Below are 288,358 nucleotides of genomic sequence, written 5' to 3' on the forward strand. Positions count from 1 at the left end.
GTTCTGCTTTATCGGTAAGCTCCCTTTCTTTCGGAGTTACCGGGTCTAGCAGTGTGGTGTATATCTTGTGTATATATGTAGATAGGCTATGGGTAGGTCGGGGCCTTGTTCCGATAACAGTACATCTATCAGTAGAGGCTTGTAGACATATCCTATCGGTTAGTACAGTATGTTGGGCTTGTAGGCTCGGTATGTATATTTTGTTGGCCTGTTAGTTGTAATTATGATGGCCTTGCCGGCCTAGCTTTATGTTGACATTAGTCAGTGTCAGTATCCATTTAGTTTTATATTTTGCATCACACATTATCTTGTAATGTGGCCCATAGCCAAAGTATGACATTACATGTTCAGAGTCTCTTAGTCGCAAGTGGTATGCAAGGATAGATGAGGCACTAGGTATCGGTTTCGCCCCTCGGCTCGGGGAGTGACATTGATTCTAGTCCAATTTCTATGCGTGACTACCCGTCCCTTACCTATGGCCCTGGAGGTATTAGGACCTCTATTTGGGATAGTTCTAGACTAAGCCTAGGTTTCTCAAAAAATGTAAAAAGGACTAGGCGATAAACATAACATGTTAGGACTTGCAAGTATAAAGCAAATATGGGCTCATGTTAACCTCCGCACATAAACAACAAATGCACGTAATTAATTAGCAGGTTTTGTTAATCTGCAAAATCCTATAGACATGATATCTATATCAGAAAATAGGCGAGTAGTGTTATGTAGAAGCAACTTTATTAAGGCGAGTATTAGGACCTATTATTTGCCTACTGATTTTAATGAATTTCATCTGGGCACTTCAAACCATAATGAATCATAGTTATAGCTCCAAAATTGTTATTAAGTCCTATAGGCATATTGTCTAAGTGATAAAAGTGGCGACTATGTTCAGAACCAATTGATAGAACCCTATTGGCATGATTTCTTATATCAAACTGATTTAAATCCTATAGGCATGATATTTATTACTGAATTGATTTAAATCCTATAGGCATGATATCTATTACTGAATTGATTTAAATCCTATAGGCATGATATCTATTGATTTAAATCATATAGGCATGATTTCTAGATTTGAAACCGATTTTAGTCCTATAGACATGGTATCTATTGAATAATAATACGGGCAGAAATGGTGCACATTGCTAGAAAGGAAAAATAGTTAGATCAACATTAAGGTCCTATAGGCATGATTACTAACATATGCTTGTTGGACAAATTAATACAACCTATAGGCAGAGTTTCTAATGCAATTAATTTTCTACAGGTAGGATCTCTAATGCAATTTAATTTCTTATAGGTAGTATTTCTAATATGCAAGCATAGTACATCACTCACACGATTTCAACAAAGATGAGGTAAAACAGGATTAACAAAGCAATTGAAACCCTATTGACAGGATTTCTACCCGGATTGCCTAAAGAGAATAAAGACCCTTCCCAATTTTACTATATACCCCAAAATCTATTTGTTACAAACTTATTACAGGCCAGAGTAAATGAATAAATTATATAATAGTAGTAAGATAAACTATAGGGAGCCTTCATTAAGCCCAACTGCACCTGGGAATCAGACCTTAACACCAATCAACTTTGAGGCTCATTTCATAGGCACAACATAGCAAAAATATGAGTGATTCACTCAAAGCACATATAGAACCAGGTTTTCAGTGTGTCAAAGTTCCCAAGGGCCTCAGGGACCTAGGGCAATGCTCATACCAGAACCATGTATTCAGTAGATGATTCACAAGAAATAGGTAACCAGTCCCAGTGTGTCAGAGTTCACAGGAGTCTCATGTGGACCCTGAGCAGTGGTCACACTGGGGTGGTTGAGAACCTAAGGCACTAGGAGTGAAGTTTTAAAAATCAGCATATAAAAGGGAGTAGGGGCAGATTTCAATAGAATTTGATTTCAGAAGAAACAAGGTTTAGAACACAGGATTTGCATTCAGAAAACAACAAAGTTTGCAGAGTACATAGTTTCAAACAGGCTAATTCAGAAGAGAGACTTAATATCACTAGGGGAGCATGCTGAAATTTAAGACAACCATTGTTTAATCACAGAAATAACTCAGGTAAAGCAATCCGATCATCACATGACATATTAATAGACATGGCACATGAGTTAAGCAACAAATTAACTTATTGCATGCTTGTAGTATCCTAAGAATGCAAGGTTCAAAATAGGTGCATGATTAACAAACAGCATGCCCGGACATATTTGGACATTAAACTAACTCATAAGAGGATTCATATTATTCAAACAAGCTAATCTTAGACTGTCAGTATTAATCGTAAGATTAGAAGAGGGTAATAAGAGCATAAGAAGTAGAATCATGCTAAACGTAACGTTCAATGATTATGAAAAACATAGAGAATGAAATGACAAGGGATTAGGCTTACTAGTTAAGCAAGAAAGCAAGTAGATATGCTATAGCAGTTAAGTTCCAGAATTACCTGGCCTTGGCTTTCAGCCGCCAAGACCAAAAACAATGAGCATAGAATCAGAGTGAAAAAACCAAGTTTTAGTGAGAGTATGAGAGTTCGAGTCTGTCCTAAAGAGAAGAGAGGAAAAGGGTTTAAATAGTGTTCAAATAGGCAGACAAATAAGGGAATAAATCAAACATACACAAGTAAGGAAAGAAAATAAATCAGGATTCAATTGAAGCTAGAGTTCACTCAATTAACGAGTAATCAGGCAAGTACTACTTAGAGTAAGGAAAATATCAATTAACGGTCAGTCTCATGGAAAATAAAGCAAGTAATAATAGAAGCATGGTGGATTGATTGGAAATAAGGAAAGTATCAGTACCATACGAGAAAGGAAAGAGTAAAAGTCTTAAACCCTAGTTTTAGGTAAAATATACAAAATCAGTAGTAATAACAAGCAACGTGATGCATATAGGCATATAGACAGAGATTTTAACACAATAACTAAAGAGTCAAACAGATTTGGTTTGATTTTGCAGAATCAGAAATCCCTAATTTAGGGTAAGTAAAATAGTCAGAAATAACCAAAGGAATAACATAGATGCACATAGATAAATGAGAACATTGAAGAGAAAATAATCTGAATTAAGGAATCATAATAGATTAGAAAAAATCCGAGCCCTAATTCTGGGCGAGTAGAATCACAATAGAATTCACATAGACATTAGAGAAGATATTCAACCAAAAATAGAACCAGAACAGATTTTAAAAGATCTGAGCCCTAATTTTAGGGCAAATGAGATTAGTCAGAAAGACTTAACTAAAATCACTTAAGAAATGCACATAGACGGATATCAAATAAGTTACTTAAAAAAACATAACCATAATAGATCTTTGAAAAGATTTGGGCCCTAATTTTAGGGTGAGTAAATTCGACAGAAAACTTTTGACGAAAAATCACAAAACATTCATAAATAGACATGCAGAAACATAAATAAGATCTTTAACAAAAATATGAACAAAATCTCAATAGATCTTAGAAGATCTAAACCCTAGCTTTAGGGTAAATAAAAAATAAAGAAAATCTCAGAGATTCGTACCATAAAGAGATGGAGAATGAACATAGATGGAAAGAAGCAAAGATCTGAACCAGATTTTGTTCACAGTAGGAGAGATTTGCTTGCCATGTTAGGCAAGCAATTATGTAACACCATAAATGAGTAGCTAGTAGCGAGAAAGGCTCAATAAGGTAAGAGAATCATTGATTGATTCCATCTTGGGCTGGAAAAGGAGGGGGTAACAGGTGACAACGCTAGGGTTTTAAGAAGAAGAAGATGAAGGAGACGGAGTGTGTGGAGACGGCGGGTTGGGGTAAAGTGATTTAGGGTTTGGGCGGATGTGTCTAATTAAAGGGATTAGGGTGTTGTGAGTCGTTGATCTTCAGAGATCAAGGACTGTGATTTTAAAAAGGAATTGGGTCGGATTTTTAAATGGGCATGGGTCTGGGTTAATGGGTTGATGTATTGGGCTGGGGTAATGGGTAGTGTATAGGTCCGAAATTAATTAAGAAAAAGGGCTAGAATTTAAATATCCAATTAAATCAGTAAATAATTTATAAAAAAATGATTAATAAATAATAAAAATATTATTTGTACATGAAAATAATTTAAAATAATTACCTAATATTATAATAATATAAAAAGTTATTTTTATATAAATAATATAATTATGCATATGTAAAGGCTATTATTACAAACTATGCAATTTTAGCCTAAGGATGCAAAAAAATCAATATATATAAAAATATTTAAAGCTTAATATAGATATAAATGATGAAAAATTAGGTAATAAATTATTATAAAATTATTTGTGATGCAATTAATAATTATTTATATAAAAAATTCAGGAATAAATTGATTAGAAGCCTTTAAAAAATTATAGAAAATTATGAAAAAATACTTGGTGATGATCATGCACTATTTTAAAGGTATATATGCATATTTGAAATATGTGAGGGAAAAATTGGGTATCAACAGCTGCCTCTCTTTACCCGAAAATGATGAAAGAGTTGTCATGTAAAGAAATGACGGCCGCTTTTGACCGAATAGGGTGTTTTGAAAAATATAGGCCGCACCCTGGCCTCTGAGCTGCCTACATATCCACGGCTTTATAGGAATTGGGCCGCGTTTAGTTATAGACCTAAAGGTGAATGAAACCAATGGAATTTTTATTGGAATACTTGTTTGTTTTGGAAAGAGTTCTCTTGGGAAGGATAGTATCAGATGGGTTTATGCGGAGTTATGAATGTGAATCTGAAGCGTACCAGATGTATCACAGGGCAGATATCTGAATGATCATAGAGCAAAGTCGAGTAATTGATGGGGAGTCTGTTACGTCGAAAAATAATGATCGGGTATGAATGGTGTGAGCACATGATTTTTGCCTTACATGAATTACTCCCATAAATTCAAACAAAATAATTTCTTTTCATTATTTGGAATTTTTGAGGATTTTGTGGCATTTTTTGACAATTGTTTGCATTTGTCTATGCATATTTATTTTATTTAATTAACGAAAAATACAAAAATATGTCGCATTTGCATTTAGGATTTAACTTTGTATTTTTGAATTAAGTAGTAAATTAATTATTTTAAAGAATTGAAAAAATCACAAAAATAGTTTAATTTGCACTCTTTAATTTGAAATTTGATTTCGAGTAATTTTCTTTTAATTCACTTTTAATTAATTGTGATAATCTTTAATTAGTTTTAAGTAGTGTTTTTTCAGGATTAATTAGGTCGTAGGATTTAATTTATTTTTGAAAAAAAAGAAGAAAAAGAATTAATTGAAAAAAGGGAATTGAAGAAGTTGTTTGGGCTACATTGTCCTAATTTACCGATGGCCCAATATTTCTTCCCCAAAAAACAGGCCAAACCTGGCCCAGAAATCCCCATACCTGTCCAATACCCGACCAACCCGCCTGCCAACCCGACCCGTTCCTCAAATAAATCGATGAAACCTACAGGAGATGAGCGGATGAGGCCTAAGCCTAAACCAACGCGTACTGTTCGTCTTCTCCAAAATCACTCGAACCAAGCCCCAAAATTAGTCCAAATTCGGGAGAGTGAATCCCAAATCTCACCTCACGCATTCCCCCTCTCTCCCCATCACCATTTCTAACGGTTTTCTAACACCAAAGATTCCCCTCTCCTCTCACTCGCTCGAATTTGAGCTATATCTCATGATTGGAAGGTTCTCAGAACGAGGAGCTGGATGAGTGTGAGGCGTTGGATCGATTTCACTTAATCCAAGCCCCACATTCATCAAGGGATTCATTTTTAAATAGGGCTAGTTCCGATTTTGAGAGACAGAGAAAATTTTCAGAGTTTGGATATTTGGAGAGAAAAGATTGAAAAAAAAATCATTTTAGTTTTCCTTGCTGGCTTTTGCGTTTTCAGGTGCGATTCTGGGGAGGACGGTGAAAATTTTAGTCTCTTTTGCTCTGTTCTTAGTTTTGTTTCAAAGTCCGGAAAAATCGAAGAATAGTTTTTTCATTATCCTTCTTCGATTCCCTTCAAAAATGGAGACGAACTGAGTTGAGATCGAGTTGACCGTTCGTGTTTGAGTTCGTAGTTTTTGCATCCTAACGCATTTGTAGTCGCTTCTCTTCGAGTTTTATTGTCAAATTCACTTGTATCGGGTTCAAGGCAGAGTTAATATAAGTTTTGCAACTCAGGTTCATCCCTTATCCTCTTCTTTATCGCTCGTGATTCCATGTTTGTCTGTGTTCGAATTCCACCATAGTTTAGTTTGAATTTGGAAACCCAATGTCTGTTTTGTTCTTAGTCGAGTTCTAAACTCGTTTGGCCTTGGTTCAGGTTCGTTTTATGTTACTTTTATTTGAATTGAAAATACTCCCAAGCCATAATAGAGTATGCTGGAATTTCTGAGTTTGCATCTCGTTGTTGCTGTCATTTAGGCTTCTGTTTGTTGAATCTGCTAGTAAGTAGGTTTAAGTTAGTGTGGTTCTATTCTCTGTTGTTCGAATCCTAGCCATGAACTTATGGAATGATCGTCGGCTATCTTCTCGTGTAAAAGGATTGGGAATGAATATGAATATTAGCAATTTGGAGGATTACTTCACGAATTTTCTGCTAAAACCTTATTCGTGTGTGTTTGCAAGTTCAAGCTAGGACTGTTCTCAGTTGTGTGTGTTCGTGTGTGTGTTTAAATTGGTGTTGAAACTCAGTTGTGTCGCTGCTTGTATATGTGTAGATTTGCTTTATTTTCTTTTCCCTTGCTCGAAAGTTATCTGCATTGCTACAACTATAAGAACTTTGTTCTGTCATGCTACTAAAAACAACTGATTCAAGCAATGAATTATGTTGAAATATGCAGCATTTTGGGAAAATTTGTTTGGACTGTTAGCCTGCTGAAAAGCTGCCTTGTTTTGCACTGTCTAGGTAGCTCTGTTTCCTGCTCTTGTTCGAAATTTTATGCCTTGTTTCTGCTACAAGACTTCTGCTCTTTCGAGCTGTTGAAAAAGTCATTTGAGCAATTGTTGGCTTGCCCTGTTTCGCACTGTCTAGGCAGCTCTGTTTCCTGCTCTTGTTTGAAAATTTTGCGTTGTTATCGATGGTGTTCTGTTTGAGGATTCAGCAGTGTTAAAGTTTCTGTGACCAGTTTTTTTGCTGATTTCACAATATTCTGTGGTGTTCTGCCGGTTTTATTATATTGAAATGAAGGCTTGCTAGTGTAAATTGAAGTGTTTTGAGCCGGGATCAGGTTCCTTACAAACTGATTGGTCTTTGTTCATCTGATGTTCTTTTAAACTGTTTCATAGCTATTGTTGTTTAATGGCAGGCCCCTCCTTAGTATGTGATTAGATTTATCTTCAGCAGCCAGTTTGGTTGAGTCTCTAAGTTGATTCATAGGAACTTTCTTGTCTCCACGGCGTAGTTTTGGGACATCTTTCCCTTTGTTAAAACTTCAAATTGGGTGAGAATTTTGATAGCCAGTCAGAGCTGTAGCGACAAAGTTTGAGTATGGCAATGTTTTAGTTTATGCTTTATTATGAATTCAGTGGTCATGAAGTTGTTGGTTCTTGTTTACTATGAAGTTTCATGAGTTGCATGATTGAAGTGAAATCTAGTTGATGTATGCTACCAACATTTTGATGCAAAGAAATTGCTTAGTTGTGAAGACGATCGTTCTCAATGTTTAACCTTTTCTTGATTCGAGTTACACTTCTGTTTTGATTCGGTTATCCTGTTGAACTCTCCAGCTGAGATCTAGTATACTATGAGATTTAAATGCTATTGTTTCCTTCAAATCTTTCTTATTAAGATGGTGATTAGTTAGTGAGCTTTGAATTCATGGCATATGTTTTTTTTCCCGTCATTGTGCCAACGCAAGACACCAGGAAAGCAAGAAGTTTCCTAGGAGCAAATTCAGGGATTGGGCTTTATATTGGCTATGGGTTTAATTTTAAAAGGGAAGAAATCTTGGAGCCTATGCACTGAAATTGCACCTGGCCCGTTTTTACAATCATATACTGTTAATATATATGTAGAACAAATCCGACATCTTGGGCCCTCTTAATTAAGTATGACTCTTCTAATTATATCGAGGCGTGCCATTTAGTTTCCATGGCCCTCGCAAAGTTGCAAATTCGTAATTGTTTTAGTCGCGTCAGTTTAATAATATTACCTTCTTAAACTCGGGTGTGCATTTATGTGACCCAAATCCAAATCTCAACGATGTTAAAATATGTCAAAAGCCACGGGTGCATTTATGTGATGTGGTTCGAGATGTGTTTTAATAGCGTTGTAATTTTCTCTGAAAAAATGAATAAAAGTGGTTAAAAATTCAAAATTTGCATATAGGTTTAAAACTTGTATTAAAATCAGATAATTAAGCCGAATATAACAGTTGAGCGACCGTGCTAGAACCACGGAACTCGGGAATGCCTAACACCTTCCCCCGGGTTAACAGAATTCCTTACTCGGATTTCTGATTCGCTGACTGTTAAACAGAGTCAAACTTTTCCTCGATTCGGGATTAAACCGTTGACTTGGGACACTATAAATCTCCCAAGTGGCGACTCTGAATCTTTAAATAAATAAATCCCGTTTCGATTGTCCTTTAATTGGAAAAACTCCTTTATTCCCTTCCCGGGGGTGTAGTGTAAAAAAGGGAGGTGTTACAGCTCTGGCGACTCTACTGGGGATCGAACCCAGAATCTCTGGTTTAGGGTTCAAGAATTCGAGCATAGAATAATTGTTATGTTTGACTTTATTTATTATCTAATTTTATTACATGATTGGGTCTAATGTGCTAAATGTTGGTTTTTACCGCTTTGATATTATCTGAACTGTATATATATATAAACTGCTACGGAACCCCTCTCTTCTCTCTACTGAGGAGTGCATGCTGGTCGTGACTTCTTTCTGTTAGTGTCAAATCCTAAATAGAACGAGGCTCGGACAAGTTGCAAAGCCGGATGATCCTTTGGTTACCGGTACACAGCCCCCTGCTCAGCTCGAGTTGTCCGCTCGGGTAAGCCAGGTCTAGAACAAATAAACCCAGAGTTTTAGACCTAGTATAACAATACCTCATGTTGGATCCCTAGTAGGAGCGTTTTGCTTGCATCATGTGCATATCTGACTTTGGAGACTCAACACAAGGGTTGGGTCTGTCTATGACAGGTGCACCCGAAATAAAAGACCATCCTGATGCATCTTACTTGCTACTTGTGCATTTATTTGCTTCGATTTGCATGCTGACCGGATTTTGAATAAAAGGAGAGAATTTGGAAAAGAAATAGCAGTATGAGGGTTAAAGAGAGTTAATCGCCTATTTTGAAAAAAAACCAATGTCTAAATAGTGTCGAAACTCTACCGAATTTTTGAGAAATTGAATAATCTTTGTCTTCAAAAATAGTTTGTTTTATTTGCCAATGGAATGAAAAAAAAGAGTTTTGCCAATGGAGTGAAAAAAAAAGAAGAGAAAAAAAAAGAGAAGTTTTTTTTATTTGCCGAAACTACACCAGTTTGATTCTCACAGGGTGTGAGATACGTAGGCAACCCCCATCGGGTCCAACTTCCTTTTTTGCGAAAGTGGCCAAAAGAACAAAAATTTTATTTTTTGAAGATAATTAGGGTGATGCCATTCTTGTCAGAAAAAGCCGAATGTCCCTAAAAGGGTGCCGGAAGGCTGTTTTTGCAAGAACAGCCACATGTGGTCATTTTTCAAGGTTTTCACCGGTTAGCCAACACAGCCTTAAAATCTTCATCTTCGAGGTGCTGAAAGGCCGTATTTTCAAAACCGGATTTCATTTTTGAAAAAAAGAGAAAAAAAAGTGTCGATTTTGTCTTTGAGTCAAATGAGTCTTGATTTTGCTTAATCACCCTAATAAATGTGCAGAATAAGCACGAGTCCAAGTTTGCCGATAGCAGCCATGAACAAGATCTTTGGAGTTGCATATGTGGTGGGAAGATCTGGGAAAATCGGAGCAAGAAAAGGTCAATATACTTTTTGGGAGGTCTCACCGGGTTGTTAAAATCGGGCCTAGAGGAGATGTCGTAAAGACTTTGGTTACGTTTTGGGATCTGGCCCATAATGTATTTCACTTTTCGGATTTTGAACTCACCCCAACCTTGGAAGAGATAGGAGGTTATATAGGAAGTACTGATGGGCTAAGGCATAAGTATCTGATCACTCCAAGAGCTGTTAACTCTCATAAGTTCATGGATTTGCTAAAGATAAGCAAGGGAGTCTCGTATTCCGAGTTGGATGATGGTTTTGGTACTCTACGTTTTATATACCAGAGGTACGGACATGTGGGGGGATTCAACGATCCGGCAAGCAAAGTTTGTAGCAAAGGAAACCGAACAAAATGGGATGAGCATAGGCATTTCGCCTTCATGGTATCTTTTTTAGGCCTTGTGGTATTTCCCCAAAAAGATGGGAATATCGATTTGCGGGTGGCCGAAGTCGTCATGGTCCTGATTACCAATGCCAAGAGCATTCTCGCCCCTATGATAGTGTCTGAGATATACCGAGCTCTCACAACCTGTAAAGTTGGGGCAGATTTCTTCGAGGGGTGCAATTTGCTATTACAGATGTGGATGATCGAGTACCTGTGCCATCGCCCTCAGTATATAAGTTATAGATCCACAAAGAAAAGTTGTATTGAAGAGTTTGACACAAGAATTGCAGGGTTTAAGCTGCCAGAGGGGTTTGAAGAGTGGGTATCCTGCCTTCGCTCCATTACTGCAGGGCAAATAGAGTGGGCATTGGGCTGGCTTCCTGTTGAAGAAATTGTGTATATGACTGCCACTGGTCCTTAATTCCTCCTGATGGGTCTACGAGGTATCCAGCCTTACGCTCCTTACCGGGAAATGAGATAGTTGGGAAGGTGTTAGGTGATACACCCAGATGAAGATCTTAGTGTGCATGTGGTCGAGGTTAGTTCTGACGGTCAATTTCATGAAGAGACAGTTCGTTCTATTTGGAATGAATGCCCGGTACTTGACAGTAAACACTCGAGTGCGTGATTTATCTCGAGGCGAAGTCTCACCCACCTATCTTGCTTGGTATGGAAAGAAGAACACTGCAAGGGCTGAACCAGAAAGACCAGCCAAAAAGCCTCACGTTCATAAATTCATTGAAGCGTCACAAGAACAGTGGGCTTGGGTAGCTAAGGAGAATGAGTACAGGGCCACAATAGGAAAATTGGAAAAGCAAGTTAGGGAGCTTCAATTCGAGAGTAGCTTGCAGGTTGCGGCAAATGAAGGGGAAAAGAAAAGGCTAGCCAAAGAAAATGAAGCCCTTCAAGCTCAAATTCAGAAAATGAAAGTAGCGGCAGAAAATCCATCCCGAAGCGACAGGGATGAAAAACTCATAGCTAACCTAAGGTAGAAAGTGAGTGACTATAGTTTCGATTTAAACAAAGCAGAAAGTGAACTAGCCAAGGCTAAAAAACAATTGGCTAAAAATGCAGATGAACGGGTACACCTGGTTAAGCAGTTGAGAGAAAGGTATGACGATGAGGTCGCAGGGTTAAAGAAAAGGGCCATCACCACGGAAAACAAAATGATCAAGCAGGCAAAAGACTTCAAAGTTGAAAGGGAACATTGTTATATGGCATTGGCGCAATTAGAAATTGATTTACAACAACTTCAAGAGCAATATCATGCGGCTGAGCAAATTTTGGAGGCCAGCCCAGCAGATTGGGCGTTTGTTACAAGAAAAGGGCATCATAATGGAGATAATTAGAAACATCACCGACTATATCGTTATGAAGTGCCACATCTGTGAGGATATGACTCGCACTATATTCTTTGCAGCAGTGATGACCTTTGTTAAACAAATAATGAACGACTTGGACCGACTTCAAAGGGATCTTGCACATAGGCCCGTGGTGAGACCGAATGACGTCCCGCGGGCACCAGGAGCATTGATGTACTCGTGATTTTTTGTTTGAGTCTGTATTTCCTTTTCTGTCAGAGTTTGTAAGTCATGTTGGGTTAGTATTTTCTTTCTATTTTTGAGTCTGTATTTCTTTGGAGTATGATAGCTTATTTTCGGAGTCTGTATTTTGTCTTTGCATCAGAGTCTGTTAGTCTTTTGGAATTTATTAGTATTGAGTCTTTGTAATCGAAGCGTCTATTTTTATACAAACTGAAAAATCCCAAAAAATGTTTTATTTACTTTCACACTTATTTCCTAGAACTACGCTCGGTCTGATTCATGTGGGGTCATGATACGTAGGCAATCTCCATAGGATTCGACTGTAACCAAATAATAAAAAAGAAGAGAGAAAGAAAGAGCGGAAAAACAAAAGAGAGAGAAAATAAGAAATCAAGAGAGAGTAAAAATGAAGAGAGAATAGAGGCAAGAGTGAAAGGAAGGAAATGAAAAAGAAAAGAAAAGAAGGAAGTTTGCAATCGGAAGAAAGAAAAGGTCGGGATGACGCATGCAACCGATCAAATACATAATAGAGTCGGTTAACTATTTAGGTGCATTCATGCCCAATGTGCGGTTACCAATTTGTTAAAGCCAAATAGCTAACAAGGTTGTTGTTTGGTGTATTAAGTCCAGGCAGGTGGTTAGTTGGTTGGCATTCTGGCAACTCACTCATACAACACCCGATCGAAAACTGGTTGAATATGGCCAATCAGGAACCAGAAACAAGTATTGTCAACCCATCGAAAGAAGTGGAAGAAATGGACGTTAATGCAATAAGGGAGGAAATGTATAAGCTAAAGCAACAGATGGCTGAAATGTACCAAGCTTGGGCGAAGGGGCATCCACCGCCAGTCTATCTTGCTAACCCCGCTTATATCCCACCATTGGCTCAACCTCAGGAACCTCCCAGTGTGAACTCATCTCCAGCCTTTCCCCTCTACCAACAATGCCAAGGCACCACTTCCCATACATCACAAGCTCCTCCATCCAAACAAGTCCCATACTCTCCTCCACCAGTCACTCCTGTTTTTGTGGCACCTCCACCTGCTACATTACACCAATCCTCTAGTGAACCTTTGTTCCAAACTCACGACAACCAGTATTATCCCTTTGAACTTAACTTCAAAGTTCCAAAACCCTATTCTTACACCCCTCATCTTGATCTCACGGCAAAAACCGAGAAGCCGCCCAAAAACCCTGAGCAGAAGGAGATAATCAAAAAGGTCAAAAGCTTAGAACAATCATTCTGAGACATGATGGAGCTAGGGGGCCAAGTAAGTGTGGCCTATAAAGATTTATGTCTGTTCCCAGATGTTCAGTTACCAGCCGGGTTCAAGATGCCCAAGTTTGATCTGTACGACGGGCATGGCGACCCAGTAGCACATTTAAGGGGATTTTGTAGCAAGATGAGAGGAGCAGGAAGAAGAGATGAATTGCTGATGGTGTATTTCAGCTAAAGTTTGAGTGGATCGGTGCTAGAGTGGTACACCAGACAAGATCATAGCAGGTGGTACACAAAGGACGATTTGGCCCAAGCTTTTGCCTATCATTTTCAGTATAATCTCAAAATCATCCCAGACCGTCTGTCATTGACGAAGATCGAGAATAAGCCCGGTGAGAGTTTCCGAGAATATGGGTTCCGTTAGAGAGAGCAAGTAGCGAGGATTGACCCTCCGATGAAAGAGAGTGAGATGATTGATTATTTCTTGCAGGCTTTGGAGCCCACTTATTTTGGTCATTTGGTATCAGCAGTGGGCAAGTCCTTTAATGATGTTGTGGAAATGGGAGGCATGGTTGAGGAGGGACTCAAGTACAACAAGATCATGAGTTATTCAGCAATCAAAGCGACCACCCAGGCCATTCAAAGCGGTACTGGGGGTGTACTCGGAAAGAAGAAGAAAGAGGATGTTGCGACGATCGAGTCAGCAACTTGGGGTGGATCCAGGAACCTTCCCCGTTACTACAACCAGCCGCGACCCTATCCCCAAACTTACCGCCACACTCTATAAAGCCCACCACAACACTACTACCCACCTCTAGATCCCTATTTTTCTGTCCATCACACACAAACCTATACCCAACCTCCCGCTCATGCACAATGGCGTGCGCCAACTCCACAAAACCCATACCAAGCTCCACAAAATAACTATCCACCCCTAAAAACCTACAGAAATCCTCCTAGAATAGGTTTTCGACCCAATCAAGCCTTTAAGAATGAGAGGTTGCAGAAGCAGAGCACTTTTACTCCATTGGGGGAATCCTATACTAGTCTATTCCACAGGCTGAGACAGTTGGGTATGTTGAATCCGATCGAGGCCAAAATGCTGAATCCCCTTCCCAGAAATCTTGACCGCTCGGTGAGTTATGAGTATTGTTCAGGGGCCCTGGGACATGACACAGAGAAGTGTTGGAAATTGAAAATAGCTATGCAAGAGCTTATTGATACTCATCGAATCGAGGTTCAGGCCCTAGAAACACCAAATATCAACCAGAATCCACTGCCAGCTCACCATGAAACCCATATGATTGAGTTGATACACAAGGGAGGGGAGCCTAAGAAACCCTCGCAGACGGTGATCATGATCCGTTCCAGAGAAACTAGTCCCAAGGAAAAGGTAACCAGCGGGAAATTAGTGGTTCAGTTGAAGGAGGTAGACAACAAGCCAGCTGTGGTAGCCGAGAAAGGGTCGTCAAGTACTGTTGTAGTGAAACCTGAGAAAGCTAAAGTGGTGGTACCAGGGGTTGCAAGTAAACATGTTGTGGTCGTGAAGGGTGCTCGTGCAGAGCTTATTATTATAAAACCTGTAACTCAGCTTCCAGTGATCAACAACAAGGCGGTCCCATGGAAATATGAACGAGTGTTACAAGGGGGAAGAGGTCAGAGAAGAAGTGTGTGAGACCCATGGCTTGACTCTATCGGGGAGATGCTTTGCCACCGAAGAGTTGAGAAAAGCAAAGACCTCAAAAGATAACCCAGTGTTGGTAAAGAAAGCTGTGACCGAGGAAGAAGTGGAGGAGTTCTTGAGAAAGATGAAAGTGCAGGACTATTCCATTGTGGAGCAGTTGTGGAAAACACCGGCTCAGATTTCATTATTGTCATTATTGATCCATTTCGATGAGCACCATCGGGCTTTGATGAAGATCTTGAATGAGGCCCACGTTCCTGAAAAAATCTCAGTAAACCACTTGGAAAAGATAGGTAACAAGATATTTGAGGTAAACATAGTCACTTTTTTCTGATGATGAATTGCCTGTGGAGGGTACTGAGCACAATAGAGCCCTCTATCTGACGGTGAAATGCGAAGATTCCATGGTTACTCGGGTACTGGTTGATAATGGGTCCAGTGCGAACATTTGTCCTCTCTCCACATTGAACAAGCTGATAGTGGAAGATGAAAGAATTCACAAGAATAGTATTTGCGTTCGGGGATTCGACGGTGGAGGGAAAGATTCAGTCGGGGACATAGTGCTTGAGCTCACCATAGGGCCAGTTGATTTTACTATGGAATTCCAGGTACTCGATGTGGCTGTTTCTTATAACCTGCTATTGGGACGACCTTGGCTTCATGCTGCCAAGGCAGTCCCGTCTACTTTGCATCAAGTTGTCAAGTTTGAATGGGATCGACAGGAAATTGTTGTACACGGTGAAGATAATTTGTGTGTGCCCAATGATGCCATTGTTCCGATCATAGAGGTTGAAGATGACAAGGGGCCGTGGGTTTATTAGGTTTTCGACACAGTATCGGTAGAGAAAATTCCGAAAGGAAAGTGTGTTCCAGCTCCAAAGATGGTTGCGACATCAGTCATGGTAGCCGTTGATATGTTGAAAAATGGTTTCGTACCGGGCAAGGGTTTGGGTGCATCTTTGCAAGGTATTGTGCAGCCAGTTTCTCTTCCAAAAAATCTGGATACTTTTGGTCTGGGGTTCAAGCCTACAGTTGCAGATGTGAGACGAGCCCGCAAAATGAAACAGAAAGCATGGGCACTGCCAAAGCCAATCCCGCATCTGTCCAGATCATTCGTCAGGCCGGGTACCAACAAGCAAATGTTGTCAAAGGTTCCTGGATCATTGATTGGTGTTGATGGAGACTTGGAGAAGGGACTCAAAAGGTTGTTCGTCGAGGTTAACATGGTTGAGGCTGGGGAAGGGTCGAGCAAGGCAGATGTGCAATTCGTGGGACCACGTGCAAAAGTCAACAATTGGGAAGCCATTCCTCTTCTTATCCGGAGGGAGTCTTAGTAGTGGGTTTTGATTTTCTTTTAGTTGTCTGGATTATTCCAGGGTCTGTAATTCAGATATTATGTTCCGTCTAGTTGGATGTGTTGAAACCCTGTTATCTTTAAATTCAATAAAATGCAATTGTTCCTTTTCCTTCATTTCTCCTAATTTTATTTTTGTTTCTTCTTCTTTTGTACAATTCTTTGTATGCCGATATCAATGACATGACATGCATGAGGAATCTTCGGCCCAGTTTTAAAAGCCAATCTAACTCTGAAATAATAATACAAGAAATTGAGTGTGATGACGAGTTGGAATTTGATGTTGATGAGGCCTATGAAGAAATTAGTAAAGAATTAAGTCATTTTGAGGAAAAGCCCAAACCTAATTTGAACGATACAGAAGAAGTTAATCTAGGGGACTAAGATAATGTCCGTGAAACTAAATTAAGCGTCCATCTGGAACCACAACTTAGGGAGGAGATAATCAAAGCATTGTTCGAATTCAAAGATATTTTTGCATGGTCCTATGGTGACATGCCAGGTCTAAGAACTGATTTAGTGGTTCACAAGTTGCCCACTGACCCGGCATTCCCTCCTGTCAAACAAAAGCTGAGAAAATTCAAAACGGATATGAGTATAAAGATCAAAGAAGAGGTCACCAAGCAGTTTGATGCCAAAGCCATTCGGGTCACGCGGTATCCCACCTGGTTAGCCAACGTCGTGCCGGTGCCAAAGAAGGATGGTAAGACCAGGGTGTGTGTTCATTATCGGGATCTCAACAAGGCAAGTCCGAAGGACAACTTACCCGTACCAAGCATCCATGTATTGATTGATAATTGTGCCAAGCATGAGATCGGTTCTTTTGTGGATTATTACGGGGTTATCATCAGATCTTAATGGACGAGGAGGATGTAGAAAAGACGACATTCATCATGCCGTGGGGAACGTACTGCTATCGGGTCATGCCATTTGGCTTGTAAAATGCTGGCGCAACCTATATGAGGGCAATGAAAACAATATTCCATGATATGATACACTAGGAAATCGAGGTGTACGTGGATGATGTGATCGTGAAGTCTAGAAAGCAGTCTGACCATGTCAGGGATCTGAGGAAGTTCTTCCAGAGGCTTCGCAGGTGCAATCTCAAGCTTAATCCTGCAAAGTGCGCTTTTAGAGTGCCGTCTAGAAAGTTGTTGGGGTTAGTAGTTAGCCGCCGGGGTATTGAATTGGATCCATCGAAAATCAAGGCCATCCAGGAATTGTCACCTCCGAAGAATTAGATCTAGGTGATGAGTTTGTTGGGAAAATTGAATTATATCAGCAGGTTCATCGCTCAGCTCACGACAACTTGCGAGCCAATATCAAACTGTTAAAAAAGGATGCTGCAGTCAAGTGGACAGATGAATGTCAGGAAGCGTTCGATAAGATAAAGGAGTATTTATCAAATCCACCCGTGCTGGTCCCGCCAGAACCAAGGCGACCTTTGATTCTATATTTGACGGTTTTGGACAATTCATTCGGTTGTGTATTGGGTCAACATGATATCACTGGTAGGAAGGATCAGGCCATCTATTACCTCAGCAAGAAGTTCACATCCTACGAGGTTAAGTACACTCATCTTGAGAGGACATGTTGCGCCCTAACTTGGGTGGCACAGAAGTTGAAACATTATTTGTCATTCTACATACCTCATATCTGGCTTGGATCCATTGAAGTATATGTTTTAGAAGCCTATACCCACAGGGAGGCTTGCAAAGTGGTAGATCCTACTCACAGAGTTTGACATTGTCTACGTGACTCGAACTGCAATGAAAGCACAGGCCTTGGCCGACCATTTGGCCGAGAATCCGGTTGATGAAGATTATGAACCTTTGAAAACTTATTTCCCCGATGAAGAGGTGATGCACATTGATGAGTTGGAGCAATTTGAGAAGCCGGGATGGAAAATTTTCTTTGATGGGGCTGCAAGCATGAAGGGCGTGGGGATAAGGGAAGTACTTATTTCTGAAACAGGGCAGCACTACCCTGTTACGGCTCAACTTCGTTTTTACTGCACCAACAACATGACGGAATACGAGGCCTGCATTCTGGGTTTGAGATTAACTGTGGATATGGGTGTCCAAGAAGTCTTGGTCTTGGGTGACTCGGACCTCTTGGTGCACCAGATTCAGGGAGAATGGGAAACACGGGATTTGAAACTCATACTATACAAACAATGTTTGCATGATCTTTGTCAACGGTTTCAGTCGATAGAATTCAAGCATATCTTAAGGATCCATAATGAAGTCGCTGATGCTTTGGCTACTCTGGCGTCAATGTTACATCATCCAGATAAGGCTTATGTGGACCCTTTGCAGATTCAGGTCCGTGATCAGCATGTTTACTGTAATATGGTGGAAGAAGAACTTGATGGGGAGCCATGGTTCCATGATATCAAAGAATACATCAGGATGGGGGCATACCCGGTACAGGCCACAAGTGATCAGAAAAGAACAATTCAACGATTGGCAAGTGGATTTTTCTTCAGTGGAGGGGTATTGTACAAAAGAACTCCAGATCTGGGATTGCTAAGATGCATAGATGCTAGACAGGCCACAGCTATCATGACTGAGGTACACTCCGGAGTTTGTGGACCGCATATGAGTGGGTACATTCTGGCAAAGAAGATTCTCCGAGCAGGTTATTACTGGATCACTATGGAACGAGATTGCATCAATTTTGTGCGTAAATGTCATCAGTGCCAAGTGCATGGAGATTTGATTCATTCTCTACCATCTGAATTACATACAATGTCTGCACCATGGCCTTTTGTTGCTTGGGGCATGGATGTCATTGGGCCAATCGAGCCAGCAGCATCAAACGGACACAGATTTATTCTGGTAGCCATCGATTATTTCACCAAGTGGGTTGAAGCAAAAACTTTCAAATATGTGACCAAGAAAGCAGTGGTCGATTTTGTGCATTCAAATATCATCTGTCGGTTTGGGATTCCGAAGGTAATCATCATGGACAATGGTGCTAATATCAACAGTCATCTGATGACGGAGACATGTCAGCAGTTTAAGATTATACATCACAATTCCACCCAATATCGCCCTAAGGCGAATGGAGCAGTCGAGGCAGCCAACAAGAATATAAAGAAGATACTTCGAAAAATGGTGGAAGGTTCTAGGCAGTGGCACGAGAATATGCCGTTTGCATTGCTGGGCTATCGCACTACTATCCGTACTTCAGTAAGAGCCACCCCTTATTTGTTGGTGTATGGCACGGAGGCAGTAATACCTCCAGAAATGGAAATCCCATCCCTTCAGATTGTCGCTGAGGCAGAAATTAATAACGTTGAATGGGTCAAAACTCGCTTGGAGCAATTAAGTCTGATTGATGAAAAAAGATTGGCAGCAGTGTGTCACGGCCAATTGTACCAACAGAGAATGGCGAGAGCATATAACAAGAAGGTACGTCCACGGAAGTTCGAAGTGGGTCAATTAGTGTTGAGACGTATCTTGCCTCATCAGGCTGAAGCAAAAGGAAAGTTCGCCCCAAACTGGCAGGGGCCATTTGTTGTAACTAGAGTGGTGTCCAATGGCGCATTATATTTGACAGATATAGAGGGCAAATGTGTAGAAATGGCTATCAATTCTGATGCAGTCAAAAGATACTATGTATGATTTCTTTCTTTGATTGTACTTGTTTGTATTGGCATATTTTGAAGATTGAAATGACGAAGGCGTTTTGTTCAGCTATCTAAACACTTTATCCCTTGTCATCGTTTTTGAGACTTATTTATTTTCTTTCATACCCCTCTTTCGGGATCAACGACACAATTCAGAAACGCAAGTGCGGAGGATAAGTAAGTGAAAAGAAAAAGAAAGAATCAACAAGAAAGGAAAAGGAGAAGAAAAATGAAAAGAGAGAAGAAAGAGAACGAAAAGAAAAGAAAAGAGAAAAGAAAAAAAAAAGAAGAACAACAGAAGAAAAAAGAGAGAAAGAAAAGAAAGAGAGAAAATAAAAATCACAACAAAGTAATTTCTATGACATGAACTACATTCGACCTGATTCCTTTTAAGGATACGTAGGCAGCCTCATGGTTCGGTCCCATCAAAATAAAAATCCAAAAGTCCCCATGCAAGAAACTGGGGCAGAAGTTGCGGTTGTTGTAAGAAACTTGATTCCAAAAGTTGTAATTCTATCCCGTTTGAATCGTTTTGAGCCTTTCATACCCTTTCTTTCTAACCCTGTCCAAAAGCCCACATTACGATCCAAAGAAAGACCTTCTGATCAATCTTTGAGAAATGCCAAGTCGAGCAGGTCAAGGTAATTCATGTCAGGAGCAACACTTTGGTTTAAGCAGGAAAAATAAAAATGAGAGAGTCTTATTGGTGAAAACCTTCGGACTCTCCTGGAAAATGGGACATAGTTTAAAGTTCAGAAATAGCATAATCTAGCATAAATTTATCCCAAAAGAATATAAGTTAGCTTAGAAGTTTTCATGTTAGAGATAGGATTCAACTAGGAGTTTTCAGGACCCTTCTGAATAATGGGACTTAGCTTTAAGATTTCGATTAGATAACAACATTTAGCGTAAACTCTGTTGTAGGGTAGTATAATTCAGACATAAAAGTTGTCACCCTTAAGATAAAATTTGACCTTTGATTTTCAAGACCCCCCTAGATAATGGGGAGTAGTTTAAAGATTCTCTTAGATAGCAAGATTTAGTAGAAGTCACACATGTAGAAGATATAACTTAGATTTAAAATTGTCGTTTAGTTAAGATTTGTCAGGACCCCCCTCTGAATAATGGGACCTAGATTTCAAATTCTTAGTGATACTTGGTAATATGATTTAGTTTTACACTCACATTTGTGCCCAGCCACCAAACCGGGGCAGAAAAATTTCTTTGTTTTGTCTATTTTGTTGAAGTCAGGAGCCCGCCTAGAGAGCAGGGAATATATTTCAAGTTGAAGTCAGGAGCCCGCCTGGAGAGCAGGGAATACATTCAAGCGCAGCAGTCAGGAGCCCGCCTGGAGAGTAGGGAATAAATTTCAAGTCAGCAGTCAGGAGCCCACCTGGATAGCAAGGAATACATTTCAAGTTGAAGTCAGGAGCCCGCCTGGAGAACATGGAATGCATTTCAAGTCAGCAGTCAGGAGCCCGCATGGATAGCATGGGAATACATTCACGTTTTGAAGTCAGGAGCCCGCCTGGATAGCATGAGAATACATATCAAGTTCAGCAGTCAGGCCCTACCTGAAGAAGGGGAAAACATCTCAGTTTACAATTCAAGGTGGCAACAAATGGATGTCTCCGGGAGAATGGAGGAAAACAAGGCAACAAGAAACACAAGAACAAGTTTGAAGATATAGAATGGACTTTTGTAATCCATAGACCATAGTCTAGTCTATCTTCTTGTTTTATTTTGATATGGTGTAATAAGGGGGTTCAGTAAGCAGTAGCAACAACAACAGCAACAGCGAAATCACAGCTTCCTGGTAGTACCAGCTACCAAACATTCCCGAACTACACTGACCTGATTCCTTTTTAGTCAAGGATATGTACGCAACCTTGGAAGCAGGGTGCGGTCAAATCTTTCAAAAATGCCTCCCACGGAGTATTCAGACGGGCAAAAATCGCTCGTATCCGCTCACTTTATCTTTGCACGAAAACTCTTCGTGTTTCCGGGCAAAGAGGGGCAGCTGTGAGCACGTGATTTTTGCCCTACATGAATTACTCCCATAAATTCAAACAAAATAATTTCTTTTCATTATTTGGAATTTTTGAGAATTTTGTGGCATTTTCTGATAATTGTTTAAATTTGTCTATGCATATTTATTTTATTTAATTAACGAAAAATAAAAAAATATGTCGCATTTGCATTTAGGATTTAACTTTGCATTTTTGAATTAAGTAGTAAATTAGTTATTTTATAAGAATTGAAAAAATCACAAAAATAGTTTAATTTGCACTCTTTAATTTGAACTTTGATTTCGAGTAATTTTCTTTTAATTCATTTTTAATTAATTGTGATAATCTTTAATTAGTTTTAAGTAGTGGTTTTTTCAGGATTAATTAGGTCCTAGGATTTAATTTATTTTTGGAAAAAAAGAGAAGAAAAAGAAGTAATTGAAAAAAGGGAATTGAAGAAGTTGTTTGGGCTACATTGTCCTAATTTACCCATGGCCCAATATTTCTTCCCCAAAAACTAGGCCAAACCCGGCCCAGAAATCCCCATACCCATCCAATACCCGGCCAACCCGCCTGCCAACCTGACCCGTTCCCCAGTTAAATCGATGAAACCTACAGGAGATGAGCGGATGAGCCCTATGCCTAAACCAACGTGTACTGTTCGTCTTCTCCAAAATCACTCGAACCAAGCCTCAAATTCAGTCCAAATTCGGGCAAGTGAATCCCAAATGTCACCTCACGCGTTCCCCCTCTCTCCCCATCACCATTTCTAACGGTTTCTAACACAAAAGATTCCCCTCTCCTCTCACTCGCTCGAATTTGAGATATATCGCATGATTGGAAGGTTCTGAGAACGAGGAGCTGGATGAGTGTGAGGCATTGGATCGATTTCACTTAATCCAAGCCCCACATTCATCAAGGGATTTGTTTTCAAATAGGGCCAGTTCCGATTTTGAGAGACAGAGAAAATTTTTGAAGTTTGGATATTTGGAGAGAAAAGATTGGAAAAAAATCATTTTAGTTTTCCTTGCTGGCTTTTGTGATTCTAGGGAGGAAGGTGAAAATTTCAGTCTCTTTTGCTCTGTTCTTAGTTCTGTTTCAAAGTCCGAAAAAATCGAAGAAGAGTTTTTCCATTATCCTTCTTTGATTCCCTTCAAAAATGGAGACGAACTGAGTTGAGATCGAGTTGACCGTTCATGTTTGAGTTTGTAGTTTTTGCATCCTAACGCATTTGTAGTCGCTGTTGTTCGAGTTTTATTATCAAATTCACTTGTATCGTGTTCAAGGCAGAGTTAATCTACGTTTTGCAACTCATATTCATCCCTTATCCTCTTCTTTATCGCTCGTGATTCCATGTTTGTCTGTGTTCGAATTCCACCATAGTTTAGTTTGAATTTGGAAACCCAATGTTTGTTTTGTTCTTAGTCGAGTTCTAAGTCCACCTTGGTTCAAGTCCATTTTATGTTACTTTTTTTTGAATTTACAATAATCCCAAGTCATAATAGAATATGCTAGAATTTCTGAGTTTGTATCTTGTTGTTGCTGTCATTTAGGCTTCTGTTAGTTGAATTTGCCAGTAAGCAGGTTTAAGTTAGTGTGGTTCTATTCTCTGTTCTTCTAATACCAGTCGTGAACTTATGGGATGATCATCGACTATCTTCTCGTGTAAAAGTATTGGGAATGAATATGAATATTAGCAATTTGGAGGATTATTTCACGAATTTTCTGCTGAAACCTTATTCGTGTGTGTTTGCAAGTTCAAGCTAGGACTGTTCTCAACTGTGTGTGTTTGTGTGTCTGTTTAAATTGGTGTTGAAACTCAGTTGTGTCGCTGCTTGTATATGTGTAGATTTGCTTTATTTTTATTCCCCTTGCTCGAAAGTTATCTGCATTGTTACAACTATAAGAACTCTATTCTGTCGTGCTACTAAAAACAACTAATTCAAGCAATGAATTGTGTTGAAATATGCAGCATTTTGGAACATTTGTTTGGACTGTTAGCTTGCTGAAAAGCTGCCTTGTTTTGCACTGTCTAGGCAGCTCTGTTTCCTGCTCTTGTTCGAAATTTTATATGCCTTGTTTCTGCTACAAGACTTCTGCTCTTTCGAGCTGTTGAAGAAGTCAATTTGAGCAGTTGTTGGCCTGCCCTGTTTCGCACTGTCTAGGAAGCTCTGTTTCCTGCTCTTGTTTGAAAATTCTGCGCTGTTAGCCATTGTGTTCTGTTTGAGGATTCAGCAGTGTTAAAGTTTCTGTGACCAGTTTTTTGCTGATTTCACAATATTCTGTGGTGTTCTTCTGGTTTCGTTGTATTGAAATGGAGGCTTGCTAGTGTAAATTGAAGTGTTATGAGATGGGATCAGGTTCCCTACAAACTGATTGGTCTTTGTTCATCTGATGTTCTTTTAAACTGTTTCATAGCTACTGTTGTTTAATGGCAGGCCCCTCCTTAGTATGTGATTAGATCTATCTTCAATAGCCAGTTTGGTTGAGTCTCTAAGTTGATTCATAGGAACTTTCTTGTCTCCACGGTGTAGTTTTGGGACATCTTTCCCTTTGTTAAAGCTTAAAATGGGGTGAGAATTTTGATAGCCAGTCAGAGCTGTAGCGACGAAGTTTGAGTATGGCAATGTTTTAGTTTATGCTTTATTATGAATTCAGTGGTCATGAAGTTATTGGTTCTTTTTTACTATGAAGTTTCATGAGTTGCATGATTTAAGTGAAATCTAGTTGATGTCTGCTGCCAACATTTTGATGCAAAGAAATTGCTTAGTTGTGAAGACGATCGTTCTCAATGTTTAACCTTTTCTTGATTCGAGTTACACTTCTGTGTTTGATTTGGTTATCCTGTTAAACTCTCCAGCTGAGATCTAGCATACTATGAGATTTAAATGCTATTGTTTCCTCCAAATCTTCCTTATTAAAATGGTGATTAGTTAGTGAGCTTTGAATTCATGGCATAAGCAGTTTGTTTTTTTTCTGTCATTGTGCCAACGCAAGACACCAGGAAAGCAAGAAGTTTCCTGGGAGCAAATTCAGGGATTGGGCTTTATATTGGCTATGGGTTTAATTTAAAAAGGGAAGAAAACTTGGATCCTTTGCACTAAAATTGCACCTGCCCGTTTTCACAATCATATACTGTTAATATATATGTAGAACAGATCCGACATCTTGGGCCCTCTTAATTAAGTATGACCCTTCTAATTATATCGAGGCGTGCCATTTAGTTTCCATGGCCCTCGCAAAGTTGCAAATTCGTAATTGTTTTAGGCGCGTCAGTTTAATAATATTACCTTCTTAAACTCGGGTGCGCATTTATGTGACCCAAATCCAAATCTCAACGATGTTAAAATATGTCAAAAGCCTCGGGTGCATTTATGTGTCGTGGTTCGAGATGTGTTTTAATAGCGTTGTAATTTTCTCTGAAAAAAATGAATAATAGTGGTTAAAAAGTCAGAATTTGCATATAGGATAAAAACTTGTATTAAAATCAGATAATTAAGAAGAATATAACAGTTGAGCGACCGTGCTAGAACCACGGAACTTGGGAATGCCTAACACCTTCTCCCTGGTTAATAGAATTCCTTACTCGGATTTCTGGTTCGCGGACTGTTAAACAGAGTCAAACTTTTCCTCGATTCGGGATTAAACCGGTGACTTGGGACACCATAAATCTCCCAAGTGGCGACTCTGAATCTTTAAATAAATAAATCCCGTTTTGATTGTCCTTTAATTGGAAAAACTCCTTTATACCCTTCCCCGAGTGTGTAGTTTAAAAAAAGGAGGTTTGACAAATGGTATGAGCGGAAATCGGAGCGAAGGTTGCTCCTGTTTGAAGAATGGTTAACTTTTGAATTACCTGCAAAACTTAAAACACAATACATGCAAATATATATGGATTACCGCGAGAATTTAAACATGATGTGAATTCCCTTTGGACCATAAAGGATGTCTTTGGATAGTGGGGATGACATCCTTAGTCCATGACGTCCTGGGCCATGCATCATGAGATAAAGGATTTGCATGCCATGAGATGATGTTCTCGAGCCATGAGAATGGTGCCTCCGAACCATAATGCCTTTGAATAATGATGTGCAATATTGAGAGATCCTCAGGCCATGACATGGTGTCTTCAGGCTATGAGGATGATGCCTTCGGACTATGATGCCTTCAGACAGAGACATGGCTATGCATATGAGCAAAACAAGATAGAGCTTAGTCTTGTATATGATCGGGACAGAGCTTAGCCCCAAAAAGTCAAGATGATAGTAAGTTTCAAATAGGGTAACGTCCGGTCATTAGACAAAGAAGGGCAGAGATTAGCCTTATGCAATTAGGAGGCAAGGCTTAGCTGGATACAAATAGAGAAGACAATGTTTAGTCTCATGCAAATAAAGAGGCAGGGCTTAGTCTCATGCAATATTTGAGACAAGGCTTAGTCACATGCAAATAGAAGGCAATGCTTAGCTTTATGCAAATAGGGAGGCATGGCTTAGCCTCATGCAAGATTTGAGACAGGGCTTAGTCTCATGCAAAGAGAAGGCAATGCTTAGCCTTATGCAAATAGGGAGGCAGGGCTTAGTCTCATGCAAGATTTGAGACAGGGCTTAGTCTCATGCAAAGAGAAGGCAATGCTTAGCCTTATGCAAATAGGGAGGCATGGCTTAGCCTCATGCAAGATTTTAGACAGGGCTTAGTCTCATGCAATGGAAGGCAATGCTTAGCCTTATGCCAATAGGGAGGCAGAGTTTAGCCTTATGCAAAAAGAGGAGACATGACTTAGTCTCATGCAAAGAAAAGGCAATGCTTAGCCTTATGCAAATAGAGAGGCAGGGCTTAGCCTCATGCAAGATTTGAGACAGGTCTTACTCTCATACAAAGAGAAAGCAATGCTTAGCCTTATGAAAATAGGGAGGCAAGACATAGCCTCATGCAAAAGGAGGAGACAATGCTTAGTCTCATGCAATGGGAAAATAGCAAATAGGAGCAAAATATTTCTTAGTTGGAGATATATTTGTGCTTGGCGGTCCGATTGTTATGAATGTAATAATTTTAAAGTGCACGTACTTGTGGTTATTCCTCGTTCTTGCATCTAAAGAAAAATCGTGAGTTTTGCAGGGGAGGTTGGTTCGTGCCTCTGTCTGCTTGTTTTGCTTTGCTTTGCTCTGGAAATCTTATTTGAGGTACCCTGGGTAACACCTGGCTGCCATAGAAATAGAGTTTTTGAGAAATATGCACTTATTTGATGAAATCGAGTTATTTTAGAAAACATAGTGGTATCAAGTAAATTAGATAAACTAATGACTGTGACACTTTAGAGACATTGCGGCTTTCTTTGGGCTAGAATTTTGAGGGCCCTTCTCAAAATTTTGCCCCAGTTCAGTAAATGATCCTTCGACCATTCTACATGTAACAAAGTTTGTTGGACCTGCTCCAGAATTTCGAGAATCCTTCTAAATATTATGCCCAAGTTACTTTACCGATTTTCTGATTATCTTACACATGATGACGTCAGCTGGACTTGCTCTGGAATTTTGAGGAGGACCCTCAAAATTCTGCCCCAATTTTTGGTTCTGGGAAAATGAAGATTTTTTTAAGATATGACCGAACCTACAGGGCTGCCTACGTATCCCCTCTTAAACGAGAATATGGTCAAGCGTAGTTCAGTTACATCAGATGAAGAAATGTAAATAATCTAAAATAATATCTCTTGACTGCGTCTGAATTGATAGGCTTTGGCCAAACTTCTCCGTCCATTTCCGCAAGTATGAGTGCTTCCCTTGTTAGTACCCTATGAACCATGTAGGGCCCTTGCCAATTAGGTGAAAATTTTCCTTTGGCTTCATTTTAATGCAGGAAGATTCGCTTCAGCACCAGCTGCCCCCAGTGTGAATTGTTTTGGTTTGACCCTTTTGTTGAAAGATCTGGACATTCTGTTCTAATAAAGTTGAACATGACACACTGCATTCATCCTTTTTCCATCTATGATGGCTAATTTCTCATAGTGGCTCCTTATCCATTATGCATCACTAAGTTCGACTTCTTGTATGATCCTTAAAGAAGGAATTTCTACCTCGGCGGGAATGACAGCTTCGGTACCGTAAACCAACAAATAGGGAGTTGCCCCAGTTGATGCGCGGACTGTGGTACGGTATCCAATAAGGAGATTGGTAACTTCTTGTGCCATTACTTGTGATTTTCTACCATTTTCCTTAGTATCTTCTTAATGTTCTTGTTGGCAGCTTCCACAACTCCGTTCATTTGAGGCCTATATGGTGTGGAGTTTTTGTGCTTGATTTTGAAAGTTTCACACATGGCTTTCATCAGATCACTATTGATATTGTCGGCATTGTTAGTGTTGATGGACTCGGGAACCCCGAATCGACAAACAATATGATCCCTAACAAAATTTGCGACAACTTTCTTAGTTATAGCTTTGTAAGATGCAGCCTCTACCCATTTTGTGAAGTAATTGATGGCTGCTAAAAGGAACTTGTGCCCGTTTGATGCAGTGGGTTCGATCGAATCAATGCCATCCATTCCCTAGGCAGCAAAAGGCCAAGGTGCACTTGTTGAATTGAGTTCGTTTGACGGCACTCATATTGTATATGTATGTATCTGGCATTGGTGGCATTTTTGGACGTACCAGATGCAATTTGTTTTCACAGTCATCCAAAAGTATCCGGCCCTAGGTATCTTCTTTGCTAGAACAAAACCATTCATATGTGGACCGCAGGTCCCGACATGTATTTCCTCGAGCAATTTGGAAACTTCTTTGGCATCAACACACCTTAATAGTCCTAGATCAGGTGTTCTCCTATACAGAATTCCTCCGCTTTGGAAGAAATGATTAGACAACCTACGCAGTGTGCATTTCTGAGTATGATTCGCTTGCTCTAGGTAGTCTCCTTTCACCAAGTATTCCTTGATGTCGTGGAACCATGGATTTCCGTCTGTTTCTTCTTCAACATAAGCACGATAAGCTGGCTAACTCTGGATCCTAACTTGGATGGGATCGATGAAATTCTTGTTCGGATGCTGTATCATGGAAGATAGAGTAGCCAGTGCATCTATGAACTCGTTCTGGATTCTCCGAACATGTTTGAATTCTATTTTTGTGAACCTCTTTATCAGTTTTTGCACACGGTACATGTATGGTAGTATCTTAGTGTTTTTCCTAGCCCATTCTCCTTGAACTTGATGTACCAGAAGATCCAAATCACCAATTACTAGCAACTCTTGTATATTCATGTCGATGGCCAAATTGAGTCCCATGATGCAAGCCTCATATTCTTCCATATTTTTGGTGCATGGAAACCTAAGTTTTGCAGATACTGGATAATGTTGACCTGTCTCTGACACCAAGACTGCTCTAATAACCACTCCTTTGAAGTTTGCAGCTCCGTCGAAAAACATTCTCCAACCGTTGTAGGCTTCAACAATGGCCTCTCCCACGAATGACACTTCTTCATTAAGAAAATACATTTTTATTGGTTTGTACTCTCCTCCTATAGGATTTTCAGCAAGATGGTCTGCTAACGCTTGTCCTTTGATGGCCTTTTGAGTTACATAGATGACATCGAACTCGCTCAGCAATATTTGCTACTTGGCTAACTTTCCGGTGTTGATACCCAATTTTTCTCTATATTTTTTCAATATGCAAAATAACTTCAAAATAGCATATAAATGCATACATAAGCATGTCCAAATATTTTATTATTTTTCCATAATTGTTAATGGTTTTTAAATCGATTTATTTCCCTTTTTCATCCATAAAATCCCAATAATTATGTCCAAAATTATTATTTTTTTGATTATTCATTTATTGGATCTTTATATTTATGTCAAAGTATGTCTAAGGTAATTTTTTCATATTTTTATAATTTTATTTAATATTTTTTAAAGCTAATTGCATATAATTGCAATATTAGCCTTTTTAGGATTTAATTTATATTCATAAAATTAAGCCCTATATTTTTAAATTATTATTTACAGGTTGTGAATCATTTTAGTGCTTTCAATTTATTCTCAGAAATTTATTTACTATTTTTAATAATTTAAAAAGGGAAAAATTGGCTATTTAAATAACATCCCATTTGTATTTAATTTTTAGCCTAAAATTAACCCCAAATCAAACCCAATTTCCCCGGCCCAGTTTCGATTAAACCCGACCCCAACCCAAACCCAGATTCCCTACCTATCCTTTTAATCTAGGCCATTGATCATTCAGATCAACGGCCATCATTCATCCTTCCATAATTAAACCTAGACGACCCCTTTACCCTAATTCATTTCTCATCACCTGCCGCCATTGAATTCCTCTCCTCTCAATTCTCTCTGCAACCTCACATAAACCTTAGCCACCTGCACCTCAATCCCTACCTAATCCATGGCCTTCCATGGCCGTTTGAGATGTATACCGGCCTCCTACATCTTCTGGTCTAGTCCTTGCTCACCCTCTGTCTCTGGACTTTTTCCGACCATCCATAGCCCTTCAAGTCAGATCCTTGATCTTTCCGGCTAGATCGGTAACTTTTCAAAGTCTTTCTCACCTTTCTGGGTTCTCTGAAACCCTAACCTTTAAGATCTTTCAATTTTCTTCAGATTTATCCTAGATCTGTGCATATTATGAACTTCTTAAGTGTTTTCTCGAAGGTTCTTTGATTTTTTTTTCAAAAATGACTTCATTTTTCAACGATTAGGGTTTTCTCTTAACCTCTTTTAAAAGATCTCTTCTCTAATTTTAATGTTGTTCATGATTTTACTATGTTCAAACGACTTGTTTATGCTTTCCTTCTACTTGATTCAGCATGTGGAAAACCCTAGATCTTTTTGGTCTTATCCGAGTTCTGAAACTATCCTTGTTTGTTTGAATGTATACTTGTCCGATTAAGTTCTTTGTTTTTGTCTCTCTTCTACTTGTTCGACTTATCTGATTCTGAGCTCTTATCGTCTCTTAAACTTGACTACTATTGAAGCCCTAATTTCTTAAAGGATTTTCCTCGCTTATTACTATGAGTTTGAAAGTCTTTACTTGTTTTCTGACTTTCTTATCTATTAGTTTGTTTCTCTACACTCTGATTCTATGTGACTACTTGACCTTGTCAACTACTGTGCTTCGAATGGGTTTCTTTTACTACTGAATCCTAGCTTACCCCTGCTGATACTGTATGTTTGCGTTGTTTCTTTTTGTCAACATGTTTGACCCTGCATGCCTGTTCATTCCTTGCTATTTATATGTTGAGGTGCAGAGTCATGACTCTTTCTTGAATGATCCTGATTCCCTCAATATTACAACTGATTGCAAAGGTTTTCTTATGAGCCCTAACTTTACTCGTTTGTTTAAATTAATTGATTCCCCTCCTTTGATTACTGTGATGTTTTACCTTGCTGAATCCTTTCCCAAAATTAAGCATATTTTGTACTTAAACTCAATTATTTACTTCATACATTTACTCCCCCTTATATGGAAATAATCATTCTGTCTCAAACTGATTTCTTTCCTTAATTAACCCTGTTAGTATCCGGTAAGTAGTGATTCCTTAATTAAGGGAAATCACCTATGTTAATTGATTTTGATTGTGATTATTTCCATGTTTGAGTTGGAACTTTACTGGTTACCTTATTCTTCACTTGTTTTCAAAACTATAAATACCCTACCCTCCCTTCTTTCAAAGACATGAACAATTTGAATTCAGAACACACACTTACACTCAAAATTTTGTCTCTTTACTACTACTTGTGCTATTGCTTTGTCTAGCTAGCCGAAAGCCAAGGCTAGACTGTGGAATCTTGCTTGCTTTACCTTTCTGCACTTTCCTTCTCGACTAGTATGTCCTAGGTAATTTTTCAAGCCTTAACAACAACATGTTTCTTTAAGTTGTTTCAGTTTCCCTCATTCTTTTCTACTTCTGTTTGTGATTCTACAATCAAGTCACATTACTAGCATGTTGTAATATGTTCCCTTTCCCCTTAGATTAATACTTCCCCTATGTGTGTTTTGAAGCATACTCTGTCAGTCACTTGCTGCATATATGCTGTCTTATGAAGCTCAAACCCCCATATCCCCTCTATGTGTTTGTGTTCCTATGGCTGGTTTGTGGCTATACAAGCATCAGCTATTGCTGGGCATGACCAAACCAGACCCCTACTAGGGTCATGTGCTTACAGACAATTTATCCCCAAAATCCCTTGACCCCTTTTGTATGACTAATGATTCTGTATAGTTTTGAGTTTTACTACTACAAATTGATTTCAATCACCTCTGTCACTAATTGCTTTCAAAATGGACTATCAGTCCAGTTTTTTTACACAAACATCTTTCAACATGTATTCTGCACTTCCACTATATTCTTAGAATCTAGGTTCTGCCCCTTTTGTGTGAGCCTTGCCTTGGGATCCTTGAGCTCCCTCTGACCTTAGACACATAAGGGATGGCCCTTCCACGCTGCACTCATTATGTCTGGTTATGCAAATCTGGGTGTCAACACTGCCGGGATCCCATGAGGTCCTTAGGGAACTCTAATACACCCAAATATGAGAAAGGCTCTGAAACAACATTGGCATTTGAGGTGGTTTATTTCATAACTTAGAGAGGAAGTCAGAATCAGGCTTCCTATGGTTGTAACTTCTTATTTTGCACTTTTTCTGATGTAATCCAATCATTTGGTCTGTAATAATTTATAACAAATATTGGGGTTGGCTAGTGAAAGGGGATGAGGTGATTATGCATGCTTTAGTTATTAGAAAGGTAGATACCATGTCTATAGGGTGTATTTCGATATGATCTGTTAGAGAACATGCCTATAGGATCTGCTTTGGTTTAATGAGACCGCGTCACGGCTATTCCATTCCTTCTATTCTGCATGCTTTACTTTCACACAAATAGAAACCATGTCTATAGTATCTAAATGGCTTTTAATAGAAATCATGCATATAGGAATTCCGCTTTGATCAAATAAATTCTACCTGCTTCACTTCATGTTCAATTAGATAACATGCCTATAGGACTAAAATTAGTCTTTAATACTAGATACCATGCCTATAGGAATTAAAATCAGTTATAATAGAGATCATACTTATAGGATCTAAAACCAGTTTAGTTAAAAAATAAGTTTAACTCGTGCCTGTCTGAATCTAATTAAATAACCTAGTCTTTTAATTAATACGATTTAGAAAGCATGTCTATAGGATCCAAATCGCTCGTTTAAAAAATTGTTTACTGTTTTACTGCACTCCTAATCAGTAATAGATATCATGCTCATATGACCTCACTATTACGCCTAGACAAGCCTTAATTAATAATAATGATAAAACTAAATCTGCATTTGTTTAATTAGCAACTACTACAACTAGCAGGCAGGCTCGATTCAGACTTCTTATCTGAGTTATGTAATAAATTTGGTTCTGCTTCAACAATTCAAACACCCTGCTTTAGTACTTCAAATTCTGACCCTAATTGTGTATTATTCATGCTGCCTATGTGCACTGTTTGCGTAGGTACACATGAGCCTTTTAATTGCTCGTATGTTTCCCTTTTAAATGCAGTCCTACGTGTTTTTTGTATGTCGCCTTAGCTTTTACCTTTTAACCTAAGAGTCAGCCTAAAACCTCCCTCTTATAGGAATAGTAGTCTTAAATTCCTTCGGGACTAATAGGAATGGGACGGGTAATAGCACACAATAGAGGTCGGGACCAATCCGCGCTTTAGTACCTTAACGGGGTGGGAAGGGTAGATATGGATATGATGACCAGTGCACTAAAACCACGTGTATCCCCTCTTCTGAGGAGTGTCATAACGGGTATTGCATTGATGTGATCCATATTACAAACAAACCTAGGACACCCCCCCCCCTTTTATTTTTAGCATATAACTCTTTCGAACCTTGCCTTTCAATAATTGTTTTCAAACACTTGAGTGTTTTACTTAAATCCCCTCTTACTTAAGCCTTATTTGATTGCTTGCTAATTGCATAAATTCACAAAACTATCTGGACGGGAACCACACTAGTGGATCCTGAAGGGTGCCTAACAACTTCCCCTTGGGATAATTTCAAGCCCATACCCAATCTGTAATTATCAAACACAGTTGTTAATGAACTCTATAGGTGTCCTAATGTGCCTTAAACCATTAGGTGGCGACTTTTCAAATACCCAATTCCCAAAAGGAAATGAGCCATTACACCCCATGAATGTCAAAACCCGGAAAATTCCTCTCCATTGGAAAGGGAAAAGGGGGGGGGGCACACCCGGTGGACATAGGCTTCTGAAAGATGTATTTAAGAGGATCCATCCTTGATATGAGGTATGTGTTATAACACAGAAGTAATGCCATAATTTCTGAGTTGTCTATGTCAAAGCACAACAAGTGCGTTCTAGTAGAGAGTACCGTGCTTCATAAGGTGTGAACTTCTTACTCAAGTAATATATGGCTTTCTCCTTTCTTACTGTCTCATCATGTTGTCCCAAAACACAGTCGAAAGCCCCATCTAGTACATACAAATAGGGTAGAAAAAGTCTCCCAGGTTACGGCGGGACTAGGACTGGTGGTGTGGACAGGTATTCCTTAATTTTGTCAAAAGCTTTTTGACAATTTTCAGTCCAACTGGTTTCAACATCTTTCTTCAACATTTTGAATATGGGTTCACATATTATTGTGGACTGTGCTATGAAGCGGCTGATGTAATTGAGGCATCCCAGGAAGCTCATCATGTCCTTCTTACTCTTTGGTGGTAGTAACTCTTGGATAGCTTTAACTTTTGACGGGTTCAACTCGATTCCTCGATAGCTAACGATGAATCCCAACAATTTTCTCGCAGGAACCTCGAATGCACATTTTGCGGGGTTTAGTTTTAAATTGTACTTTTGTAGCCTATCAAAGAACTTCCTCAAGTCTGCTATGTGATCTGTGGCCCTCTTGGATTTGATGATGACGTCGTCTACAAATACCTCTATTTCATTATGTATCATATCATGGGAGATAGTCGTCATGGCCCTCATATAGGTGGCCCCAGCATTCTTCAGACCAAATGACATCATTTTATAGCAGTACGTGATGACGTCCAAATCCACTACTAAAAAGTAAATGGACACGGTCGCATGCAATATAATATACCCAAGTATGAGTCGGGGTCGAATCCCACAAAAAACAATATGTAGGCTATTATGAATGCAAGAGAATTATCACTTGTTATGCAATGCCAAACAGTAAGAATTGGTTTGAGAAAAGATTTATACCTAAATGCGGAAATGTAAACTAACCTAGAAAGCAAGTAAAATGATCAATGGCTACAAGGATGAATGCATCAGGAATTACACTCAAGTAACGATCAAATGTATTTCACGATTTTACAATTATGAGTGAGTTTATGTAAATTAGCCACGGGTAATAATTTTATATTAGCTTCTTCCAAAGACTAACAAGACTTCCTAATTGAATTATCTCTAAAACAATTAAGAGATTAAGCACACCCGAAATGGCTACCAGTAGTTCAATCCTATCCCTAGGTAGAATCTGTAAAGTGAGGGTTAAAACCTCAAGTTCTTGTTAATTAATCTTTTCCAACCCCAAATAATCTTTCCCAAAATTAATTCAGAGTTAATGGGCGAGTCCTAGGGTTAGCTAATCCCTTTGGAAACATTAAAGAACAAGAATAATTAAAGTAACAATAACTTACTTCATAAAAAGATAAAAATCATTCAATACATAAGCACAACAATGTATTTAATCCACACTTTAAATATGAATATTTTCATAAACAAGATTCAAGTGTTTGATACTGTCACGACCCCGGTTCGCCCTCTGTGAACCATCGTGACGATACCTAGTCCTCTAAAACTAGGTAAGCCTAAATTTCGGAATATAACCAAAATGCGGAATATAAACAAATTAAAACAGAATGAAGAGTGATAAAAATAGTAATCAAAGTGTCGATCGAAATTCACAACACAACATTTCTCGGAACCAAGTACACTATCCCAAAACCCGGAAACTCACGGAAACACAAGCCTTTGGAATATCGAACAGTCTAACTATAGAATATCTAACAAGAAAGAAAATACAGAAGGGAAGTTTAATAGCTAGAATAGAAAGGGACTTCTCGGTCTGCGGAGGCAGCAGATGTACCTCGAAGTCTCTAGAGAAGTCACCTCCCTCAAGGATGGTAGGCCTAACTAGCAGTACCTGAATCTGCACATGAAAAACATGCGCAGAAGGAGCATGAGTACACCACATCCGTACTTAGCAAGTGCCAAGCCTAACCTCGGTCGGGTAGTGACGAGGAAGGTCAGGGCCCTACTGAGGTTAAACAAAATAATAAGGTCAACAGTATAGAATAGAACAATATAAATAAGTACAACAGAGAAATAACACAGGATGTACAGGATAACAACAACCATACAGAAACAAGGTAAACACGGAAAGGAAGTATAGCTCAGCACCGATAATAATAATCAGGGATCTCCCGGGATACTATCCTATAGTCCCATATGTACATATCCAATGGATCTCCAGGGATACTGTCCTGTAGTCCAACTCATAGTGCACGGGGATCTATCAGAATCTCATTCCATAGTCCCAAATATAAATACCTAGTACTGAGGGAATCTACCGGGTGCAATCTCGTTGTTCCATACAACAGTGTAGGGGGATCTACTGAAATCCCACATCCGTAGTCCCAAAATAAATAGGCAAGGGGGAGCTACTGGAATCTCACATACATAGTTCCAAAATAAACAGAAAAGGGGGATCTACCGAAATCCCACATCCGTAGTCCCAAAATAAATACACAGCAGCAACAGGAAAATATACAGAAATGGCAACATTTCATATTAAGGCAACAAGTGATTATAGCCTAGCATGTTGCACAGAATTCAAGTAAGGCAGGTTGAACAAATAAAGCAATTAATTCATTCAGACATGCTTTCCTAAGTTAACAACAGGCTTAATAGTGCAAGTAATAGAAACAAGAAAGGAAACATGCTAGTAATTACTTAAAGAAAACCGGATTTCCAACAATTAGCACAAGTACGCACTCGTCACCTCATGTCCAAGGCATTTCAATTACCAAATATACCAATCCTAAGGGGAAGGTCCCCCACACAAGGTTAGACAAAGCAACTTACCTCGAACCGGCTCAAAATCAACCTGAAACCACGCTTTTGCCACGAGTACTTGACTCCAAATGGCCCAAATCTGTTCAATTCAATTTCATAATATAAATAACACTTCAAGTAACTGATTCTATAATTAAATTCTAAGCTAATACGCAAAATTATATAAAATGACCAAAATGCCCCTCGAGCCCACGTCTCAGAATCGAGTAAAATATATAGTTTCAGAATTCTCAAACTCTTATGAGTCTAACCATATCAAAATTATCCAAATACGATGTCAAATCCCCAATAAAACTCAATTTCTTGGTCTCCCCAATTTTCATACAAATTTCGAAATTAAAGGATGAATTCATATTTAGATTAATGGGTTACAAGCAAAAAGGAGTCTAGAATCATTACCCAATCGATATCTCTGAAAATCTCGCTCAAATCCGAGCTCCCAAGCTTATGTTTAGATAAAAATGGCTAAACCCTCGATTTTGAAATCTTATATCTGCCCAGGTAATTCCTCCTTCGCGAGCTCGATGCACAAAAGTCTTGCTGGCTAAATTCATTTTTCGCGAACGCTTAGCTTACACGGGCAGACCCCACGCGAACACGAGGACCATGTTGCGAACGCGATGACCAACTGATCCTTACCTTCACGAACGCGGGACATCATTGATAACGCGAAGCACATTTCAGTTGCTTCACCCAGATGCTCTATGCAAACATGAGACCCCCTCGCGAACGCGATGAAGGTTTTCTCTGCAACACAGCAGCAGAAAATCTGCAATCTTTCCAAGTCCAAAAATGGTCCATTGAGCATCCGAAACACACCCGAGGCCCCCAGGACGTCAACCAAACCTGCCAACCAATCCTAAAACGTCATTCAAACTTGTCCCAACCTTCGGAACACTCAAAACAACATCAAAACACCTATTTTTCATCGGATTCAAGCCTAAGAATTCCAAAACTCTAAAAACACACTTTCGATCAGAAAGTCTATCAAACCTTGTCCAAATGACCTAAAATTTTGCACACACGTCACATTCAACACTATGGAGCTACTCCAACTTCCGGAACTCCATTCCGACCCTCAGATCAAAATCTCACTATCAGACCGGAAACTTCAAAAATTCAACTTACGGAATTTCAAGCTTAATTAGTTACGGACCTCCATAACACAATCCGAACACGCCCCTAAGCTAGAAATCATCCAACGGAGCTAACCGAACCATCGGATTTTCATTCCGAGGCCATCTTCACACTACTCTGTCTATAGTCAACTCTCCAACACTTAAGCTCTTATTTAGGGACTAAGTGTCCCAAAACTCTTTGAAACTCAAAACCGAACATCCCGAAAAATTAAATAGCAGAAATAAACCGGGGAAAATAGTTAATGGGGGATCGGGGCTTTCATTCTTTAGACGACCGGCTGGGTCATCAGATCCTCCTACACTTAAACATTCGTTCGTCCTCGAACGAGCATAAAGACATACTTGAAGTAGTGAAACGATGAGGGTAAGGCTGTGCATATCCTGCTTGGTCTCCCAAGTTGCCTCCTCGATCGGCTGGCCCCGCCACTGAACTTTTAACAAAGCAATGTTCTTTGACCTCAGCTTTCTAACCTGCCTGCCCAATATTGCTACTGGCACCTCAATATAGGATAGATCCTTGTCCAACTGGACTGAACTGAAATCCAACACGTGCGATGGATCACCGTGATACTTCCGGAGCATCGAAACATGGAATACCGGATGAACTCCGGCCAAGCTGGGAGGTAAGGCAAGCTCATAAGCAACCTCCCCAACACACCTCAATATCTCAAAAGGGACAATAAACCTTGGAATCAACTTCCCTTTCTTCCTAAATCTCATAACGCCTTTCATAGGCGAAACTCGAAGCAGAACCCGCTCTCCAACCATATAGGAAACATCACGAACCTTCCGGTTCGCGTAACTCTTTTGTTTGGACTGGGCTGTACAGAGTCTATCCTGAATCACCTTAACCTTCTCCAAAGCATCCTAAACTAAGTCTGTGCCCAATAATATAGCCTCACACGGCTCAAACCAACCCACCGGGTATCTACACCGTCTCCCATATAAAGCCTCATACGGTGCCATCTGAATGCTGGACTGATAGCTGTTGTTATAAGCAAACTCCGCCAATGGCAAGAACTGATCCCAAGACCCTCCAAACTCAGTAACACACACACGGAGCATATCCTCAAGAATCTGAATTGTGCGCTCGGATTGTCCATCTGTCTAAGGGCGTGAAATGTTGTACTCAACTCCACCCGAGTACCCAACTCCTACTGAATGGATCTCCAAAATCGTGATGTAAACTGAGTACCTCTATCTGAAATGATAGACCCTGGAATACCATGCATACAGACAATCTCCCGGATATAAATCTCCGCCAACCGCTCCGAGGAATAAGAAGTACACACAAGAATGAAATAAGCGGACTTGATTAACCGATCCACAATCACCCAAATAGCATCGAACTTTCTCAAAGTCTGTGGGAGCCCAACTACAAAGTCCATGGTGATCCGCTCCCACTTCCACTCCGGAATCTCTATCTACTGAAGCAACCCACCCGGTCTCTAGTGCTCATACTTCACCTGCTGATAGTTGAGACACCGAGGTATGAATCCAACTATATCTTTCTTCATCCGCCTCTACCAATTGTGCTGTCTCAAATCCTGATACATCTTCGCTGCACCCGGATGAATGGAATACCGCGAGCTATGGGCCTCCTCTAGAATCAACTCTCGCATCCCATCAACATTGGGTACACAAATCCGACCCTGCATCCTCAATACCCCATCATCATCAATAGTCACATCTCTGGCATCACCGTGCTGAACCTTGTCCTTGAGGACAAGCAAATGGGGGTCATCATACTGGCGCTCCCTAATACGATCAAATAAGGAAGACCGAGAAACCACGCAAGCTAGAACTCGGCTAGGCTCTGAAAGATCCAATCTCACAAACTGGCTGGCTAAGGCCTGAATATCTATTGCTATAGGCCTCTTCTATGTTTGTAAATAAGCCAAACTGTAGATAAGCCAAACTCCGCCCGACGACTCAAAGCATCGACCACCACATTGGCCTTGCCTGGGTGATACAGAATAGTGATATCATAGTCCTTCAGCAACTCTAACCACCTCTTCTGGTGAAAATGTAGATCCTTTTGCTTGAACAAGTGTTGCAAGATCCGATGGTCAGTATAAATCTTACAAGGCACACCGTATAAGTAATGGCGCCAAATCTTTAGGGCGTGAATGATGGAAGCTAACTCAAGGTCATGAACAAGGTAGTTTTTCTCATGTATCTTCAATTGTCTGGACGCGTAAGCAATCACCATACCATCCTGCATCAACACCGCTCTGAGGCCAACCCTCAAGGCATCACAATAAACCGTATAAGACCCCAAACCTATTGGCAATATCAAAATTGGGGTTGTGGTCAAAGCTGTCTTAAGCTTCTGAAAGCTTGCCTCACACTCCTCTGTCCACTGGAATGGAGCACCTTTCTGGGTCAACCTGGTCATAGGGACTGCAGTCGATGAAAACCCCTCCACAAAACGACTGTAGTAGCCCGCCAAACTAAGGAAACTGCCGATCTCGATAGCTGAGGACGTTCTATGCCAATTCTAGACGACCTCTATCTTCTTCAGATCCACCTGAATACCCTCACTCGATACCATGTGGCCTAAGAATGCCACTGAATCCAACCAAAACTCACATTTCGAGAACTTAGCATATAACTTCTTCTCTCTTAGAATCTGAAGCACAGTCCTCAAGTACTGCTCATGATCTTCCCAACTCCAGGAATACACCAGAATATCATCAATAAAGACAATGACAAACGAGTCAAGATACGACCGGAACATACTGTGCATCAAATGCATAAAGGCTACTGGGGCGTTGGTCAGCCCAAATGACATAACAAGGAACTCGTAATGACCATACCGAGTCCTGAAAGTAGTCTTCGGCATATCTGGCTCCCAAATCTTCAACTGATGGTAACCTGAGCACAAATCAATCTTAGAAAACACTTATGCGCCTTGAAGCTCGTCAAATAGATCATCAATACGAGGCAAAGGATAACGGTTCTTAACTTTCACTTTGTTCAACTGGCGATAATCAATACACATACGCATAAAACCATTCTTTTTCTTTACAAACATGACATAAGCACCCCAAGGTGATACACTGGGCCAAATAAAACCCTTATCAAGCAATTCCTATAACTAATCCTTCAACTCCTTCAACTGAGGAGGAGCCATACGATATGGGGGAATAGAAATGGTCTGAGTGCTCGGCAATAGATCAATGCCAAAATCAATATCCCTATCAGGCGGCATGCCTGGAAGATCAGCTGGAAACATATCGGGAAAATCCCGTACTACTAGGACTGAATCAACTGAAGGGGTATCAATACTGACATCTTTCACATGAGCTAAATACGCGTCACACCCCTTTTCAACCATACACTAAGCTTTAAGAAAAGAAATAACTCTACTGGGAGTGTGATCTAAAGCACCCCTCCACTTAACATGCGATACACCTAGCATAGCCAGCGTCACAGTTTTGACGTGACAATCCAGAATAGCATAATGGGGTGACAACCAATCCATGCCCAAGATAATGTCAAAATCTACCATGCTGAGCAACAATAAATTGGCTCTAGTCTCAAAACCACTAAGAGCAACCAAACCGGACAAACAAACGCGGTCCACAACAAGAGAATCTCCCACAGGAGTAGAAACATAAATAGGGGAACTCAAAGAATCCTGAGATACACCTAAATGCAGAGAAAAATAAGAAGACACATAAGAATAAGTGGAGCCTGGATCAAATAGAATCGATACATCTCTGTGACGAACCAATATAATACCTGTGATGACAAAATCAAAGGCAATAACCTCGGTACAGGAAGGAAGGGCATAGTAACTGGCCTGGACTTCCCCTTTAGGGCCACTTCTACCTCCCCGACCTCTACCTCTAGCTGGCTGAGCAGGTGGGGTAGCAACTAGAGCTGTAACCATAGCCTGAGAACTTTGGGGGGCACGCTATGCCTGAGAAGTTTGTGGAGGTGCACCCCTCCCATGTCTGGGGCAATCCCTTACCATATGACATGTGTTACCACACTTAAAACAAGCTCTGGGAGGGCGTGGTGGCTATGACTAGCTCGGGCTAGGCCTGCTGGACTGACTCTGAAAGTACCCCGCGTAGGAGGCGTGCTAGAAATCGGAGGTGCATAATAAGGCTTCTAAGGCATAGGAGGAGCTGGAGCACTACTGGCTGCTGGAAGAGCTAAATGAATAGGGCGACTCATATAAACCCTACCATGATGACCTACAGCTAGGGCATGGGCACCAGAGAAGTGGCCCGACTCTCGAGACCTCTTGGCCTCCCTCTCCTCTCTCTCCCTAGCATGCATACCCTCAATCCTCCTAGCAATGCTCACCACCTGCCAATAAGAAATATCCATCTCCAACTCACGAGCCATGCTAGATCTGATGCTGGGAATAAGGTCCTCAATAAACTGGCGAACCCTCTCGCGGACAGTAGAAACTAAAGCTGGTGCATGTCTAGCCAAGCTGGTGTAATGGACTGCATACTCTGAGACAGTCATAGCACCCTGGCACACATGCTCAAACTCTACGCGCCACACGTCCCTAAGGCTCTAAGGAACATACTCCCTCAGGAACATATCTGAAAACTGAGTCCAAGTCAGTGAAGCAGCCTCATCTGGACTGTCTAACTCATAGGTGCGCCACCACTCATAGGTGGCCCCTCAAAGCTGGAAAGTGGTGAAGGAAACCCCACTCGATCCTAATATACCCATGGCACGAAGAATGTGGTAACACTCATCTAGAAATCCTAGAGCATTGTCTGATGCTAGACCATTGAATATAGGGGGCTTGTTCTTCTTGAACCTCTCAAGCCTCAACTGCTCATCCTCGTAAGTTGCTGCCCTGTCCTCGGGCTGAACTGACACTGCATGTGGTACATGAATAATCTCAGGGACCTGCTCAACATGCACTTGCTGCTCAAGAGTGCGGGCGGCGGGAGTCTGTTCTCCTCCTCCGGCCTAAGATGTAGCTGCAGCAAGGGAAAACAACACTGCCTGAGCCAAGGTGGTGTACATGCTCACGAACTACGCTAAAGTCTCCTGAAGGGTTGGAGTAGTAGTCGCAGTAGGCATGTCAGGTGCTTGGACTCCCGACTGGAAATGCTAGTGGTACCTCGGTGGCATCTCGCGTAGGTGCTCTGGCTGCACCATGTGCGCGTCTTCGGCCTCTACCCCAGCCTCGACTTCTGGCGACTCTCGTATGGGCGCTGGTGCCTGATCATCTCTGGTAGCACGTGTCCTCACCATCAGTGAGAGAATAGAAGATAGAAGTTTAGAATTGTGAAATCAAAAATCTCGCACGACAAGGAATTCAAATGAAGTAGAAATTTTCCTAACGGTTACATAGCCTCTCGTAGATAAATATAGACATCTCCGTACCGATCAGCGAGACTCTAATAAACCAGCTTGTGATCCATGACTCCTATGAACCTAAAGCTCTGTTACCAACTTGTCATGACCTTGGTTCGCCCTCCGTGAACCATCATGACGATACCTAGTCCTCTACAACTTGGTAAGCCTAAATTTTGGAAGATAACCAAAATGCGGAATATAAACAAATTAAAACAGAATGAAGAGTGATAAAAATAGTGTTAAAAGTGCCGCTCGACATTCACAACACAACATTTCTCAGAACCAAGTACAATATCTCAAAACCCAGAAACTCACGGAAACACAAGCCTTTGGAATATCTAACAGTCTAACTCCAGAATATATAACAAGAAAGAAAATATTGAAGGGAAATTTTTAACAGCTAGAATCGAAAGGGACTTCTCAGTTTACATACGCGGCAGATGTACCTCGAAGTCTCTAGAGCAGTCGCCTCCCTCAAGTATGGTAGGCCTGAGATGCGGTACCTAGATCTGCACATGAAAAACATGCGCAGAAGGGGCATGAGTACACCATAACAGTACTCAGTAAGTGCTAAGCCTAACCTCGGTTGGGTAGTGACGAGGAAGGTCAGGGCCCTACTGAGGTTAAATAAAATAATAAGGTCAACAGTATAAAATAGAATAGTATAAATAAGTACAACAGTGAAATAACACAGGATGTACAGGACAACAACAACCATACAGAAACAAGGTAAACACGTAAAGAAAGTATAGCTCAACACCGATAATAACAATCGGAGATCTCCCATATGTGCATATCCAATGGATCTCCCGGGATCTCGTCATGTAGTCCAACTCATAGTGCGCGGGGATCTACTAGAATCTCGTTCTGTAGTCCCAAATATAAATACCCAGTACTGGGGGAATCTACCGGGTGCGTTCCCATATTTCCATATAACAGTGCAGGGGGATCCACCGGAATCCCACATCCGTATTCCCAAAATAAATAGGCAAGGGAGAGATACCGAAATCCCATATCTGTAGTCCCAAAATAAATAGATAGGGGGGAGCTACCAGAATCCCACATCCGTAGCCCCAAAATAAATACACGACACCAGCAGGAAAATATAGAAAAATGGCAATATTTCATATTAAGGCAACAAGTGATTATAGCCTAGCATGCTGCACAGAATTCAAGTAAGGCAGGTTGAACAAATAAAGCAATTAAGTCACTCAGACATGCTTTCCTAAGCTAACAACAGGCTTAATAGTGCAAGTAATAGAAACAGGAAAGGAAACATGCTAGTAATTACTTAAAGAAAACCGGATTTCCAACAATTAGCACAAGTACGCACTCGTCACCTCACGTCCAAGGCATTTCAATTACCAAATATACCAATCCTAAGAGGAAGGTCCCCCACAAAAGGTTAGACAAGCCACTTACCTCGAACCGGCTCAAAATCAACCTGAAACCACACTCTTGCCACGAGTACTCGACTCCAAATGGCCCAAATCTGTTCAATTCAATTTCATAATGTAAATAACACTTCAAGTAACTGATTCTATAAGTAAATTCTAAGTTAATACACGAAATTATGTAAAATGACCAAAACGCTACTCAGGCCCACATGTCGGAATCAGGTAAAATTTATAGTTTCAGAATCCTCAAACTCTCACCAGTCTAACCATACCAAAATTATCCAAATCCGATGTCAAATCTCCAATCAAAACTCAATTTCTTGGTCTAAGAACTTTTCCCCAATTTTCATACAAATTTCAAAATTAAAGGATGAATTCATGTTTAGATTAATGGGTTACAAGCAAAAAGGAGTCTAGAATCGTTATCCAATCGATATCTCTGAAAATCCCTCAAAATCTCGCTCAAATCCGAGCTCCCAAGCTTAAGTTTTGATAAAAATGGCTAAACCCTCGATTTTTAAATCTTATATCTGCCTAGGTAATTCCTTCTTCGCGAATGCGAGGCTACTATCACGAACACGATGCACAAAAGTCTTGCTGGCCAAATTCCTCTTTCGCAGCTGCTTCACCAAGATGCTTTACACGAACGCAAGACCCCCTCACGAACGCGATGAAGGTTTTCTCTGCCACACAACAGCAGAAAATTTGCAATCATTCCAAGTCCAAAAATGGTCCGTTGAGAATCCGAAACACACCCGGGGCACCCGGGACCTCAACCAAACCTGCCAACCAATCCTAAAACATCATTCAAACTTGTTCCAACCTTCAGAACACTCAAAACAACATCAAAACACCTATTTTTCATCAGATTCAAGCCTAAGAATTCCAAAACTCTAAAAACACGCTTTCGATCAGAAAGTCTATCAAACCTCGTCCAAATGACCTGAAATTTTTCACACATGTCACATTCAACACTACAGAGCTACTCCAACATCTTGAATTCCATTCCGACTCTCGGATCAAAATCTCACTATCGAACCGGAAACTTCAAAAATTCAACTTTCGGCATTTCAAGCCTAAATTAGCTACGGACCTCCAAAACACAATCCGAACATACCCCTAAGCCAGAAATCACTCGACGGAGTTAACGGAACCATCAGATTTCCATTTTGAGGCCATATTCACACTGCTCAAGTTACGATCAACTGTCCAATACTTAAGCTCTCATCTAGGGACTAAGTGTCCCAAAACTCTCCGAAACTCAAAATCGAACATCCCGGCAAATCAAAATAGTAGAAATAAACTCGGGAAAAGTAGTTAATAGGGGATCAGAGTGTTAATTCTTAAGACGACCGGCCGGGTCGTCACAGATACAATACTACACACTTAGATAATCAATACAAAGCAAGAAAATGAAGAAGTGAATACAAATGCGTAAGAAATTCTTAACCATAATCTTCAAATCTTCAAAATTCAAGTGTAAGTGCATAAACCCTAGCTTCCAACTTTGTTCTTTCTAGTCTTTGGAACTGAAAATAAGCCAAAAGATACTTAAAATATCTGCTAGGTCGTGTATAAAAATGGTTTGGGGATAAAAATGTAAAATGTCAAAACTGCCCAGCACCTGACCAGAAAGTACACTGTGCGTTCGCCATTGAAGATATGCAATCACAGAGAATGAATTCCCTAAGGTATGTGATCACATAAGCTGCCCTGCGTTCGCACAAGTTTGTTGACCAGCTGCTGACTAGACTTTGCCTTTTGCGTTCGCATGTGTTCATACGCGTTCACACTGTTTCATAGGCTTAAGCTTACGTAATTGCATTAAGAATTACGTGATCGCACAGTGTAAAAACTGGCAGACTTTATTTTTCCATTTTAGCTCCTTTTTGACTTCTTTTCATGCGGTTTCTTCACAATGATCCCTAAATCACTTGACACCTGAAATATACCAATAAACATCACAAAATGCCTTAGTTTCTCAATAAAATTATACAAAGGATTAAGTATTAAGAGGAGATAAGTTGGTAAACTACCAACTTATCAAACCCCCAAACTTAAACTATTGCGTGTCCTCAAGCAATTCAAAAACTAAGAACATCCAACAAGAATATGATCACTTAAGCTCAATGGCATACCAAATATCATTTCAAGTCAAAAAGGGCCAATTTAAGCACAATCTAGTGACTTCGGTTGGTACCAACAATTAATCCAAGGAATATGGATCACCAAATTTTTGCACATTTTATTTCAATTCAATTTCTCAAACACCGCACTAACCAAAGTAGTAACCAAGTCATGACACTAAAGATTCAAAATTTGCCTCTCTATCACATTTGTTTTCCCTCGCTCATTCCTCCCAAATGAAAATGGGATTAAATTCACAACTCGAGTTTCATGTGCCCTCACACTTTAAAAGAGAATCCCAAACTCATAAGTTGCAATTCAAAACATAATTGGGATGTCAAATGGAAATACTCAACTTTCTCTCTCACAAAGATATTCAAATGCACGCAAGTAGTACCATAGGCTTGCCCTTCATGTATTTCTCCACTAATATAGACATACTTGGTTCAAAATCAATTAGGACTTAAAGGGTTGTAGTTTAGGATTTTGGTCAAGGTATGACAAAATTTGGTAAGAGTGACTCAAAACCTCCTTAATGTCACGACCGGGATTTCTCGCCCTCGGGAGTCGTGATGGCGCCTACTAATGTGAGCTAGCCAAGCCGACTTTATGAACAAATTACCTTTTTACCCATTTTATATTCTTTAACAATTATAAAGCAATAACGTGTAGACATCAAAATTTATAATAAGCGGAAGAAAAGCAATAAACTATCTGAATATGTATCCAATACAACTGTTTGATCATCGACTACCCAGAACTGGTGTCATAGTTTCACAAACGGTCTAGGAATACTACATACAAAGTCTGAAAGATAAAAGATACACTGTTTCTGGAAAAAGTAAATGAAACAGGAATAAGGCATAGAGGGAGATGCCAGGGCTTACGGATGCCTGCAGAATTACCTTGGATCTCTGTATGGACTGAAGGCAGCCACCCAAGCTACGGTCCAAAAGCAGTTGCTCCGAGATCTGCACACAGTGCAGAGTGTAGTATCAGCACAACTAACCCCATGTGATGGTAAGTGCCTAGCCTAACCTCGACGAAGTAGTGACGAGGCTAGGACCAGACTACCAAATAAACCTGTGCAATTTAACCATATACAGCGGAAAATAAGAATAGTAATATACAGTCAAGTATGGGAGGGGTATCATGCTGCGGGGATCTATCAATTTAGAATAGAAAGACAATGGGTAATTAAAAGAAACAACATATCTCAAATATCAACAAAGAATCAGGAATCAATAAGTGCACGGCATCACCCTTCGTGCTTTTACTCTCGTCCTCACCAAAGCAATCAAGTAATGAAAATGTGCACGGTATCACCCTTCGTGCTTTTGATCTCGTCCTCACAATATAATCTATATTATCGGCACAGAATTGTACATCGTGCAGTACGACATCACCTTTCGTGCTTTATACTATTCCTCACAAATCATACACGGCATCACCCTTCGTGCTTTAACAGTCTCTCACCAAAATAATACACGGCATCACCCTTCGTTCTTTAACACTCTTCTTAACCAAAACAACAATCACAAACAATAGGACAAGGGAATAAATGAAATTACAATAAGAATCCCGGCAAGGGAATAATAGTTTAACAATCAAGTCCCGGCAAGGGATCAACATAAAAAAAACTCAACATCCCGGCAAGGGAGATAACATTAAAATCAACAATATTCTGGCAAGGGAGGCCACATAATAATTCTTTTCTCTTTCTAACTTTTACTTCACAACACACTTTACAACTTGAGCCAATGCTCTAAAAGGTTCAATTACCACTTATACTTTCACATTTCATTATACAACTGGAGCCAACGCTCCTCAATGTTCAAATGTCACAATTACTTTCACAAACATTGCCCAACAATAGAAATCATCACCAAGGCATGAATAATACAACGAAGTCATAATAATCACAATATAAGACTCACGGGCATGCTTGACACCAACATATAGATACTTGTCACCATGCCTATACATCGTGCACAACAAATACCACATAGCAAATAAGACTCGACTCCTAATCCCTCAAGCTAAAGTTAGACCAAACACTTATCTCGATGCCACGAACACAATTCAAGTCTCTACTATCGCTTTACCTCTTGATTCCACCACCAATTCGCTCGTATCTAGCCGAAAATTACTTAATTACATTAATAAATGCTAAATGAATCAATTCTAATGCATAAAGTTAAGTCTTCTAAAGTTTTACCCAAAAAGTCAAAAATCGCCCCCGGGCCCACATGGTCAAAACCCGAGGTTCGAACCAAATCCGATTACCCATTATCCCACGAACTCAAATATATAATTTATTTTGAAATCGAACCCCAAATCGAGGACCAAATCCCCAATTTTTGAAAAACCTAGGCTCTACCCAAAACACCCAATTTTTCCCGTGAAAATCATTGATTTTGAGTTGAAATCATGTGAAAAGATGTTAAAGATTGAAGAAAACTAGTTAGAAACGACTTACAATCGATTTGGAAGAGAAGTTGTCTTTGAAAAACCGCCCAAGAGTGTTTTAGTTTTGAAAGAGTGAAAAATAAAAGATTTTCGGCTAAGTTATAAAATTGTAGGTCGTAGATGTCGCAATTGCGGCCAGGGTTCGCAATTGTGAACCCAGACTTCTGCTAAGCTCACATTTGTGAAGCGACCTTCGTATTTGTGAAGTCGCATTTCCAAACAATATGTCGCATTTGCGATGACTAGCCAAAAGGGGAAACATCGCATTTGCGATAAATTCCTCGCATTTGCGAGGTAGGCTGGCCTGGGCTATTTTTACATTTACGAGCCAGCAATAGAGCAGCTGGAACCTGCTATTTCCCAAGTCCAAAATCCACCTCGTGGCCTATCCAAAAATCACCCGGGCCCTCGGGGCTCCAAACCAAACATGCCCACCAACCTAAAAGCATCATACAGACTAGCCGTGCATTCAAATCATTAAAATAACATCAGCAATTATGAATTTAGCATCAAAATCATGAAATTTCTTAAGAACTTCACATTTTCCAATTTTTTCAAGTACGGTCCTATTCACGTCATTTCAAATCCGTTGCTTACCAAATTTCACAAACTCATCTTAAATCACATATAAGACCTGTACCGGGCGCCGAAACCAAAATACGGGCCCGATGCCATCAAGTTTTAAACACATTTCATTTCCAAAAACTCATAAATGTTCAAGAAAATAATTTTCTTTAAAAATTCATTTCTCGGGATTGGGACCTCGGAATTCGATTCCGTCCATACACCCAAGTTCCATATTTTACACGAACCCTCTAGGATCATCAGATCACGAGTCCGGATCCGTTTACCCAAAATATTGACCGAAGTCAACTTAAATTCATTTTAAGGTCAAAATTCATTATTTTTCATAGATTTTCACATATTGTCTTTCCGGCTACGTGCCCGGACTGAGCAGAAAAATCGAGGTGAGACAGAAAGAGGTTTTTAAGGCCTCGGAATGCAGAATTTATTTTTAATACAAGTGATTACCCTTTTGGGTCATCACATTCTCCACCTCTAAAACAACCAGTCATCCTCGAACGGACAGAAGAAGGAAGTACCCGAGTCGGGGAAAAGATGGGGATAACGGCTTCACATATTGGACTCGTACTCCCAGGTCGATGCCTCAGTAGGATGACCTCTCCACTGAACACGAACAGAAGAAAAGCTCTTCGATCTCAACTGACAAACCTGCCGGTCTAGAATAGCTATCGGCTCCTCCTCATAGGACAAGTCCTTGTCCAACTGGACAGTGCCGAAATCTAACACGTGGGATGGATCGCCGTGATACTTCTGAAGCATGGACACATGAAACACTAGATGCATGGCTGATAAGCTCGGCGGCAATGCAAGTCTGTACACTGCCTCTCCCACTCGATCAAGAATCTTAAACGGGCCAATGAACCAGGGCTAAGCTTCCCTTTCTTCCCAAATCTCATCCCGCCCTTCATAAGCGACACTCGAAGCAATACCCGCTCACCGACCATGAATGCCAAATCACGAACCTTACAGTCAACATAACTCTTTTACCTGGACTAAGCTGTACGAAGTCTATCTTGAATGATCCTGACCTTGTCCAAGGCATCCTCTACTAGATTCGTACCCAACAACCGAGCCTCTCCTAGCTCAAACCATCCAACCGGCAACCGACACCGCCTACCATACAAAGCCTCACAAGGAGCCATCTGAATACTCGAATAGTAGCTGTCGTTGTATGCAAACTCTGCTAAAGGCAGAAACTGATCCCACATTAGGCATACAAAGCCTCACAAGGAGCCACCGGGAACTATGGGCCTCCTCTAAAATTAACTCTCCAAGCCCATCTACATTAGGCATACAAACTCGACCCCGCAGTCTCAAAACTCCATCATCTCGTAAGGTGACCTACTTGGCACCTCCGTGCTGCACCGTGTCTCTGAGGACACACAAATGAGGATCATCATACTACCGATCTTAGATACACTCCAATCAAGAAGAATGAGCGACTGTGCAAGCTAACACACGGCTGGGCTCAGAAACATCCAACCTCAGGAACTGATTGGCCAAAGCCTGAACATCCAAAGCAAGTGGTCTCTCACCGACCGGAATATAAGCAAGACTGCCCATACTGGATGATTTCCTACTCAAAGCATCGGCCACCACATTGGCCTTTCCCGGATGATATAAGATGGTGAACAAATACTGCAGACTCTTGTGATACGTGAACACCTCATATGCCACACCATACAGATAATGCCGCCAAATTCAAAGTGTGAACAATGACTGCCAACTCCAAATCATGAACCGAATAGTTCTTCTCATGAATCTTCAATTGTCGCGAAGCATAGGCAATGTCCTTGACATCCTACATCAACACTGCACCAAGTCCAATACGACATGCATCATAATAAACTGTATAAGGCCCTGAACCTGTGGGCAAAACCAACATCGGTGTCGTAGTCAGAGCTGTCTTGAGCTTCTGAAAGCTCAGCTCACACTCATCTGACCATCTGAACTGGGCACCGTTCCGGGTCAACCAGGTCATCTGGGCTGCAATAGACGATAACCCCTCCACAAACCGACGATAGTAGCCTACCAATCCCAAGAAACTCCAGATCTCTGTATCTGATGCTGGTCTAGGCCATTTCTTGACCGCCTCAATCTTCTTCGGATCAACCTGAATACCTTCTGCAGATACAACATGACCTAGGAATGCAATTGTACTCAACCAAAATTCACACTTCGAAAACTTGGCGTACAACTAACTATCCCTAAAAGTTTGAAGAACCACTCTAAGATGCTGCTCGTGCTCCTCCTGCCTGTGGGAATAGATCAAAATATCATCAATGAAGACTATCACGAACGAATCCAAGTAAGGCCTGAACACTCGGTTCATCAAACCTAAGCACTACACTTTTTCAACAATCAAAATCCACTTTCTTCAAGAATTTTTCCATATTTCATTTCATTTTTTTATATAACACTTTTCACTTTTTGAGAAGCCTCCATATCACAACTTTTCCAACCACCACCACCAAACTTAGGCTTTTAGCCTATATTCATACTTTAAATTACGTAGGGAGGTATGGTTCCACAAGAAAATCAATAAGAAGCTTGTAACGTGGTTTTCAAAGAAAAAGTTAAAAGGCTCAAAAGGGTTGACTAGAAAAAATATTCACGGTAGGAAATTTAGGCATAATAATGGTTCAAGGAAGGCCTAATATCATTTTTCAAACCAAAATAATCTAGGATTCGTCTTGAAGCACATTCCGGGCAAGTTCTAGACTACAAATGGTGCAAAAGAACTTTCATAATTAAAGCTCACCACACATGGTACATGAAAACTCAAATGGAATACAAATCCAAAATCCAATTGAAACCAATGAATCTCAAGGAAGTCGCATGTAGCCTAAGAAGCTATTTAGTGAATCAATGAGCCAAAATTAGAATCTAAAAGTCACAACAAGGAATCTTACCTTAATCATACATATACATATACATATATATATATATATATATATATATATATATATATATATATATATATATATATATATATATATATATATATATATTATATATATATATATATATATATATATATATATATATATATACATATACATATACATATACATATATATATATATATATATACATATACATATACATATACATATATATATATATACATGTATATATGTATATTATATGTATATGTATATGTATATGTATATGTAGATCAAAAACATCATATGCCAAGTTTTAAATCATATTGGTACCACAAGTCACCCATTGGCTTATGGGCACAAGATTACACCCCAAAAACCCATTTATTCACAACTAGCTACTAAAATAACAAAAAAAAAAAAGAAATATTTACTTTCTAACAAAAAAAATTAAACAAGACTAATCCCTTAAGAAAGTTGTCACGCCATCCATCATAGGGAAAAGTCACCCGGTTCAACACAAATAAATTCCTTGAAAAAGTACCGTGGTAGAAAGAAAACCAAGGAGTTTCATTAATACTACTATAATGAAACCTACACAAAAACAAAATAAACACAAATAATAACAACAGAAATAAAAGTCAACAAGGAAAATGCTAAATACTACTATGAAAAATAAAAACCAACATAAAAACAACTAAGAACAAAATACAAGACAACAAGAAAATGCCTAAAAAATATTATTAATAAATTAAAAATGTCAATTAATCCACATAAGTCACAAAAAATATATCATGTTCCACGAGATGCTCTACAACATATATCAAATATGAGCCACCCCCAACCCAGAGTGTTGTATTGTCTCCAATACAACTAATCAAAACACACCAAAATGAAAGAGGTGCTCCCTGAATGGTATCACTTGTCATTGGAGGTACTGGGAAATCTGACCTCCAAATCCTCATCATCATCATGCTCAGAATCCTTTGAACCACATAATGAACTCATCTTGTGCATCATCCTCGACAGAAACTTGCTTTTCTTCTTTTCATGCTCCTTGAATTTCATCTGTCGCCTTTCAAGTTTTCCTTGTCTCCAGCTCATGTTCTCTAATCTACTTTTGATTGCCTTTTGCTCCAGCACTACATCATCAAAGGTCGATGGCTTCTTACCAGACCCAATCGAAGTGCCCTCACCAGATGGACCAGAGGGAAGACCCGCGACAAGCTATCGAATATGAGCATCTACACCATAGATTTGATGGGAAATATGGCGCATAGTGGGGGGTCCATAAGGAAGTGGAACCATGGGGTCATGTGGTCCCACTGCAGATGTGGAGGAACCACCGGATCCCTGGACAGTCTCAGCAAACTGCCCAAATGAAGGAGATAACACCTCAATTCTTCTCTTCTTCTTGCCAACTGGCCCCTTTCTGAGCAATGGATAGATAGCTGTGCCTGGATCCTTCTCAGAATCATGCAGGTCCTTTAGCACTCCAGCATCATAGCACAACCGAGTGATCAATGAGGGAAAAAATAGATTTTAGACCTCCCGTTGCATGCTTCCTCAATTTTACTCACTATGTGCTGGCCCATGTTCACTAGCAAGTCATGCATAATAGCAGCAATCATTATTGCTTTCTCAACCGTCACCTCAGTCTTATGTTTAGCCGGCACGATTCTGGCACAAATAATGGAAAGCCAAGTCTTGGCTTCACATGTGAAATCATAAGAATCAACCCCTTTGTGCAATCGTTCCTAATTCGGTGTTACCCTGTCATGAAGCTTCTCCACCAATCCTCTCTCTCTTGCTCTGGCTCTGTATACCTCATTGTCAACATTAGGAAGCATGTAATGTGCATTTATTACCTCGAGACCAAAGTTGACCCGCTTTCCCATAACAAAGGTGAATATTTCCCCTTGGAAATCTGTTTTCAAGGTGTTGGCATAAAATTCATGAACTACTATGTTGTTTGCTTTAATTGGTTCAGGAGCAAAGCACATCCATCCACTGTCAGTCAATCTTCAGAATCTGGCATCTTAGCCTCAACATTGTCCTAATAGATACCTCTTTCTTTGATAATTCTCTTTGACATGAACTTGTCATAATTCCTTTCACACTCAGCTGCCGTGAATCTCGTCGCATCAAAATACTCTTCTTCCATAGCTGGGGGAACATATTCTTGTACATTTTGAACATTTTTCGAAGCCATTTTATACACAAAGTACCTACAAATGAAGACCAAATGTTAACGCATGAACGAGTACTTTATACACTGTATTATGATTTATCTAGGCCAAAGAAAAGAGCCGTGAAGCAACAACACAAAGACTTGCAGAGCTACTATTTTGCTGCCAGTTTTGTAAGGCAGTGCGTTCACGCTCATACCACTGTGATCGCATAGGGCATTTTTTCTTGTTCACAGTGCTGACAATGTGCGATCACGTAGTGTGTGATGCGATCGCATAAGGAAATTTTTCACCTTGCAATTTTTAAAATAGTGGGATCGCGCTAAGGGAATTGCGATCACATGGATTCCTTTTTCGCCCAGTTATTTCTTTCTCTTGGGCATTTCCCCAAACACATTAGCGGCAACAATTTTGCACACACGTTTTTACGGAATTTAAGCACAGATTTAGCCCCCAAATTTGTTCAAGAAGTACAAAAAATTCACTCAACCAACCTCACCCAGCAAGAATGCACACAATCAAACACAAGATTCAAAATAAAAACTCTAAATTAAAAATCATAAATAGTGGAGGTGAAGAAGAAAGAAAAATGGGTGTTGATTGACACTAGTATCACATAAAATTGAATTTTTGAGGGAGGATTAGAGTGATGAAATACATACCTTTGATATTGAACTTGATTGGTTGTGTAAAATTGAAGAGAGAACACCTTTTTATGATTTTTGAGGGCCAAGGGGTGAGAATTTTCGTTTTTTGGCAAAAGATTGAGTGAAAGGTTCGTTTCCAGTGTTTAATTATTTTTCACCTACCTAGAGGAATGCGATCGCACAGTGCAAAAAGTCCTGAAAATTTGCGATGGCTTTGGCAGTTATGCGATCGCATAGTGTAACTACTACCTACTGATGTTGATACCCAATTTTTTTCTATATTTTTTATATACATAAATACCTTTAAAATATCATATATATACATATATGAGCATGCATAAGGTTTTTTAAATTTTCGTATACTTTTAAAGATTTTTAATTGATTTATTTCTTCCCCTTTTACTCATAAAATCCCCAATAATTATCTCTCAAATTATTAATTGGGTGATTTAGTCAATCAAATTCTATATTTATCCCAAAGTATTGTTAAAATATTTTTAGTGCATTTTTATAATTGCATTTTGTATTTTAAAAACTAAATTTCATATAATTACAATATTAGCCTTATTAATGTATAATTACCTTTATATGCATAAAATTGATCTTCTATATTTTTAAAAAAATGTTAAATATATATTTTAAATCATTTTAGTATACAAAATTATTTTCCAGAAATTATCTTTTATTTATTATAAATTATATAGGGGAAAATTGGTTATTTAAAATATAGCCTGATTTGCATTTCAATTTTAGCCCAATTTAAACCCATCCCCAACCCAATTTTGTACTAAACTACCCATCCCAAACCCTAAACCCTCCTACCTGACCCAGAATAAATTGAATCATGGCTGTTGATCTGAGAGATCAATAACCCGTATTAACCCATTCCTTTTTTATCCCAAACGACCCCATAACCCTAAGTCATTTTCTAAATCCGTCACCTCTGAATTCTCTCATCTCCTCTCCTCTCTCAGCAACCCAACCAAATCCTAGCCCCTTTAGCCGCCGAACTCCCTTCTCCGATCTTCTCCGACGATCTCCCATCAACTCCTAAGCCTCCAATGGCTCCTCTAATGCTATGCTTGCCTTCTCTAAGGTCTTCAAGGGCTCAGGGCCACGCTGACTTGCATCTAGGGTTCTTCATTGGTTTGTTCTTGGCTACTCCAGTGTGATTTCGAGCAAAATCACGCTATATTTGTCACGATCCTTGGGATTCTAGATAGATTCTTTCATCTCTATTTGGGTTTCTTCTGAAACCCTAATTTCTGCCTATATCTCTTAGATCTGTATAGATCTAGGGCGATTTAAGTTTTTCTTTCTAATGTTTTACACTATCCTTTTGGAGCTCTTTTACAAGAATTGTTGATTTCAAGTGTTTTTGTCTTCTTCTAAAATTAGGGTTTTCAAAACTTCTCCTAAAACTTTATTGAAATTGATTTTTATGTTTATACTTATATTTCTCACATGCTTCGAATGATTCTATGAGTTTACTACCTCTTCAACTTGCCTATGTTGAAAGTCCTAATTTTTCTAGGTTTTTTCGTTTTATTTTGTGACTAGCCTGTTCTTGTTTGAATTTCTATGACTATCTCGCTTCGAATGTGTTTCTACTGAGTTTCTTATGGCGAACTTATATCACCGCTATATGTTTGTGTTCATCTTGACTAATCAATACTCGCTTCTTTGTTTGATGTGTTTGGTTACTTCTATTTCACTCCTTTTATATGCTAAACTCTCTCTTTGATTAACTCTGAACTCCTTGTTTCTTGGCTTGATTTGAAAACTTCCCTGTAAACTCTCGATTCTCCTATTTTAACTTGTTTACTTTTTACTCTCCTTAAATCAATGATTTCAATCCCTGATTACCCGACTTACTATGTGCTGATTTTCGGTTATTTCCATATTCTGCAACTTTATTTTGTTTTATTACCTTATTTTGTTAACCGTGTACTTTACTGATCCTTCATTATTTGTTACCTTAATTGAACCCCTATGTACTTACCCCTAATTGTCTATTCTGTACCTGATGCTCTACTTGATTTCTTTCCTCAAATATTTTCTGCCTATTACCGTTGGTTGATTATCTCTTAATTAAAGAAGTACTTGCATTCATTTGATTCAGATTAGTATTTGGTTCCGTAATTACTATGCTACATTATTCTTGCCTTATTTCACATAATTTCGAACTACTATATATACATACTCTCTCATTAACACAAACACACGAACACTTTGGTTCAAAAGCCCTCTCTCTCTCACACTTAAACTTTTTGCTCTCTCTTTTGTGCTACTTGCTATTATTCTGAGTTAGCCAGCTGCAAGCGAAGGATAACTATTATGCTCTCCTAGTCCTTAAATTTTTCCTTCTTTACTGGTATGTTATAATTTTAATTCAAGTTCCAAAGACAATATGGTTCTTTTATTGCTTCAGTTCATCCTGTTTCTAGTTTGCTTTTACTTAAGGTTTTGCTGTGAAACTTGTAGTTAATATGATTACATGATTAGCATGTTATTCACTCCCCTTCCTTAGGATCAGTATGAACATGTTACCCCCCTCTTTGTAGTCTGTCTCCATGCGATTTTGCTCAACCTGGTTTCTAGTATTAGTCTCCTTGTGAAGTAGTCTGCACTTTTCAACTTGTTTGGTTCTGGGATTGATCTTAAATAATGTGGATCTTATACTGAACCCCCTTGAGCATTGCTGGTTCTGTAACTATATCTGATTAGTTGTGTCTGAGCATGTCTGTACCAATTCTTAAGACCTTTGCCTGTTATGTGTTTACAATCATGTGTTCTACGTATCCCCAATCCCCATCACTCCTATGTGTAGGTTTATTCCTTCTGTTTTGGTCCTGTAAGTATTGTTAATGTGGTTTTCGACTCTATGTTTGATTCACTGTTGTCTAATCATGTAACTCTCTCTTTTCAAAGTTGTTTTACTGCATGACTCCCTCTTTTACTCCAGAAACTATTTCAAACCAACCTCCTTTTAATATTGTTTTTCTATTGAAACCTTTCAAACTGTATCAAGCACTCTCACTCTAATCCTAAGTCAATAGGTTTTGCCCCCTCCAGTATGTGTACTGCCTTGGGATCCTCTTGAGAACCCTCTAAACTCTAGCATAGTGAGGCTGGCCCTTCCACACAACACTTACTCAATTTGGTTACCAAGTCTAGGTGCAAGCACTACCTGGGATCCTTGAGATACTTAGGAAACTTTGATGCACCTAGACAATGATACTGTCTATGGAATTTGGGCATTTGAGGCTATTAGAGGCTGTGGAAATCTGGGCCTATATGTAGGCTCCCTATAGAATAACTTCTTATTTCCTTATCTATTTATGTAATTTATTCATATGGTCTGTAATAACTTGTAAACAAATATTGGGGTAATTAGTGAAAAGGGTGGGTAGCTACATGTTTGTGGGGTAATGCGGGTAGAAGCCATGCCTATAGGACTTTTGTATCTAGTTATGTTTCTCTTACCATGTTAGAAATCTTGCCTATAGGTCTCAAGTGATTCCATAATAGAAATTATCTTATAGGTCTTAAAATCAACTTCACAAGTAGATGCCATGCCTATAAGATATAATTCAATCCAACTTCTGTTATAACAAGTGTTTACATATGTTTTTTTATTTGTCATCATGCATGCAAGTTTCTAAAATCAGTATTAAACAACTAGATATCATGACTATAAGGAACAACACCATAAATTCTACCTGTCGATCTAAACTAGTTCAGTTTAAATAAATCAACGATTAATTCACTTCTAAATCGACTTAATTAGTGGTTTATAATTCCTTGAAATAAATTCTTTCAAAAACTACCTTAATTTATCATTATCCAGCATGCCTATAGGGATTCAAGTGTATGTTTTAAAATCTGCCCTGTTTTACTATAACACGTAGTTATCAGTATTCCGCGTAGGCAAGCCTATAGGGCGCTTTAAAAATCTTGCAATTCTGAAACTATTTTTGTTACTTAATGTCATTCTTATCTTCTTAACAGGCTTAATAAATCAGTAGGCAAACTGATAGGGCCATTACTTCTGAGTTTTTGAAATAAACTACTTGTTTTCTGTGTCTTGATATTCATTTAGACATCATGCCTTAGATACTCTTTAAAAAGACCCTTATTTGTGCTTGAGTCACGCTGCTTATGTGTATTGTTTGAGGAGGTAAACCTGAGCCTCTAATTGCTCCCTTTTATTTTATGTGCTATAGTTCTAATTGTTCTTGCCTGTCGCCTTAGTGTTTTCACCTTTAAACCTTAGCAGTCTGTCTAGAACTACCTATAGGTAGAGGTCTTAAGATTCCTCCAGGACCATTAAGAAGGGACGGGTAACAGCACACAATAGAGATCACTGACCACACTCGCTTTAAATGACCACTAAGGGGATGGGAAGGGTATATATGGGATATGATGACTACGCGCTAATGTCAAGTGTAGCCCCTCATTGAGGAGTGTTTACCGGACATTGTGTGGGGTGATCCTATAGGCTAACCAACCTAGGACCCCAAAATTCGTTTCTGTTTAAAACTTTATTTTATACAACTTGTTCAAAATCTTTGTCTTATTATTTGAGTTATCCAACGTGCTTTACTTGCAACCTATTTGATTAGACTATTTATTCGCAATGGACTAATTCGTGAATATAAGTTTGACCGGGACCCATAGTTGTGGACCAAGAGGGGTGCCTAACACCTTCCCCTCGAGGTCATTTCGAACCCTTACCCTAATCTATGGTAATGCGAACTAATCTAAGAGTTAATCACTCTAGGTTCCCTAACACACCATAACCCGTTAGGTGGCGACTCATCAAATACCCAATTCCCAAAAGGAAAGGAGTTATTACCCCCATAAATGTCGAAACCCGGATCTCTCTCCGCGGAGGGAAAAAAGGGGGCGCGACAGCATGGTGACTCTGCTGGGGATACCTTTAGGCTCTTACCATAACAAACTTATCTTTTGTGAATTTGTCCAAATCATGCTCCATCCCGTATCCTTTCCCCTTATTTGAATTTAACTGCCTATTTTAAGCATTTATGATTCTTTTATTCCTGAAACTGACTTGCCTCTTTGTTTTCTTTTTCCTGTAACTGTCTTTCAATAATTTAAATGTTGTATTTATTTTGTCTATGTGAAAATACTTGACTACATGGTATTAATTTCTGCATAAATCATGCTCCGCATCATATTCCACTTGTGCATATCGAACCCTATAGCAACGCTTTAATGAGTGGTTGCGCTCTTCCATTTACTACCCTTAAATTCGGAAAGGCTTATTTGTGGTAAAACCAATCGATAACCAGTGCATGCATCATGGTCAAACCTAGTGGGATTAGTTATGTTGTCCCCATAATGATCCTTTTAGATAAGCCTTATTCAAAGTCCATCGGGTTTTCCATAATCCCAACGGACACAACCACGTTCTGTGCATTAATTTGGAGAACTAAATGCCGATATGTTGATCATAAACGTATAAATAGTTGAGTCCGGTGGGGGTAAGGTATAACCCTTTTGTTTTGCAGAAAATGAGGCACGAGGTCCCCGGATTCGTATGGTTAGAAATATCCCACCATTGCTACTAGATTGGTGGGAGGACCTTTCCTCAAGCTACAAGAAACATGTGAGAAAGTACCTGGGGTAACCTGCCTTCCTTGCTAGATATTGAGCCAAACAACAAACTGATCGAGGCTGCCACTTTATTCTGGGATATTGAAAGAGCTATGTTTTGTTTCGGTGACATAGAAATGACACCGCTTCTAGAGGAAATTGGAAGGCTTGCGGGATTGACATGGGACTGTCCCGGGCTATTAGTACTAGAAAACCGTACGGGCAGGGGATTTTTGAAGATGATGGGGCTGAAGAAGAATGTCGACCTAGTGTGATTAAAAGAATCTTACATACCTTTCGAATACCTGTACGAGAGGTATGGCCATAGAAAGTCTTTCCGCACTTACCATGATGAGATCTTTCTCACTTCTCTAGGTCACATCCATCACAGAGTATTTGTATTCATTATGTGCTTTCTTGGCCTGATAGTGTTCCTAATGAAAAAGGGAAGAATCCACACTAGGTTGGCCATGGTCGCCAAGACTTTGATAGAAGGGATTAAAGGAAAGACATATACCATAGTCCCCATGATCATAACCTACATCTATAGGGCTTTAGAGCACTGTCAAAGAGGGGTCAAGCATTTTGAGGGTTGTAATTTGTTGCTGCAGTTATGGTTGCTGGAACATTTCCAAAAGGGTCACTATCGTCAAGAATTTCCGCGAAGGGCTTGGAACGACCATATTTCCTTCCATCACCCTAAGCAACTGACTTACATTCTAGACAGGTTTGCTCAACCGGAAAGTGCCAAAGAATGGGTAGAGTTATTCGACAATCTGACCGAGGAACAGGTGTAGTGGATGTTTGAATGGTTCCCAATAGACGAGTTTATTATCAGGTCCAGGGATGCTCCGCACTTGGTGTTGATCGGGTTGAGAGGGATATACCTATATGTCCCTATGTGAGTTGTGAGGCAAGCAGGAAGAAAATAGGTTGTACCAAGGGTTGCCAAGATGAGTCATTTTAGGGCAGATTTCCAAGACGATGATGTCCTTTACAAGTGCCAAGCTCAGTGTGGCACTGCAAAATCATTGTGGAGAAAAGCAACGTTGAGCCAGACAGGTATCATGTAGGGTGCGAGCCTCTCTACTCGGCATGGTTGGAGGACAATCTGAAAGGAATGGTGACACCAGGGACCGGTCGAGGTAGTAGAACCATAGATCAGGAAGCTGAAGCTCAAGTCAAATATAACATGCTGCGTAAGACGGTCCACGACTCTGAGAATGAGCACCGGTAAATACATGAGAGGAATATGAGGTGGATCAAGGAGTGGAAAGAGATGGTAATCACTTCCAACAGGAAGCTAGAATATCTGGAGCAAGGAATAGTGGAGCTGGAAGGCAAAGTCATAAAGAGGATTGAAAATTGCCGGACCGCTGAAGGAGTGAAGGAGGACATCTGGCTAGAGCCTACTTGTTGTTGGGACTGCGCGAGCTGGGGATCTATATGATGGAGTCTAGAATATCGAATTTGGGGAAGGTCCTTCTGGGACCAAATAGGCTAGATTTACTTGCTTTTTCCTAAAATGTAATAAGGCCAAGTGCCAATAGTGACTTAGTTTATTATTATCTTAGTGTCGTTTTAGGATTCATCTATTTTTATATTATGAAATGAAACATTTATTGGCATTAAAAGTTCTCCAAGTTTATTTGTCGCTAGGCCTACCTCGGGCACAACGAGGTTCCCAAAATAGGATACAAATTTATATTTCTACAATATATGTTTAAATACTACAAATGTTTCAGAGTCCTCACTGACTTGTTACCTTTTTGTTTTCTTTATTTTTGATTATTCTCATCCCTTAGGTTGGTTCACTCATACCGTCCTCGTCAGCATATCATACCAGATCTAGAGGCCCTCCACCACCTCCTCCTCCAAGCAAAACAAAAGGCAGAGGAAAATCAAAGATGGACGACTTAAGCGGAATCCGAAAGGAAAATGTTGAGAATGCAGAGACTTCAGATGGCCGTAGTACTCCAGCCCCAAAAGATCTGGTCTTGAGACTGGAACAAAAGATACTGGAATTGCAAGGAGAACTTGAGCAGGTTTGCAATTTGGCAAACTTGTCACTCACCCTCAATGTCCTCGATATCCACCAACAAAATACAAAGAACCCAACACCTCCTCAGAACACACAAAACCAACAGCCACAAAATCCCAACGCACCAAATCAATACGCAACTCCACCCCAAAATATCAATCCACTGCCAATGCTAACTCTACCACAACATCATCATCAACTAATTCAATACCACCAACCACCTCTTCCCACATTCCCCAAAACACACCGCCACTCATTCTCGATCCCAAAACTCCACCATTGACCATAATTATACCCAAGTTCCTGGCACCCATTAAAGCAAACCCATATATGTGGAAACTATACCTCATTCTACCCAACCAATCTCATATGCACCGGAATCCTCCGAGAAGGACCTTTTCATTAAAAACATGGCTGAAGAACTCAAGAAGTTGACAAGCCGAGTTCATGGTGTTGAAGGCGACAGAGGAATAGAAGGTTTGAACTATGAAGATCTGTGCATACAGCCGGATGTCGAAATGACAAAAGGGTACAAACCTCCCAAGTTCGAAATGTTCGATGGTACAGGTGATCCCAGGGTTCATCTAAGGACATATTGTGACAAGCTTATCGGGGTCGAGAAAGATGAAAAGATCTAGATGAAGGTCTTTATGAGGAGCCTCAATAGGGATGGTTTGTCTTGGTATATCAGCTAAAATCCCAAGAAATGGTCCAATTGGGTAAGCATGCCGTCAGATTTCATGGACCGGTTCAGGTTCAACACAGAGAATGCACCAAATGTTTTCTACATTCAGAATCTTAAGAAGGAACCTATTGATACTTTCTCCGAATACGCTACTCGTTGGAGGTCGGAAGCGGCCAAGGTCAGGCCCTCTTTGGACGAAGAATAGATTAATAAATTATTCGTCAAGGCATAGGATCCATAATATTATGAAAGGTTGATGGTTATCGAAAATCATAAGTTCTCTGACATCATCAAACTCGGAGAAAGAATTTAAGAAGGAATCAAAAGCGGGATGGTAACAAACTTTGAGGCCTTGCAAGCCACAAATAAGGCACTACAATTAGGTGGCATATCGAAGAAGAGAGATGTTAGGGCAGTAATGGTGGCTCAGGGTCCAAAATCTCCACTTGTATATCAAACCCCTCCATCCACATATCAAACACCTCCTCTCACATACCAAAAACACCTCCACCCACATACCAAGCATCACCGCCTACATATCAACCTTCATCTCCCAGATATTCCTAACCAGCCACTGTCCATCACACCTATAACTCCCAATCATCCCACTTCCAATCACCACCAGCTCGCCAAAACTATCCAAGACCAGGACCCAACTTTGACCACAAGCCACCCAGACAATACACCGCCATTGCTGAGCCCATCGACCAACAGTATGAAAGGTTAAAAGCTGCAGGTTACATCACTTCTATTCCCGCCGTGGCATTAGAAAATCCATCCCAATAGGTCAATCCAAACAAAACTTGTGCATACCATTCCGGTATGAAATGGCATACCACTGCTAAGGGCCAAACATTAAAGGATAAGATCCAGACGCTAATTGACAACAAGGTTATACAAGCAAAGGAAGCCGCACCTAATATCCATAATAATCCCCTCCCTGATCACAGAGGTGATGGTGTACATGTGATAGAGACAAATGAAGAATGGGACCCCGAGGGGTCGATCGAGCTTATTCAAAAGGCGATGACTTTAAGGTTGCAGTCACACTTACTGCTATTGTGATTCAAACTTAGGCACCAATTGGTGTTGAGGTAATTGCATCAGTTCCATTCGAGGTGGAAGTGGCTCCGCCCGCAGACACCTCCGCTCCATTTGAAGTAGAAGTGGTCACACCTTTTACTATGACAGTATCAACCACACCCCTATTCAACTCAACAACAATACTCTGGGATTATGTTGCGGAGGCTTGGCGGAAAGGGAAAGCCAAGGTAGAGGAATCTGACGCTGTACAAGGAATGACTAGAACTAGAATAGTCTATACACCTGAACACCTGGGAGGTTCAAGTAAGGAGGCCACTACTAGGCAGCCTATCAATGAGACCAGGCTGGATCCTTTGTGGAGGAAAGTAAAATAAAAGGAGTACTCTATTGTTGACCATCTAAACAAAGTCCCTGCGCTGATATCTATCCTGTCACTATTATAGAATTCAGAGGCACACAAGAATGCTTTGATGAGAGTACTAAGCGAGGTCTATGTACCCAATAACATCACTGGTGGAGAAATGGCTAACATGGTTGGGCAAGTGCTGGAGAGCCATAAGATTATCTTCCACGAAGATAAGCTACCACCCGAGGGTTTGAATCACAATCGGGTATTGCATATCACAGTGCAATGTGAAGACAAGTTTATTGCCAAGGTCTTGGTTGATGGAGGTTCGAGCCTAAATATTTGTCCATTAGACACTTTGAAGAGGTTGGACAAAGGTTTCCACGAGATATGGGTAGGAAGCATGAATGTGAAGGCTTTCGATGGGTCCTAGAGGGCCATGATTGGGGAAATCAACCTTTGCTTGCAGATGGGGCCAACTTGGTTCGACGTTGAATTTCAAGTACTTGACATACCAGCCTCATATAATCTTTTGTTGGTTCGACCATGGATCTATGCTGCTGGAGCCATGCCTTCCACACTACATCAAGCCGTGAAATTTGAATGGAACCGTCACGAGGTGATAATCCACGGAGATGAGAGTAACCCCATCTACTCTAGTCAAACCATCCCGATCATTGGACGTAGAAGAAGGATATGAGGGGAAACCTATCATCACATCAAACGAGTCAATGCCGTTGAGGAGGATAAGTGGTGGAGTAACAAAATAGAAAGCATACTAGCATGGTCTAGATATGAACCCGACAAAGGGTTGGGAAAGAACCTCCAAGGTATCACCAAACCAATACAGCATGAAAAATCATGGTACCACTTTTATGCTCAGATACCAATATATATGGCAAGAGTACAATGACTGGTCGCCTCCATAGCGTGGACCATATTACCCTCTTGAGCAACCGGTGCCACATTTGGAACAGGATTTTCATAAGGCTAACACAATATGAGGAACTACATATGAAGAAGCACTAGCTGGGTTGAAGAATTTGTTCTTGGAGTATGAGGACATGGACTGTAGTGCCATAATTGGGGAGGAGGAGGAAGAAGGCCTCACTATTCAGACTGTGGTGAAGGGAGCCATTCTCAGAAACTGGACTGCCACACCATCCCGAGCTCGCCGAGTCCCTGGGTAGCTTGGCATAATTTATTTTTATAGCCGTTTTAGGGATTTAAGATTTCTTGTAGTTTTGTTTTAAGCTTTACTTGTTTCAAAAGAAATGCTCTATTCATCGAGTTGTGCTTTGTCTGAACAATTTTTTCAAAGTTTTAATCAAGTGCGTTTGCTCTTTATTATTCACTACTATCTTTACACTTTTTCTTTTCACAACGTTATTATTACTTTTCCTAATGAACCAGTGACTGTGACATGTAATGAGTCAACACAACATGAGAATAGTGATTCAGAGGAAGAAGATGAGATACCCGAGGAAATTGAAAATTTTGAGAATAAGCTTAAGTCCAATCTGGACGAGACTGAAGCAATAAATTTGGGAGACGCAGAGACCATCAGGGAGACCCGCATCAGCATTCACTCGTCACCAACAGAGAAGGAAGAGTACATTCATTTTCTAAAAGAATATGAGGACATTTTAGCATGGTCATATGATGACATGACCGGTTTGAGCACTTCCATAGTGGCTCACAAGTTGCCTACTAATCCCATGTGTCCGCCAGTAAAACAGAAACTCAGAAAGTTCAAACCAGACATGAGCCTGAAAATCAAGGAGGAAGTTACCAAGAAGATCAAAGCCAAAGTTCTCAAGGTGGTCGAATATATTACCCTTTGCTCTATTGGGGTACTGCACCATGGTTCGCACATCAATCGAGGCAACTCCCTATATGTTGGTTTATGGTACTGAGGCTATCATCCCAACCGAGGTGGAGATACATTCTTTAAAAATCATACAGGAAGCTGAACTCAGCGATGCAAAGTGGATAATGAGTCTCTATGAACAATTGTCCCTTATCGATGGAAAGAGGATGAACGCAGTGTGTCACGACCAACTTTATTAGAATAGAATGTCCAGAGCTTTCAACAAAACAGTCAAACCAGGATAGTTCGCACCAGGGCAACTGGTATTGAAGAAAATCTTGCCGCATCAAGATGAAGCCAAAGGGAAATTCTTTCCCAATTGGCAAGGTCCATACATGGTTCTCAAAGTACTAAAAGGAGGAGAACTCATAATTGCAGAAACGGAGAAGTCTAGCCAAAACCGATCAATTCAGATGTAGTCAAGAGATACTATGATTAGATACTTTACATTTCCTTATTTGATATAATTGAACTATGCTTGACCTGATTCCCGTTTAAGAGGGGATACGTAGGCAGCCTTATTGGTTCAGTCATATCATAATAAAACTTTCATTTCCCCCTAAGATCAGAAACTGGGGCAGAATTTTGAGGAAGGTACTCAAAATTTCAGAGCAAGTCCAGCCAACGCCGTCATATGCCAGAAAGTTAGTAATCATTTAAGAAATTGGGGTAGAATCTTGAGAAGGATTCTCAAAATTCCGAAAAGATTCAGCAAGTCTTATTATCCGCAAACGGTCACAAGATCATCTACCAAACTGGGGTAGAATTTTAAGGAGGACCCTTAAAATTACAATATGAGAGAGTTGCAATGCTGTTGAGATGCGTTACAGTCATTAGTTCATCAAAATTACTTGATATATCAATAAGTTTCTAAAACAACTCTATTTTTATCAATAATTGCATATTTTTGAAAACTCTTCTTCCATAATAGTCAGGTGTCGCCCAGGGAAACTCGAAAGGCTTTTAGAACGAAGTAAAGCAAGGCTGGCAGACGAAGGCACGAACCAACCTTTCCCCCACAAAACTTACAATTTTTCTTTTAACGTAGGCACATCTGACGTAACGATAACATTCGCAAAACATGTATACACAAAGATAATTCACTATCAATCAGGCCATCAGACATCGAATACATCTCTAGCTAAGACATACACTACTCTTATTTGCTTCTCAAGTTTTGCATGGGACTAATCCCTGTCCTCCATATTTGCATGAGGCTAATCTTTGCCTCCCAACTTATATGAGGCTAATCCCTGCATCTCTATTTGCATGAGGCTAATCCTTGCCTCCCCATTTTGCATGAGGCTAATCCCTGCCTCCCTATTTGCATGAGTCTAATCCTTGACTCCATCTTGCATGAGGCTAATCCTTGCCCTCCCCCCATTTTGCATGAGTTTAATCCTTGACTCCATACTTGAATGAAGCTAATCCTTTCCTTCCTATTTGAGTGAGTCTAATCCTTGACTCAATACTTGCATGAGGATAATCCTTGATTCCTTATTTGCATGAGTCTAATCCCTGACTCCCTATTTGCATGAGGCTAATCTTTGCCTGCCCATTTGCATTAGTCTAATCCTTGACTCCTTGAGGATAATCCTTGCCTCTCCTCCCTATTCGCATGAGGCTAATCCTTGCCTCCATACTTGTATGAGGCTAATCCCTACCTCCCTATTTGCATGAGGCTAATCCCTGCCTCCCTACTTACATGAGGCTAATCCTTGCCTCCATATCTGCATGAGTCTAATCCTTGGCTCTCTATTTGTATGAGGCTAATCCTTGCCTCCATACTCGCATGAGGCTAATCACTGCCTCCCCCGCTAATCCTTGCCTCCCTATCTGCATGAGTCTAATCCTTGACTCCCTATTTGCATGAGTCTAATCCTTGACTCCATGAGGCTAATCCTTGCCTCCCCATTTGCATGAGGCTAATCCTTGCCTCCCTATTTGCATGAAGCTAATCTTTGCCTCCCCATTTGCATGAGGCTAATCCTTGCCTCCATACATGCATGAGGCTAATCCTTGCCCCCCCACTTGCATAGGACTAAGAACTATCCCTCTTTTCACAAATATTGCTCTATTTCTAATACTATCTATTTGCTCCTCTTTCAGGCTAAGCTCTGCCCTCAACCTCACAAGACTAAGCCTTGGCTTGTTAGTTTTAGCATCATATTATTACATCTCATGGCCTGAAATTTGCCAACTTGTCCAAAGGCGTCATTGTCTAAAGGCATCATACTCATAGCCTGGAGACACAATGCCATGGCCTGAGGATCTATCGAATTTGCATATCATTACTCAAAGGCGTCATGGTTCGGAGGCACCATTTTCATGGCCCTTGAACATCATTTCATGGCCTGCGAATCTCTTATCTCACAATTCATGGCCCAGGACATCATGGTCTAAAGACGTCATCCGCACCATCCAAAGACAACCTTCATGGTCCAAAGGGAATTTGCATCATGTTTAATTCTTCGTAAATACATGTTTGTAGCATCATTCATCTGCAGGTAACCAGTAAGCAACTGCTATCCTAGCAGGAACAATCTCGCTCCAGTGCTTTCAAACTCTCCAGAGCTTTAACCGCTCCCCATAACCGCTTTGCATCTCGTGTCCGTTTTGGCAATGACTTCATCGGTATATTCCACCAATGAATCCAGAAATACATATGGCCTGATTCCTGTAAGACCAAGGATATGTAGGCAACTCAAAGACCAAATTCCGACCTTTGTCTTTCAAAACATCCCATCCGGTCAAAATTGGCCATCATTTCTTTACCCGAAAACTCTTTCATCCTTCCTGGGGAAAGAGGGGCAGCTATTGATACCCAATTTTTTCGTATATTTTTTATATGCATAAATACCTTCAAAATAGAATATATATGTATATATGAGCATGCATAAGGTTTTTATCATTTTTCTATAATTTTAAAGATTTGTAATTGATTTATTTCTTCTCTTTTTGCTCATAAAATACCCAATAATTATCCCTCAAATTATTGTTGGGGTGATTTAGTCATTTAAATTCTATATTTATGCCAAAATATTTTTAGTACATTTTTATAATTGCATTTTGTATTTTAAAAACTAAATTTCATATAATTGCAATATTAGCCTTATTAATGTATAATTACCTTTATATGAATAAAATTGATCTTCTATATTTTTAAAAAATGTTAATATATATTTTAAATCATTTTAGTATAAAACATTATTTTCCAAAAATTGTCTATTATTTATTATAGATTATGTTTACCGTGAAAACGGTAACAACAATTAAATTTGTAAATGGGATTCTAAAAATACATGATCTCTTCCCGAGCTAGTTTCTAGAGCAGTTGGTGCTAATAATATAGAGTTTAAAGATTAAATACAAGCTAAAACGAGATAATAACCGAACCGAAGGGCCTGCTGCCCATATACAGATCTGGTCGACAAGGGACCTCGGGGTCGACGTTAGGGTCGAGCTCGAGCTATCGGGGACAGTCGGGGATGTGATAACCATTGAAGATATAATTAAACAAGGCTCTTCATGGCCACTAATAAGGTATATGATGAAGAACACGTAAGAAAGCGATGGATATCGAGGCGATCTCGGGCTAGTGAGAACGAACAAGTTTGAAAGAAAAGAGAAGGAGAGGGAGGAGAGAGAGAGAGAGATATTATTGCACTTGTGGAGAAATGGATCAAAGTCAGTCGAGTCTACAATGTAATGGGGATCCCCTTTATATAGTAGGGGAATCCGTTATGGTACAGTCGTGTTAAACGTAAAGGTATGGAGATAGGATGGCTTGACATGACATCTTGAAAATAGGCCCCGGATAGACCAACCATGTCAGGTTAAGCCGCGTGCCTCAGGAACTCGCCTCTCGCCTGTCTTATCTTACTGTACTTGTCAGAATACGATATCCTTCGGACCGATATATACATCGATCCTGGAGGATGTGTCTCGACCTTGGCTTCGAGCTTCGAGGGGCACGACTGCGAGACAATTCTATGATGGGGGGAATCAGGCCACCGGATTCGCCATATACAGATAGTCTCCATATTTCATAGAGTTAAGGTGACAAGAAACGATAAGAAATGGTTCTGACCACTACTTCCTCTAATGCCCCTGCGAATAGATACAAGGTATTAAGGCGCATTACATGCATCGTTCCTGCAGATTTCGGCATTGACTACAGCGGTTGGCTTCCTTCAGTATGCCTAGGATGCTTTTATGAATACTTGTTTCTTCCTTTTTAGATTCCATCTTGTGCTAAAAAAACCCTTAGTGAGGTCTGTTTCCCCTCGTTCTCGTTCTTTCTTAGGGACGTAATCCTCTTTTTCTTCTTTCCTTAGATTTCTCCAAGGATGACAATATTACCACTTTTTCTTCCTAGGAGGATGCAGGCTCATCCTCTTTTCTTTTCTCTCAAGGTGAAGTGGCCACTCCCCCCTGCGTTGAGGAGTGTGTTCCGAGACCCTTTGTGATGACCTCCGATTTTAGGGTTCAGAGACCCTTCTCGAAGTCGGGGCACCATGAGCCTATAACTCGGTTTATTAGTTCTATAATAGACATCAAAAGAGTGAAGGCAGACTGCTGCTAGGGAGATACCGTGCTCGTGGAGATCCCCGCTCGGGATGAAGATATTACGACTCATAAAGCTGGCTTTTTGAGTGTGTATACCTACCCATTCTCTTTGGGGCTGGTGGGGCCGTCCTCGCCCCTGATTGACCCTGTGATTCTCGACTTCTGTTGGAGTTATCAGGTGACTATAGGTCTAGTCCACCCTTCGTTCTGGCGCGTGGTTTATATGATCAGTCATTATTCGAGCATGATAGAGGGAATGCCCTTCACCTTGAACCACTTGATCCGGATGTATATCCCTCGTCTGTTTCGCGGAGGCTTAGTCAAGCATCGCTGTCGAGCTTTGAGGTCCCTTTTTGCCCCCACCGAGGAATTCGGGGATGACGCGTGGTTAAGCCGATTTGTCCGAGTAAGGACGTCTGATCTGATTCTAGTGGAAAAGATGTCTTTCCATGAGAAATGGAATGTTGGGCGTAAGTAGATGTGGTGCCCTTGCCCTTTCTTGGTAAATTTTCCTTATACATGTGACTCTGCCTTTCTTGTCTTTTTAGCCACAATGATCTACCACGGCGCGGTGTCAAACCTTCAGGGTTGGGTCGGTCGTTTGCACTCAATATGCCCGTATACCGACCAAGCGTGGCAGGATTTATCCTGAGCTCGATGGGAGGTTGGGGGCCCTGGAAAGCCTCGAGTCCTAATGCATCCGTGCATTTTGATGTAGCTTGACGTTAGAAGCTTTCTCCATATCGTGCATTTTAACATCTGCATCTATGCAGGTCTGGGAGCAACCCTACTAGTAAGGGAGGTGATGTCCATTGGAGGGGACATTCAGATATATGACGAGGCGAGGAAGAGGCAGGAGAGCCTATCGGTTGAGCCATCGGAGCCCAAGAGGACCAGAGTGGAGGATTCCAAGGTGGACCCATTGGCCCCAGTATTCGGGGCGACGGGAAATCCTCGTGCTGAAGGTAAGGGAGAAAGCTGCTTCTCAACACCCTTTGAAGAGCGTTTGGGGTCGATTGATCCTCGGGCCATGGGAATAGATGCTTTCGCACAGGAGTCTGATGCTGGCACAACTCAGATTCGTGGCGGCGAGGTAATGGATGGGGTATCGAGTACTGACCTTGAATTGATAGGTGGCTGGAGTTCTCCCTGAATTGGGATGCCCTTGACAGGCAGTTTGGAGGTACCTCGATCTAGGTCTCGGGATGAATAGAGGATGGAGATTCAGATTAACCCTGTTAGCCCGTTGGATATTGTTGATTCTCCAAAGGGGGATATCCTTCCATATTCTGGAATGCAAGAGGAGTCTCGTGAGGAGCCTTTCGTGGCGGGAGTACTCGTCAAAGGCGGAGACACACTCGGGAGGCCGGCGATCATCTTTGAAGGTAGTTTCATGTCAATGCCTCATCTATTTTTGGAGAGATTGGCATGCTTTGTGAGCGGGTAACTTTGTCTAGCCTTGTTTGCTGCTTCGGGTTGCTCCACCCTTTATCTTTTTAGCTTTTTATGCGGTTTCAGGCCGAGGCACTTTATAACCTGGACCTCGCCCAGTGTCAGGATGAGGTAAGTTGTCGTGAGTGCGAGAAAGCTTTTTTCACCAAACAGGTTATCTATCCCTTGCTTTTGCTATCATTTGAACCCTTGTAAAATTTCGTCGCTTTTAACTCTTCGTGCCTCAATCTATGCAGTTTGAGAAGGAAAACACCCTGCTGAGAGGGGAGCTTCGGGCCAAGGATGCTGAAATCTTTGAGTTTAGCCGTTGTGTGAGTGAGGTGTTTTCCGAAAGCGACAACCTCTTGGAGAGAGTTACATTGATATAGAACCAGCTTCAGGGTGCGAGGAAGGATAACGGCAAGTATAATAGCCTTCATTCCGAGTTGGTGGCTGCATTGCCCCGGATCAAAGTTGATGCCAAGGCGCATGTATCTTCGCATGTGGGAGGAGCAGTTGTCGCAGATTCCTACGTTGAGAGGGCGTTCGAGGGGGCTGTCCTAAATTTGCCTCGTACCGTGAGTCATGCTTGGCCGTTTCTATTGAGAGCGCGTTCGAGGGGGCTGTCCCTACCGTCGAGGGCGTATTGGAAGGAATCTTGAGCAGGGTTAAAAATGGGTGTGGATCCCTGGAGAGGGGAGATGCTGTCGAGAAAAGGCCATCGGGGGATCTGTAATTGCCTGGATGCAACCTTTGAGGCCGTTGGTTTGGCAATAGATTAGGATTTGCTATTTTTTCCTATCGATTTCCCTATTTGTTGTACAGTACTTTTTAGTTTGGCTTTTGTATATGGAGAATTCTGCGACTCTGTTTCCCTTTCTGTTTTGAATTCACCAATTATTGGCGAAAAACCTTAGATCTGCAATATATCCCTATAACCCTTTTAGGCTGGCTCTGGAGTTTGTCGCGTGGCCAAATGATGCGGCCTCCGACGTGAACCGCCGTGAGGGATCTCACGCTTTTGCCCCGTCGTCTTGCGTTGGATTTCTCGGCCGGGTTTCTCCCAAGCCCTGTTAATTTCTTTTTTCTCGTGCCCGCCCGATGGGGTGATGATGGTTCTTATCTTTTTCCCTTGGACATTTTGCCGTTTCAACTATTTTGGGTCTAGTCTCCGAGTTGTATTGCGATTCGAGCTTAAATTGACCCTCAAGTTCTTTCCTGCCTACATGGGCGGACGACGATGGCCTTTTGTGCTTCGGGTCGAAGTGACTTTATAAGTGGGTGACCCTGAGGCTCACTAATAGTTGCATTTATACCGTGCTCTTAGGCATATTATAGTTTAGCCATTTTGGGTCCAGTCTCCAAGTTATGTTGCGATTCGAACTTCAATTGACCCTCAAGTTCTTTCCTGCCTGCATGGGCGGATGGAGATAACCTTCTGTGCTTTGGGTCGAAGTGACCTTATAGGTGGGTGGCCCGGAGGCTCACTCGGTTGGCGATAGTGGCATTTATGTTGTGCCCTTAGGCATGTTGCAGTTGAACTATTTTGGGTCCAGTCTCTGAGTCGCATTGCGATTCGAGCTTTAATTGACCCATAAGTATTTTCAGACCGGCGATAGTACCTCTCACACTGTTTTGATCATTGACACCTTTCAATATGTGGCCCGAAGGCTTGCATAATTAACTATTTTGGATCTGGTCTCCGAATCGGGTTACGATTCGAGCTCATTTTAATCCTCAAGTTGTCAATTGTTTAGCTGGCGACGATGGCTCTTACGCTGTTTGGTCGTAGAGACCTTTTAATATGTTGCCCGAAGGCTTTCTTAGCTGGCGACAATGGCTCTTATGCTATTTTTGTATGTGGGATTTTTTTGTAGGCTTTGTTTTTCGCTCCTTATGGTTTTTTTAAAGATTTTTGCCTGACCCGTCGTCGGTTCTGGAAGAATCTCGATTTCAAGTCGTTATCAGCGATGTTTCGAGCACCTCGGAAGGTTCATAGCTCATAGGCTGAGTAGGTCGAAGCCTTGTGATTTGGAGCTAACACGGTCGAGGAGTCCCTGAGTCGCGTTTGCTTGGCTGTATCAGCCATTTTGACCGTAGTCATATGCGTTTGGACATAGCCATTTTTCGATCCCGAGTGAGAGTGTAGGCATCTACACCGGGGGTATGCCCTTTCGGGATTCTTACAAATGCGGCGTATAGCCTAAACTTCAGGGTTTTCATGCCTGTTAAGATCTTACAATTTGTTATATCTGTTGAGGTCTTACAGTTTTGGTAATGTAGAATAAATTGGTAATGTCGAGTCTACCCGCTAGGGGTCTTACAGTTTCGGGTTTTCCAGCGCATGGCGATTAGTGATGAATGATGGTCTCCAAGTCATTGAATTTGTTTAATCGTGAAGACTGCTTTTTGTGAGCTCGAAGTTGCCTTGTAGGGCATTATGAGCCCGGAATTCCGACCCTGGGGTCGTGTAGGTGCTGAATTGCTGACGCTAAGTCTCCAAGTATCTTAGGATGCGTTTGGTAACATGTTTGGTAGAGAGGCCCATGTCGAGGGAATACTTGTGATTTCCTTGTTTGGAGAATAAGATATTAAAAAGATATCCTCTTATTTCTTGGTGTAGATACACACTGTTTTGTTTTTCTGAGCTCGGCCCGATACGTTGTTCCCTATAAGAGCCTTGTTCGTCTTTTTCTTGGGGCGGGACTGACTGCGAAATAAATCATGTAGGTTCCTCTAATCCTTCTGGGGAAATGTATGGACGCCATCTCGTTAAAAGCCTTGCTGGCAAAAACCCGTTTCGGGGTAAAAAAACTTGGTCGAAGGAAAAGAGTGCGACGTTTGCTCGAGGACATTTGTGGGGTTCCACATCCGTCCGCCCTAGCAGTAATATCGCTTAAGCATCGATACATTCCAGTTACTCGAAAGTTGCTCGCCCTCCATGGTACCAAGATTATATGATCCTTTGCCAACTATCCCAAGGACATGGTACGGTCCTTCCCAATTTTGGCCCAGCTTCCATTCATTAGGGTTTCTGGTGTTGAGGGTAACCTTCCTTAGGACCAAGTCTCTAATTCCGAAGTATCGAAGATTCGTTCTTCTATTGTAGTATCTTTTGATTTTCTGTTTTTGGGTAGCCATCAGAACTAGTGAGGCTTCCCATCTTTTGTCGAGCAGCTCGAGGGCCGTTGCCATGGCTTCCTTGTTTGACCCCTCGTTAGTGTGTCAAAATCTGGCGCTTGATTCTCCATCCTCCACCAATATCAATGCCTCGGCACCATACACTAGAGAGAAGGGTGTCTCCCCGTTGCTCGATTTTAGAGTCGTGTGATATGCTCACAGCACCTCGGGCAGCGTTTCTTTCCATTTTCCCTTGGTGATTTCCAACTTCTTTTTTAAGTTTTGAATGATGGTTTTATTTGTAGATTTGGCTTGGCCGTTTGCACATGGGTGGTATGGTGTCTACAGGATTCTCTCGATTTTGTTGTCTTCAAGAAACTGTGTTACCTTGCTCCTGATGAATTGCCTCCCGTTGTCGCATGTTATTTCGGACGAGATTCAGAACCGGCATACGATGTGTTCCCATATAAAATTGATGACTTCCTTCTCTATTATTTTCTCAAATGTCTGCGCTTCCACCCACTTTGAGAAATAGTCAGCCAAAAATAAAATGAATCTGGCCTTACCTGGCGCCGTTGGCAAAGGGCCGACAATGTACATTCCCCATTTCATAAATGGCCATGGCGATAAAATGGAATGCAGTTGTTCCCCGGGCTGGTGGATCATAGGAGCGAACCTTTGACACTTGTCGTATTTTTGGATGAATTCCTTGGCGTCATTTTTGCATGCTGTCCCAATGGTATCCCGCTCTGATCACTTTCCAGACCAAGGAATCGGCCCCGGAGTGATCTTCGCAGGTTCCCTCATGGATTTACCGGATCACGTAATCCATGTCACCCGTCCCCAAACATATCGCCAGGGGACCATCAAAAGTTCTCCTATAAAGAGCCCCATTTTCGTCGAGTGAGAACCAGGCTGCTTTGGTCCTCAGGGCGCTTGATTCTTTTGGATTCGTGGGTAGCTTTCCGTCCTTTAGATAATTGATGTATTTGTTTCTCCAGTCCCATGTCAGGCTGGTGGAGTTAATTTCCGCATGACCTTCCTCGATCACAGACTTGAATAGTTGAACGACGGTTCCGGAGAGCAGGTCTTCCTCTTCCTGCGGAAGATCCTAGGTTCGCGAGGGCATCGGCCTCGCAATTTTGTTCTCGAGGTACATGGACTAAGGTCCATTCTTTGAAGTGACGCAATGGACCATAACCTGTTAGGTGAAGACTCTTCAAATACCCAATTCCCAAAAGGAAAGGAGTTATTACCCCCCATGAATATCGAAACCCGGACCTCTCTCCATGAAGAAAAAAAAGGGGGCATAACAATTGAAATGCGATCGCATTGTTTGTGCGGCGATCGCATAGTTCAACAATGCGCTACACTGCAATTTTGGACCAGCTATTGTCTTTTGGCTTCCTGGTCACCCTGACCTGCTCAAATCAACTCCAAAATTTTTCAAACTTGAAAGATTGGTTAGAAACAATATATTAAGCTATTCTAAAAAAGAAAATTTCAAAAACAACCAAAAATTTTGGAAACGGTGGATTGCCTCCCACCAAGCGCCGCATTTAACGTCGTGGCACGACGCAAGTCAACTTTAGCACTTTTCTATCCATTTGGATGATATGAATTGGGGGGGAGGGAGGTAAGTAGATGATCAAGCCAATCCTTAAATTCTTCATTTTTGGTTTTCTTGTCTTTCATGTGAGGAATGTCATTTTGCCTTGTTGTTCCCTCAAATTGTAAAATGTATGGTATGTGTTTTTCCTCCTCTCAATCCTCCATTGATTTGTGTAGTTCAACTTCCATATCACCACACAATTCCAATGTTGAAAAATGCTTGGAATGTGACTTCAAACCTCCAACTTGCAATTTTCTCGGATTTTGACATCCTTTGTTTTCTCCCGGACTAGAGTCAATTTCAACAATATTTTCAATCACCCCGGTTGAATCTAATTCCATATTTTTCTTGGCATCACAAACACTCGTGGAGTCGGTTGGCGGATGTTCAAGTCTTGATTCCTCAAAGTAAAGCTCACTTTCTTCCTCGGAATTGGACTCTTCTTGGCTTCCTTCCACATATTCAAATTGAGAGGCATCATGAGCCTCCATCAATGCTTTCATTTGGTTTTCCAAAGTTCGGATATGCTCATCATTTTGAGTCACATCATGTTTCAATTCCTCGAGTGCAAAGTTATGCCTTTCCTCATTTTCAAGAATGGCCTCCAACATCAGCATCATCCTCTCATTTTGAGCATTTAAGAGTTCTTCTTGGTTTTAATCAAGTGCCACAGAAGGATTTTCAACTTCAACCTCCAAGGAAGGTTCTTGGCTATCACTCACTTCCGAGGCTTTTTGAACCCTTAAGGCTTCAATCATTTCATCTATTTGTGAGTGCAACCTTTCAAGATCCAATTTATTTTGGAGGCTATTCTCCAAAAGCTCCTCCAAGGCATTTTGCTCCTTGTTTCCTTCTTCAAGTAAACACTCCAACATGAGCTTGAACTCTCCACTTTGGCCATGCTTAATTTCTTCCACATCCTTACCCCTAAAATTTTCATCATAAAAAGTAGAATCATCATAGAGAGGGCTTGGGGAAGGGACGGACAAATAAACAAAATCATACCAATGACCATTTTGGCAACCACACTTATCACAAATACTCCACTCATGGGTTTGAGATTGAGCGCATAATCCACCCCCGGGAGAATTTAAACAATTTTGTCACGAGTGTGGTCCTCCACAATAAGGACACGGGTCATCAAAGCATGAACAACTACCATCCGACCAATCTTCATTATATGATGCGATTTTTCTAATCAAAAATTAAGAAAATAAAAAAGAAACAAACAAGAAAAATAGACCAAGGTAAGAAAAATAATTACACAAATATTCACAAGTTTGGACCGAAGCACTTATGCTTATTTCTCAAACAACCTAAATTACGCCAATTGTTCCCCGACAATGGCACTAATTTTGATGATGTCCAAATTCACTACTAAAATGCAAATCGACATGGTCGTATGCAATATAATATATACCCAACTATGAGTCGGGGTCGAATCCCACAGAGAACAATATGTAGGTGATTAGGAATGTAAGAGAATTATCACTTGTTATGCAATACCAAATACTAAGAATTGGTTTGAGAAAAAAATTATACCTAAATGCGGAAATGTAAACTAACCTAGAAAGCAAGTAAAATGACCAATGGCTACAAGGATGAATGTATTGGGAATTACACTCAAGTAACGTTCCAATGTATTTCACGATTTTACAATTATAAGCGAGTTTATGTTAATTAACCAAGGGTAATAATTCTATATTAGCTTCTTCCAAAGACTAACAAGACTTCCTAATTGAATTATGCCTAAAACACTTAAGAGATTAAGCACACCCGGAATGTCTACAAGTAGTTCAATCCTATCCCTGGGTAGAATCTATAAAATGAGGGTTAAAACCTCAAGTTCTTGTTAGTTAATCTTTCCCAACCCCAAATAATCTTTTCCAAAATTAATTCGGATTTAATGGGCGAGTCCTAGGGTTAGCTAATCCCTTTGGAAACATTAAAGAACAAGAATAATTAAAGTAGCAATAACTCACTTCATAAAAGGATAAAAATCATTCAATACATAAGCACAACAAGGTATTTAATCCACACTTTAAATATGAATATTTCCATAAACAAGATTCAAGTGTTGGATACAATACTACACACTTACATAATCAATAAAAAGCAAGAAAATGAAGAAATGAATACAAATGAGTAAGAAATTCTTATCCACAATCTTAAAATCTTCAAAACCCAAGTGTAGGTGCATAAACCCTAGCATCCAACCCTGTTCTCTCTAGTCTTTGGAACTGAAAATAAGCTAAAAGATACTGAAAATATCTGCTAGGTCATGTATAAAAATGGTTTAGGGATAAAAACGTGAAATGTCAAAACTGCCCAGCACCTGACCAGAAAGTACACTGTGCGTTCGCCATTGAAGATATGTGATCGCATAGAATGATTTCCCTGAGGTATGCGATCACATAAGCTACCCTGCGTTCGCAGAGGTATGTAGACCAGCTGCTGACTGAACTTTGGCTTATGGGTTCGCATGTGTTCATATGCGTTAGCACTGTTTCATAGGCTTAAGCTTATGCGATCGCACGGTGTAAAAACTGGGCAGACTTTATTTTTCCATTTTAGCTCCTTTTTGACTTGTTTTCACGTGGTTTCGTCACAATCATCCCTAAATCACTTTACACCTGAAATATACCAATAAACATCAACAAAATGCCTTAGTTTCTCAATAAAATTATACAAAGGATTAAGTATTAAGAGGAGATAAGTTGGTAAAATAGCAACTTATCAGTACGATCTCCATGGTGTAATGAAAGTTGTTTTCTCTGCGTCTTCTTCGTCTATCCAAAACTGATGATAACCTGTGAAGCAATCTACAACGGATTGGAGTCCATGCTTGGCACAATTGTAGATTAGAATGTGGATATTTGGCAGTGGGAAATCGTCCTTGGGACTTGCTCTGCTTAAATCCCGATAGTCAACACACACCCTGACTTTCCCATCTTTCTACGGAACCGGTACGATGTTGGCTAAGGAGGTTGGGTACTCAACTACCCTGATGACTTTGGCTTTGATTTTCTTAGTGACTTCTTCCTTGATTTTTAGGCTCATGTCTGGTTTGGACTTTCTGAGTTTCTGCTTTACTGGCGGACACAATGGGTTGGTAGGCAACTTATGAGCCACTATGGATGTGCTCAGGCCGGTCATGTCATCATATGACCATGAAAAAATATCCTCATATTCTTTCAGGAAACGAGTGTATTCTTTCTTTTCTGACGGTGACAGGTGATTACTTATACGAGTCTCTTTGATGGTTTCAGAATCTCCCAAATTAGTTGCCTCGGTTTCGTCCAGGTTGGACTTAGGTTTGTTCTCAAAATTCTCAACTTCTCTGATAACTTCCTCAGGTATCTCATCCTCTTCTTCCGAGTCACTATCCTTATGTTGCGTTGTCTCATTACTTGTCACATTCGTTGGTTCATCAAGGTACGAAATAGTAATGTTGTAGAAGAAAGATATGAAAGATAATAATAATAAAACATCAAATTATTTGATAAATGATGAAATATTAAACAAAATATCGTCTGAATGACTTCAAAACAATGTTTTTCAAATCAAAATACTGAAAGGAAGATAATTTAAAAACTAAATGCTCAAAAAGACTTTTTTTCAAATAGCATTAGTAGCCATGCTACCCCGAGACTCGTTTGGCCCTTGATGGTGTGACGGTCCGGTTCTTGAGAAATGCTCCAATCTCCATCGTCTAAATCATAAGGCCTTATTCCTCCTCCTCCTCAACTATCACATTGCAATCCATATATTCGTCTTCTAGAAACAGGTTCCTTAGCCCAGCCAAAGCTTCCTCCTCTTCAGATCCCCATATTGTGTTGCCCTAGTGAAAGGTCTGACTTAGATGTGGCACTGGCTTCTCGAGAGGGTAATAAGGACCATACCATGGGGCAACCAATCATCATATTCTTTCCATGTATAATGATATCCGATCCCAAAAGTTATAACATGACGTTTCAACTGTATCAGTTTGGTAATTCCCTAGATTTGCTTCCCAAGCCCTTTGCCGGGTTCATACCCTGACCATGCCAGTATGCTTTCTATTTTGCTGCACCACCATTTATCTTTCTCAATTTCATTGACACGCTCGATGTGGTGATAAGTTTCTCCACCCAACTTTCTTCTATTCTTGACAACCAGGATAGTTTGATTGGTGTAAATGGGACTACTTCCGTCTCGGTGAATGATTACCTCCTGATGGTTCCATTCGAACTTCACGGCCTGGTGTAGTATATAAGCCACAGCTCCATTAGCATGTATCCAAGGTCATCCCAGGAAAAGATAGTACGTAGCAGATATGTCTTATACTTGAAACTCAACATCAACTAAGTCGGACCCATTTGTAAAAAAAGGTTGATTTCCCCAATCTTGGCCCTTTGAGACCCATCCAATGCTTTCACATTCATACTCCCTGCTCGTATCTCATGAAAATCTTTACCCAACCTTTTCAGAGTAGTCAATGGACAAATGTTGAGGCTTGAACCCCCATTTATTAAAACTCTGGCGATGAATTTGTCCTCAAACTGTACTATGATATGCAGTGCCCTGTTGTGACTTAATCCTTTAGGTGGTAGTTCATCTTCGTGAAAGGTGATCTTGTGGATTTCCAGTACTTGCCCTACCATATTGGACATCTCTCCATTGGTGATATTGTTAGGCACATAAGCTTCATTCAACACCTTTATTAGAGCATTCTTATGCGCCTCAGAATTTTGCAACAACGACAAGATGGATATGTGGGCGGGAGTCTTAATTAGATGATCAACGATAGAGTATTATCTTGCATGTACTTTCCTCCAAAGATCATCTGGACAAGTTCAATGATGGGTTGTTTGATAGCAGCTTTCTTGCTTGTTCCTCCCAAATTTTCAGATGTATAGATCCTTCCAGTTCTGATCATCCCCCGTGCAACACCAGACTCATCCATTTTTGCTCTTCCTTTTCTCCTAGATTCAGAAACATAATCCTAGGGTATGGCATTAGAATTGAAAGGTGGTGTGGATGCTACCGTCACAGTAAAGGGTTTGTCTACCTCTACTTCAAATGGAGTAGGTGTAGTCGCAGGTATTGTTACTTCAATTTCTAACAGGAGCTGATGCGGCTACTTCAACTTCGACCGGTGGCTGTATCTATACTACAATAGGAGTGAGTGTGATTGTAGGTTTAGGGTCGTCACCTTCCCGAATAAGCCCAATCGACCCTTCAGGATCCCATTCTTCATTAGTTTCTATCACATTTACTCCTTTACTCATATGATCTAGGAGGGATTGTTGCAGATATTTGGTGTGGCTTACTTTGCTTGTAAAACCTTATATATATGTAGTTATGCTCATCCAAAGTGTGTCTTGTGCTTACCCATTTGGTATTTTAGTCTTTCATGTAGTTTTCAAACTTGGCTTAGACTTAGGTCTCTCCTTGGACCCCAAATCACTTATGATATACCTCGTACACTTATTATCATATACAATTTATAACCATCATATAAATAGTCCTCGTCCGTACACAGCTGATTCATATTTACAAAGTGTTACATTACCCATACTCATCCTGATAGGGCTTCACATGTATAAAAGATCACCTTAATACTCATCTAACACATCCATAACTAATCTGGATATACGGGGTGTTACATTAACATGAGCCCCCTTTTTAGCTCCTTACATGATAGTCCTATCTGAATTTTGTTTTTCGCTTAGTTTTCTCATTTTTAAGCAATCTAGGTGAGTCTAGATCCATCCTAAATAGAAGCCCTAAACACTTCCAGGACTATAGGCAAGGGACGGGTAGTGCACGCATAAGGTACACATTAGAAGCTACTAGAACGCTTAGGTAACAACTAAAAGATAGTAATGGGATAGTAAAGGAGATGATGACCTGTGCGCTAATGCTATGTGTAACACCCCAATTTGGGGAAAGTTACCAAGTATTGCATGGAAATGATCCCATAGGCTAAAAAAAACGTAGGACCCCTTTAATTCTTGTTATAAAGTAATTATCTTTTTGTTTTAAATTGTTTTAACTTTCCTTTAAGACTAATTGCTTAAATGAGTTTGGTCGGGACACACCATTGTGGACCTCGAGGGGTGCCTAACACCTTCCCCTTAAGGTAATTTCGAGCCCTTGCCCGATCTCTGGTGATGTAAACTGGTTCAGGAGTTAATTGTCCTAGGTACCCTATCGCACCTTAATTCGCTAGGTGGCGACTCTTCAATCTCTCACCCAATTCCAAAAGGAAAAGATTTGTCCCAAAATGTCGAAACCTGGACTTTGCGAGGAAAAGGGGGCACGACAGTTGTCGCAAATCCTGATACATCTTGGAGGCACTCAGATGAATAGAATGTCGGGAACTGTGGGCCTCCTCAAGGATCAACTCACAATGTCCATCCACATTGGGCACACAAATACAACCCTGCATCCTCAAAACCCCATCATCTCTAACAGTAACTTGCTTGGAACCACTGTGCTGCACCGTGTCCTTAAGGACAAACAAATATGGATAATCATACTGACACTCTCTGATGTGCTCATACAAGCAAGACTGAGCGACTGTGCAAGCTAGAACACGACTGGGCTTTGAAACATGAAACCTCACGAACTGATTGACCAAAGCCAAAACATTTGCAGCAAGCAGCCTCTCACCAACTAGAATATATGTAAGACTACCCATGCTCACAAACTTTATACTAAAGGCATCGACCACCACGTTGGCCTTCCCGAGGAGATACACAACGGTGACATCATAGTCTTTCAACAGCTCCAACCACCTTCTCTACCTCAAATTGAGATCCTTTTGTTTGAACAAATACTGCAGATTTCGATGATTTATAAATACCTCACACGACACGCCATAAAGATTGTGCCTCCAAATCTCCAGCGCGTAAATAATGGATGCCAACTCTAAATCATGAACAGGGTAATTCTTCTCATGAACATTCAACTGCCACGATGTAAGATCCTGAACCTGTGGGCAATGCCAACACTGGCCCGGTAGTCAAACTCACACTCATTCCACCATCTGAATAGGGCACCCTTCTGGGTCAATCTGGTCAATCGGGCTGCTATGGATGAAAACCCCTCCATGAATAGGTGATAATAACCCGCCAAACCCAGGAAGATCTCTGTAGTTGAAGTAGGTCTAGGCCAGTTCTAAACTGCCTCAATCTTTTTAGAATCCACCTATATGCCCTCTGAAGATACGACATGCCACAAAAAGGCGACTAAGCCTAGCCAAAACTCACACTTTGAAAACTTGGCATATAACTGGTTATCTCTCAAGGTCTAAAGTACAATATGAAGATGCTACTCATGCTCATCTCGGCTGAGGGAGTAGATCAAGATATCATAAATTAATACAATCACAAAAGAATCCAAATAGGTCTTGAACACCCGGTTCATCAAATCCATAAATGTTGTTGGGGTGTTTGTTAGCCTAAATGACATCACTAGGAACTTATAATGCCCATACCGAGTCCGAAAAGCTGTCTTAGGGACACCAGATGCCATAATCTTCAATTGATGTTAGCCAAACCTCAAATCAATCTTTGAAAGTACCCTGAAGCTAATCAAATAAGTCATTAATCCTCGACAACGGATACTCGTTCTGGATAGCGACCTTATTCAACTGTCGATAATCTATACACATCATTATTGAACCATCGTTCTTCTTCACAAACAACAACGGTGCACCCTAGGGCGAGACTCAAGGTCTGATGAATCCCTGATCAAATAAATCTTGCAACTGCTTTTTCAATTCCTTCAACTCCGGCGGGGCCATACAGTATAGTGGAATTAATACAGAAGTTAATATCTTTGTCAGGTGGAATTCCACACAGATTTGCAGGGAATACCTCTGGAAACTCACGAACAACTAGTACTGAATCCATTGAAGGAGCCTCCGCACTAGAATTGCGAATATAAACTAAATAAGCTAGACAACCCTTCTCGACCATACGCCAAGCCTTCATTTAAGAGATAACCTTGCTGGTAAAATGGCCAAGAGTCCCCCTCGACGCTAATCGAGGAAACTTCGACATAGCTAAGGTAACCTTCTTGGCATGATAATCCAATATAACATGATGAGGTGACATCCAATCCATGCTAAGATGATATCAAAATCTACCACATCAAGAAGTAGGAGATCGACACTGGTCATAAGACTCCCAATAGTAACCACACACGAGCGATAGACACGGTCTACAATAACAGAATCTCCCACAGTCGGGGACACAAGTACAAGAGAAATCAATGAATCACGAGGCATAACCATATATGATGCAAAATAGGATGACACATAGGAATAAGTAGATCCCAAATCAAATACAAATGAAGCATCTCTATGGAAAACTAGAATAATACCCATGATAACAACGTCAGATGACTCGGCCTCAGGCCTGGCTGGGGCCTACCACTCTGAACTACATCTCTAGGACGACCTCTAGCTGGCTGGCCTCCACCTATAACAATCTGACCTGCACCTCTGACTGCTTGACACTTGCTTCTAGCTGGCTAGGCGGGCGGGCGGTGGGGAAACCGGTGCTAGTATGATTGCACGAGAACTCTGGTGAGATCTACTACTTAACAACCTAGGGAAATATCTCCTAATATGACCAATGTCCCCACACTCAAAGCACCCTCTCAATTGCTGAAGTTGCTGAAATGAGGATTGGCCATAACAGTTCGAATAACTGCTGTGGTAATTCCGGAGTGGTGGTGCACTAATAGGAGCTTAATATTCGCTGAATTCTAGCTACTTAGAATGAGGCCTGTAAGAACCACGACAAGACGAAGCATTATGGGCTACTAGAAGAGCTGACTGAAATGGCCTAGGAGGATGGCCTCTACCAAAAGAACCTCTGCCTCCAGATGAGGCACCACTGAACCCACTGAAATGACGAGGCCTCTTATCTGACACTGGGCCCCTCTCCTAAACACGAACCAACTTGATCTGTCTAGCAATATCTATGACCATCTAGATGGAAATATCACTCGCTATCTCCTTGGCCATTTGAAGCCTGATAGTGTGAGTGAGTCTATCAATAAATCTCCCCACTCTCCCCTTCTATGTAGGAAGCAAGATGGTGGCGTGGAGAGCTAGGTCCACAAATCGAGTCCCATACTAGGAGTCATACTACCCTACTGAAGATGCTTGAACACCCTGCATTACTCCTCTCTCAGAGTGACCAGGATAAACTTCTCTAGAAATAGGTGTGAGAACAGATTCCAAGTAAGTGCAAGCGAACCAACTAGTCTAGTCAACATATTATCTCTCCACCATCTCCGGGCGGATCCAGTCATCTAAAATGCTACAAAATCTACCCCATTTGTCTAACTATACACATGTTGCACAAATCCTCATGGCAATGGTCCAGAAAATCCTGTGAGTCTTCAGAAGATGCGCCAGTGAAATGAATAGGAAAGAGCTTAGTGAACTTATCCAACCTTAACAAAGCCTCAGAAGACAAAGAGGGCCTATTACCGGCCTGTGCCGCAACAACCGACTAGACTATTCCAACCGGTGGGGCTCCTAGAGTTTGATACTGGGGAGCCACCTGCTCTGGGGAAGGAGTAGTGGGAGTTTGTGCTCCTCCCCCAGCCTGAGAGACGGTTGGTGCTACCGGGAATGTGCCGGTCTGGGCCACACTCTCCATAAGGCCCATAAAATGGACTACAGTGTCCTGAAGAACTAGAGTGGCTATGAACCCCTCTGAGACCTGAGCTAGTCCAACGAGTACAATCTGAACTGGAACCTCCTCCTTATGATCCACTTGGGGCTCCACTACGGGTGCTGCTACTCGAGCTCTAGGTTGAGCTCTGCCTCTCCCTTAGCCTATGGCTCGGCCTCGGCCTCTACCTCTTTCTCTGGTAGTGGCAGCAACCTGGGGCTCTGGGTCCTGACCCACCGTGGTTGTTGTGTGTATCCTCACCATCTGCGAGAGAAAAAGAATGGAATGATTCAAATTTCAGTGATAGAATAAAATCGCATGATAGAGAAATAAATAAGTGAAATTTTCCTAAACCCCTATAGCCTCTAGAAGATAAGTACAGACGTCTCCGTACCAATCCTCCAGACTCTACTAAGTTTGCTCATGAATCGTGAGACCTAACCAACCTAGTACTCTCATACCAACTTGTCACGATCTAGAATTCCCACCCTCGGGATCGTGATGGTGCCTAACATTTCACTTGCTAGGCAAGCTAGCGTCAGAATAGTTGTAAGCCATTTTTAAATAAATCATATTAAACTGATGTCAATTACTGAAATAACTGTGATAAAATTGGAATAAAGTGCGGAAAGCCATAACAACTAAAATATCTAAATACATCCCCAAATCTAGTGTCACAAGTGCACAAGCTACTAGAAGAATACAGATAAAGGTCTGAATGAAAGTAAAGCTATCTGAAGGAAAATACAGAGCGAAGATAAAGTAGAAGGGGACTTCAGAGCTACGGACGCAGCGCAACTATACCTCAAGCCTCCACTGGGTAGCTAAATTTAAGCAAGTCTACGGTGCGCCACTGGGACAAACACCAGTATCTGCACAAGAAGTGCAGAGTGTAGTACGAGTACAACCTACCCCATATATTTTGTAAGTGCCGAGCCTAACCTCAATGAAGTAGTGATGAGGCTAACGTAGGCTACTTACATAAACCTGTATGCAGTAATAATAATAATAACAAAAATATAGGAATAGAGGTAAAGCAGGTAACTCATATCAATGAAATTCAAATTAACCAGCAGAGAATCCCGAATAACCAGTCATATAACTCATGTCAACAAATGAGGTTAATTCAGCAGCCATAATCAATTATTACTTTTATTAGTATATTGCGACATTGTTTACCGTGAAGATGGTAACAACAATTGAATTTGTAAATGGAAACCTAAAAATACGTGATCTATTTTTATGCTAGTTGTTAGAGTAGTTGATGCTAGGAGTATGAAGTTTAATGACAAAGTATAAGCTAAAATGATGCAGTAACTAAACCGAGGGGATTGCTACCCGAGCTTCGAACTAATCGATGAAAGGTCTCGAGGTCGATACGCTGCTCGAGCTCAAGCTATGAGGGTAGCCAGTAATGGAATAACAGCTAGGATGTAATTAAAGAAGGCTCTTAATGGCCAATATCAGGCAATAAAAGAAGAACAAGTATGAAAGCAATAAATGGAAAGAGTAGCCTCGAGCGAGTAAGTTAGAGAGAAAAGAGAGAGAGATAGTTATTATTGATCTCATGTAGAATGGTTGGAGCAAAAACCCTTTACAAAGTGGTGAGGATCCCCTTTATATAGGAGGGGAAGTACAACATAGTACAGAATACATTAATTGTAAAGACACGGAAATGGGATAGCTGGACATGATATCAGACTCTACTAATGCCATTTGCTCACCTCGGGGATTCCCCACCCTCGGTATCATTGTTGGGTCAAATGTTAATGAACTTCGAGGGGTAGAACTTGGCCACAATCCCGCAGACTCGAGATATCGATATGTCTCCCAAAACACACTTTAATGGCAAGAAATCAGACCATCCGATTTCACCGTATACAGATAGTCTCCGCGTTTCCTAGAATGAAGTAATAGGAAATGATTTTCAACCGTCGTCTCGAGGTCATGATTGTCGTGACGTCAACCGATAAGAGCATTAAATGCCATGTTCCAGAAAATCGTGCAAAGGTCGCTATCAAATACGATAATCAAGGAAATCATAAACTACCATTTGCTCGTCCTTTCCGCTGCCCAAGCGGTTCCTATAAATGCATCGATTGTTTGATACTTCTTACTTTCACCCCATCTCTAAATTTGCGAGTCAAAACCCTTTGACTTTTATACTATTTCATCTCTTTCTAGAAATTTTTTACCATTGATATGGGTAGGACTTCTAGGACGGTTCCTCGGCGGAACGAAGTTGCATCGCCCTCTCGACCGTCTAAACAGAAAACCGGAGCAATTCTTTCCTTGAAATAATGCACCCCGCTTGATCTCGATATGTCTACGGATTTTAACATCAATGCTACTTCATCCACACTGGGCCAGTGTGAGCATGTTTCCCATTATATTAGCGGCGTGACAAACACAAAAACAGTGAGGAAAGACTGCCGGTGGAATGAGGCAGTGGAAGTGGATATTCCTGGTCCTGGTTAGAATATAACGAACCACAAGGCCGGTTTTCTTTACGTGTATACCTACTCATTCACCTTGAGTCCTGATGAATCTTCTGAGTCTTCTCCCCCAGAGATAGTCCCAGTCATCATTTACTTTTATGACAAGTACCAAGTGACGCTTGGTCAGATCTATCCTTCTTTCTGGAAGATAGTATTGATGCTCCGCTATTTCACCGAAGGTGTTGGGGTGAGGCTTTCACCCTCAACCATTTGATCAGGATGTATAGTTCTTGATTTTATCGAGGTTTGATCAGTCTCCATCATCGATCCAAAAAATCATTCTTCTCGAGCATCGACAAGGGGAAGGACCGAAGGTGGATGATAACATTTGTTCGGGTGAAAACCTCAGATATTATCCCGGCCCGGAGGATGCCTTTTCCGGAGAGATGGAAAATGCAACGTAAGCGACTTTCCCTTACCCCTTTTATACTACTTTTCTTTGAAGTAACAACCTCTCTACACTGTTTGCAGCCGCTGCTTGGTATCCTGAGGTGGTTCCGGATTTGTCGGGATGGATCGAGCGGTTGGACAAGGCGTTCCCATATCTTGTTTGGTCTTAGACCGACATGGACAAGAAGCGATGGGTGGCTAAGAACCATGGTAAAGTTTCTTTATCGCCTACGCCTTATCCTTGTGTTTGTTCCTAAGCCCTTAGTGAATGCATCTTTTAATTATTGTGATGGTGCAGGTCTTGGAGAGAATATGCAGATGAGGTCTCCCCCTGGCGGTGAAGTGGAGGCTTTGGAGCCCAGCAAGGGTAAAAAGAGAAAAGGTGAGGCCACTATCGCCTTTCCTACGACAAAGAAAACCAGGTCACCCGAGCATCAAGCTGCTGCTGGGACTTCTGCTTCAACTTCAGAGGCGAATCCTGACACCGAGGAAGAGGATGACGATGAATGTCAGCTAGATCGGAGGACAAGGTCGAATGTGAGAGCCTCGCAGGTGCCTTGGTCGGAGACTGCTGAGTCTGGAACGACTGACTCAGGTCGGTCTCGTGAACCAGAGACCCTCGAAGAGGGTGTTAATGTGGCTTCAAATCTTGCAACTAGATTTGATACAGTTTTCGCCGGGGGGACCACTACCATGGATCCTGAAGGGTCGGGGCACAGAGCCTTTCAGGAGCATGGGTTTCCTTGTAGAGAAGTTGATGACTTGAACGACATCTTCTCGTGCTTCCAAGTCTCGTCTGGAGAACTGCGGGACGCTCAAGAAGTGGTCAGCGTCAAAGTAGGGATTCTATTCAAGGTGGAGGATCTATTGCCAACATCTTTGATGGTGTTAGTGATAGTGCCGATCTTGAAATTGCCGATCTTGATGTCATTATAACGTCATCCCTCAGCCCGGAGATTTTCTTATTTAGCCATTTCTCGTGCATTTCTTTTATCATCGGATGACATCCCTTGTCTTTATAACTTATCCTCTACGCCGCAGTGCAAGGGGATGTACGATCATGCCATCATTTGACTCCATGAGGAGCTTTCTTATCATGAAAAGGAGTGTAAGAAAGCTACCTCGATGCTACGGGATTCGGATGCTCTCTCTGCCCAGGGAGGGAAAGAACTAGGAGAGCTCCGAGCTACTTTGAAATGGTGCTTCGGGAAAAGTCCAACCTTACCGCGCATGTATTTTGCCTTGCTTGTACCCGACTTCTGTTCCCGTGTTCCAACAAAAATTGGTTCACCTTTCTTTTGTAGGTCGAGCAGAATGGTTCACAGATTAACCAACTAAATACGAAAATCTCCGGGCTGAGGGAGCGAAATGAAGTAGCGGCCGGGGAGTTGGCGACATCTCGGGATCTTCTCAAGGATGCTCACAAGGAAGTTGTTTTTTTGGCCGTGGCTAAGTCCGAAGTTGAACAAAATGCTGCCAATTATCTGGAGGATACAACCACGACACATAAAATACCTCCGGACATATCAATAGTAGTTGAGCAGAAGTTAACTCGAGCTATTATGCATGCGAAGACGGAGGCGAGGAGAGAGACCTTGGAGGAAATCAAAGCCAAAGGTATCGACCTATCAGCTGATCTTAAGGAAGCCCACGAATTGGAGGAAGAATTAGCACTTTTAATTGTCCCCGATGAGGGCGAAGATAATAGCGATGAGGAGTAGTTTCCAAGTCATTTTGTATCCCTTCCTTTTCCCTTTGTATGCGGCCCCCGAGGGATGGGTTGTGTATAGATATTTTTTGTGAATATGTTTTTTGGCAATGTAAAAAAAGGGGGGTTTTCCTCCTATCAGCTTTTTTCAGTCTCTTCTTTCTTTGCCCCTTTTCTTTCCCGATTTAGCTTTTGACTCTCAACGTTAGCCTTTCGGAACCTTTTCTCGGAGCAACCGGGCTCCTGAAACTGGCCATGCCCCGGGGTTTAATCGACAGCTTCTCTCGAACCGATGCTCGTGATGTGGGGGAGCTCCCCAAGGCCTCGCCGTGTTTTGAGTTACCCGAGGTAACAATATTTGTATGATCTGATAAAAAGGGGGCTTGGGGTGATTTTTCCAGTACGTTTCCCTATGAGAAGGTGACGTTAACGCAGTTAGAATTAATTGGCCCTCTTAGGTAGGCAGGCAGTTGTTTCTTTGCCCCTATATATTAATTCATCCGTCTCTCCAATAGTGAATTTGCTTATTTGAAAGGATATCTCTTCCACAAAGCTTGGCTCTTTGTGCTAGTTCTTCCCTCACCTTTCCCCTCCTATTTTACCGTAGCCATAACTACTATGTCAATGTCCGATTGTCGGGTGGAGGGGAGTTCCTCCTGTGTTTCGCATTCGGTTGGTGCCAGTGGCTCGCCTCCGATGTCAGGTGAGCGAGGCTCGGGATGTCCTATCTCGAGGAGAGCTGTCACGCCAGGGAAACCTACCAATGTTCCGAGCCACCAGAAGCATATGTCGAGGATAATTTCATCAGTAAGAGAGTAAAACCTCGAGATGATCAGAAAAGATTGCAGACGAGGAGAAGGTATGATATTACAAGTACCTTCCCCCGAGGAGAGAGTTATGACATATGTTGAGGGATTTTTGAGCATATACACATGTTTTCGTGCTCGATTCCCCGACCGGGTTGTGCTCGATTTTTGTCGGAGATATTAGGTTACACTGGCGCATGCTCATCCCTCCCTTTGGAATATAGTGCAGGCGATGAGATATTTTGCCGATAAAGCCGGGATAGAGGTTACCCCAGCCATCTCGTGAGGTTATATCGGCCACTGCATTATCGGGGCCTGATTTCTCTTCAGCTTTGATCCACCCGAGCTCCTATAGTCGGCAGCAATGAGGACGAGGACTGGGAATAGATGAATTAGTTCGTTCGGATTCGAACGACTGATGTCATTCCTAGAGAATTTTTGCCATTTCTTGAGAAATGGAACTTCACACGTAAGTCTCTCATCTGAACTACCATTGTTTTGATCGGAGGCAGGCTCCATAACGATATCTTTATGTTCCATATTTGTAGCAACTCATTGGTCACCGAGCGAGGTCCTTGATTTAGCCGAGTGGTCTCGTAAGCTAGCAGCTTGCTTGATTTATGATAGGCACCGGTGGCGAGATCTGTCCTAATGGAGATGGGAGGAGAAACATCGTGGTCGGTGCCCAGCATTTTTGCTTTCTAGAAAATGGCACTTTTCTTGCCGGCTTATTTAATTCAACTGTCGGAGGTGCCAGGGGTTCTTTCAAAATGAGGCTATGTCCTCCGGGGGAGGAGGAGAGATTGCTTGCCTCGGGATCAAGGAGTGTTGACAAAAGAAAAGATGCTCTGAGGTGCGAAAAGGCTTACAGTGAGGCAACTCCCTCTCAACGGTTAAGGAGAAGCGATTCAGTCGATCGGCCATCTTCTGGAGGTGGTACGCCATCGGACATTGCTTCGGCCTTCGGCGAGGGCTAGCGATTTGGCCTCATGGTGAGTTTTGACTACTCTAAGATTATTCTGTCCCCGCGCTTTTCTTTTTCCCCTTTTCTTTTTCTTTATTTAGCTTTCTTTCATAGGCCTTTGACAGGCTTAAATCCGAGCTGATTCGTAGCGAGGCCCCATTGCGGGAGGCTTTGGATAGGGAGAAATCCCTCAATCTTCTTTGGGTAGCAAAGGAAAGTGAGCTGGTTTCCTTACGGCGCAATGTGGACCGGAGTCGGATCCGTGAGTTTCGCTTGGAGAAACAGGTACCCTGTATTTCATGCTGGATTGTACTCCCTTTCTACCGTGGCATCCTGATGTTTTGATATTTCAATTGGAGGACAAGGCGGATGAGCTGGGACAGCTCTGGGGCGAGGTTGGCCGAGCAAAACGCAAATTCAACGAGCTGCAAGTGCATGTAAGTGCCCATTTTGTGGCCAAATAGAGGGCTCAAGCCATGGTTTCTGCTCTTGAGGCACAAATCCAGACCGTTCGGGCGAACGATTCTGCTCGAGAAAGCATGATCGCAAGGCTTTCGTCCAAGCTTTTGAAGGTGAAGACCGAGGTGGTGAATGTCCAGGCCAAGGTTGTGATGAGCAATACCAGGGTGGGATAGAAAGTGGTGGCCTATTCGAAGAGTGTTGCCACTACTAAAACTGAGCTGAAGAGAGCCATTGATCGTGAAAGCAATAGCTAGGAGTATGCGAGGTGTAGATCCTGGAGGGAAGTCCTCGAAGAGATTAATGCCAGGGGCTTTGATCTCTCGGGGGAGATCAAGCAAGCCAAAGGGGACGAGTATGATGCCAAGTTCCTTTTGTCTGATGCTGAAGATGGTGAGGAGGGAATCGCTGGGCCATAGTTGCTGAAGGGGGGAACGTTTATTCTCTACCTCCTTCTTGTGTACATATCTTTCATAATATGTTTTAGACTGAGCTTTCGTATCACCGCCTATATGGAAAAATAAGAGGGGGAACCTCGCAATTTGTATCTTCTGTATTTCTATTTGTCAAGATCTCAACCGGGTTGATTCGACCTTTGGATTGGTAAAAACCTCCAAACTAGCAATATGGCCCTGATGTTCATTAGGCCAGCGACAACGAATTTTATTTTTTGCCCTTGGGCATACGCATTTTAGCCATTTTGGATTTAGTCTCCGACTCAGGCTCCAACTCTAGCTCAATCGACCCTCAAATTTTACTTCTACATAGGCTAGCGACAATGGCTCTTACGCCTTGGGTCGAAGCAAACTTTTATGTATGTGGCCCTGAGGCTTGTGGAGCTGGCGACGATGGCTCTTACGCTTTGCCCTTAGGCATGTGTAGTTAACTATTTTGGATTCGGTTTCTAAATTTGACTCGAGCTTATTTTAATCCTCAAGTTTTCAAATTTTAAGCTAGCGACGACGGCTCTTATGCTTTTGGTCGTCACGACCTTTTAGTGTTTGGCCCTAAAGCTCATTTGGCTGGCGACTATGGCTCTTACGCTTTTGCCTTTATGTATATGTAGGCTTTGTTTTTCCCTCGTTAAGGACATTTTTGAAATAATTTTGCCTGACCCATCGTCAGTTCCGGAAGAACCTCGATTTCAAGTCGTTAGCTGCGATGTTCGGGCACCTCGGAAGGTTTAGCTTGTAGGCTGAGTAGCTCGAAACATGGTGATTTGGAGCTAACATGGTCGAAGCTCGTTTGCCTATTGAGGGTAGCCTATTTTAACCGGTTCTTTTCGAAGTAGATTCGAAGTAATGGCCTATGATTTTGTTAGCGATGGTCGGGCGTCCCCGAGTCGCGTTAATTTGGCTGGTGCAGCCATTTTGACCATAGTAATATGTGTTTGGCCGAAGCTATTTTTGATCCCAAGTGTGATAGTTTAGGCGTCTATAACGATGGTATGCCCTTTCGGGAGTCTTACAAATGGGACACATAGCCTAAACTTTGGGATTGAGTTTTATGCTTGTAGTAAGGTCTTACAATTTTTTCATGCCTGTTGAAGTCTTATAGTTTTTTCATGCCTGTTGAGGTCTTACAGTTTTCTCATGCCTATTGAGGTCTTACCATTTTTTCATGCCTGTTGAGGTCTTAATGTTTTTTGTTGTTATGTAAAATAGATCTGGCTAGACCAAGTTTGCCCGCTTGGGGTTTTACAGCCTCGGGTCTTTCAGTGAATGGCGATTGACGACAGTCTCCGAGACATCGAGTTTGCTTAGGCTCGAAGGCTGTTACTAGTGAGCTCAGAATTGCCTCGTTGGCGCCTTATGAGCACAGAGTTCCAACCCTGAGGTCATGTTGCTGCCAAATTGTTAGTGCTAAGTCTTCGAGTATTTCGGGATGTAATTGATGGAGGGATCCTTGCCGTGAGCATGCCGAATTTTCTTTGGAGTACGAGATGCTTTTGGCAAAAGATATCTTGGATTTCTTGGCTTAAATACATGTCATTGTGTTGCCATAAGTCTGGCTTATGCGGACACGGTTCGTTCGACCATTTGTCCTGGTACATCATTTCCTACTAGAACCTCATTTGTCGTTTCCCGGTATAGGGTTGATCGCGAAGAAAATCCGGTAGGCTTGTTGAGTCCTTCTAAGGTAGCGAGTGTACATTACCTTGTTAAAAACCTTGCCGGCAAAAACCCATTTCAGGATAAAAACCCAGTCAAAGGAAAAGAGTGAAAGGGACACTTCGAAACCTTAAGGCCTTCAAGCCGGAGCGGCGTCCCGAATGCCTTGGTTACTGGCATGCGCATAAGTTAACGTGAAGTAAAAGACTGAAAAAAGGGAGAGGTGATTATACGTTAGTGGCGATGGCGCTTTCGGGTTTCGGCGATCATTTAAAAAATGCTGTGTGGTCGTTTATGTGCATACGGTCGGGGGAGAGCATCAAAAAATCATGCGGATGACATGTTGGGGCTTGTCCGCTTTGTTCTTTTTGGTTGTTTCTCTTTCTCGGGACTGATTTTTAGCTCGGTTGCTGAGAAATTCTTGAAGGTGCCCGTTATTGAGTAGTCGGGTCACTTTCTCTCAACGTTGCCTGCAATCCTCGGTTCTATGCCCGTGCGAGTTGTGAAACTCGCAAATCTAGTTGTAGTTCCTTTGGGAAGGATCCGAGAGTGTAGGTTTGGGCCATCTGGTATCCCTGATTTTGCTGATGGCGAACACGATGTCTTATACATCGATGTTGAAGTTGTATTCTGATAGAGATGCCCTCGTTGGCCCCATGTTCCCGTTAAAGCCACGTCTGTTGAGGGGTCCCCGAGGGTTCTTTCCTCTGTTCACTAATCGATCATTACGGGGCGGATTGTGCCTCGGAGCATTCCTCCTATAGTTGGGGTACGGTTGGTACCTCTCTTTATTTGATTTTGGCTCCTTCACTAGGAGTCTGCTCAGATATACTGAGCCTGAAGGGGCTCCCAACTGGTCATCCTTGACCATGATCTTTGACTGGTATCGATTGTGGATGTCCGACCAGGTTACGGCGGGATACTCGATCGGATTCTTTGTTAGTTGCCTTGAGGCCACCGAGCTTTGTGCATTCAGGCCTTGAGTAAAGGCCTGCACTGCCTAATCGTCGGAGACCGTAGGTAGTTCCATTCGTTCTGCCTGGAAACGAGACACGAATTCTCACAACATTTCCTTTTCCCTCTACTTAATCTTTAATACGTCAGACTTCCTTATCACTACCTTGATGGCACCGGCATGCGCCCTTATGAAGGAATCTGCTAGCATGGAAAATGAATCTATGGAGTTGGGAGCTAGGTTGTGGTACCATATCATGGCCCCTTTCGAGAGCGTTTCTCCGAACTTCTTCAGTAAGACGTACTCGATCTCATCATCTTTTATGTCGTTGCCTTTCACCGCGCACGTATAGGCTGTGACATGTTCGTTGGTATCTGAGGTCCCATTGTATTTTGGGAGTTCTAGCATTCTGAACTACTTTGGAATGGGTTTTGGATCCGCTTCCTCTGGGAATAGCCGTTGTATGAACTTCATCGAATCTACACCTTTCAGGACCGGGGCGCGTCCGGGATTTGGTCGACTCTGAAGTTATAAGTTTCGACCTTCTTATCATTGGCTGCTATCATTCTCTAGCCTGACTCGATCCTTTTGGTGAGGTCCTCCAGCATTTTCACGATGGTAGGATCGGCTATTGATCTGTTGTTGCTTGACCTCTGCGATACCTATTCGGCCACGGAAGTAGTTTCTAGCACTACTGTGCTGGAAGTCTTTGGGTGGCTTTGCGGTCAAGTGATAGCCAACTGTTGTGCCTACAACATTTCAAAAATAACATGAAGATTGACTTCCTGTTCTTCCCGGGCTGGGATTTTTAGGCTTCCTGTTGGTCGTCATGTCGTATGCTCCTGTCGGTGTGTGAGGTTTCGTCGACCTGACGTGCATCCTACAAATCTGTGTCCACTGAATCAGTCCGGGCGCATTATCGGGATTCTGCGGTGGTGTGCCGACGACTGGAATAGCCACACCATTTTCCCTGTGGTACTCGAGGTTGCCGTTCTCGACTCTATTTACCGAGCAAGACATTTTGTCCTGAAATCAAAAGATCTTGGACAAGAAAAGGTGTGAAAGATAACTTGCGTTTGCATAATGAAACCAGCAAGAAAATAATAACTATTATTTTTAGCCCCACGGTGGGCGCCAAACTGTTTACCATGAAGATAGTAACAACAATTAAATTTATAAATGGGACTCTAAAAATATGTGATCAATTTTTATGCTATTTGTTAGAGCAGTCGATGCTAGGCATATGATGTTTAATGATGAAGTATAAGCTAAAACAGGGCAGTAACCAAATCGAGGGGCTTGCTACCCGAGCTTCGGACTAATCGATGAAAGGCCTCGAGTCCAATACCCGGCTCGAGCTCAAGCTATCGGGGTAGCTGGTAAGGGAATAACAGCTAGGATGTAATTAAAGAATGCTCTTTATGGCCAATATCAAGCAATAAAAGAAGAACAAGTATAAAAGAAATTAATGGAAAGAGTAGCCTCGAGCGAGTAAGTTAGAGAGAAAAGAGAGAGAGAGAGAGTTATTATTGATCTTCTATAGAATAGTTGGAGAAACAACCCTTTAGAAAGTGGTGAGGATCCCCTTTATATATGAGGGGAAATACAACATAGTACAGAATGCATTAATTGTAAAGATATGGAGATGGGACGGCTGGATATGATATCAGACTCTACTGATGCCATTTGTTCGCCTCGGGGATTCCCCACCATCGCGATCATTGTTAGCTCAAACGTGAATGAACTTCGAGGGGGAGAACTTGGCCGCAATCCCACAGCCTCGAGACGATATGACTTCCCAAACACACCTTAATGGCGAGAAATCGGACCTTCCGATTTCACCATATACAGGCGTGCCACCAGATCCCACAATATAATCTTTAAATAAATCAGTTGCAGTGCGCAACCCGACCCCTCCGTATAATCATCTATCAATATCATAATCCATCCTTATTCTCCCTTTTCAATTTATTTTCTTTCAATTTCTGTTGCGGCGTGCAACCAACTCTCCAAATAACGTAAATTAACAATAGTAACTCAATAACTAAGATTTACAAGAAATCATGAATCAAGAGAACAAATGAATGAGCAATGGAGTTTTAAAACACTAATCTGGGTTTGTTTACATAAAATGTTGACCGAAGTCAACTCAAATGAGTGTTAAAGTGCGATTTCACATTTTGATCAATTTTTACATAAAAACTTCCAAAAAAAGACACGGTCTATGCACGCAAATCGAGGAAGGTTAAATGAAGCTAATCGAGATTTCATAATACAGAAATGAAGTTTTAAAAAAATGACCTATCGAGTCATCACAACTCAACTCCATTGGACTCGACTAGTCTCAAGTTGCACAAAATCTCATGACAACGATCTAAGAATCCCTGGACATCCTTTTAAAATGTAGCACTGAAGTGAGAGGATTAAACTTCATGAACTTATCCAAACTCTTCAACTCATTGGCTAATATCGCGGGTCTTTCCTTAGGCTGCGCGCCAATAGTAGGCTGAACTCCCCCAACTAGTAACACTTTTGGGATTTGATAACTATAGGCCACCTGCTCTGGGGTACGAGTAGTTGGAGTTTGCACTTCGCCCTCATTTTGGGAAGTAGCTAGTACAGTAGGAAATGCCCCGGCCTTAGTTAAACTCTCGAACTTCCCAACCATTCGAACCGAATCATCTTGATTAACTGGTGAAACAATTAAACCATGGGGAACATGAGCTGGCACCTTTGGTTGGTCATAGTCATGAACTTGCTCCTCAATGACAACTTTTGGTGGCTTATCGAGCAGGGGCCCTAGCTGCAGAGCGTTCTTATCACGTCCACATCACACCTTAGTAGAGATATGAAGTGGTCGTATGCGATAATAAATACCCAACTAGGAGTCGGGGTCGAATCCACTGGGAGTTATGATAGGAGTTAGAGGTATATATTTGAAATGAGCAATTGAATTATCTAGATTGCACTTCCACAACAAGGTTTTATTTTGTATTTCTAATGTTACTCAATTGAATGTAAGCTAAAGAAAATAGATTAGAGATAGATGTTTTTGAGGGTTTTCCAATTGGATTAAAGGCCTAGGGCTGTTACGATTACCTAGGTGTTTGCCTAATGAGATAAAGACGGAAAAGTTTTTTTTGTTGATTGGGGTGTATTATAGCTCACAACTCTACATTACCCACTCAATACATCTCGGTCAGAGAGTGGTTTTGCCCAATTTAGCTTTCTCAAGACCAAATGGTATCAACCAAAATAGTTGATAAGAGCTCAAGTCGGATTATTACTATCTCTAGTTGAACCCTTTAATTGGGTTAATAAATCTCTCAATTGACCCTATTCTTTGTTAGCTAAGTTATCCTCGACTAGGTCCCTGTTTCTCAAGCAGAGACTAAGTCAAATAGGCATGAATCAATATTTGCAACCATTAATTCTACAATTGAAGCATGAACTAAGACATATAATCAACACCCAATCATGAATAAACACTAAATAAATCAACCATAAGGTTTACACACTAAGGTTGTGTCACAATCCTAGTAGAAGTCTGGCTACTCATAATAAAAATTAAAGAAATTAGAGAAGAAAACCTAATTAAACTCATAATGGAAAATTAAAATAATGAAATCTAATATTAAAACACCAAAATAATGTAAAACTTTCTAAAGTAGTGTGGCTACAGCAACTTCAGATGTTCAAACTTGACTTAATTTTGTGAAACTCGTTTATTTATACAGAGCCAAAAATTACAGAAAAAATGCCCCTCGGGAGGTTCTATGGCCTCACAATTCCATGTGTGGTCCGTATATTTCTTTAGTGTCTCAAACCTTCTCAAAACCTTTCTAAACCCGAGCCAACCAAAATGATCACATATAGAACCGATAACCAAAGCAATAAGAAACATAAATGGGGTAAACACAACGGTAACACATGAGACGACTGGCCGGGTCATCACATCCTCCATCTCTTAAACAAACGTTAGTCCTCGAACGAGTCAAGAAACATACCTAAAGCCTCAAACAGGTGAGGATATCGGCTCCGCATCTCCCGCACGGTCTCCCAAGTAACCTCCACCACGAGCCGACCTATCCACTGCACTTTTACTGAAGCGATGTCCTTTGATCTCAACTTTCGAACTTGACGCTCCAAAATAGTTGCTGGCTTCACATCATAAGTCAAATCACCATCAAACTGAACTGTGCTGAAATCAAGAACATAAGACGGATCCCCAATATACTTCCGGAGCATAGAAACATGAAATAGCGGATGCACAATTGAGAAGTTGGGTGGCAAAGCAAGCTCATAAGCCACCTCCAATCCTCCGATGTAGGTCAAAAGGCCCGATGAACCGAGGACTCAATTTCCCTTTCTTCCCAAATCTCATTGTTGATACCCAATGTTTTCCTATATATTTTAAATATGTAAAAATACCTTCAAAATAGCATATATGCATGTATAAGCATGCCAAATGTTTTTATTATTTTTTCCATAATTTTAAGAGTTTACATTGATTTATTTTCTCCCTTTTATTCCTAAAATCCCCAATAATTATTTTCAAAATTATTATTTTGATAATTCTTCTATTTGATTCCTATATTTATTCCAAAATATGGCTAATTTAATCTTTATATATTTTTGCAATTACATTTAGTATTTTTAAAGCTAAATTGCATATAATTGCAATGTTAGCCCATTTTAAGATATAATTAGGTTTTATATGCATAAAATTGGATCCTATATTTTTAAATTGCCAATTATGTATTCTAAATAATTTTAGTACTTTAAGTTATTTTTCAAAAATTATCTACTATTTTTTATAAATTAAATAGGGAAAAACTGGCTATTTAAATTATAGCCAAATTGCTTTCAATTATAGCCAATCCGGACCCCAATTCCCAGCCCAATTCTACAATTAAAAAACCCGAACCACACCTTATTAACCTATACCCAAACCCGGAACTCACCTACCCTTTTGAATCTCGACCGTTGATCTCCCAGATCAACGGTCCATGTTATTCTTTCTTTTTTTAATCCAACGACCCCCAAACCCTACCCCATTCTCTCATTCGCACCACCTCTGAATCCTCTCAACTCTTTCTAGAACCTTCGTCTCCTGAGCTCTGTCTCTCACCTTCTCTGGCCACCTCCCTCGCCGGAAACCATGGCCTCTCATCATCTCCTGGCCTCTGCCTCACCCCACGCTCGTTTGACACTACCCTGAGGTCCTCAGAAGAACCTGGATGGTTCAACTCCTATCCATGGTCTTTCATTCCATTTTTCGGCCATCCATGTCTGTTCGAGTAAGATCTATGACTTTTCCAGCTAAAACCGGGAACATTTTAAGGTCCTCTCATCTTCTCTGGGTTCTCTAACCCTAACTCTTGAGATTTTCCACTTTTCTTTTAGATTTGTCTTAGATCTAGGTATATCCAGAATTATCATGCTATTTTCCCTTAACGGTTTGACGATTTCTCAAAATGACTCTTCGTCTTCAAACTAGGGTTCATAACCCCTTTCCAAAACGCTTTTCCTTCTGATTGTTGGTATTAGTCTATGATTTTACTATGTTTAAACGGTTTATTTAAGTTTTTATTTTATCTAATTCATTATGTTGAAAACCCTAATTTCCTAGTTCTAATCCTGGGTTTTTAGTGTGTTTTTGATAATATGTTCAACTAGTCTGTATGTTTCTCATGAACATTCTGTGATTATGTGACCTTTACCCTGTGTTTGCTTGTTAAGTTCTTTGACTTCGACTATGCCTGCCTATTATGTGTTTATTCCCAAAAATTTGTTGTTATTTCCCATTATCAGTACCATCCTTTACTTTCAATCCCGGATTTATGGGATTCTTTTGCCCTACTCTTGTTTGTGTTATATTTGCTTCGTTCAGTTGTGGTACTTTCCCTTGGTCAGTATACCTTTAATGGAATCCCTAATTCCCTGTGATTGGTATACTTTATTCCATACTGATTTTCAATCTCTAAATATTTTCTTGCCTTATTTTGTAGTTGATTGTGTTGTCAAATTGATTCTTAGACATTTTCCTTAATTAAAATTTGTCGAACCTAACCTCTATTACATGCTCTGTACTATGCTTATTTCCTTATGTGTTATATTCCAGTCTCATATGATCCCATTTCTTATTTGTCACCTACTTTCTACCGTTGGTAAATTGCTCCCTTAATTAAGGGAACTTGGCTGATTTTCGATTTTCAATCAATTCTGCAGATCTATAATTGCTTCTTGACTTATTCACTTGACTTTCAAACTATTACATATACACCCTTATCTTTTCATTACACACACGAACAATTACACTGTTCTGAACTCTCTCTTACACATACATACTCTCTTGCTTTTCTTGTTGTTTACTTGATACTCAGTCGGCTGCAAGCCAAAATTGAGTGATTACATTGCTTTACGGCTCTATTGTGCTTCTGCTCTACACACTACTGCTCTACTTCTCTTCATTGTACTGCTTTTCACTCCTCACTCTGCACTTATTCTCTCATTTTTACTGGTATTTTTTTAGTATAACTTATAGCATCCAAAACAATATGTCTCTATTTGTATTGCACTTCATTTTGTTTCTCTTATGCTTCTACTTATGGTTATGTTGTCTCCCTTGCAAATAGCATGCCTATTTTGCCACGTGATTACCTATTCCGTGTAATTCAGCATGCCTACTGATTTCTTACATTTTTCTACTACTATTTTGCCATATCCCCTAACCCCAATAAATTTTAAGCATGTATTTGTGACACCTAGTCACTATGTGATCCTGAACCCTTCCCCCTAAACCTAATGTGTAACTCTGTTTAGCACCCCCTTAATATAATGTTGTTAAGCTCCTAGCATGAACCTTTTGTGATAGACTATTGTTGTGACTATTTAAGTTCTGTAGTACTTCGTTGGTGTTAACGTGTGTGAAAATATACTTTCACATATGAACTACTTGTCCCCAATTCCTCCTTTCCCTGTTTATGTTTGAACTATGTATGTTGATTTGGTTTTGAATTGCTGATTGTCCTTTTTCTTTTCTTCTTCAAACTAGTTTTCACTAAGGCAAACTCTTCTATTGTTTTCCAAAACTTATTTCAAACTAATCATTGTCAAAACTACTTCCAACTCAACTCTTTTAAACCTATGCTAAGCACTCTCACCTTACTTTTAGACTATTAAGTTCTGCCCCTTTTGTGTGAGCCTTGCCTTGGGACCCTTGAGCTCGCTCTGAACTTGGACACACAAAAGCTGGCCTTTCCACAATGCACTTACTCTGTCTTGTCTATGAAATCTGGGTGTGAGCACTGCCCAGGATCCCTTGAGGTCCTTAGGGAACTCTGACACACCCGGATATGAGAAGGGCTATGACACAATCTTGGCACTTGAGGTGATTTATTACATAACTCAGGGAAGAAGTCCTAATCAGGCTCTCTATAGTGTAACTTCTTATTTTTTATTTCTACTTATGTAATTTATTTCAATGTTGGTCTATAATAATCGGCTGTAGACAATTGTTGGGGCTGGCTAGTTAAAATGAGAGGGTAGTTATACATGCTATCAACATCGATGGGTAGAAACCATGTCTTAGGTTTACATTTCCTATGTGTGTGTTAGAATCCATGTGCAAGATCTACTCATTCGAAGTATGTCTTGAATTAAATACCATGTTCTTAGGTTTACTAATTCAACATCTCATTTGACATCACTTTACCACTTAGAAATCTTGCTTTAGGTAAACAACATCAAAAATTGTCACTCCTGCCTATTTTGAATATGTGCATAACTTGATATGCATTTAGAAATCCTGTTTGAGTTATTATGCGTCATGATGCATTAGATATCATGTTATAGGATCGCACTTATTCAATCACACCTAGTCTAAAAACAGAGGTATAAACAGTCCCCCTGTTCTAAATAAACTAGTAATTAGTCTCTGGATGTTTGCAACATTTATAACAACATGCTTTAGGTAAAGCATAATTTCCAAACTGTTTTAATAATTCTGGTAACTGCTGCATGTTATTTTACGCCTAGGCAAGCCTTAGGCAATCAACTTTAAAATAAAACCAGAACCATCATTGTGATTAGTGTTTGACTGTCAACGTGTTAAAAATCAGTAGGCAAGCCTGATTCAAACTTCTTTTCTTAGTCATGTAATAAATCTGGTTCTGCTGTTATCACTTAGATACCATGCTTAGGATCTGAATTTAGACCTTAATTGTGTATGAGTCATGATGTTTATGTGTACTGTGTGTAGAGGTATATCTGAGCCTTTCATTTGCTTTCCATGCTTCCCTTAATTGAAGTCATACTTGTTTATTATTTGTCGCCTTAGTATTTTGCCTTTAAACTTGAGGGTCTGCCTAGAACCCCCTTTAATAGGATAGGAGTCCTAAATTCCTCCGGGACTGATAGGAAGGGACGGGTAACAGCATGCAATGGGGGTCGAGACCAACCCTCGCTTTAATCACCTTCACGGGGTGGGAAAGGGTAAATATGGATATGATGATCGGTGCGTTAATATCACGTGTTGCCCCTCTTTGAGGAGTGTCATACTGGATATTGCATTGATGTGATCCATATTATAAACTAACCTTGGACACCCCCTTTACATTCACAAATGTGCGTAGATTGTGATTCTTTTTTAAACTTTTGCATTTTCACTAATTGTTTTTCAAGCACTTGTGTATTTAAACTTAAATCCTCTACTATTTGAGCCATACTTGTTTACTTGCTACTTGTACAAATTCACAAAAATTGTTTGGCCGGGGAACAATACTAGTGGATCCTGAAGGGTGCCTAACACCTTCTCCCTAGGATAATTTCAAGCCCTTACCCTGCCTCTGGTTACCAAACGTAGTTATAAATGAACCCTATAGGTGCCCTAACACACCTTTAGGTGGCGACTCTTCAAAAAATGCAAACTTTTTTTCCAAAAAGGAAAGAGTTGTCTCAACCAAAATGTCATAAACCCGATTCCACGAGGGAAAAAAAGTGGGCGCCACAGCATGGTCACTCTGCTGGGGATATTTAGGCTTTTACCATTTCATACCCTTTTTGTGAATTTGTACCCCTCTGTGCAATTATTTGTTTAATTTCTTTAAGTGTTTGATTTCTTCTTCATACCCTTTATTGCATTCTTAAACATGAAAATACATGTCAACATGCTTTTAAAATTGTATAATCATTCTCAACATCATACTCCACTCGTGCCAAACAAATACTATAGCAACGCTTGATGAGTGGTTGCGCCCTTCCTATATCATTACCCCCTAAATTCGCAAAGGCTTATTTGCGGTAAAACTAGTTGATCAGCGGTACAGTCGATAGTTCCGTGCCTTCCCTCTTGAGTTGTCCACCCAAGGGTACCAGTCTAAAACCCTATAGAAACCTTACTCTATTTAAATTGCGCATGCATCATGGTCAAACCTAGCCGGGTCAGTTATGTTTTCCACGTAATGATCCTTTAAGATAGCCTTGTCCCAAAGTCCATTGGGTTTCCTTAAACCCAAATGGACATCATCACGTTCTGTGCATTTATTTGGAGAACTAAATGCTTCATGCTAATTATTGATGTTAAATAGTCGAGTCCGGTGGGGGTAGGGTATAACCCATTTGTTTTGCAGAAAATGAGGCACGAGGTCCCCAGTTCGGTATGGTTAGCATGCCCCCACTCTTTCTAGACCGGTGGAGGAGTCTTCCATCAGACCGGTGGAATACAGTCTGCTGGAATTGGAAGGAAAAGTGAGGAAGAGAGTCACCGACTACAGAACACTGAGGGAAATGAAAGAGAACACCTGGCAAAGGCATTTTTACTGGTGAACCTACGTGAACTAGAGGATTTGATCAACGAGAGCATTCAACTTGAGGAAGGTCCTTCTATGGCCAAAAAGATTAGGTTTACTCGCTTTCCAAATGTAATAAGGCCAAGTGGCAGTAGTGACTTGTTATTATTTTAGTGTCGTTTTGGGATTCACCTATCTTTATCAATAAAATGAGGAATTTAGCATTAAAAGTTCTCCAAATATATTTGGAGCTAGGTTTACCTCGGGCAAAAAGAAATTCCCAAATTAGGACATGCTTTACATTCCTGCACTATGTGTTTAAATATTGACATACTTTTTATAATCCTCACTGACTTGATTACCTTTTGTTTTTATTATTCCCATCCCCAAAGGGTAGTTCGTGCACTCTCGCATCATCATCTTATTTCACAAGATCTAGGGGCCCTCCACCCACTCCTCCTCTCAGTCCCATTAAAGGAAAGTGCTCGGCAATAACCTCCAAGGAATCTCTAAACCCATAAAACTCAAGAAACATGGCACTACCTTCGGTTTGGGATATGAATACACCTGGGAAGAATTCAATATCTGGTCGCCACCATGGCGTGGTCCTTAATACCCACTAGAGCAGCCAATACCGCTTCTAAAGCAGACCTTCCAATAGGCCGACATTATTTATGGGTCAGATAAAGAAGAAGCACTTGCAGCAGTGAAGAACTTGTTTCTAGAGGATAGTGATATGGACTGTTGCATTATTCTCGAGGAGGAGGGAAAAGAAGGCCCTTCCATACAGGCTGTGAGCAGAGGGGCACATCTCAAAAATTGGACCATCAGGACAACCAAAGCCCGACGAGCCTCAGGTTAGCAAGGCTAATACAAGCATTATTCACTGTTTTATTTACTAAATGATTTTCTTTTCGCATTTTTCAATTCATGCAATAAGATCTTCGATGTTCAAAATAGTTATTCAATTTATCAAAAGCATTTTTGATTTTTTTTTTATGAATTAATATTTATTGCTATCATTTTCTCCCATTGATTTACCAGCACAACATTACTATTACTTTTCTTGATGAACCAATGACCGTGACATGCAACAAGACAACGCAACAAACGGACATGGAATCAGAAGAAGATGACATACCTGACGAGATTGTCAAAGAAGTTGAGAACTTTGAGAACGGTCCTAAGTCCAACCTGGACAAGACCGAGATTGTCAACCTGGGAGATGCAGAAAACATCAAGGAAACGCGAATCCGCATTCACCTATCGCCATCAGAGAAGAAAGAATACATAGAATTTCTAAAGGAGTGTGAGGACATATTCGCCTTGTCGTATGATGACATGACTGGTTTGAGTACGTCTATTGTGGCTCACAAACTGCCAACCGATCAAATGTGTCCACCAGAAAAGCAAAAGCTGAGAAGGTTCAAGCCTGATATGAGTTTAAAAATCAAGGAAGAAGTCACCAAGTAGATCAACGCTAAGGTTCTTAGGGTAGTAGAATACCTGACATGGTTAGCCAACATTGTGCCATTGCCAAAGAAAGATGGGAAGGTCAGAGTCTGTGTCGACTACCGGGATCTCAACCGGGCCAGTCCGAAAGACGACTTCCCTTTGTCAAATATACACATCTTGATTGACAATTGCTCCAAGCATGAGCTACAATCATTCATAGGTTGCTTCACTGGTTATCATCAGATCTAGATGGATGAGGAAGATGTTGAGAAAACGGCTTTCATTACGCCGTGGGGAGTATACTGTTACAAGATGATGCCATTCGGCCTGAAGAATGCAGGGGTTGTTGATACCCAATTTTTCCCTATATATTTTCTAAATATGCAAAATATCTTCAAAATGGCATATATAAGCATGTTCAAGTGTTTTATTAGTTTTTCCCATAATTTTTAAAGCTTTAAATTGATTTATTTTCTCCCTTTTTACCCATAAAATCCCCAATAAGTAATTCAAAAATTATTATTTTGATAATTCATCTATTAAATTTTTATATTTATGATAAAGTTTGGCTAAGGTAATTTTAGATATTTTTACAATTTGATTTATTATTTTTAAAACTAAATTGCACATAATTACAATATTAGTCATTTTAAGGTTTAACTATGCTTTATACATATAAAATTGGATCCTATATTTTTTAAATTGTCAATTAGATATTATAAATTATTTTAGCCTTTTAAATTAGTTTTCAGAAACCATTTACTATTTTTATCATTAAAATAGGGAAAATGGCTATTTAAATTATAGCCAAATTTGGCTTTTAATTATAGCCAAATCAAACCCCAATTTCCCATCCCAATTTCTAATTAAAACACGACCCTAACCCAATTAAATTCTACCCGACCCAGACCCCTTCTCATCCTGGCCATTGATCACAAAGATCAATAGGCACCGTTCATTCTTACCTTTTTAAACCCAAACGACCCCCTCCCCCAAACCCTCTCATTCTCACAATATGCCGCCCTTGAATCCCCTCTCCTCTCCAACTCTCTCTAAAACCTAAAGCTAACCCTAGCCACCGCCACCCAAACTAACCCTAATCCCCTTCGACCCTCGCTTAATTCATGGACGTTTGTGGTTGTTTGAGATATATACCCGTCTCCTACATCTCCTGGTCGCCCGTTTTTGTAATCTCGTGGAAAGATCTCGAAGAGATCTAGTCCAGACCTTGCTCAACTTCTATCCATGGTCTTTTATGCTACTTTCCGGCCATCCATGGTTGTTCGAGTCAGTTCCATGGCCTTTCCGGCTAAAACCGGTAACGATTTAATGTTTTCTCATCTTTTTTGGCTTCTCTAAAACCCTAACCCTTGAGATTCTCCATTTTTCTTTAGATCTGTCTTCGATCTAGGTGTATCCATGAGTTTTAACCAATTTTTCCTTCCTCTCTATTATTTTCTAAAAACCCTAGCTATAAAGTCTCCGATCTTTTTAGATCTGTGATGGAACTATGGGTTTCTTAAGGTTTTCACTTATTTTCCTCAAAACGTTTCTTCGATTTCAAACAGTTTCTTCATTTTCCAACTAGGGCTTCAAAACCCTTTTTGCAAAAACGATTTCTTTCTGATTTTAGCAATTACATTGATTTTTAGCATGTTTAAACATTATCTGAGTCTTTCCTTTTGGCTCGATTTATTTTTGTCGAGAAAGCCTAATACTTCTGGGTTCGATTCGAAGTTTGAATTTGTTTGCGGTGTGTTTTCATGACTACTATGAACTTTTTATTCTTTATGTGTGTTCTATATGCTCTTGTGCTTCCTGTTTTGATTTGTTCTTAAGGTTTCTTTGATTTTGTCCAAACTCGTGTCAATTATGGGTCCGACCATTTGTTTTACTGATTATTCACATAATTTATGGTGATTCTGTGTAATCTCCTTAAACCTACGGCTTTGGTTTTGTGTATTTCCCTTGTAATTTTGTACTGACTTTTCGAAATTGCTTCCTTACTTTTGTTATAGTTTCCTTAGTTAGTGTTGATTCCCTGTGATTTTCAATCTCATTTGTGATCCTCTGAACTAATTTTCAGAATCAAATTGTACTCTACCTTGTTTATGTGCACAATATGTTGTTATTATACTTTTCATAATTGAAAATATTCTGTACTTAGTCCTTATTACATGCTGCATACTTTTACTATTCCTATTATGGTAAAATCAGTCTTACGAGCAATTCTTTTCCTTATTTGATACAACTTGTACCCGTTTGAACTATGACTCCCTAATTAAAGGGAGTCCGGGTCTTTAATTGATTCTAATTTGTGTTATTTCTATAATTATGATAAGTCAGTATTTGTTACCTTATTTGCCTGCCTATTTTCAAAAACTATAAATACTCTACCCTCTCTTCTTTAAACACACGAAAAAAACTACTTCAGAACACACACATACACAATCAAACTCTCTTTTCTTTCTCTACTACTTTTGCTACTGCTTTGTCTAGCCGGTTGAAAGCCAAGGCTAGATTGTGGAACTATGATTGCTTTACTTTTTCTGCACTTTGCTTCTTCAACTGGTATGTTCCTAGTTCAAATTCTGCAACTCAACTCTGTGTGTTCCCTTGTTTGTCAATCCTTGTCTCCTTCTGCACTGACTTAATGACTCATATTATTAAATTGCACTTCTTGTTTACTGCTTTACTCAGCATGCTTAAAATTCTGCCATCCCTTGTTCAAAATGTAATCAGCATGTCTACGTGTTCATGTTTATGTCCCTCAACTAGTATGTCTCCTAACATACTTGATTAACACAAATTCATGACTAATTATATGTTTCTGATTTGGGTCCTCTATGTCCCCAACCCCTACTTCCCTGTTTGTAACTGCTGAAGTTGTACTACTCTCTGAACTTGTTTTGTGTGTGTTGTTGCTCCTATCCCCTTTCCCTTCCAAAAAACTATTTTCACTAAGAAACTTTTTTGCTATTTTACAAACTTATTTCTGATACGCTGTTTTCAAAACTGTTTTCCAACTCAACTCCTTTAAATCTATGTCAAGTACTCTCACATATACTCTTAGAATATTAGGTTCTGCCCATTTTGTGTAAGCCTTGCCTTGGGACCCTAGAGCTCTCTCTGAGCATAGACACATAAGAGTTGGCCCTTTATACTGCACTCACTCTATGTGGTTATGCAATCAGGGTGTGAGCACTGCCCGGGATCCCTTGAGGTCCTTAAGGAACTCTGACATACCCAGATATAAGAGAGGCTATGGAACAACATTGGTATTTGAGGTGGTTTATTACATAACTCAGAGAGGAAATCCAAATCAGGCTTCCTATAGTTGTAACTTCTTATTTTTTTATTTCTATTTATGTAATTCAATCACGTGGTCTGTAATAATTTGTAAATAAGTGTTGGGGTGGTTAGTAAAAAGGGATAGGGTAAATATGCATGCTATAATTTGTTAAGGGTAGAAGACATGTTATTAGGTTTATATTCCTAGTTGTGCAATAGAAACCATGCTTAGGATTCATACAATGCATTAGAAATCGTGTTCCTAGGGCTTATGTTTCTTGCTTCAGCACCTCATTCATTGATCCATGCTCTATGTCTATTCATTTAGAAATTCTGCTCTTAGGAAATTCTGCAATCCTGCCATATGCATTTAGAAATACTGCTCTTAGGAAATTCTGCAATCCTGCCATATGCATTTAGAAATCATGCTCTAGGAATTCTGCGTCATGAGTTTTATACATGCATCTTATACACCAGGTTTTAGGATCTTATTTGCACTTGTATTCACACTTAGTGTAAATTGCTGATTATAAAAGAGGTAAAAATAGCTTCACACTTGATTCTTCCGTTTAAAATAACTGGTAATAATCTCTACATCTGAATAGAACATCATGCTCTTAGGGTAAAAAGTAAGCTCCAAACCGTCTTTCAATAATTCTGAATAACTACTTCATATCGCTTTGCACCTAGGCAAGCCTAGGTAATAACTTAAATAAAACTGGAACTGCCTTTGTTTGGTTATAAACTGTTAAAATTAGTAGGCAAACCTGATTCGGACTTCTTATCTGAGTCATGTTATAAATCTGGTTCTGCTATTATCACTTAAACACCCTCCTTTAGGATTATGAATTCAGACTTTAGCTGTGTATGACTCATGCTATCTATGTGCGTTATTTGTGTAGGTATACTTGAGCCTTCTACTTGCTTCTATGTTTTCCCCCTAAGCGTAGTCTTATATATTTTGTATGTCGCTTTAGTATTTTGCCTTTAAACCTGAGGGTCTTCCTAGAACCTCCTTCTTATAGGATAGGAGTCCTAAATTCCTCCGAGACTGATAGGATGAAACGGGTAATAGAATGCAATAGGGGTCGAGACCAACCCTTGCTTTAATTACCCTCATGGGCGGGAAAGGGTAGATATCGATATGATGACCAGTGCGCTAATACCACGTGTATCCCTTCTTTTCAGAAGTGTCATACCGGGTATTGCATTGATGTGATCCATATTACTATAAAGCCTTGGACCCCCTCCCCTTTTAGGCTTAGATTGTATTTTTTCTCAAAAATCTTGCTTTTCACTAATTGTTTTCAAACACTCGTATCCCCTTACTATTTGAGCCCTACTTGTCTACTTGCTAATTGCACAAATTCACAAAAACTTTCTGTCCGAAAACCACACTAGTGGATCCTGAGGGGTTCCTAAAACCTTCCCCTTAGGATAATTTCAAGCCCTTACCCTATCTCTAGTTATCCAAACATAGTTAGAAATGAACCCTATAGGTGTCCTAATGCACCATAAATCATTAGGTGGCGACTCTTCAAAATTGAAAAACCCCTTTCCCAAAAGGAAAGAGTTTTCCCATAACAAAATGTCATGAACCCGATTTTCGCAAAAGGAAAAAGGGGGCGTGACAGCATGGCGACTCTGCTGGGGATCTGTTTTAGGCTTTTACTATTTCATATTGTTCTTGTGAATTTATACCTCCCTATGTGCAATTACTTATTTAATTTCTATAAGCATTTAATTTCTTCTTCAAAAGCAAAACTGACACATCTTTTTATTTCCTTCCTTTTACTGCTTTAAATTATGAAACTGCTGCATTTATCGCTTTCTTAACGTGCAAATACATGAAAACATCCTTATAATTATTACATAATCATGCTCAACATCATACTCTACTCGTGCCAAACAAATACTATAGCAACGCTTGATGTGTGGTTGCGCTTTTCCTATATCATTACCCCCTAAATTCGGAAAGGCGTATTTGCGGTAAAACTAGTCTATCAGCGATGCAGTCGACAGTTCCGTGCCTTCCCTCTTGAGTTGTCCGCTCAAGGGTACCAGTCTAAAACCCCATAGAAACCTTACTCTATTTAAATTATTCATGCATCATGGTCAAACCTAACCGGGTCAGTTATGTTGTCCACATAATGATCCTTTAAGATAGCCTTGTCCAAAAGTCCACTGGGTTTCCCTAAACCCAAACGGACATCATCACATTCTGTGCATTTATTTGGAGAACCAAATGCTTCATGCTAATTATTGGTATTAAATAGTCGAGTCTGGTGGGGGTAAGGGCCTAACCTTGTTTAACTTGCATAAATATGAGGCACGAAGTCCCTAGATTCGACATGGTCACCAACATCCACCCAAGATTGCTAAGCTGGTAGATAGATTTACAATCTAGTGACCAAACCCTCGTCCGAAAATATTTGTTCAATCTACCATCCCTCCTGGAGGTACAACCTAACAACATGATAATAGAAGTTGCTGCCTTATTTCGGGATTGTGAAAGGGCTGTGTTTCGCTTTGGGGACGTCGAAATGACACCTTTGCTAGAGGAGATAGGAGGACTGACCGGTCTAGTGTGGGAAACTCTGGGTTTGCTAATGCCTGAGAACCGCAAAGGCAAGGGTTTCCTTAAAATGATGGGTTTGAAGAGGAATGCAGAATTGGTATGCCTGAAGGAATCATACATCCCTTTTGACTACCTGTATGAAAGGTACGGTCATAGCAAAGAATACCGTACCTACCCTGACGAGTTTGCCATCACGTCCTTGGGACATATTTATCATAAGGTGTTCGTCTTCATGTTTTGCTTCCTGGGTTTGATCGTGTTTCCAATGAAGAAAAGGAGAATCCATACTACGCTGGCTATGGTGACCAAGACCCTAATGAAGCGAATTGGTGGGCAGACATTCAGCATTGTGCCCATGATCATTGCAGATATATACCAAGCCTTGGAGAAGTGTCAACGAGGAGCAAGACATTTCGAAGGATGTAATTTACTACTCTAGCTTTGGCTCATGGAACATCTCTAAAAGGGCGAGTATCGACAAGAAATTCAGTGGAGGGACTGGGATAACCACATCACTTTCCACCATCCAAAGCGAATGAATTACATCCCCGACATATTCGCTCAGCCTGAGAATGCCAGAGGATGGGTTGAGCTCTTTGATAATTTGACTGAAGAATAGGTTCAATGGATGTTCGAGTAGTTTCTGACCCAGGAGTTCATTGCCGATCCAGAGATGCACATTTCCTGATACTGATTGGTCTAAGAGGAACATACCCTTACGTCCCTTTTAGAGTGATGAGGCAAGCTGGTAGGAAGCAAGTTATACCTAGGGTCGATAAGATGAGCCATTTCAGAGCTGACTTCCAAAATAATGATAGTCCTTACAAGTACCAAGCCCAACACATGTGGCACTGCAAGATAGTAATGGGGAAAGACACCACTGAGCCAGGCAGATATCATGCCGGTTGTACTCCTTTCTATTCAGGTTGGTTGGAAGATAACTGGGATGGTCTGGGCTAGCCATGGTTCATTCGAGGACACAGAATTATAGATGAAAAGGCCGAGGCGCAAGTCAAGTACAACCAGCTGCACCAAAGGATCCGTGAATGCGAGAGCGAACACCGCGAGATACAAGAGTCCAACCAGAAGCTGATTGAGGAATGGAAAGACATGGCTATCAGTGCTAACAAAAGGCTAGGATACTTGGAGCGAGGCATAGTAGAACTGGAAAGAAAATTTCTCAAAAGGGTTGAAGATAGTAAAAAGGCTGAAGGGACCAAAGGCGGACATCTAGCCAGAGCATACCTATTGCTGGGACTTCGCGAGTTGGGGAAGTTGTTCGACGGAGCCAAGGATGTCGAATCTGGGGAAGGTCCTTCTGAGAACAAATAGATAGGAATTTACTTCTTCGCTTTATGAATATAATAAGGTCAATGGCCATTAGTGACCTTTATTTCTTGCTTATTGTCGTTTTGGGATTCATCTATTTAATCAATAAAATGAGGCATTTAGAATTTTAAGTTCTCCAAATTAATTTGTTGCTAGGCCTACCTCGGGCACAAAGAAGTTCCCAAATTAGGACACGATTTACATTCTCGCACTATGTGTTTCTATATCATAATAATTTTTATAATCCTCACTGACTTGATTACTTTTTTTATTTTATTTTTATTATTCCTCTCCCAAAGGTTAGTTCGTGCACTCTAGCATCATCATCTTATTTCACAAGATCCAGGGGCCCTCTACCCACTCTTCCTCTTTGTCCTATCAAAGACAAGAACAAAGGAAAAATGGAAGATTTAAAAAACACCAGGAAGAAGAACACAACTGAACGGGTAGAGGCAACTAATGGCCAGGTTATTCGGTTTCCTAACAAAAATGTGTCACAACTTGAACAGAAACTGTTGAAATTCCAGGAAGAACTCGATCAGGTTCGAAATCTGGCAAACCTGTCATTTTCCCTCAACACCCCAAATATCAACTTCCCCAACGCTCAAAACCCTACACCTCATCAAAATATCCCAAAACAGCAGAATCATCTCGTACCTCATCATCACGTAGCTCCACCAAAGAGCCAATGCAACACCTGCCATACCCCAAACAACACTCCACTACTCATCACAGAACCTCAAAACTCCACAAACGACCATTTCCACACCCACACACCAGGCCACCATAACACTTCTATCTATATGGAGATCATGCCACACTCCACCCAATCCATCTCATGCACACCTGAGTTTATGAAAAGGATTTGCTTATCAGGAACTTGGCCGAGGAACTTAAGAAACTAACCAGCCGGATTCAGGGCATTGAGGGAAGTAAAGGAATTGAGGGGTTGAAATGTGAGGACCTTTGCATACAACATAATGTCGAACTACCTGAGGGGTACAAACCTCCTAAGTTCGAGATGTTTGATGGAACGGGTGATCCAAGGGTCCATCTGAGGACATATTGCGACAATCTGGTTGGAGTAGGGAAGGATGAAAGAATCCGCATGAAGCTGTTCATGAGGAGTTTGAAAGGAGATGCATTATCTTGGTACATCAGCCGAGATCCCAAGAAGTTGTCAAGCTGGGTAGGCATGGCATTAAACTTTATGGACAGATTCAGGTTTAATACAGAAAATGCACCAGACATGTTCTATATTCAGAATTTGAAGAAGAATCCCATAGAAATGTTTTGCGAGTATGCTACTCGCTGGAGGTCCGAAGCTTCTAAGGTCAGACCAGCCTTAGAAGAGGAGCAGATGAACAAGTTATTTGTCCGGGCCCAGGACCCGCAGTACTATGAGCGACTGATGGTGATTGAGAACCACAAGTTCTCCGACAGTATCAAATTGGGTGAAAGAATTGAAGAATGTATCAAAAGTGGTATGGTTACAAACTTCGAGGCCTTTCAAGCTACAAATAAGGCTTTACAATCTAGTGGTGTGTCCAAGAAAAGTGACGTAGGGGTCGTGATGGTTGCACAATGGACCAAGTCTCCCATCAAATACATAACTTACCCAACACCTCCACTCACATACCAGCCAACTCCAAATTACCAAGCACCCTCGCCTTCATACCAAGCTCCGCCACCCAGTTATTAGTCATCTCCACCTCCTACATATCAACCTACTTCACCCAGATACTCCCAACCCACTCATGTCTACCAAACTTACAATGCTCAACCGTCCCAATATCAATCACCCCCTACACGCCAAAAATTCCCTCGACCCCAACCTAATATTGATCGTAGGCCTCCAAAATAGTACACAACCATCATTGAACCCATCGACCAGCTATATGAGAGGCTCAAAGTTGTTGGTTATGTCACCCCTTCCCTGTTGCGGCCCCTGAGAATCCTTCTCAGTGGGTTAACCCAAACAAGTCCTGTGCATACAACTCCGGCATGAAAGGGCACACCATCGATGAATGCAGCTCCTTGAATGACAAGATACAATCCTTGATTGATAACAAGATTATTGTGGCAAAGGAACCCGCTCCGAATGTCCGCAAAAATCCTCTTCCAGACCATAAGGGTAGAGGTATCCACATGATTGAAATAGAAGATGACTGGGTTCCTGATGGATCAATCGGGTTGATCGCAGAAGGTGATGACCCAAAGAAACCAACAATCACTCTTAATACAATCATAGTCCAGATCCAACCGTCTAGGGATGCTGAGGTGAATATGTCCGTACCACTTGAGTTTGAAGCAGCACCATCCGCAAAGACACTGGCACCAATTGAGGTTGAATTCGTGTCTTCGGCAAATGCACCCGCACCATTTGAGGTTGCAGTCTTGCCGCCCAAGGCACATGTTCCATTCGGAGTGAGGATAGCCGCGCCGATCCTAGTGGCAATGTCAACCATTAAATCATTCTATACAAATGTCATACCTGGGTATTAAAGCAAGGCGAAAAGGAAAGGCAAGGTCAGGATTGAAGAAATTGTCGCAGCATAGGGTATGACGAGAACTGGTAGAGTCTATACCCCTGAACATCTAGCTGAAATCAAGCAAGCAGGCCTCCAATTGGACACCCCTCATTGAGATAGGCCCGGACTACCTTTGGAGGAAAATACTGGCCAAAGAGTATTCAGTCATCGACCAGTTAAACAAGACGCCATCACAAATATCCATTCTCTCTTTGGTGCAAAATTCTGAGACGCATAAGAATGCTTTGTTAAAGGTGCTGAATGAAGCGTACGTACCAAGTAACATCACTAGCGAGGAAGTGGCTAGTATGGTAGGACAAGTTCTGGAAAGTCATAAGATCACCTTTCATGAGGACGAGCTGCCACCTGAAGGGCTAGGGCACAACAAGGCACTACACATCACCGTGCAATGCAATGATTATTTTATCACTAGAATCCTGATCGATGAAGGTTCCAGTCTTAACATTTGTCCGCTGGTAACCCTCAAGAAGTTGGGTAAAGGGCTGCATGAGATAAAGGATGGAGCAATCAATGTGAAAGCCTTCGATGGTTATCAGAGGTCCACCACTGGTGAGATTATTCTATGCTTGCAGATGGGATCAAACTGATTCGAGGTCAATTTCCAGGTAATAGATGTACCAGCGTCTTACAACTTGTTGCTGGGACGACCATGGATTCATGCTGATGGGGCCATAGCATCAATGCTGCATCAGGCAGTAAAGTTCGAATGGAATCACCAGGAAGTGATCATTTACGGTGATGGTAGCAACCATATATACAGTTGCCAAACCATTCCGGCAATCGAGGGAGAATGGAAGCTGGGTGGAGAAACTTACCACCACATTGAAAAGGCAATGCTATCGACAAAGACAAATGGTGGGATAGCAAAATTGAGAGTATACAAAGTTGGGGTGGGTACGAACCTGGAAAAGGGCTCGGCAAGAACCTCCAAGGAATCTCTAAACCCATAAAACTCAGGAAATATGGCACTACCTTCGGTTTGGGATACGAATACACCTGGGAAGAGTTCAATAATTGGTCGCCACCATGGCGCGGTCCTTACTATCCACTAGAGCAGCCAATACCACATCTGGAGCAGACCTTCCAACAGGCTGACATTATTTATGGGTTGAATAAAGAAGAAGCACTTGAAGCAATGAAGAACTTGTTTTTAGAGGTCAATGTTATGGACTATGGTGTTATTCTCTAGGAGGAGGGGGAGGAAGGCTCTTCCATATAGGCTGTGAGCAGAGGGGCACATCTCAAGAATTGGACCATCAGGACAACCAAAGCCCGATGTGCCTCGGGATAGCAAGGCTAAAACAAGCACTATCCATTATTTTTACTAAATGATTTTCTTTTCCCATTTTCAATTCCCACAATAAGATCTTCAATTTTCAATACAGTCATTAAACTTATCAAAATTATTTTGATTTTCTTAAGAATTAATATTTATTGCTATCGTTTTCTCTCCTTACTTTACCAATACAGCATTACTGTTACTTATCTTGATGAACCAATGGATGTGACATGCAATGAGACAATGCAACAAATGGACATTGATTCAGAGGAAGATGACATACCTGACGAGATTATCAAAGAACTTTGAGAACAAACCTAAGTCCAACTTGGACGAGACTGAAATTGTCAACCTAGGAGTTGCAGAAAACGTCAAGGAAACACGAATTAGCATTCACCTATCACCATCAAAAAAGAAAGAATACACGGAATTTCTAAAGGAGTGTGAGGACATATTTGCCTGGTCATATGATGACATGACTGGTATGAGTATGTCTATTGTGGCTCACAAACTGCCAATCGATCTAATGTGTCCACCAGTAAAGCGAAAGCTCAGAAAGTTCAAGCCTGATATGAGTCTGGAAATCAAGGAAGAAGTTACCAAGCAGGCCAAAGCTAAGGTCCTCAGGGTAGTAGAATACCCGACATGGTGAGCCAACATTGTGCCAGTACCAAAGAAAGATGGGAAGGTCAGAGTCTTTGTCGACTACCGAGATCTCAATCGGGCCAGTCAGAAAGATGACTTCCCTTTACTAAATATACACATCCTGATTGACAATTGCGCTAAGCATAAGCTACAGTCATTTGTAGATTGCTTTGCTGGTTATCATCAGATCTGGATGGATAAAGAAGATGCTGAGAAAATGGCTTTCATTACGCCGTGGGGAATGTACTGTTACAAGATGATGTCGTTCGGCCTAAAGAATGCAGGGGCCACCTACATGAGGGCCATGACTACCATTTTCCATGATATGATACACAAGGAGATAGAGGTATATGTGGATGATGTTATTATCAAATCCAAGAAGTTCACTAATCACATGAAAGATTTGTGTAAGTTATTCAATAGACTGCGGAGGTACAACCTGAAACTGAACCCCGCAAAGTGCGCATTTGGGGTTCCTGCTGGGAAATTGCTTGGGTTTATTGTGAGTCGCCGATAATAGAACTGGATCCATCAAATGTCAAGGCCATTCAAGAACTACCACTGCAAAAGAAAAAAAAGGATGTGATGAGTTTCTTGGGAAGGCTTAACTACATCAGCCAATTCATAACACAGTCTACAATTATCTATGAGCCAATCTTTAAGATATTGAATAAGGACGCCACTACCAAATGGACTGATGACTGCCAAAAGGCCTTCGACAGAATCAAGGAGTATTTGTCAACACCTCCAGTTTTAGTACCGCCTGAGCCAGGTAGACCCTTATTACTCTACCTTGCGGTGTTAGAAGGAGCTTTCGGCTGCATTCTGGGGCAGCATGATGAAACAGGGAGGAAGGAACAAGCCATTTATTATCTCAGTAAGGAGTTCACCCCGTACGAGGCCAGGTATTCTCTATTGGAACGCACTTGTTGTGCTTTGACTTGGGTAGCTCAGAAGCTGAGACATTACTTCTGCGCATATACTACATATGTCATATCGAGAATGGATCCCATGAATTATATCTTTTAGAAGCCTATGCCCACCGGCAAGCTAGCCAAGTGGAAAATCCTGTTAAGCGAGTTCGACATTGTTTACGTAACTCAGAAAGTTGTCAAGGGACAGGCACTAGCAGACCACCTTGTTGAAAACCCCGTGGATGGAGGATACGAACCCTTAAAAATGTATTTTCCTGATGAAAAGGTATCATTCATAGGAGAAGACATTGCAGAATCCTATGACATTTGGAGAATGTTGTTCAATGGAGCGGCAAACTTCAAAGTAGTTGGCATAGGAGCAGTCCTAATATAAGAAACCGGCCAGCATTATCTGGTGTCTGCCAAACTCAGGTTCCCCTGTACCAACAACATGGCCGAGTACGAAACTTGCATCTTAGGACTCAAAATGGCCATTGACATGAACGTTCAAGAGTTGCTAGTAATTGGAGATTTAGACTTGCTTGTACATCAGGTACGAGGAGAATGGATGACCAAGAACTCCAAGATACTCCCGAATCTGCATCATGTACAGGAATTGAGGAAAAAGTTCACGAAGACGGAATTCTAGCATGTCCCTAGAATCTAGAATGATTTCACCGATGCATTGGCTGCCCTCTCATCTATGATACAACATCCAGACAAGAACTTCATTGATCCCATTCCAGTGAAAATCCATAATCAGCTAGCTTACTATGCCTATGTCGAAGAGGAAGCAGACGGAAAGCTTTGGTTTCATGATATCAAGGAATATTTGGAAAAGGGAGAATACCTAGAGCTTGCTAATCCTATTCAGAAACGCACACTTCGGAGATTATCCAACAATGTTTTTCGCAGCGTAGCAATCCTATATAGGAGGACTCCCAATTTAGGATTATTAAGATGTGTCGACGCAAAGGAAGCATCCAGGCAGCTAGAAGAGATTCATGCTGGGACATGCGGTTCACATATGAACGGTTTTGTCTTAGCAAAGAAGATACTCCGGGCTGGTTACTTTTGGATGACTATGGAAACAGACTACATCCAATATGTTCGAAAATGCCATCGTTGTCAGATTCATGCAGATATGACAAAGGTACCTCCGAGCGAGCTCAACACAACAAGCTCATCGTGGACGTACGCCGCCTGGGGAATGGATATTATTGGAACAATCGAGCCTGCCGCTTCCAATGGACACAAGTTTATCCTGGTAGCCGTAGACTATTTCACCAAATAGGTCAAAGCAGTAACTAAGAATGTTATGGCAGAGTTTGTCCGCGACCGCGTTGTTTGTCGATTCGGGATTCTAGAGTCAATCATTACTGATAATGGCTCCAACTTCAACAACGACTTGATGAAAGCTATATGTGAAACTTTAAAGATCAGACACAAGAATTCCATGGCCTACAAGCCTCATATGAATGGAGCCATAGAAGCCGCCAACAAGAATATCAAGAAGATATTGATGAAAATGATAGAGAATCATAAACAGTGGCATAAGAAGTTATCATCTGCTCTACTGGGGTATCGCACCACAGTCCACACACCAATCGGGGCAACACCCTATATGTTGGTTTATGGTACAAAGGCTGTCATTCCCGTTGAGGTAGAAATTACTTTCCTAAGGATCATACAAGAAGTTGAGCTCGACGACGCAGAGTGGATAAAAAGTCATTATGAGCAACTAGCCCTTATAGACGGAAAGAAAATGAATGTTGTCTGCCATGGTCAACTCTACAAGAACAAAATGTCTAGAGCCTTCAACATGAGAGTCAAGCCAAGAAAGTTCACACTGGTGCAGCTGGTGTTGAATAAAATTTTCCCACATCAATATGAAGCCAAAGGGAAGTTCTCTCCCAACTGGCAGGGCCCATGCATGGTTGATCAGGTTTTGACAGGAAGAGCCCTCATACTTGTAGAAATGGACGGTGAAGTCTGGCAAAAGCCAACCAATTCGGATGGAGTCAAGCGTTACTATGTGTAATCTTTATGCTTTCCCTATATGGCGTAAATTGAACTACGCTTGACCTGATTCCCGTTTAAGAAGGGATACGTAGGCAGCCTTATGGGTTCGGTCACATTTTAATAAAAATTTCAATTCCCCCCACAATTGGAAACTGGGGAAGAATTTTGAGGGGTTCCGAAGTAATTTCAGCCAATCACCGTACAAGCAACAGTCAGAAACGTCAACCCATCAAAATGGGGTAGAATTTTGAGGAGGACCCTCAAACTTCCATAGAAGGAGAGGTTGCAATGTCCCGAACCACGTCGCAGTTGTCGGTTCATCTAAAAGCTATTTTTAATTATAACTTTATGTGATACTTTTACAAAATCATGCATGTTTATTATTCAAACTGCTTTGTTTAGCAATGCTACACCAATAATACAGACGGTATCACCAGATCAAAGCCGAACGAGTCAAGCAAAGCTAGCGGGGATACATAACCTTCCCCCGTACAAAACTCACGATTTTCTTTGGATGCAGGCACGAGGATTGCGAAATCATTAAACATGTTGTGCACCATGGAACAAACATTGTTCGAAAATATGATTCTCAGAACCATTGCGCTTGCCAACATTTGCTATCAGCACACACCGAAATGCTCTGTAGTCACAATGCTCCCAGTAATCACAATGTCGCAATCTGCTTGAGCTAAGAAAACTCTACTGTCATTTGTTACTTTATTTTTTGCATAAGTCTACTATCCTGCCTTCCAATCTGCATAAGGCTAGCATTCTGCGTTCCGAGACTAAACGATGTCTCCATCTGCATTTGCATTACATAAGGCTACCATTCTGCCTTCCAATTTGCATAAGGCTACCATTCTTCCTTCCAATTTGCATAAGGCTACCATTCTACCTTCCCAAACTAAATGTTGTCTCCATCTGCATTCTTGCATAAGGCTACCATTCTGCCTTTTAACACTAAGGCTACTATTTTGCCTTCCAACTTGCATAAGGCTACCATTATTCCTTTTGAGGTTAAGCTCTACCTCCATCTGCATTCGCATCTTTGCATAAGGCTATCATTCTACCTTCCGAGGCTAAGCTCTGCCTCCAATTTTCTTCGAAACAAAGCGCCATCTCAAGCACTATTTACTTCGGTTTTCTTATGGGATAAGATCTGCCCTTCAATTCGCAAGACTAAGCTCTGTCTTGTCTGCATCATGCTATTGCATCTTTCATGGGTTGAAATATCACCAACTCATCCAAAGGTGTCATCGTTCGGAGGCCCCATCTTCATAGCCCGAGAACACCATGTCATGGCCTGAGGATCTCTCTGAATCTTTTGCATGTCATTATTTGAAGGCGTAATGGTTTGGAGGCACCATCCTCATATCCCGAGAACATTATTTCATGGCCTGCGAATCCTTTATCATACACTTCATGGCCCAGGACATTATGGTCTAAGGACTTCATCCTCATCGTCCGAAGATAACATTCATGGTCCAACAGAAATTTGCATCATGTTTAAAAGTTATGCACAATATATGCTTGTATTGCTTATTTGTAGAAAAGACAGCGAGCAGCCACCATACCGGCAGGAGCGAACCCGCTCTAGTTCCCGCAGCCATATCGAATCTAACCATTCTCGTAAATTGCCCACTCACCCGGCCCTAGATATTGCCTCCGTTCTTGAAACCGTTTCATCGGTATACTCTGCCGATGGATCCTGAACTACATATGACCTGATTCCTGTAAAACCGGGGATATATAGGCAACTCAGAATCCAGGATGCGGCCTAAATCTTCCCAAACCATTTCGCTCGGTCAAAATTGGCTATCATATCTTTACCCGACAACTCTTTCATCCTTCCCAAGTAAAGAGGGGTAGCTGTTGATACCCAATTTATCCCTATATATTTTCTAAATATGCAAAATATCTTCAAAATGTCATATATATGCATATATAAGAATGTCCAAGTGTTTTATTATTTTTTCCCATAATATTTAAAGCTCTAAATTGATTTATTTTCTCCCTTTTTACCCATAAAATCCCCAATAAGTATTTCAAAATTATTATTTTGATAATTCATCTATTGGATTTTTATGTTTATGCCAAAATATGACTAAGGTAATTTTTACATATTTTTACAATTTTATTTAGTATTTTTAAAGCTAAATTGCACATAATTGCAATATTAGCAATTTTTAAGGTTTAATTATTTTTTAAACGCATAAAATTGAATCCTGTATTTTTTAAATTGTTAATTAGGTATTATAAATCATTTTAGCCTTTTAAATTAGTTTTCAAAAACCATTTACTATTTTTATAATTTCAATAGGGAAAAAATGTCTATTTAAATTATAGCCAAATTTGGCTTTTAATTATAGCCAAATGAAATCCCAATTTCCTTGCCCAATTTCTAATTAAAACACGACCGTAACCCAATTAAATTCTACCTGACCCAGACCCCTTTTCATCCTGGTCGTTGATCACAGAGATCAACGGCCACCGTTCACTCTTACCTTTTTTAACCCAAACGACCCCCCCCCAAACCCTCTCATTCTCACAATCTGCCGCCCTTAAATCCCCTCTCCTCTCCAACTCTCTCTGAAACCTTAAGCTAACCCTAATCGCCTTCGACCCTCGCTTAATCCATGGACGTGTGTGGTTGTTTGAGACGTATACCCGTCTTCTACATCTCCTGGTCGCCCGTTTTTGTGATCTCGTGGAAATATCTCGAAGATATCTAGTCCAGACATTGCTCAAATTCTATACATGGTCTTTTATGCTACTTTCCGGTCATCCATGGCTGTTCGAGTTAGATCCATGGCCTTTCCGGCTAAAATAGGTAACGATCAAATGTTTTCTCATCTTTTTCGGGTTCTCTGAAACATTAACCCTTGAGATTCTCCATGTTTCTTTAGATCTGTCTTCGACCTAGGTGTATCCATGAGTTTGAACTGATTTTTCCTTCGTCTCTATTACTTTATAAAAACCCTATCTATTAAGTCTCCGATCTTTTTAGATCTATGATGGATCTATGGGTTTCTTAAGGTTTTCACTTGTTTTCTCAAAATGTTTCTCCAATTTCAAACGGTTTCTTCATTTTCTAAACTAAGTCTTCAAAACCCTTTTTTCAAAAATGATTTCTTTCTAATTTTTGCAATTACATTGATTTTTAGCATGTTTAAACATTACCCGAGTCTTTCCTTTTGGCTCGATTCATTTTTGTTGAGAAACCCTAATACTTCTGGGTTTGATTCAAAGTTTGAATTTGTTTGCGGTGTGTTTGCATGACTATTATGAACCTTCTAGGCTTTGTGTGTGTTCTATATGCTCTGTGCTTCCTGTTTTGATTTGTTCTTAAGGTTTCTTTCATTTTGTCCAAACTCGTGTCATTTGTGTGTCCGTCCATTTGTTTTACTGATTGTTCACATAATTTATGGTGATTTTGTGTAATCTCCTTAAACCTACAGCTTTGGTTTTGTGTATTTTCCTTGTAATTCTTTACTGACTTTTCGAAATTGCTTCATTACTTTTGTGATACTTTCCTTAGTTAGTGTTGATTCCCTGTGATTTTCAATATCATTTGTGATTCTCTGAACTAATTTTCAGAAGCAGATTATACTCTACCCTGTTTAAGTGCACAATATGCTGTTATTATACTTTCCTTACTTGACAATATTCTGTACTTAGTCCTTATTACATGCTACATACTTTTACCATTCCTATTATGGTAAAATCAGTCTTACGAGCAATTCTTTTCCTTATTTGATACAACTTGTACCCGTTTGAACTATGACTCCCTAATTAAAGGGAGTCCGGGTCTTTAATTGATTCTAATTTGTGTTATTTCTATAATTATGATAAGTCAGTATTTGTTACCTTATTTGCCTGCCTATTTTCAAAAACTATAAATACTCTACCCTCTCTTCTTTAAACACACGAAAAAAACTACTTCAGAACACACACATACACAATCAAACTCTCTTTTCTTTCTCTACTACTTTTGCTACTGCTTTGTCTAGCCGGTTGAAAGCCAAGGCTAGATTGTGGAACTATGATTGCTTTACTTTTTCTGCACTTTGCTTCTTCAACTGGTATGTTCCTAGTTCAAATTCTGCAACTCAACTCTGTGTGTTCCCTTGTTTGTCAATCCTTGTCTCCTTCTGCACTGACTTAATGACTCATATTATTAAATTGCACTTCTTGTTTACTGCTTTACTCAGCATGCTTAAAATTCTGCCATCCCTTGTTCAAAATGTAATCAGCATGTCTACTTGTTCCTGTTTATGTCCCTCAACTAGTATGTCTCCTAACATACTTGATTAACACAAATTCATGACTAATTATATGTTTCTGATTTGGGTCCTCTATGTCCCCAACCCCTACTTCCCTGTTTGTAACTGCTGAAGTTGTACTACTCTCTGAACTTGTTTTGTGTGTGTTGTTGCTCCTATCCCCTTTCCCTTTCAAAAAACTATTTTCACTAAGAAACTCTTCTGCTGTTTTACAAACTTATTTCAAACACGCTGTTTTCAAAACTGTTTACCAACTCAACTCCTTTAAATCTATGTCAAGCACTCTCACATATACTCTTAGACTACTAGGTTCTGCCCCTTTTGTGTGAGCCTTGCCTTGGGACCCTAGAGCTCCCTCTGAACTTGGACACATAAGAGCTGGCCCTTCCACACTTCACTTACTCTGTTTGGTTATGCAATCTGGGTGTGAGCACTGCCTGTTATCCCTTGAGGTCCTTAGGGAACTCTGACACACCCAGATATAAGAGAGGCTATGGAACAACATTGGCATTTGAGGTGGTTTATTACATAACTTAGAGAGGAAGTTCAAATCAGGATTCCTATAGTTGTAACTTATTATTTTTTTTATTTCTACTTATGTAATTCAATCACATGGTCTGTAATAATTTGTAAACAAGTATTGGGGTGGTTAGTAAAAAGGGATAGGGTAAATATGCATGCTATAATTTGTTAAGGGTAGAAGACATGTTATTAGGTTTTTATTCCTAATTTTGCAATAAAAACCATGCTTAGGATTCATACAATGCATTAGAAATTATGTTCTTAGGGCTTATGTTTCTTGCTTCAGCACCTCATTCATTGATCCATGCTCTATGTCTATGCACTTAGAAATCCTTCTCTTAGGAAATTCTGCAATCATGCCATATGCATTTAGAAATCCATCTATTGGGAAATTATGCAATCCTACCATATGCATTTAGAAATCCTGCTCTAGGAATTCTGCATCATGAGTTTTATACATGCATCTTAGACACCATGTTTTAGGATCTTATTTGCACTTGCATTCACACTTAGTGTAAATTGCTGATTACAAAAGAGGTAAAAACAGCGTCACACTTGATTTCTCCGTTTAAAATAACTGGTAATAATCTATGCATCTGACTAGAACAACATGCTTTTAGGGTAAAAAATAAGCTCCAAACCGTCTTTCAATAATTCTGAATAACTACTGCATATCGCTTTGTACCTAGGCAAGCCTTAGGTAATAACTTAAATAAAACTGGAACTGCCTTTGTTTTATTATCAACTGTTAAAATTAGTAGGCAAACCTGATTCAGACTTCTTTTCTGAGTCATGTAATAAATCTGGTTCTGTTGTTATCACTTAAACACCCTGCTTTAGGATTATGAATTCAGACTTTAGCTGTGCATGACTCATGCTATCTATGTGCGTTATTTGTGGAGGTATACTTGAGCCTTCTATTGCTTCTATATTTCCTCCTAAGTGCAGTCTTATATGTTTTGTATGTCACTTTAGTATTTTGCCTTTAAACCTAAGGGTCTTCCTAGAACCTCCTTCTTATAGGATAGGAGTCCTAAATTCCTTCGGGACTGATAGGAAGGGACGGGTAACATCCTGCAATATGGGTCGAGACCAACCCTCGCTTTAATTACCTTCATGGGCGGGAAAGGGTAGATATGGATATGATGATCGGTGTGCTATATCACGTGTAGCCCCTCTTTTGACGAGTGTCATACTGGGTATTGCATTGATGTGATCCATATTATTATAAAGCCTATGACCCCCTCCCCCTTTTATAGGTTGTATTTTTTCTCAAAAATCTTGCTTGTCACTAATTGTTTTCAAACACTCGTATCCCCTTACTATTTGAACCATACTTGTCTACTTGCTAATTTCATAAATTCACAAAAACTGTATGGCCGGGAACCACACTTGTGGATCCTGAGGGGTGCCTAACACTTTCCCCATAGGATAATTTCAAGCCCTTACTTTATCTCTGGTTATCCAAACATAGTTAGAAATGAACCTTATAGGTGCCCTAACGCACCTTAAAATCGTTAGGTGACGACTCTTCAAAATTGCAAAACCCCTTTCCCAAAAGGAAAGAGTTGTCCCATACCAAAATGTCATGAACCCGATTTTTGCGGAAAGGAAAACGGGGCGCGACAGGGGCCACCTACATGAGGGCCATGACTACCATCTTTCACGATATGATACACAAGGAGATAGAGGTATATGTGGATGATGTTATTATCAAATCCAAGAAGGCCAGTGACCACATAGAAGATCTGAGGAAGTTCTTCAATAGACCGGTAGGAGATACAACCTAAAACTAAACCCCGCAAAGTGCGCATTTGGGGTTCCTGCTGGGAATTTGCTTGGGTTTATTCTGAGCCGCCGAGGAATAGAACCAGATCCATCGAAAGTCAAAGCTATTCAAGAACTACCATCGCCAAAGAACAAGAAGGATATGATGAGTTTCTTGGGAAGGCTTAACTACATCAGCCAATTCATAGTACAGTCTACAGTTATCTGTGAGCCAATCTTTAAGGTTTAAAGAAGGACGCCGCCACCAAATGGACCGATAAATACCAAAAGGCATTCAACAAAATCAAGGAGTACCTGTCAACACCACCGGTCTTAGTCCCGCCCGAGCTAGGTAGACCCTTATTACTCTACCTTGTAGTGTTAGATAGAGCTTTTGGCTGCGTTATGGGGAAGCATGATAAAACAGGGAGGAAGGAACAAGCCATTTATTATCTCAGTAAGAAGTTCACCCCGTATGAGGCCCGGTATTCTCTATTGGAATGCACCTGTTGTGCTTTGACTTGGGTAGCTCAGAAGCTGAGACAATACTTCTGTGCCTAAACTACATATCTCATATCGAGAATGGATCCCATGAATTATATCTTTCAGAAGCCCATGCCCACCGGCAAGCTAGCCAAGTAGCAAATCCTGTTGAGTTAGTTCGACATTGTTTATGTAACTCAGATAGTGGTCAAGGGACATGCACTAGCAGACCACCTTGGTGAAAACCCCGTGGATGGAGGATACGAACCCCTGAAAATGTATTTTCCTGATGAAGAGGTATCATTCATAGGAGAAGACATTGCGAAATCCTATGACGACTAGATAATGTACTTCGATAGAGCGGCAAACTTCAAAGGAGTTGGCATAGGAGCAGTCCTAATATCAAATACCAGCCAGCATTATCCGGTGTCTTCCAAACTCAGGTTCCCCTGCACCAACAATATGGCCGATCATGAAGCCTACATCTTAGGACTTAAAATGGCCATTGACATGAATGTTCAAGAACTGCTAGTGATTGGAGATTTAGATTTACTTATAAATCAGGTACGAGGAGAATGGACGACCAAAAACTCCAAGATACTCCCGTATCTGCATCATGTACAGGAATTTAGAAAAAGGTTCACGAAGACGGAATTCCAGCATGTTCCCAGAATCCAAAATGAGTTCACCGATGGATTGGCTACCCTATCATCTATGATACAACATCCGACAAGAATTTCATTGATCCCATTCCAGTGAAAATCCATAATCAGCCAACTTAATGTGCCCATGTCGAAGAGGAAGTAGACGAAAAGCCTTGGTTTCATGATATCAAAGAATATTTGGCAAAATGAGAGTATCCGGAGCTTGTGAATCCTACTCAGAAATGCACACTTTGGATATTGTCCAACAATTTCTTTCATAGCAGAGGAATCATGTATAGGAGGACTCCCAATTTGGGATTATTAAGATGTGTTGACGCAAAGGAAGCATCCAGGCTACTAGAGGAAATTTATGCTGGGACCTGCGATCTACATATGAACGATTTTGTCTTACCAAAGAAGATACTCCGGGCTGGTTACTTTTGGATTACTATCAAAACAGACTGCATTCAGTATGTCCAGAAATGCCACCGCTGTCAGATACATGCAGACATGATAAAGGTACCTCCAAGCGAGCTCAACACAATAAGCTCACCATGGCCATTCGCCGCCTGGGGAATGGATGTTATTGAAACAATCGAGCATGCTTCTTCCAACAGACACAGGCTTATCCTAGTAGCCATCGACTATTTCACCAAATGGGTCGAAGCAGCATCTTACAAAGCAGTGACTAAGAAAGTCATGGCAGTCTTTTTCGCGACTATATTGTTTGTCGATTCGGAATTCCAGAGTCAATCATTAATGATAATGGCTCCAATCTCAATAGCGACTTGATGAAATCTATGTGCGAAACATTCAAGATCAAACACAAGAATTCCACAGCCTACAGACATCAGATGAATGGAGCTGTATAAGTCGCCAATAAGAATATCAAGAAGATATTGAGGAAAATGATTGGGAATCACAGACAGTGGCACGAGAAGTTATCATTTGCTGTATTGAGTATTGCACCACAGTCCGCACATCAACTGGGGCAACCCCCTACATGCTAGTTTACGGTACAGAGGCTGTCATTCCCGTTGAGGTAGAAATTCCTTCCCTAATAATCATACAAAAAGTTGAGCTCGACGACGCAGAATGGGTAAAAAGTCATTATGAGAAACTAGCCCTTATAAACGGAAAGAGAATGAATGCAGTTTGCCATGGTCAACTCTACCAGAACAGAATCTCTAGAGCCTTCAACAAGAGAGTCAAGCCAAGACAGTTCACACCGGGACAGCTGATGTTGAAGAAAACTTTTCTGCATCAAGATGAAGCCAAAGGAAAGTTCCCTCCAAACTGGTAGGGTCCATACATGGTTCACTGGGTTTTGATAGGAGGAGGCCTCATACTTGCAGAAATGGACGGAGAAGTCTAGACAAAGCCGATTAATTCAAATGTAGTCAAGCGTTACTATGTGTAATCTTTATGCTTTCATTATGTGATGTAAATTGAACTACGCCTGACCTAATTTCCATTTAAGAGGGGATACGTAGGCAGCCCTATGGGTTTGGCCACAATTCAATAAAAATATCATTTCCCCTGCAATTGGAAACTGGGGCAGAATTTTGAGGAGGACCCTCAAAATTCCGAAGTAATTTCAGCCAATTGTCGCACGAGTAGCAGTCAAAAATGTCAACCCATCAAACTGGGGCAGAATTTTGAGGAGAATCCTCAAAATTCCATTACAGGAGAAGTTGTAATGTCCCGAGCTACGTCACAGTCATTGGTTCATCTAAAAGCTATTTTTAATTTATGTCATACTTTTACAAAATCATGCATGATTATTATTGAAACTACTTTGTTATCAACGCTACCCCAATGATACAGACGGTATCACCAGATCAAAGCCGAACGAGTCAAGCAAAGACAGCGGGGATACAAACTAACCTCCCCCCTTGAAAAACTCACGATTTTTATTTGGATGCAGGCACTAGGATTACGAAATCATTAAACATATTGTACGACCATGGAACAAACATTGTTCAAGAATACGACCCTTTGAACCATAGCACTTGCCAATATTTTCTATCAGCACACACCAGTGATGTCTCGTATGTCACAATGCTCCCAGTAATCACAACGCCGCAATCTCCTATCAGCTAAGAAAACTCTACTGTCATTTGTTATTTTATTTCTTGTTGCATAAAGCTACCATTCTGCTTTCCGAGGTTAAGCTCTACCTCCATCTGTATTTGCATTACATAAGACTACAGTTCTGCCTTCCAACTTGCATAAGGCTACCATTTTGCCTTCCGAGGTTATGCTCTACATCCATCTGCATCTGCATTGCATAAGCCTACCATTCTGCCTTCCAACATACAAAAGGATACCATTATGCCTTCCGAGGTTAAGCTATACCTCCATCTGCATTCGCATCTTTGCATAAGGCTATCATTCTGCCTTCCGTGGATAAGCTCTGACTCCAATTTTCTTCGAAACTAAGCACTATCCCAAGCAATATTTATCTCGATTCTCTTACAGGCTAAGCTTTGCCCTTCAATTCGCAAGACTAAGCTCTATCTTGTCCGCATCATGCTACTGTATTGTTCATGGGCTGAAACATTACCAACTCATCCAAAGACATCATTGTTCGAAGGCACCATCTTCGTAGACCGAGAACACCATGTCATGGCCTGAGGATCTCTTTCAATCTTTTGCATATCATTATTCAAAGGCATCATGGTTCGGAGGCACCATCCTCATATCCCAGAAAATTATTTCATGGCCTGCGAATCCCTTATCATACGCTTCATGGCCTAGGACATTATGGTCTAAGGACATCATTCTCATTATCCAAAGACAACTTTCATGGTCCGATGGGAATTTGCATCATGTTTAAATTTATGCATAGTATACGCTTGTATCGTTTCTATTTGCAGGTAAGCCGGCGAGCAACGGGTACCCCAGCATGAGTGATCCTACTCTAGTTCCCTCAGCCATATCAAACCTAACCATTCCCATAAACCGTTCACTCACCCATCCCTAGGTGTTGGGTCAGTTCTTGAAATGGCCTCATCGGTATACTCTGGCGATGGATCCGGAACTACATATGGCTTGATTCTTGTGAAACCAGGGATATGTAGGCAGCTCAGAAGCCAAGGTGTGTCCTAACCTCTTCAAATCGTTTCGCTCAGTCAAAATTGGCCAACATTTCTTTAACCGAAAACTCTTTCATACTTTCCAGGTAAAGAGGGGTTGCTGTTAATACCCAATTTTTTTCTATATATTTTAAATATGCAAAAATACCTTCAAAATAGCATATATGCATATATAAGCATGCCGAAGGTGTTTATTATTTTTTCCCATAGTTTTAATAGTCTAAATTGATTTATTTTCTCCCTTTTATCAATAAAATCCCCAATAATTATTTTCAAAATTATTATTTTGATGATTCATCTATTGGATTCTTTTATTTATGCCAAAATAGTGCTAAGGTACTTTTTATATATTTTTTCAATTACATTTAGTATTTTTAAAGCTAAATTGTATATAATTGCAATGTTAGCCCATTTTAAGATATAATTATGTTTTATATGCATAAAATTAGATCCTGTATTTTTAAATTGATAATTATGTATTCTAAATCATTTTAGTGCTTTAAATTTTTTTCCAGAAATTATCTACTATTTTTTATAAATTAAATAGGGAAAATTAGCTATTTAAATTATAGCCAAATTGGCTTTCAATTATAGCCAAATCGGACCCCAATTCCCAGCTCAATTCTACAATTAAAAAACCCGACCCACACCCTATTAACCCATACCCAAACCTGAAACTCACCTACCCTTTTGAATCTCAACCGTTGATCTCCCAGATCAACAGTCCACATTATTCCTTTCCTATTTTAATCCAACGACCCCCCAAACCCTACCCCATTCTCTCATTCGCACCACCTCTGAATCCTCTTAACTCTCTCTAGAACCTTTGTCTCCTGAGATATATCTCTCACCTTCTCCGGCCACCTCCTTCGCCGGAAACCATGGCCTCTCATCATCTCCTGGCATCTGCCTCACCCCATGCCAGTTTGACACTACCCTAAGGTCCTCAGATGAACCTGGAGCAATTCAACACCTATCCATGGTCTTTCATGCCATTTTTTGGCCATCCATGGCTGTTCGAGTAAGATCTATGACTTTTCCGGCTAAAACCGGTAACATTTCAAGGTCCCCTCATCTTCTCTAAGTTCTCTGAAATCCTAACTCTTGAGATTTTCCACTTTTCTTTGAGATCTAGGTATATCCAGAGTTATCTTGCTATTTTCCCTTAAAGGTTTGACGATTTTATCAAAGTGACTCTTCGTCTTCAAACTAGGGTTCATAACCCCTTTTCAAAACACTTTTCCTTCTGATTGTTGGTATTAATCTATGATTTTACTATGTTTAAATGGTTTGTTTAAGCTTTTCTTTTATCCGATTGATTATGTTGAAAACCCTAATTTCCTAGTTCTACTCCTGGGTTTCTGAGTGTATTTTTGATAATATGTTCAACTAGTTTGTATGTTTCTCATGAACATTCTATGATTTTGTGACCTTTACCCTATGTTTGCTTGTTAAGTTTTTTGACTTCGACTATGCCTGCCTATTATGTGTTTATTCCCAGAAATTTGTGGTTATTTCCCCTTATTAGTACCATCATTTACTTTGAATCCCAGATTTATAGGATTCTTTTGCCCTACTCTTGTTTGTGTTATATTTGCTTCGTTCAGTTGTGGTACTTTCCCTTGGTCAGCATACCTTTAATGGAATCCCTGATTCCCCCTGATTGATATATTCCGTTCCCTACTGATTTTCAACCTCTAAATATTTTCTTGCCTTATTTTGTGGTTGATTGTGTTGTCAAATTGATTCTTAGACATTTTCCTTAATTAAAATTTGTCGAACCTAGCCTCAATTACATGCTCTATACTATGCTCATTTCCTTATATGTTATATTCTAGTCTCATATGATCCCCTTCCTTATTTGTCACCTGCTTTCTACCGTTGGTAAATTGCTCCATTAATTAAGGGAGACTGGGCTAATTTTCAATTTTCAATCGATTCTGCAATTCTATAATTGCTTCTTGCCTTATTGACTTGACTTTCAAACTATTACATATACCCCCTTCTCTTTTCATTACACACACGAATAATTACACTGTTTTGGAATATCTCTTACACACATACATACTCTCTTGCTTTTCTTGTTGTTTACCTGATACTCAGTCGGCTGCAAGCCAAAACTGAGTGATTACAATTCTCTACTACTCTATTGTGCTACTGCTTTACTGCTCTACACACTACTGCTCTACTTCTCTTCATTGTACTGCTTTTCACTCCTCACTTATTCTCTCATTTTTACTGGTATGTTTTCAGTTGAACTTATAGCATCCAAAATAATATGTCTCTATTTGTATTGCACTTCCTTTTATTTTTCTTATGCTTATACTTGTGGTTCTGCCGTCTCCCTTACAAATAGCATGCCTATTTTGCCATGTGATTACCCCTTCCCTGTAATTCAGCATGTCTACTGCTTTCTTACATTTTTCTACTAGTATTCTTCCCTATCTCCTAACCCCAATACATTATAAGCATGTATTTGTGACACCTAGTCACTATGTTATCCTGAACCCTTCCCCCTAAACCTAATGTGTAACTCTGTTTAGCACCCCCTTAATCTAATGTTGTTAAGCTCTTGGCATAAACCTTTTGTGATAGACTATTGCTGTGACTATTTAAGTTCTGTAGTACTTCTCTAGTGTTAACCTGTATGTAAATATGCTTTTACATATGAACTACTTGTCCCTAATTCCTCCTTTTCCTATTTATATTTGAACTATGTATGTTGATTTGGTTTTGAGTTGCTGATTGTCCTATTTCTTTTCTTCTTTAAACTGGTTTTCACTAAGGAAAACTCTTCTATAGCTTTACAAAACTTATTTCAAACTAATCATTGTCAAAACTATTTCCAACTCAACTCTTTTAAACCTATGCTAAGCACTCTCACCTTACTCTTAGACCACTAAGTTTTCCCCTTTTGTGTGAGCCTTGCCTTGGGACCCTTGAGCTCCCTCTGAAGTTGGACACACAAAAGCTGGCCTTTCCACACTGCACTTACTCTATCTTGGCTATGAAATCTGGGTGTGAGCACTGCCCGGGATCCCTTAAGGTCCTTAGGGAACTCTGACACACCCGGATATGAGAAGGGCTATGAAACAATCTTGACACTTGAGGTGATTTATTACATAACTCAGGGAGGAAGTCCTAATCAGGCTCTCTATAGTGTAACTTCTCAGTTTTCATTTCTACTTATGTAATTCATTTCAATGTTGGTCTGTAATAACCTATTGTAAACAAGTATTGGGGTGGCTAGTGAAAAGGGGAGGGTAGTTATACATGCTATCAACATCGATGGGTTGAGACCATGCCGTAGGTTTACATTTCCTATGTGTGCGTTAGAATCCATGTGTAAGATCAACTCATTCGAAGCATGTCATGCATTAGATACCATGTTCTTAGGTTTACTATTTCAACATCTCATTTGACATCACTTTACCACTTAGAAATCCTGCTTTAGGTAAACAACATCAAAAATTGTCATTTCTGCCTATTTTGAAACTGTGCATAACTTGATATGCATTTAGAAATCATGTTTGAGTTATTATGCATCATGCTACATTAGATATCATGTTATAGAATCGTACTTATTCAATCACGCCTAGTCTAAACACAGAGGTATAAACGATCCTCCTATTCTAAATAAACTGGTAATTAGTCTCTAGATGTTTGAAACATTTAGAACAACATGTTTTAGGTAAAAAAAATAATTTCCAAACCGTTTTAATAAATCTGGTAACTGCTGCATGTTATTTTATGCCTAGGCAAGCCTTAGGCAATCAACTTTAAAATAAAACCAGAACCGTCTTTGTGATTAGTGTTTGATTGTCAACGTGTTAAAAATCAGTAGGCAAGCCTGATTCGGACTTCTTTTCTGAGTCATGTAATAAATCTAGTTTTGTCGTTATCACTTAGATACCATGTTTAAGATCTGAATTCAGACCTTAATTATGTATGAGTCATGCTGTTTATGTGTACTATGTGTTGAGGTATATATGAGCCTTTCATTTATTTTCCATGCTCCCCTTAATTGATGTCTTACTTGATTATTGTATATCGCCTTAGTATTTTGCATTTAAACTTGAGAGTCTTCCTAGAACCCCCTTTTATTGGATAGGAGTCCTAAATTCCTCCAGAACTGATAGGAAGGGACGTGTAACAGTATGCAATAGGGGTCGAGATCAACTCTCGCTTTATATACCTTCATGGGGCGGGAAAGAGTAGATATTGATATGATGATCGGTGCGTTAATACCACGTGTAGCCCCTCTTTGAGGGATGTCATACAGGGTATTGCATTGATGTGATCCATATTATAAACAAACCTAGGACACCCCCTTTACATTCACAAATGTGCTTACATTGTAATTCTTTTTAAACTCTTGCTTTTTCACTAATTGTTTTTCAAGCACTCATGTATTTAAACATAAATCCCCTATTATTTGAGCCATACTTGTTTATTTGCTACTTGTACAAATTCACAAAAACTATTTGGATGGGAAACCAGACTAGTGGATCCTGAGGGGTGCCTAACACATTCCCCTTAGGATAATTTTAAGCCCTTACCCTGTCTCTAGTTACCAAATGTAGTTATAATGAACCCTATAGGTGCCCTAATGCACCTTAAATCGTTAGGTGGCGGCTCTTCAAAAAACGCAAACCCCCTTTCAAAAAGGAAAGAGTTGTCCCAACCAAAATGTCATAAACCCGATTCCGCGAGGAAAACACTCATATCACCCTTCATGGGTGAATCCTTCAATAGAACCTTATCGCCAACCATGTAGGACACATCCCGAACCTTCCTGTCCGCATAAATATTCTGTCTCGGTTGTGCTGTACGAAGCCTCTCTTGAATCAGCTTCACCTTGTCTAAAGCATCCTGCACCAAGTCTATACCCAATAGCCTAGCCTCACCCGGCTCAAACCAACCAACTAGAGATCTACACCGCCTCCCATACAAAGCCTCATACGGAGCCATCTGAATAATCGACTGGTAGCTGTTGTTATAAGCAAACTCTGCAAGTGGTAGAAACTATTCCCATGACCCTCCAAAATCAATGACACAAGCACACAACATGTCCTCTAATATCTAAATGGTGAGTTCGGACTGCCCGTCCCTCTGAGGGTGAAAAACTATTCTCAACTCCACCTGAGTACCCAACCCTCGTTGCATAGACCTTCAAAACTGCGAAGTAAACTGAGTGCCCCTATCTGAAATGATGGAAACTGGGACACCGTGCAAACGAACAAGCTCTCAGATATAGATCTCTGCCAAACGCTCTGAAGAATAGGTAGTACACATAGGAATGAAGTGTGCAGACTTGGTCAGCCGATCCACAATCGCCCAAATAGCATCGAACTTCATCAAAGTTTGTGGGAGCCTAACTACAAAGTCCATGGAGACCCTCTCCCACTTCCACTCTAGAATATCCGTCTGCTGAAGCAAGCCACCCAATCTATGATGCTCATATTTCACCTGCTGATAATTGAGACTCCAAGCTACAAATCCCACAATGTCTTTCTTCATTCTCCTCCACCAATAATGCTATCTCGGATCGTGATACATCTTCGCGGCACCCGGATGAATGGAATGTCGCGAGCTCTAGGCCTCCTCCAGAATCAACTCTCGAAGCCCATCCATATTGGGCACACAAATCTGGCCCTGCATCCTCAACACTCCATCATCACCAATAGTCACATCTCTGGCATCATCGTGTTGAACATTGTCCTTAAGGACAAGCAAATGTAGATCATCATACTAGCGCTCTCTGATGCGATCATACAAGCAAAACCTTGAAATCACACAAGCTAATATCCGTCTAGGCTCCGAAATATTCAACCTCACAAACCGATTGGTTAAGGCCTGAACATCAACTGAAAGAGGTCTCTCCCCAACTAGAATATATGCCAAACTCCCCATACTCACCGCCTTTCGGCTCAGAGCATCGGCAACCACATTGGCCTTCCCCGGATAGTACAATATAGTGATATCAAAATCCTTTAGCAACTCCAACCATCTCCACTGCCTCAAATTGATATCCTTATGCTTGAACAAGTGCTAGAGGATACGATGATCAGTAAAAACCTCACAAGACAAACCATAAAAGTAATGCCTCCAAATCTTCATCGAGTGAACTATGGCAGCCAACTCCAAATCATGAATGGGGTAGTTCTTCTCATGGGGCTTCAACTGACGAGAAGCATAAGCAATAACTCTACCCTCCTGCATCAATACACATACAATACCAACTCTCAAAGCATCATAATACACGATATATGAAACTGAAGCTGATGGCAAAACTAACACTGGAGCCGTGGTCAAAGCTGTCTTGAGCTTCTGAAAGCTCTCTTCACACTCATCTGACCATACAAATGAAGCACCCTTCTGAGTCAACTTGGTCAAGGACGATGCGAGAATCCCTGAATAAACTGGCGATAATACCCTGCCAAACCACGGAAGCTGCGAATCTCTGTGGCTAAGGATGGTCTAGACAAACTCTAAACCGCCTATATCTTCTTCGGATCAACCTGAATACCCTCGTTGAAACCACGTGCCCCAAGAAAGCCACTGAACTAAGACAAAACTCACACTTGGAGAACTTTGCATAAAGCTTCTCCTCCCTCAATCTCTGCAACACAACTCTCAAATGCTCCGCGTGCTCCTCCTGACTACGCGAATACACTAGAATATCATCAATGAAGACTATGACAAACGAGTTGAGATAAGGTCGGAACAATCTGTTCATCAAATGCATGAATGCTTATGGGGCATTGGTCAGCCCGAAAGACATCACCAAGAACTCATAATGACCATATCGGGTCCTGAAAGCTATCTTAAGAATATCCAAGTCCCTGATCTTCAACTGGTGATAACCTGAATGGAGATCAATCTTGGAGAACACGCTCGCTCCCTGAAGCTGGTCGAATAAACAATTAATGTGAGGCAAGGGATACTTGTTCTTAATTTTTAATTTGTTCAATTGCTTATAGTCAATGCACATCCTCATAGTACTGTTCTTCTTCTTCACAAATAGATTCGGTGCGCCCCAAGGCGACACACTAGGCCGAATGAACCCATTATCAAGGAATTCCTGAAGCTTCTCCTTTAACTCCTTCAACTCCCTTGGTGCCATACGATACGACAAAATAGAAATGGGCTGAGTGCCCGACACCAGGTTAATACCAAAATCAATATCCCTATTCAGTGGAATGCCTGACAGGTCTGCAAGAAACACATCGGGAAAATCCCTCACAATTGGGATAGAATCCATACTGGGAGTCTCTACACCGACATCCCTCACAAAGGCTAAGTACAAAAGACAACCCTTCCCAACCATATGCTGGGCCATCAAGAATGAGATTACCCTACTGGGAACATAATCAGTCACACCTCGCCACTCAATACGTGGCACACCCGGTATAGCCAATGTGATTGTATTGGCATGACAGTCCAGAATAGCACCACACAGAGATAGCCAATCCATGCACAAAATAACATCGAAATCCACCATACATAATAATAAAAGATCCACTCGGGTCTCCAGACCCCCAATGGTCACCACACACGACCGGTACACATAGTTTACAACAACAGTATCGCCCACCGAAGTAGATACATGAAAAGATAAAACAAGAGACTCACGGCACGTATCCATTTAATGGGAAAAGTATGATGACACATAATAAAAGGTGGAACCAGGATAAAATAATATAGAGGCATCTTTGTGGCAAAGTGAAATAATACCTAAAATCACAGCATCTAAAGCAGCAACATCTGGTCTACCTGGGAGGTATAGAAATGGCCCTGACCACTACCTGATCGACCTCGCCCTCTAGGGCGACCCCTAGCTGACTGACCCCCACCCTTGGCTGCCTGAGCGGAGTGGTGAAGTAACTGGAGCTGAAGTCGAGGGCTGACCCCTCTGCTGAGACGGGCCATCATGAAGACGAGGACACTGCCTCCTTATATGTCTAAACTCTCCACACTCATAACAACTCCCCGGTGCTAGATATGAGGACTTAAGGGAACCCCTGGCTCCGGAATGACCAGTAGAAGGACCTAGCATGGAAGAACCCTGAACTGATGGAGCACGGGACGAACTCTGGTTTAGAAGGGCACTGAGTGATGAATGGACCTGATGAGAACTGTGAGAACCATAACTCGATGATGCCCTACGATAACCTGGGTGAGTTGACTGAGCCTTCCTGAATGGACGGCCCCTGTCATGTTGAAATTGACCCCTCGAATGAGCACTACTAAAGCTACCAAATCACCGATGCTTCTTGGTCTCCCTCTCCTCTCGCTCCTGGCAACGAACCGAGTCAATCTCACGGGCGATGTCAACAACCTCCTCGAAAGTAGCACATGAAAGCCTCTCCCTAGTCATGAGAATCAGAAGCTGATATGTGAGGCCATCAACAAACCTCCTAATATTCTCTCGATCTGTGGGAACCAACCAGACCACATGGCGAGCTAACTCATAGAACCGCATATCATACTGTGTCATAGTCATCTCTCTCTGACGCAATTGCTCGAACTGCCCATGCAGCTCCTCTCGGTGAGACTGTGGCACATACTTCTCCAAGAAGAGAATAAAGAGTTGTTGCCAGGTAAGGGGTGCTGCAACAACAGGCCTACACCTCTCATAAGCCTCTCACCAAGTAAAAGCAGTTCAAGAAAATTGAAAGGTAGTAAATGCTACACCACTGGTCTCTAGAATACCCACTGTACGAAGCATCCTGTGACACTTATCCAAGAAACCTTGGGCATCCTCACCCTCTACACCACTGAAAGTCTGAGGCTAAAGTCTACCAAACCTCTCTAATCAACGCTGCTCATCATCTGTCATAACTGATACCACATACTCCTGACCTGGTGCAACCGGCTGGGCTGGAGGTGCCCCCGGTGTCTGAAGTCCCTGCACAACCTGCTCAGGTGTGTGAGCAATGGGAGTCTAAGTGCCTCCCCTAGCCTGAGAAGTAGATGCAGCCATAGTAACTGATACCGTTTGAGCCAGACCGGTACATACTGATAAAATTTGAGTTAAAGTCTACTGAAGGCCTCGAATCACAATAGGCACAGCTAGTGCCTGAGCTAGTACTGCTGGAGCGTTCGCAACTAGGACCTAATCCTGAACTGGGCAGCTGGTCGATCTGCAGGTGTTGCCCTAGCTGTTGTGCAAGCTACACCACTTCCCCTGCCACGGCATCGACCGTGTCCACGGCCTCTAGTGGCCCCAATTGGTGGTACTGGTGGTCATCGATCATGCTCGGTAGCATGGGTCCTCACCATCTATGAGAGAATGGAATAACAGAAGTTTAGTACTCGGATCGACAGATTCGCACAACAAGAGTTTCAAGAATATGAAGTTTTTCCTAAAGGTTCTGCAGCCTCCCGAGGATAAGCACAAAAAGTTCCGTACCGATCCGCGAGACTCTACTAAACTGGCTCATGACTCGCGAGACCTATGTAACCTAGGCTCTGATACCAACTTGTCACGACCCCAATTACCTGATGGTGATGGCGCCTATCATATTACTAGGCAAGCCAACCCAAACATTAATCACAGCGAATTTTTTTTATAAACCATTTTCTAACACGAGTTTAAATCTCACTTTTTTATAAGAATGTATAAAACAACTAAAAAATGTGCGGAAATCAATAAAACAGTAAACCAACACAACCCAAATATATGGTGTTACCAGTCTAGAGCCTCTAAATATACAAATCTGACTGTCTGATACAAAACAAGTCTAAAATGCGGAATAACAAGGATAGAGGAAGAGAGCAGGGCTGCGGATGCCATGCAACTACCTTGCAGTCTCCCACAAACTCTGACAATGCTGAGGACCCTTACTCTACCGCTCGAAAACCTGGATCTGCACACATGGTGCAGGAGTAACGTGAGTACGTCAACTCAGTAAGTAACTAAAGTAAATAAGGTCTAAAAATAGTGACGAGCAGTTAAAATCATATAAAGGAGCAAATAACACAATAACATATTAACTCCACAGTTTGAAAATCATTTTCGTCATAAAATCTTAGTTTCAATTGGAACATTTGAAATCATTTACTTAGCAGTTTTTCAATAGAGGCTTATTTTAAATGATGAGTGAAAGCCGTAAAAATATCATAAATAGGCCCCTAGGGCAAGATATCACTCAGAATATGGCCTCTCGGGCAGCCTCTCAATCACTCGTGACTCAACTCTCGTCACTCGGCACTCACTCTTAGCATTCAGGATCATTAATATATCATAATAGTAATAATCATAGTAACCATTGCGGCGTGCAGCCCGATCCATAGTTTATAGTCGACTATGCTCACTGGGGGTGTACAGACTCCGGAGGGGCTCCTACAGCCCAAGCATCATATCGTTGTGGCACGCAACCCGATCCAATATATATATCGATGTGGCATGCATCCCAATCCATATAAGTATCGCTACGGCCCGTATCCCGATCCATATATATATCCTCACCACTAGGTCCTCAACCTCTCTCAGTCAGTAACCTCACAGCTGCTTGGGCATAATAGTAGAAAAAACAGGGAACTCAGTCCGAACAGTTCTCACATTTTAAGAAGTAGAGTGATAAAACTAGTTTTAGACAATAAACAGGTAAGACATGATTGAGGATATGCTTTTAAACAAATAGAGTAAGGAAAAACAGTAAAAATGCCCCTAAGGGTCTTAATAGGTCGGCACAAGGCCCCAAACATGGCATACAGCCCATAATACAGTGTAAATGTATAAAATACGGAATATTATAAGATTTCAATTCGAATACTCAGCTTAATAGTCACTACGGGATGGACCAAGTCACAATCCCTACCGGTGCATGCCCACAGGCTTGTCACCTAGCATGTGCGTCACCGCATTTATCAAAATAATTTGAAATACTGGGGTTTTGTACCCTCGGTTCCAGATTTACAATGGTTACTTACCTCAAACTGGATGAAAATACAACTCTACGATACCTTTGCCTCTTACCTCGGCCTTAACCCGTGCCAAATCTACCCAAAATCAGAATCATAACATTAGAATAGGCTAAAGGGACGAAGCCCATGCGAAATAAATCAAATTATAGCAAGAATCCCGAAATTGTCCAAACCCGACCCCCAGACCCATGTCTCGAAACTTGATAAAGATCACAATAACATAATCCTTGTCCTCCCACGAGTCCATTACATACCAAGAACACTGAAATTGGAGTCCAAATGACCCCTCAAATTCCAATTTTAAGGTCTCCTAATCTCAAGCCCAAATTCCTAATTTTTAGACCTTAATTCCATTAATTACAACTCTTATCTGTGAAATAATACCATAGAAATGAGTTTTAGGTCCAAAATCCTTACCTCAATGAAGTCCCCTTGAATTCTCTCTTCAAAATCACCCAAAACTCCAGAATTCGCGTTTAAAAATGGTAAAACCCTTTAAAAATCGCGAAGGAAGAAATATATACATTCTGACCCAGGCTTTTCGCACCTTCGGTCAATCCACTGCATCTGTAGTACCGCTTCTACGGTCCCAAATGTCGGATCTGCGGTTTCCACTTACTCGACCAATTTCCGCTTTTGCGTTAAAATATCGCACCTGCACCATCGCAGGTGCGCCTCCTCGGCCGCTTCTGTGGTTTCAGCTAGCCTTCAACCTGTGGCTTCCTTTTTTGCTTCTACAGCCGCAGGTGCGGTTATGACAGCAAATGGGAAACTTCAGCTGTCACAACCAACTCCAAATCTTTCAGCCAACTCTCCAAAATTACCCTGAGGCCCCCAGGACCTCAACCGAAAGAACATACATATCCCATAACCTTATTCAAACTCGTTCCAACCTTTAGAACACTCAAAACAATAGCAAAACACCAAACTAACATCAAATTCAAGCCTAAGATTCCAAAATCTTCCGAATTCCGCTTTTGATCAATAACCCAACCAAAACACGTCTGAATGACCTGAAATTTTGCACACACATCCCAAATGACCCAACGGAACTACTTCAACTCTCGAGATTCCATTCCGACCCCTATATCAAAATCTCACCTATCGATCGGAAAACGCCAAGAAACCAATTTCGCCAATTCAAGCCTAAATCTACTCCGGACCTCCAAAATACATTCCGATCATGCTCCTAAGTCCCAAATCACCGGCCGAAGCTATCCGAACCATGAAACTCATATCCGAGCCCTATAACTCATAAGTCGATATTCGGTTGACTTTTCTAACTTAAGCTTCCTCAAAAGAGACTAAGTGTCTCAAACCTTCTCAAAACCTTTCCGAACTCGAGCCAACCAACCCAATCACATATAAAACCAATAACCAAAGCAATAAGAAACAAAATGGGGGAAACACAGTAGTAACTCATAAGACGACCGGTCGGGTCGTCACAGATACGCATTTGATTAAAGCAACCAACCAAGCACACCTGCAGCAGAAATATCTGCTTCTACAAGGATGCTCATGCGACCAAAGCTCGCACATACGCTATTGCATCTGCGCTAAAAGTTCTGCCTCTGCAGACTCCCTTGCCCATGCCTAGTTCCTCTTCTACAGACTCCTCCACGCACCTGTGACATCGCACTTGTGATCAAATTTTTGCAGGTGTAACACATTAGATTAAGACCTACCAACAAACATCCAAATGGTCCGAAATCCATCTATGACACACTCAAGTCCCTCGGATCCCATTCAATCATAACAAACGATCCTAAAATATATCATGAACCTACTTGAGGTCTCAAATCACACAAAGAAACAACCAAACCAAAAGTCGCACCTCAGTTCAAACTTAATAAACTATTGAAACCTCCAACTTCCTAACTCATGATGAACCATGTTTAACCAACTAAGAATGACCCCAAATTCTGCATATAAGTCATAGATCACCACACAAACATATTTCAAAGCTCATAAGCCTAATTGAACCTTAATAACCCCATATTCAACTATGATTCAAACTAATAAATTCTCCAAACCTTCAAATTTTCAATTTTCAATAATTAGAGACATAACATATTGGGAAACTCCAAATCCCAATTGAGACATGCTTCTAAGTCCAAAATCACTAAATGAACCTATTGGAACCATCAAAATACCATTCTAGGATCCTTTACTCAAAATTTAAACCTTGGTCAACTCTTACAACTTAAACTTCTAACCATGGAACTATGTGTTCCATTCCACCCCAAAACCTCCACGGAACCAAACCAGCCACCCCCAAGTCAACAAAAAAGCATACAAAAAGTATCAAACAAGGGAATAGGGCCCATATACACAGAACGGCCGGAGGGGTCGTTACATGGACGTAGGCCATGCTTGCCAATGATTGGAGACTTGGATTATAAGGTTTCCCTTGTGGTCATAATAGTTAGGCCCATTAAGGGCAAATATATCTTTCTTGCCTTATTTAGACCTAGTATAAATAGCATATGATAAGGTCATTCTTTCCTTAGCTTATCTTGAAGATTGAAGAATTGTAAGGAGCATGTGTTTTCAACTTGTTGATTCAAACTCTTGCAATATGTATTCGTAAGAGAAAATTCATTCCTTTTGAGGGCAATACTTAGTTTAGGTCTATTAAGTATTGTAATTGTTTGGGTGATTGATTATTTTAATCGTTCGATAATTACTTCTATGTTGGGTTTATTCTCAATTTCTATGTTGTCTTTAATTTATTCAAATTTTGGCATGATCTCTTGGCTTATACAACTTACCTCATATCTATAATTGATCCCTTGAAGTACACTGGAAACTGATGCCAACTGGCAGATTGGAAAAGTGGCAAATCCTGCTCATAAAGTTTGATATTATTTACGTTACTCGTACTGCTGTGAAGGCACAAACTTTGGCTGATCATCTGGTAGAAACCCAGTCGATGATAAATATGAATCTTTAAACACACACTTTCTAGATGAAGAAGTTAATTCAGTTGAAGAAGTAGTTCAAGATAACAGTCTTGTTTTGAAATTGTACTTTGATGGGGTTGTCAACATCAAAGGCATAGGTTGGGGCAATTCTCGTATCACCTACTGGGAAACATTACCTTGCCACGACATGACTTCATTTCTTCTGTACAAACAATACGACAAAATATGAAGCTTGCATCATGGAATTGAACATGACAATAATTGTATGAACTATTGGTGATGGGAAATCTAGATTTGCTTATTTGGCAAGCCCAAGGTCAGTAGGAGGCTCTATACGTCAAACTCATTCCATATAGACAATTAGTGCAGAACCTTAGCAAAAGGTTCGAGTCCATCATGTTTAGGTACATTCCTATGTTTCACAATGAATTAGCTGATGCCTTGGCCACCCTGGCCTCAATTAATCCATAACTGGATAACACTCACATTGACCCATTAGAAATTCGAATTTGTGATCAACATGGTTATTGCAATATAACTAAAGTAGAACCTGATAGTGAACCATGGTACCGTGATATTAAACAATTCCTGAAAACAAGTGAATATCCAAAACATGCTAATAGGGATCAAAAGAGAATGATTGGGCGACTTGTTAATGGTTTCTTTTCTAGTGGAGAAATCCTATACAAAAGGACACCTGATTTGAATTTGTTAATATGTGTGGATGCCAAAAAGCTAAAATGATTATGAATGAAGTGCATTCTGGGGTATGTAGTCCACAGGTGAATGGATATGTTCTAGGAAAGAAAATCTTTCAGGCATGATATTATTGGCTTACTATGGAGCGAGATTGCTTTTGTTTTGTTCGCAAGTGTCACCAATATCAGATTCACAGTGACTTGATTCATTTACCTCATTCAGAGTTCTATCCTATGTCCAATCCATGGACTTTTGTTGCCTTGGGAATAGACTTCATTGGGCCGATCAAGCCAAAAGCTTCAAATTGGCACATATTCATCTTGGTTGCGATTGATTACTTCACCAAATGGCTAGAAGATATTACCTTGAAAGCAATCACCAATAAAATAGTAGTAGACTTTTTCCACTCCAATTTCATCTATCATTTTGGTATTACAAAGATCAGTATCACAGATATTGCTGCTATTTTGAATAGTCATCTGATGAAGGAGGTGTATGACCAATTTAATTGTGCATCACGATTCTACCCGTTACCGACCCAAAGCTAATAGAGTTGTTGAAGCTGCGAATAAAAAAATCAAGAATATTGTTAGGAAGATGGTCCTATGGTCTAGAAAATGACATGAGAAACTACCTTTAACTCTTTTGGAATACCAAACAACTGTCTGTACATCGGTTGGCGTAACACCCTACTTGGTGGTTTACCACACTAAAGCAGTCAGACCTATTAAAATGGAGATTCCCTCTCTCTAGATCATTGTTGAAGCGGGAATTAAAGACACTGAATGTGTCAAGTCCCGATTGGAATAGTGGACTTTGATTGATGAAAAGCATTTGGCGGCAGTTTTCTTTGGTTAGTTATACCAACAAAGAATGGAAAATGCTTACAATAAGAAAGTGCGCCCAAGGCAATTTGAGGTAGGACAACTTCTTTTGAAACGCATCTCTCTGCACCAATAAGAATCAAAATAAAAGTTTCCCCATGGAAAGGTCTTTACCTCATCAAAAAAAATATTGTCAAAAGGAGCTCTACACTTGACAGATAAAAGGTGACAGATATAACCGTCAATGTAGACGTGGTCAACAGATACTATGTTTTACATGCCTCCATTGGGGATCTTTTATAATTAGAATTCTTAGGTTGGGATGACAAAAGGATATCATTCTCGCTACCTAAACACTGGTCAACCCTACTCAGCCCTTTAGGGCATTGTTTACATTTCTTTGTTTTGCCCTCTTTTGGAACCAATGTACTTAATAAAAAAAAAATTTGTATCACATTGAACTACATTCAACCTGATTCCTTTAAAGGATACATAGATAGTCTTAATCTAGGGTTTGGTTTAACCAAAATAAAAAAAAATATATATTCCCCGGTATTCAAAGAAATTGCAGCATGATTTTATTTTTCGATAATTGTTCCGTTAAAATTGTTCCAAGAGTTGTAATTTAGTTAAATTGTTCTTCTCACCTTTCCATGTTAAGACCTTCTGATCAGCTTTCAAGGATTCTAGGTTAGTATTCTACAAGTGATGTCTCAACTATTATAGAAAGAAAGAAAAATAAAATGAGAGTCTTATTGGTAAAAACACTCACGGGCACTATAAGGCAATGATGAGTTGAGAGAAAAAAATATTAGAGACTCTTTGGTGAAAACCTTCATTAAAACTATAAGGCAATGGTGATTTGAGATAAAGAAAATAACGATAGAGTTCAATTGGTGAAAACACGCTAAGGGCATCGTCGATCGAGTTAGGACATTCCCATATTACGGCACAAGCACAGTTGAGACAAAGCACTCAGTTTCAAAATAAAGGGTGCAATAGACCTTAAGAATTAGACAGCTCATGTAGATCAGGCATCCAGTCCAAAGTGCATGTCATATTCATTGAAGTCAGCATATACCTTCAGATAAGTCCTCTCCTTTTTTTACCTAAAGGGGACACTTCTCGTTAACTTGTAATACCAATTAATTCATTTTCTTTATTTATTTTATAATATTCTTGGAGTTCTTTTTGTTCTAATATTTTGTCAAGGTAAAGCAAATAAAATGCTGCAAAATTGGTTACAGTTTCCCCATTATATAGAGCAAAAATTGTTGGGCATAAATCACATGGTCAAAGACACAAAGCCATCTATGATTTCTCCCGATGAGCAAAATGGTTGAAGGATTGGGAAATGTTTCAAAGTTTGGCAAAAGTTTCCCAAGTAATTTGTCTTGGAGCTTGGTTGTTTGCACTATAACCACAAATGGTGATGGGTAAAATAGTCAAGTTTTGATGTTGAGAAATAAGGATCTCCGGAAAGTAAAGACATACTCCCAGCAACTGGTACGACCACTAACAATGTTAGTTTTCCTCACAAGTGTAATTGACGCAAGGTCAAATCTCCCAAGACATCAAGGACACAAACCGACTACCATTTTATAACTAACGAATATTTCTTTGTTCAAAATAGAGACAAAATGATTTTAGAAAAACAGTTCATGAAAAGATGAATACCACTAAGTGAAGTTCTCATACCCTTGATTTTCTTCTGTATACATGCATGGATATGTTTTCGTGGCGAAAAGGAATGAAAAGTAAGATGAGAATGCTATTTTCAAATCGATTGATAGATAGCCTGATATGTTCTGATAGATCGAAAGAGATAGAGATGGAATCTCTCAATAATAAGGGGAAATCTCCTATTTCTATCTATTGATGAGACAAGAATCTATTCTTGATCCATCAGAAAGAAATCAATATGTATTTGTTGGAGTCTACATCATACATACAGAAGCCAGTCACTAGTATGCCTCACTCTTGATTAGTTTGAAGGCCATTTAGCAGCGTAAGCAGATGACTGTTGAAAGTTGACGAAGTATAGACAATGTATAGCAGCACTCTATCAAATTATGTCTTTTTTAGTTTTATTAAAGGGAACAAATACCCTATCTTATTTACAAATAGGGTATGACATTTTCTAGTTGTATTTATTATTTTCAATATAGGTATGACATTCTCTAGTTGCATTTCTAAAATAGGATATGAGATTCCTTGAATTCATTTGTCATTATCAACATAATGATATTCCATGGTTACATTTCTTACAGTCACCATAGGGTATACCGTTCCCAAGAGCATCCTATAAATCCAACCTCACTTTATTGCCAACATGGGGTCGACATTTCCTAGTAGCATCCTAGAGTGCCACGAGCCTTTTCTTATTTCCAACATAGGTACAACATTCCCTAGTAACATCCCAGAGAGCCAAGAGCCTCACTCTATTACCAACATAGGGTACAACATTTTCTAGTAGCATCCTAGAGTGCCATAAGCCTCGTCTTATTGCCGACATAGGGCAAAACATCCCTTGGTTTCATTCCTTACTGCAACATAGGGTGTGACATTCCCTATTATCATTCGAGAGATCCAAAAGCCTCATTTTATTGCCAACATGGGGTATGCAAACACAGGGTACGACATTCCCTAGTAGCATCCCAGAGTGCCAAGATCCTCACCGTATTGCCAACACAGGGTACTACATCCCTAGGTTGTATTTTTTCTGCCAACATAGGGTACGACATTTCCTAGTAGCATCCTAGAGTGCCACAAGCCTCGTCTTATTGCCAACACAGGGTACTACATCCCCTCCCTGCATTATTTTCTGCCAACATTGGGTATGAAATCTCCTAGTAGCATTTCAGAGTGCCACGAGCCTCATTTTATTGCAAACATAGGATACGACATTCCCTAGTAGCATTCCGAGTGACATGAGCCTCACATTATTGCCAACACAGGGTTATACATACCCTAGTTGCATACCTTACTGTCAGCATAGGGTACGACATTCCTTAGTAGCATCCCAGAGAGCCAAGAGCATCATCTTATTGCCAATACAGGGTAATACATCCCCTGATTGCATTACCTACTACCAACAGAGGGTAAGAATTTCCCAGGTAGAATCCCAAAGAGCCAAGAGCCTCACTTTTTTGTCAACACGGGGTACTACATCCCTTATTTGCTTCCATATTGACAACACTATTGCATCCCTTGGTTGCCTTCCTTCTTATTAGCATAGGGTACGACATCCCCTATTTTCATTCTAGGGAATAAAATTTATTTCTTAAACCTAGTTCATACTATTTTCAATAACTCACAAAAATTACCTAGTGAAAAATAGGGCAAATGTTTTTTGTCTATTTTGTTTGATTGTGATGGCTTGTTAGTTTTTCTACAATGCACGGATTGGATGTGTAAAAATAAAATTCTAGATCTTCCTAGAGAAAGTGTAACTTTTGATCTCAATGACAACTGGAGTCAGCATTGGTGTAATGCATGTGGCAACCTAGGGTCTCAAGATCCCTCTTCTTGGCATCTGATCAAGATACTAGTCTATGAGAAATTCCATAGTCTCTTATACCGAGAGCATCAAGTTACAGTTTAAATCCGATGCGAGGAGCAAGTCAAGAATTAGAACAAGTCTCCAGAAGACATTTAGTTAGGAATTTTGTAACTCTTAGGTTTTAAGAGAAAGTAATTTTCTTTTCATTTTTGATGTAACACTAGGAACCACATATCAGAAACTCAATAGAACCTCACTTGACTCTCCGTCTAAGTATATTCCATCATTCTTCTTCCACTTGAACTACACATGAATTGATTCTCTTATAACTCGGGATATGTAGGTGTAATAACACAGCCAGTCATTTTTAGCCATGTTTCCCCTATTTGATGTATTATATATGTGTATTTATTATTATGTGACTTGCTGGGGGCAGTTGGTTTACTTTCGGGGAAGTTTTGATTTGAATTGGGACACTTAATCTGTTGGTTGGAGGCTTAAGTTATAAGAGTTGACCAGAGTTTTGAATTTTGTGTAAATGACCTAGAATAATGTTTTGATAATTTCAATAGGTTCGTATAATGATTTTGAACTTAGGCATATGTTCGTATTTAGATTTGGAGGTTCCTAGATTGATTTAGTTCTATTTGGCAAAAGTTGGAAAGTTGAAGGTTTGGAAGGTTGATAGGTTTGACCGAGAGTAGACTTTGATGATATCGGGTTTGGTTTATGGTTTTGGGTGTTGAAATAGGTCTGTTGTCTCATTTGGGACTATTATGCGAAGTTTGAGGTCATTCCGAGTTGTTAGGCATGTCCAACATAAGTTTTGAATTTAGAAATTTGGATTAGTACCTTAGGCTTTAATTGAGGTGCAATTTATGGATTTATTATTGTTTGTTGTTATTTCAGGCCTTGATTTTGTCCGTGTTATATTTTGGGATTGGTTGATATTATTGAACGGGGTCCTGGGCCTCGGATGTGTTTCAGATGAGTTTCATACCATTTTCATTTATTTTTGACCTACTTGTTTTCTAATGTTCCGGTGTGTCCCTATTGCAGATATTGTTTTGGTGGTATGTGATGGTTGCTCTTTGCATTAACAAGGGGTCGGTCACATATGCCGAGCATGTGTTGTAGTGGCCTTAGCGTACGCGACTTAGGCATCGCGTTCACTTAGAGGAATGTCGTCTGGGAAAATGGCATGCGTCTGGTCTTTGCATTTGTGTGGAAGGCCTTGCATTCTCATAGAAGGGACAACAACTGGGCATGGTATTGGTCTTTGCAATCGAGATGTAGGTCGTGCGATCGCGAAGTGTATAAATGGGCAGAACCACTTAAGTACTCTATTTTGAGGATTTGGTTATTTTATTATATTTTGACATCTAGAGCTCGGATTTGGGCGATTTTCTTGATTTGGACTAGGTTAAGTTTTTTTTGTATCGAATTTATTTAGTATTCATGATTCTAACCTTTATTTTAGCATTTGATTGGTGAATCTATGTGAAGAAATTTAGCATTTTGGTAAAATTGTTCTAAAAGAAATTTTAGGATTTGAACCCCGATTCCGAGTGGAAATTGGATGACTCTTTTATGGTTGGAGTCGTATTCAAATGTGTATTCAGAATTTTTGACTTATTTGGGTTCTGGGAGGCGATCCCCGATTGACTTTTTGATTTTTTTAAAGATCAAAGCTTTATTGTTTGGGGTTGTTTCTTATGGTTTTATTGATGTTATCAAGTTTTAGTTAGATTCGAGTCGTTCAGAGTAATAATTTGGCTTTATTGAGGTATGTATCTTACCTAAACGTGGTTGAGGAACAAGTTACCTGAGTTATTTATGCTGACTATGTGCTATGTGTGGCTTACTTAGGAGAGGTTGAGCCCATGTGCGTGCATTGGAGTATTATTCATGCCTGGGGTAGTGCTTAGCAATGAAATGCCTTCAATTGATTGATAAACTTCATGTTGTTATGTTTCTTATTTATTTTCCCCTTTGTGAACTATTTGAACCATGTTTGAGGTTACATAGAGGTTATCTCTGATTGAACTTGATACTTGCTACTTTCATAATTTAATTGCCTGATTTGAGCTATGGTAGAACACTTTGCACATGCATACACTATAGCATCTCAGTTATACTTGTCCAGATGTATGAATATTTATATTCATTTTATATTTACATATGGTCTTATATATCTACCTTCTATGTGATATAGATTGGACTAGTAGCGTGCTAGTTGTCCATGAGGTTATGATCATTAGCACGTGAGTGTCCATGCAACAGTAGTTATTGGCACATGAGTTATCCATGTGGTTTAGATATTATAGATCATGAGTTGTTCGTGCGGTTGAGATATTATTGGCATGTGAGTTGTCTGTGCGGTTGAGATATTATTGGTACATGAGTTGTCCATGCAACACGTGAGTTGTCCAAGCAGTGTGTGGATAAAGATCCACCCCCCTAGGGTCACCCTCTCATGCTATCTTTTGATGGTGTACACACGGTATGAGAAAAACTGGCCAGTGTTTGATTTGGTTATTGCATTTCTTCTTTACATGTAATTTACTTGGTTGTATACCTATTTTATTCGCATATCTTCTTTATATGCTAGATCAGGAGTGTATACATGCCTTGTTTTGCATATCTTCTTTATATATTAGATTGTTAACAAAGCGGAGCATGTTACATTATCTTGTGTAACATGGTGGCTTTATTTGCAATTCATGACTTTATCATATTATTGTTGTATACTTGTAGACACTTAGTCCCTTTGTTGGAGGATTAAGGTAAAAGTTGATAGGATTTGACTTTAATATGGACAACCCCGGAATGGTATTTTGATGGTTCCAATAGTTTCATATTGTTATTTTAGACTTCGGTGTATGTCCAGATTTGGATTTGGAGGTTCCTAGGTTGATTTGGTTCTATTTGGTAAAAGCTGGAAAGTTGAAGGTTTTGAAGGTTGATATGTTTAACCGAGAGTTGACTTTGATGATATCAAGTTCGAATTGTGTTTTTGGGAGTTGGAATTCCGTAGTGTCATTTGGGATTTATATGCTAAATTTGAGGTCATTCCGAGTTGTTTAGGCATGCTCGGTGTAAGTTTTGTATTTGGAAATTTGGATTAGTTCCTTAGGCTTGAATTGAGGTGCAATTAGTGGTTTGAATGTTTTTTGGTGTGATTTGACACCACGAGTAGGTCCATGTTATGTTCTTGAATTGGTTGGTGTGAATGAATGGGGTTTTGGGGCCTCAAGTATGTTTCGGATAGGTTTAAGACCATTTCCCTTTATTTTGAAACTACCGATTTTACGGTGTTTTGGTGTGCTTCGCGATCACAGATGGTGTGTCACAATGGAGAGTGTTTTGGTGGTGGGTGATGGTTGCTCTTCGCATTCGCGAAGTTTTGGTCACATTTGAGGAGAATGTGTGGCATCACCTTTCGCGTTTGCAACCTGGGCGTTATGTTCGTGTATAGGAAGGCCGATAGGGGGTATAATATGCCTTTTGTCTTTGCGTTCATGTGCAAGGTACCACGTTCACATAGGCCTGGCAGGATTGAGCATCACATTCGCGTGGATGGCCTCGTGTTCGCCTAGAAGGGACAACAGTTGGGCATGGGATTGGTCTTCATGTTCACGACGCAGGTGTTGCGATCACAAAGTGTATAACTGGGCAAAAACTTAAGTACTCTATTTCGAGGGTTATAATTATTTTATTTTATATTGAGATCTAGAGATTGTATTTGAGCGATTTTGGAGAGGATTTTTATGATTGGATTGGGGTAAGTGTTTTCAACTCGGATTTGCTTATTATTTTTTATTTCAGCCTTGATTTTAGCATTTGATTGGTGAATCTAAGTGAAGAAATTTGTGATTTTGGTAAAAACCTTTCTAAATGAAATTTGAGGATTTGAACCCCGATTCGGAGTTGGAATTGGGTGAAACTTGTATGATTGAACTCGTATTCAAATGGTTGTTAGGAATTTATAAAATTTGTTGGGTTTCGGGAGGTGAGTTTTGGTTGACCTTTTTGGTTGACTTTTTGATTTTTATTAAAGATCAAAACTTTATTATTTTGGGTTGGTTCCTATGGCTTTTATTTATGTTATTAAGTAATTTTGTCCTGATTCGAGCTTTTGGAGGTTGATTCACCTTGGAATGGATTTCTAGAGTACTGACTTAGCTTACTTGAGATAAATATCTTACCTAAACTTGGTTGTGGCACTAGTTACCCGAGTTATTTGTGATGGCTACATGCTACCAGAGATGTACATGTAAGGGTTTGAGCTCATGTGCATGCACAAGGGTATTATTCATGCTCGGGGTAGTGCTTAGACTTTGAAATGCCTTGAATTGATTGCTACGCTCATGTTGTTATGTTTCTTATATTTGTATCCTGTAAATTATTTGAGCCATGTTTGAGGTTTCGTAGAGGTTAATATCCTGGTTGAACGTAATAATTGCTACTTTTGTTATGTAATTGCCTTATTTTAGCTATGGAAACACATTTTTCACATGCATACACTATAGCATGTCACTTATAACAGTCTAGGAGTATGAAATTTGATATTCATTGTTCATATACATGTGATCTTTTATATCTACCTTTTGTGTGATATGTAATTGAATTCTAGCATGTGAGGTACCCGTGCAATTGTGATTATTGGCATGTGAGTTATCCGTGCAGTTGTGATTATTGGCACATGAGTTGTCTATGCGATTGAGATATGATTGACGTGAGTTGTCCGTGTGGGTTTGAGATATTTATCTTATTGACATGTGAGTTGTCCATGTGGTTGAGATATTATTAGCAAGTGAGTTGTCTGTGCAACACGTGATTTGCCCATGGAGCATGTGGATAAGGATCGATCCCCCTAGGGTCACCCTCTCATATTTCTCTCTTGATGGTCTATGCGCAGTATGAGAAAAATTGGCCAGTATTTGATTTGGTTATTGCATTTTTTCTTTACTTTCGATTTCCTTGATTGTATAATTGTTTATTCGCATATCATATTTATATGCTAGATCAAGAGTGTATACATGCCTTATTTTGTATATTTTCTCTATATTAGAGAATGATACATTATCTCTTGTATCGTGGTGCCTTTATGCGTGATTCATGACTTGATCATATTATTGTTGTATACTTGTGAAAATTCATGAACTGAGCAAGTTATTAGCAAGTATCATTGATAATTCTTGCTTCTATTACCTCGCCGAGGTTAATTATGATATTTGCTGAGTACATGAGGTATGTTGTACTCATACTACACTCTGCATTTAACTGTGCAGATCCAGTTGTTGGATCGAGCCATCATTAGCTGTGACTTGTCGCTGCATTTATCTTTAAGAGACAGGGAAGAGCTGCATCTCGACCGCAATCTTGGTGTTTCTTTTTATTTTAGTAGTATTATTTTCATTCAGACAATATTATTATTTTTCCTGTTGAATGATGTTATTAACAATGTGTTCATGTTTTGATAGTTTTATGTGTTTATATGATTGTTAAATAGATTATGTGAATCATGAATTTATTTAAGTTATTGAAATTAGAATTGTGTGTTGATTTCAACCAGCATCTAATGATTCATATCTACTATAACTTTGAAAACAACTTAAAGGACTTCTGAAATTTTCTTATATAGTTTCAGACTTCTTTGATGTTCTGTTAGTACTACTATGACTATTATGCTAATCTACTCTTAATGTTATTTGCATTTCATAATGATTCACTTAATAACATAGATTTAAACAAAGTGTGTACTTGTTTAATGGTGAAGATCAAATTGTTATTCTGGTCTTGAAACGTTAATTCATGACCTTTAAACTAGTTTAATCTCTCTGGTATACCTCTATAATTTTGTTGAATCCTTTGATTGAACTCATTATTTCTTGGATATATTGTGTGGGCATGCCCTAAGTTAAGCTAGGTCTTTGTGTATTTCTTGACATTGCTCTACACTTAGTTTAACATATGAAGTATGGATAAGATGTATTTGAATTATGATAACACATTTGTCGAGTTAAGGTGTTGCTGCTAAGTTCCACTATATCCGAAATCCCATAGCAGAACCACTTGACATGTTTTTTCTAATATAATGATACCTTTACTCTTTGGAAATTCATACAGTGGTATTGTTAGTTTGATTCTGTGACGATAACACCTTTCATTGTGATATAACATGATCTCTTCTAAGTCCCCTTGTGTGTGTATATATATACTGTGTTCAGTTATGTTATCCTGCTTCTCTGTTTTACTTTCATGATTACATGTATGCCCACACTCTTTTTAAAACATCATTGAGTTCTCTCAAGTATATAGGTCTTAACGCTAAAGGAACTTCTGTTACTACTACTTGAACATGAATATCTGCTTCATTTTAATACGATTAATTTGAAGTTAAAACATTTAAAAGAGGTGGATATATCATTTAATTATTTGACACCTTGTTAAACACTCTTAGGAGCCGTAATTTAATTTGGAACCTGTGACTTTATTGATGTCCCTAGAAGTTCTAGTTATAGTTATTACTAATTTGTGATCTTGTCAATCCTGGTTGTAGTATGGTAATCTATCAGTGGGAGTTCTGATTGTAGTTACTTGTCACGACCCAATTGCCCCTCCGTTGGGTTTCGTGATGGCACCTAGTCTTACGGACTCGGTAAGCCGAACTCATACTGAAATACCACAATAATAAATGAAATTTAACAGTCTTGAAGCAGAAATCTCTACAAAATTTTATATTTCCCAAAACCCAGCAGTACAAGTCATAAGCTCTACAGAATTTCACTACGACTTCTAAACACAATCATATGGAAATAAGTATAACAGTGTGAATATAAAATAGGAAGGTGAGCCTACGAACGCAGCAGCAGGGCTACCTTGAGTCTTCTCGGCAAGAATCTGCACAGCTACTAGCGAATAATACCTAAATATGCACAAAATAAATGTGCAAAAGTGTAGTATGAGCACACCATAGCAGTGCCTAGTAAGTATCAAGACTAACCTCGGTGGAGTAGTGACGATGAATAGTCAAGACACCTACTGGTCTAATAAGCAGAACATGATATTTTTTTGGAGACAGCGCGATATGGCTAACAATATAGAAATTTCAATAAGGAAAGAAAACAGCAAGTGCTCAGCGGAACACCATAAGGAAAATACAGAAAGGTAAGCGAGGATACAACCCAAATTCGAAATCACAAATACGGTAAATACAAGTCATAACTCAACAACTCTGATAGTTTTCACCTTAAGTCTTAACCATCAAGCATCAATCAAATAGTCAAACCTTTCAAGTGATAAAAATGTTTCGAAATATACTTCCATCAATTAAATGTTCTTTTCAAAAGAGTTCTTTCAAAATAAATGTTTTTCGAATATAATCTTTTCAAACAAATATTCCTCAATATAAGTCACCCTGTGATATTTCAAAATAGTTAATTAAAATAAGTACCTTCGAATAAAATCTTTTCAAATAGATAACCTTCAAATATAAGTAACCCTGTGACACCTCATCTCATAATCATACTATACCGGTCTCAATAGTTGAACCTTAACACTTGGCATCCTGTGCCCTCATCATACCTCCTAATCATACTGACTACTCACGTGCCCAAAGGAGTCATTCTCACATTGAAGGCAAATAACAACGGTGCGTCTATACTCAGAAATCTCAAGGATAGTAAGTATAAGGAATAGAACGGACAACACATATAATGTTTACACAGGGATAGGGTCAATGAATACAATAGCTCAGCACATAGTGATTTTAACATGGGATCTCCTCGAATATCATCCCATAGTCCCAAATGTAAATATGCAGAGGATCTCCTGGGATATCATCCCATAGTCCCAAATGTAAATGTGTAAAGGGTCTCCAGGGATATTGTCCCGTAGTCCAAATCGTAAATATGCATGGTAATCTCCCGAAATACCGATCTGTAGTCCCAAAGTAAATATCCAATAGAGGAGGATCTCCCGGGATATCGTTCCATAGTCCCTATTATAAATGAGCAGGGGGATCTTCTGGAATACCGATCCGTAGTCCCAAAGTAAGCATGCAAGGAAACAAATATAAACAACAGTTACCGCACAACAGAACACTCGTACATCACCACAACACGTATAACAACAACAATGACAATAATACAGGGTAAGATAGGTAAATCAACTCAAGGAATGTAAATCACAAGGAAACGGTAGAAACAGCTCACAAGGAATAACCACAAAAAAGAATAATGGCATAAAGGGAACAGTTCAACAACGGGAAAACTGACATGTAGCAACGATCCCATAATACAAGTCAATAACAAGGAAATCAACACGAGTCAAGTAGTCCCATAAAAGGAAAGTCAACAAGATATAGGTCATCTAAATTCCTTTTAATGTTGGACAATTTCGAGGATATTCGACAATTCAATTAAGGAAAGATGATCTTAGCTTCACTTAAAACTAAGCAATTTCAGGAGGAATGATAATAATTCTCAAATAAAACAAGTAGCTATGAAAAGATAACATGATAATAGGAGAGGATAAATTCTTCAACTAAATCAAATAGGAGTCAATTAGGCAATAAGAGTGAATCATGAAGCAATTAATTCCAATTAAGCATGTAGAGGTGAAACTAGTAGATAGAAAACTCGGTCATGTCAAGAACAGATTCACACACAATGAATATAAAGACCTAAGAACCCTAAAAGTTCAATTTTCCACAGATAAGTCTGATCACGCACTCGTCACCTCACGTACACGAACTACAATCAACATAGAAGACTCAAATCCTAAGGAAAAGTCCCCCACATAAGGTTAGGCAAGATATTTACCTCAAATACCAGACCTGTGATGACCTGGCCAGTTGTCTCATGAGTTACTGCTCCATTTCCCCCATTTCAGCTTCTTTATGCTTCGTTATCCGAGTTTTTGTGGTATCGGTTTGGGTTGATCGAGTTCGGAATGAGTTTGGTGAAGGTTGAGACACTTAGTCTCTTTTAAGAAGGCTTAATTTGTAAAAGTCAACTGGATATTGACTTATGTGTTAGAAAGCTCGGAAGTGAGTTCCAATGGTTCGGTTAGCTTCGGGAGCTGATTTGTTACTTAGGAGCGTGATCGGAATGGGTTTTAGAGTTGTAGAGAAGATTTAGGCATAAATTGAAGAAGTTGATATTTTGGCAGTTTCGGTTGATAGGCGAGATTTTGATATAGGGGTCGGAATGGAATTCCGAGAGTGATAGTAGCTTCGTTGTGTCATTTGGGATGTGTGTGAAAATTTGAGGTCATTCAGACGAGATTTGATAGACTTTTTGATCGAAATCATAATTTAAGAGTTCTTGGAGTTCATAGGCTTGAATCCTATGTTAAATTGGTGATTGATGTTGTTGTGAGCATTCTGAAGTTTTGAACAAGTTTCAACGATGTCATGGGATGTGTTGGTACAATTGGTTTGAAGTTCCGGGAATTCCGGGCAGGTTCCGGGATGTTTTCGGCCGAAAATCATAGCTGTAGCAGGTCTAGAAGGGTTGCAGGCCTCGGAACCCACCCGCGCGGCCCACACAAAAAGAAATGCGGCCGCGGCATGTACTGTGCAAACCACACAAAATGAAGTGTGGCCGTAGTAGGTGTTGTGCGGACCGCAAAATATGAAGTGCGGCCGCGGTGGGGAACATTTCACTAGTCCTATTTCAAAAACGAAAGTTGTATCCCTTCGTGTTTAGTTTCCATAAAGGTAAAGATAATGCAATTTGGATATCTGTAGCAAATGTTATGGCCAAAATACTAAAGTCTGTCACTGCAAAGGAAAACCTGTGAGGTTGTAGTTGTTTTTGCGGGGACAGCACTAGTTTTGTGCGGACCACGGTCGATTTTGTGCGGTCCGCGGAGGTGGAAATCTGTGGAGTATTCTATAAATACGAGGTTTTGGATTTTATTTGATATTTTGACCTAGAGAGCTCGGATTTTGGCAATTTTTCGAAGGTTTTTCAAGAAATTCATTGGGGTAAGTGATTCTAACTCACATTTGGCTAGAGTACATGAATCTATAATTGAATTCATCATATAATTTGTGATTTGGGATGGAATTTGGGAAGAAAATTGTGAAATCTTTCAAAAATGTAAAATGATGATTTGAAGGATCAAATGGTATCGGAATTGGATAATTTTTGTATGGTTAGACTCGTGAGAGTATAAGGATTCTAATTTCTGAACTGTATCAAATTCCGAGATGTGGTCCCGGGGGTCGGGTTTGACCAATATCTGGAATTTTGTGGTAATTCGATTGTTTTTGCTTGGGCTTTGTTCCCTTAGCATATTGTGAAGTATTCGTTCTAATTTTGGATAGATTCGACGCGCGTGGAGGCCGATTCGAGGGTCAAAGGCGTCTCGAGTTAGAGATTTAGCCGGTTCGAGGTAAGTAATAATTGTAAATGATGCTCTGAGGGTTTGGAACCCCGGATTTGCACATCGTAGTGCTATATTGAGGTGAGACACACGCTTGATGATGAGCGTAGGGTCGTGCACTATTGGGGATTGTGACTTGGTCCGTCCCGATTGGTGATTTTACCGCGTATTTGACAAAAACTTATTTGCCATATTTGGGCTTTTTGCCAACTATTTGAACCCTTCGGGGATTTTTATTATTATTTCCTTACTGTTTTGACTTATTACTTGAACTTAGTTATGTTATTTCCACTGTTTTACTACTCAGCCATCTTTACTCAGTTTTAAGACTTAAATGATATTTTTAAATGATGTTTTGGGCTGGGAAATACTGTTTTACTATTGCCCCAGGGCTTGTGATGATTTTTGGATTGAGTGAGGCCGAGGGCCTAGTTGTGAGGATACATTGATACTGATGTGAGGCCGAGTGCCTTATATATGTACGCCATGAGGTGGCTTGATTGATATGAGGCCAAGGGCCTAGACTTGATGCCACAAGATGGCTTGATATTGCGTTTGGGCCGTAAGGGGCCCCTCCCGGAGTCTGCACACCCCCAGTGAGCGCGGGTACCTATTGTGATGTGAGATTGAGCCCGAGGGGCAGAAATTGTTGATGATGTGCCCTAGGGGTGAACTTCTATGTGTTTACTTTATCATAATTGTCTGTCAATTACCTGTTTATTTGTTGTAAAAGTACTTTATTTTGTTTTTCATTGGTTTACTGTTTGCAAATTACCTATTTAATTGCTTCATTATAGAATACCCTGTGTATACGTGGTTTATTACTTTTAGTCATTATTTATATTTATTACTCACTGAGTTGGAGTAATCACTTTACTCTCTGCACCCTGTGTGTAGATTCAGGCGTAGTAGGTACCGCTCCTGAATGTTGATTCATCCAGTTCCAGGTGGTTTTTCGGAGACTACGAGGTAGTTGTTGACGTCCGCAGCCCCGTGTCTCTACTTCTTTTTGTTTCCTTTCAAATACTTGTAGTAGTTTATGACTTTAGCAGACTAGTATTATGGTTTAGAAATGCACGTGACTTGTGACACCCCAGTTAGGGCTGTGTCTGGTTGGACTTTCCACATTGTTATTTGATATTTCCGCTATTTAGTATTGTTTAAATCATGTTTAGACTATTTTTATGTTGATTAACCGCTTTAAAAGTTGAGTTGGGTTAAACTGGCTGGCCTTGTCTTCATGAGAGGCTCCATCACGACCGGGTTCGGGGTTAGGGTCGTGACAAGTTGGTATCAGAGCCTAGGTTACATAGGTCTCGCGAGTCATGAGCCAGTTTAGTAGAGTCTCGTGGATCGGTACAGAGACGTAGTTATTTATCTTCGAGAGGCTGCAGAACCTTTAGGAAAAAATTCATATTCTTGAAATTCCTATCGTGCGAACTTGTTGATCCGAGTACTGAACTTATGCTATTCTATTCTCTCACAGATGGTGAGGACATAAGCTACCGGACGGGGTGGAGGACAATCAGTGCCACCAGCGGAGGCCACCAGAGGCCGTAGATGCGGTCGTGGTTGTGATAGAGGTAGACCAGTAGGGCAGCAACTATAGACCCACCAGCCGCCCTAGCTCAGGATCAGACTCTAGCTATGGATGTTCCAACAGCACCAGTTCAGGCACCAGCTGTGCCTATCATGATTTCGGGTCTTTGGGAGGCCTTGGCACAGATTTTATCAGTTTGCGCTAGCCTGGCTTAGGCGGTTTCAGCCACTACAGCCGCAACTACTTTACAGGCCGGGGAGGCAATCGGACTCCCGCCGCTCACACACCTGAGTAGGTAGTGCAGGGACTTCAGATGCTGGGGGCGCATCTAGCCTAGCCGGTCGCAGCTTCTCAGGACTATATGGTTCCTGTCATGCCAGAAGATAAGCAGTGTAGATTGAGGATGCCCAGGGCTTTTTGGATAAGTGTTAGAGGTTGCTTTGTATTATCGGTATTTTGGAGACCAGCGGGATCGCTTTTACCACCTATCAGTTTTCAGGAGCTTCTTTTACTTGGTGGGAGTATTTTGAGAGGTGTGGGCATGTTGGTGCAGCGTCCCTTACTTGGCAACAGTTCTCCATTCTCTTCCTGGAGAAGTATGTACTGTGGTCCCGCAGAGAGGAGTTGCGTAGACAGTTTGAGTGGTTACGACATGGGGATATGACTGTATCACAATATGAGTCGAGATTTTCTAAGTTGGCTCGTTATGCCATCTAGATGGTTCCGGCAGATCGAGAGAGGATTAGAAGGTTTGTTAATGGTCTTACTTACCACCTCCATATTCTTATGACCAGAGAGAGGGTGACTGGTGCTACCTTCGAGGAGGTTGTTGATATCGCCCATGAGATTGAGACTGTTCGTCGTCAGGAATGAGAGGAGAGAGAGGCCAAGAGGCCTCGAGGATCTGGCAGCTATAGTGTTGCTCCTTCGGGGGGGGAGGGGCAGTTCCAGCACAGCAGAGGCCGTTCATTCAGGCCTGCTCACTCAGCTCGCCCAGGTTATCGGGGGGCATCTTCGGGTCATGGTTATCATCGATCTCAGTAGGGCCAGTCCTCACTCAGTGCCCTTCCAGCTGAGAGTGCATCTCGTGCTCTATCGGTTTAGGGCTCTTCTATGCCGAGTGCATCTGCTAGTCACTCTGGTGCGAGAGGTTCCCTTCAGTCCCTTTCTCCAACACTTGGGAGTTGTTATGAGTGTGGTGAGATGGGTCATATGTGGAGGCAGTGTCCTTGTCGTGTTGCTAGTTCATCCCAGCAGAGGGGTCAGTCGTCGGCTTCAGCGCCAGTTTCTTCACCACCACCCGCTCAGCCAGCTAGGGGTGGAGGTCAGTCAGCCAGGGGTTACCCCAGACAGGGAGGTCGATTAGGGGGTGGTCAGGCCCGTTTCTATGCACTCCTAGGCAGACCCGATGTTATTGCTTCAAATGTTGTTATCACTTGTATTGTTTCAGTCTGCCATAGAGATGCCTCTGTATTATTTGTTCCCGGTTCCACTTTTTCTTATCTGTCATCATATTTTTCTCATTATTTGGGTACGCCCCGTGATTTTCTTGCTTTACATGTTCATGTATCTACCCCAGTGGGTGATACTGTTATTGTAAACCGTGTGTACCGGTCATCTGTGGTGACTATTGGTCTGGAGACCCGAGTGGATCTATTACTATTGAGCATGGTGGAGTTTGATGTCATTTTGGGCATGGATTGGTTATCTCCGTGTCATGCTATTCTGGACTGTCATGCTAAGACAGTCACATTGGCTTTGTCGGGTGTGCCACAGATCGAGGGGCGAGGTGTGACTGATTACGTTCCTAGTAGAGTGATCTCTTTCTTCAGAGCCAGCATATGGTTGGGAAGGGTTGTCTTTCATACGTAGTGTTTGTGAGGGATGCCGGAGATAAGACTCCTAGTATTGAATTTGTTCCAGTTGTGAGGGATTTTCCCGATGTATTTCCTGTAGACCTACCGAGCATGCCACTAGACAGGGATATTGATTTTTGTATTGACCTGGTGTCGAGCACTCAGCCCATTTCTATTATGCCGTATCGTGTGGCACAAGCGGAGTTGAAGGAATTGAAAGATCAACTTCAGGAGCTCCTAGATAAGGGGTTCATTCGGCCTAGTGTGTCACCTTGCGGTGCGCCGGTTCTATTTGTGAAGAAGAAGGATGGTACAATGAGAATGTGCATTGATTATAGGAAATTGAACAAGGTAACAATTAAGAACAAGTATTATTTGCCTCGCATTGATGATTTATTTGACAAGCTTCAGGGAGCAAGGGTGTTCTCCAAGATTGATCTCCGTTCAGGTTATCACCAGCTGAAGATCATGGACTCAGATATTCTTAAGACGGCTTTCAGGACCCGATATGGTCATTATGAGTTCTTGGTGATGTCTTTTGGGCTGACCAATGTCCCAACAGCGTTTATGCATTTGATGAACAGCATGTTCCGGCCGTATCTAGATTCATTCGTCATAGTCTTCATTGATGATATTCTGGTGTATTCGCGTAGTCATGAGGAGCATGCAGAGCATTTGAGAGTTGTATTGCAGAGATTGAGGGAGGAGAAGCTTTATGCAAAATTCACCAAGTGTGAGATTTGGCTTAGTTCAGTGGCTTTCTTGGGGCATGTGGTGTCCAGCGAGGGTATTCACGTTGATCCGAAGAAGATAGAGGCGGTTCAAAGTTAGCCCAGACTGTCCTCAGCCATAGAGATTTGCAATTTTCTTAGTTTGGTAGGCTATTATCGCCGGTTTATTCAGGGATTCTCATCTATCGCATCGCCCTTGACCAAGTTGACTCAGAAGGGTGCTACATTTGTATGGTCGGACGAGTGTGAGGAGAGCTTTCAGAAGCTCAAAACACCTTTGACCACAGCTCCAATGTTGGTTTTGCCATCAGCTTCAGGTTTATATACCGTGTATTGTGATGCTTCGAGAGTTGGGATTGGTTGTGTATTGATGCAGGAGATTAGAGTTACAGCTTATGCTTCTCGTCAGTTGATGACCCATGAGAAGAACTACCCCGTTCATGATTTGGAGTTGGCTACCATAGTTCATGCATTGAAGATTTGGAGGCATTACTTGTATGGTGTATCTTGTGAGGAGTTCACTGATCATCGCAGTCTTCAGCATTTGATCAAGCAAAAGGATCTTAATTTGAGGCAGCGAAGATGGTTGGAGTTGCTTAAGGATTATGATATCATATATTGTACCATCCGGGAAAGGCCAATGTGGTAGCCGATGCTTTGAGCTGAAAGGTAGTGAGTATGGGGAGTTTGGCATATATTATAGTTGGGGAGAGACCTCTTGCAGTTGATGTTCAGACCTTGGCCAATCGGTTCGTGAGATTAGACATTTCAGAGCCCAGTCGGGTATTGGCGTGTGTCGTTTCTCGGTCTTCATTATATGATTGCATCAGAGAGCGCTAGTATGACGATCCGCATTTGCTTGTCCATAAGGACAGAGTTCAGCATGATGGTGAAAAAGATGTAACCATCAGTGATGATAGGGTGTTGATGATGCAGGGCCGGATATGCGTGCCCAATGAGGATGGGCTTCAGGAGTTGATTCTGGAGGAGGCCCATAGCTCGCGGTATTCCATTCATCCGAGTGCCGCGAAGATGTATCAGGATTTGAGGCAGCACTATTGGTGGAGAAGAATGAAGAAAGATATTGTGGGATTTGTAGCTTGGTGTCTCAATTGTCAGCAGGTGAAATATGAGCATCAGAGACCGGGTGGCTTGCTACAACAGATGGATATTCCTAAGTGGAAGTAGGAGAGAATCACTATGGACTTTGCTGTTGGACTTCCACGGACTTTAAAGAAGTTCGATGCTATTTGGGTGATTGCAGATCGGCTGACCAAGTCCACGCACTTCATTCTTGTGTGTACTACCTATTCTTCAGAGTGGTTGGCAGGGATTTATATCTTGGAGATTGTTCGTTTGCATGGCGTTCTGGTTTCCATCATTTCCGATAGAGGTACTCAGTTTACTTTGCAGTTTTTGAGAGTCGTGCAGAGAGAGTTGTGTACTCGAGTTGAGTTGAGCACAACTTTTCATCCTCATACGGACGGGCAGTCTGAGCGTACTATTCAGATATTGACGGACATGTTGCGTGCTTGTGTTATTGATTTCGGAGGGTCATGGGATGAGTTCCTACGGCTTGCAGAGTTTGCTTATAACAACAGCTACCAGTCGAGTATTTAGATGGCTCCATATGAGGCTTTGTATGGGAGGCGGTGTAGATCTCCAATTGGTTGGTTCGAGCCCGATGATGTCAAGCTATTGGGGACTGATTTGGTACAGGATGCTTTCGAGAAGGTGAATGTGATTCAAGAGAGGCTTCATACAGCGCAGTCGAGGCAAAAGAGTTACACTGATAGGAAGGTTCAAGATATGCCCTACATGGTTAGCGAGAAGGTTCTGTTGAAGGTTTCACCCATGAAGGGTGTTATGAGATTTGGGAAGAAAGGGAAATTGAGTCCTTGGTTCATTGGGCCTTTTGAGGTGCTTCAGAAGATTGGGAAGGTGGCTTATGATCTTGCTTTACCACCTAGCTTGTCGAGTGTGCATCCGGTATTTCATGTTTCTATGCTCCGGAAGTATATCGGGGATCCGTCTCATGTTTTGGACATTATCACGGTTCAGTTGGATGATGATTTGACCTTTGATGTGGAGCCAGTAGCTATTTTGGGTCGTCAGGTTCGGAAGTTGAGGTAAAAGGATATAGCTTCAGTGAAAGTGCAGTGGAGAGGTCAGCCCGTGGAGGAGGCTACCTAGGAGACCAAGTGGGAGATGCGGAGCAGATATCCTCACCTATTCGAGACTTCAAGTATGTTTCTTGACTCGTTCGAGGATGAACATTTTTTTAAGTTGGGGAAGATGTGACGACCCGGCCAGTTGTCTCATGAGTTACCGCTCTATTTCCTCCATTTCAGCTTCTTTCTGCTTCGTTATCCGTATTTTGTGGTATCGGGGTGGGCGGATCGAGTCCAGAATGAGTTTGGTGAAGTTTGAGACACTTAGTCTCTTTTAAGAAGGCTTAAGTTAAAAAAGTCAATAGGATGTTGACTTATGTGTTAGTAGGCTCGAAAGTGAGTTCCAATGATTCGTTTAGCTTCGGGAGATGATTTGTGACTTAGGAGCGCGATCGAAATAGGTTTTGGAGTTGTAGAGAAGATTTTGGCGTAAATTGGCGAAGTTGATATTTTGGCGATTCTGGTTGATAGGAGAGATTTTGATATAGGGGTCGGAATGGAATCCGAGAGTGACAGTAGCTTCGTTGTGTCATTTGGGATGTGTGTGCAAAATTGTAGGTCATTCGGACAAGATTTGATAGACTTTTTTATCAAAAGCATAATTTATGAGTTCTTGGAGTTCTTACGCTTGAATCCCATGTTAAATTGGTGATTGATGTTGTTGTGAACATTCCAAAGTATTGAACAAGTTTGAACGATGTCATGGGATGTGGTGGTACAATTGGTTTGATGTTCCGGGAGTTCCGGGTAGGTTCCGAGATGTTTAAGGCCGAAAATCATAGCTATAGCAGGTCTAGAAGGGTTGCAGGCCTCGGAACCCACCTGCGCGGTCCACACAAAAAGAAGTGCGGCCGCGGTATGTGATGTTCGGACCACAAAAAATGAAGTGCAGCCGCGGTAGGTGTTGTGTGGACCGCACAAAATGAAGTGCAGCCACGGTGGGGAACATTTCACTGGTCCTACTTCGGAAGCTCATATCTTTTGATCTACAATGAATTTTGAGATGATTCAAAAAACGGAAGTTGTATCCCTTCATGTCTAGTTTCCAAAAGAGTAAAGATATCGCAATTTGGACATCTGTAGCGAAAGTTACGTCCAAAATACTAAAGTCTGTCACTGCAGAGGAAAGCCTATGCGGCCGCGGTCATTTTTGTGCGAACCGCGGTCGATTTTGTGCGGTTGGCGGAGGTTGAAATCTGTGGGGTACTCTATAAATATGAGGTTTTGGGTTTTATTTGATATTTTGACCTAGAGAGCTCGGATTTTGGCGATTTTTCGAAGGTTTTTCAAGAAATTCATCGGGGTAAGTGATTCTAACTCAGATTTGGCTAGAGTACATGACTCTATTGTTGAATTCTTCATTTAATTCGTGATTTGGGATGGAATTTGAGAAGAAAATTGTGAAATCTTTCAAAAATATAAAATGATGATTTGAAGGACCAAATGGTAGCGGAATTGGATGATTTTTGTATGGTTAGACTCGTAAGAGTATAATGATTCTAGTTTTGTGAATTTTGTAAAATTTCCAGATGTGGGCCCGAGGGTCAGGTTTGACCACTTTCTGGAATTTTGTGGTAATTCGATTGTTTTCTCTTGGGCTTTGTTCCCTTAGCATATTGTGACATATTTGTTCTTATTTTGGATAGATTCGACACGCATGGAGGCTGATTCGAGGGGCAAAGGCGTCACGAGTTAGAGATTTAGCCGGTTCGAGGTGAGTAATGATTGTAAATGATGCTTTGAGGGTTTGGAACCCCAGATTTGCACATCATAGTGCTATATTGAGGTGAGACACACGCTTGATGACGAGCGTGAGGTCGTGCACTATTGGGCATTGTGACTTGGTCCGTCCCGATTGGTGATTTTACTGTGTATTTGACTGAAAGTTATTTGCTATCATCGTGATTTGGGTTGATTGCCATATTTGGGATTTATGCCAACTATTTGAACCTTTCAGGGATTTTTATTACTATTTCCTCATTGTTTTGACTTATTACTTGAACTCAGTCATGTTATTTTCCACTATTTTACTACTCAGCCATCTTTACTCAGTTTTGAGACTTAATTAATATTTTTAAATGATGTTTTGGACTGGGAAATACTGTTTTACTATTGCCCGAGGGGCTTGTGATGAATTTTGGACTGAGTAAGGCCGAGGGCCTAGTTTTGAGGATACATTGATACTGATATGAGGTTAAGGGCCTGAGATATGTATGCCACGAGGTGGCTTGATTGATATGAGGCCGAGGGCCTAGACTTGATGCTATGAGATGGATTGATATTGAGCTTGGGCCGTAAGGGGAACCTCCCGGAGTTTGCACACCCCTAGTGAGCGCGGGTACCCATTGTGATGTGAGATTGAGCCCGAGGGGCAGGATGTTGTGCCCGAGGGGTGAACTTCTATGTGTTTACTTTATCATAACTGTGTGTCAATTACCTGTTTATTTGTTGTAGAAGTACTTTATTTTGTTTTTTATTGGTTTACTGCTTACAAATTACCTATTTAATTGTTTCATTATAAAATACCTTGTGTATACATGTTTTCTTACTTTCAGTCATAATTTATCTTTATTACTAACTGAGTTGGAGTACTCACTTTACTCTCTGCATCCTGTGTGCAGATTCAGTCGTAGCAGGTACCGCTCCTGAGTGTTGATTCCTCCTGTTCCAGGCAGTTTTTCGGAGACTATGAGGTAGTTGTTGACGTCCGCAGCCCTGTGTCTCTATTTCTCTATCATTTTTGTTTCCTTTAAAACACTTGTAGTAGTTTATGACTTTAGCAGACTAGTATTAAGGTTTAGAGATGCTCGTGACTTGTGACACCCCGGTTAGGGCTGTGTAGGGTTGGACTTTCCGCATTGTTATCGATATTTCCGCTATTTAGTATTGTTTAAATCATGTTTAGACTATTTTTACGTTGATTAACTACTTTAAAAGTTGAGTTGGGTTAAACTGGCTGGCCTTGTCGTCACGAGAGGCGCCATCACAATCAGGTTCGGGGTTAGGGTCGTGACAAGACCGATACTTTAAAATGCACTTCGCGGGTGAAAAGACCTTCGGATGGCTCAATTCTAGCCAAATTAACCAATCGATTTGCTTGAAAAACCTCAAAAGAAGCTCCTAAATACAAAGTTTAAAACTAAAAATATGAAGGAAATGGACAAACCCTCCACTTATATGATTTTGTTAGAACTTCTGCACCTGCGACCAACTTAACCGCATCTGCACAACCGCATGTGTGCCTGACCAATCGCACCTGCGCTCCACTCCGGTTCTGCGCCCAGGGATCCGCTCCTTTGGCACCGCACGTGTGTTCCAATTCTCTGCATCTACAGAGATTGCCCAGACCAACTCCTCTCGCACCTGTGCTTCCTCATTCGCACCTGCAACCATCGCACATGCGCCCAGGGTCCGCAGGTGCGATTACACCAGAATTCAGCCTCCCCAGAAACCATGGAAATTCATCCACGGCTCATCCGAAACACACCCGGGGCCCTTGAGACCCCGTCCAAGCATACGAACAAGTCATATAACCCTACACAGACTCGTTTGAGGTCTCAAATCACATCAAATAACGCCGAAACGACGAATCACACCATGAATCAAACTTAGGAACTTTAATTCTTCAAACTTCCAAAACTCGTGCCGAAACCTTTCAAATCAACTCGGAATGACGCCAAAGTGATTTATAGTCATTTGTTTGCTATTCTTGTTCTTTTACTCTCAGGAATAAGTAACTAGATATGATAATTTAACAATGGTCCTCGTATTTGTTCTACTTATTTATTTGTGGGGTGCTGTTTGTTTCATGGCCTTGTTTGATTTCTCCTCCTCTGTTTCCAGATATTTGGATTAAATATTGTATTTTGGGTTTTAATACTGGATAATCTGCTAAGCTTTAGAAAGTGGGAAATGGTTTTTCATTCCGGCATTTATTCAGTTTCTCAACTTTACTTGGTAGAATCTATCATAGCATATCATATTGTTCTTTGTAGTGTTTTATTGTAACTACTATGCATCTGTTTAGATACATTGTAAATGACCACTGCAGCTACACTCCTGGATCACGGATTGAGGAGTTGGGTGGCATGAAAAAAAATCAACTATAGGTCAAACTTCTCCATTTTCTAAACTTCAACTTTTTCAACTTTCGTCGAAATGCCTCAACTTACCCTACGGACCTCCAAGTCCGAATCCGGTGGTGCGCCTAAGTCCAAAATTAACATACAAAGCTGCTGACATCATCCAAGACTTATTCCGGAACCGTTTACTCAAAATTAAAATTCCAGTCAAATTCTTGCCATTTGAACTCCCAAATCTAGATTCCTTCTTCCAATTCAACTCAAAATCATTCGTTAACTGAATTCAACCATGCACACAAGTCGATACTCATATTCTGAAGCTGTTCTAGACCTTACGCCACCGAATAGAGCTTAATTTCTCAAAACAATTGGCTGGGTGTTTACATCCTCCTTCTCTTAAAACCAACGTTCGTCCTCGAACATGCCAAGATTCACCTCGAGCCCTCAAATTGCTGAATACACACTTCCAACATGCACCCGCGGGGTGATCCCATGTCACCCAATCCACATAAACCTGACGACACCATCTCAACTGAAATTTAGCCTTTCTAACAATACCAATAAGCTTTAGAGCCAGAATTCTCGCCTTCCATTCATTTCCAAAAGACCCCATCCTAAATCCATATCCGATCACATGTCTACAACCGGCTGCATCAACTCATGCCAACGCCCATATAGTACAACGATACAACATGGCACCTCACACATAGGCCTACAACAACATTTCTGATCACAAAATCCCTGAAATCAAATTCAGCACCGGCCATAAGCCTCATATTTAATAGAAACCCATTTCAAACCTCTACAACACCGACGATGATACAATAACCACGAATACCACATAACTAAACACCTGAATCACCAAATCACAACTAATACCAACGGGCACACACCCCACAGGATAAACGCAACAAGCACAGAACGAAAATGACTTGAGTATTTAAAGAGAAACACTTAAGAGAACTATCAAACACACTCGATAGGCACAACTCTCTATCAGTATTGTCCTACAAAATAATGTAACAAGAAAATAATCAAAGCATATAAACAAATCATGAGAATCTCATACAGAGATAACTTCCACCGTAGTACACAGCCCGGTCTCAACACATCAAATCACATGAAATCACGAGGGTCCCGCCCTCAACTCTGAATCACAAATATGGTACACATCAAACCAGTTGGAAACTCTTGCTATATCAATTCAATCATAATTTACATCAAGTGCTGGCTCCCATACTGATGGAGTATAAACATCATGGCTCATAGCCAAAAATACACATAAATCATATAAAGCCTACCGAAAAGGACAACAAGGATTTAATACTAGTCTCATGACTTTCAAGAAGGACTAGAAATAGACGATAGACATGACTATCACTCATAGAACCTCCCAACAGGGTAACACATAAGCTGAGTGCTAATCATGAAACGCACCCGTAAGTGGAGCAACAAATAGGGGAACTCACCCCGATAATTAGAATTGTAATTAACTATGGATGGTGCTCCTCTATAACAAATCAAAATCATATTTGAATGACATCATATGGCGTAGAGGCCTTAAGCCTACTATATGAAACACATCAATGGGCCAGGCATCTCCTTTTTTTGGGTGCCCTCTACTCACCTGAATACCTCGTTGTGACACATCTGCCCGAAATCTAGGGAAATCTCTCACCATGTGGCTAGTATCTCCACACTCAAAGCAAACCCTCTGCTAATGTGGTTGTGGGAGATGTGTAGTATTGGTATTCTGAGACCCATGAACACCTGAATCACTGTGCGAAGCCTGAAGTGCAAATTGAACTGGATGACCCACGAAACCTCTACCATGTCGCACCCTGCCTACATAATAAGGACTAACAAATCTCTCCGGTCTACGAGGCCTTCTTGCCTCCCCAAACTCTCTCTCCTAATCTTGTTTGTCCGTTAGCTCCCGGTCCCACATGCCCTCTAACCGACGAGCGATCCCTACCACCTGCTAAAGCGAAACATCTGAATCTAACTCTCGAGTCATACTAAACCGAATATCATGCCTGAGCCCCTCAATGATTATATGGACTCGCTCTATAACTATGGCAACTATGGTAGGTGCGTGTTTGGCCAAATCACTAAATCTGACGGCATACTCTAATACTAACACGGTGCCCTGATGCAGCTTCTCAAACTCCGCGCGCCATATATCCCGAAGTGACTGAGGTATAAACTCTCTCAAAACATCCCTCAAAATTGATCCCATGTAAATGAAGTTGCATAGGCCGGGTACCCAACTCATATATCCGCCACCACTAATAAGCCACTCCCTAAAGCTGGAACATAGTAATAGCAACCCCACTCGTCTCAACAGTACCTATAGTACGGAGAATGTGATGGCAGTCCTCTCTAAGCCCTATGCACTCTCTGAAGCCAGCCACCGAATGTAGGAGGGTCACATTTTCTTGAACCTTGCAAATCTAAGCTACTCTTCCACGGATGCTGCTGCCCTGACCATGGGCTGAACTAGAACCACAAGTTGTGTCGCCATGACAACTGGACCCTAACCAACATGAACTCGTTGCTCTGGAGGTTCTCTAGTAAGGCACGTAATCCTCGTCGGCCTCTGCCTCTGCCTCTGCCTCTAGCGACACCTGCTCTGGGAGCAGCATCATCAATAACCACAACTCGTGTCCTCACCGTCAGTGAGAGAATGGAAGGATAAAAGCATAAACCCTGAGATCAATAAGCTCGCACGATAGGAATAAAAGAAGTGAGATTTTACTAATCGTTCTGTAGCCTCTCGAAGATAAGTACAGACGTCTTCGTACTGATCCGCAAGACTCTACCAAATTCTCTCATGACTCAAAGCACCTATGAACCTAGAGCTATGATACCAACTTGTCACGATCCTATTTTCCCTCTGTTGGATTTCGTGATGGCACCTAGTCTTAGGGACTAGGTAAGCCTAACCCATACTAATATACCATAATAATAAATGAAATTTAACAGTCTCAAAGCAGAAATCTCTACAAACTTTTATAATTCCTAAAACTCGGTAGTACAAGTCATAAGCTCTACAGAATTTCACTATGACTTCTAAACACAATCGTATGGAAATAAGTACAACAGTGTGAATATAAAATAGGAAGGTGACTTCGAAGCCTGCGAATGCGGCTACAGGGCTTACTTGAGTCTCCTTGCTAAGAATTCGCACAACTACAAGTGAACAATACCTAGATCTGCACAAAAGAATATGTAGAAGTGTACCATGAGCATACCACAGCAGTGCGTAGTAAGTATCAAGACTAACCTCGGTAGAGTAGTGATGAGGAACAGTCAAGACACCTACTGGTCTAATAAGCAGAACATGTTATTTTTATACAGACTACGTGATACGGCTAACAATGCAGAAATTTCAATAGGGAAAGAAAACAACAAGTACTCAGCGGAACACTATAAGGAAAACAAGGAAAGGTAAGCGAGTATACAATCCAAATCCGAAATCACAAATACGGTAAAGACAAGTCATAACTGAGCAACTCCAATAGTTTTCACCTTAAGTCTTAACCAGCAAGCGTCATTCAAATAGTCAAACCTTTCAAGTGATAAAAATGTTTCAAAATATACTTCCTTCAATTAAATGTTCTTTTTAAAAGAGTTCTTTCAAAATAAATGCTTTTCGAATATAATCTTTTCAAACAAATATTCCTCAATATAAGTTACCTTGTGATATTTCAAAATAGTTAATTAAAATAAGTACCTTTGAATATAATCTTTTCAAATAGATAACCTTCGAATATAAGTCACCCTGTGACATCTTATCTCATAATCATACTATACCGATCTCAATACCTGAACCCTAACACTTGGCATCATGTGCCCTCATCATACCTCCAAATCATACTGACAACTGACGTGCTCAAAGGAGTCATTCTCACATGGAAGGCAAATAACAAGGGCGTGCGTCTATACTAAGAAATCTCAAGGAGCCTCCTATCCGATAAGGGTGCTTAGACACGTTTATGCTTGTGCAAGTATCCTAACATAGTTCATACTAGCTAGTAAGTACAAGGAATAAAACAGACATCACATATAATGTTTACACAGGGATTAGATCAATGAAAACAACAGCTCAGAACATAGTGATTTTATCAAGGGATCTCCTAGGATATCGTCCCGTAGTCCCAAATGTAAATGTGCAGAGGATCTCCCAGGATATCGTCCCATAGTCCCAAACGTAAATATACAAAGGATCTCTTGGGATATGGTCTCGTAGTCCAAAATGTAAATGTGTTAACGATCTCCCGAGATATCGTCCCGTAGTCCAAATCGTAAATATGTAGGGGAATCTCCCGAAATACTGATCCATAGTCCCAAAGTAAATATCCAATACAGGGGGATCTCCTGGGATATCATCCTGTAGTCCCAATTATAAATGTGCAGCGGGATCTCCCAAAATACCGATCGATAGTCCCAAAGTAAACCTGCAGGGCAACCAACAAAAACAACAGTTACAGCACAACAGAAAACTCGTACATCACCACAATAAGTATAATAACAATGAAAATAATACAAGGTAAGACAAGCAAATCAACTCAACGACTATAAATCACAAGGAAACGGTAGAAACAGTTCACAAGAAATAACCACAGAAAAGAATGTTGGCATAAAGGGAACAGTTCAACAATGGGAAAGTTGACATGTAGCAATGATCCCATAATATACAAGTCAATAACAAGGAAATCAACACGAGTCAAGTAGTCCCAAATAAAGGCAAGTCAACAAGATAAAGGTTATCTAATCTCCTTTTAAGGTTGGAAAATTTCGAGGATATTCGACAATCCAATTAAGGAAAGATGATCTTAGCTTCACTTAAGACTAAACAATTTTAGGAGGGATGATAATAAATCTCAAATAAGACAAGTAGCTATTAAAAAGATAACATGACAATAGGATAGGCGAAATTCTTCAATTAAATCAAATAGTAGTTATTTAGGCAATAAGAGTGAATCATAAAGCAATTAATTCCAATTAAACATGTAGAGGTGAAACTAGTAGATAGGAAACTTGGTCATGTCAAGAACACATTCATACACAGTGACTATAAAGACCTAAGAACCCTAAAAGGCCAATTTTCCACAGATAAGTTCGAGCACGCACTCGTCACCTCGTGTACACGAACTACAATCAACATAGAAGACTGAAATCATAAGGGAAAGTTCCTCACACAAGGTTAGGCTAGATATTTACCTAAAAGATGACAGACCGATACTCTAAAATGCACTTCTTGGGTGAAAAGACCTCCGGACGGCTCAATTCTAGCCAAATTAACCAATCGATTTGCTTGAAAACCCCCAAAAGAAGCTCCCAAATCGGAAGTTTAAAACTTAAAATATGAAGGAAATGGTCAAACCCTCGACTTATATGATTCTGCCAAAACTTCCGCACATACGACCAACTTAACCGTATTTGCGCAATCGTTGGTGCTCCTGACCAGTCGCATTTACATTCCACTCCACTTTTGTGCCTAGGGATCCGCTCCTGCGGCACCGCACGTGTGTTCCAATTCTCCATATTTGTAGAGACTGCCCAGACAAACTCCCCTCGCACCTGGGCTTCCTCTTTCGCATCTGCGACCATCACACCTGGGCCCAGTGTCCGTAGGTGCGATTACGCCAGAACTCAGCCTCCCCAAAAACCATGGAAAATCATCGGCGACTCGTCCGAAATACACCCAGGGCCCTGGAGACCACGTCCAAACATACCAACAAATCATATAACCCTACACAGACTCACTCGAGATCTTAAATCACATCAAACAATGCCGAAATGATGAATCACACCATGAATTGAACTTAGGAACTTTCAAATCTTCCAACTTCCAAAACTTGTGCCGAAACCTATAAAATCAACTCAGAATGATGTCAAATTTTGCAGACAAGTCCAAAATGACATAACGGAGCTGCTCCAACTCTCGAAATCGCATTCTGACCTCGATATTATAAAAGTCAACTATGAGTTAAACGTCTCCATTTTCCAAACTTCAACTTTTCCAACTATCGCCGAAATGCCTCAATTTACCCTATGGACCTCCAAGTCCGAATTTGGACGCGCTCCTAACTCCAAAATTACCATACGAAGCTATTGTCATCATCCAAGACTCATTCCGGAGCTGTTTACTAAAAAATCAAATTCCGATCAAATTCTTGTCGTTTGAACTGCCAAATCTAGATTCCTTCTTCCAATGCAACTCTGAATCATCCAGTAACTGAATTCAACCATGCACACAAGTTGGTACACATATTATGAAGCTGTTCCAGACCTTACATCACCGAACGGAACTTAATTTCTCAAAACGACAGGTCGGGTTGTTATATTACTATTTTTAGCTTCTTCCAATACTCCTTGACTACTCTGTTCAACTTATTTACTTGTGCATCATGATTAGGGTTATTGATATGTACTTATCATTGAAGCTATTTAAATTGTGTTTGTATTAGAATTTTTTGAAAAGCATTAACTAAAGTAATGAACTTGCAATGTGTATAACTCCTTTAGGATTTTTTAATTGTAAATGTTAACCTACTCTCTTCTAATTCCCTCAGATGTTTAGTTGCAATTGTTGGTTTGCACCTCTATTAACATCTCTCACAAGTTTGAATCAGTGTTGTTGACCTGTGCATACTTAAGGGTCAAGGCTTAATCAACCTGTTATTAGTGTAGTTGAGTGCTATTAAGACAAATATTCTTGTACTTATGAGTTGCTACATACTAGAATTATGTTCTTTCTGCCCATAAGATGTTTGGTATGATATGTTTGATTTCTTAACATCAGCATGATAAGTATGTTTGAAGCTTATCTTCTTTGGGAATTATTTAATGTATTAATCATCTATTTAGTTTTAGAAATGGTTATGATGGTTTAGATAAAACCTTGCACCCTTATGGTATTCTGTTTGGCCCTCATAAGAAAGGTGTACACTTATGTGGTATGGTATTGCTATGGTGATTGGTTCACATTGAAAGTGTTTCATTGACACTTAAAACTATGGGGAAGAGTGAGTCACTAATGCTTAGAGGTAGAGGTGGAAAAATGGTTACCAAAAAATAGTTATTCACCCATATTATCCATTATAAAATGGGCTGGATAATAAACTTTTTTAAAATGGATTGAATATAAATAAGAACCATATTATTGACTTAGAAAATAGTTAACCAAACGATAACTATTTTTACATTTGTAAAGCCTCAAATTGGGGGTTCCTCAAGTTTGGGAGACTGAAAATTCTCCCAAAAGTGATCATATTCAAGAAGCCATAGATAATATGGATATCCATATTATCCGCCGGATAACTCATTTTTTATCTGTCTCAAATAAGGATTGGTTCGAATAATTTATCCATTGTTTGAATGACCCATTTTTGAAACACTCATATCTGACCCAACCCGTCCGGTTGCCACCCCTAGTTAGGGGTATTTGGGGTAGGGTTTAGCTCTTGGTTGGGCTACTCTCCCGGGCACAAGCATTGCCTTGGGTCCTAGAGAATTCAGGGGATTCAACGGGGGCTTTGACCTTGAGGGGAACCCTACCCTTAGCCTCTAATCCATTGATATTCATTACTCCTTTTGGGTTTAGTATTTAATGACAACGAAAGGTTTTCAATGTAAATCATTTACCATCTATATCCCCCACATTAGTATGACCTTTCAAATACTCAAGTACTGTTAGTTGTTATATTTTGTTCAATGCACTTACTTACGCATCAATGTATGATTGTATGTATGGAATATTTTTTCTAACGACTTTATCTCTTTCTTTTGAACATGTACAACCATTGGGCCTGCTGAGTTCTCAAGAAACTCATGCCCAAACTTCTCTCCATTCATATGAAAATCTGGAGCCTATTGTTGTCCATTACTGCTGATTAATGGGCCTACCTCTTTAAGGCCCAAACCAGAGTCACTCTTCACCCTTTACTGCTTTATTAATATTTCATTATTTATACTCTTTTATATGTATATGATGATGCTCTCATCATATTTGATTTAATGTTTTATTTATCTTTTGAATTATATAGACAACTTAGGCAAGCCTTGAAAGACATACAATTAAAAGAAATACTGTATAGTAACTATTTTTTCAATTCATTAATCAAGTATTGTTCACATTACTAATTTGCTATGTTTTATAACCTTTCATGAAGATTTTAAAGTTGAAAAAAAATACTTAGAAAATATGGAAGTCCCTCTATCAAAACCAGAAACGAATCGCAAGACTAGCCTTTTAAAAAGAAATCGACACTTTCAAACTTAAGGGATGTCGTCTATCAAGGACCTCCAAATATTCCCTCAAGTATAAGAATTAATTAATTTTAAAAGCCAAAGTGTACCTTAGACTCATTTGCTTATAACATCTTCATTAGAATTATATAAACATCTATTCTTCAAAAAAAAAAAAAGCTATTTTCTACATGCTTCATACAAACCACTCATTTCTAAAACTCTTCTAATTACATTCATAGTGGTTTTCATGACTCTTTCTAAACTCATACCCCTTTTAATATTTTACCCCTTTTATTAACATCATACTATCACTTAGATAAATAGTAAGTCATACCTCTCTAATACTAATTAAACAGAATACAAACAACTAACTTTTTAAATCGAGTCTAAGTCCTGTGGAGCTATCTCAAGTAGATTTTAAGGGATGCCTAACACCTTCCCCTTAGAAGAACAAGACCCCTTACCCAAAATTTCACCAGCTAGCAGACTAATAAAGAATATGACTTTAGTAATTAAATAGGTACCCTAGTATACCTTTAAATATTAGGTGGCGATTTTCTTTCATCAACAATAGAGAAATCACAAGTTGAATCTTGTTCTGACTTGTGTAAAATAGGGTGCAACATGTGATAATCAAAATCACTGAAAGCCACAGATAAGGAAAGGTCATTAATGATTACAAATATGGAAGGAATCATTAGATCCCTGATTAAATGCAATTTGCTATTATTGCCTCAACCTTTATAAATCACTCACGTAACTGGTAATTAATGCAATAAATATTTGTATAGGCAGGAGCTAATAAGGCAAACCATTACAAACTGTGATACTATTTAAACCACCTTTTTATAACTTGTATCCCCATCAGAAAATCTGCTAAGTTGTATTTTTAATTATAAATATTCTTACCACTCTCTATTATTGGAAGAATTGTTCTTTCCTACTGTGAAGAAAGCGACAAATATCAATAAGATTTCTATTATCTTATTCTCAATTTAATTTTTTATTAATGTTATTCCTTTTTCATATCAATTATATTTAGAAAATTAAAGAAAATTGGTTGTTAGACACCCGTATCATTCTATTTTTTGGTTTTAATTGCAAATATTATTTTTTAATTAAACAACTATATTAAAATAAATTTTCTCTTTTACTCGTCTGATTTAGCAAATCAAGAGAAAAATAATCTTTTTTCATATTTTACCCTTATCATTAACTACTTATTCCTCAAATCATTTCTCAAAAGGTTTTGAAATGCTATCATTATTATGGATAAAATTATAAAATACTATCATGACCCAAAATCCTAACCACATGGTCATGATGGCGCCTAACATTCACTTGTTAGGAAAGCCAACTCTAGTCTAATAATTTTCTAGTTTTAGTAATTTAAAAGCAAGTGAATATGAATCTAAGACTGAAATACTGATAATATAATAAACTAAAACCAATAAAATCAGGTCTACATCTAGAAACTAGTGTTACAAGTGCATGAGCTGCTAAAGACACTTGTAACGATCTGGCCGGTCGTTTCACGACTTGCCACCCTATTTTTTGTGTTTTTTAGCTGTATTTCATTATATTGTGTTAGTTGGTTCAGGTTTGAAGTGTTCTTAGAGTGGAATGAGATATTTAATCTCTTAATTAGAAGCTTAAGTTGAAAAGTCAACCGGATGTTGACTTATGTGTGGAAGATCTCGGATGTGAATTCTGACAGTTCGGATAGCTCCATTAGGTGATTTTGGACTTAGGAGCGTGTTTGGATTGTAATTTGGAGCTCCATGATAGAATTAGGCTTGAATTAGCGAAATTGGAAATTTGGTGTTTTTCGATCGGCAGTGGAAATCTTGATATCGGGGTCGGAATGAAATTTCGAGAATTGGAGTAGGTCCGTAGTGTCATTTGTGACGTGCATGCAAAATTTCAGGTCATTCGGAGGTGATTTGATAGGTTTCGGCGTCGTTTGTGAAATTTGGAAGTTTATAAGTTCTTAAGCTTGAATCCGAGGTTGATTTGGTGTTTTGGTGTTTTGGTGTTGTTTTGAGTGGTTTTGTTATGACCCCGGTTCACCTCCATGAAACAATGTGACGGCACCTCGTCTCTACGACTAGGTAAGCCTAAATTGCGGAAGATAAACCAAATTTTCAGAAAATAAAACAATTTAAGACAAAATTAGAGTAATAAAATAGTGTTTAAAAGTGCTGCTCTGCATACACAATATCTAACTCTCAAACCAATACATACTTCCAAGACCCGAAAACCCATGAATCACAAGCTAGGGATCACTACATAGTGCTCTAATTCCAAAATAGTCTAAAAAATAAATACAGAAGGGCTGTAACTATAAGAGAGAGTGGAGAGAGTCTCCTCGGTCTGCGGACGCCGCAGATAAACCCCGAAGTCTTCGAACAGTCACCTCGCCTCAAGGATGGTAGGACTGAGTCAAAATACCTAGATCCGCACATGAAAAATATGCACAGAAAGGGCATGAGTATACCACGGCGGTACTCAGTAAGCACCAAGCCTAACCTCAGTCGGGTAGTGACAAGGAAGGTCAGGGCCCTACTGAGGTTAAATAAAATATAAAGTTCGACAGTGTAGAACAAATCAATATAAATAAGTATAGTAGTAAAAGTAACATAGGATATAAAAGGGCAACAACAACTATTGTAGAGACAAGGTGGACACAGAAAGAAATACGACTTAGCACCAAAATAACAATCGAGATCTCCCAGGATACCGTCCTGTATTCCCAAATGTACATATCCAATGGATCTCCCGGGATCACATCCCGTAGTCCAACTCATAATGCATGGGGATCTACCGGAATCCCGTTCCGTAGTCCCAAATATAAATACCCAGTACTAGGGGAATTTACCGGGTGCATTCCCGTAGTTCCATATAACTATGTAGGGGGTCTACCGGAATCCCACATCCGTAGTCCCAAATGTAAACAGACAAGGGGCGGAGCTGCCGAAATCCCACATCCATAGTCCCAATGTAAATACACAGCAACAACAGGAAAATACTCAGAAATGTCAAATTCCATATTAAGGCAAACAAGTAAGTCTAACCTAGCATGCTGCACAGAATTCAGGTAAAGCAGTTTGGGCAAATAAAGTAATTAAATCACTTAGACATGCTTTCCTAAGCTAACAACACGCTTAATAGTGCAAGTATTTAGAACAGAAAAGAAAACATACTAGTAATTACTTAATGAAAAAACCATATATTCAATAATTAGCACAAGTACGCACTTGTCACCTCACGTACAAGGCATTTCAATTAACAATAATACCAAATCCTAAGGGGGAGGTCCCCCACACAAGGTTAGGCAAGCCACTTACCTCGAACCAGCTCAATAATCAATCTGAAACTATGCTCTTGCCATGAGTACTCGACTCCAAATGGCCCAAATCTATTCCATTCAATTTCATAATGTAAATAACACTTCAAGTAATTGATTCTACAATTAAATTCTAAGCTGGTATGCGAAATTAGGGAAAATGACCAAAATGCCCTCGGAATTGGGTAAAATTTATATTTTCAGAATCCTCATACTCTCACGAGTTCATGCATACCAAAATTATCCAAATCTAAGGTCAAATTCCCAATCAAAGGTCGAATTCTAGGTCTAAGAACTTTCTTCCAACTTTTCCCTAATTTTCATCACCAATCTGAATTTAAATGATGAAACTAACTATAGATTGATGGAATATAACTAGAAAGGGTTAAAGAATTGTTACCCAATGATCTCTTCTTCAATTTCCTCCCAAAATCGTGCTCTCCTGAGCTCCAAATCAAATTTCAAACTTTTGAAACTAAACCCTTTAAATTTCATATTTCTGCCAAGCTATTACCGTATCTACGGTCCAATAATCGCATCTACGATGCTGCTTATATGGTCAGTGAACCGCTTCTGTGGTTCTCACTTAAAAGCTCCATCTCGCACCTGCGACCTCAAATCCGCATTTGCAGTCACATAGGTGCGGTACTTATGCTGCTTCTGTGGTTCCTGACCCTCCTTCCTCATTTCCACCTTTGCGACCGCTAAGCCGCTTCTACGCCACCACACCTGCAGGGCCCAAACCACAGGTGTGGTTATGACAGAAAAATAGCTGAAGCTGCAACTTCAAAACTCCAAAAATCATTTCGTCAACCATCCAAAATCATCCCGAGGCCCCCGAGACCTCAACTAAACCTACCAACATATCCCATACTTCATTCAAACTTGTCCCAACATTTGGAACACTCAAAACAACATCAAAACACCTATTTTTCATCGGATTCAAGCCTAGGAATCCCAAAAATTCTAAAAATACGCTTTCGATCAAAACGTCTATCAAACCTCATCCGAATGACCTAAAATTTTGCAAAACTGTCACATTCAACACTACGGAGCTACTCCAACTTCTGGAATTCCATTCCGACCCTCGGATCAAAATCTCACTATCGAACCGGAAAATTCAAAATTCAACCTTTCGGCATTTCAAGCCTAAATTAGCTACGGACCTCCAAAATACAATTCGAACATGCCCCTAAGCCCGAAATCACCCAACGGAGCTAACGGAACTCTGAGGCCATCTTCATACTGTTCTGACCACAATCAACTTTCCAACACTTAAGCTCTCATTTAGGGACTAAGTGCCCCGAAACTCAAAACCGAACATCCCGACAAATCAAAAATGGAAGAATTAAACATGGGGGAAGCAGTTAATTAGGGGTTGGGGCATTGATTCTTTAGAAGACCGGCCGGGTCGTCACAAATTCGAAGGCTCGACTAAGTTTGAATGATATTATGGGACGTGTTGGCATATTTGGTTGAGATCCCCAGGGCCTCGAGTGAGTTTCTGGTCATTAACGGATCAATTCTTGGTTTTGGATGTTGGCATATTTTTCTAATATTTTGTTGCAGAGAATTCCTTCATTGCATTCCCAAGAGGGCTCCCGCGTTCGCGAAGGTGTAGGAGTTAAGTCTACGCGTTCGCAACGTTTGTTCCGCGTTCGCGTAGGGTCAGTCAGCTAAGGCTTCACATTTGCGAGTGGGTCCTCGCATTCACGAATAAGGACTTTTGGTCTGAGAAAGCTTGTGCTTCACGAACGCACGGGTAGTGTCGCGTTCGCGAAGAAGAAAACGTCTGGGCAGAATGTTTAAGTTCAAAAAAAAATGAGGGTTTGAGTTTATAATTCCAAAATTCAATAGAGAGCTCGGGAGAACTCATTTTTAGAGGGTATTTTCAGAGAAGTGATTGAGTAAGCGTTCTTCACTTGATTTTGGTTAAATCCATGATTTTGTCTTGATTTTTATCATCTAATTGGGAATTTGGGGTGAAAATTGGGGGACAAATGGAAGAGAATTGGAGAGATAATTTTGGGGATTTGAATGGCCATTTGATGTCGGATTTTGATGAATTTGATATGGGTAAACACATGAGTGAATGGGCTTTCCATTTTTGTAATTTTTATCGGATGCCGAGACGTCGACCCGGGGGCCGGGTTTGAGCGAAATTTGGGATTTTTGGTCTAATTTCATAATTTTCATGTGGAATTCATTCCTTTAGCGTATATTGATGATAATATACTGATTTTGGTTAGATTGGGAAGATTTTGGAGGCCGAGTCGAGAGGCAAGGGCATCGCGGGTTAGAGTTTTGTCCGGTTTGAGATAAGTAATGATTGTAAATTTTGTCCTGAGAGTATGAAGCCCCGAATTTCACATTGTTTCACCATTTTGAGGTGACACGCATGATAGATGATGACCGTGTGGCGTGAACCATTGGGGATTGTGACTCCGTCTTCCCTGTAGCTATTTGACTGGAAACTATATGATATTTTATATTTCAGAAAGAATCTCTATAATTTGGGCTAAATGTCATATTTGGGCCTCATGCCAAGCTGTTTGAACCCTTAGGGGCCTTTTACTATTATTTCCTCACTGTTTGATTTAAGATCTGTATTTAGTCATACTATATTTTACTGATTTCATAACTCAGTATTTATTATTTCGTTTGATGTATAAAATGATATTTCGGCTTGAGCACCCTGTGTTACTAATAGCCCGAGTGGCTTTAGAGGTTTCTGACTAATCAGGCCGAGGGCCTGTGTTGTGAGGATATTATGGGATCGGGCTGCGCGACACAACATGTTGTACTGGTTTATGATATATGAGAGGTTAAGGGCCTGATTGATTATGCCACGAGGTGGCCTGTTCTAGCGCTTGGGATGTAAGAGCCCCTCTGGAGTCTGTACACCCCAGTGAGCGCGGGTACCCTAAGTGAGTGATTTGATGTATTCTCGAGGGGTTGTTCTTGATACATGTTTTGCCCGAGGGGCTGACTGAGAGTCATTGTGAGGTTGCCGAGGGGCTAATTCTGAGTGTTGTTATGCCCAAGGGCGGTTTATGATACATGTGTTGCCCGAGGGGCTATATATGATTTTCATCACTTTTACTCTAAATTTCGTTGAACCTCTATTGAAACTAATGAAAAATTGTCTTCAAACGATTTTTAACGAAATTGGCTTTTAAACGAGATAATTTGACTATACACAGATTTGAAAGCATATTGTACTTACTAAGATTTCATGACGCGGATTTATGTGTTTCTTACTACTCAGTCTTTATTTACCTTTATTACTTACTGAGTTGGCGCACTCACATTACTCCTTGCACCTTGTGTGTAGATCCAGGAGTTGCTAGACGTGATAGCGAGTGTTGATTCTTCCATCCGTCGTGGATATTCGAAGTTGGCAAGGTAGCTGCATGGTGATCGCAGCCTTGCTCTTCTCTCTCTTATCCTCCTTAGACTATATTAGCATTTTCGAGATTGTAATAGTCTATTGTTATCGGGTAGTCCTTAGTAGATGCTCATGACTTGTGACACCCCGATGTCGGGCTTTTTTTTCTTTCCGCACTTTGTTATTTAGACTATGATATGAAGCTTTATTATTTATTACCTTAAAAGTATTTTTATTATGAAATGTTGAATTGATTTGGGATTATGTCGACTGGTCTAGTTTCAAGATAGGCGCCATCACGAAGGGTTGGTTTTGAGGTCATGACAAGTTGGTATCAGAGCCTAGGTAACATAGGTCTCACGGGTCAAGAGCGGGTTTATTAGAGTCTTGTGAATTGGTACGGAGATGTCTGTACTTATCTTCGAGAGGCTGTAGAACCTTTAGGAAAAACATCACGTTCTTAAATTTTTGTCGTGCGAATTTGTTGATTCCGGTACCTAAACTTCTATTATTCTATTCTCTCACAGATGGAGAGCACACGTGCTACCGGTTAGGACGGACGACCACCAGTACCACTAGTTGGGGCTGTGAGAGGCCGAAGTCTCAGTCGAGTCCGTGGTAGGGGCAGGGGTGTAGCCCGTACAATAGCTAGGGAAGCACCTACAGATCCACCAGCCGCCCCAGTTCATGATCAGGTCCTAGATGTGGATGCTCCAGTAGGACCAGCTGAGTTACCGGCCGTGCTTATTGTTATCTCGGGCCTTTAGGAGGTCCTAGTTCAGATTCTATCTGTGTGCACTGGTTTGGGTCAAGCGATCTCAGTTACTACAGCCGCAACTACTTCCTATGTTGGGGGAGGCACTCAAACACCTGTCGCTTGCACACCTGAGCAGGTTGTTCAGGGACTTTAGACACCGGGGGCACCTCTAGCCCAGCCGGTTGCAGCTGCTCAGGACTATGTAGCTCCTGTTATGCCAGAGGACGAGCAACGCAGATTGGAGAGGTTTGGGAGACTCCATCCTCTGTCATTGAGTAATGATTAGGGTGACGATGCACAGGGTTTCTTGGACAAGTGTCAGAGGATGCTTCAGACCGCAGGTATTCTGGAGACTAGTGGGATCTCATTCACTACTTTCCAGTTCTTCGGGGCTGCACTTAGTTGGTGGGAGGCTTACGAGAGGCATAGGCCGGTTGGCTCAGCGCCCCTTACTTGGAAGCAATTCTCCATCCTCTTTCTAGAGAAGTTTTTACAGGAGTCTGGACAAGAGGAGCTGCGCAGGTAGTTCGAGCAGCTTTGTTAGGGTGATAGGTCTGTTACACATTATGAGATGTGGTTCTCCGAGTTGTCTTGTCATACGGTCTAGTTGGTTCCCATAGACCGAGTGAGGATCATGAGGTTTACAGATGGCCTCGTGTTTTAGCTTCAGTTGCTTATGACCAGAGAGAGGGTGTCTGGTGCCACTTTTGATTAGGTGGCCAACACTGCTCGACAGATTGAGATGGTTCATGGTCAGGAGAGGGTTGAAAGAGAGGCCAAGAGGCCTTGCGGTCAGGGTATATTCAGTGGTGCTCCTCATAGGGGTTAGTTTTAGCACAGCAGAGGTCGTTTTCTCAGACATGCTCAGTCAGCTCGCCCAGTTCATCATTGGGCATCATCAAGCCATGGTTCTTATAGTTTTCATCAGTGCCATTCATCACTTACTTCCCTTCCAGCCCAAAGTTCGTCCTGTGCTCCATCAGTTCAGGGCTATTTCATACTAGGTTCTTCTACTAGTCATCCTGGTGCTAGGGGTTCCCTTCAGCCCCTGTCTCTAGCACCAGGGGGTTGTTATGAGTGTGGAGAGTTAGGGCATATGTGGAGGCAGTGTCCTCGTCATCATGGGGGTCCGCCTCAGCAGAGGAGTTAGCCATCGATTTTAGCACCAGTTTCTTTACCACCCACCCAATCACCTCGGGGTGGTGGATAGTGAGCTAAGGGTCGCGCCAGAGGGGGTGGTCAATTAGGTGGTAGTCAGGCCTGTTTCTATGCACTCCCAGCCAGACCAGATGTTGTTGCTTCAAATGCCATGATCACAGGTATTATCTCAGTTTTCCATAGAGATGCCTCTGTATTATTTGATTCTGGTTCCACTTTTTCATATGTGTCATCATATTTTGCTTGTTATTTGGATACGCCCCATGAGTCTCTTGTTTCACATGTTCGTGTATTTACTCCGGTGGGCAATATTATTATTGTGGACCGTATATATCGGTCGTGTCTGGTGACTATTGGAGGTTTGGAGACCCGAGTGGACTTTCTGTTGCTTTGTATAGTTGATTTTGATGTGATATTAGGCATGGACTGGTTGTCTCTGTGTCGTGCTATTTTGGACGGACATGCTACAACAGTGACGTTGGCTAAGCCGGGGCTGCCACTGATTGAGTGGCGATGTTCGACGGATTATATTCCTAGTAGAGTGATTTCAATTCTGAAGGCCCAGTGGATGGTTGGGAAGGGTTGTCTTTCTTATTTGTCCTTCATGAGGGATGTCAATGCAATGACTCCTACCACAAATTTAGTATCGGTAGTGAGGGATTTTCCGGATATATTTCCTGCAGACCTGTCGGGCATGCCACCGTACAGGGATATTGACTTTGGTATTAATTTGGCGTCGAGAAATCAGCCCATTTCTATTCCACCATATCATATGGCACCAGCGGAGTTAAAGGAGTTGAAGGAGAAGCTTCAGGAACTCCATGATAAGGGGTTTATTCGGCCTAGTGTGTCGCCTTGGGGTGCGCTTGTCCTATTTGCAAAGAAGAAGGAAGGCACGATGAGGATGTCCATTGTTACAGACAATTGAACAAAGTCTCAATCAAGAACAAGTATCCTTTTGTCACACCTCCTTTTTCATACACCCCGTAAGGGGTATAAGGGAGTTTTTTTCCAACTTAAAGTGATAATCGAAACGGGATTATTTATTTATCAAAATTCAAAGTCGCCACTTGGGATAATTTTATGGTGTCCCAAGTCACCGGTTCAAATCTCGAATCAAAGAAAGTATGACTCTGTTTTACATTTTGCGAACACAAAAATCTGGTTAAGGAATCTCTGTTAACCCGGGAGAAGGTGTTAGGCATTCCCGGATTTCGTGGTTCTAGCATGGAAGCTCAACTGTTATTATTGGCCTATTATCTGATTTTTAATACATGTTTTAAGCCTATGTGCATTTTTAACATTAAAACCTCTTTTAATTATTTTAAGGAAGATTTCAACGTCATCTAAAACACATCTTTGGACCGCGCCACATGAAATGCATCCGCAGTCCGAGACACATTTTATTTAACGCTATTAAGATTTGGATTTGGGTCACATAAATGCAAACCCGAATTTAGGAAAGTAATTTAACTTACGTGCCTAAAGCAACTACGCATTTTTAACTTTGCGAGGGCCATGGAAATTCAACTAATTGACACACCTCGATTATTCTAACCGAAAAGGTTTCTGAATTAGCTCGTGAGGGCCATAAATTATAACTCGTCTAATATGGCTCGCCTCAAATTCATTTTAAAGAATCTAATTAATTATGGAGGAGCCCATAGGAGTTTAGAATACTCTCTATGCTAAAGCTTGAACTAAATTTGCTATCAACAACCAAACAAATGAGGGAATTAGGCCAACGAAACCAAATAGGCCCAAATGATACAGAATATGTAATTCTGATCTTTGCAAGTCTCTTCAGATTCAGGCCCAATATGGACCCAAAACTTCCGGAAGTTTGAGAATAGCAAGCAGGGACTCGACTTCGAATCCCTGAAATGCCCAAGTTGCGTCCGAAGAGTCGTGAAGGACCCAATTTTTAACAAGGGGTAAAACTGCTGATTCATGAGGTTTTTTTAAAACAAAAAAAAAGATAAGGTTCAACTTTTATAGTTATAGGATATGCAACTTCAAGTCACAAAACCTCAAGTTAACTTTAATTAATGACATGAGGATATAAACCTCAACAGATCCGATACAATTGACTCTAAATAGCCACAAAAATTGAACTAACAATTACCAAGCTATTGCAACAATGACTAGCATTAAGCTGACAGCTATTTCAAACCATTTCTAAGTTTAAACACATTCCCTTGCTAATCGTTGAAACACTACTAATTGACCACTACTAAGACACTAAATAACTAATCATGGTGCATTTTCTAATATTCACACTTAAGTCAACTACTAAGCATCCCAATTTCCACTTCATTTATAAATTTAAACACATTCACAAGCCTTTCAACAGTAACTCAATGCATGATTTACCCCCTGAAACAAATCAGGCCATTTTCCCTTTTCTCAACATGATTGTATACACGCTAACCTTAAAAAAACATTCAGCTACCCACTTTCATGAACATCACCTCATCCAAACATCACAAATATGCGCCAGCAATTTAAATGAGCTAAATAGCATAGAATGTCTAAGGCAGTCACATTACAGGATTTAAGTGATGTAATGTAGAGCCTAAACTACTGATTCAACCAAGCAAATAAAAGCTTACTTATTCAAGCTAGAACTCGATTAGGCAGTGTAACACATTAAATTAAAAGAACAAATCAAAGTAACATTATGGAATCAACAAAATAAGCTAATTGCTATGCTTGAAATTCTGCTTCTCATTTTCATTCTTCAAGTTCACTTCACAAACATTGAGGCTCAAAAGTATGTACTTGGATATTGAAAGAGCAAAGAAAAGATGAAGAATCAGCAAAGAGTCAGCAACAGAGCAATCCAACACCCAGCAATGAAACAGTATTTCCAAATAGCAAATTCAAACCCAGCTTTAAATACCCAGAAATCAATCCATTTCAACCCAGAATGCAAAACTTTTAGTGTTCAGTCATTTGGACTAAACTATTAAGAACAGAGGAACCAAAAATTAAGCAAGAATTTCAATAGTTTTCTGGAAATTGCAAGGAATTCAAAATTGTTTCAGAATTAAAGAGAGGCAGCCGTTTCAGTTTTTCAGGGTTTTTTTATCTCTTAATCTCTGACTTGAATGCCAAGCAAAGGTGCCTTTATAGGCAAGGCATTAGGGCAGCCTCCGAGATCAGTTTTTTGCACTTTGCACTCTTTTATGTTTTCATTTTTTCTTAGGAGACCTTAGTGTAAAATCCCAAACTTCAAGTCCCCACCCTCAACTTCCTAAAAGATTCCTCGGGCAGTTGTTAGAGATTCCCCTACCTAGATTCCCCATTTTACCCCTTAATATCCCTGTTTTTACTGCAAGAAACCAAATGGGTCAAAGTTGACCCGATGTCCAAATTCTAAAACTGGGCCTGCCAAAATGGACTAATCCCCCCTCCCCCCTCTTGGATTTCTGAGTTCGAGCCCAGTTCAATTCATAATTGCACTGCCAAAACAACTAAATGCAGAATCTGAAAGTTAAGCCCCTTTTTCCCCTCTTCTATTTTTTGGCAGCAACTTAAAATATCAACACAAAGCAATTAATTCAAACTACTTGTAACTCAATCCTAAAGGTGTATAGAGCAATTAATAATGAAACAAAAGTAGAGAAAAAAAGAATTATAAAAATCAGAAGAGGTGAGGAGGAGAAGAACAAGATAACAAAAGAACTTAAATACCTAAAACAAGGACGGAGATGGCTTGAACGGGCCTTTGCCTCTTTCGATTTTGATCCGTAATTGGTATTAGTCATGGGTTTTTATTAAACCAACGAGAAACACCAATTATAGGTCTAAACGAATCATCGAAGCTTGAAGAGATTTGGGAGATTTTGCTTTTTCTTTACGGCCCTTTTTAGATCTGAAGTAGGCTTCGTTTGGTGGTGATTCAAAGGAAATTACTGGTAGATTTTTAGAGAGGGGGACAAAAAGGGGTCTGGAAGGTGATTTTGGTTATAGTTTGGCGGTGGTTTGGGAGGCTATGCCGGCAAAAATGGCGGAGAAGGCTTGAAATATTTCTCTGAGGGAGATGAAGTGAACGAACAGGATATTAGGTTTAATGAGAGGAGTTCAGACACTCTTATGTAATTAGGGTATAGAACCTGGACCGTTGGATGCACGTGAACGAATGGTTGAGATGAATCCGGACTAGACAAAACTCGAAGCTACGTCGTTTGGTTAGGCTAAGGCTTGGACTGGGTATTGTAAATGTTATGGGCTAGAATTAACCGGGTTTTGGGTGAAAAACCGCTTGGCTGGGAAATTTAATTGCAAAAGCCCAAAAATCTGATTTCTTTTTCATTCTTTTCCTCTTCTTTTAATTTCCAATTTTCCTTTAAATTAAAACTAAAAATAAAAACCTAAATTAATTCCTAAATTAAATTATCCTACCAAAATAAATTAATTAACTCTAACCAACAATTACCACAAATAATTGAATACCAAATTGAAAGAAAAACTCCCAAAATTCGAAACTCAAATTAAAAAGTGTAAAATGAGTTATTTTTTTGTGATTTTTCCATTTTTGTAAAGCAACTAAATTACTAATTAATTCAAAAATGCCAAATTAAATCTCAAATTCAAATGCAATGTATTTTTTTGTATTTTTCATGACTTAAATAAAATAAAAGTGCGCACACAAATGCACGAAAATAATGAAAAATGCTACAAAAATCTACGAAATTGCAAATAATGGAAAAAATTCATTTTTCTTGAATTTATGGGAGTAATTCACATAGGGCAAAAATCATGTGCTCACAGCTGCCCCTCTTTGCCCCGAAAATGAAGAGTTTTCATGCAAAGATAAAGTGAGCGGATACAAGCGAATTTTTGCCCGTTTGAATATTCCGTGGGAAACATTTTTGAAAGATTTGACCGCACTCTGCTTCTGAGGTTTCCTACATATCCTTTGCTTTAAAGGAATCAGATCAGTGTAGTTCGGGAAGTTTTGGTAACTGGGACTACCATGAAGCTGGGATTTCATTGTTGTTGTTGCTGCTGCTACTGCTTACTGAACCCCTTATTACACCATGTCAAAATAAAAAGAAGCTAGACTGAACTATGGTCTATGCATTACAAAAAATCCTGTTTATATCTTCAAACTTGGTCTTGTGATTCTTGTTGCCTTGTTGACTCATATTTCCCAGGTGAAGTTTCTTTGTTGCCGACTTGAATTGTGATCTGTGATGCTTTCCCTTTTCTTCAGGTGGGCGCCTGATTACTAAACTTGAAATGTATTCCCTTGTTCTCTAGGTGGGCACCTGATTGCCAAAACTTGAACTATATTCCCATGCTCTACAGGTGGGCGCCTGATTGCCAAAACTTGAACAATATTCCTGTGCTCTCCAGGTGGGCGCCTGATTACCGAAAATTGAACTATATTCTTGTGCTCTCCAGGTGGGTACCTGATTGCCGAAACTTGAACTATATTCACGTGCTCTCCAGGTGGGCACCTAATTGCCGAAACTTGGAATGTATTCCCGTTCTCTCCAAGCGGGCACCTGATTGCCAAAATCATAACTGTATTCCCGTGCTCTCCAGTTGGGCGCCTGATTAACAAAACTTTAACTGTATTCCTGTGCTCTCCAGGTGGGCGCCTAATTGCCAAAACTTGAACTATATTCCCGTTCTCTCCAGGTGGGCGCCTGATTTCCGAAATTTGAACTATATTCCCATGCTCTCCAGGTAGGCGCCTGATTGCCGAAACTTGAACTGTATTCCCATGCTCTCCAGGTGGACTCCTGATTGCCAAAACCTTAATTGTATTCTCGTTCTCTCCAGGTGGGAGCTTGATTGCCAAAACTTTAACTGTATTCCCGTGCTTACCAGGTAGGCGCCTGATTGCCAAAACATGAACTATATTCTCGTGCTCTCCAGGTGGGCTCCTGATTGCCAAAACTTGAACTACATTCCCGTGCTCTCCAGGTGAGCACCTGATGGCCGAAACTTGAACTATATTCCCATGCTCTCCAAGTGGGCGCCTGATTGTCGAAACTTGAATTGTATTCCCATGCTCTCCAGGCGGGCTCCTGATTGCCAAAACCTTAATTGTATTCTCGTGCTCTCCAGGTGGGCGCTTGATTGCCAAAACTTTAACTGTATTCCCGTGCTCACCAGGTAGGCGCCTGATTGCCAAAACATGAACTATATTCACGTGCTCTCCAGGTGGGTGCCTGATTGCCGAATCATGAACTGTATTCCCGTTCTCTCCAGGAGAGTGCCTGATTGCCAAAACCTTAATTGTATTCTCGTGCTCTCCAGGTGGGCGCCTAATTGCCAAAACTTAAACTATATTCTCGTTCTCTCCAGGTGGGCGCCTGATTTCCAAAACATTAAACTATATTCCCGTGCTCTCCAGGTGGGCGCCTGATTGCTGAACTTGAACTGTATTCCCATGCTCTCCAGGTGGGCGCCTGATTGCTGAACTTGAACTGTATTCCCGTGCTCTCCAGGCGGGCGCCTGATTTCAACAAAAATAGACAAAACAAAGAAAATATTCTGCCCCAGTTTGGTAGCTGGGCACATCTGTGATTGTTAAACTAAATCATGTTACCAAATATCTCTATGAATTTGAAAGCTAAATCCAATTATTTAGGAGGGTCCTGAGAACTCCTAGTTAAATGACAATTTTAAGCTAAATTATATCTTCTGAAGGTATGCCTTATGCTAAGTCTTGTTATCCAAGCAAATTTTTTAATTACATCCCATTATCTAGGAGGGTCCTGAAAATCAAAAATCAAGTCTTATCCCAAGAGTGACAATTTTACGACTGAATTATACTACCCTACAATAGAACTTATGCTAAATCTTGTTATCTAATGGAAATCTTGAAGCTAAGTCCCACTATTCAGGAGGGTCCTGACAACTCCTAATTGAATCCTATCTCAAGAATGAAAACTTTGAAACCAACTTATATTCCTTTGGGGTACATTTATGCTATATCTTGCTACTCATGATTGTTTTGAATTTTAAACTAGGTCCCATTTTCCTGGAGGGTCCTGAAAATTTACTGTCAAACCTGTTTGGTTCTTGCCTTTCCTTACGGAGGGTTCCTCTGAAACAAAAAAAAATTTCTGTCCCTGTTTCAATCAAAGAAAAATCTTGTCAGTTTAAAATGTGGTGGTTAGTTTGTGGCATTCTTGCTGAAAGTGGCATCTCCGTTGTCGTGCTTTGTTTTTACTGATTTCCCCAAACTGACCAAGCACCGCCCGACTTTTTGAGTGACTTTCACCCACATGATCATGGATGAGCCGAGAGTTTTATACCCAAACTGTTATGTTGCATCTCTGACCCATTCAACTACACCTCTATATCTCTCACGAAATTACTAAACCATTTTACCGATGGAACTTTTGCCGACCCTTTATATTCTATTTCACATCATACTATCTCTAGCAATGCCTTGGCAACCCTGTGCTTTGTGCAACTTTGGAAGGTGGTAGTGAGCTTTGAAATCATTTATTATTTTCTTAAACAAAACTAACATTGGAACCATTTTAGAGAAATAAATCCAAAAGAAAATAATGTAATGACTTTGAGAGTTAAGGATAAGAAAAATCCAAAACTGGAAGACTGTCCGAAACGGAAAGGGAAAAGAGACTTATTTGAGTGGAACAGCTGGCACATGATCATGACATGAATTTCAGATTAATCAGCCCAGTCTGTCCAACCAATAAACCTTCAATTGTCGTACTTTATGCCCCAAGATCTTTAAAACCCAATTTCTTCACCAAAACCTTGTCCTTGTTCGGCTTGCGGTGCCCCGAAGAGTTTTCACCAACAAACCTCTCTCATTTGTTTCTCTCTTAACTCACTGTCGCCTTAAGGTGCCCGTGAATATTTTCACCATTTAGACTCTCTCATTTTAATCTCTCTCATATTTCGTCGCCTTACAGTGCTCGGGAGGTTTTTCACCAATAAAACTCTCCACCACATACATAGCTCCAAAGGGATCTTGTTCATGACTGTTATTGGCAAATTTTCACTCGTGCTCATTCTGCACATTTATTAGGGTGATTAAGCAAAATCATGACTCATTTGACTCAAGAAAAGTTAATTTTTTTTCAAATTGTTATTTCAAAAATAAAACCCGACTTTGCAAATTTCAGCACTTCCGAGGAGAAGATTTTAATGTTGTGCTTGATAATCGACCAAAAATTCGAAAAAGAGACCAAAGGTGGTTGTTCTTGCTAAAACAGCCTTCCGGCATCCTTTTGGAGACATTCGACTATTTTAGACAAAAATGGCATCACCCTGCTTATTTAAAATAAAAGAAAATTTTTGTTCTTTTTGGGATATTTTTGCAAAAGGGAAGTTGGACCCGATGAGGGTTGCCTACATATCCCACATCCGGTGAGAATCAAACTGGCGTAGTTCAAGCAATTTTGACAAAATAAAAACCAACTCTCTTTTTTTTCTTCTTTTTTTTCAAAACAAAACAAAAAAAAATTCCAAAATTTCGGCAGAGTTTCAGTATATTTTGGGACATCAGTTTTTTCAAAACAGGAAATTATCTCTCTCATCTTTCTCATTGACTTTTCCTAAGTTTTTCCCCTACAAGCCAGTCAACATACAAATCCGAAGCAAATGAATGCACAAGTAGCAAGTAAGATGCATCAGGATGGTCTTTTCATTTCAGGTACACCTGTCCTAGGCAGACCCAACCCCTATGTTGAGTCTCCAAAGTTAAATGCACATGATGCAAACAAAGGTTCCTACTAGGGATCCGTCATGAGGCTGAGTTTTTCTAGGTTCAAAACCTGGGTGTTCTAGACTTGTGTACCCGAGCGGACAACTCGAGTCGATGAGGGGGCTATGTATCGGGAACCAAAAGGCCATCCAGCTTAGTAACTTGTCCGAGCCTCTTTCTTATTTCAAGGTATGACACTAACAGAATAGGGAGTCTTGACCAGCGAGCATATCCCTGAATATGAGAAGAGAAGGGTTTCGTAGCAGTTTATATACAGTTCAAGATAATATCAAAGTGGTAAAAGCAACATTTTGCAAATTTAGGCCCAACATGTAAAAATCAGATAAAACAAGCCAATTATAACAATTATTCTAAGCTCGAATTCTTGAACCCTGAATCAAAGATTCTGGGTTCAGTCCCCAGCAGAGCCGTCAGAGCTGTCACACGTCCTTTTTCATACACCCCCCGTAACGGGTATAAGGGAGTTTTTTTCCAACTTAAAGTGACAATCAAAACGAGATTATTTATTTACCAAAATTCAAAGTCACCACTTGGGATAATTTTATGGTGTCCCAAGTCACTGGTTCAAATCCCGAATCGAGGAAAGTTTGACTCTGGTTTACAGTCCGCGAACATAGAAATCCGGGTAAGGAATTCTGTTAAACCGGGAGAAGGTGTTAGGCGTTCCCGGATTCCGTGGTTCTAGCACGGTCGCTCAACTCTTATTATTGTCCTATTATCTGATTGTTAATACATGTTTTAAGCCTATGTGCATTTTTAACTTTAAAACCGCTTTTAATTATTTTAAGGAAGATTTCAACGTCATCTAAAATATGTCTTTGGACCGCGCCACATGAAATGCACCCGCAGTCCGAGATACATTTTATTTAATGTTGTTAGGATTTGGATTTGGGTCACATAAATGCACACCCGAATTTAGGAAAGTAATTTAAATTACACGCCTAAAGCACCTACGCATTTTCAACTTTGCGAGGGCCATGAAAATTCAACTTATTGGCACACCTCGATTATCTAACTGAAAAAGTTTCTGAATTATCTCGTGAGAGCCATAAATTATAACTCGTCTAATATGGCTCGCTTCAAATTCATTTTAAAGAATCTAATTAATTATGGATGAACCCATAGGACCCAAATTCTTTGCAAGTCTCTTCAGATTCAGGCCCAAAATGGACCCAAAACTTCCGGGAGTTTGAGACTAGCAAGCAGGGACTCGACTTTGAATCCTTGAAGTGCCCAAGTTGCGTCCGAAGAGTCGTGAAGGACCCAATTTTTAACAAGGGGTAAACTGCTGATTCATGAGGGTTTTTTTTATAACAAAAAAAAAGAAAAAGATAAGGTTCAACTTTTATAGCTATAGGATATGCAACTTCAAGTCTCAAAACCTCAAGTTAACTTTCATTAATGACATGGGGATATAAACCTCAACAAATCCGTTACAATTGACACTAAATAGCCACAAAAATTGAACTGACAATTACTAAGCTATTGCAACAATGACTAGCATTAAACTGACAGCTATTTCAAACCATTTCTAAGTTTAAACACATTCCCCTGCTAATCATTGAAACACTACTAATTGACCACTACTAAGACACTAAATAACTAATCATGGTGCATTTTCTAATATTCACACTTAAGTCAACTACTAAGCATCCCAATTTCCACTCTGTTTATAAATTTAAACACATTCACAAGCCTTTCAACAGTAACTCAATGCATGATTTACCACCTGAAACAAATCAGGCCATTTTCCCTTTTCTCAACATGATTCTATTCACGCTAACCTTAAAAGAAACATTCAGCTACCCACTTTCATGAACATCACCTCATCCAAACATCACAAACATGCGCCAGCAATTTAAATGAGCTACATAGCATACAACGTCTAAGGCAGTCACATTACAGGATTTAAATGATGGAATGCAGAGCGTAAACTACTGATTCAACCAAGCAAATTGTTCTCCCAGTTTTTATAACAGTCCCAAATTAGGTACAACAATAAAAGCTTACTTATTCAAGCTAGAACTCGATTAGGCAGTGTAACACATTAAATTAAAAGAACAAATCAAAGTAACATTATGGAATCAACAAAATAAGCTAATTGATATGTCTGAAATTCTGCTTCTCATTTTCATTCTTCAAGTTCACTTCACAAACATTGAGGCTCAAAAGTATGTACTTGGATATTGAAAGAGCAAAGAAAAGATGAAGAATCAGCAAAGAGTCAGCAACAGAGCAATCCAACACCCAGCAATGAAACAGTATTTCCAAATAGCAAATTCAAACCCAGCTTTAAATACCCAGAAATCAATCCATTTCAACCCAGAATGCAAAACTTTTAGTGTTCAGTCATTTGGAATAAACTATTAAGATCAGAGGAACCAAAAATTAAGCAGGAATTTCAATAATTTTCTGGAAATTGCAAGGAATTCAAAATTGTTTCAGAATTAAAGAGAGGCAGCCGTTTCAGTTTTTCAGGGTTTTTTTAACTCTTAATATCTGACTTGAATGTCAAGTCAAGGTGCCTTTATAGGCAAGGCATTAGGGCAGCCTCCAGGATCAGTTTTTTGCACTTTGCCCTCTTTTATGTTTTTATTTTTGCTTAGGAGACCTTAGTGTAAAATCCCAAACTTCAATTTAGTCCCTGCCCCAGCTTCCTAGAAGCTTCCTCATGCAGTTATTAGAGATTCCCCAACCTAGATTCCCTAATTTACCCCTTAATATCCTTGTTATTACTACAGGAAACCAAATGGGTCAAAGTTGACCCGAGGTCCAAATTCTAAAACTGGGCCTACCAAACCGGCCTAATCCCCCCCCCCCTTGGATTTCTGAGTTCGAGCCCATTTGAATTCATAATTGCACTGCCCAAACAACTAAATGCAGAATCTGAAAGTTAAGCCCATTTTCCCCCTCTTTTATTTTTTGACAGCAACTTAAAATATCAACACAAAGCAATTAATTCGAACTACTTGTAACTCAATCCTAAAGGTGTACAGAGCAATTAACTAATGAAACAAAAGCAGAGAAAAAAAAAGAATTAGAAAAATCAGAAGAGGTAAGGATGAGAAGAACAAGATAACAAAAGAACTTAAATACCTAAAACAAGGACGGAGATGGCTTGAACGGACCTTTTCCTCTTTCGATTTTGATCCGTAATTGGTATTAGTTATGGATTTTTATTAAACCGACGAGAAACACCAATTACAGGTCTAAACGAATCATCGAAGCTTGAAGAGATTTGGGAGATTTTGCTTTCGCTCTACGGCCCTTTTTAGATCTGAAGTAGGCTTCGTTTGGTGGTGATTCAAAGGAAATTACTGGTAAATTTGTAGAGATGGGATGAAAAGGGGTCTGGGTGGTGATTTTGGTTTGAGTTTGTCGGTGGTTTGGGAGGCTACGCCGGCAAAAATGGCGGAGAAGGCTTGAAATATTTCTCTGAGGGAGATGAATGAACAGGATATTAGGTTTAATGAGAGGAGTTCGGACACTCTTATGTAATTAGGTTAAAGAACCTGGACCGTTGGATGCACGTGAACGAATGGTTGAGATGAATCCGGACTGGACAAAACTCGAAGCTACGTCGTTTGGTTAGGCTAAGGCTTGGACTGGGTATTGTAAATGCTGTGGGCTAGAATTAACCGGGTTTTGGGTGAAAATCGCTTGGCTGGGAAATTTAATTGCAAAAACCCAAAAATTAGATTTCTTTTTCATTCTTTTCCTCTTCTTTTAATTTCCAATTTGTCTTTAAATTAAAACTAAAAATAAAAATCTAAATTAATTCCTAAATCAGATTATCCTACCATATTAAATTAATCAACTCTAACTAACAATTACCACAAATAATTGAATACCAAATTGAAAGAAAAACTCCCAAAATTCGAACTCAAATTAGAAAGTGTAAAAATGAGTTAAATCTCAAATGCAAATGCAATGTATTTTTTTGTATTTTTTCATGACTTAAATAAAATAAACATGCACAGAAAAATGCAAGCAAATAATGAAAAATGCTACAAAAATCTATGAAATTGCAAATAATGGGAAAAATTTATTTTTCTTGAATTTATGGGAGTAATTCACATAGGGAAAAAATCACGTGCTCACACCTTTGCCTCGTACTGATGATTTTTTTACTAGCTTCAGGGAGCGAGAGTGTTCTCCAAGATAGATCTCAGGTCAGGGTACCACCAGTTGAAGATTAGGGACTCGGACATTCTTAAGATAGCTTCCAGGACCCGATATGGTCATTATGAGTTCCTTATGATGTCTTTTGGCCTGACCAATGACCCAGCATCGCTCATGCATTTGATGAACAACGTGTTTCAACCTTATCTTGACTCGTTTGTGATTGTTTTCAATGATGATATTCTGGTATACTCGTGTAGTCAGGAGGAGCACGCTAGGCATTTGAGAGTTGTATTGCAGTGGTTGAGGGATGAGAATATTTATGCAGAGTTCTCCAAGTGTGAGTTTTGGCTTAGTTTAGTGGCTTTCTTAGGGCACGTGGTGTCCAGTGAGGGAATTCAGATTAATTCGAAGAAGATAGAGGCGGTTCAGAGTTGGCCTAGACAGTCTTCAGCCATAGAGATTCTCAACTTTCTTGGTTTGGTGGGTTATTATCATCGGTTCGTTCAAGATTTTCATCCATTGCAACACCCTTGACCAAATTAACTTAAAAGGGTGCTCTATTTAGGTGTTCGGATGAGTTTAAGGTGAGCTTTCAGAAGCTCAATCCTGCCTTGATCGTAGCTCCAGTGTTAGTTTCACGATCAGCTTCAGGTTCATATACAGTATAGTGTGATGCTTGTAGAGTTGGCATCGGTTGTGTGTTGATGCAGGAGGGTAGAGTGATTGCTTATGCTTCTCGTCAATTGAGGACCCTTGAGAAGAACTACCATGTTTGTGATTTGGAGTTGGTTGTCATTGTTCACGCATTAAAGATTTAGAGGCAATATCTCTATGGTGTTTCTTGTGAGGTATTTACTGATCATCGTAGCCTCCAGCACTTGTTCAAGAAGAAGGATCTCAATTTGAGGCAGCGCAGATGGTTGGAGCTGCTAAAGGATTAAGATAGTACTATTTTGTACTATCCGGGAAAGGCCAATGTGGTGGTCGATGCCTTGAGTAGGAAGGCGGTGAGTATGGGCAGCTTTGCATTTATTCCTGTTGGGGGGAGACCTCTTGTGGTTGATGTTTAGGCCTTGGCCAATCGGTTTGTGAGGTTGGATTTCGGAGCCCAATCGGATCTTAGCTTGTGTGGTTTCTCGGTCTTCCTTTTTTTATCGCATCAGAGTGCCAGTATGATGATCCTTATTTGCTTGTCATCAAGGATAGAGTTCAGCATGACGATGGCAGAGATGTGACTATTGGTGATGATATGGTATTGAGGATGCAGGGACGGATATGTGTGTCACATGTAGATAGGCTTTGGGAGTTCATTTTGGAGGAGGCCTATAGTTCGCGATATTCCATCCATCTGGGTGCCGCGAAGATGTATCAGGATTTGAGATAGCACTATTGGTGGAGGAGAATGAAGAAGGATATAGTGGGGTTTATAGCTCGGTGCCTCAATTATCAGCAGGTGAATTTTGAGCATCAAAAACTAGGTGGCTTGCTTCAATAGATGGATATTCCGAAGTGTAAGTGGGAGCGGATCACCATGGATTTCGTAGTTGGACTCCCACAGACTTTGAGGAAGTTTGATTCTATTTGGGTGATTGTGGATCGGCTGACCAAGTTCGTGCACTTCATTCCTATGTGTACTACCTATTCTTCGAAGCGGTTAGCTGAGATTTATATTCGAGAGATTGTTTGCCTACATGGTGTCCCAGTTTCCATCATTTCAGATAGAGGTACTCAGTTTACATCGCATTTTGGAGGGCTGTGCAGCGAGAGTTGGGTACTCAGGTTCAGTTGAGCACAACTTTTCACACTCAGACGGACAGGCAATCCGAGCGCACAATTCAGATATTGGAGGACATGTTGCACGCTTGTGTCATTGATTTTGGGGGTTCATGGAACCAGTTTCTACCACTCGCGGAGTTTGCTTACAACAATAGTTATTAGTCGAGTATTCACATGGCTCCATATGAGGCTTTATATGGGAGGTCGTGTAGATCTCCAGTGGGTTGGTTTGAGCCGGGTGAGGCTAGGCTTTTGGGTACAGACTTGGTATAGGATTCTTTGGACAAGGTAAAAGTGATTTAGGAGCGGCTTCATATAGCTTAGTCGAGGCAAAAAAGTTATGCTGACAGGAAGGTCCATGATGTGTCTTACATGGTTGGGGAGAAGGTTCTACTGAAGGTTTCACCCATGAAGGGTGTTATAAAATTTGGGAAGAAGGGCAAGTTGAGCCCTCGTTTCATTGGGCCTTTTGAGGTGCTTTGGAGGATTGGGGAGGTGGCTTACGAGCTTGCTTTGCCACCCAGCTTGTCGAGTGTGCATCTGGTATTTCATGTTTCTATGCTCCGAAAGTTTATTGGTGATCCGTCGAATGTTTTGGAAGCATGGTTCAGTTAGACTAAGATTTAATCTTTGATGTAGAGCAAGTGGCTATTTTGGAGTGACAGGTCTGAAAGTTGAGATCAAAGGATATAGCGTCAGTGAAAGTGCAGTGGAGAGGTTGGCCTGTGGAGGAGGCTACTTGGGAGACCGAACGGGAGATGCAGAGCAGATATCCACACCTGTTTGACTCTTCAAGGTATGTTTCTTGACTCATTCGAGGATGAACGTCTATTTAAGAGGGGGAGGATGTAAACCAGATTACTCATTCACCCCCGAGCCCGAATATACAATTGGTTTTGGAATCCGACCCCAAATCGGGTCTAAATCCCCAATTTATAAAAACCCGAATTCTACCCAAACCCCCAATTTCTACCATAGAAATCTTAGATTTTTGGTTAGAAATTCATGAAATGTGATAGGAAATTGAAAGAAGGTGGGTTAGGATAACTTAGCAAAGTTTTAGGGAATATTTGGTCTTGGGAGAATTGCCTTTAGGGTTCTACGATTTGAAAAATGTGAAGAATGGGAGAAAATGCAGATGTCTCATTTGCGACCTGAGCATCGCAAATGTGAAGCTCACAATTGCGAAGGGGCTATCGCCATTGCGAAGCCTTCACAATTCCTGTTGCCTTCGCAAATGCGAGGAAAGTGTCGCAATTGCGATGACCGACCTCGCAAATGCAAACAAAGGATTGCATTTGCGATCCATACCCCTGCTAGACTCCTTTTGCATTTGCGAAGGTTTGTTCACATTTCCGAAATCTGCTGGCCCTGCCTTCTAATCTCAATTGCGATGAGAATCTCGCAAATGCAGACCCTACAGGGCTCGCAATTGCGATGCCTGATCTGGAAATTGCGATGCCTGATCTAGCAATTGCGAGATCAGGGGCCTGCAATAAGCTGAAGCATACCAACAATATTTTCCTAAGTCTGAATCACTCCGTAGCCTATCCAAAACTCACCTGAGCCCTCGGGGCTCCAAACAAAACATGCACACAGGTCTTAAAACATCATACGAACTTGCTCTCACGATCAAATCGCCAAAATAACACCTAGAACTACGATTTCAACACCAACACACATGAAATTTTCAAGATAGTTTCAAAACATCTATTTTTTCCACCAAAGGTCTGAATCACGTCAAATCAATTCCGTTTTTCAACAAATTTAACATCTAAGGTTTAAATATCGAACTGGGCCTATACCGGGCTCCGGAACCAAAATACGAACCCGATACCAATAAGATAAAATTCTTTAAATTATTACATTTTCAGTCCTATCAATTTCCTTCAAAAATTCATTTCTCGGGCTAGGGACTTCATAATTTGATTCCGAGCATATGCCAAGGACCCATATTTAACAACGGACACTCCGGGACCGCTAAAGCATGGGTCCGGGTTCGTTTACCCAAGCATTGACCGAATTCAACAAAAATCAACTTTTTAGGCCAAAAAATCATTATTTCTTAAATTTTTCCTATAGGGGCTTTCCGGATACACACTCGGACTGCGCAAGCAAATCAAGGAGAGATACAAATGAGGTTTCCAGGGCCTTGAAACACAAACTCCCAGGTGCTTGAGTCGGTGAAAATATGGGGATATCTGATCGGCATATCGGACTCAGACTCCCAGGTAGCTGCCTCAATAGGCTGACCTCTCCACTACACATGAACCGAAGGGTAACTCTTCGATCTCAACTATCGAACCTACCTGTCTAGAATAACTACCAGCTCCTCCTCGTAGGTCAAATCCTTGTCCAACTAGATAGTGCTGAAATCTAACACGTGGGATGGATCGTCGCGATACTTCCAAAGCATAGACACATGAAGCACTGGATGCATTGCTGATAAATCTAGCTACAATGCAAGTCTATATGCCACCTCTCCCACTCGATCAAGGATCTCAAAAGGTCCGACAAACCTAGGGCTTAGCTTGCCCTTCTTCCCAAATCTCATCATGCCCTTCATGGGCGACACTCGAAGCAACACTCTCTCTCCGACCATGAATGCCACATCACGAACCTTACAGTCGGTGTAACTCTTTTGCATGGACTGAGATGTACGTAGTCTATCCTGAATGATCTTAACCTTATCCAAGGCATCCTGTACTAAATCGGTACCCAATAACCGAGCCTCTCCTGGCTCAAACCACCCAACCGGTGATTGACACCGTCTACCATATAATGCCTCATAGGGAGCCATCTGGATGCTCGACTAATAATTGTTATTATAGGCAAACTTTGCTAACGGCAAGAACTGATCCCTAGAACCTCCAAAGTCATTAACATAGGCGCGGAGTGTCACACCTCCTTTTTCCCGCCCCCGCGGGGGGCGTAGGAAGTTTTTTCCAATTAAAGGACAATCGAAACGGAATTTATTTATTTATTTCAGAGTCGCCACTTAGGAGATTTAGGGTGTCCCAAGTCACCTATTTTAATCCCGAATCAAGGAAAAGAATGACTCTGTATTACAGTCTGCGCACCAGAAATCCGGATAAGGAATTCTGTTAACCCGGGAGAAGGTGTTAGGCATTCCCGAGTTCCGTGGTTCTAGCACGGTCGCTCAACTGTCATATCTGGCTTAAATATCTGATTTTTATACAATTATGAGCTCATGTGCAAATGTTATCTTTTTACCGCTTTTATTATTGTTATTATTATTTTTACAAGAATGTGAACATTGTTTAAAACATGTCTTTAGATTACGTCACATGAAATGCTCCCGCAATCCGGAACACATTTTTATTCAATGTTTTGGGATTTGGATTTGGGTTGCATGAAATACGCACCCGAGTTTAAGAAGATAATATTATTAAATACGCGCCTAAAGCGACTAGCGTATCATTATTTTGGGTAGGGCCGAGAAATTTGCTAAACGGCTCCTCCCGAATTCTAAGCAATTAAATGTACATTTATTGAGGGCCCCGCAATCTATGCATTTTATTAAGCGAGGCTCATCTCATTTATTTTAAATGGACAAATCTTAAAGTGACTACATTTTTCTATAAAAATTAGTCTCTAAAATAAGGAAGAAAATCCTAATTAATTACTAGCTTTTATTTTATTTATTTAAGAAAACATGACATACTAATTGCTAGATTAATACAAATATTGATGAAAAGGAATTTTATTTAAAAAAATTCGAAATTATAAATAAAATAAAAATTTGACAACTAATATTCAAAAGAATCAAATACAGCTAGATAAAAACTCAGCGTTGTTATAAAAAAAACTATTGAGATTAATTATTCACAACCATTTGAAACTAGATTTTAACCATAATTACTAAATCTTTTTAGAAAGTCTTTTAGACTTATACGAAGTTTCTAATCTTGCCTGAACTCAAATGCCTTAATGCCTAATTTTTAAAAATTAATTCAAATTCATGCCTTAACTAAATCTATCTACTTATTCATGATTAACCTACTGTTGATAATTTTGAAACTTTCATAACTAGTGAATTAACCTGTTTTGCCAAACCGATTCATTAAAGACTAACTTATGTTATTTTTTTTTATTTCAATTATTATTCAATAGTAGATGAAATAGTTTAAATACAATCGATAAAAGGAAATAAAAATGATATTAAAACTTCAAAATTTCATTCTTCATATGTATTCATGCTTCCACATTATTAGCTTTGCAATAGCTAGTATTACAGTCGTGTACCTGGTATTGGAAACAAAAGAAGATGAGAATCAGCAGCAGTAATAACAATACAGCACAGCAACAACAGTCCAGCAGCAGTAACAACCCAGGAACCGAGTTTGCAAACCAGTGGAGCAGTAATCCCAAAAAACAAAAGCTTCAAGCTTTGATGAAACAACAATTAATTCTGATTTCAAATAATGAAAGAAAGCAAAAGTTTTTTTTTAGTTTTTTTTTTATTTTGAAAGTTTAAATATTTTTCGGAATTTTCTCTCTCCTAAATGTTCAGCCCTTGTTTCTCTCTCTTATTTTCTTTATGTTCTTCTCTATATTCAGATTAGTTCCTCTATCTCTATTCTCAACCCTTTAATCAATTAAAATCAATCACTTTCTCCTACCAAACCCATTATCTTCTCACTCATCCCCATTACATTAAATAAGTATATCAACCTCACCCCATTATATTTTGTCCCTCATGCCTAACATAAATAATTACCATATTCCCCTCCACTACATTTTGTCTTGTCCCCCATTAAATTAAACAATTATATCAAAACCCACCCCATTACATTTTGTTCCCCATGCTTAATTACTTTAATATTATCTTAATTTTAATGGAAAGAACATTCAAAATAAATAATTATTCAGAAATTAAATTCCAAAAATGCCCCTCTGCCCTTACTGAAATTACCAAACTACCCCTGAACGTACTGCAAATTACCAAACTACCCCCATCAGTTATAACAAATCAATTAATCAAACTCAACCAAAATATAGCCAATATGACCAATTTCTACATAAATTCAAACAACAAATCACATGAACATGATTTCTTCAATATTTCAACAACAAATCACATGAACATGATTTCTTCAACATTTCAACAACAAATCACATGAACACAAATTGAACAACAAAGAACAACTAAAATTTGATTGAACAATATTTTTAGCAACAAACAAACCTATTTTCAGATTCAACAACAACAATCAAACAAGTATATTTAGATTTCTAAATTCAATAATATTGAACTTAAAATCAACTCTAACAACATTACAACAAACAATTCCTATATTAAACTTTAAATAAGATTATGAGACAAATTCAAGAAATAATCATAAATGGTAAACAAGAAATCAAGCTATACAAATTTCGGATTCAAGAACAATCAAACAAAGTATGAACATGAATTAAATCTATTTTAAACAACAAACATGATGGATTCAAACGATTAAACTAACATATTTCCCTAACACAACTAAATTCTTTTAGACAAATAACAAGATCGACGAAGAAACAATTATGAACTTAAACTTGAACTTAACAATATTAACAATTCCAAAAATACATAAAACACATGAAACAAATTGAAGAAACAATTAATTAAACTTCAATTTGTATCTCACCAACATTAAACTAACAACTTTTACCTAAACAATAAATAAGAACAATGAAACAAACATGAAACAAACTGAAAAATTAATTAATCAAAGTTTCATTTGAATCTGAAAATTAAATCAACAAAACATATGAACAAACTAGAAAATTATTTCAACGATGAACAACGAACAAAACAAGAATCAAATATTTAACGATTTTAACTTCGAGAAATATAAAAACGAAATATGGACTCAAAAACAACTAACCGGAGATGAATCAACGACCAACTCGATTGTAAACAAATCTGTCCGGGCTTCGACTCAATAAAACAAAAACTCGACCTTTGACAAAACGAAGAAGACGAAGCAACAGTAGACGCCGCGGGAAGCAGTTGGAGAAGAAAGCAGCAACAGCTGCCGCGACAAGGAAGCAGCAGCGGTCTCGAGCAGCAGCAGCACGAAGAGAAGAGACGCAGCAACAGCTGCTCAGCAACGCTGTAATGCAGTAGCAAACGCAGCCATGGGTGGTCGGAGAAGGAAGCAGAAACAGTAGCAACGGCGCAGGAAGATGAAGCGGAAACAACGGATGATGAGGCTGCCATGGCCAGCAGATTGACGCCCAGAAACGCGAGCAGCAGCAGCAGTTCATCGAGGACTGGATGTAGCAGCTGGTACGCAGCAAGAAGGAGAAGCAACTGATCGCAGCAAGAAAGAGTAGACGATGCAGTAGGGGAAGCCATGGATGAGCTCAAACTTGACGCTGACGAAGCTCGATGGATGAGGGCAGCTATGGAGGTGTTGGTGCGTGTGTGTGTGAGTGTGACGGGGTGAGGGGGAAGGGCTGGAGGGGGTGGTCGTTGGGGTAGGGCAGCCATGGATGGAGCTTGAAGATGGTGAAGGAGAAGAGAGAAAGAGAAAGGGGGGCGGATGAGTTAGTTTTAGGGTTTTCTTCTTCTTTTTTTTTGTTTTGTAAAATGTAGGATAATAGGATGTTGGGTTATGGACTGGGTCAACCCATTTCGAAATGGACTGGGTCGTTTGGGAAGATTGGGTCATTTTTTGGGCCTGTGGCTAGAAATCGAAGAAGAGGCCCAATTCCGACTTTCTTTATATTTTCGCTCTCTTTTCTTCTTTTATTTCTCTAAAACTAAATTATAAAAATACTTAAACTATTATTAAGAACTAAATTAAGTTATAAAAGCGCAAATTAACTCCCAATAACAATTAACGCACAATTAAGTAATAATTAAGCATAAAATTGTATATTTGGACATTAAATGCTAAAAATGCAAACGATGCTTATTTTTGTGATTTTTATTTTTTTTGTAAAACAAACTTAATTACTAACAATTGTAGAATTAAATTCTACATGCAAAATGCGACATATTTTTGTATTTTTATTAATTTAACAAATAAACATGCACAGACAAATACAAATAATTATTCAAAAATATCACAAAATATCACAAAATTGCACACCAAGGAAAATTATTTTATTTTTGAATTTTTTGGGAGTAATTCTCATATAGGGCAAAAATCACGTGCTTACACTATCTGTATACAGCTAAAATCGAAGAGTCCGATTTTCTTATCATTATGACATTGTGCTCCACTCGACCCACGTACCCAACTCACGTTGTACTGCCCTCCAGAAATGTGAGGTAAACTTTGTACCTCGCTCAGAAATGATAGACACAAGCACACCATGAAGACGGACGATCTCACGGATGTAGATCTCTACTAACCTCTCTGAAGAATAGGAAACTATCACGGGAATGAAATGTGCTGACTTAGTCAGCCTATCCACAATAACCCATACTGCATCGAACTTCCTCTGAAGTAAACCACCAGGTCTCTGATGCTCGTACTTTACCTACTGACAATTCAAACACCGAGCTACATAAGCAACAATATCCTTTTTCATCCTCCTCCACCAATAATATCGCTCCAAGTCCTGATACATCTTGGCGGTGCCTGGATGAATAGAATACCGGGAACTATGGGCCTTCTCTAGAATCAACTCACGAAGTCCGTCCATATTAGGCACGCAAACATGACCCTGCATCCTCAAAACTCCATCATCTCCAACTGTAACCTGCTTGGCACCATCGTGTCGCACTGTGTCCCTAAGGACAAGCAAATGAGGGTCATCATACTGCCACTTCCTAATACACTCAAACAAGGAAGACCGAGCAACTATGCAAGCTAAAACACGACTGGGCTCAAAAATATCCAACCTCACAAACTGATTGACCAAAGCCTAAACATCTAATGCAAGCGGTCTCTCACCGACTGGAATGTACTCAAGACTACCTACACTAGCAGACTTCCTACTCAAAGCATCAGCCAACACATTGGCCTTCCCGAGATGATATAAGATGGTAATATCATAGTCTTTCAATAGCTCAACCACCTTCTCTACCTCAAATTGAGCTCATTCTACCCTGAACCTGTGGCCAACACCAACAATAGCGTCGTAGTCAAAGCTGTCTTGAACTTCTGAAAGCTCGCCTCACACTCGTTCGACCACCTGAACGGGGCACCCTTCTGGGTCAACCTGGTCATCGGGGCTGCTATAAATGAAAATGCCTCCACAAACTGACGGTAATAACTTGCCAAAACACAAAAAACTTCGGATCTCTATAGCTGATGTGGGATTGGGACAGTCCTTGACTGCCTCAATCTTCTTAGGATCCACCTGAATACCCTCTACTGATACAACGTGACCCAAGAACGCAACTAAACTCAACCAAAACTTACATTTCGAAAACTTAGCATATAACTAGTTGTCTCTCAAAGTCTGGAGAACGACTCGAAGATGCTACTCATGCTCGTCTCGGCTGTGGGAGTAGATCAAGATTTCATCAATGAAAACAATCACAAAGGAATCCAGATAAGGATTGAACACCCGGTTCATCAAATCCACAAATGCTACTGGGGCATTCTTCAACCCAAATGACATCACTAGAAACTCATAATGCTTATACCGAGTGCGAAAAGTTGTCTTAGGGACATCAGATGCCCTAATCCTCAACTAATGGTTGCTAGATCTCAAATCAATCCAATCAAAAACACTTTGGCACCCTGAATCTGATCAAATAAATCATCAATCCACGGTAATGGATACTTGTTCTTGATGGTGATTTTGTTCAACTACCAATAATCTATTCACATCATCATCGATCCATCCTTCTTCTTAACAAAAAACATCGGCGCACCACAAGGCGAGATGTTGGGCCTAATGAATCCCTTCTCAAGCAAGTCTTGCAACTGCTCCTTCAATTCCTTCAACTCTAGCGGAGCTATGCGGTACGGCAGAATAGAAATGGGCTAAGTGCCCGAAGCCAAATCAATGCAAAAGTTAATATACCTATCGTGTGGCATCCCCGGCAAGTCTTCAGGAAAAACCTCTGGGAACTCCCGAACAACTGGCACAGATTCCATAGAAGGAACCTTCGCACTAGAATCATGAACATAAGCCAAATAAGCTAGACACCCCTTCTCGCCCATACACCGAGCCTTCATATAAGTGATAACCCTACGGGTAAAATGACCAGGAGTCCCTCTCCACTCCAATCGAGGCAACCCTAACAATGCTAAGATCACGGCCTTAGCATGACAGCCCAATAAAGCATGACAAGGTGACAGCCAATCCATCCTCAAAATGACATCGAAATCAACCATGTCAAGAAGTAGAAGATCTACTCTAGTCTCAAAATCCTCAATAATAACCACACAAGAGCGATAGACACGATCTACAACAATAGCATCCCCTACTGGTGAGGACACATAAATGGGAGAACTCAAAGAATCACGAGGTGCAAAAAATTTGAAGCAAAATAAGATGACACATAGGAGTATGTAGACCTTGGATCAAATAGAACTAAGCTTCCCTACTACAAACCAAAATAGTACTTGTGATAACTACATCGGAGGACTCAGCCCCAGGCCTGTCTAGGAAAGCATAACATTGGGGATGGGCCCCACCACCCTGAACCATATCCCCGGGACGACCTCCTACTGGCTGGCCTCCACCTCTAACAGCCTGACCTCCACCTCTAGCAGGTTGATCCCTACCTCTAGCTGGCTAGATAGGTGATGCCGGAATCATGGCACGAGAACTCTGCTGCTGCGACTGAACACCCACTAATCTCGAACATGTCCTCTGGACATGCCCATACTCACCACACTCAAAGCATCTATCTGAATACTGCGGCTGAGGAAACTAAGACTAACCCAGACGGGCTGGCTGAACGTGATAATAACTCTGAAGAGGAGGTGCTCTAATAGGAGCTGGCGGTGTACCATAAGCTGGCTGCCCTGATGGAGGTACATAAGGACTACGACCCCCTGAAGCTCCATGGGATGTCTGATGTGTTGAATGAAACGGTCTAGAATGATGTCCTCTACCAAAAGTACCTCGACCTCCAAATGAGGCCCACCTAAATCCACCGAAGTGACGAGGTCTATTGTCAGACCCCTAACAACTCCCCTAAGCTAAAACCATCTCAACTCGCCTGGCCACATTAGCTGCATTTTGGAAAGAAGTCTCACTCCCTGTCTCCTTAGCCATCTACAATATGATAGGCTGAGCAAGTCCCTCAATAAACCTCTTCACCCTCTCTCTCTCTTGGTGAAAAGTATAAGAAGAGCATGACGGGCCAAATCAATAAATCTAGTCTCGTACAGAGGGACGGTCATCTAACCCTGCTGAAGGCGCTCAAACTGTCTCTGATAGTCCTCTCTCTGAGTGATAAGAAGATACTTCTCCAAAAATAGTTGAGAGAACTGGTCCAAAGTAAGAGCTGGCAACCCATCTGGTCTGGCCAAACAACAATCCCTCTACCACTTCTTGGCGGAACCTGATAGGCGAAAGGCAGTAAAGTCGACCTCATTGGTCTCCACTATCACCATGTTCCATAAAACCTCGTGACAACTGTCCAAATAGTCTTGAGGATCCTTTGAAGATGTACCGCCATAGGTAGTGCTGAAAAGCTTGGTGAACCTGTCCAATCTCCACAAGACATCAGAAGACATAGCTAATTCATCATCGGTCTGTGCTTCAACACCCGACGGAACTACCCTAACCGGCTAAGCTGCTAGAGTCTGAAATTGGGGAGCCATCTACTCCGGAGTGTGAGTAGCGGGAGTCTGTGCTTCTCCCCATCTCGAGAGATGGCTGGTGCTATAGGAAGCATACCAGCCTGGGTAACACTCTCCATAAGGCCCACTAGACGGACCAAAGCATTTTAAAGTACCGGGGTAGCTATGAACCCCTCTGGAACCTAAGCTGACCCTGCAGGAACGGTCTGAGCCAGAGCCTCCTCATCGAACTCTACCTGAGTCTCCTCCGCTTGTGCTTCTGTTCAAGCTCTAGGCTATGCCCTACCCCTGTCTCAACCTCTAGCACGGCCTCGGCCTCATCCTCTACCCCTCGTAAGAGCTGCCACTAGGGGCTCGGGCTGCTGATCAGCTGATGAAGTGGTACGTGCTCTCGCCATCTACAAAAGAATAGAGTAGAGAGTTCAATTAGCATTGGGAGATCAAACCACACGACAAAGATGAATAGAAGTGAAATTTTTCCTAACTCTGTAGCCTCTAGAGATAAGCACAGACGTCTCTATACTGATCCCTTGGACTCTACCAAGCTTGTTCGTGAATTGTGAGACCTAGGCAACCTCGTGCTCTGATACCAACTTGTCACGACCCGAATTTCCCACCTTCGGGACCGTGATGGAGCCTAACATTTGCAGTCGCTAGGCAAGCCAACATTATAGAATTTTTCGCTTTTTTCCTTTACCTTTTTATAATTAAAAATTTAACAGAAACTAAATCAACGGAAATAAAAGGTGAAGTACATGATTAACTGATTATCCTTAAGCTATTAACAAAACTGATCAGTTACCACTAGAAATTGGTGTCACAACTCACAAATGTTTTACAGATTACTACAAATACTGGTCTGAAAGAAAAATACATCTATCTCGAAAGTAATTGAAATAGATATATAGAATGTAGGAGGGGACGCTAGGGCCAGCAGACACCTACAGAACTACCTTGGGTCTTCCCAGTGAAGTATCAGCAACCGACCTCTTGATCAGCCACTACCAGCTTCGAAATCTGCACAGAAAGTGTAAAGTGCAGTATTAGTACAACTGACCCCATGTACTGGTAAGTGTCGAGCCTAACCTCGACGAAGTAGTGACGAGGCTACGGCGGGGCATAAAGAATATATAACCTGCAACAGGTTATAATAAAGCAGAAAGAAAATACAAAATGAAATTAGAACAGTAACTCGCATTTCATAAATACATAACCCAGTCATTCTACCAATACTCAGCTATAACCATTCATTAAGAGAGTTTCAACACCACAATAATGAATCTTAGAAGAAATATAATACGTAAACAACAAATGATGTGGCGCGCACCCCGATCCCACCATATAATCAATAACAAAATGAACATTCACCATTATTACTCTATGTTGCGACATGCAACCCGATATCACCAGTCCACCCTTATTACCCCTCAATATATCACACTTATTCCTCATATTGTTGCGTGCAACCTGATCTCACTAGTTCACCTTTATTACTCCTTGTTGCGGCATACAACCCAATCCTACCAGACAATCACATTTCGCCCTTATTCCTCTTGTTGCGGCGTGCGACCCGATCCCATCATATTAGTACCAATCACAAATATAATAACAAATATTTCATAGTTTAGCTCAAACCCTCCACTACATTTATACCACAAATCATAACAACGGGAGGTCTATACAGTTATGAAACTTCAACAATTAATACCACACAGCGAGACCAGCCAAAGTGTATCATGAAGCACCAATAAACCAACTTAAACCAACAATGTAATATAATAACACTACGGAACAATTAATACCTTCAATAGAGAAAACCACATTTAACAAAAAGCAAATAGACATGGAAGTATCAATAAGCAAGTAGAAGTTAAGACAGGAAAACAATATGTTGGGGAACAGGGAAGGAAAACGGCTAAAAAGATAATTTGGCAGCGCATAGGTACTCGTCACCACACCTATATGCCATACACATGGAATTTCACATAGCAAATTAGTCAGGGATCCCTAATCCCTCAAGTCAAAGTTAAACCAAACACTTACCTCAAAATAACGGGTATTTCAAAGCTCAATTACCGCTTTACCTCTCGATTCCACTACCAATCCACTGGTATCTAGTCATAATTAACTTAATAACATCAATAAATGCTAAAGAAATTAATTCTAATGCATAATTATAGGTTTTCCAACATTCCCCAATAATTCAAAACCCAACCCCGGGCCCGCTTGGTCCAAACTCGAAATTCGGACCAAAACCCGATTACCCATTCACCCCCGTGACCGAATATACAAATGGTTTTGGAATTCGAACCCAAATCGAGGTCTGAATCTCAAATTTATAAAAATTCCTAATTCTACCCAAACCCCCAATTTCTACCATAGAAATCTTAGATTTTTAGCTGAAAATTCATGAAATGTGATGGGAAATTGAAAGATAGAGGGTTAGGATCACTTACCAAAGTTTTGGGGAAGATTTGTCTTGTGAGAATTTCCTCTAGGGTTCTAGGATTTGAAAAATGTGAAGAATTGGAGAAAACCCCATCTAAGTTATGTCTTGATCAGCAGCAGATGTCGCATTTGCGACCTAAGCTTCTCAAATGCGAAGCTCGCAATTGCAAAGGGGCACTCGCAATTGCGAAGCCTTCACAATTCCTGCTACCTTCGCAAATGCAAGGAAACTGTCGCAATTGTGATCACTAACTTCACAAATGCGAACAAAAGATCGGATTTGTGAAGGTTTGTTGGCATTTGCGAACACTGCTGACCCTGCCTTCTACTCGCAATCGCGATGAGAGGCTTGCAAATATGGACCCTATAGGGCTCGCAATTGCGATGCCTGATCTCACAATTGTGAGATCAGGGGCCTGCAACAAGCTGAAGCATTCCAGCAATATTTTCCTAAGTCCAAATCACTCCGTAGCCTATCCAAAACTCACCCGAGCCCTTGGGCTCCAAACCAAACATGCACGCAAGTTTTAAAATATTATATCAACTTGCTCGCGTGATCAAATCGCCAAAATAACACCTAGAACTACAAATTCAACACCAAAACACATGAACTTTTCAAGATAGTTTCAAAACTTTTATTTTCTCAACCAAAGGTCTGAATCACATTGTCACGCCCCATTTTTTCCTCCTTCCGTCGGAGAGAGGAGTTTTCGGGTTTCAACATTCCTGGGGTATAATGACTCATTTCCTCTTTGGGAATTGGGTATTTTGAAGAGTTGTCACCTAATGATTTAAGGTGTATTAGGACACCTATAGGGTTCAACTACAACTATGTTTGATAACCAGAGACAGGGTAAGGGCTTGAAATTATCCCAAGGGAAAGGTGTTAGGCACCCCTCAGGATCCACTAGTGTAGTTCCCAGCCAGATAGTTTTTTGTGAATTTGTGCAATTAGCAAGTAATCAAATAAGGCTCAATTAAGAGGGGATTTAAGTTAAACACACAAATGCAAACAATTATTGAAAGGGCAAGGTTTTGGAAAAGAGTTATAAGCTAGTCATGCTTGTAAAAGTAAAGGGGGTCCTAGGTTTATTTATAATATGGATCACCTCAATGCAATACCCGGTATGACACTCCTCAGAAGAGGGGTACACATGGTATTAGCGCACCGGTCATCATATTCATATCTAACCTTTCCCACCCCGTGATTTTATTAAAGCGCGGATTGGTCTCGACCTCTATTGCATGCTATTACCCGTCCCATTCCTATCAATCCTCTAGGAATTTAGGATTACTATTCCTATAAGAGGGAGTTTTTGAGTGTAAAGAAAGAGAGAGTTTTTTAGTGTAAGTATGTGTTCTGAACTCAAATTGTGTGTGTGTTTGAAAGAAGAGAGGGTAGGGTATTTATAGTTTTGAAAACGAGTGAAGAATAAGGTAACCATTAAAGGTTCAACTCAAACATGAAAATAACCACAATTAGAATCAATTAACACAAGTACTCCCCTCTAAATAATGGATCACTGCTCAAACGGATACTAACAGGATTAATTAAGGAAAGAAATCAGTTTGAGACATATTGATTATTGCCATATGAGGGGGCAGCAAAAGTATGAAGTAAATAATTGAGTCTAAGTACAAAATATGTTTAGTTTTTGGAAAAGGGGTTCAGCAAGGTAAAATATCATAGTAATTAAAGGAGGGGAATCAATTAATTTTAAACAAATGAGTAAAATTAGGGTTTATAAGGGAACCCTTTGCAATCAATCGTAATATTGAGGAAATCAAGATCAATCAAGAAAGAAACATGATTCTGCATTTTGCCACATAAATAGAGAACAGAAATATCAGACATGCAAGGCCAAATGCATTGGCAAAAGAAATAACTGGATACATACAAACGTGCAGCAATAACAAGAGTAAGCTAAGGCTTAGTAGTCAACAAAGTCAAATATCCAGGGCTCACGTGTAGAGCCAAAATGAAGAAACCAGTCCAACAGGTAAGGAGAGTCAGAAACAAGCAAAGGTCTCATAGTAACAAGTGAGGAAATTTTTTTAAGAAATTAGGGCTTCAATAATAGTCGAGTTTAAAAGATGGTAAGATCTCAGAATCAGATAAGCCAAACAAGGACAAAGAACTTAATCGAACAAGTATACACTCAAACAAACAAGGACAATTTCAGAGACCGGATAAGACCCAAAAAAAGACCTAGGGTTTCAACATGTCGAATCAAGTAGAAGGAAAGCATAACCAAGTCATTTGAACATAGTAAAATCATAAACAACATTAAAATTGGAGAAGAAATCTTTTAAAAGATTTATGAGAAAGCCCTAATCGTTGGAAAATGAAGAGTCATTTTGAAAGAAAATCGGAGAACCTTCGAGAAAATCCTTAAGAAGTTCATACTAAGCACATATCTAAGATAGATCTGAAAAAGAATTAAAAGATCTTAAAGGTTAGGGTTTAAGAGAACCCAGAAAAAGTAAGAAAGACCTTGAAAAGTTACTGATCTAGCCAGAAAGGTCAAAGATGTGTCTTGAATGGCCGTGGATGGCCGGAGAAAGACCAGAGATAGAGGTTGAGCAAGGACTGGACCAGATCTCTTCGAGCTCTATCCATGAAATCACACGAATGGGCCACCAGAAGATGTAGGAGGCCGGTTTACATCTCAAACGGCCATGGGAGACCATGGATTAGGTAGGGATTGAGGTGGATTAGGGTGGAATTGGGTGGCGGCGACTAGGGTTTATGTGAGGCTGTAAAGAGAATTACGAGGAGAGGGATTCAAGGGCGGCGGATGGTGAGAAATGAGTTAGGGTAAGGGGTCGTTTGGGTTTAATTATGGAAGGGTGAATGGGGACCGTTAATCTGAATGATCAACGGTCCAGATCAAATGGGGTAGGTAGGGATCTGGGCTTGGGTCAGTTAAAATTGGGTTAGGGTCGGGTTTAATTGATTGGGTCGGGGAAATTGGGTTTGATTTGGGGTTAAATTGAAGGCCAATTTGGGCTAAAATTTAAATAGCCACTTTTTTACTTTTTTAATTTATAAAAAATAGTAAATAGCTTCTGAAAATAAATTAAAATACTAAAATGATTTATAACATATATTAACGAATTAAAAATACCAGACTCGATTTTATGAATGTAAGACACAATTAAACCTTAAAATGGCTAGTATTGCAACTATATGCAATTAGCTTTAAAAAATACTAAATAAAATTGTAAAAATATGTAAAAAATACCTTAGCCATATTTTGGCATAAATATAAAAATCCAATAAATGAATCATCAAAAAATAATAATTTTGGACATAATTATTGGGATTTTGTGGATGAAAAAGGGTAATAAATCGATTTAAAAACATTACAAAATTATGAAAAATAATAAAATATTTGGACATGTTTATATATGCTATTTGGAAATTATTTTGCATATTGAAAAATATATGGGAAAAAATTGGGTATCAACAGCTGCCCCTCTTTACCCGAGAAGGATGAAAGAGTTGTCGGGTAAAGATATGATGGCCAATTTTGACCGAGCGAAACGGTTTGAAGAAGTCTAGGTCGCACCCTAGCTTTTGAGCTGCCTACATATCCCTGTTTTTGTAGGAATCAGGCCGTATGTAGTTCAGAATCCGTCGGCGGAGTATGCCGATTGAGACTTTCAAGGACGGACACAATATCCAGGGCGGGGTGAGTGGATGGCTTGCGGGAATGGTAAGGTTTGATATGGCACGGGAACTGGAGCGGGATCGCTCCTGCCGGGATGGCCGTTGCTTGCCGGTTTACCTGCAGTTAGGAACAATACAAGCTTATATTGTGCATAAATTTAAACATGATGCAAATTCTCGTTGGACCATGAATGTTGTCTTTGGAAGGTTAGGATGACGTCCTAGGCCATGAAGAGTATGATAGAGGATTCGCAGGCCATGAAATGATGCTCTCAGGCTATGAGGATGGTGCCTCCGAACCATGATACCTTTGAATAATGGTATGCAAAAGATTGAAAGGTATCCTAAGGCCATGACATGGTGTCCTCGGGCTATTAAGATGGTGCCTCCAAACGATGATGCCTTTGGATGAGTTGGCGATATTTTAGCCCATGAAAGATGTAGTAGTATGATGCGGACAAGACAGAGCTTAGTCTTGCGAATTGAAGGACAGAGCTTAGCCCGTAAGAAAAGCGAAATAAATAGTGCTTGGGATAGTGCTTAGTTTCGAAGAAAATGGGAGGCAGAGCTTAGCCTCGAAAGATAAAATGATTGCCTTATGCAAAGGTACAAATGCAGATGGAGGTAGAGCTTAACTTTGGAAGACAGAATGGTAGCCTCATGCAAAGATGCGAATGCAGATGGAGGTAGAGCTTAACCTTGGAAAGCAGAATGGTAGCCTTACGCAGATTGAAAGGTAGAATAGTAGCCTTATGCAATGAAGATGCAGATGGAGATAGTGTTTAGTCTCGGAAGGCAGAATGGTAGCCTTATACAAAGATGCGAATGGAGATAGCATTTAGTCTCGGAAGGCAGAATGGTAGCCTTATATAAAGATGCGAATGCAGATGGAGGTAGAGCTTAACCTTGAAAGGCAGAATGGTAGCCTTATGCAGATCGGAAGGCAGAATGGTAGCCTTATGCAATGCAGATGTAAATGGAGATAGTGTTTAGTCTAGGAAGGTAGAATGGTAGCCTTATGCAAAGATGCGGATGGAGATAGAGTTTAGTCTCAGAAGGCAGAATGGTAGCCTTATGCAAAGATGCGAATGCAGATGGAGGTAGAGCTTAACCTCGGAAAGCAGAATGGTAGCCTTATGCAGATTGGAGGGCGGAATGGTAGTCTTATGCAATGCATATGCAGATGGATACATTGTTTAGTCTCGGAAAGCAGAATGGTAGCCTTATGCAAAGATGCGGATGGAGACAGCGTTTAGTCTCGGAAGGCGGAATGGTAGCGTTATACAAGAAATAAGATAGCAAATGACAGTAGAGTTTTCTTAGCTGATAGCATATTGCAGCATTGTGATTACTGAGAGTATTGTGACATACGGAACATCACTGGTGTGTGCTGATAGAAAATGTTGGCAAGTGCTACAATTCTAAGAGTCGTATTTTCGAACAATGTTTGTTCTGTGGCGTACAACATGTTTAATGATTCCACAGTCCTAGTGCATGCATCCAAAGAAAAATCGTGAGTTTTGTAAGGGGAAGGTTAGTTCGTCTCCCTGCTGGCTTTGCTTGACTTGTTCGGCTTTGATCTGGTGATACCGTCTGTATCAATGGGGTAGCATTGCTAAACAAAGCAGTTTCGATAATAAACATGTAATAATTTTGTAAAAGTATGACATAGGTGTATAATTAAATAACTTTTAGATGAACTGATGACAGTGACGTGGTTAGGGACATTGCAACCTCTCTTGCTACAGAATATTGAGGGTCCTCCTCAAAATTCTGCCCCAATTTGATTGGTTGACATTTCTGACTGTTGCTCGTGCGACGATCGGCTGAAGTTACTTTAGAATTTTGAGGGTCCCCTCAAAATTCTGTTCCAGTTTGATGGGTTGACATTTCTGACTGTTGCTCGTGCGACGATCGGCTGAAGTTACTTCAGAATTTTGAGGGTCCTCCTTAAAATTCTGCCCTAGTTTCCAATTGCGGGGGGAAATGAAAATTTTTTATTGATTTATGACCGAACCCATAGGGAAGCAGACGTATCCCCTCTTAAATGGGAATCAGGTCAGGCGTAGTTCAATTTACATCATATAGGGAAGCATACAAATTACACATAGTAACGCTTGACTACATCTGAATTAATTGGCTTTGGCTAGACTTCTCCGTCCATTTCTACAAGTATGAGGGCTCCTCCTGTCAGAACCCGGTGAACCATGTATGGACCCCTCCAGTTGGAAGAGAACTTACCTTTGGCTTCATCTTGATGCGGAAAAAATTTCTTTAACACCAGCTGCCCCGGTTTGAACTGTCTTGGCTTGACTTTCTTGTTAAAGGCTCTGGACATTGTTCTAATAGAGTTGACTATGGAAAACTGCATTCATTCTCTTTCCGTCTGTAAGAGCTAGTTGTTCGTAATGACTTTTTACCCATTCCGCGTCGTCGAGCTCAGCTTTTTGTATGATCCTTAGGGAAGGAAATTCTACCTCAGCGGGAATGACAGCCTCTGTACCATAAACCATCACATAGGGGGTTGCCCCGGTTGATATGCGGACTATGGTGCGATACCCCAACAGAGCAAATGATAACTTCTCGTGCCATTGTTTATGCTATTCTATCATTTTCCTCAATATCTTCTTGATATTCTTGTTGGTGGCTTCTACGCTCCATTCTTCTGAGGCCTGTAGGCTATGGAATTTTTGTGCCTGATCTTGAAAGTTTCACACATAGCTTTCATCAAGTCATTGTTGAGGATGGAGTCATTATCAGTAATGATTGACTCTGGAATTCCGAATTGACAAACAATGCGGTCACAGACAAAGGCTTCCACAACTTTCTTAGCCACTACTCTGTAAGATGCTGCTTCAACCCATTTGGTGAAATAGTCGATTGCTACTAGGATAAACCTCTGTCCGTTAGAAGTGGCAGGTTCGATTGGTCCAATAACGTCCATTCCCCAGGCGGCGAACGGCCATGGTGAGCTTGTTGTATTTAGCTCATTTGGAGGTACCATTATCATGTCTGCATGTATCTGACAGCGGTGGAATTTCCGGACATACTGGATGCAGACCGCTTCCATGGTCATCCAAAAGTAACCAGCGCGAAGTATCTTCTTTGCTAGGACAAGATATTTGAACCGCATGTTCTAGCATGAATTTCCTCTAGTAGCCTGGATGCTTCCTTTGCGTCGACACACCTTACTAATCCCAAATCAAGAGTCCTCCTATACAGGATTCCTACGCTTTGAAAGAAGTTGTTGGACAATCTCCAAAGTGTGCGTTTCTGAGTAGGATTTGCAAGCTCTAGGTACTCTCCTTTTGCCAAATATTCCTTGATATCATGAAACCAAGGCTTTTCGTTTACTTCTTCTTCAACATGGGCATAATAAGCTGGCTGATCATGGATCTTTACTGGAATGGGATCGATGAAATTTTTGTTTGGATGCTGTATCATAGATGACAGGGTAGCCAATGCATCGGCGAACTCATTCTGGACTCTAGGAATATGTTGGAACTCTGTCTTTGTGAATCTCTTTCTCAATTCCTGTACATGGTGCAGATACGGGAGTATCTTGGAGTTTTGGGTTGCCCATTCTTCTCGCACTTGATGTATAAGTAGGTCTGAATCTCCAATCACTAGCAACTCCCGAATGTTCATGTCAATGGCCATTTTGAGTCCTAAGATGCAGGCTTCATACTCGGCCATATTGTTAGTGCATAGGAACCTGAGTTTGGCAGACACTAGATAATGTTAACCGGTTTCTGATAGTAGGACTGCTCCTATGCCAACTCCTTTAAAATTTGTTGCTCCATCGAAAAATATTCTCCAACTGTCATAGGATTCTGCGATGTCTTCTGATAATAAGCGAAATCTAGGTGATTTAGCTATTGTTTATGCTTCCGCTTGATTATATTCCAATGACATATTATGGTTAATTGATGAAAAATAGGCTCTAATTGTGATATGTATACATTGCATGATGAGGAGCCTATATGATGCTTTCAAGAGGATATTGGAATGATTTATGAGCAAGAACAACCCCTCGGAGTCGAGTGCGAGCAAGGACGAGACAAAAAAAATGGACGAAATCAAGCTCCAGGTGCGCAAAGAAACGCGCAAAATCGCGCAATAGTTCGCGCGTAAGAAAGGCCAAGCCAGAATCATGTGCGAAGAAACGCGCGAGCTCGCGCGTGTTTGGTCCGGAAAAATGTTATTTAGGGGCAAAATTGGAAATCTGGAGGGAAACCCACTTAACCTATATGAAGTCAAGCTCGCCCAAGGTTAAGTATGAAGTTTTTCAGAGTTTAGTAGAGAAAACAGGGAGGCAAGAGGCAAGGAGGAGTTTTGACCATCAAGTTCTTCTTTTCTTCTCTTGTTTTTGCTGTTTTGTGATGAAATTGAACTTATTTATGATGAACACTAGCATGAGTGGCTAAAACCCATTGTTCTGGGGTCATGGGTGAAACATGAATGTTGTTGTTTGAAGTTTAATTCTATAAAGTTGGTTTATTATATTGGGTTGTTTATTAATTTTGCGGTTAATTATTTTGCTTAGTAGCTAACAGTGAAATACTATCTACGAATCTTTAGTTGAACTCGAAAGTGGGAACTTTAGATTGCATATAGAATTAAATAGAGCAAGTTCTTGAACCTCTCGGGGAACGGATTTGCAATTGGGATATACATATACCCAATTGCCTTGCTTGGTTGAAATACAGGCATTGTAAATGCGTTCTTGTTAATTTTAATACCATAGACATATAGGCGTTGAGTTGACTTGAATAGGCGAGTAAGAACTCGACAGATTCTTATGAGTAATATCAACCCTGTCAATCAATAACCCAAATAAATTGATTAGTCATTTTGAGCCAAGAACACAACATGATTGTTGACTATGCCCGTGACCCTGGAATATCTTCTCCTACTGTTTGTTACTCGTAATTGCTATTCGTTTGGGTACTTTCGTTAGTTAGATTAATTCTTTATAGTTTAAGCAGTAAAACAATTACATCTCTCTTTAGTGAACAATCTCTTGGGTAGATAAAGAAATTGGATTTGAATCAGTCAACAGTTAATCATTAGTCTTCGTGGGAACGATACTCTACTCACTACTCTATTACTTGACGATCACGTCCACTTACGTGAGTGTTTTGGTCGCAACATCTTCTCCTATGAATGATACCTCCTCATCAGGAAAATACGTTTTTAGGGTTCGTATTCTCCATCCACGGGATTCTCAGTAAGGTAATCTGCTAGTGCTTGTCCCTTGACTGCTTTCTGAGTTACGTAGACAATGTCAAACTCACTCAACAGGATTTGCCACTTGGCTAGCTTGCCAGTGGGCATGGGCTTCTGAAAGATATACTTCAAAGGATCCATCCTTAATATGAGATATGTAGTATAGGCATAGAAGTAATGCCTCAGCTTCTGAGCTACCCAAGTCAAAGCATAGCAGGTGCGTTCCAACAGAGAATATCAGGCCTCGTACGAGGTAAACCTTACTGAGTTAATGGATGGCTTGCTCCTTCCTCCCCGTTTCATCATGCTGCCCCAGAATGCAGCTGAAAGCTTCATCTAACACGGCAAGGTAGAGTAATAAGGGTCTACCTGGCTCGGGCGAGACTAAGACTGGTGGTGTTGACAGGTACTCCTTGATTCTGTCGAAGGCCTTTTGGCAGTCGTCAATCCATTTGGTAGCGGCGTCCTTCTTCAGCATCTTAAAGATTGGCTCACAGATAACTGTAGACTGTGCTATGAATCGACTGATGTAGTTGAGCCTCTCCAAGAAGCTCATCACATATTTCTTGTTCTTTGGCGGTGGCAATTCTTGAATGGCTTTGACTTTTGATGGATCTAGTTCTATTCCTCAGCGACTCACAATAAACCCAAGCAATTTCCCAGCAGGAACCCCAAATGCGCACTTTGCGAGGTTCAGTTTCAGGTTGTACCTCCGTAGTCTATTGAAGAACTTCCTCAGATCTTCCATGTGATTAGTGGCCTTCTTGGATTTGGTGATAACATCGTCTACATATACCTCTATCTCCTTGTGTATCATATCATGGAAAATGGTAGTCATGGCCCTCATGTAGGTGGCCCCTGCATTCTTCAGGCCAAACGACATCATCTTGTAGCAGTACATTCCCCACGGCGTAATGAAAACCATTTTCTCAGCATCCTTTTCATCCATCTAGATCTAATGATAACTAGCGAAACAATCTACAAATGATTGCAACTCATGCTTGGCACAATTGTCAATCAGGATATGTATATTTGGCAAAGGGAAGTCATCTTTTGAACTGGCCTAGTTGAGATCCCGATAGTCGACACGGACTCTGACCTTCCCGTCCTTCTTTGGCACTGGCACAATGTTGGCTAACCATGTCGGGTATTCTACTACATTGAGAACCTTAGCTTTGACATTCTTGGTGACTTCTTCCTTGATTTTCAAACTCATATCAGGCTTGAACTTTCTGAGCATTTGCTTTGTCGGCGGACATGTCGGATCGATAGGTAGTTTGTGAGCCACAATAGACGTAATCAGACCAGTCATGTCATCAAACGACCAGGCAAATATGTCCTCATATTCCTTTAGAAATTATGTGTATTCTTTCTTTTCTGATGGCGATAAGTGAACGCTAATTCATGTTTCCTTGACGTTTTCTACATCTCCCAGGTTGACAATTTTAGCCTTGTCTAGGTTGGACTTAGGTCTATTTTCAAAGTTCTCAACTTCTCTAACAATCTCATTAGGTATGTCATCCTTCTCTGGATCAATGTCCGTTTGCTGCATTGTCTCATTGCATGTCACAATCGTTGGTTCATCAAGATAAGTAATAGTAATGCTGTATAAGTAAAGTAATGGGAGAAAATGATAATGAGTGTTGATTTATAAGAAAAGTCAAAATGCTTTGATGAATTGCATAACTGTTTTGAACATTGAAGATCTTATTACGGGAATTGAAAATACGAAAAGAAAATCATTTAGTAAAAACAATGGATAATGCTTGTTTTAGCCTTGCTACCCCGAGGCTCGTCGGGCTTCGGTTGTTCTGATGGTCCAATTCTTGAGACATGCCCCTCTGCTCACAGCCTGTATGGAAGGGCCTTCCTTCCCGTACTCCTCGAGAACAACACAACAGTCCATATCATTGTCCTCTTGGAACAAGTTCTTCACCGCTGCCAGTGTTTCTTCTTCTTCTGACCCATAAACAATGTCGGCCTGTTAGAAAGTCTACTCCAGATGCAGTATTGGCTGCTCTAGTAGATAGTAAGGACCGCTGCTAGTACTTCTTCTTCTTCTGACCCATAAACGATGGTGACCAGTTGTTGTATTCTTCCCAGGTGTAATCATATCCCAAACCGAAAGTAGTGCCATGTTTCTTGAGTGTTATGGTCTTAGCGATTCCTTGGAGGTTCTTGCCAAGTCCTTTGCTGGGTTCGTACCTACTCCAATATAGTATACTCTCGATTTTGTTATCCCACCATTTGTCTTTGTCGATAGCATTGACCTATTTGATGTGGTGGTAAGTCTCTCCACCCAGCTTCCTTCTTCCCTCGATCGTCAGAATGGTCTGACAACTATATATAGGGTTGCTACCGTTGTCGTGAATGATCACTTCCTGGTGATTCCATTCGAATTTTACTGCCTGATGCAGTGTTGATGCTACGGCCCCGGTAGCATAAATCCATGATCGTCCTAGCAGCAAGTTGTAAGATGTTGGCATATCTATCACCTGTAAATCGACATCGAACCATGTTGGTCCCATCTGTAAGCATAGAATAATCTTACCAATAGTGGAACTCTGGGAACCGTCAAAGGCTATCACATTGATAGCTCCATCTTTTATCTCGTGAAGTCATTTACCCAACTTCTTGATTGTTACCAGCGGACAAATGTTGAGACTAGAACCTCCATTGATCAGGATTCTGGTGATGAAATAATCTTCATATTGCACAGTGATGTGTAATGCCTTGTTGTGCCCCAACCTTCAGGTGGCAGCTCGTCCTCATGAAAGGTGATCTTATGGATCTCCAGCACTTGTCCTACCATGTTAGCCATTTCCCCACTAGTGATGTTCCTTGGTACGTATGCTTCACTCAGAACCTTTAACAGAGCATTCTTGTGTGCCTCAGAATTCTGTAGCAAAGAGAGAATGGATATTTGTGCCAATGTTTTGTTCAACTAGTCGATGATCGAATACTCATTGGCCTGTATTTTCCTCCAGAGGTTGTATGGGCCTGTCTCAATTATGGGTGGCCGACTGGAGGCCTGCTTGCTTGACTCAGCTAGATGTTTAGGGGTATAGACTCTACCAGTTCTTGTCATACCCTGTGCTGCACCAGTCTCTTCGAACCTGACCTTGCCTTTCCTCCTCGCCTCGGCTGTATAGTCCCAGGGTACAGCCTTTTTATGGAATGGTGTCATGGTCGACATTGTCACTGGGATTGGCGTGGATATCCTTACTCCGAATGGAGCATGTTCCTTGGGCAGCAAAACTGCAACCTCAAATGGTGCGGGTGTATTTGCTGGAGACATAAATTCAACCTCAATTGGTGTTGGTGCCTTTGCAGGTGACGTTGCTTCAAACTCAAGCGGCACAGACATATTCACCTCAGTGACCTCAGACAGTAGAGTCTAGACTATGATTGGATTGAGAGTGATTATTGGTTTCTTTGGGTCATCACCTTCCGCAATCAACCCGATTGATCCCTCGGGATCCCAGTCATCCTCTATTTCAATCATGTGGATACCTCCACCCTTATGGTCTGGCAAAGGGTTGTTGCGGACATTTGGAGCGGGTTTCTTTGCCACAATAATCATGTTATTAATCAAGGACTGTATCTTGTCTTTCAAGGAATAGCATTCATCAATGGTATGCCCTTTCATGCCGGAGTGGTATGCACAGGATTTTGTGATTTTGTGGTTAGTCTTTGAATCTAGAAAGAATCCAGAAAAAAGCTAAGAATTCACTTCGAATGAAGAAATTCAGAATATTGTTTCCTGATACTGATATCTCAATTTCTCAAAATATTTCAATTGGTACACGCAAGAAATAGGCTAATTCAGCAGACTTTTGTTCAATTTATCGTGGAGTCAAATTCTCATCAGTACAAGTCAAGGGTTCTCAAGGGTTGCAGCAGGGATGGGGGTGACATAACCAGCAGCTTTGAGTCTTTCATATAGCTGGTCAATGGGTTCAGTGATGGTTGTATATTGTTTTGGAGGTCGAGGTCTAGGGAAGTTTTGGCGTGCATGAGGTGATTGATAATGGGATGGTTGAGCATTATAGGTTTGGTAGACATGAGCGGGTTGGGAATATCTGGGTAAAGTAGGCTGATATGTAGGAGGTTGAGGTGATTGATAAGTTGGTGGTAGAGCTTGGTATGAGGGTAAAGGTGCTTGGTAATTTGGGGTTGGTTGATATATGAGTTAAGGTGTTGGGTAAGTTTGGTATTTGAGGGGAGACTTGGTCCTTTGTGTAACTATCACGGCCCTTACGCCTTCTTCTTGGACACACCACCGGATTTTAAGGCCTTATTTGTAGCTTGCAAGGCCTCGAAGTTTGTAACCATACCACTTTTGATACCTTCTTCAAATCTTTCACCCAGTTTGATAATGTTGGAAAACTTGTGGTTCTCAATCATCATCAGTCGTTCATAATATTGCGGGTCCTGAGCCCGGACAAAGAACTTTTTCATCTGTTCCTCTTCTAAGGCAGGTCTAACCTTCGTAGCTTCGGACCTCCAGCGAGTAGCACACTCGCGAAACGTCTATGTGGGCTTCTTTTTTAGATTCTGAATATAGAACACATCTGGCGCATTCTCTATATTAAATCTGAACCTGTCCATAAAGTCGGATGCCATGCCTACCCAGCTTGACCACTTCTTTGGATCTTGGCTGATGTACCAAGACAACGTATCTCCTTTCAAACTCCTCATGAACAGCTTCATGCGGATTCTCTCATCTTTCCCTACTCCAACCAGCTTGTTGCAGAACGTCCTCAGATGGACTATGGGATCACCCGTACCATTAAACATTTTGAACTTACGAGGTTTGTACCCCTCAGGCAGTTCGACATCAGGCTGTATGCAAAGATCCTCATAGTTCAGCCCCTCGATTCCTTTACTTCCCTCGATGCCCTGAATCTGGCTAGTCAATTTCTTAAGCTCCTCAGCCAGGTTCCTGATAAGCAGATCCTTTTCATCAGACTCAGGTGTGCTGGAGATAGGTTGGGTGGAGTGGCATGGTCTTCACGTAGATAGGAGTGTTATGGTGGCCTGGTGTGTGGAAATGGTCATTTGTGGAGTTTTGAGGCTCTGGGATGAGTAGTGGAGTGTTGTTTGGGATATGGCAGGTGTTGTATTGGGTCTTTGGTGGAACAGTGTGATGGTGAGGAGCGGGAAGATTTTGTTGCTTTGGGATATTTTGAGGAGGTGTAGGGTTTTGAGTGTTGGGGAAATTGATATCTGGGGTGCTAGGGGGAAAATGACAGGCTTGCCAGATTCCGAACCTGATCGAGCTCTTCTTGGAATTTCAGCAGTTTATGTTCGAGTTGGGATACATTCTCCTGAGGAACCTGAGTACCATGGTCATTAGTGGCCTCTACCCGTTCAGTTGGATTCTCCTTCCTGACGTTGTTAAAATCTTCCATCTTGTTTTTGTTCTTGTTTTTTACGTGACTAAGAGGAGGAGTGGATGGACGGCCCCTGGATCTCGTGGAATAAGATGATGATGCTAGAGTGCACGAACTTAACCTTTGGGGAAGGGAATAACAAAAGGAAAACAAAGATAAAAATAAAAAGGTAATCAAGTTAGTGAGGATCATAAAAAGTATTGCAATATTAAACACATAGTGCGGGAATGTAAATCGTGTCCTAATTTGAGAACCTCTTTGTGTCCGAGGTAGGCCTAGCGACAAAGTAATTTGGAGAACTTAGAATGCTAAATACCTCATTTTATTGATAGAAAATAAGACGAATCCCAAAGCGACACCAAGTAAATAGGAAATAAAAGTCACTAATGGCCATTGGCCTTATTAGATTTATAAAGCGAAAAGATAAACTCCTATCTACTTGGTCCCGGAAGGACCTTCCCCGGGTTGAATGCTTTCATTGATCAAATCCTCCAGCTCGCGTAGGTTCACCAGTAAAAATGCCTTTGCCAGGTGTTCTCCTTCATCTCCCTCAGCGTTCTAGCAGTCAACGACTCTCTTCCTTACTTTACCTTCCAATTCCAGCACACTGTATTCTAGATATTCCAACTTTTCGCTAACTTTGGCGGCCCTCTCTTTTCACTCGTTGATTTGGTCATTTGATGGAAGACTCCTCCACCAGTCTAGTAAAAGTGAGGGTGTGCTAACCATACCGAAGCTGGGGACCTCATTTTTCATATTTCTGCAAGGTAAACAAGATTAGGCCCTTACCCCCACCAAACTCGACTATTTAATATTAACAATTAGCATGGAGCATTTAGTTCTCCAAATAAATGCATAGAACATGGTGATGTCCGTTTGGGTTTAGGGAAACCTAGTGGACTTTGGGCAAGGCTATCTTAAATGATCATTATGTGGACAACATAACTGACTCGGCTAGGTTTGACCATGATGCATTCACAATTTAAACAGAGTAAGGTTTCTATGGGGTTTTAGACTAGTACCCTTGAGCGGACAACTCAAGGAGGAAGGCACAGAACTGTCGACTGCACCGCTGATCGACTAGTTTTACCGCAAATATGCCTTTTCGAATTTAGGAGGTAATGATATAGGAAGTGCGCAACCACTCATTAAAAGCATTGCTATGGTATTTGTTTGGCACGAGTGGAGTATGATGTTGAGCATGATGATGCAATAATTAAAAGCATATTGACACGTATTTGCACATTAGGAAAGCAATAAATACAATAGTTTTATAATTTAAAGCAACAATAAAGGAAGGAAACAAAGAAGACATGTCAGTTTCGTTCTTGAAAAGAGAAATTAAATGTCTAAAGGAATTTAAACAAGTAATTGCACATAGAGAGGTACAAATTCACAAGAATAGTCTGAAATGGTAAAATCCTAAGTATCCCCAGCAGAGTTGCCACGTTGTCGCGTCCCATCTTTCCTCCTTCCGTCGGAGAGAGGAGTTTCCGAGTTTCGACATTCATGGGGTGTAATGGCTCATTTTCTCTTTGGGAATTGGGTATTTTGAAGAGTCTCCACCTAATTATTTAAGGTGCATTAGGACACCTATAGGGTTCAACTACAACTACGTTTGATAACTAGAGACAGGGTAAGCTTGAAATTATCCCAAGGAGAAGGTGTTAGGCACCCCTCAGGATCCACTAGTATGGTTCCCGGCCAGATAGTTTTTTGTAAATTTGTTCAATTAGCAAGTAATCAAATAAGGCTCAATTAAGAGGGGATTTAAGTTAAACATACAAATGCAAGCAATTATTGAAAGGGCAAGGTTTTGGAAAAGAGTTATAAGCTAGTCATGCTTGTAAACGTAAAGGGGGGTCCTAGGTTTATTTATAATATGGATCACCTCAATGCAATACACGGTATGACACTCCTCAAAAGAGGGGATACACGTGGTATTAGCGCACCAATAATCATATCTATATCTACCATTTCCCTCCCCGTGAAGGTATTAAAGCGCGGATTGGTCTCGACCTCTATTGCATGATGTTACATGTCCCATTCCTATCAGTCCCGGAGGAATTTGGGAGTACTATTCCTATAAGAGGGAGGTTGTAGGCTGACACTTAGGTTTAAAGGTAAAAGGCTAAGGCGACATACAAAACACATAAGACAGCATTTAGAGGGGAGACATATAAACAATTAGAAGGCTCATGTATACCTTCGCAAACAATGCATACAAATAGCATGACTTAAACACAGTTAAGGTCTGAAATTTTAAAAGATCCTAAGCAGGGTGTTTGGGTCAGAACTAAATTCATTATATAACTCAGAAAAGAAGTCTGAATCAGGCCTGCCTACTGATTGTAGCATTTGGTAATTAACAAGGAAGTTCCAGTTTTATTCGAGTAATTACCTAAGGCTTGCGTAGGCGTAATAGTGATGTCCTATGAGCATGATATCTATGTTGATTGGGAATGCAGTAGAGCAGTGATTGATTTTAAACGGACAACTTGAGATCCTGTAGGCATGCTTTCTACAGTATTAATTTAAGACAGTGTTCGAAAACTTATTAATGAAGTGGCAGATTAATTAACTAATCCAATTCAGAATGACCACGTGAACTAAACGACTTCTCCAACTAAACTAGTTTTAAGTTCTAAAAGCATGATTTCTATTAGAGCTATTTAGATGTTATAGGCATGATCTCTATTATTAAAGCTATTTAGATCCTATAGATATGGTTTCTAATTGTGTGAAAATAAAGTATGCAGAATTTACTTTAAAACCAGAGCAGATCCTATAGGCATGATATCTAACAGGCCATTTGGAATCAAAATAGACCCTATAGGCATGTTATCTACCCAATTTACCCACAACATGCAACTACCCACCCTTTTTCACTAATAACCCCATATCTGTTTACAAATTATTACAATCCAAATGATTGAATTACAAAAGAAGTGCAAAATAAAGAAATTATAACCAAAGTAAGCCTAATCATGACTTTCTCTCCGAGTTATGTAATGAACCACTTCAATTCCAATATTTCTAAGTCTTTCTTACCCCTGGGTGTGTCAAAGTTCCCTAAGAACCTCAAGGGATCCCGGGTAGTGCTCACACCCAGATTTGCATAACCAGACAGAATGAGTGCAGCGTGGAAGGGCCAACCCTTATGTGTCCAACTTCAGAGGGAGCTCAAGGGTCCCAAGGCAAAGCTCACACAAGAAGGGCAGAACATAGATTCCAAGAATGTGGTGGGAGTGCAGAACACATGTTGAAAGAGATTTATTTAAAAAGTTAGACTGATAGTCCATTTTTGAAAGCAATTAGTGACAAAGGTGACTGAAATCAGCTTATAGTAGTAAAACTCAAAACTACACAGAATTAGTAGTCATTCAAAGGGGAAAGGGATTTTGGGAATACACTTGTCTGTAAGCACATGACCCCGACAGGGATCTGGTTTGGACATGCACAGCAATAGCTGATGCTGGTATGGCCACAAACCAGCCAAAAGAACACAAACACATAGAGGGGAAATGGGGGTTTGGGATTCATAGGACAGTAAGTACATAACAAATGACTGACAGAGCATGCTTTAAAACACATATAGGGGAATGCATTAAAGGGGAAAGTAAGATATTATAGCATGTTGGTAAAGTAACTTGACTGCAGAAATATAAGCAGAAGTAGGCAAGAGTAAAAGAAACTGAAACAACTAAAGAAGCATGTTGTTGTTGGGGCTTAAACATTAACTAGGACATACCAGTAGAGAAGCAAAATGGAGAAAGGAAAAGTAAGCAAGATTCCACAGTCTAGCCACCGGCTAGACAAAGTAGTAGCACAAGTAGCAGTAAAGAAAGAGAGAGTTTTTGAGTGTAAGTGTGTGTTCTGAACTCAAATTGTTCGTGTGTTTGAAAGAAGAGAGGGTAGTGTATTTATAGTTTTGAAAATGAGTGAAGAATAAGGTAACCAGTAAAGTTTCAACTCAAACATGGAAATAACCACAATCAGAATCAATTAACACATTTACTCCCCTCTAATTAAGGGATCACTGCTCAAACGGATACTAATACGGTTAATTAAGGATAGAAATCAGTTTGAGACTGATTGATTATTTCCATATGAGGGGGCAGCAAAAGTATGAAGTAAATAATTGAGTTTAAGTACAAAATATGCTTAATTTTAGGAAAAAGGTTATGCGAGGTAAAATATCACAGTAATTAAAGGAGGAGAATCAATTAATTTTAAACAAATGAGTAAAGTTAGGGTTTATAAGGGAACCCTTTGCAATCAATCGTAATATTAAGGAAATCAAGATCAATCAAGAAAGAAACATAATTCTGCACTTTCCCACATAAATAGAGAACAGAAATATCAGACATGCAAGGCCAAATGCATTGGCAAAAGAAATAAATAGATACAAACAAACATGCAGCAATAACAAGAGTAAGCTAAGGCTCAGTAGTCAACAAAGTCAAATAGTCAGGGCTCAGACGTAGAGCCAAAATGAAGAAACCAGTCCAACAGGTAAGGAGAGTCAGAAACAAGTAAAGGTCTCACAGTAACAAGTGAAGAAAACCTTTTAAGAAATTAGGGCTTCAACAATAGTCGAGTTTAAAAGATGGTAAGAACTCAGAATCAAATAAGCCAAACAAGGACAAAGAACTTAATCGAACAAGTATACACTCAAACAAACAAGGACAGTTTCAGAGATCGGATAAGACCAAAAAAAAGACCTAGGGTTCAACATGTTGAATCAAGTAGAAGGAAAGCATAACCAAGTCGTTTGAACATAGTAAAATCATAAACAACATTAAAATTGGAGAAGAGATCTTTTAAAAGATTTAAGAGAAAACCCTAATCGTTGAAAAATGAAGAGTCATTTTGAAATAAAATCGGAGAACCTTCGGGAAAATACTTAAGAAGTTCATAATAAGCACAGATCTAAGATAGATCTGAAAAAGAATCAAAAGATCTTAAAGGTTAGGGTTTAAGAGAACCCAGAAAAGGTGAGAAAGACCTTGAAAAGTTACCAATCTAGCCAGAAAGGTTAAGGATCTGTCTTGAACGGCCATGGATGGCCGGAGAAAGACTAGAGATAGAGGTTGAGCAAGGACTGGACTAGATCTCTTCGAGATCTGTCCATGAAATCACACGAATGGGCCACCAGAAGATGTAGGAGGCCGGTATACATCTCAAACGGTCATGGGAGACCATGGATTAGGTGGGGATTGAGGTGGATTAGGGTGGCGGCGGCTAGGGTTTTTGTGAGGATGCAGAGAGAATTGAGATGAGAGGGATTCAAGGGCGGCGGGTGGTGAGAAATGAGTTAGGGTAAGGGTCGTTTGGGTTTAATTATGGAAGGGTGAATGGGGATCGTTGATCTGAATGATCAACGGTCCAAATCAACGGGGTAGGTAGGGATCCGGGTTTGGGGCGGTTAAAATTGGGTTAGGGTCGGGTTTAATTGAAATTGGGTCGGGGAAATTGGGTTTGATTTGGGGTTAAATTGAAAGCCAATTTGGGCTAAAATTTAAATAGCCACTTTTTCACTTTTTAATTTATAAAAAATAGTAAATAGCTTCTGAAAATAAATTAAAAATACTAAAATAATTTATAACATATAATTAACAATTTAAAAATACCAGACTCAATTTTATGAATATAAGACACAATTAAACCTTAAAATGGCTAGTATTGCAAGTATATGCAATTAGCTTTAAAAATACTAAATAAAATTGTTAAAATATATAAAAATTATCTTAGCCATATTTTAGAATGAATATAAAAATCCAATAAATGAATCATCAATAAATAATAATTTGGACATAATTATTGGGATTTTGTGGATGAAAAAGGGGAATAAATCGATTTAAAAACCTTAAAATATTATGAAAAAATAAAAAAATATTTGGGCATACTTATATATGCATATATATGCTATTTTGAAAGTATTTTGTATATTAAAAAATATATGGGGAAAATTGGGTATCAATACACGTCAAATCAATTCCGTTTTTTACAAAATTTCACAAATAAGGTTTAAATATCATAATGGACCTGTACTGTGGTCCGAAACCAAAATATGGGCCCGATACCAACAAGATCAAATCCTTTAAATTACTACATTTTCATCCTTATCAATTTCCTTCAAAAATTCATTTCTCGGGCTAGGGACCTCGGAATTCGATTCCGGGCAAACGTCCAGGTCCCATATTTTATTACGGATCCTCCGGGACCGTCGGAACACAGGTTTGGGTCCGTTTACCCAAAACATTGAGCGAAGTCAACAAAATAACCTTTTTAGGCCAAAAAATCATCATTTTCTAAGTTTTTCATATAAGGGCTTTCTGGATACGCGCCCCGACTGTGCACACAAATCGAGGAGAGATAAAATGAGGTTTTTAAGGTCTTGGAACATGGATTTAACTTCTAAAACAGAAGATGACCTTTTGGTTCATCACATACGCACTAAGCCACATCATCAAATTGTGTTTAAATGGCACATTTGAGCTGTGGTTGGAGTGTTTAAATGGAACAGACTTAAAATGGAGTATCTGAAAAGTGTAGAAAACTTTAAGGAGTTGTCGATGTATTTGGCCTTTATATCACTAACAGTTCTGCATCAGCTGTTCCAAATCAGCCACAATGCATATGGAACTCACCTGAGCCCCTGGGGACCGAACATGCGCACAAGTCGCAACAACATTATACAAACTTGCTCGCTACCTCAAATCAACAAAATAACATCAAATAACAAGAATCGATCATCAAAACTCAAGATTTCAACTTAAGATTCTATTTTTGTGAACTTTTACATTATATGTCGAAACGCGCTCGGGTCACATGAGACCCCAAACAAACATGCGTACAAGTCCAAAAATATCATATAAACCTATCGGAATCGTCAAAATACCGATCCGGAATCGTTTACCCTAAAACATTGACCATGCTCAACCCAAGCCTTATTTTATGTCAAACATCATATCTTCTGCAAAATTTCATGTAAAGCTTTCTGAAAAGTGACACGGACTATGCACGCAAGTTGATAAATATTAAATGAAGCTATGAGAGGCACTACGACATCACATATCTATAGCTATGAAAAGCATTGTAGCTAAATATGAAAATTTTCATGGCAAAACACTTTAGACACAATATTTTTTTTCGTAGCATTCATAGCAAAATGTAGCGTAGCTAAAACTCAGCTACAGACTTTATATGATCTGTGGCTAAGGATTAATACTTAATGCTACGGAAATTTTTTATGTTGTAGCGATGATGGTAAAAGGATTTTGCTACAAAAAATATACTTATAGCAAGTGATTTTATTCTTTTGCCACGATGAACAAATTTGTAGTTATCTTCATATTGTAGCCATGAATTTTTGTGTTGTAGCAAAAGATTTAATTTATTTGCTATGCAAACTCAAATTTTGTGGCTATTTCTAGAGCTTAGTCTCGTGGCAATAATATTCATGTTTAGCTACAATTTAAAAACTCCATAGCTATGAATTGAAGTATTTGCCATAAACCTTTTCATATTGTAGCTAATATTCCATACTTTTAACCATGAAATATATAGAACTATAGCATTTGCTACGAAAAGTGAAAATGAATAGCCATGTTCTTGATACGTGGCTATTGCAGGAGTATATGTTTAGCTACAAATTGAAAAAAATATAGCTAATATTCCATTCTCTTTTGCCATGAAGCATAAAATCGTAGCAATAAATTTTCTTCATTTTTGCTATGAAAATAAAAAAATATATAGCTATGTTTTTATTATGTTGCAATATATATGTTTAGCTACAAATTTAAAAATTCATTGCTACTAATTAAAAAATTGCCACAAGCATTATTAGTCACAATAATTCATATAAAGCCTATTTAGAAATACAATCAAATTTTGACAGTGAAACACTTAGGCAATTGTAGCATAAGATCTTCAATTACGTAATAAACACAATATATTAATAAAAAAAATTTAACAAAGGTTCAACAATATCATTCCAAATATTAAAACATCGTTTGAAACATATCAATAAGCTTTGACAAGAGGAAAAACATTATTCACATGCCCGTCGACCTTGATGCTTTTATAATTCCTCCACAGGCTGCAATAACAATAGAAAAAAAAGCATATAACTAAATGATACAATGAAGTATTTTTTATATAAAAAATTATATTTTATTTTTAATATGAATATTACCTAAAAGAAATCACATATATACTAAATTACTAATATAAAAAGATAGTAATAAAAGTCTAATCAGTTACTTACTGTTAGATCTATATCATTTTGTTGTAGACATTGTGCTGCAAGTATCATTCGAAATTTTTCTTCCCATTATTTATTCATCTCTGCTAGTTGATTATTCATATCTTTCTTGATTTCTTCAACTTGTTCCTTAGCTTCCCTTTTAACTTCTTTCACACGCTCATTTGCCTCTTTTCTGGTCAATTCTAGTTGCTTTATAAGTTGTACTTTTGTTGGTCTACCACCAAAATATTCACTGATATTTTTTCCGGGGCCATACGCACGAAGATATCCATTTTTTCGGCCCCGAGTACTTTTTCGAAGATATTATCATCATTTAAAGAAATTTCTCCTTCTTTTTGCTGCTTTTTAAATTGGTAAAATTGGTCCTACAATCAAAAAATGCAATTCAATCAAATATAAGTACAAATGTGTAATATAAAAGGAGATAAAAAGAAAAGATAACACATTGACATTACAATAACATCTTGTTGAAAAACATCAACTTGTTTTCTTTTTTTTCTCTTGCGGGATTCCATAAAAACTTCAACACGAGAAGGAGCTTTTCCATTTTTTTGCTCCTGCGGAAAAATAATCATTATCATTACATGAATAAAATATGTGAATATAGTTCTTCTAAATTTGTTCTAAAAATATTATTACAATGTTCATACCATTTCGTATCTAAGTCTTGCATAATTTTTGGTCCCAATGTATGGAGGCAAGGAACGTTTCGATCTATTTGTCTTGTTTTGTGTGCTCTTCTTCTAAATAAAAATTGAAAAAAAAATTAAGAACATTAGTTACTAAAGAAAAGTCATTGATAAAAGAGAGCTTAATATGCCCTTGGATTTACTCATAAAAACTAGCAAATCGAATATGAAATACAAAGACAATAAAAGTATTGTGCTCTTATATAAGGAAATGTTAGTGATAAATAGAGAGCTTAATATTATTTGGAATCCAAATCATGGATCACAAAAATAATAATTCAGTGTAAAACAGTTTTAGTTATCTCAAACACGCCCATAATTAATTTTCTTAAATAAACTTGAGATCCTCAAAATATGAAACACATAATAATAAAAAGGCAGAAACAAATTAATTTACAATTTAAATACCTGAAAGTCGGCATCACTCCAAAGATTGACCAAATATTTCCATTCATCTGCGGCAACAAGTTTAGGCTTGTTTCGTAGGCGAAGTTGGTAATTTGCTTTTGAATCAAAATACTTTTTCTTCAACTTGTACCTATAATCTCTATAGAGGTCACTCCTTTTGCCAAAAATTGCGCTTTTTCTTCCCTCGGACACATCAAAATTAAACTTTTCCTATATAAAAAAAATACAATCAAAGTTTATAATCATAAATTCTAGTAATTGTTAAACCATAAGAAATTATAAAATATTATAAATTATTAGTTTGTTAGTTTTTCTTACCAAGACAATTTCCCACATATGACCGATCTTATCTTGCTCAATCACTTTCCAACCATTTACCTTTAAAGGGCAACAAGTTCGGCTTCTAACTGTTTGTCCCAAAAACCAAATTAATTTGCTTGCATTCTCACCTATAGCTTGATGATCTTCATCAAATTCCACCGGTAATTTTTGTCCCTCCTGTAAGTTAATTATTTTCACACACCGTGTAGGACCTCTAGTTTTTCTTTTTACAGCGTTGGAACCTACGAAGGTTAAATAAATAACGTCAAGTAAAAATATCGATAGAAGTAATTAAGATCAATAAAAATAGTGATTACCTACTGAATTTGCTGATTCGTGTGCTCCTACAACTGATTATGTCACCTCTTCAGACTCATTACCCCTAGAACTATTTTCTCCAAGAGAAGTACTCATAAAAATATCATTTTTCAGCAGTGTATAAATCTCAATAGACCTTTCTTTATGCATTCTATAACTAACAAGCATGTTTTTAATATCTTGATCGTCATGACATTCAACTAGCCCATCATAATCACTAATAATTCTATCACCTCCCAAATAAACAAACTTGTCTCCCTCACAAATATTGAAGTGACAATACTCTTTTAAGTCATCCAATAGGTCAAAGAAAGATATAAAATCAACATCAATATTTATTTTCTTCAAATGACCACCTACATATTTTCTAGAAGGGGAGAATACAAAATGGCCACCATAGTGATAGCTAATTTCTTTCTCCCTTATCATGTCCGCGCTTCCGAGAAAATTATTGAAGATGAATTAGCTAAATATGAATAACAAAGATACAAATTTATATAATGAGAAAAAAGATTTAATGACAAATTCAATATTGCACAATAATCATATTACAATTACCCGAATAAACAAGTTCTTCTATAGATTGCGTGAGCAAGTTTTCGTCAGTAGACGGCTTCTTAGAACTCTTAACAGGTTCCGAGTCACAATTATCAGTAAAGCGATTAGTTTTTTTCCAAAAATCATTCCTACCCATGTCTGGTTACAAATAAGAATTTGTAAGACACTAAAATAAATTATCATAAATACAAATATAAATGATATTTTCTGTAAGTACTTAGTAGCCAACTTTAAGAATTGAATAAAACCTCAAACTGTATACTTATAACATGATAAATACTATAGTAACAGAGTTTATATATCATTTGAACTTTCAGAAATATTGTACCCTCATTGTATAATCACATCTTTTTAATTAGTACACGGTATCTAACAGTGAACTTTAAGAGTTCAGAATTTTCGGACAAATTCTTCACAGTGCTTTAAAATAAAAAATCAAATAGATATGAAAGGAAACAAATATAGACCAATCAACACACACTTACAGCCCCAAAATTTTAAAAGTAACAAAGAAGAAGAAGTAAATTTCATATATTTAAGATTGCACAAAAAGAAATCACTAGGATTCCATTTCTTAACAAAGTTGAACCAAAAAGTTAAAAAAGGGATATGTGCCGATAATCTAAGAACAAGAAAATTTGCCTAAGTCTGCAGAATTAAACAAAATAACAAAAATTTAAATGTATAATGCATAAATTGGAACAGAGATATAGAAAGAAATTAGAACCTTTACTTCTAGTGATGACAAGTTGATTCAGACAAGTAATAAAAAATCTATACCTCACTTTTTGGCTTTCTTTTGTGCTTTTAGTGTTTTAAGATTTTTTTTTGCACTCTAATCTTTCTATAGAAAAGGAAAAGCATATTACTCTCTAATAGAATTAGGAGGCTTTAATTTAGGCACAAAATATTTAGAGGGAAATAATATGGAGGGAATTCTTTTGTTTTTGTTAATTCACGTATTTCAAAAAGAGAATTCATGTTTCCCTCCTAATAATCAATAACCACAAAAAAGAAGCTCCATATTTTTTTAAGTACAACAAATTATTATTTGACGGCAATTTTGTTACTTTTGGAAATATAGTTTCCTTTTTATTTATTTTTAGGTTACTTTGTTTTTCTAAAAATTTATTCTGATATTTTGGCAAAAAAAAACCTAAGCTTAATGAACATATTTCAAAGGAATTAAATTAACAATAAAATTTTGTTAGAGAATCCTTTGGTACCGTTTGGTTGTCAAAAAGGAAGGTGAAATTGTTGAAAGATTTCCTTTTTTCTTTTTTGGTTTGTTGAGCAGCAAAGTTTTAGGAAAAAAATATCTCACGGCAAAAGTTGGAACAATTTCCTTCTTACCATTTTAAATGAATTATAGCTGAATCCAAATTCTTAAATATTAGTTTTTTTGTAAATGTTAGAGCACGATTATTAGTTAGGTAAAAAGATCTAGAAGAGTCGAAGTGGTGTATTTATAATAAATTTTAAAAGTTTTAAATATAAGTAGTTTTGTATAGTTCAAATATGAAAAAATATTATAACCAAAATTTTAGTTAATTTAAAATTTTTAAATATTAGGAGAATAGTTAAATTACAATATTATCCTAGTAAAATATATTTTTAAAGAGTAAAAAAGGCGAACGACATTTCACTAAGGGCCTTCGTGCTTTTAATATAGTTACAATTATAATTTTTAAAGGGTAAAAAAGGCGAACGACATTTCCAACCATATAATTATAATTTTATCAATTCAACTTTACAAGTGATCGTGCTTTGTTTTTAGTTTTAGTTGTAATGACCCGACCGGTTGTTTTGAACTCTAGCGCGTTGATCTGCGGTTTGAGGCCATGAGCAGCTTCATTTCAGGTATTATGACTCGTACGCGTGGCCGAAATTGAATTTCGGGAAGTTCGGAGTCGAATTGGAAAGAGAATTCTTATTTCGGAAACCTTAAGTTGGAAGAATTGACTAAGATTGGATTTTTGAGTAAACGACCTCGGAATCAGGATTTGAAGGTTTTAGCAGGTTCATATGATGATTTCAGACTTGGGCGTATGTTCAGATCGGGTTTTGAATGACCCGAGAGTGTTTTGAGTATGTATTGACTTGCCTGACAGTGATGTCAGGCGCCATCACGACCCTTTAATGGATTTTGGATCATGACATTAGTAAAAACACAAAACCCTTAATGATTTAAGAATTTTCTAAAAAAAAAATCAAAAGTTATTCTCAAGTTCATTCAAGAAGACACAAATATAGTTAATTGTAGATTAATAAGAAAATATTTAATATGTAAAATTTAAATTAATTTCAAAGTCCTAAATATTAGGAAAGTAACTTAAATTATAATTTTGTCTATTGTGAAAGTGTCACGACCCCAGTTCGCCATCCGTGAACTATCGTGATGGCACCTAGTATCTACGATTAGATAAGCCTAACAAATGCGGAAAAGAAAACAATTGCGAAAGGAAAATAATTAAAATCTGATATAACAAAAAGAAACAGTGTTTAAGATGCCGCCTGACGTTTAACAATACAAAATCTCAACCTAACACTCCCAAAATACGGAACTCCATGAATCACAAGCTAAGAGATACATAAAAGCTCTAACTCTAGAATGTCTATCAAAATGAAAATACAGAAGGGCTATATTAATACTACGAATAGAAAGGGACTCTTTAGTCTGCAGACGCGGCAGATATACCTCGAAATCTCTATAAAAATGTCTCGCCTCAAGGGTGATAGGACTGAGTCGAAGTACCTGGATCTGCACATGAAAAACATGCGCAGAAAGGGCATGAGTACACCACAGCGGTACTCAGTAAGTGTCAAGCCTAACCTCGGCCGGGTAGTGACGAGAAAAGTCAAGTCCCTACTGAGATTAAATAAAATATAAGGTATAACAATGTAGAATAAGACAGCATAATTAAATGCAATAGTAAGAAATAACATAGAATAGAAAGAACAACAACAACTATAACAGACACAAAATAATCACGGAAAGGAGTACAACTCAACATAGAGATAACAACCGGGGATCTCTTAGTATCCCGAGGATCTCTTAGTATCCTCAATATGTGTACGGGGGATCTCTCAGTATCCTGAGGATCTCTTAGTATCCTCAATATGTGTGCCGGGGATCTCTCAGTATCTTGAGGATCTCTTAGTATTCTCGATATCTATGCTGGGGATCTCTCGGTATCCCAAGGATCTCTTAGTGGAGCTAATAGAACCAACGAAATTCCATCCCGAGGTCGTCTTCACACTGCTCCGACTACGGTCCAATTTCTAAAACTTAAACTCTCATTTAGGGACCAGACCAGTCATTTTTCTTTCTAGAACTCCGATCTCCTAAATAAGACTCCCCTATGTGATTTCATTGTTTTATAACTTGCAAGGATGGTTAGTTCGGGATTTGGAAGGGTTCGGGTTGAAATCGGAACAAGTAGTTCTTTAAGGTTAGCTAAAAAGGCTAAGTTTGACTTTGGTAAATATTTTGAGTAAACCACCTAGGAATCGAGATTTGACGGTTCCAATAGATTCGCATGATGATTTCGGACTTGGGCGTATGCTTGGATCGTATTTTGGATGACCCGAGAGCATTTTGAGTATGTATTGATTAGTTTATATACTATTGCAGAAGGATATATTGTTGAAGAAAGTGTGATATTTTGTTCAAGGTATTTACATGGAAGTGGGAAAGAGAATAATCAAGTGGTCAAAATTTGTGAAGGTGATCAGGTTGAGCCATTCAATAGATTATCAATTTTTGAACAAAGGGTTGCCCTTTATTAGGAGATACATCCAGAAATCTTGAAGAGTTTGAGCGAAAACAAGCTCATCTTTATGTTTTGAGAAATTGTGAAGAAGTTTAACCATTTTTACGGTATGTTTCTTTATGCCATTGTACATTTCTGCTTGATTTTTTTAGCCTTTTCTCAATTATTATGGTTATTTTAAACAATGAGTACGAGAGTGAGTATGAGCAGAATAATAGGAACATGAACTTCGATGATCGGTTTTTCCATCGAGTAAGTTTTCATTACATTGTTAATTTTTATTTGTAATACTTCTTTAGCATCATTATTTTATTTATTTATTATTATACAGATTGTGCAAATGCGCAAGAAAGGAAATTCACAAGTAAGTTGCAAGTTGTATTCTTTGGCTAGAGGTCCTTTTGATGGAGTCCAAAGATTCAAAGGGTATGAGATAAATGGTTTTAGATTTCATACTAAACAACTCGAAGGAAATAGGGTGAAGCAAAATAGTTGTGTTTTAGTACGAGGAATAATGAATGGCCAAAATATAAATTATTATGGTACTCTGACCGAAATAGTAGAACTTCAATATCTTGAAGGTAAACGGATTGTTTTATTTAAATGTGATTGGTTGGATATTTATCACATTGGAAAAAGAGTGAAGATAGATAAACATGGCTTTGTTAGTGTCAATACTAAACGAAAGCTAGCAACAAATGAGCCATTTGTTCTTGCATCTCAAGTAGAACAAGTTTTTTATGTCAAGGATAATCTTCATCCCAATTGATCCATTGTCTTGAATGGTCATTCTACTTATTTTACTGGTAGTGCTCTCAGTGAAGAAACTTTCAACAAAATGCTCAAGAGTTCTCGGGTACATTTGATGAAGATGAAGACTTTATGAACTGGAGAAGAAATGATCTTGATGTTATTAGCACTAATGTTACCTTAGATGATGATATTATTGAAGATATCGAAACAGAACCTGAAACTGATGATGAAGATTTATTACTGTAAAATATTTAGAAGTCTTATATGCATATTTGTTTATCCTCAAGTAATGTTAAAATTTTACTTATTTATTTGAGAGACGGTGTTTAGTTCTTTATTATTTTAAAGAATTTATGTATTACTTTATTATATTGGTGAATTACTCTAATTGAATATGAGTTAATATTCAATAGTGTTGGATTGAGTTGAATGATCTTTTCTACCAGGTGTTATGTTGATGGATTCTCAGGGAAAACTATGGAGAATTTTTTATTAAATTAATAAATAAATATTGTTAAACATAGCATAGTTGTTTATAGAAATAGATTTTCGTTGACACTTGATTTAGGAATAGCTATGTGATTATAAGAATTTTAATAAATTTCATACTTGAATTTATAAACTCTAACAAATTCAACCAAAGTCCCTTGCATTCATTCCTACTAATGAATTAGTGACTAAACCTTTGTCTTCCTACTCTTTATAATTTTGTTTCATAGTTGTCGCAAGGCGTGTAAAATGTTTGTCCTCTCTTTATAGATACAAATGTATCTATGTCTCTTGATAAGGAAAAACTCAATTAAGAAATTATCTATTATGAAGTTTTATAATTTTAGATGCTCTTTGCGTGTCAAAATTGTTAATAAGCTTTTAAAATAGATTTTTCGTTGAATTGTCTCGTGTAGGCTTTTCCTGAGCACATATGTCCCAACAGTTACTACAATCTTTGAAAATTGTAGCAAGACTATTTTTTTAGCTATGGAATTATGTGCAAACAAATGTATCGTGGCTAAAAGATTACAATTGCTACAGTGACTTCATATGCATAGCAAAACTTAGAATTAGCTACAATATTTATTGTAGCTATATAAATTCGTGGCTATATTATTTTGCCATGATATTCATCGTAGCTATTGAGCCAATTGTTGCCACGATTTTTATAACTTGAAGCAAATATATTCGATATTTTATTTGACATAATTTATTGTGGCTAAATATTTATTGTTGCTACAATAAATTAAATGCGTGGCAAAAACTAACAATTAGCTACAAATTTATAATGTAGCAGTAAATGTGTAGCTATTTTCGCAGTTATTGTCACGATACTAACCAACTATAGCAAAAAGTAGGAATTAGCTTTGCCAATTTACTTTTTGTAGCTAAGAAATTTCACCAAATTGTGAACAGCTAGGGAATCAATTTTTATGGCTATTGCTAGATAATAGCCACGTTTTTTTATTCGTAGCAAAGAATTCGTAGTTGTAGATGCATAATGTTGTAGTGAGGTCTCGGAACACATAAATAAAGGCTAGTACTCAAAACGACTTATCGGGTAGTCACAAATACATACCTCATTTAGTTTTTTCTTAAATGGAGAGTAAACACGTAATGAACGTAGAGTAAGAAAAGCCTAAATGAGTTGCAGTGGTCATGAAGTTCATATAATTCGACTTGTGACTCTTTACCTACTGAACTGTCCTATAACATATAGTTGAGGTAGGAGAAGTGTCACTTTCTTCTTCTTTAGCATTAAGGGAAAAAAAAGAGGGACGACCTAAATGATTGTAGATATTTAGAGCAGAAGAATTTTGAGGCTTACTAATGTACCGGTTTTGGACCGCCATGAACAATTCAGAGTAGGAAATTATGTTACAAAGTCAATTAGACTCGGACCATCTAGAGATTCATAGGTCTATTATTTCCAGCCCTGTAATAACTAAAAAGTTGTGGATTAACAGGAGCTCCAACCAAACAATAATTATAAAGATGTGGGTAGTTTCTAGGAAACATGCAAGGAGTATAACAAGTATAGTCCATTGGTGGCTTTGATCTTGAGTTCTCCGATTCTATTATGGTATTCATCACGAATTGAAATTTTTTATGGTAGATGTCTCAATTCTCGCTCTTTATTCGAGCTTGGAACCAGCAATGTGAACAAACCCACACATATAAACTTCTGGTTAAAACAAAAAGACGTTATGTGAAAATCTCAAAATTGTAATGCATAAATTACGATTCGAAAATTATTTGTTGTTAGATGTTTGATTTGTTGTATTAAAATAACTCTCTCTGCTTCAATTGATGTGGCATGCTTTGATTAAACATAGAGCTTACGAAATTAAGAAAAAAGTGTGAAACTTGTGGTCTTACATTGCAATATATATGTGGTTATAAGTTTTTTTCTTTTCTTTAAGGATAAATTAATGTGAAGTTTAAGTTACATTTTCACATTTGGAAAATTGTGATTCTTTTTACAAAGGACTAAAAAGATATTACTAAATTGGTGGGGAAAAAATAAACTCGTCACGTGGACAACGATATGCTGACAAATGACATAAAAATTAAAGCAATAAAGAAGAATGAAGATCAGATAAGGCATAGGTAAAACACACACGGATCATCTACAAAGATACCGTGCCTGATAGCTAGAAAAGATGAAATAGGTGCAGAGTGAATAATTAATGATACTAAAAACCACGAAGACGGAAGGTTTGAATATGGAAAGAAATCAACATAATATTGGTTGTTATTACCATAACTGTTACGAACCACTCATATAATAGATAATCAATGTAATGAATATTAATGACGGGAATGAATTAAAGAGAGCGAAACAGTTAAAAATTGTACTCTTATATAAGTCCTCTTACCATATCTTGTATCATCATCGAGAAATTCACAAAGCAATACGATCAGTTGTCAATATTCTTACTATTTTCTACTGTTAGAAGATTTTATTCTTTCCTATTGGAAGAACGTTGCGATTATTAATAAGATTTCTTTTTCCTTATACTCTCAATATTATTTTCCATTATTCTATTCATTTATATTAGGAAAAGTGAAGTAAAATTAATTATTAAAAATTCGAATTATTCTTTTATTTGCTTTGACCCCAATTTTTTTTTTGGTTAAGCAACTACCATATGAACGTGAATGGACGGAGTAGTATATAATATATAATTTAAATTGGATGCTTTTAAATAAGATAAAAGATTGTTTACGATATAGGGTATAATCTTGCTATTTAATTGTTCCAATTCATTTATTATTAATGTCTATATGTTTATTCACATTCCATCTCAACAAAATTAGTTATGCTAAAGAGAACATTAGGAACAAATATCACGACCCAAATCCCGCTCCGGTCGTGATGGCGCCTCGCGTGAAGACAAGGCCAGCCAACAAACCCATATCGCCTTTTCAAAAATAGTTAAACATTAATAAACAGTTTAAATATGATTTAATGATATAATTAACGGAAGCACAACCTGACACAACCCTAACCGGGGGGTCACAAGTCACGAGCATCTACTAGGGTATAAATACAACTGAAAGCCTGGAGTGTACAAATACAGACTAATGAAATTAGGAGAGAGAAAAGCAGTGCTGCGAACGCCGGTAGCTACCTTGCTAAACCCTGATGACTCTGCCTCCGATCAGCCAAAATATACCTGAATTTGTACACAAGGTGCAGGAAGTAATGTGAGTACTCCGACTCAGTGAGTAATAATAATAAATAAAGACTGAAGGCAAGAAATCACGCAAAAACACAAGGTATTCCATACTGAAGCAGTAAAATCACTTTAAAAAGTAAAGCAGTGAGAAATCAAGTGAAAATCCTTTTTTTTTCTAACAAGTAAAGCAAGTAGTTTACAAGTGAGAAACAAAAATGATAGAAATGTAAACAGCCCCTTGGGCAAAACATGTACAACAAACCGCCCCTCGGGCATAATATCAACAGAACCAGCCCCTCGGGCTCAATATCAGAACAGTGCCAGCCCCTCGGGCTCAATATCAGAACAGTAACAGCCCATCGGGCTCAATATCAGAACAGTAACAGCCCCTCGAGCTCAATATTAAATCAGTAACAACCCCTCGGGCTCACTCTCAGAATAGTATCAGCCCCTTAGGCTACCTCACAATCACTCATATCAGCCCCTCGGGCATAGTATCAATCACTCAGAACAATGGGTACCCATGCTCACTGTGGGTGTGCAGACTCCGGAGGGGCCCCTTACGGCCCAAACGTTATATCAAGCCACCTCGTGGCATCATCACTCAGCATATCCTCACATCACTCAAGCCACCGCGTGGCATATAAAGTATCTCAGGCCCTCGGCCTCATATCACTCGGCCCCACATCACTCAAGCCACTTCGTGGCAGAAATAATATCTCAGGCCCTCGGCCTCATATTACTCGGCCTCACATCACTCAAGCCACCTCGTGGCATAAATAGTATCTCAGGCCCTCGGCCTCATATCACTCAGCATATCCTCACATATGGCCCTCGGCCTCACTCAGTCCGGAAATCATCATAAGCCCCTTGGGCATTTGTAAAATAGTAGTTCTCAGCCCAAAATACCATTTAGAAATATCATTTAAGTTTTCAAATCTGCATAAAAGCGGTTGAGTTTGTAAAACAATAATTATCAACAAGACTGAGTTTAAATATAAGTCAAAACAGTGAGGAAATAGTGATAAAAATTCCCAAAGGATTCAAATAATTGGCACGAAGCCCAAGTATGGCAATCAGCCCAAATCATGATGATAACAAATAAGTTTCAATCAAATATGCGGTAAAATCATCAATCGGGATGGACCAAGTCACAATCCCCGGTAGTAAAAGACCCCGCGCTCATCATCCAGCTGCGTGTCTCACCTCAATATAGCACTACGATGTGCAAATTCGGGGTTTCAAACCCTCAGGACATCATTTACAATCATTACTCACCTCGAACCAGCTAATCCTCTAGCTCGCGATGCCTTTGTCTCTCAAATCGACCTCCAAATGCCTCGAATCTAGCCACAATAATTCGATTGAGTTAATAAAAATTATAGGAATTAATTCCATATTAAATTCTACATTTTCCATTAAAAATCCGAAATTGTACTCAAAATTCGCCCGTGGGGCCCACATCTCGGAATATGACAAAAGTCACGGAATATGAACCCCCATCCAACCACGTGTCCAACCAAACAAATTTTACCAAAATCCAACATCGAATTGGCTTTCAAATCTTAAAAATTCATCTTTATGGAATTTTAGAAAATTCCTCCATTTCTCTTCAAATATCAATAATCTAACGTCAAAAATGAAGATTTATTCATGAAATATAATCACAAAGGATCCAAGAACACTTACACCAAGAATTCCCGTGATTTCTCGCTCAAAATTGCCCAAAAACCGAGCTTGGAAGTCAAAAAAATGACCAAGAACCGGATTGCTGGACTTAAAACTGTCCAGAATTTCGGGGGTACTGTTCATACGTTTTTGTTATTCATGGGGACTGTTCACGGTACTATTCATGGGGACTGTATACGGGGTACTGTTCATATGTACTGTGCATGGATACTGTTCATATTTACTGTACATGGTAATGTACACGGATACTGTTCACGCAGGTGCGGATACTGTTCACACGTGCGAAAAATTCATAAACTGCCCAGAAAATTGCAGCAGCTTTTCTTTTCACTAAAAAGGCTCTAACTCCATCATACGAACTCGTAATTCGATGATTCTTGTTCCTATGAGTCACAAATAATAATACGAACATAGCCCTTCAGTTGAAACTCAATTCGGAGCTCATTTGCTCAGTTCAATACCCATTTCGCTTGTTAAACAATTAACTCATGTTTCGTGTCAAAAACCCAATCGCGACTTGATGAAATTAGACCAAATTTTTCAGATCAGTCCTATAATTCATTATCAGAATTCCAGAAGTCTCGAAATCAAATTTCGATCTCTAGAACTAAAAATGGACCTTTGGATCATTACATGCTTATGCTCAAAACGACAAAATCTTCCAAAAACTCTTCAAAAACTTATCCGAGCCTCATGGGACCCCGACCAAATATGCCAACATGCCCCATAACATAATTCAAACTTATTACAACCTTCTGAATGCTTAAAGCAACAACAAAACATCAAATCACCCTCGGATTCAAGCCTAAAAATTCCAAAACTTTCGAATTCCGAATTCGATCAAAAAGTCTATCAAACCTCGTCCGAATGACCTGAAATTTTGCACACATATCAAAAATGACACAATGAAGCTGAAGCAACTCTAGGAATTCCATTCCGACCCTCAGATCAAAATCTCACCTATCAACCGGAAAACGTCAAAATATCAATTTCGCCAATTCAAGCCTAAATCTTCTACGAACCTCCAAAACTCCTTCCAATCACGCTCCTAAGTCATAAATCACCTCCCGGAGCTAACCGAACCATCGTAACTCACATCCGAGCCCTCTAACACATAAGTCAACATCTGGTTGACTTTTTCAGCTTAAGCTTCCTTAAAAGAGACTAAGTGTCTCAAACCTTACCAAAATCATTCTGGAATGACTTCAAATTTTACACACAAGTCAAATTCGATATTATGGACCTACTCCAACTTTCGGAATTGAAATCCAACCCCGATATCAAAAAGTCAAACTCTCGGTCAAACTTTTAAAAAACCTCCAAATTTCTAACTTTCGCCAAAATGCGTCAAATTGTCTTACGGACTTCCAAATCCAAATCCGAACATGCTCCTAAGTCCAAAACACCATACGAAACTATTAGAATCATCAAAATTCCATTCCGGGGTCGTTTGCTCAAAAGTCAAATCTCCGGTCAAACTTAAGAAATCTTTAGCCTTAGATATCTAGATTCCGTTAAATGGCGATAATTTGAGCTAGGGATCTCCGAATTCAATTTCGGGCATATTCCCAAGTCCCAAATCACGATACGAAACTACCGGAATGGTCAAAACTTGGATCCGGGTTCGTTTGCTCAAAATATTGACCGAAGTCAACTCAGTTGAGTTTTAAAGCTCTAATTCACAATTTAATCTATTTTTCACATATAAGCCTTCTGGAAAATTATATGGACTGTGCACGCAAGTCGAGGAATTATTGATACCGCTTTTCAAGGTCTTAAAATACCGAGATAGTTATTTAATTTAAAGGTGACATTTTGGGTCATCACATTTTCCACCTCTAAAACAAATGTTCGTCCTCGAACATACTAAGAATTATTCTCAGGTTGTCAAATTGATGATTTTACTTTTACACAAATATTCGTGGTTGATCCCACATTACACATTCAACATAAGTTTGACAATACCATTTCAATTGAGATTATTTCCTTTATCCATATTTATAAACTTGAAGACCAAATTTCTTACACTCCAATCATTTCCAGAAAGGTCCGACTTTCACGTCAACACATCTCGACTGGCTATAGCAACTCATGCTTACACACCCATCAAATATGGGGTATTACATTCTCCTCCACTTAGGGTCATTCGTCCTTAAATGAGAAGTAGAGTCCGTTCTCAAACACATAATGTAACTTATCTCTTTCTTTGCACATCTCAATATCCCAAATTTTTCTAGCTCCCAAATTTTTCAGAAATTTTGGCAGAGTCTCTCTGTAATTGGGCCTATCCATCTGTCAGAGTAACACCAAAACAACTCCTAACAACATGTCCACAACCTCGCAAGGCACCACAAAATATATATCAATAACACTAATCTCCGAATTACAAGCACGACACTATCACAATGATATTCATACAAGATTTGTCTTTTTTCCCACCACAAGGACCTGATCCTTATATAACATCTACCGCAGCTTGTAGCCCGGTTTAAATATTTCTCATTATATTAAAACACAAGGATCTCATCCTCAACTCTGTACCATAAGTAATATGCACATCGTGCCAAATTGGAACATTCCATTGTCTTCTTTTGAATAATTTTTCCGTTTAACAAAATCACAACACATAATGATAGACATAACTATCTCCATCGAATCTCCCAACAGGAGTATTCACATAAGCAGATTTCAGAATTACGAAGCTCACTCATAAGTGGAGCACAATAGAAGGACTTGCCTTGATACTCAGAACCGAATCAAGTTAACAATATTGTTACTTTATAATAATTCGAGACCATACTTGTAACGACACCATCTGGTGTTGTGACCTCAGCCATACCATAGAAAATATATCAACGGCACGGTCTTCGTCTCTAGGAGTCTCACCTCCACATCTAACATCCTGACCCCTACCTCTTGTTGGTCATGTAAGTGGAGTAGTAACTGTAATGGGGCACGTAGCCTGAGTGCCTTTACAAAATATGTTTCTCCCAAGTCTAGGACAATTTTCCCATGATGTTCCTAGTACTACCACATTCATAACAATCCATTTGAGGGTTCGACTGCTCATACTGAGTCTATGCTAGATAACGGGAATAACCATTATACGAACCTCGTGGTGGTGGTGCATTAAAAGAACTTTCTGGAGCACCCCGAGTAATCAGATATATTGACTGGGCTGGCCGGCTGCCCGAGCCCCTGTCATAATGATTTGTAGTTGTAGAGTAGAATCCGCCGAATCCTTTAAAACCTCGAGACCTCTTGGTCTTCTTAGCTTCCTCTTTTCCTTATCCAGAACACATTCTAACATTTTGGCAATTTCTACTACTAGCCGAAATGAAGCATCAACCTGTAGTTTCCCGGGTTTTACTAAATTTCAAGATCATAATTGAGTCCTTTAATGAGTCTGTGGACTCACTCTCTAGCTTAGGAACCAAAGTAGGAGTATGACGGCTAACTTATTGAACCTGATGACATATTCTGACACCGTCATGGAGACCTGACACAACCGTTCAGACCCCATATACCACCTATTACAGAGAATCTGGGAGACAAACTCCTTCAAAAACATTTCTGAGAACTGAGCCGAGTAGGTGGTGTGGCATTGGCTAGTCTGCCCTTTTCATAGGCTTGCCACAAACATCGGTGACTAATTTCTTCTTGTGCTATGTTGACTCAACACTGCTGAGCTAACCTATTTATTCATATACTCTTCGATTCTTCTTTGGGGTAACTCTTTCCCCTAATTATGCACAACGATCACAAAAGTATAGCTCCATCAAGATAAATCTTGGCATGAACTACATAGTCCAGAAGATCGTCAACCACTGTACTTCCTCTGAAGTGCCCCAAAATCTGCAACCTTGACTTCCACACTGAGCAAACCTTCTATTAATGTAAAGTTGTTTTTTTAACTCATATAAATCAACCAGACGGCAAGGTCCGTTGCACCCCTACATGATTCACTGGGTGATCTTCTCAATACGTCCACATCTTCGGACGGAACTATAACGGGTCTAGTAAATACCTAATCTTTTCACCACCTCTTGGCAGAATCCGTCATCTGAAACATAGTAAAATCAACCCCTATTGCTTCCAAATACTCCCATGTTCTATGATACTTCATAGCAGCGGTTCAGAAAATCCTGTGGGTCCTCAAAAGGTGTACCACTGAAATGGACTGGAAATAGTTTGGTAAACTTGTCCAATCTCAGCAAAGCCTCAAAAGACAAGGCAGGCCTGTCATTGGCCCGTGCCCCAATAACTGGTTGAGCTGCCCCAACTGGATGAGATTAAGCTAAATCCTTCATAAGCTAATGCAACACAACCCATCTAATTCCTTAAACCATTTGCAAATCTCGCATTCACTCTCGTAACAGTCAAGCCCATTCTCATAAGCGATCCTAACTCAAATTGCAATATGTATATTTCACTAGTAAAAGAGGACTGTCAACCAACAATGAAAGGATCGTACAAACTTTAGAACATCCCGCAGAAGATAATCCACTTGCTTAGCCTCAAACTGGCATCTCTCTATACTCTTTCATAATCATAACTATTACACAATCACTTAATTCTTCCTGAGTCCGAACTCATTTCACAACGTGAAATCTACTTCACTTCCAACTCGACAACATGAAAAGATCCTTCAACACACCCATATCTCGTGGCTATGCATCAAATCGTGATGGAAATCAAGACTAGGTAGTTTTGTCTACCCTCAAGCAGACCCTTCTCGTCACATTCAAATCATATGCATATATCTCACAGTCATATCATGTAGCTACCAACCATCACTTCCACTAATAGGGACACATCGAACACATAAATCTAAAAGCACGCGCTCACACAATCAACGCTTCAGTGCTTAAGCTAAAAGTAAAACTCGGCCTCAAGTCCTCCAGACTGGACCAACATCACACACATATATCACATCTCGCCCCTTGATCAGGGAATCACAAGCTATCGATGCACAGTAGATACCGAGCGCTCATGTGCGCATACGAACATATGGAAGGGATTCAAAGAGTTATATCTCAAGATGAATCAAGTACACAGGATAAGAATTCAAGAATGTGAAATTTTTCCTAAAGGTTATGTAGCCTCTCGAGGATAAATACAGACGTCTCCGTACCGATTCGCAAGACTCTACTAACCCGCTCATGACTCGCGAGACCTAGTAACCTAGGCTCTGATACCAACTTGTCATGACCAAAACCCCGCTCCGGTCGTGATGGCGCCTCTCGTGAAGACAAGGCCAGCCAACAAACTCATATCGCCTTTTCAAAAATAGTTAAACATTAATAAATAGTTTAAATATGATTTAGTGATATAATTAACGGAAGCACAACCCGACACAGCCCTAACCGGGATGTCACAAGTCACGAGCATCTACTAGGGTATAAATACAATTGAAATCCTGGAGTGTACAAATACAGACTAATGAAATTAGGAGAGAGAAAAGCAATGCTGCGAACGCCGGTAGCTACCTTGCTAAACCCTGATGACTCTGCCTCCGATCAGCCAAAACATACTTGAATCTGCACACAAGGTGCAGAGAGTAATGTGAGTACTCCGACTCAGTGAGTAATAATAATAAATAAAGACTGAAGGCAAGAAATCACCCAAAAACACAAGGTATTACATACCGAAGTAGTAAAATCACTTTAAAAAGTAAAGCAGTGAGAAATCAAGTGAAAATCCCTTTTTTTCCAACAAGTAAAGCAATTAGTTTAAAAGTGAGTAACAAAAATGATAGAAAGGTAAATAGCCCCTCGGGCAAAACATGTACAACAAACTGCCCCTCGAGCATAATATCAACAGAACCAGCCCCTCAGGTTCAATATTAGAACAGTGCCAGCCCCTCCGGCTCAATATCAGAATAGTAACAACCCCTCGGGCTCAATATTAGATCAGTAACAGCCCCTCGGGCTCACTCTCAGAATAGTATCAGCCCTCCGGGCTACCTCACAATCACTCATATCAGCCCTTCGGGCATAGTATCAATCACTCAGAACAATGGGTACCCGCGCTCACTGTGGGTGTGCAGACTCTGGAGGGGCCCCTTACGGCTCAAGCGCTATATCAAGCCACCTCGTGGCATCATCACTCAGCATATCCTCACATCACTCAAGCCACCGCGTGGCATATAAAGTATCTCAGGCCCTCGGCCTCATATCACTCGGCCTCACATCACTCAAGCCACCTCGTGGCATAAATAGTATTTTAGGCCCTCGGCCTCATATCACTCAGCATATCCTCACATATGGCCCTCGGCCTCACTCAGTCCGGAAATCTTCATAAGCCCCTCGGGCATTTGTAAAACAGTAGTTCTCAGCCCAAAATCCCATTTTGAAATATCATTTATGTTTTCAAATCTGCATAAAAGCGGCTGAGTTTGTAAAACAATAATTATCAACAGGACTGAGTTTAAATATAAGTCAAAACAATGAGGAAATAGTGATAAAAATTCCCAGAGGATTCAAATAATTGGCACGAAGCCCAAGTATGGCAATCAGCCCAAATCATGATGATAACAAATAAGTTTCAATCAAATATGCGGTAAAATCATCAATCGGGATGGACCAAGTCACAATCCCCGGTAGTAAAAGACCCCGTGCTCATCATCCAGTGCGTGTCTCACCTCAATATAGCACTACGATGTGCAAATCCGGGGTTTCAAACCCTCAACATCATTTACAATCATTACTCACCTCGAACCAGCTAATCTTCTAGCTCGCGATGCCTTTGTCTCTCAAATCGACCTCCGAATGCCTCGAATCTAGCCACAATAATTCGATTCAGTTAATAAAAATTATAGGAATTAATTCCATATGAAATTCTACATTTTCCATTAAAAATCCGAAATTGCACTCAAAATTTGCACGTGGGGCCCACATCTCGGAATATGACAAAAGTCACAGAATATGAACCCACATCCAACCACGAGTCCAACCAAATAAATTTTACCAAAATCCGACATCGGATTGGCTTTCAAATCTTAAAAATTCATCTTTATGGAATTTTAGAAAATTCCTCTATTTCTCTTCAAATATCAATAATCTAACGCCAAAATAAAGATTTATTCATGAAATATAATCACGAGGGATTCAAGAACACTTACCCCAAGAATTCTCGTGATTTCTCGCTCAAAATTACCCAAAAACTGAGCTTGGCAGTCAAAAAAATGAACAAAAACCGGACTGATGGACTTAAAACTGTCCAGAATTTCGGGGGTACTGTTCATACGTTTTATTATTCATGGGGACTGTTCACGGTACTGTACATGGATACTGTTCATTTTTACTGTACATGGTACTATACACGGATGCTGTTCACGCAGGTGCAGATACTGTTCACACGTGCGAAAAATTCAGAACTGCCCAGAAAATTGCAGCAGCTTTTCTTTTCACTAAAAAGGCTCTAACTCCATCATACGAACTCAAAATTCGATGATTCTTGTTCCTATCAGTCACAAATAATAATACAAACATAGCCCTTCAGTTGAAACTCAATTCGGAGCTCATTTGCTCAGTTCAATACCCATTTCGCTTGTTAAACAATTAACTCATGTTTCGTGTCAAAAACCCAATCGCGACTTGATGAAATTAGACCAAATTTTTCAGATCAGTCCTATAATTCATTATCAGAATTCCAGAAGTCTCGAAATCAAATTTCGATCTCTAGAACTAAAAATGGACCTTTGGATCATTACATGCTTATGCTCATAACGGCAAAATCTTCCAAAAACTCTTCCAAAACTTATCCGAGCCTCATGGGACCCCGACCAAATATGTCAACATGCCCCATAACATAATTCAAACTTGTTCCAACCTTCGGAATGCTCAGAGCAATATCAAAACATCAAATCACCCTCGGATTCAAGCCTAAGAATCCCAAAACTTCCGAATTCTGAATTCGATCAAAAAGTTTATCAAACCTCGTCCAAATGACCTGAAATTTTGCACACATATCACAAATGACACAACGAATCTGCAGCAACTCTCGGAATTCCATTCTGACCCTCGGATCAAAATCTCACCTATCAACCGGAAAACGTCAAAATATCAATTTCGCCAATTCAAGCCTAAATCTTCTACGAACCTCCAAAACTCCTTCCAATCGCGCTCCTAAGTCATAAATCACCTCCCGGAGCTAACCGAACCATCGTAACTCACATCCGAGCCCTCTAACACATAAGTCAACATCCGGTTGACTTTTCCAACTTAAGCTTCCTTAAAAGTGACTAAGTGTCTCAAACCTTACCAAAATCATTCCGGAATGACTTCAAATTTTACACACAAGTCACATTCGATATTATGGACCTACTCCAACTTTCAGAATCGGAATCCGACCCCGATATCAAAAAGTCAAACTATCGGTCAAACTTCTCAAAAACTCCAAATTTCTAACTTTCGCCAAAATGCGTTAAATTGTCCTAAGGACTTCCAAATTCAAATCCGAACATGCTCCTAAGTCCAAAACACCATACAAAATTATTGGAATCATCAAAATTCCATTCCGGGGTCGTTTACTCAAAAGTCAAATCTCCAGTCGAACTTAAGAAATCTTTAGTCTTAAATTTCTAGATTCCGTTAAATGGCGATAATTTGAGCTAGGGACCTCCGAATTAGATTTCGGGCATATGCCCAAGTCCCAAATCACGATACGGAACTACCGGAATGGTCAAAACTTGGATCCGGATTCGTTTGCTCAAAATGTTGACCGAATTCAACTCAGTTGAGTTTTAAAGCTCTAATTCACAATTTAATCCATTTTTCACATACAAGCCTTCCGGAAAGTTATATGGACTGCGCAAGCAAGTCAAGGAATTATTGATACCGCTTTTCAAGGTCTTAAAATATCGAGATAGTTATTTAATTTAAAGGTGACATTTTGGGTCATCACAACAAAATAATGCATAAATAATGTTAAACTTTTATGTGGATTTCAATTTTATTACTTCCCCTGGTACCAAATATTAGTTTATTAAATCTGTTTTAAATATTTGACGTTTTAGAAAAATAAGAAGTATTATAAGAAAATACTTTTGTTATTAATAATATTAAATATATCTTTTTTAGCAGTGCTGAAATGACTTGTAAAATCAAAGAAGGGGAAGAAGGAGTGGAGAGGGAAGAAGAGGAGGAACCAACAATGAGCTCTTCATCAACGAACTTCCTCAGGACTTCACCAACATCCTTAAGGGAGTGGAAGTAAGAAATATGTGCAGCGGCGAGGGCATAATGGTAATTAGTAGCAGCCTTGATCAATTCCTTCCTCTCTCTACAACGAATCACTAGTTCTGTATCTGCTTTATAGCCCGTTTGGCCAAGCTGCAAAAATCAGCTTATTTTGAGAAATGTTTTTTTTTAAAAGTATTTTTTTTCAAAAGTGCTTTTCTCAAAAATACTTTTGGTGAGAAGCAGTTTGTGTTTGACTAATTAGTTTGAAAAACACTTCTGAGCAGCAATTAGTGTTTGACCAAACTTTAAAAAACTGCTTCTAAGTGTATTTTTCTCAAAAGTGCTTCTCAAAAAAATGCTTTTGGAGAGAAGCTACTTTTTTCTGTTTCTCCAAAACTGCTTCTGCTTCTCCTCAAAAGCACTTTTTTTCCTTCCAGAAGCTTCGCCAAACACCTCAAATTGAGGCCAAAAGTGCTTTTGGCAAAAAAAAAAAAAACACTTTTGGCCAAAAATAAACTTGGCCAAACAGGCTATTAATCAGATATAGGCACCCTATCTCCTCAAAATCAAAAACTCAAACAGTAGCCAAATAGTCCTTAAGCCAGACAGTAGCTCCTATAATTATTACCAACATTTTCACTGTAACTGTTGTATGCATTTTTCCATCGCCTCCGATCATTTCTTTACCTGTTTGTATAATTGCATCGTGAAAGGGAAAGGAAAAAAAACGCAAAAATCCCAAATCTCAGGTGAAAAGAGAATTCAATGAGTTTATATTTGTCAAGCAATACTAAAGTAAAAGTAGTACAAGAAGGGAAAAATCTGACCTGTGAAATAGAGGGGGTTGAATCTGGACCACCCATACTTTTTACTGAAAAATTATATGGTATGTATAGATCACATATTACTTTATATAATTATATATTATATTTTGGACACTTTTAATATGATTGAGTGAGGCATTCGAGTGGCCTAGGGTGTTCATGAGTTCTAACTACATTAAGAATGTTCAAGATATAATAGATAACTATGTAAAGTAATATTTGATCTATACACACGATATAATTATTCGGCAAAGGGTGTTTGCTTTACCACCCTTGCCATAGTGTATCTACGCCACTGCTTAATAGAATTTTTATTTCCAAATCAGTCAAAACTCAGAACTATGAATTGATAAACCCTAGCGTCTCCTTTTTCTTTGCATAATCCTGCAAAACTGAGGCATGCTAACAGATGTTACTAGTGCAATCATACGTATTCCGTTTGTTTCAATTTAGATGACACACTTTTCTTATTAGTTCGTTTAAAAAAGAATGACACAATTTTATAAGTGAAAATAATTCAATTTTAAAATTTTTATTTTACCTTAGTGAGAAGCTTTTATAACCACACAAATATCATGGCCGCACAAAATTTTTACCCCTTAAGCTTTTAAGACCACAAGTTTTAAAAGTCTCCCTATTTTTTCTTAAATTCCGTGCCGAATAAAACTACCTCATCTAAATTGAAATGGACGAATATTAGGTTCTAAGTATTTTTTTTATTCCATTTGAAATTAATGAAGCGATATATTTATTATATTTGCACCATGTTCTACGTATATAACCTTTGACCAATCATATATTAATTAATTTGTAATGACACGATTTTCTCATAGCAAGAGGAGTGCATGTGAGATTCGGTCCACACGTACCCAATAACTAAAGAGTTACCAAATCTTGTAGTTGTAAAGTTCGAAAAGTAAATGATATTTCATTAATTTAAACTTTAAGGAGTATATTTTGTTTCTATTTTGACATTTCTGATTATTTCCTTTGTGTATCTAATCATCGATGCAAGCACATTATTTAGGACTCATTAAAATTGAGGTAGTGCCTCGTGTTATTATCTTGGATTCCCATTACGTTACCACCTATTGTTATATGTTTGCGGGGAGGACTCTCTTTTCTCTCTCTACTATTATGGATCCATAACTCTATGAATCCCAATTCTCAATATCACCAAAACCCCCAGACATTGAGCATGACAAAACTATCCAAACGAATTAATGACCAAATCTTCCTTCAAGGACATGTTAATTTCTTCTGACCCAATAAGTTTTGCCCCAAACCTAGGACAGTCTGACATGGACCTGACAAAGATTTTCACAGAAGGGGAAACACCCATGCACTCATCAAACTCTAGTGCACGAGGCATCAAACAGATTATTCTAACTGAAGAAGACAGACAACGTATTTATGAGCCATGAAAATGCTCAATCATCGTTAAATTGGTAAGAAAACGTATGATACACCAATATTTAAAAAAGAAGAATCAAGAAATTTGGCATCCAACGGAGGATTTTTTCCTAATAGATCTTGGAGAAGACTACTATATTATCAAATTCAAAAAGAAGGAAAATATGGAGAAAGCAATTAACCAAGGTCCATGGTTCATTAATGGCCATTTCCTATCTATTTCAAAATGAAAACAAAATTTTGTGGCCATAAAGGAGAAACTAACCACCTCAGCAGTATGGATTAGGCTACCCCATCTACCAACAGAATTTTACAATACAAAAATTCTAGAAAAAATCGGAAATGCAATTGGACGATTATTAAAATTGATGTTTGTACATCAACCACTCTAAGGGACGTTATGCAAGAATTTGTGTGGAAATTCCATTAGAAATTCCAGTCCTAACCTTTTCTCTATATTGGCCTTCATAAACAATACATTTACTATGAAGGAAAAAAAAATTTATGCAAAAAATGTGGAAGATTTGGACACATGATGGGAAATTATAGCTATGTCCTAAAATCCCTAGAAAATACAACTTCATCCAAGGTTCAAGTCATCACAGCAAAAGAAAACTCAGAGGAAGAATGAAAAACTGTCTCACTTAGCAAAGGAAGAAAACAAGGTCCAAGAAATCCTCGTCCAATTCTCACAAATCCAACCAACTATTCCAAAGACCCAAGTATCACTGTAAATCTCTTCAATGCTAATACAGGTAAATTCTTAAATACCCAATTATTACAATACAAACCTAAGGAATCCTCAAATTATCAACAACATAGTAAGAACCCGTCCACAACAAACACAAACCAAAATACCTTGTCTATGGAAACCACTTTTCCCTCCTGGAAAGAGAGCAAATGATTTTAGAAGATACCACTGATTTTTTATTCAACAATAAATTAAAAAATGTTAATACAAGTGCTTGTGAACACTTGTCTCCTCAAAACAAGGACTTAGCCATGCTAAATAATAACGTGGAAACAAACATTATTAACAAAAATAAAGATAAAAAGGTCATGCAAAATATACCCAAATGGACGAAAATAACCCTCCTACTAATGATAACCCTACTAACCCTATTAAGAAACTAACCCACAAATCCGGTAATAATCCTCCTTTAGACAAAGGAAATGAACAAAATCTTTCCTTTAGATATGGAAACATACCCACTCGTGGGCATGCAAGCCAAATGGCAACTCAGACTAATGAAAATGGACAAATGTCCTACACCCTTGAGGAGGAAATAGATACCATATCCATGAAGGATACTCGTATAAGACAAGGCCTTGGGCAACCAAAGGCCATGTAATAATCACCTATACCATTACCCCTCCCCCCCCAATTAATCGCCTTCTGCTAGTAGCCCCAATCCCACGCCATCTACCACTTCTTTAAACTCTCAATCCCTCATTAAAAATTCCAATACTACCTTCAACCCTAAGAAGAAGGAACAGACCCATCCAAATCCTACGACAACACATAACACAAACTATGGAGAACCTACCACTCTTTCCCCCACTCGAGAACCCACAAATTGTGTATGCTTAACCTCCACATGCACAGGATTACCAACATGCCTCGTGGATGGAACTAGGTCTAATGGACCATGCAATCTCCTTCAATGTCCAAATCAATGGGCAAGAAGAGATTGTGATACTCCACAACACTTAGTACCTAGCTCAACTAGTAATAGAGGAAATGAGACTTGTCCTAAATAACTATCTAAATCAAATGTGGTTAAACAACATTATCCAACCACTAATGCCATCTTTAAACCCTCAAATGATTCATGCAATGATGAATCAATGGAACATGCCACCACAGTTCAACCCAATTCACCCATAAAATGCTCCACTAGACATGCCCTTCTTTCTAACAGAAATGTACACCCACTTGAACCCCATATTCCTACCATTGGAGATCAGCCCAGTACCCCAAGAACAACCACATCTCCCATGCAGCAACAAGCTCCACCTCCACAAGATCAAGAAAACCAAATACCAGGACCAGTAGAAGCAACAATGGAGGAGGAGGAACCCATCAACCTAAACTTAGAGCGAGTCCTAGAGTTCTCAAGTCTAGACGGGATAAAGGTATTTCTCTTCAGGGAGATGCAAGAGAAGAGGCATGTGCTCAGTTGGTCACTGGCACTCTTCAAGTGCTCGATGGATATCAGACCAGCTCAAGATCCAACAGTGGGAAACATAGCCATGATCCTAGTGCCATCACTGAGAAGGACTCATGTGTTTCCAAGAGGGATCAGGGAGAACGAGGAACTAGCAAACTCAACCATTAATCAAGCCATGAATCGTCCAACTAACATTATTATATGGAATACAAGGGGAGGAAACAATGACAATTTCAGAAGAAATTTTAGGGAAATGATTGATACTTATATACCTTGTTTGGTAACTCTTCTAGAAACAAGAATGGGGAATCATGCAGAATTGCTCAATGATTTTGGATTTACGAAATTGATAGAGGTTCCAGCTCTCACGACCTGAATTTTCCACCCTCGGGAGTCGTGATAGCGCCTACTCGTGAATGCTAGGCAAGCCGCGTAATATAGAATCACTAACTCTTTTATTTATCCTTTTTAATAATTTAAGTTAACAATGAAATATTAACGATAAATAAATACATGCGGAAGACTTAATCTGATAACTAGCCAAAACCAGTACGACAATACCAACATACATCTCTACCCAAAATCTAGTGTCACAATATCATGGACCATCTACGAATACTACATACAAATGTCTTGAAAGAAAGGTACAATCTATCTCCAAAGTGAATAAAAACAGAATACATATAAGGATAGAAGAGAACGCCGGGCTTGCGGACGCCTGCAGGACTACCTCAGGATCTCTAACTGGACTGAAGGTAGTCACCCAATGCTACGGTCCAAAAGTTGCCACTCCGGGATCTACACATAGTGTAGAATGTAGTATCAGCACAACCGACCCCATGTGCTGGTAAGTGCCTGGCCTAACCCCGGCGAAGTAGTGACGAGGCTAGGACCAGATTTCCAAATAAACCTGTGCAGTATATAATATGCAGCAGAAAATAAAACAGGAATAGACAGGTAAAGATGGGAGGGGGCACATGTTGGGGGAAATATCAATGGCAACAGTAATTTAAGATAAATACATAAGGACAATTTAGAATTCATAGCGAAACAATAAGGAACTCGTCACCACTCTATAAGCACTTCGTATTATCTATTGTTACGGCGCGCAACCCGATCTAAAAACATAATCACACTGTTGCGGCGTGCAACCCGATCCATATCATTTATCACTATTGCGGCGTGCAACTCGATCCATTTATATAATTGTTGCGGCATGCAACCCGATCCAAATAAAATATTATTGCGGCGTGCAACCCAATCCAAATATAATATTGTTGCGACATGCAACCCGATCCAAATATAATATTGTTGCGACGTGCAATCCGATCCACATATACAGTTCAACACCAATCACAACGAAAGTCCCGGCAAGGGATCAAATAACTTTCCGGCTACGTGCCCGGACTGTGCACACAAATTGAGGTGATGCCGAAAGAGGTTTTTGAGGGCTCGAAACACAGAATTTACTTTTAAAACAAGTGATGACCTTTTGGGTCATCACATCTATTGATACCTAATTTTTTCCTATGTATTTTTATATACAAAATAGCATATATATGTATACATAAGCATACCCAATTGTTTTAGTATTTTTCCGATCTTTTGAAGAGTTTTTAAAATCAATTTACTATCCATTTTAGCAGTACTAAATCCATAATTATTCCCAAAATTATCTATTTTGGTGAATAATTTATTTTATTCCCATATTTATACCAAAATATAGTTAAGATAAATTTTATATATTTTTACAAATTTATTTGGTATTTAAAAAACTAAATTGCATGCAATTGCAATTATAGCCTATTTTAAGAGTAATAGCATTTTATAATTGTAAAATTGGTTCAAATATTTTTAAATTGATATTTATATATTATTAATTGGCTCAGTACTTTTAATTTGCTTTTAATATCATTTCTTACTATTTTTTATAAAATAAAAGGAAAAACTGGCTATTTAACATTTAGCCCCATTTCATTTCAATTACAGCTCCATTTTATTTCAATTTTAGCCCTTAAATTTACCCAATACTAACCCCAATCAGACCAGCCCAATTCCAATTTTTACCCAACCCACGACCCGATTTTAAATAACCCAACCCGTTCCCCACCTACCACTTAAATCTAGACCGTTGATCACTCAAGATCAACGGCCAAAAATATCCCTTTCCTAATTAAACCTAAACGACTATCCTAATCTCCCTCATTTCCACCTCTCAGACACCTCTGAACTCTCAAACTCTCTCAAACTCTCTCAAAACTCTTCGGAACCCTAGCCTCCTCCTACCCCTTTTTAACCGCCTTTCACCAGAATCCATGGCTTCTCAAGACATGGATGGTTGGTACTCACCCCCCTCCACCATCAAACCATGGTTGTTTGAAGCTTCGAGGTCCGACTCCGATGGCTCTCTTCAGATCCTTCTCAGATCTGTAGTTCTATGGCTTCTCCGGCCATGCTCCGACATATTCAAGCATTAGGAGCCTGATTCTAACTCATCCGACTCAAGATCGGACCTTCTTCCAAGCATTTCTCATTTCTAGGGTTTCGCCGAAACCCTAAGATATTCGAGGTTCTTTCTCTGTTTGTTTGCTTAGATCAGTGTTGGATCTATGCTTTACTTGACATTTAAAGTGTTTTCCCCAAATTTTCTTTTCAAGATCGTTTGTTTTCGATTTAGGGTTCTGAAAGTTTTTTTTTCAAAAAACATCTTTCTGATTCTTCCTCTTCTTTCTTTATGTGTGTTTGTATATATCATGCTCGTGTGACTTCTTTTTACTACGCATGTACTGTCCTTCTACTTTTCTTTTATACATGTTACTCATGTGCTCACATGATTATCCTTGTTATGTTTTTATTACTCTTCTACTATATGTGTTTACTGTTATGTTCTTCAATTTTGTTTGCTTTACTGGACTCTGTTCGTTTTCTTGCTAAATGTGTTTCATCTACCGCTTCTTAAGTTTGTATCACTTTTTCTTCTGAACTTGTTTAAGTTCAGAGTTTTTCTCAAAACGTGTTCTCCATGCTCTTGACTGTGTGTCATGTCTGTTTGTTTCTCATGAGTCTATGAAAGAGACATCTGAGCCTGTTATCTGTCCTTTCGTCTGTGCTTCTGATTAAAGTTGAAAACCCTAGGCTTTGGGTTTTGGCAAGTTTTATCTTGGACTAGGGTTCTACTTTGGGACCCTGGACTCTCAGACTCATTATGAGTCTACAAACTGAACTCGTACCCCTTTGCTTATGATTCTGAACCTTTCTATGTTAGACTCTTTTCTAAGTAACATGACAGTTCCTTCTTGATTCACCTATTTGTGTGCTTTATATATGAGAAACTCTGCTTTCAAGAGGTCTTTACCAACTAATGATTGATTCTGAAATCCTCTAATAGGGGTTTGATTGGTTGTTACTGATTTTCTTTGATTGAACCTCCTTTACCTTTTTCTGACTTGGTTCATTCGAATTGAACTTGTAATTTTGATTTCCCTAGCTGTTTGATTGATTCCCATTCCTTATTTTTCACAAACCGTGTACCATTGGACTTTTGCCTTAAATAAACCCCGTGTATTTACCCTTCTTGTACTACTTTGGAAAAGATTTTAATCCAATTCTTTCCTTAATTGTCTTCTACCCATTTGAAATCAGAATCACTTAATTGAAGGGAGATTCTGTGTGATTGATTGCAAACTATTCCCTTACCTTTTCCTACTTGTTTTCTGCACTATAAATGGGGCACGACCCTTCTGCACTTGGACACCTTGAACCTTCAGTTCAATACTTCGAATTCAACACTTTACACATACACCTCTCAATTACAATACTCTTTCAATACTCTACTCTCTTCTGAGATCTTTGGTACTGTTTGCTTGCAATTTGGTTTACAAGACTTCAGCTTTCACTTGTTTGTTTCCCTGAAACTGGTATGCCTTAATTTTGATTTCAGCACCATCTTTATGTGTTTATTTTACAATTGCTACAATCCTGTCTACTTTGCTGTTCAGGTTCTGTATTGAGAATGCTATTCTCTCTTTGCATCCGCTGTTTGTTATGAACTCCCTATACCCCCACTCCCTTCTATGTGTTTGAGTTAAGGTTCACGTCCTGACATCATCCAAATTGCTGCTTAGGTCTGAACCTGATCCTCAATGAATCTCAACTCTCAAAATGTGGCTAATAGGCTAGTCAGGGGTGTGCCAGCACTCCTGATTGCTGGGCATGACCACCAGCCTTCCATGGCTCTCCCTAATTCCCCCTCTATGCATTTACACTTACTCTTAGATTCTAAGTTCTGCTCCCCCTCTTATGAGCTTTGCTTTGGGACCTTGAGTTCCCTTTGAACTTGGACATCTGAGGGTTGGCATTTTCACACTGCAATATGCTCTTAATTCTGCAATATTTGGGTTGTAAGCACTTTCCGGAGTCCATTTAAGGCTCTTGAGGAACTTTAACATATCCCAAATAAGAGAAGGCTTTGGAAACCTAATCTTGGAAGTTGGTTCACCTCATTTTGTTGGACTTTGAGTCTGAATTAGGCTCCTGGGTTGTAGTTTAATTTTTGATGTAATTTTACTTTCTTAATTCATTCTGGTCTGTACTAGGTTGTAATAACTTATGGGGTTCTAGTGAAAAGGGGGGGTCACTTATGTATGCAAAGGGTAGAAAACATGCTCATAGGTGTTACCATTTACAATTTCTTCACTTCAGCAATAGAAATCCTGTCTGTAGGATTTTCTGCACCTCTGCATGTATAGAAATCCTGCCTATAGTTTTCTGCATTCATGCACATCATTAGAAATCCTGCCTATAAGTTTTCTGCACTTCTGCATATATAGAAATCCTGCCTATAGTTTTCTGCATTCATGCCTGTCATATAGAAATCCCGCCTACAAGTTTTCTACACCTCTGCATACATAGAGATCATCTCTATAAGTTTTCTGCATTTATGCACGTCATATAGAAATCCTGCCTATAGTTTCTGCATTTCTGCATTTTACATCTATCATTAGGCAAACAGTTATAGGTTAAGTAATAATAAGTTTCATTCTAGATACCATGTCTATAGGACTCCTGCACTTTCCTAATCGTCTTAAAACCAACAACGCCTAGAAGTCATACCTATAGGAGTAACCAGTTGAATCTGATTCGTTTATTTTATCTACAAGTCTAAAATCAGTGGTAATGTCGTCTAACATCTGCAAAACTTATGTGTTTTTCTCAATCATTAAGCCTTCTTTAAAATCAAAGTAAGCACTGTTAGATATCATGCCTATAAGTCTCACTTAGGCAAACCATTAGGTAATTAATTAACTGCATCAGTCTTTGATAAATTACAACCAGGGAAGGCTAATTCGGACTCCTCATCTGAGAAATATGTGATGAATCAGCCTATCTTACGCTTTAATTTGATTTCAGACCATAACCAGTACATGCAAGACATGTTAAACAATCCGTCTATAAATGGGGAGGCCTGTTTGAGCCCTTTAAACTGTTATGTGTTATCCCCATACCTGCCTAATATATTTTGATTGTCGCCCTAGAATTTTGTCCTTTTTAAAACTCTGAAAACTAAATCTCCCTTCCCTTTAGGACTAGTAGTCCCAAATGCCTCCGGGACTGATAGGATTGGGGAGGGTACAAGCATGCAATAAGTGACGATACTATTCCGAGCTTAATACCATAATAGAATGGGAAAGGGTAGATATGGATATGATGACCGGTGCGCTAATACCACGTGCAACCCCTCTTCTGAGGAGCGATTGCCGGGTATTGCATTGATGTGATCCATATTGTTTTTAAACCTAGGACCCCCTTTTCTTTTAACTTGTTTTATTGTTTGAACTATTTCTGCTTTCCTTATTCTCTCCAAACTTATCAATTTGCTTGCAATAATATGCGAAAATCCCCTTTTATTTGAGGCCCTTAATTGCTTACTTGATTATGTGAAGTCACTATTGTAACATGGCCGGGAACCACACTAGTGGATCTTGAGGGGTGCCTAACACCTTCCCCTCGAGATAATTTCTAGCTCTTACCCGAACTCTGGTCCTTCAAACTCAAACCCTTCTTAGTGTCCAAATGCACTAAATCATTAGGTAGCGACTCTTCAAGTTCCAAAACCCAATTCCCAAAAGGGAACGAGTTGTCCTCCTAAATGTCACAAGCTCGATTTCGCGAGAAAAAGGGGGCACGACAACATCCTCCACCTCTAAAACAACTGTTCGTCCTCGAACGAATAGAAGAAGGAAGTACCTGAGTTGGGGAAAAGATGGGGATAATAGATCCACATATCGGACTCGGACTCCCAGGTCGATACCTCAGCGGGCTGACCTATCTACTGAACACGAACAGAAGGAAAACTCTTCGATCTGAACTGACGAACCTGCCAGTCTAGAATAGCTACCGGCTCCTCCTCATAAGACAAGTCCTTGTCCAACTAGACAGTGTTGAAATCTAACATGTGGGATGGATCGCCGTGATACTTCCGAACCATGGATACATGAAACACTGAATACACGGCTGATAAGCTCGGCGACAACGCAAGTCTATAAGCTACCTTCCCCACTCTATCAAGAATCTCAAATGGGCCAATGAACCTAGGACTTAGCTTGCCCTTCTTCCCAAATCTAATCACGCCCTTCATAGACGACACTCGAAGCAATACCCGCTCACCGACCATGAATGCTAAATCACAAACCTTACAGTCGGCATAACTCTTTTGCCTGGACTGAGCTGTATGAAGTCTATCCTGAATAATCCTAACCTTGTTCAAGGCATCCTGAACTAGATCTGTACCTAACAACCGAGCCTCCCCCGGTTCAAACCATCCAACCGACACCGCCTACCATATAAAGCCTCATATGGAGCCATCTGGATACTCGACTGGTAGCTATTGTTATAGGAAAACTCTGCTAAAGGCAAAAACTGATCCCACGAGCCTCCAAAGTCAATGACACAAGCTTAGAGCATATCCTCCAAAATTTGAATGGTCCGCTCGGACTACCCGTCTGTCTGAGGATGAAATGCTGTGCTCAACTCAACCCGTGTGCCCAACTCTCCCTGAACTGCTCTCCAGAAATGGGAGGTAAACTGCGTACTTCGATCCAAAATGATAGACTCAGGCACACCATGAAGACGAACAATCTTCCAGATATAGATCTCAGCTAACCTCTCAAAAGAATAGGAGACTGCCATAGAAATGAAATGTGCTAACTTGGTAAGCCTATCAACAATAACCCACACTGCATCGAACTTCCTCTGAGTCCGTGGGAGTCCAACAACGAAGTTCATAGTGATGCGCTCCCACTTCCACTCGAGAATCTCAATCTTTTGGAACAAACCATCAGGTCTCTGATGCTCGTACTTAACTTACTGACAATTCAAACACCGAGCCACATATGCAACGATGTCCTTCTTTATTCTTCTCCACCAATAATACTATCTCAAATCCTGATACATCTTCGCGGTGCCCGGATGAATAGAGTACCAGGAACTATGGGCCTCCTCTAAAATCAAAACTCTTGAAGCCCATCCACATTAGGCACACAAAATCGACCCTACAATCTCAAAACTCCATCATCTCCTAAGGTAACCTGCTTGGCACCTCCGTAATGCACCATGTCTCTAAGGACACATAAATGGGGATCATCATACTGCAGATCACGAATGCACTCCAATAAGGAAGAACGAGCGACTGCACAAGCTAACATACTGCTGGGCTCAGAAACATCCAACCTCACGAACTGATTGGCCAAAGCCTGAACATCCAAGGCAAGCGGTCTCTCACTGACCGGAATATAAGCAAGACTGCCCATACTGGCTGACTTCCTACTCAAAGCATCGACCACCACATTGGCCTTTCCCGGATTATATAAGATGGTGATATTATATTCCTTTAATAGCTCCAATCACCTTCTCTGCCTCAAATTTAGCTCCTTCTGCTTGAACAAATACTATAGACTCTTGTGATCCGTGAACACCTCACATGCCATGCCATACAGATAATGCATCCAAATCTTTAACATGTGAACGATGGCTGCTAACTCCAAATCATGAACTGGAAAGTTCTTCTCATGAATCTTCAGCTGCCGTGAAACATATGCAATGACCTTGCCATCCTGCATCAACACCGTACCAAGCCCAATACGAGATGCATCACAATAAACTGTATATGGCCATGAACCTATGGGCAAAACCAACACCGGTGCCGTAGTTAAAGCTATCTTGAGCTTCTGAAAGCTCGCCTTGCACTCATCCGACCACCTGAACTAGGCACCTTTCTGGGTCAACCAGGTCATCGGGGCCGCAATAGACGAAAACCCCTCCACAAATCGACGAAAGTAGCCTGTCAAACCCAAGAAACTCCAGATATCTGTAGCTGATGCTAGTCTAGGCCAGTTCTTGACTGCCTCAATCTTCTTCGGATCAACCTGAATACCCTCTGTGGATACAACATGACCCAGGAATGCCACTGAACTCATCCAGAACTTGCACTTCGAAAACATAGCATACAACTGACTATCCCTCAAAATCGAAAGAACCACTCTAAGATGCTGCTCATGGTCCTCCCGGCTGCGGGAGTAGATCAAAATATCATCAATGAAGACTATCACGAATGAATCCAAGTAAGGCCTGAACACTCGGTTCCTCAAATTCATAAAAGCTGCTGGGACATTTGTCAACCTCAATAACATCACCAAGAACTCATAATGCCTGTACCGAGTGCGGAAAGGTGTCTTAGGGACATCGGATTCCCTAATCCTCAACTGATGGTAGCAAGATCTCATGTCAATCTTTGACAATACCTTGGCACCCTGAAGCTGATCAAACAAATCATCAATCCTCGGCAATGGGTACTTATTCTTGATTGTAACCTTGTTTAAATGCCGATAATCAATACACATTCTCATCGATTCGTCCTTCTTCTTAACAAACAATATCGGCGCACCCCAAGGCGAAAAACTAGGTCTAATGAAACCTTTTTCAAGCAAGTGTTGCAACTGCTCCTTCAACTCTTTCAACTCAGGCGGGGACATACGATACGGCGGGATAGAAATGGGCTGAGTGCCCGGAGCCAAATCAATGCAAAAGTCAATATCCTTGTCAGGTGGCATACCCGGCAGGTCTGAAGGAAATACCTCAAGGAACTCACAAACAACTGGCACAGAATCAATAGGAGGAACCTCAGCACTAGAATCATGAACATATGCCAAATATGCCAAACACCCCTTCTCAACCATATGTCGAGCCTTCACATAAGAGATGACACTACTGGTAGAATGACCAGAAGTCCCTCTCCACTCCAAAAGAGGTGTACCCGGCAAGGCTAAGGTCACAGTCTTGGCATGACAGTCCAAGATAGCATGGTAAGGTTATAACCCGTCTATCCCCAGTATGACATCAAAATCAACCATGTCCAGAAGTAACAAATCTACACGGGCCTCAAGACCCCCAATCACAACTATACAAGAACGATGGACTCAATCTGCCACAATAGAATCACCCACCGGTGTAGACACATATACAGGGACACTCAAGGAATCACTAGGCATGACCAGATATGGTGCAAAATAGGATGACACATATAAGTATGTAGAACCTTGATCAAGTAAAACTAAAGCATCTCTACCACAAACCAGAATAGTACCTGTGATAACTGCATCAAAAGCCCCAGCCTCAGGCCTGGCTGGAATAGCATAACATCGGGGCTAGGCCCCACCACCCTAGACTACATCTCTGGGACGGCCTGCAGCTGGCTGGCCTCCACCTCTAGCAGTCTGAGCTCCACCTCTAACACCTCTAACCCCTCTAACCCACCCCTAGCACCTCTACCCCTACCCCTAGCTGGCGGAGCAGGCAGTGGAACACCTGGTGCCTGAACCATAGCACGGGAACCTTGCTGCTGCGACTGAGTACCCACCAATCTCGGACAAGCCCTCCGGATATGACCATACTCACCACACTTAGAGCATCCACCTGAGTGTTGCGGCTGAAGAAGCTGAGACTGACCCTGGCGACCAGAATGATCACCCCAAAAACTCTGGAGCGACAGCGCGCACTTATAGGAGCTGGTGGTGCACTGTAGGGTTGCTGGTCAGAATACTGCATATGAGAGCCACGACCACTTGAAGCACCGTGAGAAACTTGAAGGGCTGACTAAAAAGGACTAGGAGGATGGACTCTACCATACGAATCTCTGCCTCCAGACGAGGTACCACTGAATCGACCTGAATGACGAGGCCTCTTGTCAGACCCCTGACCACCTCCCTACGATATAACCATCTCAACTCTCCTGGCCACATTGGCCGCCTCATGGAAATAAATCTCACTCCCAGTCTCCTTGGCCATCTAAAGTCGAATAGGATGGATAAGTCCCTCAATGAACCTCCCAACCCTCTCTCTCTTGGTGAGAATTATGATAAGAGCATGACGGGCCAAGTCGATGAATCTGGCCTCATACTGAGTAACAGTCATACAACCCTGCTGGAGATGCTCAAACTGCCTCCAATAGATCTCTCTCTGAGTAATAGGGAGAAACTTCTCCAGAAATAGCTGAGTAAACTGCTCCCAAGTCAAAGCTGGTGATTCGGCTGGTCTAGCCAAGAAATAATCTCTCCACCAAGTCTTGGCGGATCCAGACAAGCGGAAAGTAGCAAAATCGACCCTATTGGTCTCCACTATCCCCATGTTCCTGAGAACCTCATGATAGTTGTCTAGAAAATCCTGAGGATCCTCAGAAGATGCACCGCTGAAAGTAGTAGGGAAGAGTTTGGTGAACCTGTCCATTCTCCACAAAGCATCGGAGACATAGCAGCTCCCTCACCGGTCTGAGCTACCACACCCGGCTGAACTGCTCCAACTGGTTGAGCTACTGGAGTCTTAAACTGGGGAGCCGTCTACTCCGGAGTGCGCGTAGTAGGTGTCTGGGTTCCTCCTCCAGCCTGAGAGACGACTGGTGGTACAAGAAGCAAGCCTGCCCAGGTGACACTCTCCATAAAGCCCACTAGACGGACTAGAGCATCTTGGAGTACTTGGGTAGCAATAAACCCTTCTAGGACCTGAGCTGGGCCTACCAGAACTGTTTGGGCCGGAACCTTATCATCAAAGTCAACCTGAGGCTCCGCCGCTGGTGCTGCTGCTCTAGGCTGAGCTCTGTCCCTACCTCGGTCTCTAGCACGGCCTCGGCCTTGCCCTATACCCCTCGTGGGAGCTGCTGCTGGGGGCTCGGGCTTCTGATCGGTGGATGAGAAAGCGTGTGTTCTTTCCATCTACGACAGAACAGAGTAGAAATTTAATTAGCATTGAGAAATCAAACCGCACGACAGGAAAGAATAAATGTGAGGTTTTTCCTAACTTTGTAGCCTCTGGGGGATAAATACAAACGTCTCCGTACCGTTCCCTCAGACTCTACTAAGCTTGTCCGTGAATTGTAAGACCTATGTAACCTAGAGCTCTGATACCAACTTGCCACGACCTGGATTTCCCACCCTCGGGAGTCGTGATGGAGCCTACTCGTTAAAGCTAGGCAAGCCGCGTAATATAGAATCACTAACTCTTTTATTTAGCCTTTTTAACAATTTAAGTTAATAATGAAATATTAATGATAAATAAATACATGCGGAAGACTTAATCTGATAACTAGCCAAAACCAGTACGACAATACCAACACACATCTCTACCCAGAATCCGATGTCACAATATCACAGACCATCTACGAATACTACATACAAATGTCTAGAAAGAAAGGTACAATCTGTCGCCGAAGTGAATAAAAACAGAATACATATAAGGATAGAATGGAACGTCAGGCCTGCGGACACCTGCAGGACTACCTTGGGATCTCTAACTAGACTGAAGGCAACCACCCAATGCTACGGTCCAAAAGCTGCCACTCCGGGATCTGCACATAGTGCAAAGTGTAGTATCAGCACAACTGACCCCATGTGCTGGTAATTGCATGGCCTAACCCCGGCAAAGAAGTAATGAGGCTAGGAGCAGACTACCAAATAAACCTGTGCAGTATATAATATGCAGTGGAAAATAAAATAGGAATAGAAAGGTAAAGATGGGAGGGGGTACATGCTGGGGGAAATATCAATACCAACAGTAATTTAAGAGAAAGACATAAGGACAATTTAGAATTCGTAGCAAAAAAATAAGGAACTCGTCACCAATCTATAAGCACTTCGTATTATCTATTGTTGCGGCGCACAACCCGATTCAAAAATATAATAACACTGTTGTGGCGTGCAACCCGATCCATATCATTTATCACTGTTGCGGCGTGCAACCCGATTTATTTATATAATAATTGCGGTGTGCAACTCGATCCAAATATAATATTGTTGCGGCGTGCAACCTGATCCAAATATAATATTGTTGCGGCGTGCAACTTGATCCAAATATAATATTGTTGCAGCGGCAATCCGATCCACATAGACAGTTCAACACCAATCACAACGAAAGTCCCGGCAAGGGATCAATAAAGAAACAACACTATCCCGGCAAGGGAATCGACAGTATAAGTAAGTACATCCCGGCAAGGGAAAATCAGCTATAACCAAACTTGTTCCAACATATATCTACCTCAACTAGCACCAATACTCAATCGTAATTAATTTCCACGAGAATAAGCATAATCCTTTCTCAACATAGAGAATCAACAACTTAGGCATTCGTAGTATTTATTAAGAACACAACAATTTCAATTTAAGACTCACGGTCATGCTTGACACCAACGTATAGATACTCGTCACCATGCCTATATGTCGTACTCAACAAGTAACATATAGCAAATAGGACACAACTCCTAATCCCTAAAGCTAAGGTTAGACCAAACACTTACCTCGATGCCACAAATACAATTCAAGTCTCTACTATCGCTTTACCTCTTGATTCCACCACCAATTCACTCGTATCTAGCCACAAGTTACTTAATTTAGTCAATAAATACGAAATGAATCAATTCTAATACATGAAAACGAGTTTTTTAAAGTTTTACCCAAAAAGTCAAAAATCGCCACCGGGCCCACATGGTCAAAACCCAAGGTTCGAACCAAAACCCGATTACCCATTCCTCCATGAACCCAAATATATAAGTTTTTTGAAATCGGACCTCAAATCGAGGTCCAAATCCCCAATTTTTGAAAAACCTAGGTTTTACCCAAAACACCTAATTTCCCCCATGAAAATCATTGATTTTGAGTTGAAATCATGTGAAAAGATGTTAATGATTGAAGAAAATGAGTTAGAAATCACTTACAATCGATTAGGAAGAGAAGTTGCCTTTGAAAAATCGCCCTAGAGAGTTTATGTTTTAACAAGATGTGAAAAATGGCTGAAAATGCGTCTAAGTTATGAACTTACAGGTTGCAGGTATCACAATTGCGAACCCAGGCTCTGCTAAGCTCCCATTTGCAAAGAAATTTTTGCATTTGCAAAGTCGGAATTGCGAACAAACAATTGCATTTGCGATGACATGCTCAAATGGGGAGCATCACATTTGTGAAGGAAAATCTCGCATTTGCGAGGAGGGGCTGGCCTGGGCTGTTTCGCATTTGCGACTCAGCCTTTGCATTTTCGAACTCGCATTTGCGAGCTAGGCTTCACAAATGCGAAGCCTGCAGGCCTGTAATGAAACAACTGAAGTCTGCAACTTTCCAAGTCCAAAATCCACCCCGTGGCTCCAAACCAAATATGCACACCAACCTAAAAACATCATACAGATTTGCTCGTGCATTTAAATCACTAAAATAACATCAACAACTATGAATTTAGCATCAAAATCATGAAATTTCTTAAGAACTTCCAATTTTTCCAATTTTTCTCAAATACGATCCGATTCACACCATTTCAAATCCGTTTCTTACCAAATTTTATAGACTTATCTTAAATCACATATAGGACTTGTACCGGGCGCCGGAATCAAAATATGGGCCCGATACCAACGGTTTCAAATACATTTCATTTTCAAAACTCATAAATAATTCCAGAAAATAATTTTCTTTAAAAATTCATTTCTCGTGCTTGGGTCCTCGGAATTCGATTCCGGGCATATGCCCAAGTCCCATATTTTCCTACGGATCCTCCGGAACCGTCAAATTACGAGTCCGAGTCCGAGTCCGTTTACCTAAAATGTTGACCGAATTCAACTTAAATCTATTTTAAAGTCAAAATTCATTATTTTTCACAAATTTTCACATAATAGCTTTTCGGCTACGCGCCCGGACTGCGCACGCAAATCAAGGTGATGCTGAAAGAGGTTTTTGAAGCCTCGGAATGCAAAATTTACTTTGAAGCTAAGATATGGTCATGATGCGGAACCATGAAGTCGTTAGTGTCCACAATGCAGTTTGTAGAAACCAGGAGATCCATGCAATAATAGAGGTATTACTTATTCGTAAAAAGTGGCTCTTTTCTTCAATTTACGCTAGTACTAACATCCATAACATAAACTTGATGTGGGATAACCTAGTAAATATTATCAAGACATACAAAGGACCTTGGATAGTTGGAGGTGACTCAATAATATCTTAGCTTCAAATGAAAAATTTAGGGGAAGACCTATCCAAGATAGTAGAGCTATTTTTATTTGGTCTAAGCTAAATACTTGTAACTTAATATATTAGGATTTAAAGGGTGTAAGTATACTTGGTCCAATATTAGACATAGGAACAAATGTCTCATCATGGAATGTCTAGACAAAATTTTAGGAAATGAAGACTGGATTGAATTGTTCCCAAAAATTTCTATAATTCATCTACCCAAAACTCACTCGGACTATAATCCTTTATTAATTGAATTAATTCCTAAGAATAGGTTACACCATATTGCTCCCTTTAGACTTGAAATATTCTGTGCAAGCATCGAGAGTTTCAAACAATTGTTGAAAACAACTAGCTAAAGAATGACTACTTGAAAGGCAGTCAAAACTTTATAGACAAAATTAAGCCTTGGAAGAATAATACATTTGGAAACATAATGGGGAAAAAGAAGAATCTACTAGCTAGGCTTCAAGGGATTCAAAATTTCAATAGTTACACTACTAGTATTTTTCTTCAACAATTAGAACAAGACTTAAAAAAGGATTATAATGATATCTTAAAAATCGAAGAGGATTACTGGAAGTTAAGGTCTAGGATTCTTTGGCTAAAAGAAGGATAAGCAAACAATAGATTTTTCCATATCTCTGCTACGAATAGAAAAAGAAGAAACAAAATTAATTTCTTTAAAGATGATAATGGAAACTAGATTAATGGACATCACCAAATTATGTCACATGTTATTAATTACTTTACCAATACCTTCACAACCTCTCATTCCTCAACTAAGTGGAATGCCCCACTAGGAAGTACTTCCTCATATCCTAAGTTAGACCTAATATTCTTAGATACACCCCTACTAGATATTGAAATTAAAAAGGCCATATACTCTTTCAAACCTTTTAAGGCCCCAGGACCGGATAGTCTACATCCATTCTTTTTCCAGAAATATTGAAAAATCATAGGGCAGTCAGAAAAAAGCTTTGTCATGACATATTCAATACACAAGAAGTCCCAAAAGAGATCAACAAGATCTAACTATGCCTTATACCAAAAATTCCAAATGCCAATAACATTAGGAATTTCAGACCAATTGGTCTCTGTAATACTATCTACAAAATTGTGACAAAAACTCTTGCAAATAGACTAACGCCATTCCTAGAGCATTTAATAAGCCCTTACCAAGCAAGTTTTATGAAAAATAGAAGAGCTACTGATAATGCAATCATCATCCAAGAAATAGTTTCTAAATTACAAAAAATGAAAGGCAAACAAGGCCAAATGACTCTGAAAATTGACCTAGAAAAAGCCTTTGACCGTTTGGAATGGTCATTTGTTCATCACACTCTGGAATATTTCAATTTTTCCCCTAAAATCTATAAGCTTTTACTTAATTGCATCTCAACAAGTAGTATAACTGTTCTAGTAAATGGATCTATCACAAACTTCTTTGAACCTAGTCGTGGCATCAGGCAGGGAGATCCCATTTCACCCTATATTTTCATTCTATGCCTAAAAATATTAACTAGATATATAAATCACCAAGTTGATACTAGGAACTGGGATCCAATAACCTTAGGGAAAAATTGCCCAAATTTTTCGCACCTTTTTTTTGATGACGACCTTACACTAATGGAAAAGGTTAACAGTAAATCATGTCATGCTATTAAGAATGGCCTAGACCTTTTTTGTAGTCTTTCTGGGCAATGTATAAGCAACACAAAATCGAAAATTCTCTTTTCTAAGAATTGCACCCCCTCCCTTATTAATTCTACTTCAAGTAAACTAGGAATAAAGAAATGTGATAACTTTGGTACTTACCTAGGTTTCCCAATTATGAATAATTGTCCAAGATCTAGAGATTTCTAATTTATTATAGACAAAATGAGATCTAAGCTAGCATCCTAGAAATTAAAATTCATTAACATAGCAGGCAAAACTACCCTAGCTAACTCGTGCCTCAACTCCATTCCCAATCACTATATGCAGTACATTCTACTTCCTAAAAATACCCTTAACAAAATTGACAAAACTTAAAGGGATTTTATATGGCGGAGCACCCAAGAAAAAAGGAAAATACACCTTATTAATTGGCCTACTGTATGTCAACCAAAAAACAATAGAGGCTTAGGCACTCACAATGCTAGTTCAAAGAACTTATGCATATTAGCAGGTCTTGCATAGAGACTTCTAATAAATTCTATAACCCCTTGGGCCCATTTAATCATAACCTCCTACAGTTCAAACAAAGGAAAAAATAGAAACTCCTTCATCTGGAAAAGTATCCAAAGAGGCTGGGATATTTGCTCTAAAGGTATCACTTGGTCACCTCACTACCTTTCCAACATGAATGTATAGGAAACCAACTGGATAACTAATATGGGAAACCTTAGGAAAGAAGTAACGGGATCCACAACTAACCTCTCAATAAAAATAAGAGATATTTGTGACAAAAACACTTGGTGCTTTGATAATTTAAGCCTTGACCTGCCTAACAATATCAAGGAGAATATCTCTAACACTAAAATTCGCAAGAAAGGGCCTAACAAAGACATCCTTATATGGTCCTTAAATACAAAAGGTTTTTTCACATCAAAATCGTGTTATACCTTAATAGAACCACCTTTAATCAATCAACTCGACTACACTTGGATTTGGAACCTAAATTGCCCTAATAAGATTAAATTCTTCTTGTGGCAGTGTCTCCATAATAGACTACCATGCCGGCAATATCTCTCACATATTGGCATGAATATTGACCCATTGTGCCCTATTTGTAACTGTTAAGAAGAAGAGACTATAAGTCACATCTTCCTTCGTTGTCAAGCGGTAAATTCCTTTTGGGAAAAACTAGGGTGGGATAAATCAAATAACAATAGTAATAAGCATTGACTCCTTCAAATAAAAGGCTTTGCTTTGACCCTCACAAAAAACCTTCTGAACTGGAGTTACTTCTTCCCTTTTGCCATTTGGCATATTTGGCTCAATAGAAATAATAACAATTAAAACAACACAGACTATCCTATTAATATTAACTATATCATCCAAAAAGCAACAGAATTTATGCTTCTCACTGAAAAATGTCCTAATACACGTACCAAAATCCCCATTCAGATTAAATGGAACAAGCCACCTAGAGGGTGGTTTAAACTAAATATCGATGCTAGTTTAAAAAATCACAACTAAAAAATTGGCTTTGGAGGAATAATCAGAGATACCTATGGAAATTGGATAGTTGGATTTGCTAAAACTACCCAGGCTACTGGATCACTACATGGAAAAATGAAAGCACTCATGGAGGGGCTAAAAACAACACAAGAATGGGGAATGTTCCCGCTAGAAATAAAGATGGACTCCACGGAAGTGATTCATTCAATACAACAAGGGAACAAATTATATAACAACATTGTTGATAAATGCAGGTTGTTCATGCACTAGCAGAAGGTGATCCTCCAACACACCTTCAGGCAATGGAATATGATTGCACATCACTTTGCAGAAAAGGCAAGACAGAAAGGGAAACAAGTTTTTGTATTACCACCATGCTATGTAAACTCTCTAGTAGAAAGTGACAAAAAGGAACTCTATGTTTGTATTAAGACTTTATTTTATGATGCTTGTAATATCCTAGTAAGCTTAGAAAATCGAAGCATCCTTAGTGACACAAACTATGAAGGCTATGTAAGCAATAACTACTTATTAATATATAATATTCCCGTTTGCTCAAAAAAAATATTTGTGGGAAATAATAATATGATAAGAAAGTGAAAGTGTCAATGTTAACTTTGTCACGAAGGATGTTGTGACGGCACATAGTATCTAAACCTAATCTCTAAGATTAGGTAAGCCTAATAAGTATGCAGAATAACTGAAATATTAAGCTAACACTCAAAACATCCACAACTGTAATAAATAGAATCTGTATCTCAAAGTATAAACAACTCCCAACCTAGTAAATATAAGTCCTAAGCTCTAAAGAGGAATGCTAAATATCTCTATACATCAGAGTCTAATAAGGATAAGGAAATGACATAATAAGGATAGAGGGGGACTCCGAGGTCTGCGGACTCTGGCAGATATACCTTGAAGTCTCCACTTATGGACTAGCTCACTAATATCTAGTCTAGTAAGAAGTACCTGGTTCTGGATGTGCAAAAGCGTAGTATGAGTACACCACAACTGTACGCATTAAGTGCCAAGCCTAACCTCGGTAGAGTAGTGACGAAGTCATGTCAGAGCCCTATTGGAAATAATAAGAAACAAGGCAGAAGATATAATGATCTAATGAAATGACTGAGAAGTGTAACAATAGAAATCCACACAAGGTAACAACACGAAATCAAAGAAGACAATTACAACACGTAATGAAGCAAGAATCTTATAAGTTAAGGAATAACAATAACAACAAATAACACAGCAAATAGAGGAAATCAATAGGGGCACTCCCGAGGCACCGCCTCGTAGTCCCAAAAGTAAATATCTTACAATCCATCCTTATAATAACAACCGCACGGCAAAAACCCCGTGCCACCATAACAATCCGCACGGCAGAAACCTCATGCCATAATTACAATCGATACGACAGAAAGCTCGTATCATAATAAATAACCCGCACGGCAGAAATCTCGTGCCACAACCAAATAATCACCTCAACAGTAATCATGAAAAATAAAACATAACAAATGAAACAATGATATTTCAAGCAAAGAATCATGCTGTATAAATTGCTACAATTAAAGAATGAATACAAACTCAAGGAAGCAGGTGATTCAACTAAGCATGCTGTATAAATTGCAATTAAGAGATAAGACACGTAGACATATAAAATTAGGCTAAACACAATGACTACACATGCTGGAGTAACTCAATTAAGGAAATAAAAGGAAACTACTTAACAAAAATCGGATTTTTAACATTTAGCCCGAGTACGCATTCGTCACCTCGCGTACACGGCCTTCACCTATTGTAAATTACCGTATCAGTACCAAATCCTAAGGGAAATTTCCGCCACACAAGGTTCGACGAGTCACTTATCTCAAATCTCGCCCAATCAATCAATAAGAAGGTCTTTCCCTCAATTTTCCAACTTCGACCGGCTCGAATCTAGCCAAAATAATTTCAAACTGTAAATATAACTTAGGAAACTAATTTAAATAATGAAATTATGATTTTAGCAAGGAATTGAAAAATCGCTCCAAAAAGTTGACCCCGGTCCATGTCTCGGAACCCGACCAAAATTATAAAATTCGAACATCCATTCGATATCGAGTCTGTCCGTACAAGAATTAGTCATATCCAATCTCAAATCGCCTTTAAAATCCCAAAATTTTAGCCTATGAAGTTTTCCAAATTTTCCCCCAAATTCCCATCCAAAAACACTTATTAAATGATGAAAACAATAATAGATTTGTGTAATTTAATAAACACCGAGTTAGAATTATTTACCCTAATGATTTCCTTAAATGATTTGTCCTTCAAGTGTTTTTTCCCCTCTTTAATTTACTTATTTTTGTAAATTTTCTTTTTTGTATACAAGTTGTAAGGGGATGTGGGAAGCATTTTCTTGAACCAAATAGATACTTTTGAAATTTTGCAAGAACTAGGAAAGAGAAGAGCTAAAAGGGTTTTATTTAACTAAACAGCAATAACATTTTTCTTGAATCAAAGAACTTCTAATTATCGTAGCCTTGTTGGTAAGTCAAATCTCGCGGACGATTAGGAGCCCAGAAATCACACATCTTTTTCACATGTACTAAAACACATGCCAATGACATCGGGATGAATTTTTAGGTGTATTGAACTCAAATCTAAGACGTGGAATTCTTCTACCAACTGAGAATCAGTTGATTCTTGAATGATATTGTGATTTAGACTTGGGCATCTTGTCTCGTACGTAGAAATTTATCTGTGACAAGTTTATTCTATTGCACTCGAGCAAGCTCTAGTCTCGTGGAAAATTAAGAAACACTCAGCAAGCTGCGTAATCAAGCAGCTTAAGGCATAAACGACACAGCCTACATGTACAGTTAGAGATTGACCGTTGGAGGAAAACATATACTAAATGGGGCTATAACCACATGTTGTTCTTATACGAGAGTATCAAGTTATTTTATTACCCCCTTCATCCTAATTTATGTGATAATATTTGACTGGATACAGAATTTAAGACTAAAAGAAAGACTTTTAAAATTTGTGGTCTAAAATTAGTCATAAAAACTTCTGTTACTATAATTTATTACATTAAAGGTAAAATGATAAGTTTAAAGTTAAATTGTTAAATATACGAAAATATATTTTTTAGACTAATTAAAACAATGATTATCACATAAATTAGGACGGAGGAATTAGTAATTTTCGGTTTCATAAGTGATTTTGACATCAGGTTATGAGGTGACTGAGTATATGAAAATTGTTGACTGAGCAACCCTTCTAGTAGGAGTATTACTTATATTTGTTTGGAGTACTTGTCCTTATTTTTCGATAGCACGTAGAACCGTTCCCTCTATAAGATATATTAATAGCCAACTTGAATGTTAATCTTGTAAGTTTCTGATGACGCCTACATAATTGAAAAGTGAGTAAAGTTGCATAAATAGGACAAGGACAAGCACCTGTTTTTACAGGAAAGTTAGCAAATTGCAATAAACTTTTAATTCTGTTGCCATTCTCTTGGAGGATTGTCTTTCGTTGAATATATAGGATTTTAATGATTGCATTGAACGTTCATTTTCTTTTTCTATATAATGATATGTAATATGCTGAAATTAGGACGCCTTTAGAGGGGTCAGGCTGGAGCTGTCGAAAGTTAATAAGTTGAAAAAAAGTTAATCTGATAAAATAAAAAAAAAAGTCGACAT

General features: G+C 39.8%; 1 protein-coding gene across 1 annotated transcript; it reads right to left on the bottom strand.

Annotated features, from left to right (window-relative positions):
• Window positions 1-240,899: 240,899 nt before the first annotated feature.
• Window positions 240,900-243,356, bottom strand: LOC142175820 (uncharacterized). Its single transcript, XM_075242822.1, has 7 exons — window positions 242,990-243,356; window positions 242,607-242,851; window positions 242,289-242,498; window positions 241,842-241,934; window positions 241,647-241,748; window positions 241,192-241,556; window positions 240,900-241,023 (listed from the first exon to the last, which is right to left on the bottom strand). Exons 1-6 carry the CDS (start codon window positions 243,354-243,356, stop codon window positions 241,383-241,385), a joined length of 1,191 nt encoding a protein of 396 aa, XP_075098923.1. The 3' UTR covers window positions 240,900-241,023; window positions 241,192-241,382.
• Between the last annotated feature and the right edge of the window lie 45,002 nt (window positions 243,357-288,358).

The sequence above is a fragment of the Nicotiana tabacum genome, chromosome 3 (assembly GCF_000715075.1).
Source record: "Nicotiana tabacum cultivar K326 chromosome 3, ASM71507v2, whole genome shotgun sequence".
Lineage (NCBI taxonomy): Eukaryota > Viridiplantae > Streptophyta > Magnoliopsida > Solanales > Solanaceae > Nicotiana > Nicotiana tabacum.

Bases quoted from the DNA above. Each gene is read 5' to 3' on its own strand.
- LOC142175820 (XM_075242822.1), bottom strand. From the start codon at position 243,356: ATGATAAGGGAGAAAGAAATTAGCTATCACTATGGTGGCCATTTTGTA. The intron at 241,935-242,288 runs GTATTTAAATTG...ATTTTTATTTAG, and splicing joins GGAGTGATGCCGACTTTCAG to AAGAAGAGCACACAAAACAA. The intron at 241,749-241,841 runs GTATGAACATTG...ATTTTTCCGCAG, and splicing joins CAAGACTTAGATACGAAATG to GAGCAAAAAAATGGAAAAGC.